The 288,358-nt window shown below is 39.0% G+C and overlaps 1 protein-coding gene across 7 annotated transcripts; it reads right to left on the reverse strand.

The window, feature by feature from the left end:
- Positions 1-23,033: 23,033 nt before the first annotated feature.
- On the reverse strand, positions 23,034-236,790 carry LOC124177857 (limbic system-associated membrane protein-like). Of its 7 annotated transcripts, XM_046560729.1 has the most exons (8): positions 236,268-236,790; positions 173,568-173,655; positions 120,690-121,241; positions 52,986-53,164; positions 43,484-43,694; positions 40,287-40,398; positions 38,477-38,655; positions 23,034-24,380 (listed from the first exon to the last, which is right to left on the reverse strand). In XM_046560729.1, exons 3-8 carry the CDS (start codon positions 120,757-120,759, stop codon positions 24,271-24,273), a joined length of 861 nt encoding a protein of 286 aa, XP_046416685.1. In that variant the 5' UTR covers positions 120,760-121,241; positions 173,568-173,655; positions 236,268-236,790; the 3' UTR covers positions 23,034-24,270. The 7 variants fall into 7 exon arrangements, with proteins under 7 accessions (XP_046416685.1, XP_046416689.1, XP_046416688.1 ...); XM_046560733.1 differs by lacking the exons at positions 173,568-173,655; positions 236,268-236,790 and adding an exon at positions 123,593-123,743; XM_046560732.1 differs by lacking the exons at positions 173,568-173,655; positions 236,268-236,790 and adding an exon at positions 123,580-123,743.
- Positions 236,791-288,358: the final 51,568 nt, after the last annotated feature.

Below are 288,358 nucleotides of genomic sequence, written 5' to 3' on the forward strand. Positions count from 1 at the left end.
CTCGTCCTCCTCGTCCTCTTTCTCGTCCACCTCCGACCACCTTCAACCACCTCAGGTTATACCTTGAATAGTAATAAATATTCTCAGCATGAGAAAAAATCAAAAATACTGTGTGAGGCTTAGGATAATTTTTTTATCGATATATTTTACCGAAAAGATTATGAGAAGATTGTAAAGTAATAGAAATTTTATTAGCGGACTGACAGCTACCGAATTTGGTATTGCGCGAAAAACGAATTGAAATAATTTATTGTAAATATGAACGAGGAGCCACGGAGCGCTTATCCTGGAAGTCGAGAAATTTTATCAGCGGACTGACAGCTACCGAATTTGGTATTGCGCGAAAAACGAATTGAAATAATTTATTGTAAATATGAACGAGGAGCCACGGAGCGCTTATCCTGGAAGTCGAGAAATTTTATCAGCGGACTGACAGCTACCGAATTTGGTATTGCGCGAAAAACGAATTGAAATAATTTATTGTAAATATGAACGAGGAGCCACGGAGCGCTTATCCTGGAAGTCGAGAAATTTTATCAGCGGACTGACAGCTACCGAATTTGGTATTGCGCGAAAAACGAATTGAAATAATTTATTGTAAATATGAACGAGGAGCCACGGAGCGCTTATCCTGGAAGTCGAGAAATTTTATCAGCGGACTGACAGCTACCGAATTTGGTATTGCGCGAAAAACGAATTGAAATAATTTATTGTAAATATGAACGAGGAGCCACGGAGCGCTTATCCTGGAAGTCGAGAAATTTTATCAGCGGACTGACAGCTACCGAATTTGGTATTGCGCGAAAAACGAATTGAAATAATTTATTGTAAATATGAACGAGGAGCCACGGAGCGCTTATCCTGGAAGTCGAGAAATTTTATCAGCGGACTGACAGCTACCGAATTTGGTATTGCGCGAAAAACGAATTGAAATAATTTATTGTAAATATGAACGAGGAGCCACGGAGCGCTTATCCTGGAAGTCGAGAAATTTTATTAGCGGACTGACAGCTACCGAATTTGGGATTGCGCGAAAAACGAATTGAAATAATTTATTGTAAATATGAACGAGGAGCCACGGAGCGCTTATCCTGGAAGTCGAGAAATTTTATTAGCGGACTGACAGCTACCGAATTTGGGATTGCGCGAAAAACGAATTGAAATAATTTATTGTAAATATGAACGAGGAGCCACGGAGCGCTTATCCTGGAAGTCGAGAAATTTTATCAGCGGACTGACAGCTACCGAATTTGGTATTGCGCGAAAAACGAATTGAAATAATTCATTGTAAATATGAACGAGGAGCCACGGAGCGCTTATCCTGGAAGTCGAGAAATTTTATTAGCGGACTGACAGCTACCGAATTTGAGATTGCGCGAAAAACGAATTGAAATAATTTATTGTAAATATGAACGAGGAGCCACGGAGCGCTTATCCTGGAAGTCGAGAAATTTTATCAGCGGACTGACAGCTACCGAATTTGGTATTGCGCGAAAAACGAATTGAAATAATTTATTGTAAATATGAACGAGGAGCCACGGAGCGCTTATCCTGGAAGTCGAGAAATTTTATTAGCGGACTGACAGCTACCGAATTTGGGATTGCGCGAAAAACGAATTGAAATAATTTATTGTAAATATGAACGAGGAGCCACGGAGCGCTTATCCTGGAAGTCGAGAAATTTTATCAGCGGACTGACAGCTACCGAATTTGGTATTGCGCGAAAAACGAATTGAAATAATTTATTGTAAATATGAACGAGGAGCCACGGAGCGCTTATCCTGGAAGTCGAGAAATTTTATCAGCGGACTGACAGCTACCGAATTTGGTATTGCGCGAAAAACGAATTGAAATAATTTATTGTAAATATGAACGAGGAGCCACGGAGCGCTTATCCTGGAAGTCGAGAAATTTTATTAGCGGACTGACAGCTACCGAATTTGAGATTGCGCGAAAAACGAATTGAAATAATTTATTGTAAATATGAACGAGGAGCCACGGAGCGCTTATCCTGGAAGTCGAGAAATTTTATTAGCGGACTGACAGCTACCGAATTTGGTATTGCGCGAAAAACGAATTGAAATAATTTATTGTAAATATGAACGAGGAGCCACGGAGCGCTTATCCTGGAAGTCGAGAAATTTTATTAGCGGACTGACAGCTACCGAATTTGGTATTGCGCGAAAAACGAATTGAAATAATTTATTGTAAATATGAACGAGGAGCCACGGAGCGCTTATCCTGGAAGTCGAGAAATTTTATTAGCGGACTGACAGCTACCGAATTTGAGATTGCGCGAAAAACGAATTGAAATAATTTATTGTAAATATGAACGAGGAGCCACGGAGCGCTTATCCTGGAAGTCGAGAAATTTTATTAGCGGACTGACAGCTACCGAATTTGGGATTGCGCGAAAAACGAATTGAAATAATTTATTGTAAACATGAACGAGGAGCCACGGAGCGCTTATCCTGGAAGTCGAGAAATTTTATAAGCGGACTGACAGCTACCGAATTTGGGATTGCGCGAAAAACGAATTGAAATAATTTATTGTAAATATGAACGAGGAGCCACGGAGCGCTTATCCTGGAAGTCGAGAAATTTTATTAGCGGACTGACAGCTACCGAATTTGGTATTGCGCGAAAAACGAATTGAAATAATTTATTGTAAATATGAACGAGGAGCCACGGAGCGCTTATCCTGGAAGTCGAGAAATTTTATTAGCGGACTGACAGCTACCGAATTTGAGATTGCGCGAAAAACGAATTGAAATAATTTATTGTAAATATGAACGAGGAGCCACGGAGCGCTTATCCTGGAAGTCGAGAAATTTTATTAGCGGACTGACAGCTACCGAATTTGGGATTGCGCGAAAAACGAATTGAAATAATTTATTGTAAACATGAACGAGGAGCCACGGAGCGCTTATCCTGGAAGTCGAGAAATTTTATAAGCGGACTGACAGCTACCGAATTTGGGATTGCGCGAAAAACGAATTGAAATAATTTATTGTAAATATGAACGAGGAGCCACGGAGCGCTTATCCTGGAAGTCGAGAAATTTTATCAGCGGACTGACAGCTACCGAATTTGGTATTGCGCGAAAAACGAATTGAAATAATTTATTGTAAATATGAACGAGGAGCCACGGAGCGCTTATCCTGGAAGTCGAGAAATTTTATTAGCGGACTGACAGCTACCGAATTTGGGATTGCGCGAAAAACGAATTGAAATAATTTATTGTAAACATGAACGAGGAGCCACGGAGCGCTTATCCTGGAAGTCGAGAAATTTTATCAGCGGACTGACAGCTACCGAATTCGGTATTGCGCGAAAAACGAATTGAAATAATTTATTGTAAATATGAACGAGGAGCCACGGAGCGTTTATCCTGGAAGTCGAGATAGTTTATCAGCGGACCGACAGCTACTGAATTTGGGCTTGCGCGAAAAACGAATTGAAATAATTTAATGTAAACATGAACGAGGAGCCACGGAGCGCTTATGCTGGAAGTCGAGTTTCACCGCGTAGCGGACCCGAAGCGCGGGATCCGGGAGGTTGAGAACCCGTTACTCGAAATACGTAGCGGACCCGAAGCGCGAGATCCGGGAGGTTGAGAACCCGGTACTCGAAATTTGCGGAGCGCGACTCTCATACGTCCGCTCTACTGCGCGGTTGTTTCCCGACTGAGGAATTCGGCTAGCTGATTTTGATTTGGTGACGTCACTTTCTGAACATCCGACATCCAAACTTTGGTTTGGACCTTTAATACTATGTATGATGATGTATGATGTATGATCTATGATGTACGATGATACATGATGTATAATGATCGCAGATCTCACATTACATACAAGAAATACGAACTTCATCTTTGCTGTCGATTCCAGACTCAAGCGGCCAGGCCCTTCGATAGTCAGATGTTGACTAAAGATATATTCTTCAGTTAACGGGTCAGCTAATCACGCTACCGTTCTCCGACAGTTGGATGATAAGAAATTGTTCTCGTACTTCTCAGATATGTGTTAAAACGTACTAGAAGTTTTAAGAAGCTTCGTTCTTTCTTTCTGTATCACCTCTCCAGGTCTTCAAACCACTTCGCTGTTTTCGCTGCGTTTTCTGAGTTCCTAACGGTCCAATTAGTCAGGTACGGGTCATTTGAATCGAATCCGAAACAAAAAATTTTCGGCTTCAAAATTAAAGAAAAAGTAAGGCTAACCCCTTTGCATTTTTGGCGAAAATTCTGGCGATTTCAAAAAGTACTGGAATAGAGTCTTTCATGCACTATTCGGACGTGATTTTGCGAGAAAAATCGATTGGGTGCAGTCACAATACGCTGCGATCAACGCATCAAAAGTTACAGCCTAAAAACGAAAACCCGAAATTTCGACGCTTTCCAGCAGGTGCTCTGTTGCTCGCCGTTTCTCTCCTTTTGTTCCCACGCTCTTTGTGCTGAATTTTCTGAATTCCTCAGGGTCGAATTAGTCAGGTCAGGGTCATTTGAATCGAATCCGAGACCAAAAATTTTCGGCTTCAGAAATGAAGAAAAAGTAAGGCCCTTTGCATTTTTGGCGAACATTTTGGCGATTTTGACAAGTGCTGAAGTAAATTCTTTAACGCTCCATTCCGACGTACTTTTGCGACAGAAGTCGATTGAGTTCAGTCTCAATACGCTGCGAGTAACGCATCAAAAGTTACAGCCAAAAAACCTGATGTGTTTTTTGAACCAGATCCTGTGTTTTCCACATTTTTCAGGAAGTGCTTTCTCGCTTCCTCGTTCCACTATACCAGGAACAACTCGAGGTGGTTATCGGTGGTCGTTGGAGGTGGTTGGAGAGGTGGTTGAGCTGGACGATGAGGAGGATGAGGAAAGACGAGGAGAACAAGGTGGACGAGGATTCGTGTTCCGTGAGTGAAACATTCCTATAATATTTGACGAAGTAGGATCAGGATCAGGAATAGGAGTGGGATCAGGAGTAAGTGTAGAAACAGGCAGAGAAGTGGGAGTAGTAGGAGTCGGAGTTGGAGTAAGACTAGAAGGAGTAGGAGTAGAAATAGGAATAGGAATAGAAGAAGTAGGAATAGGAATAGGAGTAGAAGTAGATGTAGAAGTAGAAGTAGATGTAGAAGTAGTACAAGTAGGCGCGGAGGGGAAGAGAGGAGAGGACAGGAGACGACAGGGTATGGTAGGGTAGGGTAGGGTGGATACAGTAGGGTAGGGTAGAGGGTGAGTACTTCTATTCCAACTCCTACTCCTCCTACTCCTACTCGTACTCCAACTCCTACTACAACACCCAACACTCCTATTCCTACTTTTACAACTACTCCTATTCTTATTCCTACTCCTACTGCTTCTACTCACCAACTTCTACTACCTTCGACCACCTCCGGCCTCCTTGTCCGCCTAGTCCTCCTCTTCGTCTTTGTCCTCGTCTCCTACGTCCTCCGCCTTCGCCTTCTCCACCTTCTTTAGCCACCTTCTATCACCGCTAACCACCTCCGACCACCTCCAACCACCTCCAACGACCACCGCCAATCACTTCGGGTTATACCTCGAATACTTATGAACATTGTCGGTATAAGAACACATCAAAAACATTGTGTAAGGATTAATATAATTTCTTTATTGACACATTTTACCAAGAAGATTGAGAAAATTATAAAAAACTAGGCCCTTCGATGGTCAGCCGGTGACCAAAGATATATTCTTCAGTTAATGAGTCAGTCAATAACGCTGCCGTTCTGCGACAGTTGGATGATAAAAATTTTTGCTCCTACCTTTCAAATGTGTACCTTTCAACAAATATTAAATTCATAGTATGCATCACATAGTAATCGGGAATGGATCATATAGGTATATTCATATCATACATGGACCGCATATACATATACATATACTTTTTGGTGTCTGCATCAGTGTTAAATCTGATTATTGTATTTCGCGCCTCTTCGTTCAGAGATCAGACTATGTAGTATCCCCACTTCATCCCAGTGTCGCCACAATTCTAAAGTAAAAAACAAAAACCACCTCTTTGACCCTTATGGGGCCTCCCGAGCGTGCCATAGGATGCGCGGTCGGTGATCCTCATTCTTTCGCTTTGTGTCAGTGTCGTTACATCGAAGCTGCAAAACGCAATAAAATGGGAAAACATACGAAACGAGATCGTTCATTATCGAGAGAGGATACGAACAGGAGGCTATACAAGAGGACGAAAAGATTGATGGCAGAGGTCGATCGCAGTTTCAAGGAGCGCTAGTAGCTTTTTGAAAGATGATTACAGACATCGCTCTTTAACACGCCTAATGGTTAGTTGTGCCAGCGATTTGATTGCTGGGCATCCTGTTTTTGATTTGACCAAGAAGCACGCCTTTGTTTGACAAATGGTTGAAGTTAATTTTGTTCCTTTTTTTCTCGGAGTTTGACTCCAAGAATAACAAATTTTCATTTGATGGAAACAGGACATTGTTGTTTGTATCGCGAATGTCTTGCTTTTCAGGGAAAAGATCAGTCTCTAGCGATCATCGAGATTTTTCTCGAGATCGTCATAGTCGACGAGGTCCTAGTGAGCAGAGACGAGGATAATCGCATGAAGCCGTTACTACTCAGACGTCGTCCCACTAGTCTAAAAATAAGCAGTCTTGGATCCATCTGAAATTCCCACAACATGTTTCCCGACAGCAATCTGACTAAGCGTTTGAATTCATTCGAAAATCCTGTAAATAAAATCTTTAAAGCAACGTGAAACCCGATTCAAAATCTAACTTAGAAAATTATATCCCTGAGAAATGATTCCATCTACGTTGAATGATTGCAGTGCTATACGGCAATCGAATTTATTGCCTGCAGGTAAGAATCGTCGCATCATGGAATGCAAAGGGATCAAAAGAGGAGTGTCGTGCTCAGAACAGTGTGCAATAACTGTTTATTGCGGATATGCATGTCTATGCGCATTAGCGTATAAGAACATCGATTAATCGTCGGTCAGGACGCGAAACGTGCAGGACAAAATAATTACACCCACACGACATGTCTCGGTGAAGTTCCCGCCCACGATGTACCAGCTCCGAAGAAGGCACGAGAACTGGCTGTCTGGAAAGTGAATGATCGTCCGCTCCTTGCATGCACATGACGACATTATAGAGCTTAACGGGGTTTGTATACCTACCTACTATGAGAAGATGGCTGAGAAGGTGGGCGAATTTTGGCAATTTGTATCTCGAGATTAAATAATGCAACTTTATCAGAGGTTGTTTTATTCAAAAGTATGGAGATTGAGCTTCGCTGGTGCATTTGTTAATTTTTGTATATTATTATAAATCAATAGGAAGTATCGTTATTGATGATAACGTCAACCGTTTCGATAGGTGACATATATTTTTGACCCCTCAACATTTCAAGAACGGATCGGATGGTTGACTTCAAATTCGGAGACTGCATCCTTACGTACTCGATACTCTTTTTCACGTTCCCGATTTTTCAGTCAATATGTTTATTTTTTTTTTTGTCGATCAAGTAAAAAAGAACAGTCGCAAAATTTGAAACGAAAATCGAATTTCAATTTAAAACCATCTCCATTTTGTAGAACATACAACCAAATTAAAAAAAAAAAAAATAACACAATACATCGGATCACCGATTGAAAAAATGCGTAAGCGAAGCTCGATCGATGTAATTTTGAATAAAACGAACCCCAATCGAATTGAATAATTTGTAGTCTAAATATAGATACCCGAAATTCGGCAACTTTTTCAGGCTTCTGCTCGTATAAATCCTCTTAAAACTAGCTCGCACGACATTCCGCAATTCGCAGGAGATTCTAAAAACCAGATACAATATTTACCGCGTTTTTTCTAAAGAGTCTGCTCGCAATGAGGCAATGGAAGCAAGTGATTAAAGGCCGAGAGACTTGCATGTGACCGTCGAATACTGGAATAGCATGTCTGCGCCTGGGTTCAACTCGTAGCACGGAAAAGTTCACGTCCGAGTCAATACAGCGAGTGGAAAAACTTTCTTGTGTGTTGGTTACATGTACGTATATTAAACCTAACGAAGAGAGAGTTTTTCTGAATTTCATGTCAACGGTGGATTGTAACTGAATTATTATTTTTCGAACCACTATTCATTTGCAGGGGTTTGATAAGTTCTTTCTTAATTCGTCTTGTTTTGTTTACGGAAATTATTCCAGACAGTTGATCTCTGTGACAAATCATGTTTCAATTCCGGTAAAACTTTAGCGTGGTTATTATTCATTTTTACAGAAAACTGAGTTGGGATGAGTTGATTTTGACTACTTTGAAACATAAGTTCATCACAATGTAATTGGTTTTTCAAGAAACATAACTTTCATGCCGGTTTGGAATAGAATCAGTGAGGTGGATTGAAGCTTATTATTAGACCTAATGATTAGATTGGTGATAAGATTTTAATTATTAACAATTCTTCAATATCAATTTGGTTGTCACGCGTTACCGAAATTCAGGCCCTCTAATTCTCTAACGAAGTGGCCTTTGGTGATTGAAGTTTTTTTTTCCAAGTACTTCAATTTTGTTCCGAATATTTGCAAATTTCGGAAACGAATCATAAATAACTTCGTCCAAAATAATTTCATTAAAATTTAATCTCTTTTGGTGAAAGGGTCTTTTTTACGAGAAATGAAAGTTCTAAAAATTAAGAGAGGTTTTATGAGAAAAAAATCCCTTCTTCTGATATATGCGTGAAGTAGAATATTTTAAAGTAATAGGGTCATAAGTTTTCATTTTCGTTACAAACGATAACTGCAGAGTTACTTGCAATTGAATTTCACTGTATTTCATCTAGGTATGCGTATATCGGTGTAGCGGAAGTCACACATTTTTCAAACCTGCCGATAATTTGTTTCAACTTCGTTTCGTACGTGAAGGGAAAACGAATGACCCAATTATTCTTCTCCAAACAACCTAGAATTTCAAATACAATAAAAAAAGTTTACAAAAATCCCATATTGAAGCGTGATTAACGATCAATTTTCGTTAATGTGGATCAGTGAAGTATAAATAAGTCACACAAAGCCGAAAGCTTAATTTACGTGTCGCCGAATTTCGCTCGCGGATGTAAAAAATTGATTTATTGTACTGTAAATAATGAGAACGTGACTACGCCTATATTTTCTGAATGACGTAAATTTACACCTCAACTGATAAAAATAATGTGAATATTTGAATTTTGTACACCACATATCCGTACACGCATCACAATGACAAGCTGATAAACAATCGAGTTAATTGTCCTGGAATAGCGGTTTTCAGTCAGTCGCTGAGTAGACAGGTCGGAGAGGGAGTTTTGAGGGTGACTCTTAGGGACGGGGGTGGAAAATTTATTCAAATTGTTAGCGAAATAGAGTCCCGGGAGGATCCAAAGCAAATATACATCTGACATAAATCCTCGCAGAAGGTATTCAGATGCGAGCCGAATCCTCGAGCAAACAATAAATCCTCTCGTCTTCACTCGCCACCGTTATAGAAGAGCGCTCGATGTACAGCTGCAGGTTCAAGTTCGAGTTTAAGTTTTGGAGTTTGACTTAAGCCCTCTGCTCCCTCGAGAAGAATGCTAATGGATCAAGTAACGTAATGCAATACACAACACAAGAGAGAGGAACGCTCCTCTCTCTGTCTCTTCAGCTGTATGAATTTGATTTTGCAATCTCCGGTATACACGTTTTGAGTAATTCCTAAGTTTGACGGTTCTGCCTAGTCGCAGGAGTGAGTTAATTGTGAGCAGTATCTGTTTTGCTTGGTTTATTTTGGTGGCAGTGGTGGGATGAAAGCCTTCGGCGAAGCGTCGGCAAAACCGGGCGAGAATCGAAAGGTTTCATTTTTGCAAAATTTATTGATACGGCATGGCACAGAGAAAGTTGAAGTTACCTGCTCGTCTTCAAACAAAAGACACCTATACCTTAGATGAGGCAACGCCGAGCTTAGCATTAGTGATTGAAGAGCCGCTTGTTTAGTACGCCATGTCATTAGCCGGCGCTATTTCTTTGTTCAATTTCAACGCAGAGCGGAATGAATATTCGACCCAAATGCAACAAGTTACAAAAGACAACTTTGATACCGACTCGGAAGTTCTAACATTTTATTAAGTCAAACATTTACATTTGTTTGAGAAAACAGAAGCCTTTCTCAAATTGTCGGGATATATTTCTGCATATAGACGGAGACTGCATAAATTAGTTGAAAACCAGCGAGGAACTTACTGCAGTTTGCTGTTTTAAACATTAATAGTCTTTGTCGTTGAGGTAGGTTGTTATAATTTCACCCAGAATTCCGTGAAGATATTTGTCTAGAAAGATGAAAGCAAAATGAAGACTTAAATTTGTTAACATTGTGAAAATATGGTAAAATTTTACACATTTTGTACACAACAACTGCAACATTGCGTTAAGAAATTAATATCGCAATTCTGTGACAGTTTTGCTGAGTTTGGTATCAGGAGACTGGTAAGCTACATAAATCACAAAGGAAAAAAAAAAAAAACGAACAAGAGAGAATACTAGAATAGAGAATGTAACTGAAGAGTGCGATAAATTAGACTAAAAAAAAAAAACAATTTGGTTCATAGCAATGATAAAAAAAACTATACAAGAATACCGTTACCGAAATAAATCGGTTTTGTTATTTTCGAGGTGTCACGAACATCGCAAAACGCGCCAACGACGGAAATTGTCTTTCTTGTCAATAACAATGCTTCCTGTTGAAAATGACTCCCCCCCCCTCACTCGCACGAAAAAAAAAAATATATAAATCAAACTTGACCTACATTTGAAATTTGGTTACATTCTCAGCCGACTGCAGTCGTAGATATATATTTACCCCCTAATCGGTGATTTCGATTCGGAACGAGACATGGATCTAAAAACTGGCTGCAATTCGACCTATTACAACTTAAACCCAGAGCATTAAGATAGAGGCGAAGGGTTTTCTACTTCCCAAAATCTTGAGCCCGATAACCGGAGCAAAAGAGCAAAACCCTGAGAGAAGATCTCTGCTGTGGGGGGACGACGACTTACCTTTTATGTGGCAGATAGTCGGGAGAGAGACCGCCCATCCATAAATCCAACCGCTTTTGCTCCCGGCTTGCGCAACAAAAATTTTATTCTCTGACGGAAAAATGTCGCACTTTCATCCTGCCCTTTTCCTCCCTCTCTCTTTCAGTATAATACCGCTGTATGCCTGCAGTTCTATTCTGTCCGTATCCACCGCCTACCTCGACGGTTTACGGTTATGCCTCGCGAGTTGCAGATCCAGCAAAACCCAAAATGAGAAACGGTCGTGCTTATTTTCACTCGACGAGACGTGCATGTAGCTAAATATATATTACATACGTATGGAAGTAATATATTTGTACACATATGTGTGTACATACGCAGGTCGTACATCACACCCCGGTAAAATTAGGCTTCAGCCTCACCAAGGCGCGAGTACATTTTCTGAAAATGTACAACATATACGAATTCACCGGTGCGATGTAATTGCTTTCAAAAATTGGCTTAGTTTTATGAATTCTGATGAGAAAAAGTTAGATATCTTAATGAGCCAAGTAGAAAGGTTTACACATTCGGTTTATTTTTCCATCGCCAAACAGTTGTGACGACGACGTAATATAGAGATGAAGATTATGCTGTTTTCCATAAAAATATTCCAACTACTTGTTATGAATCGTAAAGGGTCGTTAAATTTTGAGAAGAGAAATTTTTGTTGCATGAACGCTGAAATTTTTATTCGTAAAACACTTTTACAGAATATTTGTATAAGTTTTTATATAATTTGAGAATTATTTGTACTTTTATATGATCAAAACAGTGCTGAATCAAAGGTATTATTCAAACAAGGGTTCAAAAATTTGCAAATGGAGGTAATTTATTAGTACTGTTTGAGAATTGGGGCGTGTAATTGAGTTTAATTTGATCAAAGCAGTATTCTCCGCAATACGGTAAAACTTGGAAATTACAAATTTCAGCTAAACAATAGAGTTATTCATAATATTAGAGAGGTAACGTAAAATTTACCGATTTTTTTTAGGTTGTCATTTAACGAAACAACTCTTTCATACATACATAAGGATGTTTATTGTTAGTTAAAATGTGATTAAAATGAAAGAATTTGTTATATTGATTCGTAAAGCTAAGGATAAAATGAGCTGGTAAAATTAGTCAACTCTGTATAAAAAATTAGGTTTTCCTTATTCGGAGAAAATAATGACAGAAACGTAAGATTATTGTTGGCGTCGATTGTGATAGATTTTTAGTTGAAATACGTGCTTGAATATTACTTTATTCCTGACTCGACTATAACGTCGACTTTTCCGACCTGAAATGCGGGACGAAAGTGGCATATTTTTCCTATAAATCTCGTTTTTCCCACGAATGCCGGGGAGAAGTGGACTTTTCTCCCGCAGAAAAGAAGACACAGCTGCCAACCATTCCTTTTATAAATGTCAGACAATTATTTTCATTGTATTTACAATTTTTTTAAAACTTTATTTTACTTTCAAACACCCCCCAACCCCCCTGTAGTGGCTTCGCAGGGCTTGCAGCCTTGAAACCGCTTCCTCGCCCCAACCTTCACCGACCGACACCCACATACCAATTGTACACAATATTGAAAACGATTTTTTTCGTTATTAAACTACGTTCTTAATTTCACACCCGATATTGCGAGGGATACATCGAGTCCTTATTTTCAAGTCAATAATGTGGCCGGAGTTGAGTCGCAAATAAAGCCCTGCATATGTAACACAGGAATAAAAGTCGATTATTCCCTTGGGTGATTACTGCCCGAACGAAGAGCGGGAATAATCTCCGACTTTATTCCCTAGTTACATATGAAGTGTTTTATGCTGTTTAGCGAATATCGTTTCAACAAAATTCAATTTCATCGATTTCACGTACACCTCTTGAGCCTAATAGTTCGTGGTTTTTTTCGTTATGATGTAATCATTAAACAATCATAATTCAACTAATAATCAGCTGAGATTTTACTATTGTCAATTGATAGTTTTCTGAAAGATTTAAAATGAGTCTTACGAACTCAAACGAAGTTTATCTCTCATCATGTCCTGTTTAATCAACTCGTTTCCAGAAGTTGATTTGTAATACCGTTTTATTACCCTGGGATAATTCAAGGGATTCGAATGATAAAAACCGAATTAAATTGATCTTTTAGATGTTCTCGAAGAGACAAGAATCAACCGCGTCCCGGGATCTAATTACCCCCGGGAAACAAGGAGGCATTCTTTGCTAACAGGAGGAAATATTCTTCAAGGATCTTGGCTTGCAAGGGAAACTTGTGAATTGAAGGATAAATTGAGCAGGCGGGAAACGGGGGAAGCGGAACTCTGGACGATCGGAAGACGGGACGGAGGGAATCAATTAATCTGATAAACCTGCCGATAGTTACTTGACGAGGGGAAAGTTAATTAAGCTTTCCCTTGGGAATGAAACAATACGGAGCCATCCTACCACAGCAAACAAGCCTGCTGGCTGAAAACGATGACAGTTGGTTTATAAAACCAATCTTCCTTATACAAATTACGCTCTGGGCAAAACGTCGACATTTATCAACCAGCGGAAATCTATGCGAATTCGTGTCACCGAACAATTGATCATCTTGTGCACGTTTCACGGCGTACATAAAGGGTGTTTCCAAGAACAAATATCGGTAAAACAGACCTACCGAGTCATAATCACTTTATTAAACTCAAGTCGTGTTATCACTTCAACGTGATTCCGCGACGCGATCACTGAAACCTTTGTCATAGGGTAGAAACATCGAAACAACTGCTTGGCTAAATCCGCACAATTTGGCAGCACACTTGCGAGGACTTTACATGCGTTACCTACCGATTGGATCCGCCATTTTGAATTTCGAAATTTTGAGGTTAGATTCGTAATCAACGACCCAAGAATCTCCCCCGTATTAAATTTCATCGAAATCAGTTTGGGAGATTTACCGTTCTCCGTAAAAGGATTAAATGGGGAAATCAACCCTCTGGCGTCCACTGGTTGGAGTTGAGATAAGAATCTTAAAAAATGAGGCAATCATTTTTGAATCATTTGAAGCCGATTTGGGGGGTGAAATAGTCCAAATTCAACATAGACCTTTTTTAGGGACCACCCTAATACACGTATATATCTATGCATTTTGAATTTCTACTCTGTCATGCAGAATTAATTCTCGAGGGTTAGAAATTTTGATCACGGAAATGAAAATGCAAGTTCAACAGCGATTTAAAAATTTTTCGATCCAATGCATTGGAAATTTCTACTAATTACGTACCTATTGAATTAAATCCTTGCGACATTCCTGCACTTGACTGAAATTTGAAACACTTATTACAAAATCAGATAATCGCTTAGGAAGAAGAAGAAAGAAATTACGGTACCCTGAGGACAAAAATTTTTGTTCTCATATCGTGGAGTGTTTTTTACTTGGTATTTTTATTTTTTCATACGGGACAAAGTGCCGTGTCTCATCTGCGCTAAGCCAGTTGGGTATATACTTTTCTTTGACGCGTGCAACACTTTGTCCCTGTTTTTTCAATATCGTAAAAAGCGTCATATATTTCAAAGCGTATGAGTGCAGGAGAGGTCCTGCTGTTGCCATGGTGTATCGGATGGGATAAAAATGGCAATTTTTTTGCTCAAACTGCTGGTCTAGAAATTAGATGCGGCTAATTGGCTTTTATATCTATGAATTTTTGATTATACGATTGCAAAACGGTGTGTTTGTTTGAAGATTTGCTATTGTGAAAAACGGCGATTTGAATAAAAGTTATTGCGTTCCAATTTAGAGACTAATTAGAGAAAAACACATCTTCTGCAAGTTTTTTCTATCTAAATGGTGAAACGTGGAATTCCGAGGGTAAAATTTTTAAAATTTATTTAAGAGATATTCTTTCGCGAGGATTATTTTCGGCTATATACAAGAAGTCTGTCAAATGAAAATGCCGGAAAAAGATTTCGGTAAGAAATGAAACTCCCGAATTATAGGTATTATAGGTATGAATTTTTGTACCAATGCAACAATTTTTTTTTATCGAATTCTTTTGAAATTTTATTACACCTCTTCGCATGTTATTTTATTGGACGATTATTCCCAGCAGATGAAAAAGTAACAAAAATATTTTTTTTTCACACCGAGTCATGAAGTTCCTTTACTCGGAAACATACGAATATCAATTACTATTTCGTCGAATCAAAAATTCACAGTCTCGGATATATCATATTTCCACGAATGTTAATGCGATCACGTTTCGACCTCGGCTTTTGGATCCCGGTTTTCCTGCAGTCTTTTCCCCGAGCCGGTTTTTCCTGCTCCGTTCTCCATTTCCGATTCGTCTTCATCTCCCAGACTCTCCAGCTGTGCGTTATCGCTCTTCGTCGTAACAACGAACAGCTGTTGTCTCTCTGACTAAGGGTAAAAAGCAGCACGGGGATCAATCAATTTACAACGTATATATCGCTGATCGTGAGCAAGCCTTTATCCCGCTTCTTTTTCGGCTTGCAAGCCGGAATCACGATCGAAAACTCTCCAGGGAAATGGTAATTTGACTTCTTAGGGAATCGCGAAGTGGAGAAAGGCACTCTGGGTGCTGTTTTTGGGGTGGGGGTAGAAATCAGAAAAACCAAAAATCAGAATGGCCAAAATTCCGAGTTTAATAAACTCGAATAGCAAATATGAGAGAACAGATACTATTAGAAATTTTAAGTCCCGAATGGTGCCCGATAAAAAGCTGCAGTTTACATAAAATGTGTTTAGTAGAGTTCAGAAAACGTTAATTCGAGAATTCAGAGTTCGCGGTTTTGGGACAGCGTCGGTTTGGTAAAAAGTATGCAGCCACCTTTTCACTATCGGCGTTCAAGTTGAGTTCGAATAGCCGGTACTGATATGAGAATTGGCTCGGTGGGAAACAGCTGAAAGATACTAGTTGAATTTTTGGTTTAAGCTTTTAAATTTGAAAAATGGTCTGTAGTTTTTTATCAAGTATTTATTATCACACTATTGATGTGGAAATTGCTTCGTTCGAAAATAGACGAACGATACTAGTTGCGTCTTTATATTAAATTTAAGTTAGGAAAGTGTTGAGAATCGTTATTTTGAATAAAACGAGTGAAAATTTGAACGATCATGGACGATTATTCAGATTTGAAAACTTGAAATAAAAGTTGTACTAGTGAACGTTTATATACCATAAGTATTTTCGTTTCAGAAATTTACTTTCCGAAGATTCTTGTTATAGAATTTTTTTTAAGACTTCTTTTGGCTTAAAAACTGCATTCAATGCGTTTTCGGATTCTCACATTACTGTTGGTGAAACCTCTTCTACAGGTTTAAAACTCATATGAACACATATACTACTTTGTAAAGTATTCATTAAAACTTTCACCTCGACTAATTTTACAAAAAAAAAAAAAAAAACAGAATTATTAATCGTCCCTGTATTTCTAGAACAACTATATTATTTAACGAGCACTACAATTATATTTTGTCCATTTCTCATCGCTTTAAATTCTATGAAAAAATGATATTTTCAATTCAATTTCGTATTCGAACATGAGTCACTGAACACGCGATTTTGTTTTCGTCCCAATGCGTTTACAGAATTTTTTGGACACGATATCAACCCAGCAAGATTTTTTCTCTTCCATATTCCCAAATTCAGTCGAAAATTGAGTTAGAAAGAGATTCGCGTGCCCGGTCACGGGGGATGTTTCGGCGAAAAAGCTGGGCGAGGCTTGTGAGGCTCCGTCTAATGAGGTGGAGAACGAGTCATGTTCACCTGCCGATAAAATTCGACGGTGTTCACCGATGGCCAACAAGATATATATATATATATATATATATATATATATATAATATATATAATACGTGTTATACCTGCCATCCCATCATGCTATTTTTGGTCGGAATTTCTGACCCATTAATTCCAGGGTGGAATATTCAAGGGTTTTGAATTATCGACAAAAAGTGTTCGTCGAACGATTTTTTTACCCCTCGACACTCTGAACTCAGTAATACGCGAAAAAAGAAAATATATCATGAAATTGGCGAAAATTCATGATTTTATTTTGCTAGGAATGGTTTACAAGCAGTTTATGTATGGAATTTAGTAAATTTAATGATAAAGTATGTAGGACTCGGAAATTGCGACAATTTTTGTCAAAAAATTGATTCAAGTGCTGTGAATATTGTAGAGTCACTGTGAGGTGATCAAAAAATGTTGGAATAGTGTTTTAGGGTTACAATTTATTTTAACACATCGCACATTCTTCACGTCAGGGAAGTTGTGACTCTGAAAAAAAAAAAAAATTCCAATTCGCCGGATTTGCTAGACCTTTATAAAATTTCTATAATTATAATATACAATAAATAAATTTTGACGATTATTGAAGCTAGTAAGAAAAAAAAATAAAGAAAAAATTCAGGAATTTTGGCATCACGTTCATGGATCTAAAATTCCTCGATCAAGATGAATTTCTCGATCAGAAGTAATCGCGAATGTTCGAAGTCGTTTGCTGCAGTAAATCGCAGAAACGCGAACAACAGGAAATCGTAAAAACAGTATACGTTGTGGGAGAACGGAAGTCGCTTTAAAAAGATTCATGTGCCTGCTAATAAAACATACTCGTATATGTGATACGTATATTCGAAAAGCAAAAATATTAGCCGGATTTGTGTTTCATGCTTATACGTGACACAGATCTATACAATACATTGCATTATAGACTTTGGCTACAATTTCTCATTCGGCCACGGTTCATGATCTTTTACCATGTAAACCATAGCTCGGATTTTCGTTCCTCTTTTTTTCATTTCAACAAACGAAATTAATGTCTGCATTCATAAAACTGCGCCGCAGTCTATAACTGGAACAGACTATCAGTTTCCTGTTCACAGCGTAATGTCTCTATTTTCTCACGTTTCAATTAATCTTCTTCTCTATTTATCCACATCCATTTTGCAATTCGTTATATTTGATCACCACACGTCATATGTTCTGACTTCAAAATTCATTCGACATTCAATAAATTTCTGACGAACATGCGAATATACTTGATTCTCAACTTTGCGACCAAGTCTTGAGTTATTGATTCACGACTGCAGTTCCATCCCTCGGATATCATTAATTTATTTTTTTTTTTTAAACAAAAAGACACGCAGCAATGTCATTACTATACTTTATAGCGGAGTATTTATTATTCAACAATGAAAAATTATATCGAAATCACTTGCCTACGGAATTTAAGTACCTGGGAGGCAATTACTTACCATCGAGTCACGGTACATTATAGCTATACATATTAATACACGTATATAGCTGGTCTACACACGCCGAGGTTCAGAGTCGAGGGAGCTATGTCACAGCTATTGATTTACAATTAGAATTTATACGTACCCGTTCCTACATACTCGTATGAATTACACACACACACACACATAATATATTTAAATACAAGTATACAAATATCTACACACCGCGCCAGGAGTTCAAGGTGATAATCGGCGTTCCGTTTATTAATTAATTACCATGTATATCAATTATTTCCCGTTTTCTTCTGCTGGTATTTTCTGCTTGTTGTTTCATTTCTTACCTTATTTATGGTGCCACTTTTTTTTTCCTCAATTCATATTTGCTGAGCATGAATAATTTCCGACAGTACTAGTCGATAATTATCACCGACAATTGTTATAGTGTTATATTACATTAATAATATCCGTATGTATGTACATATATATTTTTTCATCTTCTTTTATAATCGTGACATCGTTAATTAACATCTCTGCACTATGTGTCCAGTTTTTCTTTTTTTTTTTTTTCCTCATGTACCCCTTCTTTGTTTCTTATTTTAAATTCATATATACTTATGATTAGATTCATTATTGATCGAGATATAATCACACCGCATTATCAGACAATCTGCAAGTCATCACTTCCAATACTTGTATTATAATCTGAAATAATCACGGCTTCTGACTGTTTTGTGTAATTCAATTGTCCGACGTGAAAATGTAATTGCTATTTCTTAAATAATACAATGCATTAAACATAAAATATATTCGTATCATTAGCATTGCCCGACAGTCACAGTATAAAAGTATACTCGTACATATACGTACGTGTAGGTACAGATGTGTTTGTGTGTTTTTTGTTTTTGTGTGCGTCTCATGAGTTACGATTATAATGATCTACGCATGTCGTCGAGAGGGAAATAACGGTGAAAAATAAGAACAAGGGTGAAAAGGAAGGTGGAGTACGAATGGAAAGAGGGACGAAAAAGAAAAAAAAAAAAAAAAAAATAGCGAGAGGTTACAACGAAATAATTGAAGAAACATTATTCGGAGTGGCGCAGCTGGTGCTGCTGTTCTACAAGTAGCTTTCATATTTCATTCGTCCTTCTTAATTAGAGCCTAATTTAGACCCTGCTGAAGGAAAAGAAGATGGCCTGCTACGCAGATACATTTAGAACTGCGTTGCTGCCCGGAATTTTGTGAATATATACCGTGAGTATACATTCAAGAGCGTGGAATTTATGTATTTATGGGTTCAGGTTGTATACGTTCCGAGAGGGACAACATCTGATTCGTGGTTTTCAACGATAAGGAGGGAAATCGCGGAGATTTTTGCAGAGTGCCGGATCACGACGAGGATTTTTCACCCCTCGAGGCACGCCCTTTAAACCACAGCTTCGTCACTGAATATTGTATCCACGTATTCTTTTACCCTAAATTTTTTATTTTTTTTTTTTTTGTTCGCTTTGGAGGATTCGGAAATATTCTTTTACACGGTTTTTTTTTCACACTGAAGTTTATTCGTTGAAATCAGATAAGTTTTCGCTCAATATAGGAACTAACAACGAAAAAAACAAAAAAGATTTTTTACACTCAAATCCGCGTGATTTTTCATTTCACTGGAAATTACGTATTGTGTAAAAAGTGGGAATATTTTACAAAAATTTGAATGGTATCGGACACGTTTACGAATTAATTAAAAAATCAAATAAACCTCTAGCCGTGAAATTGATGCTACGTGAAACAATATAAACTAGTCGAAAATGATTTCAAAAATGAGGTTTTTTTTCTCTCTTGACAGCGATAATCCACCAATCCAGACATACCTTGTTAAATTTCAAATTTTCACTTTCACGATTGAGAATAAATCTCGAAACAATACTGTAATAATAATGGAATTATTTATTCTACGCAAAGTGGAAAATAGAATATTAATTTTTCTGAGAAAAAAAATTCTTCTCGTACAAATTAAAAATGAAAATCATTGTGCTCTCATTTGCTGTTAAAAAAAAAAAAAAAAAAAGTGGAATCCGATTAACATAACTAGGAGATAATTAGCAGCTGAGATAACTTGAATATTTTCTGTAAAAAATTGTCTCAAGATCGTATTTTGCCTGCACGATCAACTGAGGAATTAGACTGTAGTTTCTTTCTTTCTTTTTTATTTAATATATATATAATTTTACGTATTCACAGAAATTATGTAAGGTCTGGCCAATCACACCGTAATCTAATTTAGCATCGTGAAATTGCCGGTGCAATTAGGAGTCGACATTTTCTATACACATACGTACATATATATAGTATATACCTATGTATTCTCACGCTTGTAGAAGACTTATTTTAGGTGTACAACGTCAGTTGTTATATTTATTTTAATTAATTGTAGGAAATATATATTTACAGTGTTACGATTAATGTTAAGAGTCAGCGCGTTAAACCGATTCCTCGGCTCAAAGCTCCGTCCTTAATAACCTGAATGATCAATTTTTGTTTCATTTCTTCGAGTACGTGGTAACTGAATAAATGTAGATTCACACCGGCTTTGACTGAATCACCGTGAAACCCGTTTCAGTATCAAATAGTCGCTGGCAGAAAACTGATCAAACGTGAGAAGTAAATTTTTTTAGAAAAAAAAATTATATTTAAAATTAAACATCGGAAGGATGTTACTTACTGAATTAACAATCATCCAGAATGATCTCGTACTTGGAGATAGTTTGTGAGTTATTGAAGCAAAAAACTGTACTTTAAAAAAATTATACTTTGGAAAAATGCCGTTCAACTTGTTTTTTCACATACCGAGAATATAGGATGCCTCGAAAGTTTCATCTGGAAATTGAATTGCTTCGAAGGGCGATTAATTAAGCAATATTTTTCCAGTAAAAAGAACGCAAAGCTTCGCATGATAAAAGTTCAGGCATTTTCACTCTAGGCAGCGTTTTTTAACAACGAATTCCCTGCGTGTGACGTACACACAAACACACCCTGCGTTAAAATTGATAAAAAAAACATGCTGAATTTATTCTCTCTGGCTCGTTTTCTCTCTTTCTCTCTCTTTTATGTACGCTTGTTAATTATCAGCCGCTCGAATTTTATTGAAATTTCCTGCGTAGATCGGACTCGAGGGGTTTGCTTTTGAAGATGAAGGGCGTAATTAATAGCGGCGCAACTTATATGTAACGTTTAAAGCAATGAAACCCGGATTTTGATTCGATTTATTTTACCATTCGTTGGATCGTATGGTTTGCTGCGAGTGTGAAACGGCAAAATCGTGTAAAGGCGAGAAATAGCGAGAAAAAACACACCGCATTTCACTTATTTTCAGTCCATTTAATTACATTTGATTTCGCGTATTTTGCCCCCGGCTGTTTTTCACTTATACTCGGTGGGTGTTTGTCGAAGGTGATCCGGCAGAAAACCAGCACCATTAACAATTTTTGTTACAACATTTTGAACCGGCGAAAGTTGACAGCCAAACGTTCGCTGATTGAATAAAATTAGGTACATGAGTTCGGATAAAATAATGTCATTTTTATTTGGCCAATTTTTCTTTTCCCCTTTTTTTAAGATCCGTCAGGAAAATTTCATGTCCTCGATATCGTTACATTCATTTCAATATAAATGGGGGTTGTAGATTGATGCTGTATATTTTGCAAGAAGTGACTCGCCTCAAGGGAAATTTGGGTAAAAATGACAAATTTCCATCGTGAGGTAGCTGGATCGTGAACGATATTTGAAAATAGCGAAGTAGGAATTAAGATTTACAATTGCAATATATTTTTCTTCCAGCAACCGAGTGCAATGAGTAAAAAGTATTTTTTTAAAGATCATTGAACAGTTGTATATTTCAGAGAAACTTTACACGAAACTTTCGTGACTCAAATTAATAAAGGCAAAGACGTGGCTGAATTTGATTGGAAAATAATTTCCCTTCAAAGTCGATTCAAGATGACTTTTTTCATCGTGCAATTCTATCATTGTGCAATTTTTTTTATAAAGGAAAAGTCACACGCTTTGTCTGGAATGAATTCTCGATACATATAACCAGAAACGAATTTTGAATAACATGGATACGTTCATCGATGAAGCATAAGTACAAATCATAACAATGATTTTATATACAAGGTACTTTGGGCTTATCCGCACGGGAGCGAAAAAAATTAATTTCAGGCTATTCGTAGACCAATTTCGTACCTAATCAAATAACGTACAACGCATTGAAATTATGGAAACAGTGGCTTTTTAGAAATGAAAAAAAGTTACGGTACTACATTTGTTCAAAAATTATTCAGTCATCGGTATATTTTTGGTTTCCTTTACCCTAATTGTTTTTTTTTTTTTTATCATTCCGACACTGATTCGTTTATAGTGCACGTGATAAAGGAACAAAGAAAGGATCGGTACTTGAGTTGATGCGGGCGGGTTGAATGATGATAGCGAATGATTGAAACGCGTAACGAAATTTTGATGCACTTGGCATGATTACGTAACTTTTCAACAGCATACAAAGATTTAATCACTGCGATAGAAAATTCTCCTTAGACAATCCAGCCCATGAAAAAATACTTACAATTGTATTTACAGAAAAAAGTGCCTCATTGACGAGGCAAAAAATTGGAAACCATGCTCGCCGCTCTTTCAAGATTTCAGTTTTTCCTTTCTTTTTGTATTTCTTTTCTTTTTTTTTTTTGTTTTGTTTTGTCTTTTTTTTTGGTTTTTTTTTAAATACAGATTTACTCTACTATTACACACGATGGGTAGTCGGTTAACAGCGAAGCCGATAAAATACGTCCTAAATGTTACAAACTATATTATACATGGATATGTCATGGTCTCGTGAGTAGTAAAACAGTCAATTTCATATAATTAATATTTATAATATATAATATACGTAAGTACGTAACTCTATGTGTGCTTATATATATAATGTAATATATAATACGTCATACCGTTGGTACACAACACCGCACAGAGGATTGGGATCTTATCGTTATTTAAAGTATTAAATTTACACCCACGTCCGTTGTTGTTGCTGTTTTTTTTTTTTTTGTTTTTTCTTTTTTATATCATATAATCAAAAATGGAAAACCCAACACAAGCCAAATTCACCAAATTCGGTATATTCAATTCGCATGCGGTATTTGCAGGAAAAAATTACTGACGATACGGAGAGCGGACAAATGCGGGTTTAAATTACAAAAAAAAGAAAAAAATAACGCTGCTTCGCATCGTAGAACGATCGATTACTCCGGCGTATCGCGTTCGGTCGCCGTACAAGCGTCTCTGCATCAATTCGACGAGATTAGTTATGTAAATGACACGTTAATTAAACTATCATTATACAGCCACTAATTCATACTTCGGTATTCCCTTCGCGTTAATACGTCCCATTCGTTTTATCATCGTACTAACAGTTATCATCGAGGTAGACATATTTACACAATTTTTTCGCTCTAACACTGTCCCTATATATAATTAATTCACTTTATCCCGCCGCACAGTCACAAATTTCTCTGCACCTCATGCGGCAGAGTAATAACATTAACAACTATACGTATCATCGTAAATTTTACTCATTTATCATTTCAACTACCGTCACTATTCGGTTATTATGTTATAGTTTACAATTATCATTATCGTGCTATCGTTATCATTATTTTTATCGTTATCGGTATAATTATTATTATTATTGTTATTATTATTGTTGTTATTAGTTTATTATTATTATTATTACTCACAATTTAACCGTTACGATCATCGGGCTTTTTTTTTTTCACAGTTATGACGACAAGGAGGACGCTGATTCGTCGGGCGGTAAATTCAAGGGAAACTGCAGTCGGGGTTCCGTTGACACGTGGTCATCGAAGGGATGCGAATCGGGGGTTCGATGGGCTCCTTGGTTCTGGGCTGATGTAGTCAGTGGTTCAAGCTTCCGGCCAGTCACCTTGCAAACGAACCAGCGTGCAAGAGCAGGAGAAGCAGGGCTAATGTCCTTGTCGCCGCTCCGCTATTACTCGAATTTCCGTGCTGCATAGCCGCCGGATGCTCGCCTGGAATCAAAACGGAGTCAGTGATCATCCGTATGTATAAATGACAGATTCCGAGTTGAGGGATTTTCGTTTTAATTCGGGTGCAGGAAAATAATTTGGATCAAAGAAATTTTTTTTTTTCTTATTTCATAGTTTGCGATAAGCTGTAGGTCATAGCAGCGAAATTAGTTTCTTAACTGTAACCGTTTGTATATCATTGTTGAAATTGAAACGAAATTTCGTACTCCCGATCGGTGTGATTATAGTTGTTGGTACTAAATTTCTTTTAAATGTCATCATGGGATTAAATACAAAAAATATCGAGTTTTAATTATTTTGAAATTCTTAATTAGAAAATCTTTTCTCAGATTTTGTTTTACCTTCGATTGTGGTTTTCAAGTTCGATAAGATTTGTTTCTATTGGTTATTAGCGAGTACGAATGACGCGAGATTCTCCGCCATCAGCGCGAATAATATTGTTTAAGATTTGTTAAATAATTTTTTTCTCTCTATTTACTCACGACTTAGACCGCGGGTCCCATTTATCATGCGATCAAGCGATTTTGAATATGTCAGAATTACCAAAAATCCGAAATCCGGGATCAGATATTCTAGAATTACGTCGTGACATTCAGATTCAGCACTTTTAAAGAGCTTTGAGTATATAAATAGTTTCATAAAAATGCGGATACACTATCGGCAATGTGTTCTAATATAAAAGTGTTCCGTGAATCAAATATTAAATGCATAGCTGTAATCAGTTGAAACACGTACGATAATTTTGTGAGAAAAAATACTTCACACGTGAAAAAAAAATAATAATGAAAATTATAGTGCCACTAGTATTTTGCACTAAAATTTGCAGCAACAGCGGTGAGATTTGTATTACTGCGTTGTATACGAAAAAACGTTCGATGTATGATCCAAGATTCTTTTTTTTACCGTGTTATCTCTACCACCGTTATTTATCATTTTCACGTGGTTCTGGTCAAAAAACTTTGAGCCCTTAACCCGCACATCCTTCAGGCTTGTGAAATCAAAAAGATCTTCAATAAATAAATCGAGGGATGGGGAAGAAAAATAGGGATTCGAGAATTGCAATCGCGCTCAAGAGGTACACAGGTGAGTATCCACTATCTCAAGTTGTCCGTCGGAGCACTTTACGGAAATCGGAAGTACCTACTGCAAGTTGGGGAAATAATAGCCTGTCCAGATAATAAATCGTGGTCAGTCTGCAAACTACTCGGCGGATGTTTACCGTTCAAGCTCGCAATGGTTTTCCAGTGATTCGGTCAAGCTGGTTGGTTGCGAAGCCACAAAACCTACCAGAGGGAAATAAGAGCTGAGAAGAGCTCCGCTCGTCTCGCCAGAGCAATACATTATTTTCAAGCTCCGAAAGTGAAACAGCGCTAATAAAGAGAAAGGTGAAACAGAGGGAATGGGAGAAAGAAAACGTAGAGGGTAGAAAAAACGGAGGCAAGCTCACTTCGGGATGAGAAGATGAATTACGCAGAGACAAGTCACGGACACACACCGAGAGGAAACGGCAAATCTTATCAGATTCAAGGTTTTGTCAGATCCTTAAGCAGGCTGGTTGCTTCGTGTTTTAGCCGTCAAACGCGTCTTGTCAAAGATTATGTTCAAGTGAAGCGAATTTTTTTAGCTTAAACGGGTCTCGAACAGCCAATGTAGCGATTTGGCAAGGTTTGGTAAACTTTTATTGTCAATTGAGCGATGACTGATTACCGCTACAAGTTATCGCAACATTATTTCGATTGGCCACTTGACGCTGGCGAATTTGACATCTCGCGCTCCGCTTCGGGTAAGTTGGCTCCCTGTCTTACCGATGAAAGTATTACCATCGGAGTTAGATCGTTCTGCGCATGCGTAGTCGATCACACAGCCGGCTAAGTGTCACAGTTTCAAATCTTTACTTTTAACCACAGTCCTGCCAGCTGGGTTTACGTGCGATTTATGAGTTCGTCCAATTGCCGCAAGGACTCGGGGCCGCGACGTCGGGCAAGTGATAATTTTTCACTGAAACGAGCGTCAGCATTCACCGTCGCCGTTATGCTTCGTTGCGGAAGGGAAAAAGAACCGGAAAAGAAAGAGTGGAAGAGAAGGCGAAACAGGAACGAAAACACGAGGTAGAGAAATTTGCTCGTTACGATGTTGTACGTCTCGCTACGTTGGATTCTCCGGCAGCTTATACATGCAAGTTTTTGCGACGTTGAACAGCACAAGTTGTTCATTCAATGCAAAAATCGAACGAATATCGAGTTAACTTCGCATCTCAGTACTTGGAAAATTCATACATGATATGAGTAAGGTATGTAATATTTACAACAGTAATTTTCGGATTGACAGATCAGATGTACAGTTCAGTTAGGAAAAAAAAAAAAACAAACAAACAATGTATTATATGAAACAAAAATGTGATGTTAGGTATTTTTGATCGCACTTTTTTTTTTACCCAGACTGTGAATTCAGCAAAAAACGATGCTTATTGCAAGAATAAATTTTTTTAAATCCATTTGTTCAATCTGAAGCAGAAATATGTTCAAACTGAGCAAAGTTTTGCGAGATCTCGCAAAATGCAACAAATCAGCTTTTTTTTTTGTGCCAAAGGAAAAACTATTTCTTTGAGAAATTGAGTTGATTAGGAGATAATTTTCCGAAATGAATTTCACTTTCGAGATAAATGCTTCGTCAAGATGTAGCATAACAGTTAATGGGTCGTATTGCTGAAACAAAAACCCGATTCCTTTGTGTGAAATAGACGTGAAGAAAGTTGGATAATAGATATTATTTTAAACTGTATAAGGAATGTCTTAGATTCTATGGCAGTAAAATAAACTTTATTCGTTTGAAACGCTTTGTTAAATTGAGATGAACTTTCCATTGAGCATACACTCTATATACATCTTTCAAAAACAGCTTACGTCAATCAAAAGCGTTTGGAAATTTGGCATTGAGATGCTTATTTCGCCTTGAATAAAGCCTCAAAGATCCTTTCCGATAAGGATCTGGTGTGAAAAAAAGGAAAAAGGAGAGAGAGAGAAATGTTCTTCAGCAACGATCCGTTTCGATAACGAGGTAAGCGGATAATAACACAGTACTGGTGTGAGAATGCGGATTGAATCAGTTCTCGAAATTCTTCTCCACAATAATGAGAAAAGGAAATGAAATTGGAGTGAGGTGAGGAGTTAAATTTATATTCGCAAAAATAAATTAGGCATTACAGGTAATCTGTGATTATAACAGTGTCTGAATATAAGAGACGCGGGGTAAACGGAGGCATCCGCACATCGGTGAGTTTGCTCAAAAGAGCTCGAGCAGGAATTAGGAAGGAAGAAAGAAAGGAGTGGGGAGGCGATAAGGGGGGAGGCGAGTAATACACTTTGAGTGAATAAATTTTGAAGGTAATTGGCTGCTCGACTGCAAAGGCGGCTGGATGTCGGTGCCCGAGAAGTAAGAGGCGCACCTTCTTCGGGGAAACTTTTAACATTATACCAAAAAACGAGACCGACGTTGGCCTTCCAACTCCCCGGTAACCGACAAGGGCTGTCAGATCCATTAAGGCGTAAATCGCCAATAAGCTCTGGCGTACAGCTGGACGATAATGAAAGAAAGCTTAATTATCAATTTTACAAACTTCATTTCGAACCGGGAATTTTGAAAAAAAAAAAAAAAATTTCATTCGGTGTAGGAAACCGATTGGAGCTGGAATATAAAATAATACTTCGTGAAACTTGACCGATGAATCTCACCCTTTGAAATATGTTGATGAATCACCGAAAACGCGACGGTAAAAAAAAATAAAAATAAATAAAATAAAAGAAATAAATTTGTTCGGCTTATGCAGGTGAATTAGGGATCTGAGCTGTGGCGCATTTTTTAATCTCAATTCCGGTAGGGGATTAATTTAAACCTTCCGTAAGGATTGCGGGGTGTAAAATACGTTGGAATAAAGGATGAAAAAATAAAAAAAAAACAAATAAAATAAATAAATAAAAATAAAAACAGGAAACAAATTGAAAAAGCTCTTTTGAACGACGGTACTGTTGCCGTATGATGTGCCGGAAAAACACTTGCTTCACTCTCTGCTCATTAGGCAACGGTAGCATTCCATAGTTGCCTCATTATTTTCTGTGAGATATGTGATAGGGAAGCTAGAAACGCGATGGATGGTGAAACCGGCGCGTTCCAGGCAGTCAATGCGATCGTATTTCGCGGTGACAATTTATCGTTTCAGGTATCGCTTGTGCAGAAAATTGGCGATGAGACGGTGAAACAATTGCCAATGTGTCTGGCAATAATTCAAGTATATTCTGAAGCAAGAATCAAATTTGATAAGACAATTACAGCCGATGCTGATGGAGGTGTTGTATATTTCTTTCGTAACTGTATCTGAGTCGTATATGTGACAATTGTACAAAAAGAAAGGTAAGTAACAGGTTTGACTAAGCTTAAGTTATACCTTGGTGAAAACTTTTTGTTTTTTCTTTTCCAAGGTTGTTTAAAACTCGGAAAAATTTGTAAGCCTGAAAGTTTCAGATATATGTACAATCAAAAACGATTAGATAATTCAAGTACATATGTGAAATGCGAAAGTAAAGGTTTTCAGATTTTTCGAGGGAAGTCAAGAATGGAAGAGCTTAAGTGAAGAAATTATGTTACAGTATTTGAATGTGAAATTGATATAATTTGACAAAATTCCGAAGTTTATCTCACCTACAATTTCTTTCCGAATTACATATCGACTCGATATTAGAGTCTCCCAGTGTAAATTTAAAAGAAAAACATTCATATGGCCAAAAAATGTATAAGCATGAGAATATTTCTCAATTTTCGCGCAAGCTCAGCGAAGGCAACCTGTAAGATAATACGGAACTCATCGTGAGACAACGATAAGAATAGTTCTCTTAGTTATCTGGTATCGGAGTCTTCTTTTATTATTCTCGATCTTCTTTTCTTTTCTGTTTTTTTTTCCGTTTCTTTAGGTGTCTTTTTTTTATATTTTGAAAGTGAAGAGGAGCAATCTGGGGCAGCAAACAAAAGAATCATGCCGCGCCGATAAAGCTCTGATCGTAAATTATTCATGGGAATACCTACCGGCGAGTAGCTAGACTATCGGCATTGTGTGTAAAAACCGTTACTCCACTCGAGTGTCTGCAGGTAGTTATATAGCAACATAATTTACGTATTATAAACGGTGCTCGAGAGTCTTTCGTCCGGAAGATAAATGCCGACCATTAACAGTTATGTAGAGCAAGAGGAAGAAAGAGAGAGAGAGAGAGAGAGAGAGAGAGAGAGAGAGAGAGAAAGTGAGGGAGAGAAAGGTAGAGGGAGGGTGAAAAAACCCATGAAAATTGATTAAGATTCCCGTATACATACACGAGTATAATTATCCCGCTATAAAGGGTTGAAAAAAATATCTGGTAATTTTACAACGTGCACTCTGTGTACAGGGTAAAAATGTTAAGCTTATACGAACATGTTCGTTCATCGTCCGAGGGAGTGAAAAAAAAAAAAAAAAAACTACCCAAACCGCTACTTTTTTCAAGGCACTTATAATTTGCTAACTTATACCTGCATTAAATCTATTGTAAAATGGAACACTGGTTATTCATATACGGGATCTAATATTAAAAAGTTACCGATTGTTGCATTATTCTTCACAGATTTATGAATTTGATTCCTACTTCGGTATTTCATTGTCGTTACTTTTCTGAATTGAGAAATTTTTCATTCAAATTGTCAGTTGGACGTTGGCAGTAAGACAAACGCTCAGTTTCGCATTTTCTAAAATTTATATCTCTCTTCAGACTCACGATAGCATAGCTACTTCACCGTGTGTACGTTCGTCAGACGCAAAGACGTGCAATTTCGGAAGGATCAAAAAGCGCTGCTAATGTGTAAGCGCGACGTTGCGGATGGGGAAATGAAAAACGTTCGTATTTACCGACCACCGCCGGCACAGAGCGCTGTGAGAGCGAGATAATTGGTTTAGTTATTATACGTGGAATATATCCTCGAAAGGAATTGTGCAAACCCAGGGAGAATTTCACCGCAGGCTCGGCTCTTTCCCATTCGCCTCAAACTCGGGCAATTCGTTGGGACATCAGTTTGAAAAAAATTCAAAAAACATGTTTTTTGGACCTCGGCTCGGGGTCGAGGGGTCTATTAATCATTTGATTCACCGGCGTTTTTGTGCGGTAGCGAACCGCGTTATCTTTGTCAGCATCGCGCCCGATTACATATTTTATGGCGGTTGTGCGGTTTTACGCATCGTGCAGAATGGCGGAAAGAGGCAAAGAGAAGTCACGTGATGATTACTTTAATCTCGCGGAATGAACGCGGAGAGGGAAAACAAACTCATTAGGGAATCATTTTCCGCGTCATACCGTCATCGCCTTTGTTCCGACGCTCCCGAGCTTATGCCGTGATGAATTTTTTAAATAAAGCTCCCAGAGCGCAGTTCTGCTCTTCGCCCCCCCCCCCCCCCTCCGCCACCTTGTCCCCCGATTTTCTACTCGGCTAACATGTACCTCGCAGGCTTTTGTTCGGGATCAAAGAACGTTATCCATTATAACAGACGTTTATTATTTTGCCAAAATCGACCTGCTGCGTTTTGCAAGCTCGCTGATTTGATGGCTGTGCATGTTTCGCTGCTGTTGCTACAACGTGGATCACTTTTCTCCGATAAATGGAGATAATATACAGACAGGAGACGGGGCAATTTGAGTGATTTACCGCGCATGCGCAGAATAATCGAACTCTATCGGTAATATTTTCGTCGGTAAGGTAGGGGGGAGCCAACTTACCCGAAACAGGGGACGAGACTTCAATTTCTCCCACGTCAAATGGCGAATCGAAATGATATTTTTATGATGTCTCGTAGCAGTAACAAGTGATTAGTGCAGTTGGCAATAAAAGTTTGCCAAGCCTTTGCGAATCACTGCATGAAATATTCAAAGTTTACTTTCCTTAAAAAAAATTTGCATCGAAAACCTACTTAGCCGCGCTTGAAGCTTGAGGCAGCCAACCAGTGTAAAAATCGAACAATGTTTAAGCATGCGCGTTCAGATGCTCAATTTGATAAGTTTCAACATATGAACTTCAATCAAGTTTATTAAGACTAGGAGGGGGAACTTTAATTTTGTATAAATACTGATATCTGTAGTACTGACAATCGGAAGTATTATTCAACTATACAACTACAATATTCATCCGTCATATTTTTCCTATATTTCAATACTAAACAATCGAAAGCCAAACCTGCGCTAGCTTTTACGTGGGATGTTTGAAAGATGTCACTAAATTCTAACTTTGTTGATGTTCGGTAACAGGGTGACTGCAGGGGTTAGGGTAAGGATAGAGTTTGGTAAAGATTTATCCAGGAAACTCTGTAAGAAAAGGAAGAAAATTTGGGAAAAGTCAGCCGGGTTTACCGCGGGTAGGGAGAAGAGGTTTCATGCAATATTAATATCTTTTTGCAAAAAAATCTGTATGTCACGCGGTGAATATTTATTCAGGATCGCAGCTCTAGTTGAGTGAAGTGAACGCGCAGCTTTTATTGCGAAATGTCAAAAACTTTGCCTTCCAGACGAGTTCTGACGCTCGCTGTCAACTCCAAAACTCGAGAAAGAAAATAAGGAAACGTCAATCTGACAAAGTTCCGTACCGCAGCATCTCATAATTGAGGACGGGCCCCGACGCCTGGATCGAAAGTTAGGAAAGGATAAAAAACTGTTTGAAAAATTTCTGATAGTGTTATTTATTGCCCTAATGAAAAAGACAGCGATGGAATGATATCCTTATGGTGTAACTAAAATCAATCTGAGAAAATTCGAACAGTACGAGCCAATTATGTACCAGCCATTTCAGGAGAAGTTACATAAATCGAACGAAACCTTAGTCTTTTTCGTACGATTCTCATGTTCTCAGGTTTATGTTCTGTTTTATCGTACAAGCTATTTTACAACAATCTTGGGTGTAAATTTTGGAATTTTTTTTTACAGAAGCTTTTCGACGATCTCTATGATAAACTAAATGAGATTAAAATCTTAGAAACGGATCAAAAACGGGAGAGTTTGATCACCTCGAACTTTTCATGATAAAACCTTTCGTCAAATTAATTTCTATTTCACATTAGGGGCCTTGTTTCTATTGTCTCTACTATCACTGACGCACATAATGTTGCTGAAAATTATTTGAACGATTTTTCTCTCTTTTCCTATAACTTGCATCCGGAAGGTCTGATCATCTGTAACTATTTTTAACCAAACTAACCGCGCTTATATTACGTCTCGATCAAAGCTAGTTGAAAGGACCAACAGAATGGAAGAAGGGAAAACAAATTCTAAATAAAATAAAAAAATACTAACATCCGTTGCCGCTGCGCGCAGCTCGCACTTGTATGGATTATTGGTTAACTTCGTTTCATAACACGATTCTACATATCCGGGTGTATTATAATGCATCATGCATTACGGCTTGGTGCGGTTTTAATGATACAGCCGTCTCTTGTTATGCAACGCCACCGGCGCCTAGCTTTTCAGGCATAAAAAAAGCTTCCACATGCTCCCGGATGATTAATTAACGGCTAGTGAAGGATTATATTCCAGATATTCTTATGCCGATGTAAGCCTACCAAGGATTACATCTCGTGCATTAATTATCTCATTATTTCATACGTTATTAATGAACCAATTATTTCTCGTGCAAAAATTGCTAGATGCTACCGTATGTTCATAATCTGCAGCAGATGCGGTCTAGCGGATAAATGTTACTCATAATTATCGAATTTACGGCGTAGATTTTATCCGAATTGCATTTAAAGAAATGCAAAATGTACGCATGGTGGAGAATAAATTCTACATCATTCTATACTCCGATGTTCGGCTCTCTGATCAGTTTCATCCTAACCTCGTTGAGTCGATTTTCTGAAAGCAATGCAGACTTTCGAATACACTTTGAAAAGTTTTCCGTGTAACTTTTTTCTTGGGAAAAGTGATCGACCTTTTCTCTCTCTCTTCACCTTCAAGTATTCTACGTATCGCAGCTTGCTAGATCATCAAAATGCAGGAGGGACTGCGATGCCACCGATAGAAGATAGTTTATTTTTCGTAACTTCAAGAAGCCAATAGTTGATAGGACTTCGCTATTTTAAAATGCGAGTATTGTAGTATACCTTCCGATTTCAATTACGCAGTCTAATGGAGATTAGTTTGTGAAATTTGTTGTGAAAATAGCCTCGTAAATTTTTTTCTTAGTTTCTGTATTCAGCTCATAAATTTCGGACATCTCTATTTTTACACATCTGCAGGATGATCTTTGGCATATTCCTCGGTTCAGGATTTAATCCAACTCACAAGAATTGTGAATACATGGACGTAACAATCGGTAATAAAGTTGATAGAGAATAAAGTCTGTGCTCGAAAAAGAATCGACAAAAAAAATTGAAGTGATGAAATTAGCTAGAAAGGAAAAGTTCAAACGATGCAATCGATCAAGCTAATTTGGTAGAGCCGCTAAATTTTTTACCATAGTAAACGAACGAAAAATATCCATTTACAACAATTCGATACACAGTAATTCGGATTTCTTTTAATTCTGATTTCTGTTTTTAACGGTACGGAAACAAAGGAATTGAATGTGGAATAAGATCTGCGTCATGTTAACCCTTTCATGCATGCAGTCTTCCTTACATGCGATTCACTTGAAATTTTGCATACATGTGCTTCTGGGGTCGTTAATTACGATCCTGAACTCGAAATTCGAAAACTGAAAAAGTTGGATCGAATATGGAGGACGTAAACTTAAAAAATCATTTCATTTTGATTAAATTCTATGTTACATGGTTTTTGGGGTCAATAATTACGAATCTGAACTCGAAATTAGAAAATTGAAAATAGTGGATCCAATGTGACGGACAAACAAAAACAAGGACAAGAAAAATTTGGAAAGGCATTCGGATTTTCATGGTAGATCGGTAGAAAATGCTTTTTTCTTGTGGAAAAGTACGAATTTTGCCTGTTTGTTTACATGTCCCATCTTTGCAATTAATAAATAAACAACTTTTGTATTTTTTTCAGACTTGCCAATATTTCAGGGACCGTATGGAACTAAAAAAATTCGGCAATTATACCAAAAAGGTAGTTTAATAAATAAAAAGCTGCAAAAAAAAAAAAATAATAAAAATCTACGAATCAAAGGTTTCGTTGGTTCGAGCTCATAGAACATGCTTAAATTTTCATTCAATGGATTGTGAGTTTGGCGAATAAAAAATTGCGTGGGCATCGCGTATCTCGAATCGATTATCGTGCAGCTCGACGTCATTTCCACCCGTCAAACTTCTGAACCCCGCAATACTTTTCCTCTCCAACGATATACCGACTCGAAGACTCCGGCTGCAAGTTTCCGTCCAACTTTCGAGTACGGTTCAGGATGAAGAGCGAGGGTATTGGCACCCGGTGCCTCCACCTCCACCACAGTCATCGCCGCCCGTCGCTTGACTCTAAAAGACGCGGGAAGGTACGTGCTTAACTTGAACGAAGCTTTTCACGCGAAAGTGTATGCAAAAATGCAGCGTAGCCTGGGGCTGGAAAGGGGTTGGACGAGGTGAGTGCACCCCGTGCGGAGGATTTTCGTATGCGATAAGTCGTAGAAAAAGGGGATGAGGAGCCGGAAGTGCCGGTGAAGAGCAGCTCGGTCTAGGGGGTGGCATCAGGCGGAACCCCCGAGTTATTCTCCTGCAAGACGCGTAAGGCACCGAGGAAATAAATCCTTCGGATACGTTCCCCGACTTCTTTTCACCTCCGGGGCTTAAGGGATAAATCAGCCGAGATATTGTCCCACGCAAATCCAACCCCCCTTTTCTCCGCTTTCTTTCCCTTACGCACCGGAATTTTCGAAAGTAGCATTCGCAGGATCGTGAGTCGGGTTGTGACTCTTGTATCATTTAACGGAGGTTGATTGGATCGAAATCGATGCTTTTCATAAATTTTTTTACGAGATAATCGTACACTGAGTGAATTCATCGAGTTTTCATATTTGTGAGCAGCGAAGATCGATTTGAAAATAGTGGAAGTATAAAGAGAGATCCGAAATTTTATTTTGCATTTCATTTTACGATAGCACGTTTTCTGTAGAAGACTATTCTTTACGAATTCACTGAAACACATGATCTTCGTCATATTGTCATCACTGGATATTTAGTTTTAGAAAATTGCACGGAGTCAATAATAATCGTCCCGAAAAAAACCTGTTTCAGTGACTTCGTGTAAAAATGTTATTTCAATGAAATAAGCCGTTTTAAAGTGAAATCGAACGAATATACTAAATTTCCAACCATTTTAAAGTGATTTAAAAAGAAGCAACGGTATATTTAAGATTTTCTTTATGAGACCAGTATTTTCTATTATTGTATTTTCAAAGAAATCTTCGCAGTTTCTCAATATAATGATTTGATAAGTACTAAATGAACGAATATCTTGTAATGAAATTGTTAAAATTCATCATTTTTGTCAACTAAAAAAGTTCAAACATACATACCTTTAGAGCAATTACGTTAATATATCGCTGGTTTATTTAATATCTAAAAAGCCCGTGTACCTTAAGATCGAATTTTAGCCAATTATGGTTCGGTTTATTTCTCAAGTTATGAACAGCCGAGCTTCTGATATTTCAATTTACGTTGTTTCGTTTTTTTTTTTCTATGCTGAGATTATCTACAAGAAAATTGACTCCGACAGCTCTACTCTCTCTTAATAAGCCATCATCCTGTCTTTATGTTTGCTTGTTTCATTGAGATCCTATTACTACATATTGAACGTTTTAAAAGTCATGTCGTGAAAGCCATACAACATATCAGCCAGGAAAAGTAACATCACAGTCCATAGAAATTTGATGGGTGGAAGTTAATTGAACCACATTTGCAGTAATTAGTGCCTAAAATAATTCGCCAAGTAGCTAGTATAAAAAAACGCTATTGGATGAATTTTTCTATGTTTACTTATTGCTGTGAATAATATTTGTCGCAGCTGTATCGAAATATAAAGACCAACTAATTAGATTCTAGTTTACGATTTTAACCATCACGTTTCCGTTGGAAATACGGCATCTTGATCAATAGCATATTTTTCAATGCGGAGCGCTCCGATTTTATAGAATTCGGTTTCACGGTTCGTTCAGAGCATATCTTCATCTTCTCCACTGCACACTCTCTAGAAAGCGAGAAATCGGCCTCAAAATAGCTTGAGAAGGTCTTTCCGCGTTAGCCGTGACCCGCAGCTTGCGATTCGTTACGCGACTTATCTCGTTTAAGCTAGGCGGAATTAAGAGGTAGTGCTTTTGCATGAAAGCTATCTGGGGACTTGGATCCGTTATACAATAGACGTTTCAAGTGAGCGCTACTCAAGTGTGTCAAGGCGAAGGGATATCGACTTTCCTTACAACATCTTATAGGACCGAGTGTATAAGCGAATAAAGTACGACAGGCTGTTCTTTTCTTGTTATAGTCTCAGTTTTATTTCTGAAAGCTTTTACTCCGATTCCATTATATTTCATAATTAGGTACAACGAAAGCAATATAACCTGAGACTCGTGAATTCGAATTTCAGAATCACATTTCAAGTTCGTATATTTCTTTCTTCCGAGGACATTATACCGCCGTTTTGTATTCTTTTCAGTAAAGAAATCAAAAGTAACATTCAAGTTCAGAGAATGCTGATGAGACGTTCAGAATTCTTATTTCTCTATTTCAAAATTCGCTTTGTGGTAGCGTTTTATCGATCAACTTCAATTCGTATTTTCCATGATTTCGAATGACGGTAAAACTAATAATCCCTCGCCAGAGGAAAATTGAAAATAAAAATGCATATCTCAATTAAACAAGCTGAATCACTTTACAGAGAAAAATTAATAATTTAACCTGCAGTTGGAACGTTCCGATTTGCATCAAGTAATAAAATACATACATTTGAAATAACCATTTATGAAGTAAATATTTGCCAGTGTCGAATCAAACGAGTATGAAATATTTAACATCGACTGTTATTTCACTCACGGTAAAACAATTTACAATAGCATATTTTCACGAGTTATTTTCACGTTACATAAACGTAAAACACTTGTAATGAGTTTTATGAATACTGGAGTTCTTTGACTGGCTGTTACGCTCAATAATAAAGAATAAAAGGAAACCAAATACCCAAGAAACAACAATTTTGGGTGTTTTATGAAAAATCGATTCACCAGCAAAGTATGAAGACACGGTTCATCGAAATGTTTCAGTAAAAAAGAAGTAGAATAATGTGAGTAGAATATCAAGAAGAGTTCTGGATTCAGATTCGTTTACCGAATACTTCACTTAAAATTAGCCTAGACACAAACGCTTTTCTAGAATTTTTGGGGGTGGGGGGATATTACTATTCTGACTGACTGACTTTATCGAACATCGAATCATTGTTACACGACGTTATCCATCATCCAATAATTTCATTGCTTTACCTCGCCGAAAATTTGCCTGCCTTACCACGCTTTTAACCCTTATCGGGTAAAATTCCGGAACTGCATTAGCAATACGCCTACCTTATCGAGCAAGATTGAGCGATTTTACCCGGTGAGGCATGAAACTGTGGTAAGGTAGGAAAACATTCAGTAGGGTAGAGCAACGGAATTATCGAACGATCGATTCCGTTGGATTCGATGATCGATAAAGTCATTCAATCAGAGTAATTACATCCTCTCAGCTTCAAGAATTTTAGAACAGGGTTTGTGTTTTGGCTAAGTAGAGTGTCGGTAACCGAATCTGTATCCAGAACTCTCCGTCATATTTCACACTTGTTCGATTGGAAAAAGTGTAGTAAACCAAACAAACATATTTGACGACTATAACCACATTAAATAGTTACTAAATATACCAAATTTCCCTTTGGATAGAACAGTATTCAAACAGTGGGTGTAACGGTATCCATACACTGAGAGAAATTTTTAGTTCCGTTTACCGCTCATTCCTGAACTATTTTCATTTTTCACCACAATCGAAAAATATAGTTCCAGGTACAAAATGACAAAAGAAATACAGGAGTCAGGATAGACGACTCACCCACCATTGAGTACGTGCACCATGACGCTGGCTGACTCGGCCGTCGAGGGTGCGCAGGTGTAGTTTCCCGAGTCGGCGGGTAGCGCCCGAGAAATTAACAGCTTCGAAGTCCGCGTCTGTTTCTCCGTTACGACGCTGATTCCACCCCGCTGGCTGTAGTTTATAACGTGTTCGCCCCTGTACCTTTGGGGGCAGATGAGAGAAAGGAATTTATTAAGATTGACCTCAGCCCTCAGGATCGCTCGACTGCGCCTTGCGTGCAAAGCCGTATTGCGCAAATGCGTGAAGTTGGTGAATCGCGTACGTGCAGAAATTTTGCAAACTTGTGTATTAAATGGGAATTCCATTCTCGTACTTTTCCAGAAATTGCCGAGGAGCTATACCTATACCTACATACGCTATACAGGGCGAGATTAAAATTTCCTTTTCGTCTTCCGGCAGCTTTCTCCGGGAAACAAATAGCTTGCCAAAAGTTTTCAAACAAAGTCTCGCTAACTGCTAAAGTTACTTCTCTCTCACCGTCAATGAAGCGGGCAAAAGAGCGCCCCTTACCTTTTAAAAACGATCCACGAGTAGAACCGTACCTTCGCTTTGGGCAGCGATTTCTTTGCTTATATATTCATTTCTCTATAGATCGTCACGCCGAGGTGAGACAATCGACGTTAAATTACATTCAAAATCGAGGTATCATAAAATACTGATTTAAGTGAGGCGGAAATTCGGTCAGAAATCAATTGAGGCTGTACTAAAAGTCCCTTTCATTCGCTTCAAGTTATATTCGTTGCGATTTGAAATCAGTAGAATTCAATTTGGGTAATTTACATTCGAAAATCCAATCAAATCAAAAAAGTCGTAAGTGAGACTCTATCCCGAAATGATCATCTCCTTATTAAAAATTTTGATCTCGCGTAACTCGAGTTGAAACTTCCAAATCTATGTACGGAATACGGTTTCAAGCAGGTTTTACACAAACAAGCAGAATTTCCACAAACTCTAACCAAACAAGCATAATACAATTATCGATGAAGAGAAAGAAGAACTATTTTTAGAAAGCAAAAACAGAGCGAATTGTTTGCGCAGCTCTTTCTTCAATCGTGACCGCGAAGAAAAAAAAAGACCAATCGACGCCACGCGAACAAATTAGTAAAATTAAAAGATTAGTGACAAAAAAATATGAGAACAAACTCGTTCATAAATTGTGTGAAACGGAAAAGAAGTCGATGATACGGTGGCAAGTCGAGAGTGTTGCAAGCTCCTCGGGGAACGCTTTATTTCCGTTGGCGGCTACATCCGGGAATGCTTGAACCCGGGTGCGCTGCACGTTTAGTTTGGAGCGTTGTATGTAGTGCAATCGGTGAATTTGAACACGTATACGATTATCAAATCGAAGTATCTTCCGGGGTGAAATACGCCGATTCTGATAGCACATATCAACCTTATAGCCTCGGATAGCAGCGCGCGTCTTAAGGATATTACGATAAATGGGGTAGGATTTTGAAGGTCCTCGAGAGTTGCAATTTTGTTTTTCTCAAATTCTCAGCACAGAGAAAAAGGCATTAATTTTGTTATTGCAGAGTTAACGTGGAGTGGTATAAATTCGATGCAAATTTCAAAGTTAATTATATGTTTGTTTTTTTGTTTTTTTTTTCTTATTGATATAAATTTTTGCCAATTAGTAAAGTAATTGAAAGAAATAACGATGGAAAAAGAAAAATCAGTGCCGAAGCTTATTTTAGTATCAGAGTTTCTTAAAGGTATGAGGATGAAACCGTTGAACGAATCCTGATACTTTGAAGGAGTTCAACAGGACTTACCAATAAATGAAGGACGGAGGCTCCGGAGTCTTGAGCACGGTGCACGTCAGGTTTATATCGCTTCCACTTTTGATGTAGAGTTCAGGGTTCCCCGTAATCATAGCCTTCGAAACTGAAAGAAGCCAGACGAAAGGTGTGAGAGCCTAATTGATCCTGGATGAGAAAAGGGCGCTGGTCCGGAGGAAAAAATTGATTACATAACGAAGAATAAAGGGAAAGAGAGATTAGATTTTTTAGAAAGATAAAGAGAGAGAGAGAGAGAGAGAGAGAGAGAAAGAATGGGAGGGGGGAGTAGAAAGAGGGAGAGGGAGGATGGAAAAAAGAGAAACAAGCGGATACAAAAAAAAATTCAATCACGCGGGAGAAAGCCAAGCCCAACGACCCGGCGAGCGCTAATATTATTTTTGCATCCCGTTGGGGATCGAGTTAGTATTTTACATTAAACCAAAATGAAGGGCAGCAAAAGCTCCGACCATATATATGTATACCGTTGCGACGTTAATGCAATTATAGGGGTAATACGGTTCGGGCTGATCTGTACGATTAAAACTACCTTATGCAAATCCGAATAAGTGTCTGTTCATGTCTTAAAATCCCGTACCCGCTACTCGAAACAACCTAATTTGAAGTTGAGCTGAAATTTAGCCTTTCTTCTTGCTTTATATTATCGTAATCTCAATTTCACGGTAAAACAGTCTTTATACATCGCAGATCGGAAGCCGGATCGATCGTTGGTCAAGAGCGTTGCGTAATTTAGACTCGTGGTTCCAGCTCGTTGATTTCAAGTGGCGAATCAGCTCTCAATCAGCTAAAAGGTAAAGCAGATCGTTTTACTCGATAATAGAGAGCTGAATTTTGGAACAGTGCACTTGATTTATGACCGATTTGTCTCAAGGGTATTTTTGACTGACGAGAAAACATCAAGCTAGTTTTTTCAATTTTTGGAATATTTTTAGGTAGATCAAAAAACATGGGTCACGCATTTTCACTTAACAGTGAAATCCATTGCCAAAGTTTATTCCCAAAAATCAGGGAAAACTTTTATCTTCGTGCTTTCAACGGCTCAATCAGCGTGTCAAAAAATACGTGTCTAACTTTTTTTGACGTGCGGCAACATGTCACAAAACGAAGAAAATCGGTAAGGGTTATTTCGTTCTTGGGACTGCGAGTTACTGCTTACGTAATTGTCAGTAATATTTATTCGGTGAATAAGCGTCGATACCAATGACGCGTTAGAAACCAGTTGAACCTATTCACCCGGGTTGACATTGCGTGTTTTTCTACGGGTTCTATGAGCGTTGTGTAAAAAGCCTGTCAGTCGATTGATGGAACGGCTTATCCATATATCATGGACTCGTGAACGGACGGTGCAAAGAATAGTAAATCGAGAATATAAAAATGGGGAAAACGACTAGAAGTGGAGTGTAAAAAAGGAAAAGTAGAATTAATATTGACTGATCGTTAGACGGTAATCAAAGCTTCGTACATTGGGACGAACGACTGCAAACAGATTAACCTCGGTTGTACTCGGAGGCTATTCATCACGGGGTAATTGGTTCTGTCAGGCAGCATGGCTTTCTTCCCTCAACGGCGGGTTATAACAGCTTGCGGAAGGGAATGAAATGGGAAGACCAAAATGGGGAAAAAATGAAAAAAGAATGCGGAGAAATAAGCAGATTCGAAAGTGACGAATTGCGGATTTGCCGTCGGAGAAGGAAAAGGAGGAGGCGGAAATCTACTCTGCTTGGTGCACTGCAAACCAAGGTGTACAAGGTGCGAGGCACCGAACTACGGCACGCCACTTGGCGCTGCTTCGCAAGTCGATGTGTGTATTCAACCACCCACCGCGAGTCTAACCGCCACCTTTGAATGGTGCCTAATACCTGAGGGACATGAGAAGTGAAAAGAAGAGAAGAGGTGAGGAAAGAAGAGAAGCGAGGGCGGCGGCCATCCTCGAACCTCAAGCTGCACCTTTGAAGGATATTTTTCTCCAACACATAGCCTCGCCTCAGCTCTTGGGCATCGGTTATTGCTTTGATAACCAGGCCGCGTGTTCGCCAGTTCACCCACACACGCCAGACACGTCCTGGAACCGTTTCAAAGCTTTTTCCTACAGCGCAAACGTTTCCCGTCGATTCCGTTTGATGTCGCGGACTCGGTACCTCGTCGTCTAGTCTGGGTGCCTGTTTATTCCAGAGTGAGGTAGTATGCAAATCGCCGACCGAGTTCTGCTCTGCGAACTCACGAGACCAGGTGCTCGGATCGCTTGCTTCTCTGTATTCACGAGGGAATTATGTTATCTGAAAACTCATCGATGACGCTAAGGATCAATTTAGAGCAGGCAGGGTCACAGAGGTCTATAAATAGGCAACGTTTATTTGGCGCCACCTCACTGTTGAACTTGATTCTGTTGGTACTATGGATGTATTCAGTTGTTGAGTTGATTACGAAAACGGTCTGTTAAAGGAATCATCACACAGAACTTCTGAGAAGATTATTGTTTGATCGAAGCTGACATTTCCACACCATCAGCATCTTTGCCCATATCACCATTTAGGCGTAATGGATCAGTCGATATGTTTCAAGTGTCCAAACATAGCACATCTACTCTGATGGAATCTTAAACTCGAGGATGATGATATGGTCGGACAATATCAGTCAAAATGTGTCGATGTAAAAGAAAGAATTATTGACGATAAAGTCACAGGTTCAGAAGCCGGGGAGCTGTATTTGAATTCAGTCAAGGTGAGTTTAATTAAGTTACCATCTTCCGTGGTATTGCAAAGGTAAAAATTGAACGATCGTTTCTCTTTGAAGTATTGCTCTACAATAGAAAAATTTTTCTGCTCAATTCAGAAATTCACTTTCGGATAGCTTGACATTGACATCAAATTATTTTTTCGTACAGTGTACATTCTTGGCTTAAAAGAAAAAAAACGTGCTACCGCAGTTTAAATGCTTCGAAACGATTAGTAGCCTACCTTTTCCTTCGGAACCCAAGTGCTTCAATTTAGTTTTCAAGTCGCTCAAATTGAAATGGCTGACTTCAGTCAATAACAGTATTAGAGCCTTTTCTGCAGTTTTCTTTTTCCAGTCTATTGCTTTTATGATTACACTGCGCATCCTGATGCGCACAGTAATTTGACGAGAATTTTGGGAAAGGGAAAGAAGCCCACGTGAATCTAAAGACAACTCACCGACTACACTGAGGTGGTAAGCCTGGCTGATCTTGGGCTCCGTCGAGACTTGACACTCGTAAACGCCGCTGTCTCGGATCTGGGGTGAACTGATCTTCAGAGTCCACTCGTCGCTACCGTCACTGTGGAGCGACTGAAACCGCTGGTCGTTCGTGTAGGTCAGAATGCCGACCGTCAGAATGTGCAGATCCCTTTTTCTGATCCACGAAACCTGGAAGAAAAATGACGATCGATGGATTCAACGTCAGCGTGATCAATCTATTACATGTATATTGGGGTGGTTTGAAAAAAGTTTTTGACTCTCTCTTACCCCGTCAAATGGTAGGGTTTTGAAGCAAAAAGAGCCTGCCAAAAGATGAGTTCTTTAGCTCCAGTCTCTTGGGTTGCGATCTTGATTTTTATCTCTCGTTCATTCGACACAGGGAAATTCCACTTTTTTTTAAAAGTTAAAATACTAGTGAATTGTTCAATGTGTTTTTAAATTTATGCTTGAAGCTGATTCTTCAAAATTTCCAAATCTGTATCAAAGCATAGTTCTCGTCGTTAGAACACACTTTACAGTCACCTGGAAACTGCCAATTTTCTCTTTTTCGATAAAAAATTTGAACTTCTAAGCAAAAGTGAAATTTTCCAATGTTAACTGAATGGATGATAAAAATTAAGCTAGCAACCTGTTGGACTTGAGCTAGAGAGCTCATCTTTTGGGGGGATCTTTTTTCTAACAAGCACTAACACTTGAGGCGGTCAAAGTGAAAAAAGACTGTTATTTTTAACCATCCAAGTGAATATGTTATTTTGTTTCTTTTCTTTCATCGATCTTTGGAAAACATTCTAAGTTAGAATATCTACCAATTCGCTGGTAATTTGCAAGTGCCGACATTCCACGCTTTTAAAACACTGCATAAACCAGCGGAGTGAGTAACACAACCTCAATAGTTGATGTATGCATAATGGCCTCTGGTAAGAAGCATATTCAGCACTGAATTTTTTTTTGCGTTTCAGCTACGGAGAAAATAACACCTTTCTGCAAGTCATATTTAAGTCACCGTATCTTCACAAAGAACAGAACAAATCGTTTCAGCGGGTTCAGTGGCCTCGTTTTTTCAAATAGAAAGCGAAAAGATCTGTTTTGGAAATTACATTACCCGCTCCACTAGTTAAAACAGTTGTTCAAAAATCAGAAAAGAGTCGATTTATATTTGCAAATTTGAAATTATTTTTCAGATTGGCGAAAAGCAAAACAAATTAATTTATACTAGTTTTAAAACACTCGCTTGCTAAACCCCGCTCGGGGTCAAATGCCTAGTGTAACTGGTTTTGGTGTTCGTACGCTCGCTTACGCGTTGTCAGTGTTTTATTAGATGACATAGTTGTAGGGGAGACTCGGGCACGATGACTGCCCAAAAAATTCTGGTATTTGCTTCACAGTATACAGAACGAACACTGTCTTTGTGCATGTGACGCAAACCGAATCTGCCCGTAAGATTTTTTCTATATAATGCTACAAATCACGTTTACACATGCATGTAAGTATAACGTATTGAGATTTTATGATAATAAATTTCGTCAAAAAATACCACAAAACAATGAGCTAAGTGCTGAGGGATTTGAAACACTACGCTCAGCAATTTAAGCTCTAATTGAACGAAGTTATTTTCATGTATTCCTATGTATACAATGCCAACCACTCACCAATTGCAATTTGTTGATCCTGGTCGTTCGGTTTTTTTTTTCTGATTCAAAATGTTATCTGAAGCATGCATATTGGTTTGATGGTATAAAACATGACGTTTTCAATAATAAAATTTGTAAACTTGAAAATTAGTCAGGAAGGTTAAAAGACATCAGGTCAAGGACCTGGACCGCCAGAACTACGGAGTGCTTTTCCTGGATGTCAAAATCCACCAGGTGGAGGACCTGGACAGCCAGAACTATGGAAAATTAGTCCTGAAGGTCAAAAGTCACCAATACAAGGACCTGGACAGCCAGAACTACGGAGCGCTTGTCCTGGAAGTCGAGTTTCGCCAGGTAGCGTACCTGGAGCGCAGGAACCATTGAGCGCTTGTCCTGGAAGTCAAGTTTCACCAGGTAACGTACCTGGAGCGCAGGAACCACGGAGCGCTTGTCCTGGAAGTCGAGTTCCTGCAGGTAGTGGACCTTGAGCGCAGAAACTACGGAGCGCTTGTCTTGGAAGTCGAGTTGCACCAGGAAGCGGACGTGGAGCGTAGGATTCAGGAGGTAGAGAACCCGATACTCGAAATCTGCGGAGCGCGACTCTCATCCGTCCGCTCTACTGCGCGGTTGTTTCCAGACTGAGGAATTCGGCTAGCTGATTTTCGTCGTCGACGATTACTATAGATCGATGACGCCGAGAGAGAAAAAAATTTTCGTGACGTCACTTTCTGAACATCCGAACATCCAAACTGTGGTTCCGAACTTTAATGCAATGTATGATGTATGATTTCGTGAATAAGTTCTCGAGTTGCACATATCCTCGTGAAATGAATGCCTAACTACAATCCTACGTGTTTGTCTCGGGCTAATGGTTAGAAAGCCAACGAACCCGATGGGCGTAAACCTCGATCGACTGGTAAATTGTTTACAGACAGGCGGCGGGAGGTGCTTGGACTGGAATGCCAAAGTTGACACCGCTAACGCCAACACCTTGATGAATAAGTTGTCTCGATAGTCCGGACTTCAAGGTGCAAGTTGCCATTTGGCAGAGCTGCTTTCACGGGCCATCGAGTAGATCGTTCTAAATTAACCAAAACCCTGAATTCCGAACTTACGAATCAATTCCCCTACATAAATTGCAGCTATATTCGACATTTTGCAAATTGATGTGCTTCGGCTTTGAACGTGATGTGGCAACGTCAAACTGAGAAGGTGTAATGAAATCGATGCAAGCGTTGGAATTTCCATTCACACCAAATAATTGAACTTGATCTCCTCGCTCAGCATCCAACGATAAATACCAGTTGTTGCATGAATCCAAAGTCACTAGCATATCAGTGGGGTTGACATCAATAAATCGGCAAAATACAGTACCACCGTTTCTTGCAACGAGATTTACTGAGATCGTTGAAAAACTAACAAGTACGAATGTTACTTAAAAACTTGAATAATTCCTAGAGCTTATGCATTCGTGCTCGATCATTTTTCAGCTATTCCGCGAGTTTTCAACAACTGAAACGGCGATCCATTTATTATATATCACGATCGCATTGCCAAAGTGAACCATAAATTTTTCCCCAGCACGGATTCAGTCGAGTCGTAATGTCACCGTGAAAAATGCGACTGTTCGAACTAAAATAAAAACCAATCGTACATTTTTCATCCGAAAGTGACGTGAGAATGTTTCGTCGAATGGTTTCGTATTCATGTCGGTACAGTGTGTTACGTGCTCAGTCCCTCTTCGCACTCGCAACTCATTCTCCGTCCATCTTATCTAGAAGCCTCTTCACTTCATTAGACTAAACAATCTCTCGCACATCCTGTGCATACCTGACTATCTCCTCTCAACCCCAGAACCCTGATCACTCACTTTGCTTTACGCACTCACCGACGCTTCTTTCCGCTCGTCCCAAGTCACTTCATCTTCACCTCTCGACCCGCGCACTTCTCATCTACCTTAGAAACTGATCGCTTCGTCTGTATATTTTCGAACCAATCAATAAATATGAAATTCATGTTCTAACAATACCACGCATCTGTTCGACTGTATTGCTCGACTTCCCGGTTGCTATTAAGGATAAAAGCAAAGTTCAACCCCATCGCACTGTATTCCTTACCGCTCGGGAATAAACGACCCTCAAATCGTTACAACTGTATACTACGATTTCAATGGTGAAGCTTTTTTCCGCACTTTTTTTTCTATTATTTAAAATGGCAGAAGAACGAAGTTTCTCAATATTTTGCAACCCTCCGCGTCCCCAAATGAATAAAAATGAACGAATAAAAAAAAGTTGGTGAAATTGATATCAATAGCCGTAAATTGCGAGGTCCCGGGATGACCGAGCCCTAAAATTCCGGACGGACATAATAAAACAAATGTCGTGCAAACGTTTGAACATTTGTTTCCAGCCAGAGATGCGAATACTGCCGTCCAGCACGCAGACACGTTTTATATACACAGCAATTTTGGCATCGAGGGAGTCAGGCGTGTCTGAATGCAGTGGCGTAGATACAGTCGATATGTTTTGATTTATCATCGATGAAAATCAGGGATCAAGAGAAGGGTTCTGGGCGTCATTTGGATGATGCATGAAGCGGCAGATAATAGGCTGAGTCACCTAAATTATACACAACCACAAAGTTGTTATATATTGTACCAGGGACGGTTTTAATCTCGTCTGGTCGGAGCAGAGGGTCGTGTTTCTAAAAAAAAAAAAAATGGAATAAAAAACGGCATAATGGAGTAAAAAATCCACTCGGCTAATGGGAAAGAAGAATTTGACGAAAGGGTAAATAACGGCCTGTTGATAATAGGAGAGTTAGTAGGTTTTGGTTTGTGGACATGAGCCAGCGGAGGGTTTGCACGGAGGCTCGGAGGCGTTACAAAGTTATTATTTCCACTCCTCGCAACTCGAATCTCCATTAACAAGAATCACGATCCTATAAAGTGCATGAAATCGACGAACGTCACGCAAAACGGACATCGCCATATCCTTTCACCGCGTAGAAATTCAACATTACAAAAAAAAAAAAAAAAAAAGGACGGGCTGAAGAAATATTTGTCGCGATTGCCTTTTTTTAGCTATATATGTATATATGGGTCATTCCATGTCAAATCGACCAATAATGGGAATCGACCCCCTTCGATTTGGCCGAATTTTGGTCAGGAGTTTTCTTTTATCCTATTCCGAAGTTCTGCCAAAGGAAAAAATTTTTTTAAATTTTTTTCAAAAGATATGAAGAACTCAGAATTTCACAATTTTTCTTATTTTTAAACTTATATTTTAATAATCTTGAAAACTGTTGCAAATTAAGAAATGATCAATGGTTAATTTCAAAGAGGATACTTGGGGCTGTGAAAAAAAAAATAACTCTCGATAAAAAATTTTGAAAATCTCAAATTTGTGAAATTTTGAATTTTTAAAAGTTCTCAAAATTGACGCTTGACAATAAATTTTTGACTCACATTTTTTTGTATACCATCTTGAACCAACCTTAAGAGATCCTGAAATTTTTGAAACTGTGTTTTTTGATTTTTCCATAAAATGAATTTTTGAATTTTATTAAAAAAAATTATTTTCTTAAAAAAAATTTTTTTTTCATTTTTATCTCAAATGTGTTCAGTATATCATGTTAGTTTGTAATTTTGAACAATTAAAATTTTATTCAGGGGCATAATGATGAGCAATAAGAACATTGATGATATTTTAGTAATCAAAATTGATTCCGATCGATTCCAACTATTGGTCGATTTGACATGGAATGTATGATTCAACTAGTTTTCATTTTATTCTTCATTTTTGTTTTTTGTGCTCGAATACGCTGTATACTCACGTAATTATACTTAAACTCTTTATAATTTAGCGCGCCCGATTGTTTCATCCAGATTTATACTCGTTGAAGTTGTTTGAAGCAGATTTTTATACTTTTCAAACTATTCGAGAATCAAGTCTCATTTAATTTGGATTGAAATTTATATTTTGAACTTTGAGTTAAATCCGGAAAGAGTTGTACATTCGGCGAACTTTAATTTCGGTGAAATTTCGTTAATTGTTTCAAATGTTTTCGAATATATTTTTTTTACTTGTACAGATCTTTGGTAGTGACTGACTCCAATATTCCACGTCCATCTTCGATGCTTGAATCTCAAAGAATATAACATTCAATACCGATCCCTTATACATCAGTTTCATCCTCAGACGCCAATATAATTAGGAGTTACGACGAAGTGGATTCGATGAGTTTGAAAATGATCCATATTCGGATTGTTAGATCGATGGGGCAAAGAAACCCTTCTTGGCACAATCGACCTTTATTTCTTACAGATTCGATTAAATGAATGATCAAAATGTAGAAATGATTACACATCTATCTGCATTGAGAACAGAAACTCTTCAACCGAAATGAACAATTACTTGATTATCAGCAAACAAATACGTGATTCGATCAAGAATCATTATATACGTGATGCTAATGTTGAACGGACTGTTAATCAACTAATTACAAATTACGATTTGTAGTTTTAATTGGTAATTATGAAAACAAAATTAATTTGAAATTACAAAAGTCCACCCCAACATAGCGCGGAAATTTGTAATTATATGCGCCCAACACTTCTCGACGCGAATATGAAACGTTATTTGATTTCACAGGCCAATACACAGCATATTGTTCGAATCAGTTCGAATTCAATTGATCTCAACATAATCATTTATTCGAAAAAAACAAAAATAATGTTTTCACTGCTGTTTCCTAAACTTGATTGGAGTAAGATGAGAAAAAAATTACAGGTATCAAACCTCACGCACCTTTTTTTTTTTTTTTTTTTTGAAAACCGGGCTTCGCTATCAAATCGTGGAGTTAGTCTATAATGTCTGAGTTGTCGGGGTACGACGAGAGTAATTTTCTAAAACCCGGTTCCGGCCCGAAAGAGGCGTGTTTCCAACCTGCAGCGAAAGTGGGTGGGATTCGTTTGCTGGAAGAGCGGAGTTGGTATATTTATCGAAATCGACTCTCCTACATCGGCCGTGAGAGAGAGAGAGAGAGAGAGAGTGGAAAATGTGTACACGCAGCAGAGGGATCTCGAATGGCTATCGCAGACGGGGGTTTATACGGGCTGGCCGGAGGAGAGATTTGAAAAGTTTAAAAGTCAATAAAACGATTCCGCTGCCAAAGTAACGGCGACCGAACGATACTCGCGTACGTAGACGCGTAACTGCATCCGCTGCTCCGGCTATATACACGGAGAGTTCATCCCTTGGGATCGAAGTTATGGCTGTGCGTTACGTGTGTCTACCCTTATACTTTTCTGATACCGCGTCGCGAGAATATTTGGATAAATATTTAAAGACTGAGCTCATCCTTAACTGGGTAAGTACCCGCGCGATGATCAGAAATAGGTACACGGTATTTTCAATCACGTTTTTAAACTTTGATAATCGATTATGTAAGAAGATGGTCTCTGTGCTTATAGCTTAGAGCATACGCCGCTGGAGGGAGCTGCCATCCGATCGACCTCGCGAAAAATGCAGCCGAAGTGATGCGAGAGAAAGATATTCATTAGGGTTACTCCGTTTGTCTCATTCCGCATTTGATTGGCTGAGATGAAAGGTATCGACCAATCAGGTGTGGAGCGAGAGAGACAGATTGTGACAAACATAACCTCACTCCTTTTCACTCCTCCGCTACACGTTCCGTTTACGCGAAACTATCTACGGTAGTTCATGCTCTAAGGTTTATAAGGACCGAGAGCGAGTACAAGTAGCGCCTCGAGTGGCCAAATTTATCACCGTCGGTGGGACTTGCACTAACCTTGACGAGTCGTCTGGCGGTTATTCGTCATCATTTTTTCGAAACAACAAACCATTGTACGAAAAAAATGTCTTCTCTCGGTGTGAGCTGAGTGAACGTTAGTTGTTGCGCTGTAAGTTGTTTCAATAGTTTCAGAAATACCGAGTAAACCGTTATTTACTGTGCGAAAGGGTGATTCAAAACGATTGGTTGATTTCGTGACGTGGCGTAGCCACGGAAGATTATGATTGGCCGAGTCATTGGCGTAGAGAGAGGAAAATGCCCGTCGTTTGGGAGAAATACGGTCGATTTGGCGTTGTCGTCAATTTGACGCACGGTCTCTTATTTGTCGTGACGGCTGCTTGTCATCAGACCCCGCAATTGCGTTTTTTACATATTAAAAAGATCATTTAGCTACTGCAAAGCTTGTACGCTATTTGGAATCTGAAAGTATCTGACTTTTTCCGGTATTCCAGCGTGAGAATAAAGTTTTTCCAGTAACCTTTAAAAAAATAGACTGCTGATTTATGGCAATTTTTTACACAATAATACTTATACCTTTAGTATTGCCTGGTAATTATCTTATTTTCTGATTACAGAGGCCTGCGATGGTTTATTCCCCACAAAACTGAGTAGTAATATCGGTAAGTATTAGGTACGAATCTCTGAAAAAAATGTATAAAATATTCTATCAGGTAAACGTTTTCATAAATTTTTCCTCTGTTTTCTTAGTACTACTAGAGTTAACTTCCAATTTCTATGTTAAATATATGTATTAGCGGTCGTATTGACATTTAAATAGTCACCTATCCTCAGTATTGTTTATGGTGATTTTAAGAATATTTAAAGTTATACAAGTACTAGAGAAAAAGATTGATTAGCAGTTCTGAAGGAAGTCGAAAAAGATATCACAAGTCTGTTTGATTGACCTAGTCTCTTAAGTCTTGTTTAAAACTAATGCTGTTTATTTTATACCTAAGCATTCAGTTTTGTGACCATTATATTTTTTTTCATGAAAATTGTTAAAAAATCTGTGAATACGCGTATCTTGCGTAAATATAAACCCCGATGTAATGCAAAAACACCAGCATAGCGTTATATTTTAATTCCACACACCTAAATACCTGAGAAAAGCATTATTTCTTAAGGGTGAAATGAAAGGTTATACTTGGCAGACCTGTGTTATCAATTTACCATCAACAGCCTGTGATTTTTTGTAAGGAAAAGAAAAAGGAAAGAAGCTTTGGTATTAAGTAATATACATAGAACATATGAAGTGGTACGACGATATAAAATTTTAAGTACAAGTTGTTTTTCCTCAAGATCGATAATACTCTGTGTAAGAAGAAGCTTGTTTCTTCGGCAGACGCAAAATTCCAGCCTTGTCATCGAAATTCTTGACTTTTCCTTCACTTTTTCATGCTGTAAGGAATTTCATAAGTTTTCCCGGTTTTCCAATTTTTCCCTGTGCGTACGAACTCTGCACTGAGTTTTCACATATTTTTCCCATAGATTGCCACGTTTACATAAAACTCAAAAAAAAAAAAATAAATAAATAATTTGTGAATTTGTTAACTACGGCGAAATAAATGCGGTTCTGATTGATAACCTAAATTATTGTCCTGACAACTTTTTTGTTGAATCAAATAACATTTACGTAACAAAATCTTCCGTTGTTGGGTATTTTTGAGTCTCCGACTCTAAGTAAGACTCCAACCATCTCTTATATTCTCGTATTTATTTTTTTGCTCAGTGTGACGCCTTCGATTTTTCTGTGAAAATCAAGGAGCCTACTTTTTCTAAATAATCAAATACGTTTTTCCAACTTTAGATATTTCTTTTAAAAAAAGTTTATAAATTTTCTTCCAAATCTTTTTCATTCGACTGCCAAGTCCTATCACTTTCAGATTTTACACTCGGCCGTGTTCGAATTCCCCGCAAAAGTTTGTCTGACGGATCGACGCAGTCTTCTCTTCTCGACAAAGAAAGGCTTCGCGGAGTCGGGTATCGGTTAAAAATGATAGTTGGTCAAACTCACCGCTCGATCACCGAGGTTCCTGACCCTGCAGTGAAGGTAGGCTGACTGTCCAACGGTGGTGGTGGTTTCCCTTCGGGTGGTGTTGTCGAAGTAGGGTTGGCTGAAGGGTGGCTGCTCCCAGTAGGAGGGCTGGTGGTGCTCGACGACGTTGCCCCCGTTTCCGTTTTTCGCGGCGCATTCTAAAACCGAGAAAATCCCACCAATCTGTTAGCAGAAACGACGCCGCATCTATTTCTTTGGTGATTTTCCGCGCTGGTCGGAGAGGCAAAGGAAGATAATAAAATTCGGAATGAGCGAGCTGGCTGACATTTTTCTTTATATCTTTTCCTTTTTTCTCTCTATCCTCTACCCCCCCTGCCACCGTTTACTTGTCTTTTTTCCTCTTGTTTTTTTTTTCTTTTTTTTCTTTTTTTCTCATTCACTTTTGCCCCTCTCGGCCCCCTCACCGTCCCGCAGAAATTAATAGCGCAGACGTTACCGAGCTCTTATACGCTTCTTAAGTAGCGAGGAGATGCCGAGGCTCGAGAAAGCGTCCGTCCCTCGGGAAGTGTTACTTAAAATTCCACCGTTCAGCAGTATGGGATGCCGAGTGGCGGAGAGGGCGGTGATGGTAGTGGTGGGGGGGAGGGGGGGGGGGGGGGAGGGTCTGAGCGATGCCTGTAAATGTCTTCATTTCCTGTAAAAGTCCCCCTAATTCGGTTGGGCTCTGACGCCCAACGCGAAGAAAATTCTGCCGCTCAGGTAATAGACAGACACCTGAGGTGAAGCTGAAGTTAGGGATGTATATGATAAACTGTTAGAAATCGCGGGAAAAAATTTAATTTTTTTGTTTTTTTTTTTATCCGCTAAAGAGCCTATATTTTAGCTAAAGTCTAAGAGTTGCCTCGCTTGTTCATATTTAAAAAATATCTAAATAAGCGCTTGTTCAAGTTTCGTCCAACGGTAGCTTACAAAAAACAAATAAAAAAAAATATTAGGAGCAGCTGGGTGTTGTTTGGATGTAACAGTTTGGATTATTAAATCGTGTTCAATACTGACGTAATCTTTTTTTCACGGTAGAATAGTGAGAAACCAGATACTGAACAGCGTTACGATTTTCGTACCTGTTGTTTGAAATAGACCTAGGCTGATATTCCAAGGTCTAAGAATACAATGTTATTATTTTTTAAGCCACAAACCGTACAAACTGGACTGAGTATACCTTTTTGACACTTCGTTTGTTGTTCTAGTCGGAAACGATGTAATGTTTAGTAAGATATAAACAGTATTAAAACAATGAAGTGAAGAAACGAATGTTTGAAAAATGTCACTGAATTTAGTCTAGCTAGATCTGCATGTAACCGACAGGTAAAAATATCCCTGTGACATGGAGAAAAATTGCAAGACAATGTGATTTCTTTAAAGTTATCAAAAACGAGGTTTTTACAGTTGAAATACGGTTTTCGCAAAATTTTCGGTCTGGATCACAGGGAACTCTTAATTAGACCTGACTTGATTAACTTCAACTGTACTTTCACGCCATGTATTGTCATATTTTTGCACTGACAAATATTGGGATTCAGGAAATCGAAAATTTCATTTACAATTGTAACATTATGTTTAACAACTTTGATGCAATCACGTTATTGAAATCACCTCTCAAACGAAAAGATCGTTCGATTCGATCAATTTTTACAAATTGGAGCTCATTCAATTCGTCAATTATTTGCATCAAGTCACCGTGACGTCAGGTTCGTTACAACATGAACCATTTTCTTGCAAAGCATATTATTCCATAATTTTCAACAAATAACAATAATTACACTGTAATTATGAGTCTTTTGATCGGTAAAGAAGATTAGTAGAAAATATAATTCCAACAGTTTGTAAAAAACTGAGAGTTGACTGTGATTAATTAAAATCGAACGATCGCTGCATTCGTGTAGCATCGAAAAAGAAATCAGCATCCAACAGTACGAATGTTTTAACGTGATGAATGAATCTTGGTTAAAATTCATGGGTTTCAAAGAACTTTCTACGTCAAGATATTTTCATAATCAAAATCCGCTTGATTGACTCGAGGCAAGAATGTGAAATTTTTGACTTGTCGTTTTTTCGTTTCTGGTGTTTTCAGCGAACCGTGAAAACCAATTTTAGGTTAATAAAATAAAAAAGGGCCGAAACGTCGAGCAATTTGACAGTATTCGTTGACCTAAGACGCCGAAAACCTACTCTCACGGAATTTGGATAAGGTCGGGTAAAAACACTTCAATAACAGGCTAATATTGCACTCACAGAGCTGCGCCAGAATTGGCTCCTTGTTTTTCAATACGACGAAGCAGATTCCACGGTCTTGCTCTTTGAGCGATTGAGGGCGAGTACTTCGCTCTGAATATTCTTCGAGCGTGCATTAACTCAGGAATAAAAGAAAACTCGGAATCCCTACGGGATGCTGCACATGTCAAACGCGAACAGCTTCGATGCAGAGAGAATTCCGGTCGTTTTTCCAATACTTACATTTAGATTCCATCTGTGTTAACGTGGCTTTGTTTTTCGTGTTTTTGTTCCCAATGTAGGGCGCAGGGTTCGCTGCATCAGTAAACGTCAATTCGTGACTGATCTGTATATACGGTCGTTCGTGGATTCGAGAATAGGGTGAAATCGGTGAATATTGATGTCTGAATGACATCTCTTGTCGGGAGGAATTTGGAGTTCCGGAAATATCATGCCTTAGATCCTCATTTTAACAGTGAGATGTTTTGATTTATTAAGTTGACCGTAACAGAAGGTCCCAGAGTATATAATTTATGTTCAAACCATCTCCGCGTGATGTTTGGAGTTTTTAATAATAATAACCTAGCAACCGTCATCGACGTCTTGAGAAACTCTCTCACCACATTCGACGATGGATTCGCATACCCGTATAGACTTTGATCGAAACCAACGAGGCACGGTACTCAATTAGCTTCCACCTACGCGCATAAATGGGGAAAAGTATAGTTCGAAGTCCGTGCGCAAGTGTAGAACGGGGTGGAGATCGGTAATTGAGATACAGGTTCAACTCAGCATAATATGCTGCTGTTTGATTTCGGTTGGATAAATTCAGGGAAAGGAGATATAAGGGAGATTTGTTCAGGTAACTGTCGGTGATTACTTGACTAAGTCAAATATAACGGTCAAACATGCCAGAACGACCATTTTCATGCATAAAACAACTCAGCTTTATTTGAAAAATATATAGAAGCCATTTGTTCTCAGATTTCTGTTTCGGGTCACGCGGTGTCGTTCAAAGTAGCAAAAATCTTACTAGAATATTCGTGTAATATAATGCAAATTGAAATGTGAGATTTTCTAACAGCCAAACGATCCGTGCGCCTGATACAGGCAACCGCGCAGTATCGCCACATTCTATTTTTCATCATTTTCCACATTTCCTAATATTCAGGTTATTTTTACAAATAACGTTTAAAATTTCGAATAGTCATGGTGGGATACGATGATCGACCCGAACACGAGCTGTATCTCTGATTGACTTGCTGAGGCGCAAAAATCGTTACGCTGTTAGAAAAAATTACGGTACATTTTTGGTTAGGTAAACGTTTCGATATGCTGTGACAATGTCAGAAAATTGAACACCCAAGTGTACATGCGACAAATTGATCGTCTGTTTAGATAGGCTGGCTAATTTTATTTAGATAGGCAACGACGCGAACTGTTAATATACGCAAGCTTTTCGAGGTTATGTTGACTGAGATAAAAATTCTTCACATTTCGGTTACCTCAAATTCCCAGCGTAACATAACCTCGGGGCGCCAACGAATTTTGATAGCTATAAACGTCTAACCGCGTGAACTGAGTTGGCAATCCTGACAAGCAAACAAAAAAATAAAACTCGGCGGGAATCGGTTGAACCAATCAATGAAATCACGTGATTTGACGCCTGCGCATTTGGGTGTTTGGTTTCCCGAAACTCTCACCGATACGTGCCACAGAATTTTTCTTCCTCAGTGTTTCGTATTTGCAAAAAAAAAAAAAAAAAAAGAAAAAAAAACACTCGATTCTTTTTTCTTTGCGAAACCCCATAACGACATAACTGTATTGAAACATGTATCATCGTTCTGATAATTTGGCGAAAATTTCGCAAAACTAATTGCTTGTAAGATGAAGTGTCCGGCAAGCGCAGCTGCACAAGTGGGAGAAACGATTAGCGTTTGAGGAAGGGGGATGTGTTTTCAGTTGAATGCACATCGCATCGCGTCGACGAGGCCGAAAGTGTCGGAAAAGCTTGCCTGGGTCAAAAAGCTCGCGGCGAGGAGCGGCGAGAGGAGGGGGGGGGGGGGGGGGAGGGTTGCGGCGTTTGCTAATGACGTCAGGGCAAGACTGCTAGGTATACCTATACGGTTTCCGTTTGATGGATGCGTGTGCGAGGGGGCGTTCCTCCCCCCTCCCCCGTTCCGTGCTTTTCCCCCCTCTCACTGTATCCACCTTTCGGTTTTCGGAGGGTTCTTCCGCCCCGCAGAAGAGTGTGGTTTGCCGGGGTATTTTTTTTTTTTTTCTCGCTTTATAAATTTTCCTTCTCTCTCTCATTTTTTTTCTCCTACTTTCTTTCCCTGTTTTTTTTTTTTTAGTTTTATTTTAGTTTTTTTTTTTTCATTGTATTTGTTTTCTCTACCGCCCCCCTCTTCTACTACGGTTAACTCCCTCGCAACATTTCATTACTCATTCGCAACCGCGCCGCTCGCTCTCATAGCTTAGGGCAAAGAGATGCCGTGCCCTGCGGTCGCGTACCTCATGTCAAAACTTGAGAGGCTACCCTTGCGTTTTAACCGACAGCTGCTGCTGCCGCTGCTGTTGATGTTGATGCTGATGTTGATGCTGATGCTGATGCTGCTTATAACGTCCAGAGTGGGGCGGAAAGAAGGGAGCGAGGGAGCGAACAAGCCCATGGACAATTATTTTTAGGCATGGCATAAAATGACGCAGCGAACTGGTAGGTACGTGATTTATTTTTCATAGATAGCACCGGCGTATGCAACGATCAATTTTTAATCCTATATTTTATAAGCTCTTGCGTGATATAAAACTTACGCCTTCGGATTTCTTTCGATACGCTCTTTTTTCATCAACAAATTAGAATCTTATCGAAGTTTATAACTCTTCTGAAATATTGTAAATTATATACTATGTACTTCAAGAAGCTATATTTAGCTATATATGGAATAAATACCATTAGAACATTTTTTTTTTTTTCACAATTGTATTTGGAATATAATTTAATGATAACTTTTCTACTCGAGTAGAATGGCAAGCGCTCCACGAACCGCAAGTATTTTATCATCGCCGGTACAATATGAAAGCGGCAGGTAACGTCAAAAATGTTGCTTCAAATTCAAATGTTTGTAGTCCGGAATTGAAGTAGGATATTCAAGTATGAAAAAATTGTTGAATAATGTCAAAATGTCACTCAAGCTCGTATCCAGTTACGTGTGCACGAATCCGCTCATGTAGACGTACATTATGTATTACATTATACATACCCAGAACGGGGATTGTGTCAGCTGAAAATTAAATCCAGGATCACCTCTGACGTCGTTTATTCAAACGCAAGAAGAAATAAAGAAAAATTTCACTGTACGTATGAAATTAAAGATAAAAGAAAAAACCACGTAGATCTCACAATTATATATTCGTCGATTGAAATTATTTTCACCTCCGTGAAATAGCTTGTAAAGTCTCGGCAATTAATATCGAAAATCAAGGTTTATGAATCTTAAGACCATAACTCGGCTTCCCAACGTAAAAATTCTTCAACAGTTATATTTTTCAACCCCAATAATTATGAGACCTGAAGAAGAATACTCGTGAATTTCGACAGCAAGAAATAAAAATCAATCACAATTTATTTAATCGTTCCCATTGTTTGCTTCAAAATAATCCACTTTGAACTACTAGAGTACTTTTCCTATTTTTATAGAGTGTTGTGCGTTTTTGCGGACACGAATCAATCGACTTGTTTTTTTTTTCTGCAAGTTGGCTGATTCAAAGAGCTTTGGATTTCGGACTTAGAACGAAGCCGCACGCAGAAAAGGCGTCGATGTAGATTGCGACCGCGGCACGGTAGCTGGGAAGGGGGGGGGGGAGGAGGAGGGTTTAGAAATAATCCTGACTGACGCATGACGTGAGCATGAATTTTCACAATATTTTTTCCCTCCCGCCGCTGTCACACTTTTTCCTGTCTCTTATATTTTACCGAATTTCTATTGCCTTAGTCTGGTTTTATCGTGTAATTTAATCGTATTCAAAATATATCATATCCGTTGCTCTCTACTTCTTTTATCAATCTACTGAATCGTCTTGTTGTCATACGGTGTATAATTGGAATCAAGGAGTGCATAATATAATCCTAATCAATCGATTGAAGTTTTCTAAGTGGAAATTCACCATTTAAGGTGATCAGTTAACCAAGGATCGATACCGTTTGATGATTTTTTTTACGAGATTGGGTATTTGTCAAATCATTATATTCATAAGCAACGAAGATCTATTTAAAAATTTGAAAATATAAAATACATGCTTCATAAACAAAAGTTTGGATGTCGGTGCTATATTTCAAATGTTTTTATATTAAAAAAAAAAAAAAAATAGTAGATGCGCCCGATTTCACTTTACGCCGGTTTATTTTATTCAGAAAATTAGTTTCTACAGAATCCACCGAATTAACTCTTTCTAAAATCATTTTGGAATCGTTAAACGTTGAATTCTACAACAATACACCGATACTGATAACGATTAACAAATTTCAGTATCGAAATAAATATTGTAAGAAAGAAAATGTGTTCGAATGACTTTAAGGGAAAAAGTATTCCTATATCTATTTCCAGAGAGATTCTCGCAGCTTGGTAATACAATATAATACTTTGAAAAATACTCAATGTATGATTTTCCACCAATCAACCAACCTTCTAATTAACACTCGGCCGCGTCTGACTTCAACGAGCATTTGTACCAACCTTCTTAGGGTTATCATCAACGTTCCTTTGTCTCTCGAAATGATTCATCTTCGAAGAGAATAGCCTTCGGTATCGCAATTGCGCGTACGAATTAAGGCATTCGCCGTCTCAGTCCTTGGAGTAATCGTACGAAGCACGTACGGATGGAGAGTCGAAACTGGTTCAAGTCGGCTAATGAATCAAATTTATACGCGGTTTGCGCAGCAGAATTTCCACTTCCGGGCAAAACGCATCTACCCTCAATGTCGCCGTAGCCTTTCACGGTACACTGCGAGTACAAAACGTGCCTTTCGATGCTGCTTTAGTATAGTTTGAACCTCTTCCCCCCTTTCCTGTCTACTTTACAGCAGGTGAAACTTTCAATGTAGTCAAAGGAAAATGGCAGAAATATGTAGACTGAGAGTAAAGTAAAAGATTTATGAGAACAAGAGCAGTAAAGTGGAGAAAAATGAACTAAAAACAAGAAATAGAAGAAGTCGGACAGAGATATCTGGTTCTCACTCTCCCTTTCTCGTCGTTCAATCTTTTACTCAAGAGTGAAGAGTGAAGAATTTCGTACTGGCCATATAGTGTGTTTCGAGGAGGTACGAAATGAGAGATGAAGATGAAAATGAAAAATGGAAGAAAATCAGAGATACCGCGCCTGAAAAGTGAGAGAAAGATAAACTATTGTTAGAACAATCTTCGGGCACTTCTCAAATGATTTTCTATACACCTTACCGTGATTTTCCTGTCTCATTTTATACAACTTGATCAAAAATCTTGTGCGCAAGAATAGAGAAGGTAGGAGAGCGATGGAAAAAACTACGTGTCACGTCGCACATGGCACAATGCCAATTCTGTGATATAGTAAAAATATCGTTATACAATTGAGGATTTATACGAAATTCTGTGATGCTTGAATAGATTTTATATATTTTGCGCATTTTTTCATGCGTGTTTTCCGTACGCAAAATACCCGTTTCTATCACGGTAAAGTGAGTCTGCGAATGCGCATGCGCGTAGTACGGAAAAAATCACTTTCAAGTCGTGGGAGTTAAAAGTGGACTTTTCTGGACTGCGCGCATGCGCTGTCGCGATAAACTCTGACATTACGCGACCCTAACCTCAATTTCGTGCTTCGTGAAAAAACGCGTAACATACTCTTTTTACATAAAGAATCGTATATAAAAAGGCGGCAATAGTCTTTTCGCCTCGCGTATTTGCAATATTCGTCTTCGGTTCGCCTGCGACTCATATTGCAAATTATAAATAATCCAAATTATTTCTCAAAATTGTCTTACAACTTATACATCGGTCCAAAGTCAAATAACTACCGAACGAAATTTCCCGACAAATTTACATTCACGCAAACTATTCAGAAATAGCTTAGCTAAATTCGCTCGCAATCCAATCAATTCCAACTCACGAAAAACTGCACCGATTTTCTATAACCGTCAAAACTTCGAGATCAAGTGGAAACTTGACTTTTTATTCCCGGTTTGACTGTCGTAACTTCCTTTCTTTTCTGAACACGTATACAGTGCCAGAAGTAACAAAAAAAAAAAAAAACTGCTCCGTATATCATAAAATATTTTGCCTTTTTTATCCCAGTTTTTTAACCTCTAAATCGTCCTATACGTGGCGCTAGTAGACTTTCGACACTTGTGACACACTTGCCGATGCCTTTGAGGTTATAATTTTGCTCATTCTGTTCATTCTGCTCATGCGAAAATTGCGAACGGTGAACGTCACGATAGTTCCAATCGTATATTTAGACATAACACGTATAACCCACATAACGAATTTTAAGGGCACCGAGCAAGTTTGCCAAAGAACAACTAGCGCCGCTAGTGGCGGAATTTGGCGAGGAACGTTGCGCGCGCCACTTTTAGCAGCGAGTGACAAAGGGTTGGTAAAAACCAAGCAGCCGGCGGATTTCGGGCATAATGCCTATCTGCCATCGCGATTGCGGAGTCAGGCGATTCGTTCGGGTCGGAAAGTAGGATTAGCGGTAAATGCAGCAATGCAGGACTCGAAGTACTTTGCTGCAGCAGTTAAACGACGCGAGGATTTATATATACCGACTAAGATTTTATCGGTTGGGTCAACGACTGGCCAGCCAGACGGCTCGTAAGAGTCGTAAGTTTGCGCAAAGAAATTGCCACAGGTATTATACGTGTTTTCAACAACACGTGAAATCCGTTTGCAAATCGCAATGGTAATTAATCACACGCGTTTACCGAGCAATTTTATCCCCATTTTTTATCACTTCGATCGTAATACGTTTATTTTTAGGCTGATCAAGTATACGTATAGTTGATGCATGAGTTTTTTCTATCCTAAAATCTGTGGAAAATATTTATTAATAATTTGATACACAAAATGAAGGAACGAAATTTGCATTGAAATTGATTTTATTAAAGACAATAGCTGTATCGTGTACGCAAGAATAAAAATTGACACATTTTTTAAATTATCTGTGAAAGAAATGATTTTTCAATTCGAATAAGTTTAACTTCACTTGATAATACAAATAATTGTTTCACAACAATTTTCACAAAAATTATCGATCACTAATTATTGTGACAATTAGTTGATGACTCGCGTAACTTTTCTTTCCTACGCTCCTCCAATAGCTGTGAAATCTTTTCAGATCCTCACTGCGAGAATCGTAGCGCAAGGAGCTTTTCGAAAAAGACCAATTTCTGACGTTATTCCAAATAATACCTGGACACATATGGAAGGTAGTGAAAACCACTTGTTTTCCGGAATTCCATCACGAGTTCAAATTTTAAACTAATCGAAAAAGTCTAGACTTTCACCGACGTTCTCTTTCAACTGTCAGCAAGTTTGTTCAAGCTGAATAAAATTATCATTTCATGCTAGTAATACATTATATAATTTACTCCGAAAATAAATACCCGCAAAGTATTTCCTTCCGGGCAGCGTGCAAATTTCGCGTTTCTTTTTTAAAAATGAGCAAAATATCGTTAAAGTAAATACCTAGCACCATAGCAATCGACCGGAGCAGCCATATATAATCAGGCGATTCGTCTCTGGAGCATCGCGGTGCAAAAATGAGGGCAGCCGGGCAGCGGGCTTGAAAATGGGGACGAACAGAGGCGAGGAGGAGCTTTCGTAGCTTCGGTAGGTTGGCGTAGGATATGGAACCTGGCCGGTAATATGCGTATGCAAATATCTCAATTCCTATGCCGAAATTTTGCCCATAGAAAAGGTTCGCGGACGCTCGTCGGTCCGGAGGTAGGTATTACTAATATTTTCCGAGTTACGAGCGTCAATATATTCCGAGTGGGAAATGATAATAATAATAATGACAATAGCGGCTCCGGTTACGGTAATAACGCCAATAAGATTCGGCTGATTTATCGGAATTTTTGGGTCCCCCTGCTGCTTATATGTAAAACGCCTCCGGGATCTTATAACAATTTTATTATATCCATGCGCCCATCCATTGAGCGGGGAACATGACTTGCAACGGATATATTCTGCAGGGTACATTATACCCACTCCGCCCAAACCAATCCCACAACTCCTGCATAATAGCTTGCCTCAAAAATATATTGCTTTTAATAACACCGCCGCGCTTCCTTTTTACTTGTATCAATTTCTGCCTAACGTTATGCTTACCACCGGGAAAGAAAACAGGGTTATTATCTTGCGGTACTTCCCCAAGGACGACCGTAACGATCGAGTCACACAATTTTTCGTGAATTAGATTTTTTTTTTTCATCGATCTTCGAACCATCGGTTTTATGGAATATGAAAACAGATTCGAACGATTTGTTCGACCTATGTCAATGGTGGTGGGTGAATCGTTCGTTTGATTCAATCTCGAAAAACGTAAAAACTGATGAAAAACGTAGAGAGAATCTGTTCTAAAAGTACGCGATAGTTGGTGATCACTCATTTTTTCGGAACAAATAAAACTAGGCAATCAACGATTTGTATTTGACATAAAGCTTGGGCTGGGTTGTTGGTACCGAAATGTTGTCACTTTATTCTTTCCCTATTTCCTATATCAATTAATTTAACATTTTTTCACGAATGTGAAAATTGAATCGGTAATCTAAGTATAGTTCAGATTGTGAAACTTGGTAATAACGTCATTATTCGTAGCTTATGGTTGCGGGTAAAAGAGAAGGGCGTCCACGAGACAGAAGAATTCTCAAACACGCGAATTTTGAAATGCATAAGACAGTAAAAATATAAAATTGTGAAGGTAAATAAGAATATAGCAAGTGAAAACTACGATTTGATAGTTTTGATTTCTATACTTCACCTTTCGACATTTTGAATTTTCTATTTTGTATTCCAACTTCCTACATTACGAAATTCTATAGAATAGGTAATGGCGTTTTGGAAAATCGGATACTGTGACTATTCTGTTCTCTAATCCTTCTACACGTTCATTTACACCCATTCCTAATTATCTAAATTTAATGGGTCGATTAACCACAAATTCTTATAAGAATACTGATCACAATTCTCAATTGAAAGGACCACCATTGCGATAGCGCACCTTTTTCAGAAAAGTTTTCCTCCTTTTCGCGAGCTTTCTCGTTCCATTGTGCGGAGAAACAACTCGGTGATAAAGAACCGGGATTTTTGAGGATCGAGGTTTGACCGGTAGCTTCTAATCAGGGCCAATCCTCATCTAATTATTGTTTCGAGTTGCATGCAGGGTTTTAGATCCAACTTGAAGCCTCTCGCGAGGGACGATGGGAAACCGCAAAAAAAGCCTACGGGTTTCTTCCCTTGTTCATTTCTCGGCTATGACCATATCTGCCGCTCGGAAACTGCTCGTATCATACATACTTCCAGATTTAGGTATATACCTATGTATACATACCTTATACCTACACGTGCGTGAATGGCACCGAGAGTTGAGCCGCGACGTTATTAACCGGCAATCGTCTTATGGGAGTAAAAGAGAATCGTGCTTTCTTGATTGAGATTCTTTGTTTTTTACCTCTCTCGATCTCTGAGATCGGTAGTTCAACTCCGTCTTTTTCAAAGCAGACTTATCACGTTTGCAGAGTTCTGTGAGAAACATAACAACCTGACCGTCAAAATTTTTTACTTTTACAAAACTTTGCTAAGCGATGATAGCATCTTTGAAACCCATTGATTTGTAGTTGTAATATTTTTTTCTTGATTGAGTTCTTGGAAATGTGTCAACGAAAGAAATTTCTAGGGAGAATATGCTCGGAAAATTTACTTCTTGAGTGAAATAGAAGAAACGAAATCGGTAGCGTGCTCGGAAAAAGCAGATTTTTGCACAAATTTTAGACAAGTTTGCTGACAGTTTGGCATAAAGAAGTACAAACAGCAGCTTACAAATTGAAATTTTCAGTTTCTCTTTACATTACATGAAATTTTACCAGGTGGATTATACAGCAAACTTTCAAAAATACAAGTAAATCAAGAAATGAAGAGTTACCGGGTAAAAAAGAAAAATTGAAAGACACATGTCACATTAATTTTGAGTGACGTTCGATTATGGAAAAAATTTTCTTAGGTCTCCTGTTTTTTCTAATCTCATTTTCAGTAGCTGAAAGTAGGTAATAATTTTCATACACATACAGAGTGGATTCCTAACGACTGCGCGGTCCGTCGTTTGCTAAAATCCAATGCGCACGCGCTGCATTTCGAGAGCGATTGTTTTGCCAGGGCAACCAACCAACAATAAGTTTAAACGAGAGTTCGCGGTGTACGTTACCTGAATTTTTATTTCACAGATGTCATTGTCGACCACGACTGCCAGTAACGAGCATCAAAATTTTTCAGGTTAGATACTGTTACAACGGGGGAAATTAAGAAAGGACTAAGAGAAACAAAGAGTTCTCTGTGCGATTTAAGCGAACGCCGAGCCAAAGAAGTCTCACGAACAAGGAATATTTTAGAAAGAAAATAGATGTATTTGGACACAAGCTCTCTTTTTAAAGTCTAGAGACTGACTGTTTTTACAATAATGTTGGTTGACGCAGCAACCTTATTCTTTTTAAAGACATAAGAGGTTTATAAACGTCTTTTATCTATGATGACTACTAGATCATTTAAAAGGGAACAAAACGGGTGATTTCACCCTTTGTAACAATACAGTTGGTCGCCCTGTCGAACAAGCGCTCTCGGATTGTGGCGCATGCGCGTTAAAATTTTATCAGACTTCGAACTACGCGGTCGTTAGGATTTCAATCTGTATGCATATACCTGCTCCACGTTGCCTCAGAGATCAATTCTGAATAGATAAACGCGCGGTGAGCTGCAGGGTGTATTTGAATGAGGTGTAGAATAATCTATGCGATGAAAGCGAGATCAGCACAGCTGGCGTGTTGCATGTCTCGTGTCATTACAGGCAGCGGCACGAGAGAGCGTCGTTACTACGCGAGAGCCAATATCGCGCCCGTTTGTCCATAATCTCGGCGATCGGATCGGATCGTGTCGAAAAAGTAAAAAAATAAATGTAAGAGAGGAGAAAAAAAAAAAAAAGGAGGAAAGAAAGAAGAATGGGAGAAAAAGAGTGAAGGAGGGAAAGAGGGGAGGAGGAGGAGGGGGGAGGGGGGAGATTAACGAACGACGCTGCTAATATTAGCCCTCGGCAAAAGAAGAGGGAAAAATGGGAGAAAAAAAAAAATGGCATCCATCTTGGTCTGGAGACGATGATCAAATCCTTGAAATAAGCGTAAGCCTTATTTTACGCGTCGATATTTTCAGCTTCGGTTCCGAAAAAATCCCGAAATCCCGCGAAAGCTCAAGCTTTTTTCAGTTCCAGTTTCAGGGGAAACTTTTCCTCTTACTTACGTCGCATGGAAATCGCCGGCCGTTTGTCATTTATATTCGGTTCTAGATATACGGGTCCGCGCTCTTGAACAAAACGAATTTTCACACACGGCCAACTTTTCCACGTTTCACGCGGCTGACATCAAACTGTAATAACGGAATCGTACAAGTGTGAATAACGTTATGGATACACGAATGCCTAGCCAACCAGACACTTTTTTTCCACCCACACTTTCAAGGATCTGTCAAACGTACAATTTAACGAAAAGACAGTCGATACGGAGATACGGCATCGACTGAATTCAATAGACCTGAAATTTCGGTGAAAAAATATCACGTTCGATCTCGGAAAATGGGAAATTTTCAAATTACAACTGCAATGGCAAAATTATTAATGTTACATCAGAGAAACGAAATTATCTTCGATATATATTTGTTCGACCAAATTTGGTCAACGGAACCAGTTCATTTTGTTCGTCAATGAATTCTCGATGAATAGGTACAAACCGGGTTTTCCCTAACGACAAAGTATTTTGTATTAAAAACTTAGGATATCATGTCAAGCCTTTTGTATTAATTATGTTTTTCTATCAGTCACAGGTGAAATTGTAACGAGTCGATCACAAGTTATACAAATTACAAATGTAATTTGCTGTCTCAATTAGAAGTACAATTATCGACACTTTATTTTGTTTCATTTGTACTTTTTTCAAATATACAAATTGCAACTAGCGTGTTTTATCACTTCAGCAAAACGCATAATTGCAATTTGTATATTATTTTGTCCCAATTTGAAAACAGGAATATAATTAATATTTAATTTCACTAACAAATGAGATTTCTGTTCTTTACGTCGATTACGTAAAGTAAAATAAATTTCAAAAAAAAAAAAAAAAAGAAAAAAAAAGAAAAGGTTCGAAAATGTGATCTATTCGATAGAAGTTTCAATAATAATTGTGCGATTGTGAACAACATTCGCGATTTCCAAACTTTTCCCAGGGACTGAGTGACATATTTTCTGAAATCGCTTGCATGTTTTTATCGCTGCGAAAACTACCAACGTGCAGACCAGAAATAGCGAGGAAGAAAATAGGAAAACGGGCTCTGCAGCCACCCCGACTGCAATTTGTCAGAGCCGTCAAGCATCGGGTGTGAAATTTCCTCAGCTGAATATTCCTATGCCTGTAACGTGAGAGAGTTGCAGTGTAGGAGTGCAAAATTACTCGATGTTCAGCAGGGGGTTCAATTACAGTGCGAGTGTGTTTTTTCGAGCGAAAAAGAACGCGGTTGAATCTCTCGTTGCCATCGCTATAAATTACATCGAGTCTCGTCGTCAAAGATTTAAGATTTTTATTTTATTGTGAAATTTATTTACCTTCAAACTTTTGTAAATCAACAATGAAATGCGCATTTGAATGAGCTGTATATTAACGTGTCAAATTTTTCCTGTATAAAAATATACATTCTCGTTGAATAATTAATTATCTGAGGAAAAAACTTGGGGGTTTCTTTCTCATCCGTATAAGATACGATTAAAAATCGATCGTTTACATGCGATTGTATAATTGAAAGAGGTAAGACTTTTCGGAATATTTGAAAATCCCGTAGATTGAATAAAAAAGAATATTGAATAAGACCAATTTGCCAGAAAAACATAGTGAAATTTGTTGTTGCAATTCGTTCGTCAATCTTTCCGCTAAATATTTTCTTCCTCCGCTTGAAATCATAAATTGAATCCCGAGCGATTTATATTTATTACCATACCTTCCCACCGATTACTTTAACTGTAACACCGTATTTTTTAAACTCTACTTTCGTGCAATTTCGTTCGAAAGAAAATTTTGTAAATTTTTGTCGCCCTGTAACGACGAAGCACCTCCTCTATAAATACCAGCGTCGTCTGGCGTCTTGAGCCGAATTCGTTTATGATAATCTTATTCAAGATACGCTGCACCTTATTACTTATAATGCATTGAGAAGCGGAGCGACGAGGGATGGAAAAGCACGGGGTGTGCCGAAGATGGGAAAACCAATCACGAGATTATCCATGCGATACCCACGCACACACACACACACACACACACATTACACATATATTACACACCCCCATTATAATCGCATGATGGGCTAGCAGTTGACATCAATTAGCCAGATAATTCGCATGGGCGAAAAGGGGGGGGGGGGGACTGGGAGGGTAAGGAGGAGGGAGGGGGGGAGGGGGTGAATTGATTGGGCGGAACACGAAGAACCAGGTGTTGTATAAGGGTTAAGAGCGTGAGGGAAAAGGGAAGCATTCTGCGGTTAACGAAGTAATGGCCTGTGCACGTGACCTGAACATTGACGTCTAATGGGTCCGGAAAAAGACGGACGATCGCCGAGAGAACGACCCTTGGAACTCTCTTTTATTTTCCCCAAAACTTTTCCGAACTCCTTGTTTTTGGAATTGTTTTTAGGCGAAGTGTTGACCGCTCTTCGCGATTGATATTTAAGCCAACTTTGAATAGGCGGGTGGTAAACGTAGATGAAGCAAGCGCGGAAAGATACTGTTATTTAATTTTGTTTTCGGTTCTGAAATTCGAGAACGGTCTATTAATTTTCGACATTTTATTCGTATCATTCCAGATGTAATTATTTAAACCGTGTTTGAATTGAAAGAACAAAAGCTTACAAGAGATTGGTTGGTTGAAAATCGATACTTTAAGACAATTTCATCATGAGATTGTCACACATTGAGTATTTGTAAAATTAATGCAGTTATAAGCTGGGGAAGATTTTTTTTTATGGTTGCTTTAAAAAAAGAACGGATGGTCAAAAGCCAATGGATACGTTTGATTTCATTTGGTGATAGATTTATTATGTTAAGAAAACAATTTTTCGCAAATTCACCGACACATTTTTCTTCTCTCAACAATTCATTCGATTCTGGTAGTTGTTTATAAAAATCAATGTCAGTGCAATCGTGAATAATTGAACACTTTGGCGTATTTTGTACTTTCTTACTTTACTTCAATTTAATGAAATTCTAGTTATATTAATTTGACAACTGTAAAGTATTTATGCTAAATGTGCAGCCATCTGGCAATGAAATTTAGAAAATAAAAAACGTACATGGATTCACAATTAAGTATCATCAAATTTCTGTACAAGTTATATTCGACGGGGTCATAAATGAATCCTTTCTCTCCAAGTGTGGAAGTGAACAATTCGCGTACGCAGATTTCACCCCAACAACGTACGAGGAATGCACAAATAATCAATGTACGTACGCGTGTAGGTACAATAACAAGGTTTTTCGGAACGCGTAAAAGCACCCCAATTGCAACATTCTTTTGCACAGTATCGTAATTAGTCCGCGGTTTCGGCATGCCTATATTCAGTTCCCGTTTCGAGGGGGATGAAAAGTGGTTGGGGATGACGGGAGGGGATGGGAACGAGGCCAATTTGCGATGGTATTTCGTAAGCCTTCGGATGTTGCATCGAGGAATTCGAAGGGAACGGAGGACATCCCATTAAAACTTTCTTAAACGTTATTCCGATGCAATGACTGAAGATTACCGTTGCGAGGTAGTTTTCTTCCGCGCCTCGCCGTTTCGCGAGGGGTTTGGCAGGGGGAAAAAAGGGAAACAAGAGGAACCGGAAAGAGCACGCGGGCTTAGCAATTGTCGTCGATTCGAATCACGGAGCAGGTAGCGAGAGGGAGAGAGGGAGGAATAAGAACTGTCAGAGGCAAACGTTCGGTCAATTATAACTTGCTTTGGCACGTGATTCGCCTTCTAAGAGTGCTTTTCCGACTCCGTGCAATGCGTGATATACATACACATGCGGGGAGGAAAAGCAGGGGGTGCGAAAACTCGGTGCAAGGCAGGTACGTAAGGCCCAGAGGATTTTGAACGTCTTCCGATCTGCGGAAGAAAACGAATTCAGCGTCCTCTTTTTCGGTCCGGTTCGTGATTGCGATCGACTTTCCTTCTCATTGTCAGTTGGAGTCGCGATTGAGGCGCGTTGTGGTGCGGCCGGAAGTTAGGTCGTTGCATTCGAATAGTATACATTGTGTAAGAAGTAGACAAACTCGGTATTTTATTTTTCGGCCAGGCGTAAGTTTGCAATGTGAGCTGGAGACGAATGTTGCAAATACGCGAGGGGAAAAGACCGTTGACTCCTTGTTGCGCACGATTCTTTTTACAACAAGAGTACGTTACGCGTTTTTTCGCGAAATTGAGGTTAGGATCGCGTAATGTCAGATTTGTTTTCGACAGCGCATGCGAGCGGTACAGAAAATGCCTCTTTTAATGCCTAGGACTTAAAAGTGGTATTTTCAGTACTCCGCGCATGCGCGTTCGTAGACTTGATTTACTTACATGGAAACGAGTACTTTGCGTATGGAAAGCATGCACGAAAAACGCGTAAAACATGCTCGCAGTTTTACACGCCGATAATAATGCAGGCACGAAAGATAATTAGATCATGTTTTTCTCATTTGTATCAGACAAGAGTTGAAGCAAATTTATGGCAGACGGGAAATAGGTGAAGTTAAATCTGTTCGTTACAAAATTTGTAAAATTCAATTGCTTGTTTAACATCTGTAATGTTATATCTCTGTCGAGAAAAAAAAAAAAAAAACAAGGGAAACCCGACCTGATTATTTCGTGTTTCTACGCTGCATACATTTGTAATTTTTTTTTTTTTTTATTCTGTCACGTAATGATACAATTTAATCTCACGTGTTGGTTCAAATTGAACACCATGTCATGAAAATTCCAAATATGCTGTCGCCGACGCTGTGATTTAAAGAATGAGTAGGTATAACGCGAAGGAACGTTTCGGTCCCAAAAACAACCGCAACCAAGCTTTCTTGAAATTGTAATAAAATCACAGGAAATTCTTTCAAATTACACGAATGAAATTAAATTTTTGTCGGGAAAAGTAGCTGGAATAAATTAATGAAATCAGTGGCTAGATTATTTGAAATTGGTGGAATCGTTGATATTTTGAATTCGCGAGAACAATAGATAGCAATAAGATTTGGAATATTTGAAATATTAATATCTTAAAAATGTTGAAATAATTCAAGTGTTGCGATACCTACACAAATCTCTGGAGATCTAGAAAGCTGAAAGAAAAAAAAAAAAAAAACTTCTTCGACATTATTTATTGAAACTGAAGAAGCGCATCAAATACGATGAAATATCTGCCAATAAGGATATCAAAATAAATACGTCTCTGCATTTTTTTTCGACGCGATACAACGAATACTTGCTGTTCGAAGAAATGGTTATACTTGGCGATGTACGTCGCAAATAACACAAGTCGCTGAAAATCCGTCCTGCAGCCGAAAACACCAGAGTTCCACTTTTTCATTGTAGGTTTCTCGAGTCGATTGTAGCCTGCGGTTTGGTTATTTATACCCCCAAGGCGTAACGAAAAACCTCCCCATATTAGTCGACTCTGCTTTATCCGACCCGTTGAGGAGGGTTGATCTGAATAATACCCAACGTCGTAGGGGTGGCGGTCCTAATTTGACATGCGAAACTCGGCCGAATGCGCAGGCGTCCGAGTCTTTATGTACACGCGTACGGGAAAAAAGGGTGGGGGTAAGAATCCTGCAGAAATATTCCTTTCTCTTCCGTTGGAATTCAAGAACACCATCGTCTCTCCGCTCGCTTCAGACAATTTAGAAAGTTAATGTCGCACGCCGATGCATCCAGCATTTCTCAAACGAGGAGCTTAATTTGACTTTCTCAATTAAACGGATGAAAGAGGTTCAAGCGGGATTTTATTTTTAATCTCCCTTAATTAGCCAACAAAACTCACTCTTCTTTCCTTTATCACTTTTAATTGAAAACCGGGGACACTTTTCGTCAATGAATCGATACGTTTTCGTTTCCATATCGTGTAATCGGACATTTATCAATTTCGTGAAACGGATATTTTTCTATTCCAGCTTGATATTTTTTTATCTTTGTGTCTCGTTTCGATAGAAGCTACCTCATTTCTTACATATTTATCGTTTTAACCAGTTGAAAAATATAACAATCAGCAAATCGATTATAATTATATAATTTCACACGTGAATATGGCAAGAGCATTATAAATATATTAATGAATGGAGAATGAAGATAAAGAGCTGCGATTCACGGTCGAGGCTGGGGATAAAAATTTAAGGGATAAATGAAAATCCAACGTAGAATTGTGGTTTTCGAGAAAATTTAGGGGTAAAACAGGCATGAAATTGTGCCTATACGAGGTTCTTGAATATAAGGCTTATACAATGTCCATTACACAGGCGAGCAATGTTATTCAAAGGTTTTGTCGTATAAATTAGGCGGGTGTAATTCAATTACTCGCTTCGTAAATTAGCTGGAGACAAAAAACCGGAGGGAGGTGGAGAGGACGGAGTGGAAAAAAAAAAGAGAAAAAGAAAAAAATTAAAAAGGAAAAAGGGAAAAAATTTTCAACGTGCAAGGGAGGAAGGGAGGGCAAAGGACGGCAGGATGTGTAATTAGACAGGCGGGGAGATGTCCTTAGAAAAATTAGAAAAAATTGCCAACATTACACCTGCAGCCCGTTTCGTCGTAATTTGGAAAAAGCGCAAAATTAATGAAAGCGAAAATTCACAAAGACGTGATATTATTTTTGCGAACGAACCGCCATCCTCGACTCATCCCTCTTGCTTTTATTTTCTCCCGCCCAAGATCACCGACAGAAAATAACTTTCCTCTCTATCTCGAGAAGGAGAGTCATCTTTTTTTTTTCTCCGACCTCCGGTTTCTCGACTTTACCATCCCCAACCATTATTGCAATTTATTAGACTGATACGTAAATGCCAACGAGATCCCCAACGGGACTCCAAGATTTTTATTATCAGACTACAGGTTTTTGTTTTACTGTCACTGTTTGTCGGCTGTGGCGGTTCTATCGTCCTGAAATCGTTGAAGAGAATATCAAACGTGCGGAGCAGAAAAAAAGTAATCAAGTTAAATTATCGTAATAGAATTGGAAATTGAAAAAAGTAACTGTGTTGCGTATTCGGGTGAATCTTATTAAAGCAATTTCTCTCTGATGCGTAAAGAGAAATTGAAAAATCGAGCATTCAGTTGGTCATAGATTTAAGAAAATTGTATTTATTTTCAGTCTTATTTTTGCAGAGGACAAATTATCTAATATTGACGGACGTTCATTTTCATTGGGTGATTCAAATTATCGGGTGCGAATTTCAACATCGTTCATAATTTTTTTTCTACGAAGCTTCAATTTATCAATTCAGTCACCTGTTATTTTTTTTTGCACGTAAAGATTTTTCGATTAACTGAAGAACCGAGAAACAACTTTATTCTCGATGATTCCCAGATAATGAATGTGTAACGAATACTCTTTTGGAAAAATTTCCTTCACACGGGTTTAGAAATTGTTGCTTTTCAATGCAGACATTTCCAGCATTCATTGTCAGTTGAATCAAGAATTTTCTTGGTACAAATGAGAAATTTTATTCCAAAAAATGTCGATTTTTTTGATACTACATCGATGATTGATGAAGCTGTCTCGAAAATTCAACACGCGTTACGAAAAAATAAAAGAAACTTTGTTGGAAATTTAAAAAAAATCAACGATTTTAAAGATTGACGAAAGAAAATATATTTATAAATTACACTTATGAGTGTTTACAAGATATTTGCGTTCAAGTTTTATCGTTCCTATTTATATAAAATATTTCCCGCATAATCAAGAACAGCTTCTTGTCTCACTCAACGTGGCACTGAAAATCTTAAACGCGGTAAATGATAAAAAAAATTCAACGAATCTTGAGTGTTCTCAAAATGAATCAAATCTTATTCCGCACAGCAAGGAGACAATGCCAGCACACGATGAAATTTTCCGAGGCTTTTTTCGGCTGTGATTCAAAACCGTTTCAGACTAACAGTATCACTTTGATACCATGAAAAGCGAGACAAAAAGCCCGCCAGCCGTTGTGTTTAGTTTGTGCTTAGCTGGCATGTATCTACTTGAGGATTAGGCTGCTAAAACACGCAGCGCTGTAGATACTCGCGTCTGCATGTTTATTAGATGCAAAACAAAAACAAGAAATCTCGAGTGTTAAAAAACAACGTGGGTGTAATTGACGTGGAAGGTCTCGTTATGTATACCGGCACAATCTCCTGGAACTTGAAAATGAACTGCGCATGCGCGAGTTTTATCGGCTGTTCGCGCAGGCTGGCCACCCCGAGTTTTCAGCCGTAAAACTGTTTCTGGCGGCGATGCAGTTGATACGAATTTTCGAGGTTAGAATCTCAAATAATTGAGGCAGTGACACGGAAAGGTTTGGGAGGCGTTTGTTACTGGGTCGGAAAGTCGATTCTTCAAAGAACGGTCGGTATTTGATGCTTATGCTCATTGAAAATTCAAACCTAAACATTTTTTGTACGCAGGCCCGTCTGCATCGCAGAAAAAAATATCGCTGCGTGAAGATTTCGTCGACAAATGAGATTGAATAATTTGGCGCATGCGCAATTGATTTTCAAGTCTCAAGAGATTGTCCCGGTATAAGGATAAATTACCGAAGGCGAGTATCTTTGCCCTGAGGTTATTTTTGCGAAAACCTATTGCGTTAGGTGTTGGAAAGTACACGAGAAAAGGAGGTTCGACGGAGGCGGAGAGCTTTTCCAAATTGGATAAAAAAAAAAAAAGTGCCGACAATGAGAAGAAGAAAGAGAGGGGGGGGGGGGGGGGGTGGTTGCTACAATAAAAAAATTTGCTGAAATTTCCCATTAATATTCTTGCATTAAGCGAGTTTCGCTCTTCAATCTTTTCATTTCGTTCGCCGTTTCCTCTGCGTCCCTGCAGCCAAGCCAACCCCAAATCACCCCACGTTTGACTTTAGAAGCCATTATTTCTCCGACTCAGAACCACGTGGCATATCTTGTTCATTTTTTTTTCCCTATTTCACCTTATTCCTGCTAAGTTTCGCGAATTTTTCTCATTTTCTGGCCGTTCGTTCGTTCGTTCCTAAAAATACACATGAAAATAGTAGAATTGTAAATCAAGGGTGGAAAGGAGGCGATGATGAGAAGTGTGAAGTTAGCCGCTCGAGTGAAGCGAATGACAAATCTATACTTTTTCTAAATGAATATTTATTAAAAAAACGAATTTGAAATTTTTTTTTATTTCAGTTTTTCTTTCAAAACTTTATCACTTGGCTGTTTTATCAAGTCTTATTGATTACAGATTTTTCACTCCGCTGTTTTCGAGATCATCGCGGAAGTTTGTCGGACAGACCGACAGATTCTTTTCTTTTCACGATGACGAAAAGTATCGCGAAAAAACTGATTTTCCGGCATGTTTCTTTAACTATCGTCACTCTTGCTACATTTTCCTACAACTATTGCGATAAATTGACGTTGGTGCTATAATCAACTGATTTTAAGAGCTTATTTAATTGAAAACAACAATATTCAAACCGATATTGTGACGATGCATTTTGCTATAATTTTTCAGAAACTACATCCAGCGTAGATATTCATTTATGCCTTTGAATCAACTAAATGAATTGATACGTTTCAACGGTTCTCTCTATTCAATATGGGCTATTTTTCCTGTCGATAATTTTCGCTTTCGGTAAAATAAACATACGTTATATGTTAGCCTTGTCAGCATAAAGATGCGTGCTTTCTTCAGACTGCCGGGATTTTAAGAGCTTTATTCCCTTTAGAAAGTCTCAAAATCTTGAAAAGTCCGTATCTTATAAATAACATGTAAACCGTGCCGATCACAGGCAGAGACTAAATTCAGACTTTCCGGCAATCTAGAGGTTAAATAGAACGCAAAAATTTTGTAAATATGCTTGAATATGTCGTTGCGAAAAAAAAAAGTTGAAAAAAAAAGAATCATTCATCTTCGTCGTTATATCACAGCTATACGAAATGTAACAAAATTGAAGAAGCGTTTCAATCGAGTGGAAGTATTGATTCTGAATAAACGGGAATAAAGAAACTCAACATTTCCCGTCACGCATTTACGACCGTCGGAATATGCGTATCGTCACCGAGTGTTCACGAACCGGGAATATTCGAACCATCGTTTTACATCCTGCGGGATTATTTGCATTTACACCCACCGCTGAAATACTCGTAAACTTTTTTTTATTCACTTCCCGTTTTTCTCACCACCCTTACTCTTTTCTATTTTTATATCAAATTTCGCATTCCAAAGGACTCAAACTCCATTCCAGTTCACAGGCATCAATTTGAATGCTCCATGGAATACGTACGTTTCCGTTTCGCATATCGGAAAGAAAAGAGTTACTTACCGTGGCAAATGTCTCCTTCAAATTACTTCGTTCAATCTCGAGTATGTAAAAAATATCTTCAGCCTTTTTCGTCAAGGAATTTTACTGATCCGATAAAACATTTCTCAGATTCAGTTCTCCCAAATAAATACTTTACACTGGTCAATGAATCGCATTGCCAAAACAAAAAATGTATTCATTTGTGTTAAGTAAACAATATAGGGTAAACAAGATATTAGTTCGAATTGAATTAAAATTTGTTCCACCGTACACAGCAGTACAAAAATTTGGCGGATCTTAGAAATATGAATGAATTTGAGTGAACTTTTATCTGACTGTGAGTGAATCATGCACAAGAATGTCCGCAATTTGTGCGAATTCTGCGCCTCTATCGCTCAAGCTGATCAAGTGAGGAACTTTACACCTGCAAGCTCGTTAAGTAATTGAGTTGATGAACGAGCTTGCAGCGTAAATTATCCGCTATTAGAGCAGCGGACTTCAACCTGTGGTTTCGTTTGTTACAGAAACTTGTGAATAATTTTTACCGTCATTCGTCAACGTTGATGACGCGAACGTGCACTCGTGCTGAAAATTTGTTCTTCAAGTATTTTATAAAAAATTTCTCACGCTCCCGCTGGCATCGTTAGTATTGTATATACCGGTATTCGCCAATTATTGGCAAATTATATCGGCCTTCTTCCCCCCCCCCCCCCCCTCAACAGGGCATTGATTAAAAGGTACGTCTCATTTAAATTCACCGATCCATTTAGTCTCCGTTAATGGTTCCCGGAAATTCTGAATTACACCGCAGTGAAGAGGAGAACATCTCCTCAGAATATCACGGTTTTGACGTTTCGTTAAATCGAACTTCGAATTCGATTGTGGAGTAAGAGAAAAAAAAAAAAAAAAAAAAAAAAAAACGAAAAAGGAAAGAAAAATCTACGTTATTGATTAAATACAAAAAGTATGAGAATTCTGAACGGTGAATTACACTTTTCCGAAGAACCTCTCAAGAAAGTTCATTATATTTTGAATATGATCTCGCTGAAACATTGAATCACGACTCGATATAAATTTTTCCACCTTGCGATTGACGAGTCATTTTTTTTACGAACAACTTTGCCGGAGAGAGTATTATCGACTATTTTCAATTTACTCCAACAAATTGTCAGCATAAAAGTTGGAAAAATGTCTCTACCGCTGATACAGTTGATAAGTCATTACAAAACTGCAACAAGTTTCGAACAGTCTTAATCTTAACATTTCAAAATTGTGTCAAGTTCGAAAGAAGGCATCCGACATAATCCGGGTTTGCTCTCGCCCATTATTCGAAATCTGAAGCAGGGTGATAACCGATAAGCAAGTTGTACTCTTCGCGTTCCGATCCCGATAAGCCACTCCGTCGAACGTCGCCCATTTTCTCGACCCTCGAGAAGCACAAGCTTTTAGGTTTTCTTTGACCGATTCTCCCGGCCAATTTCCTGCCCGCCTACATTTTATTTTCCTTCATAATGATATCATTAGACCGTAAATGCGCTCGCACCCTCGACTACAAAGGAATTCGAATTCGGATACGCCGAGGGCTTCAATCTGCCCTACCAGCCTCTAACCCCGCCTCGTGTCGCCTCGCCCAGATAAGAAACAATATCTTACACCGCGTCTTTCACGAGAGATGAATTGCACCGAAAGCCATGGAACTGGGCCCGATATTCACTCACCGATTTCCTCAATGCGAACAATTTTGAATCGGAGGTCAATTTTTCCGAAACCAAGTCGATTATGCTGCATCCATTTGCTGCTTGGGACGCTAATCGAAGTATGTTTCGGTGGTACGAGACCAAGAACTTATCACTGTACTCAAGTTTAAACATCAATAGAGTTACTATATTGTCAAGTAAAACACTTCCTTTATTCGTCGGGAATGAATTGTAAAACGATGTGGTTTTTATGATTTTGTTTAACTGTTTCTGAGATCAAATGACAAAAAAAAAAAACGTTGCGGCAATTTATTACACCCGTCATTTAAATCTGGTAAATTTCAGATCCTTTCAAAATTTCAGCTCTTACAGACAAACAAACGGACAAATATGTTTCTAGAAAGTTGTTTGTGAATTCTGTAAACGTCCAAAATCCTTAATATTTGTTGTAATTAGAAACTAACTAAGCGATTGTTAATACAAAATGTAATTCGATTTAATGAATCCAGCATAGAAATATATTTGGATCAACAATTTGTGTTTTTATTTTTATAATGGGAGCTGAAGATCGTCAGCACTCGGCAGCTGTCTGACCGAAACGTTGAAATAATAAACTCTCTTTCTGACCACACACTGACGAAATTCAACAGTCAATGATTTTCCATCATGAATTTCAATACATGTAATTAAAAAGTAATTCTCTACCGAAACCCACAATTTTTTCGTACGTATCACTGTAACAGGCAATAAAAATCAAAATGTTGATTATAGAAAAACAAAATTAACAACGTCACGATGAAAAAATCCGCAAATCATACACGCGATAATTGAACAAATCCTGTTAGAAAATGTTTATTGCATTTAACTCTTTACGATTATTGAGAAGTTTTGACAAATATACGCGTACAACAACATTGGCGAGGAAAATGCAAGTTTTCAAAAACGTGTGGCTGGAAACTGTGTGTGGTATTAAGGTAGGAAAAAACGATGCTTCTGGCTCGCAGTTTGCCCAAGAAAATGGCGTTTCCCCCGAGGAAGAAACTACCGCAGTTGGCAGTAAGAAAATACCGTTATTGGAGTTTGAATACAGTTTCTTCAATGGATCGTCGATAGTACTTTTGCGTTGTCGACAGATCTTTCCGAGTGTTATGCTGCTGTATTTTACTGCCAAAGTGTAATAAACATACGTTTGAAGTGTTATTACAACCACCGATCAGAATTTAGGGCAATCGCCAACGTGTTTTTCTCCCTTATCCTTATAGTCTCAACTTATCCGTGGTGCCACAGGCTCAAGTTCTACGTCAAAGGCTAGTAACTGATCAGTTTTCACAGTTTTTTATTTCCCCGTGTACAATTGCGAGCTCTAGTTTCGGAATTGCTGAATGCCAGGTCTAGTTTAACGGTCAGTGACGATGACTCGCCAACAAACTCTCGTCACTCGAGTTTCATAGAAACGATGTTTTGTTACGATTTTGGTATCAATCAACAATAATGCTGCTAGTCAAAATTGTCAATGTAAAACAATCGAAGAGGAATCAGATAGAGATCGAAATTAATTTTTTAACGAATGCCGTAGAGGTTGAAAAATAGTTTCTGATTGGGATCAAAACATTTTCAAACGCTCCCGATTTACAAATTTTCCCTCAAATTGCGTTCTTAGAATTGTTACTCTTTCGCCAAACAATTTTCAACTAAGGATTGAGATTTGAGACTTGCATGTTCAAGAAAAATAACTTTGGGAATTCGTTTTCTACAAAACTCTAATGGCATTATCAATTATTTTCCACAATCAGAACAAGATTGCAAGGTTTTGATTACACTTCGGTTAAAAAAAAATTTTAAACAATTGTGAAACATTATTGGAATGTTCATCGGAATGTAACATTCGTCATTTTGAAATACTGTCCAACTACCGCGTGAAAATATGATGAGAATATAATCTAAAAGTATAGAGAATCGAGTGGAAAAATTTTACAAGTATACGAACAATTCGTAACTACGTATAACAAGTTTTAAAGTTCAATCCAAGACGTCGATTCAAGAAGACCTGCCGTGGGCATAATTTCCGTAAAATCTCAAAAAGCTGAGAAAGCAGATTGCAAGAATCCCGCCTCTCGACTTCCGCCTCTCGGTAGTTCGACGTAAACTAGGCGATGAATTCGGCAAGAATAAAGAAAGTACTGTCAAGTTGAGATATATATATATACAGACGCCCACGCAAAGAACAAAGAAAAAGTAAATGAAAAAGAAGGCAAAAAAAGAAAGAGGACGAGAAAAAAGTTCCGCAACTATTCCGGTCGACAATGAGGGAATGAAATTTGACGCTTCAATTCGCAGCAGTACGTCTCGCTTCCTTTCTCTTTCGCTCTCTCTCTCTCTCTCTCTCTCTCTTTCTCTCTCTCCCCTTTTCATATCCAACACGGTTAGTGTGCCAAGGGTCGAATGACTTTACCGCTCGGAGGTCGGGGGTGCGAAAAAGTTTGATAAACTGAGATATAGCGAGTGGCCATATTGTTTCCAGTTCTCACCAATCCCTCCCCCTTCCCCCCCCTTCACGATCTCATGGCCATTAAATGTGTCCCCGTCTGTGCCATCAGGCTTTCTCTCTGAATTCTTTTTTCCCCACACCATCTTCATATTATTATGTTCGTACCCCTTGTACAGGTCGAACAAAAGTAGGCGTACCAAGAACGAACGATGAAATTTATCCGTGGCGGATTGAGCGTCGAACTGCGCATGCGCGAGCTTTTTCATGCAGGCTGGCCACCGTCTCAAGTTTTATTCATCGCACGCGACTCTCGGAGGTTACGTAGGTGATGCGAATTTATCTCAAGTAGTAAATGCAGCGATTTAGAAAGTCTCGGGAAGCTTTTATACATTCTCAACTGACTGCAGACGAGTAATGACTACCACAATTCATCGTATAAACGTAATTTCAATCCGTCACTCGATGCGGGAGAGTTTCAAGTCAGTTGGTTGGCCTGCCTTGCGGATGAAAATATTCTTGCGGTAAGATATTGCCGACGAATGGTTTAATTACTCTGCGCATGCGCAGTCGGCCATTCGATGCGCTAATCGCAAGTTTCACCTCTTCCATATATCACCTATAATACAGTTTTCGCTCACTTATATTATAAGTTTATTAATTCTTCTACGTCAAAAATGATAGATTCTTCCATCAAGTTAATCGCTCAGAACTGGGTCAAAGGCTTATCTCATCTCTACAGCCTCGTGAATAGTTTCATGAAAAGAGACCGCTGTAATTGCGGGAATGTTCGATTACACTTACTTCTTTTTGGGCAATATGTGCAAAATCTGCGTAATCAATGTGACAGATCCCTGAATCAATGATTTATCACACAATTTTGGTCACCCTGTACTTCTTCATTTTCCATTCCAACTCGTTGTTTCTGCCAATAATTGGCTTTCTTTGTTATCTCAGTACGCCTTGGACTTTTATTCTGGTAAGTACGTATATATATATATACATATTCTTATACTTTTGTCCTTCCTCCTTGCTACCCTTAATTTCCCCGTCAGCTGGGCCGACTCGTTCGACCTGACAAAGGAGCTGCGTTTACAACAATACCGGGCTTTCGTGATTATCGTTACTGTTGTCAAGGTATCATTAGTTCGCGTCTCCTTCGTTTTTCTTTTGTTTGTTTTTTTTTTTTTTGTTTTCTTATTCACTTTTTTATTTTGTTTCAGCTTGGTTTTTTTCTTCTACTTTGATCGCCAGACTAAAAACACCGTCAAATAAAAAAAACTGATAAGGGGAAGGAGAAAAGAAGGACCGACAATACGAAGGAAAAGATGAAATTGCCGGTGTGTTTTCACCCTAACGAGCCTCCCTCTTAATTTCCAATTACACGGGAAATCAATCCGATGATCTTGTACGTCGTTACCCGAATCCTCGGACCCCTTAACGCGTTGCTTGGATAAATCGGGTTACTACCGTTATCCACCCGATTATCCCGTAGAGTTTGAGGGTGCGCACGCCTGATTGAACCGAGATTAAAAATATATGTATATTGCACATCCATCCTTTCCTCCTCTTTTCCCCTCGTCAGCACGATACTTTTATCAAGAAGCGTAAATTTCGTCGTAAAATATCCGATCAACTGATACATACATATATATAAATATATATGTATATATATATGTATTGTATATCATATATATTACACCTTCACACCATTCCATAAAGCCCATTGCACGATGTAACACGATTCGAGGAGTTTTGGCGGTATCGATTTTATACAGAGTGTTTTCGAGCGAACGCCGCGGCATGTTGGGTTGCCTATCGCTGAGGAGCACAAATATCGGTAAAACAGACCTACGGAGTCGTAGTCAGTTTAGTGGAGTCAAGTCAAGACATACATATAATCAATTTAACGTGACTCCGGAACACGATCGCTGAACGCTTTTGGTATGGATTATAAACAATGGAACATTTGCTTGGCCAAATTCACACAATTTTGCAATACCGGTAGTTCCAGCTAATTCGCGAGGATTTTAAATGCGTTACCTGGTGATGGTTTTTACCGATATTTGTTCCCCTCGGTTGTAGGCAACTCAACACACTGCGGAGTTTATTCGGAAATAAATAATGTAGTGTTTATGTACAAAGAAATTTATTCGATAAACAGTAAGCGAGATGAATTACAAGGGGGTGAAAATCGCTTTGTCAATAAATATGACACGCTTCGCTGAATGCACAATCGATGAGATATTTACTTCTTACAATCGCGTTTGTATTATCCGCATGAGTATATTTTAAGCTATTTTACAGCGACGATGAAAAACGGCATAACTAGACAATAATTACTTTCTCAATTTTTTTTTTAGCGCTATCATACGAGTCGCAGGTTATTTATTATAACTTACGTTGGCAGTACATTTACTGTATCGTTTAACATGCCTCTTATTTTGTAATAAATGTAGACAGATAGTTATGTTGCGTTCAGTGACTGAAAAATAATGCGGACAATATAAAAATTTGCATTACTAGGCATAGTCATTGATGACACTCACTTCATTTCATTCAATTGGAACGACAGTAATTCTTATAATGTCCATTTCGTGTTATATAGTTATTATTTTACTGTCGAGTGGATGATTAATGCTCGTCGTTCAGAACTATCAGTTGTTCTAATTTGTGACTTACTTACATTTTGACCCCCGCACATATTCAAATCAAAATGGTATTCAGCGTTTCCGGTTTCGCTCTGTTCAACTTCAAGCAATACAAAGCAGCGACTTGTATTATATCGGAACATCTGGGCCGTCTACTGTGGTTACTTAAGGCGAACCCGAGCAAGTTCAGAGCTTACGTTCTGAGAAACTTTACACTCTCATTGCCGAATCAGCGACTGCGAATTAGTCTTTTGCAGGTTCACCGACCCGTTACAGACTGACTTTGGAGTTCTTCGCTTTGAACCTTCGTTTGCTAAGACAGAACTTTACTGTTCCACTGAGGGAATTTATACGATATCAATTTTCCGAAAAAAAAGTAACCGCAAACAGCCTCGATTCATCGTTATTCGAGGGTAAAAAAATCAGCCTGAATCTTACTGTGCAGCTTTATCAACCTCTGGACTAAATCACAAAAGAACAACGACAACGTTGCATAGAAAAAAGTTTAGACTTATTCGAAAATTCGAAACAAATTTTTATACAGATCACAGCGTTGCGTATATTTATTTCATATCGAGGAAAGAAGAATTTGCGTTAAATATGATGTGGTCAAATTTTAAATAAACACGATCAATCAATAATCGAATTGTCCCGTCATCAAAATAACGAAGCGATGCCCCATTATGGTGTTATTCAAACTTTGATGTTTGCCTTGAATATAAGTAGCTTACTGAATCAATTTTGTGGATAACGCGTTATCGATTTTTTAAGTACTCACGTCAATTTTCCAAACTAACGTACATCTTTCCGTAACTGTAACGACTTTGGTTTCTACTACAAAATCCACGCAATAAAATCAGAAAAAGAGTCAAACACATAAAATCAGACACCAAGAGAAATTGAATCTTTTACATAATTTTTGGAACTTCTATTTTTTTCATTTACCTCTCCACCCTTTCTTAAATTTTTTATTTCATTGTTACGGTATAAAAGGGACACTATTTGTCGTAGGTCTAACAAACTGTTTAAAAATTAATAAAAAAGATTGTGAGTGAAGTCTTCGTATTCTCTGCATTATATTCCGTTAAAATTTCTACCTGGCCAGGATTTACGCTTCAACTCAGTGTTACGACACGTCTTATATTATCGAATTACGTAGATCTACCAAACTCTGTCGACCCAAGCTCGTCTCTCTCTCCCACCCTCTCTGTCTCGTCTCCTATTTCCACTACGAATCGTCACATAACGAACATCGGAATCATGATATAACTTTTTGCAAAAGAGCAAAGTTATTTTTTCTCATTGTAAGGCAACGTCGTAGTCTGTGTAAATTTTTTAATTTCGTCGATAAAGCGTTTTGGCAAATAAAAACGAGAAAATAAAAAAAAAATCCTTCGTCAAGAATTATTATTTTTCTGAGCGATGTAACGACTGTTGCTGATAGTGCTGAACCGAAAAATTTCTCTGTCCTCCTGCGGATCGATCGATGAAAACTAAACAAACTGTGACAAGTCTCAGATGAAGAATAAGAATTACAGAAGGTTTCGAATCAAGTTGTGATCGGGGCGTGATTCTTGGAGTCGCGTGGCGTTGGCGAAGGGGGTAAGATAAGGGAGAAGGAGACTTGGGGGGAGGGGGAGGGGAAGGGGGGGCTGAATCAAAGTTTATCAGTGAGAGCAATAAATTGTGCAATTAATTAGACGGGTAATTAAATGCAATCAGATGGTGTACGGATTTAGTATACGAGGGCGTAAATCTTGCGGGTGGCAAGTCGGGGGAATTTCAGGTGGAAAAGGGGGGCGATGCGTGAGCGCAGGCAGTAAAAGTGAGGGGAAACAAGGGGTTGCGAAAAATCGCGTGGATCGCGCGAGTTCCCGGGATGCAAAGGTGCGGGTGCGTGAATCGCGGCCGTTTCGGCGAGTCAGCGACGGGAGGACGTCGCTTCGACGATGTTAAAAAATGCCCACCCGCTGCGAGATGCAGGACGAATTTATGCCGGGCATCGATGCCGACAATGGCGACAGATACGAGGGCCGGAAGAAATGACTAATGGCCGGATCACACGACGGCAGAAACTGAGCGGCTTCCGGTGTGGTGGTCATATTCGTTTTCAAATCAAGCGAGTGATTTCAATTCATTAAACCTCCGCAGTCGCACTGGGTAGAATCGATTAGTCGATCAGCTTTCGGCCTAAATACTACGCTACTATTTTTTTCTCACAAAAATATTACATCCAAGGAGTAGCGTATCGAGGTTTTTGTTTGAAGTTTAAAAAATTGTCAATGATGCGATTTTTCACGCATTGTCTGTTTGTGAGTTTTTTACTACGATTTTTTTTCTCAAAAAGATCACGTCCAAGGACTATCACCTCCAAATTTTTGTTGAAAATATAAAAAATTACCATAGTTATGATTTTTTGGGTGAAAGAAAGTCCTCTTTGCGCATTGATATCTTTATGATTTCGTTGTTCTTTGCTATTTTTTTTTTTTTTTTCTTTCAAGTATCACATCCAAGGAGCATCACCTCCATGTCTTAGTTGAAAATACAAGAAAATTGATAGTCATGATATTTCTAGTGAGAAAGTGTCCTTTTTTTCACATTGATTTATTTACGAGTTTTTTTTTTAACATGTTCTCACTTGATTTTTTATAAATCGATTTTTCGTACTTATAGATTTCTTACGATCGTTCTTTTAAAAAATGACTAAAATCAAACAGTGCGACTGCGGAGGATTCACATTGATTTTCCGTGACTTATGTTGATTTCTATCTTACCATGCGATTTTCGTTGACTTCCAGAGTATACAAAGTGATGTTTTCTAATTTTCCAGCGTTACAGAATATTTTTAATGATTTCTGGATTAGATGTAATCACAGGAAATCAGTTTTAACGCTGGAGAATCATTGGGAATCAATGAAAGTAACTTGGTGAAATGGAAACCAAGAAAAGCACAGGACAAGTTACAATTAAATGGAATATCAATGAATTGAAACCGCTTAGCCTTCACCAAAAGTCTCAACAACGATTTCCACGATTTCATATATTTTCAACACGATACCTTCAACGGCATCAACCGATTCGCAATGATTGCAATGGTTTCAGTTACCTCGATTAATTCCTCGTTACTTCAAAGAATGTATCGTCGGCAATAATTATAGTTTATCTGATTTAAAATTTGATTTCTAGCTGTTGAATCGATGATTTCCTTCGGTGAATGGTCTCTCGGTTTCCGGCGAAGCGGCCGTCTAGCTGGCACTCAATGTTGCCCGACTTTCCGGACATGAACAAGTTTTGGAATGGATTCTCCTCGCCGCAAGTTCAGGATGGGTTTCAACGGCGGATCCAACCTGCACCTGAGCTTGTACGCAACGCAATTATGGGGGGAGTGGACGACTCGCTGCTACTGCTTCTAGGGGATGGAATTATTTATCTCTCTAAGTAGCAGAGCTAATGGATATCTTCCGCTCACTATCCTGCGTCTGTTACAAGCATATTGACGGTACCAGACTTCCTCGGAGAGAAATTAAATACCTGCCGTGAATTAACACGTTGAGAATGCTCAACGTGATCTTTGATGGAAGTGAAGCGAAGATTCGAGAAATAAATAAACAGATAAATGCGTCAATAATTTTCAAACTCCAGAGCTTATTCGTTAGATTGCTAAGTCTCGTAACTTTGACGTACGCTTTCTACATAGTTTTGTGAAATTTTTAACGCAATTTTGTAACGCTTAGAGAAGTAAATCAATATGTGTACGATATTATTCAATTACACAATGTAGTTAAAACTCTTAGTTTAATTGATTTCGTTTACTAAAACAATGTTCACTTTTTGGTTGGTGATAGTTTTCGGTGTCAATAGATTTTAGGAGTTTTTCTTCGAACAAACTCGATTATACAAGAATGTAATAGGTGGAGGTTAAAAAGTAGAATGACTGCAGAATAGACCGAAACACAATATAATTCTCATTCATAGGATTTCGGAACACAGAAAATGAAAACATAGAGCCATTAGAATCTTGATATTTTTGATTTGACGATTCTTCGTTTTGACTTTCTATGTCGCAACGTTTGTTCATTGCTACTTTTCGATAATTCGACTGAATGCGGTGACTGACATTTATTTTACAGTACCAAGTACGAACTGAGAGAAATTTCATCTGTTACAGTAGCCAGAAAATTCTTGTTAAATGAGTGTCGTGACAATAACGATCTGAACGTTGTTGAAATTACAAGAAAATGTACTACGATTAACCATTTAGTGTGATTATATCTGTCAATGCTATATTTTCTGGTTCTCGCAAGCTTAAATCTGTTTGTTTCGTGACTCACAATTTTTTAGTTGGATACGACCTTGACATCAAATTGCCGCAACAGTAACAAGAAAATCTATAGTACACTGAGAGAAATTTTTAGTTCCGGTAACCGCTCAGTCCTTAACTATTATCATTTTTTACCACAATCGAAAAATATAGTTCTGGGTAGAAAAGGAAAATTAATTTTCTAGCTGTCACCAGAAAGTCTAGTATCCGTTACTATTCTTTCTCATTACGATCACTGTTACTATATTTTCTTGCAGCTGTTGCGAAAATTTAATGCTTGCGCAACGATAAATTGACGTTAAAGCCTTGTTTAACTGAAAAAGTATAGTAAACCGAATAAACTGACTTTGTTTTGCAATTACGTTGCAATATTCAAACAGTTTTTTTAACGATACCTGTTTTACTCAATTTTTCTAGTTACTATAACCAATGAAATTTTTCTCAGTGTACGAGTGGCCGAAAAAAAAAATAAAAAAAAAAAAACACTATCACCTATCAAATATTCTGGTTACAGCCACAAGACTCATTTTCATTTCGTACCAAAAAATGTATTCTTCGATTACGATGTGAAGTGAAAAAAGTTGAAAAAAAAACTGTACAGAGACCACAACCAGAAATCTTTCTCGACGCGACGAATCAGACTCCACGATGTATCGACGAACAGTAGAAAAAAATTCCCTCATTGGAACTTCATCCGAGTTGTTCCAGTGCTGCAGGATTCCTGCGGTAAATCATATCCAACATTGGAAAGACCGGGGCACCTGGACCCCGTCCTCTAAACTAGGCCCTCCACCACCGACGGGCACCTGAACTAACGTCGTTAATTAAACCTCGGACCCGCGGTTGAATCCAAGGAACCAAAAGCGTGCTGCGCTCGCCGGGAAACTAAACGCAGCGCAAAACGGGGGCCGAGGGAGAAAGGAGGCGATAAATGCCGAGCTTAGGAGAGACTCGCAGTATATTAGCGGGGCCCGCGGTAAGCTGCGCTTAAAGGAGGCTTCGTCTTCCCCCGTCCTGTGGAGGCGCTGAAAAGCGCGGCGCTTCCTGAGCGCGTAAAACAAAGAGTTAGCGCAACTGGTATGGATCGTAAAATCTTATTACGACTTGCAACAAAGTGCTCGGCCGGAGTACCGTCACGTCGGGCGGTACAGATTTTATTGGTCACAACCCAGCGTTCCATTTTATTCCCCCTTCTGCCACCCCCGCTTATGGCCACCCTTTCGTTTAATTGCAGGTACGCAGTCACGGGAGGGATACTCGTTCCCCGTGTTTCTGGACTTCGTCCGCCGAGGGTAGGTACTTTTTGTTTTATTTATATGCCGGAGGATCTTCATGCCGTTCACTGCAATTGCAACTCCTTCCAGCTTCCGAACTTTAATTACCTTTCTGCGAGTCGCTTTCTCATCGATTTACACGCCTTCCGAAGAAGAAACTTAATTCTCGAGGAGGAAATGCACGCTCAAGTTTGTGTCTCTGCAGATATTTTTATTACCTTCTTCGCTTCTGCGGATTAGTGAGAAGTTGCAACGTAGAATGCTCTGATTCGAAACTCCAAGGAAAAATGCATGGGTAGCATCCAATGTTTAATTAGGTTCGTTAGAACCTCCCTGCCCGAGGGTCTTGAAATTTCTCGTGTGAAAGCGAAAGGGTTTCCGGTCAAGTTACTCGGTGTTAATTCACTGCAATGATGGCTTTGTTGTTGGAAGGTCAGATAGTTCTATAATTTCTCTGGATGAGTTGAATTCTCCGAGAAAGAATCAAGGCTTCGAACTACCGTAGTTTCTCAGAGGAAACCCGCTGATGCTGAAAACGGAGCGTTGAAGCATTCGAACATCTTCGAAAACTTACTCCTTATGCGTGTTTACAGCTGGATCTCGGACAGCAAAGCCTTATTAAAAAAAATTTCAACAAATATCTCGGAAATTGACTGTGAAAGTAAATACTTGTTGAATCGAGTGAGTCTCAGCCCAATAAAACGAACAGATCAGTTAACGCGAACGATTAACAGCTCTCTCATACTCGCCATAACATTGTCCAGTGAATGTTCAGTGATCACATCGAATGGTATTTCTCCAGTCGCACATTTCAGACATCAACCCCATCACCTTCCGTTATAAAATGAAAGTAACCACAAAATTCTGCGGTCCAACAGCTATTTGGTCAGCGTGGTTCACTCGCGGTCCTCGAAAGAAGGACTTTGGAAAGAAGGCAACTTTGGTACCGGTTCATTTCCAAGCCTTTTACAATGTTTCGAAGGTACTCAAGCATCGGGTTAACTAGCGACGGGGGTCCGAATATCGAAGGCCGATTCACGGTCCAGTCGAAGCCACAAATGGGAATTGAACGCTCGTTTCACGATGGTAGCCGGAGTTGTGCTCGAGGATGTAACATTCTCGTCAAGAGGCAGCGATCCGTGAATTGGTCACCCAGTTGTCGAGCATCGAGCCGAGGCTTTCGAAGCTGAGGGTGGAGGAGGACGGCAACCGAAAGCGATTCATTTCTTTGATGTTTGTTCACCGGCTTTGACTAACGAACCAGCCCAACGAACCCATGCCCGCAGTATAGGCTTCAGCGATACCCAAAACCGTCGCATCGCTTCGTGCGGATTGTCCTAGCGAAGAGTACCAAAGCTTTGTGCACCGTTCGGCCACTGCATACGTCGGCCTGGTTGTCCAGGGAAAGGGATTAAATCCGCTTGTCGGATATTCTTGCACGTTCAAGTTTCGTGGCAGGTTTTGTGTTCGTCGAGGCTTAAAATCCACGCAATTCAAACCGCGCGGCGTTGCGTTTTTGGCATTCTTTTTATGCTCTCCGTGTCCTCCTACTCCCTATCTTTCTTTCACTTTTCATTTCTTCTTACGGTTTGAAATCGGAATTGCTCGTCGATGAACCGTGAAAGGTTTAAAGTCGGGCCGACCAAAGAGCTCGAACTTTTCTCCGGCTTTGTGTCGGTTACAAAAGTTAAGTGTACGGTTAGAGCTCGCAACCCTCCGTCCAGATTGGCACTCGCGACACAGTCGCTGTTAAAGGAAGTGCGCTCAAGATTTCTTCCCTCCATTTTTATTTATTTATTTTTGGCCCTTTCTTGCTCACATCTCTACACTGCTCATTTCTTGCTTCTATTTTGCCACGAACGATATTGTGGTACTATCAGAGACATAATTCTACCGTTATGGTTTAATTTCTTCCCCTTTTTTACCCTAAAGCTGCAAGGAACAGATGATCTTTTTCGATGGAATGAAACTTTTTCTATTGGGTGGTATAACATCATGATTTTAATTTTCACCGATTTTCATCTCAAAATTTGTACCAGTCGAAGGAACATTAGAAACTCAAATCTCTTCTGATTGGCACTTACTCGGAAAAGCCATGAATTAAGCGGATTTCTGTGACTTCGCTTCGGTTTCAGATTTCTTCGTTTATTTTTTGCGTCGTTAACCCGTTCACTTTAAATTGAAAATATCGACTAAAAATTCCTTTATTTCAGTGAAGAAACACTTTTCGGAAGATCTTGAGATGTTTTGGACATGTTTTAAAAATTGGATTTTATTTTCAAAGTTTACCTTTATCTCGCAATGTGAGAATAATTCAACGAAATAAATAGCGGCAATCGATTTTCGAGAAAGTTTCACCCCTATTTCATATACTTGACAGTTAGCTACATGCGGTATACCTCGAGAAAATCATAAACAACGGAAATCAAGATTGTACACCATAGCGTACAAAAAAGCGAATGGGTTAAGCGATATCACGGTCATTAATACACGCACTTGCGTCTTGCCGCTTTAGAGCTTGTTCAACTACATTCGTAATTTTTCATTCGTTGATCATTTTCTCGATTGATCTCCTTCACGATTGTGAAACGAGTTTGTTGTAATATTTTTTTTTTTTCGCCAAGCGAAGAATCACACGAATAAATAGATTTACAATCTCTGCGAGTCATTCGCAACTTTTGAGTTTGATAACACGTAACCAAAACACACACTGAGAAAAATTTCATATGTTATAGTAACTAGAAGAATTTAGTAAAACAGGTATCGTTAAAAAAACTTTTTAAACTTTGTTGGAATTGCGAAAAAAGAGGTTCATCTAACCATTTTGCGCTATTGTCGATCCTTTTTTGATAATTGCAGCGCAAAATCAGTTTGTTCGGTTTACTCTACTTTTTTAGTTAAATAAGGCTTCAACATCAATTTATTGTTGCACAAGTATTGAATTTTCGCAACAGTTACAAGAAAATATAGCGACAGTGATCGTAATGAGAAAGAATAGTAACGGATACTAGACTTTCCGGTAACAGCTACAAAACTAATTTTCATTTCGTATCTAGAACTACATTTTTCGACTGCGGTAAAAAATGAAAATAGTTAAGGACCGAGCGGTAACGGGAACTAAAAATTTCTTTCAGTGCAGTAAATTCGAAAGAATGAACAGTGATTCTTACTATAAGTAACACGAATGGATGCTCGATGGAAAACTTGATTAAGGAGTGTAAAAGCGAGCCGACTGTGCAAGAGAACCGTTCATGTAATTCAACAGTGAGAATAAGCACGTTAGCAATTAAGGGAGGTCAAAGGCCAGACGATCAATGGTGACCGAGGTGCTTTCCGTTCCGTGGGAGGCCAGTATAAGTAAGTACTGGTCAATGCGGTTTTCATTGTCGGGCAAAAGTGAGGGTGAGAAATGCCTCGGGTTTCTTGATATCTACAGGGTACAGAAGCATCGCGATACGCGTTCAACGGACGCGGTTCCGGCAGGTCAGAATGGTAGGAAACACCTCGGAACTTCCGGAAGGCACGCGACTCGGCTGCGAGGTTGGTCTGTGTTCAAGAATCACGTGCGCATTCGGGTGCGCGGCAAAGTTGTTTCTGATCGGGATTCCTTGATTCCGCATAAATTAACCCCTCGGTAAATCCCACGAGGAATTTACTCACGCACGATGAAGTTATCAAACGACGAATGCAATAGCCCGAGAATTACCGTTCGCGCCATTAATTGACCCTCGATTATACCGACGCGGAAAGTTGAAGGTGTGTTGCGTAATTGCAGGTTTAACGAAACCGCGATTCGATCGCATTCGGGAAAGTTGTCGCCTTGCTTTCTCCTGTCACGAACATGAAAATATCAGGAAAATATAAGGATGAAAGACCAGAGAAAGGTCTCGCGGTTTAAATTTCTTCAATCTCACACACGTGTTACGGTTTATTCACCCCTTGGATGGAACTAGGAGTGAAAGGGAATGAAAGAACGATTTTTTTTTTTTCGTAAAAATTTAGGAGAGAATAATGATAATGCTTGTAGCAATAACAAGATGTCGGCGGGGTCGAGGTCCTACGCGATATGGCTAACCGACCGAAACCCTCCTCCGCAACGGTTCGGTGGCTACGTGGCACCCTAAACTATTTCGGTTCACAGTTTACACCCAAGGCATTTCTACGGTCCTCCAACCATTTCGTTGTAGTACTGGAGTACGAACCGCATCCATGTTTATGGCCACCGCTCTGACTGTAATTTCGACTTAAACTTGACGGCTTGTGTATTCAGCCTGCTACAACGACGAATGTTTGGGTTGTAGGACAGAATAATTAATTAAACATGAATCGGTATCGCTGCTTGAATGAAAAGTTGATGGAATAGAATAACTCGTTCTAAAAATCTCCAGCAACGTTATTTTTTTCATCAACGATGAACGTTAACGAAGCAACGTTACATATACTATAAACTTGTGTATCACAATCAACTAGGGTATCAACATTTCGAGAAAAGGTCTCAAAATCAAAATGTCTGGAATGAATAAACTCTGATTTTTGTGACATCATTTCAGTGTTTTCGGGTTCATTTTAGACACTGACTAGACTCCTACAAATCGTTAGAAAGACGTTCAAGTGCTTGTGTTCGGTTAATTTGTAGGGATAATATTACCGAAGATCCGCATACGGATTGCTCTTTTTTTTTTTACTTTCCATTTGAAACGATCGAATCATCCTTAAATCCTAACAGGTAAGCAAAGTTCGAGAAGACAGCAACTATGCTCAACTTCTCGACTGATTACTGGACTGACAAGAATAGTATCAGACTCCTAGATCATAGATTCTGTTGAAACTTCAAGAGTCGTTTCCTTGTTCTAGAATATGAAGCCTGTATGCGATATGTAGTTTCATTTCATATACCTGTCTTTGTTTCGCCTAAGATTTAGTAAATCAGTAATTTGATACGTAAAATGTCATAACAAATAAAACCTGTCGCACAATTTTGCCTTGAATATCAATTTTCGTTATTCTCCGTTAAAGTCCCGATGACAGGGTCTCATAGATTCAAGTTTAGGCGGATAAATTATTACTTCAGAGTCACAGTGAAGTATGAACTGCGAATTTTTGTCAGTCTGATATTTTCTAAATTTAGCCGAAGAAAGCCTAATAGATGAAACAACGCTTCAGAAGCTCCATATTTTGGGCCGAAGAAACTGATATACAGAAGTTTCATCAGGAATTATGATCTGAATGTCTGATATCACGTTGTAAGAGAAAAATATGGTGTATGAATTGTTGTTTAGAGTATCAATTTTGATTTCTGTTTTAACTCATCCAAAACATGGTAGGGGAGACGGGTCCTAGTTGTCACAAGGTCTATATCTTCGCCGTTAGATATCGGAACGAGCGGCGCTACAAATTGAACTTGTAGTTCAATGTTTCAAACAAATGAATGGTATTAATTAGAATATTGCATCATATGCGGCCTCGCAGTGATTGAAAAACTGAAATTGGACCCGATAAGTACACTGAGAGAAATTTCAAGTTCCGGTTACCTCAGTCCTTAACTATTTTCATTTTTTACCACAATCGAAAATATAGTTCTAGGTAGAAAATGAAAATTAGTTTTATAGCTGTTACCAGAAAGTCTAGTATCCGTTACTATTCTTTCTCATTACGATCACTGTTACTATATTTTCTTGCAACTGTTGCGAAAATTTAATGCTTGTGCAACGATAAATTGACGTTAAAGCCTTGTTTAACTAAAAAAGTAGAGTAAACCGAACAAACTGATTTTGCGTTCCAATTACCAAAAAGGGATCGACAATAGCGCAAAATGGTTGCGCGTACCTCGTTTTTCGTAACACCAACAATATTCAAACAGTTTTTTTAACAATACCTGTTTTACTGAATTTTTATAGTTACTATAGCAAATGAAATTTTTCTCAGTGTAATTATTTCCCACTTTCTAAATATGTTCATCTTATTTTCTTAGCTGCATTTGGACATTTTACTAAAAGATAATCGGAATCGTGATTCTTGTCACTTTCATTTGATATGTATGTTTTTGACATTTGAATAGCGGATCAGCAAGATATGCACATTTTTAAACAAAATCGTGGATCGAGGTAAGTTGTCACATGTGACAATTATTTCCCAACAACTTGCCCCATTTCGATTTTTTCGTGGTTTTCTGAGAGTCCGGGTTAAGTTTTTCGAGATTTTACGAGTCTGAGGCGAATTTTTCATAGTTTCTGGGCTTTTCGGAGTCGAGGTCAACTGTTTCGTGGTTTCCAGGCAAATTGCAACGAAGGAAAGAATTATTGCTTGAAAACGTACATTGAAAACTCGAGTTTCTTACATCGAAAGGAAAACAAGAAAAACGAAGGTGCAAAAAACAAAAAAAAATAAGAAAATTATACATAATTTACTCCCCGTTTTCGTAATTTAAAATACTTGGGATAATTTACCCCGCCTCCAACGTAAATTAGCACACTCCGCAATTTTTGTCGAAAATTGGAAAATCCCTATTCAGACTTGTTTTGGAACAACCGCGAATTTTCTCAATGTGCTAAAAGGATGATTCTATGTTGCTCCACATCCGAATGAACTAAAATGTTATCCGAAAAATTTTAAAAAATCGGAGACTAAAAATTGTGGAAACCATGATCCGTTTTCCCTACTTTTGACCAATTTTACGATCGTTATTGAATTCTCAACAGCTCATTTTGACTTTAATCGAAGCTTGAGAAAAATTTTCACAATTTTTCATCCGTTCCGTATCGAGTTATGAAATCAGCTGTGGAAACCTTGACAGCAGATTTTCCGCGAAAATTCGTCACCAACTTGATTGAAATTGGTGAATATTTTTGTCTCGTTACATCGTCCCTCCATAACACATCGCGATGCGGGATTATTCGAGGGTGTTTCGCGGCTGTTCGTGGGAATTTTTCACTCTCTCGAAAAATCGCGCCCCGAGCTGAACATATCGGACACCGCTAAAGCGCAGCTTGCCACAGACGGTGTCGTCGTCCACACACATCGAGGCGTAATACACCCTCTGCGTGATCCGTGTTTATAACCTGTCTCGATACTCGACCGTTCGGAGGATGAGAGAATGCCGCTCTAAAATCCAGGATTAATTACTATCCGCGGCGAGACTTGAGGCGGGGGATTAGCGGGGTATAAGTGGCGGTAAACTGGAGGGCTGGAGGGTGAAAGGGACGAGCAGCCCTTCTCCGGCTCTCGGTGTCCCAAAAGACCACCTGTCACGGTCTAACCGGCAACTGACGCGAACGGAGCTTAACGTTCGCATTTTGGCTGCAGGGCGAGGAACGAAAGGAAATACATTTCCGTTACTTAAACTAGCCCGCTTACTTACGCCAGCGATACATGGGTCATACTCACACACCTGCATCCACCACCCATGCAGGCGAAATCTCGACCGCGGAATTCCTTCGGGAACCAGGGAACAAGGGGGAGGAGTACAAAGCTATTCGGGAAATAAATCACTGCGTATGCTCCAGACGCGATATTAGAAATTATGACCCGGTTATGCAAGGTACATGAATTTGAGTGATGTACGATTGCTCGTATCGTGATTTGTGTTTTTATTAAATTATATAGGGTATGAGAGGTGAGAATGGATCGTTGTTAGATGAGAATGACGTCGGTTTACAACGAAAAAGGAAATAAAAAAAAATACACAAGTTGTAGATTCTAGAAAAACTGCGGTTTGACACGCGGACGAAATTTGGTCGTAATATTGAGAGAAAGATACGAATTGCTGTGGAAATTCATAACTTCATTCCAAACAAATAAAGAAGCCATTTTCGGCTGACAGAATTGGATTCTTTTTAATTTCTTTTGACAATTTCTCAGTAATTTTCTTACCATTGAATAAATTTAAAATTCAAGCACAGAAAGATCGCAAATTTCATCAGGTCTTCTAATTTTTCCCATATTGCGTGGATTGAAAAACGGCTTTATTATTTAATAATTTTTGTTTTTCCCCCCAGATTTTCAAAACTGCAGTTAGAAAAATCGAGGTCTTGTGATATCCAGTAAAAACATTCTGTGCAAAGTCATTTTTTTTTTCAATTATGCGGTATGCTATTCGTTAAAATTATAACAAAATTGGGAAATGTAACAATCCGATGCTTATATAAGTTGATAACCAAATGAAATCCTCCGACATACAAAAAACGTGTTGATACATTTTTTTTCGGATAACGTAGTTTTCGCGGTGGAACTTTTAGAAAATTCACAAAATTAATAAACTGAAAGTGAGATAAGAAAAAAAAAAAAAAGCGCTTCTCTCTTTTTGGGATTAAACAGTCACCGCGATTATCTTTTGAAACTTTGAACGCGGTGTTTTATTGAAAGATAACGGATGAGGAAGCTGTATGACAGCGGAAGTAAAACGTGGGGGAAACAAGAGTAACAAGCAAAACAGAAAACAGAACTTGAAAAACGGAAGGGGAGAGAGAGAGAGAGAGAGAGCGCGAGAGAAAGAGAGCCAGGCGGGATAAAACGGCTCGTCGTGCTGCATGGATGCCCGCTTTGTCTTTGCTCGTTGCGGCAAGCACTGTAGTATAAGCTGCAACCCCCTGCAGCCAGCCACCCAACTTCCGGATTATTTGCATAAATGCATACACGAGCAATTGATATGCAAAGGGTGCGCACGCGGCGGTGAAACCTTGTTGAATAACCAAAATAGATATAAAGATGAACAAAGAAGAAAAAAAAAAGAAAATAAAAAATGAACAGATAAAGAAAAAAAAAAAAAAAAAAGACCAAGCAAAAGGAAATGTCAACGGTGTAGTAGAGCGATAATATGCGAGCAAAGAAGAGTTGCTCGAAAGAGAGAGAGAGAGAGAGAGAGAGGGTGAGAGAGAGAGGGTGAGAGAGGAGGGGCAGAGGGAGGCAGGAAGGGTGCTCCATTCATTCGGGGATGTTTTATGGAAATTGCTTCCGCTACCGTCGCGTTTCTGCTTTGTATTGCCATTGCCGGGGGTTCGCCGCTATATATACCGATTGTCTGAATGCACATGTGGGTATATCATGCAGCGCCCGCCAAAGGGGGATGTAAGAAAATTGACGGAGAGTTATTGCACGGGGATCGTGGACGATATTCATCTTTATTCGAAAATTGGCCACACGCTCTTTCCAACAGACTCGACTTTTGGATTTTTTCAGGACCTCGGTACGTTTTCGAGGGTCGGAGGGAATGAAAAAAACACCGTATTTTCGTCCTCAGAATGGGAGATGAGAACGCGTGAATAGTTATTTCTTTCAAGATTTTTTACCACAATCGAAAAATATAGTTCTAGTTTAACGATACCTGTTTTACTCAATTTTTCTAGTTACTATAACAAATGAAATTTTTCTCAGTGCAGAGGCGAGTTTTTTTCGGTAAATCCCCCCCCCCCTCATATGCCTATGTTTTTGTCATAAGCTTTAAAGTTTCAGCAACTTTTGACCCGTGGCTGAAGAACTGTTTGACATTTTTTCTTAACTATTCTGATCTTCGGAGCTCTGTCATACTTTTAATCGAAATGACGATAGTTCAGTTCAATTTTCAATGTTAAAAATTGATCAAGCTGCTTCGTAAGCTCAGAGTTTGGGGTGTGAACTCTTTTGTTGAATTCATTGCTCAACGAATTATGAAGAGACAATTTCAGCGGTTTGCTGGTTTTGTTGGGAGTTTATCATTCTTCAAAATCCACTAGTTTCCAAACTGCGTTTCTTTATCAGCCACAGACCAGAATTGAAAAGAAACATGCCACGAAAATAAGACTCGCTAAATATTGTGTGATACTTTTATAACTGTAAACACTGTATCCGTTAGAATAATAAATTGGTTATACATTCGGAAAGTGGTTTCAATTGTTTACTATCTATAACTGTCACGAGCCGGCGATTTTCACAGAAAACTCCTACTACAATACAAGAGCACCAAAAGAGAGACCCTGAACGAAAAAAAATCTCCTTAAAAAAAAACAAAATGTTGTTAATTTTGAGTATCGTGAAAGATGGCCGCCAGAGGTCTCGGTGAAGGCTTTCATCACCGATCTAACGAACAAAGTTCGGCCATTTCGCAGGTTAAGAGTCGTCGAGACGTCCAACATCGTTTCTGCCTGCATTGTACCGGGCGAGTGGAGATGCTAGTCAAGAAGGAACTCCTGAATAGCCCATTTCACTAGCTCTTCCGGCTCTAACCCTTTGCCTCATCGTCGTACAGAAGGCGATTTCAGCCGAGGGAGAAATAGGCGCTCGTAAATGATTAGATATATGGATACGAGCGCGCTGTGCCAGCGAGAAGCAAGTCGGCGCAGAGTGGATTTGCTTGATAAAATTATTGCTCCGACACGCAACGGCTATTCCTCCGGCTACTCGAGATGCCTACATCGGTCTGCAGACCATTTGTACCGGTGGTGGGCGATAATTCCGCTGTGTCTGTTCCATATTTGCGAGCCGTTTTATGACTAGAGATAAAGTGGCGTTCACCTATTTTTCCTTTCCATTTTTATTCTATCTCTTATCTGTAAGGTTTGCGTAGCATATACACGAAAGAAAAATATCTTCGTGCACAACGCGAGCACGTTTTAGGCGCTTCCGTACGCAAAGTACCCGTTTCCGTTACTGCGCATGCGCTGTCGCGCGAAAATCTGACATTACGCAAGTCCTTTCACCTCGCGGAATAACCGAGTTTTTCCGCTTGTTACACAATGTACTATTATAAATGGAATCGTGTGCACGTTCTGACAATTTCAATGAAAAGATATTTCATTCGTTATTATAGTTGAGATAAAAAAAAAAATTCTAGTTCAATTGATATCGTTGGATTAACGGTTTAAATATTATTACAAACCAAATATCGTACAAGTGACTATAATTTAGTGTAATCTCATAGTTGTTAGTACTAAATTTATGATTATTTCAACAGTATATCAAATTTTTTTTTTTTTTTTTCTTATCGTAAATTTCATAACACAATACAGTACGAGTGATCATAAATAAAGATTAGTAACGCGTACTACATTTTTTGGTTTCAGTTGCGAAATTCATTTCCATTGTAAACCCAGAACTATATTTTTCAGTCAGCAAGTTATGGCCTGATTTATTTTTGTTGTCAGACGAGGAATCGATTCGCTTTATCTGCACTAATGCGCATTTCCATTTCAAGGAAATATGACGCTGGGTTTCTTTGAAAGTATGGAAAAGGATAGAAATTTGAAAACAATTGGGACTTTTCGACAAAAGTGATGAAAAAGAAAATCATAACAATTCAACTTACCATCAAAGAAGATACGTTGAAAGATTCTTTTCAGTAATAACAGCCAAGTGTGAGAAGTAATTTTCATATTTACAGAGATTGCTCAATAATGTAATGGAATTAATGCTGTTACAAGTATGAAAAACCTGAAAACACCTGCAGAGAATTGCTTTATAATTGCCGAAATCTCTCTGAAAATTCCTTAGGGCATTGGTGAGGAAAAAAAAAATCTCATCACGATAAGTATACAGCCTGTAAAGAATTCGCTTTGTTTTAATAATGCATAACGAGAAAAATTATTCGTTGATGTTAAATAGAAAAGAAAAAAAAAAATACGTATGTTGCGACGAAAAAATTACAAGAATTCTTTTTTCAACTTTGATGTTATGTAATTTCTTATGCGATGGATTTCCCCGTGAATCGAGATAAGAAGCGAAAAGAAAGAAACAATTCTGCAGCTGAGAGGCTTTGTTAGATTAACTCTTTTTCTGCGAGTCCGATTCCCAGCGTATAATATATACATACAATATACATACATGTTTATTTTTATACCGAAGGTATATTTTTTCTTTAATAAAATAAACCCGCGTATATATATGTAAGAATCGCCTTCCGCTCTCTCAATATTTGCGACTTGAATTCGCTTGGGGAATTCAAACAGACCAGGACTTTGAAATTTCGTAAGGTTAGGCAAACGCTGTGGAAAAACAATTTCTCACCGTCGATAGCAGAGTTTTTCTCCTTCGCGTTGTCGTTTCCGTTTCCGTTTCTCTCCTTTTCTTTTTCTTTCTCTCATACTTCTTTGACTTATTCATAACACCAGGCGCGTATCGCTGACTTACGAAATGCACCGGCAGCTATAAGTTTCCCCCTCGTCAAATCGCCTGAAACCCTCTCCTGAATCTTTATCTGGTACATGCATGAACTTATTCCGGGATGTGAGGAATCGGACCTGGTTCGATTCGCGATTCCGCTTGCGGATAAAATTTATCGAAGGGAAGGATACTTCCAAGGGAAATCACGAGGTTCAAGGTATCCTGATGTTGAAGTACCGGATCATTGTTAAAAATATCTCTTGTGTTCTTGAATATTCAAAATTGCTTTCCAAGTAGTTGACTTTGAAAAATATTGTAATTATATTCTGCCGTCTTATATGTTCACTGAATTTCAAACCATTCTAAAGTTGCGAAGTAGCAATTTAAAAATAAAAAATGTATCGTTGCATATTTATGTACAATTCTTTTCGGGAGATCGAAATTTTTAAGCAAAGCCAGTAATTGCATGGCAACAATAAATAGCATAAGATGAAGGGAAAAATGTATCACTGAAAAGTTGAATCTTTATTCTTCGTACAGGACAGATCTAATAATGAGATTTATGGTTAATCATTCTTGATAACAAAAGCAATTGTCGATTGGTCAATTATCTCGAACAAATAACGTCGAGCAAAAATACTTCAGGTAATTTTGAACGTACTAGATTATTGGTTTCTTTGACGTACAGCAATTTTCGTCATGTCCTTTAGTGGATTGTAAAAAATATTATGCTTATATGCAGAGCAAATTTCTGGTCCAGAAAAGATAGATTCTTATGAGGTTTGAATACTAGATCATTATTTTGATCGATAAACAACGAATACAAAACTTATGAAATATATAAAATCACAAGAATTCTGAAATTTCTGCAAAAGTCGTTCCAACTGTTCGGCTAGTCAAATTTTCCCTACTTTATTGTTCGTAATGAACAAACGTTCTGTATCGGAAAAAGTTTGAGAGTTTAGTTCCGCGTAAAAGAAATGCGCCTGTTTCATTCTTGTAAAGTGAAATTGAAAAATGTTTCCACCGTGAGTCAAAGGAATATAGCAACGTAATTTTATTTCGAATCTTAACCGGGTCAGTGGTTTTTTTCCATTCGTGAAAATTCGGTTAAGGGAATGCAAAAGGGCGGGGAAAAGGTTGACGAAGCCTTCGAAGTTTAGGGATGAAAAGCCCGGGCATAATTTGAGCGGCCGCATCTAATCTGGGAAAAGGCGCGTAAAGAGATATCTGCGTGCCTGGAGACGTTAGTCGAACGTGATACTGGTTCGGCAAAGAAATAGAGAAAGTAAGATAGAAAGAGAGGGAGAGAGAGAGAGAAAGAGAGCGGCGGGATGTCGAATTTGCGGGGCGCGTGTTCCGCAGGATCCGGCAGGATCACCCAGGGAAAGAGAAAGGAAGAGGCGATGGCGCGACGCGCGCTGATCGTTCAGCCGCTTCCTACGTGATCCGAATTGTCATCCGATTGGTGGCGAACGGCTCACGCGCTTTGTTCGAATTCAAAGTCAAGGGGTGGGAAATTCACACTCGCCATGCGATCGAGATGCTCCACGATTATTCGACCTTGATAGAGATTAGGCCACCGCGGGTCGATACCCGAGAAACGTACGCTGAGAAAAATTTCATTTTTTACTGTAACTAGAAAAATTGAGTAGAATAGGTATCGTGAAAAAAAACTGTTCGAATATTGTTGGAATTATGAAAAACGAGGTACGCGTAAACATTTTGCGCTATCGTCGATCCTTTTTTGGTAATTGCAACGGAAAATCGGTTTCTGAGGTTTACTCTACTTTTTTAGTTAAACAAAGCTTCAACGTCAATTATATTACGAGTCTCGTTTTCGAGATTACATCGTAGTACCGTCTACTTCACGTTAGCGTCACACGAATATTCAGAGCTTATAAAAAAAGAGAGCGCCTGGCCCCCTGGCGCTGCGGTTGTTCCTTCTCCAAGTCATAACGTTTTTCGTGCGTAAAAGTGTAGCACGTTTAGAGCATTGTTCCAGTTTATTAATCAAGAAAAAAATCTTCGAAATACAGGTGATGAGAGAAATTAGTGACATGTAGTCAGGGCGGCTAGGTGGTCTAGTGGAGTAAGTCTCCGGTAAAGCATCTCTGGATACCAGGTTCGATTCCTGGCTCAACTCAAACCAGCTTGGGCGTTTCTCATTTCAACGATGTAATTGGGTAGAGTTGAAAAGTTTTAGTTATCTATCTATACCGAACCATCCCAAGTATAATTCTCAATTCATAATCAACAAAGAAAAGACGAAAAGCTCGTTCTCACACCAGCGAAGATCACAGCTGATAAGCACTTGTGAAACTGGCACCGATCGCCCCGTAATACGAGTTCTCATGCATATAGATAGAATTGGGTGAGTGGAGAAGAAAGGGGTCGAGGTGGGAGAGGAAGAGATAGGAAGGCGTGGTAAACGGAAGGGATGCCTATTATTTCCGGTTATCGCTGTTAATGGAAAACACATATTAGCTTAATCAGAAAGTTATTCTCGGTCGACAGAGCGGCGTCGGTTGATTGGGGTAGACGGCGAAAGCCGAACAGATGAGAGTCTGAACACAGACCAAGGGTTGGACCCAGAAATTTAATAAAAACATGCTTCAAAGGAGTGTTTGTCGTGGAGAATGTCAAAAGTTGAATAGCAGCGAGACGGCGGAGGTTTGGCACGGGAATCAAATGAAAACCGAGGCGAGTGCGGAGGAGGAGAAAAAAGAAAAAAAAAAATAAAAAAAGATCGAGGCTAAAAACCGAGAGGAGACAAACAGCGGTGAGCACTTTTCGCCAAGGCGAGCTTTTGCGACGTTGGACGCGCGGGGGAAAAGTTTTGGAAGCCGAAGCGAGCGAACGCGGTGATAAAGTCCAAAAGTCACGGGGCTTGAGGAAACGTGCCGAGGCGTCGGACCGGTCGGACCGACGTCTGAATAAACGTCAACGTCGTTACTCTGAAAAATTGAACGACGCGCGATAGTAAAAACGGGGCGGAAACGCATTTGAACGCTTCCGCGATCCGCTCCGTTTGCAAACTCCATAACCGATATACTTTTCGCCAGCTCTCGCCGATGGCTAACGACCCCGTCTCCAAACCCACGAATGGGATTCGTTTCAATTGATTCCAGTCGAACTCACCTACCGAAACCACTTTCGAGATTGTCCAAACTTTTCTTTTATGCGACCCCTTTGTTCGGGGCATCGGGGGTGGTGCTTGCTCGAGCGCTAAAACTGCGCGGACTACAACCCTTGTTCAGCAATTACCTTTCGCAAATTACTCTTATCGCCGCGATACCGCGTTGCCTTGGATTAACACTTTTTGTCGAGAAGAAAAGCTGATGTCTGCACTTTGTGCGGCTAAATCCGCAACGAATGCAGCTTGCGACGAACAGATAACGGTTGCAACAGAAATCGCAGGTATTGTTCGTCCTCGTTATGATTTCGCAGTTTTCAACGAATCGTGAGAAATTGTAATCGTTTGTACGAAAGTGGTCAAAGTCGGGTGGGGTCGGAATGCAGGTCGGCCGAATATCCAAAATCCAACCCTCCAAAACCCAAAGTTCTGGGAACTCGAATGTCCTGAAAGCGTAAGAACTCAAATTTTGCCGAGTTTAGAAGAATAAAATCCCGGAAATTGATTACATCTCTACACTGAGAGAAATTTTTAGTTTCCTGTTACCGCTCGGTCTTTAACTGTTTTCATTTTTTACCAGAATCGAAGAATATAATTCTAGGTACAAAATGCAAATTAGTTTTCTAGCTGTTACCGGAAAGTCTAGTATCCGTTACTGTTCTTTCTCATTACGATCGCTGTTGCTATATTTTATTGCAACTGTTGCGAAAATTTAATGATTGTGCAACGATAAATTAATGCCAAAGCTTTGTGTAGCTAAAAAAGTACAGTAAATCGAACAAAATGATTTTGCGTTGCAATTACAAAAGAAAAGGTTCGACAATAGCGCAAAATGGTTAGGCGTACCTCGTTTTTCGTAATACCAACAATAGTCGAACAGTTTTTTTTAACGATACCTGTTTTACTGAATTTTCTCGTTACTGTAACAAATGAAATTTTTCTCACTGAATGGCCAAAGTTAACCCAAAAGACCAACAGTCTGAACGATCAAACTTGGAAGGTCCAAAATCCCAAATCTCTGGACTGTGGAATCATCGTGGCTGTGAACAACAGAGTCCCGATGTAGCATAGTTCACGAAGTTTGGTTGATAAGGAAAAGAATGCACCCAGGTGCAGGATAACGAGCAATTTCAGCTGGAATTAATTTATCTCACAATTTCTCGAAGAGTTTTTAATCTGCAGCAAACCTGAGGATCCGTAAAGATATCCGTGAAAACTGTGCCGATGAATTTCCGAACGTTAATTTAATGAGGCTGAAGTTTCAACGTTAATGGGAGGATACATTTTGACAAAAAGTCGTAATTTCGCAATTCTAGGATTGCGTGAAAATCGGTAAACCGTAATCAGGTAGAACATCAGGATATATATTCTAGAAACTTGTAGCATCCTTAAAGTCATTGTAAATTCACAAATTAGTGGTTTTGCTTTCTCAATGTTTCATTGGGATAATGTTACACTTGCTGCAACCTTATTTCGTATAGTCAAAATTTAAAGTAGCCAATACTGTTGCAATTTTTTCACAACACCATTGCGTACAAATGAAATTATTAATTCATTATTCTATGCTACTTTTTCAGAAAACTGTCGAAGTACAATGTGAAAAATTATGGAAAGAATTTTCCGTGGAAATTCTATCGGTCGAATAATTATTCTCGGCCATATTGGATTGGCTATTTTGATCAAATTTTTAGTCTTTATTCAAATTAAACAGCTCTCCGATTTTTCTATCTTTTACCTTAAACTTGACAATTTAAACCGTAATCGGCGACGCGAAAAATGCACGACAATCAATTTGCGAAGATTCAAGTTCGCAATTTACAGTTTCGTGGATTAGTGCACTTGTCACAATATTTATCTTAAAACAATCATGAACACCGTCTCAAAATGGGTTTAGAAATCGATCAGTGCGACGATCAATTATTCCTTGCACATTCTAATTATACAACAAAAATACACCGAATTTGAAGACCCAACCGTAATTTCGGATTTTAAAATTTGAACCCGAAGCTTGGAAAGAAGAGTCGACAACTTCATCGTGGCAAAGCAGCAAGTTTTCCTGACCACGGAGATGACGCTGCGCGATCTGAAATCCACGATCAATCATTGCGACGGAGTAATTAAACGCAGGGATTGTCACTTCGGGTTGGATCAGTACCGGGCAAAACAAGCGACGGCAACTAATAGACACGGAGACGGGTTGAAACCTACGTCATGAAAGCACCCGGAGTTTCCCTAACTCGGACTAGGACTAATCCAGGTCTGATGCTGAGAGCAGCGAACCGAATATATTCCACCTCAACGTGGAGGCTCGGGTCATCGTCCACTACCTCCAACTTTGTAGAAATTGAATAATACCGCGGTTATCCGCAAAGATATCCTGCGATAATCACGCGGCGAGATGAACGATGTTACTCAATCACCGCTAAACGCGACTGTTGGAAAGACGTTTTCCTTCGCTGAGAAACACTCGGTAGAAATACAACAGTGACAAGAAAATATAGTAGTGGTGATCGTAGTGAGAAAGAATAGTAACGGATACTAGACTTTCCGGTACAAAAATTTCCGCAGTAATCCGATCCAGCATTGGTTCGACCAGGATCGTTGGTCTTTCCACGTCGGCTGGTTTTAATCGGCATCTTTTCACTACCATTTCCCTGAATAAAAGCTGAGGAAGAACCTGATCATAAACATGGACGCGATGGTCTCCTTGCCGCACCCGAAAAGCTACGGAAAATCCGCGGATCGATACGTATGGCCTCCGGTTCAACGGTTGATATCGTCGAGCACTTCTCGGATAGAAGGTAGAGGAGAAGGTGGAGAAGGCGTGGGTTACGGGCGGTAAGAATTACGTGCATGAGCCCGTTGTTCATCCTCTGGGAAAACACGTGCGGAAACGCTTGTTATAGTCATGGAAGAGCGTGGTGCAACGGCGAGTTATCCTCCTCTCAATATCCAGCTCATGCTTCATGGACCATCGCTAGGTACGTACAAGGTAGTCGCAACCCTGCTGCTCGAACTTTCGCAGGGAAAATTGTCTGAACTCAGTAGCGTATGGTTTTCACACTAGCGAATAAACAGAAGTTCGAAACACAGTGCATTATAAAGTTACAACTCTGGCTGAGTGGTTATTGTCTATGCGGGTTTAATTTCTTCAATTATAATTATCACGTCCTTGGTTTAGTCCGCTGGAATTAGGACAATTAACCACCGTTATGGCGTACAAACATAAACGCTACAAGCTATTTGAGTTCCAGCTTTACCATCACTGAGTTATGGAAAAGAAACTTCAAGCCATGCGGTCGTGTTGATATAGACTAAAATTTAATGGTGTGGACGGCTAGAGAATAATCGACGTGGTCAGATATAGTTGGACTGACACCAAATTATACAGTCTATAAAAGTTCAACACTAGAATTCTTCCTAAAGCACACGAACCTTAGGATGGTCCTTCAAAGGATGATTTTTCGATTTTCACCCATTCGGCCCCCAGATCGGTTGTAAATAAGCAAAAACAGAAGAAAAAATTTGCGTAAAATTTGAGACTCCTATAGCTCAATTCGGAGGAGTGTATGTAAGCATGAACCTTTTACAATTTGAATAACATGAGAATCTGTCATACATTCAGCCCTTATTTTTCCGCAAGTGCAATATATACCTATGTAATCTATAATTCTCTGAATGTAATGTAAAAGATTTCTGCTATTTGTCATAAAATTCACAAACTACCAACAACACTGTTCACGGTACTATGGACCGATCAACTTGAAGTAAATTTTTTTTTTTGGGGGTGAATATATTTCATTTTAGTAGCCGATTTGGATTGCTACTTACTTCCGATTGTGGGCTGATTGAATTTTTCTCAATTTTGAATGCAGTTTTGAAAAAGTAAAAAAAAGATTGAGGCACAAGTTCATCGATCCGTAGTAGTATGATCAAGGTGGTTGGAGGTATGTGGATTTTATGACAAATAGCAGAAACAATATACACTGGATCCAAAAAATTATAGATTTTTTAGACGTATGTTACACTTTCTGAAAAATAATGACTGAAAGTATGAGAAAATCTCATGTTATTCAAATGGGAAAAGGTTCACGCTTACAGGCACTCCTTCCAGTTGAGCCAGGAGGCTCAAATATTGCACAAACTTTTTTCAGTTTTATTTGAAACCAATCTGAGGCACGAATGGATAAAATTGAAAAAACCACGCTTTGAAGGACCAGCCTGGTGATCACGCGAACTTAAGTGGACTACAATTTGGTTTCAATTGACCCCAATTCACCCGATACAAAAATCACTCGGTAGTATCTGAAACTGGCCGATACGAGCACCAAATGAAAAGTGCTGGAAGCTTGCAATGCGCGTTATCAGGGTTCGAAGTGCACGTGTCGCGTAATATTTGTGACACGTCAAAAAGAGCGGGGTAAAAGCACCAGGTGGGTGCAAGGTCCGTACAACGATTAGGTATAACCGGCACGGCCCAGTTTGGCACTACAAGTCTCGGCACTCGCTTGGAGAAGTGGCAAGGTGACACGGATAGGTCAACAACATGCCATTAAAGCGCAAAGTTGGCCCGATCCCGCGATTCCACGGTACAGGTTATGTTCGTTCACACCTCTCGGTGTCCGGGGGTGACTTTAAGTTCGCAGGATTGGCTGGTGCCGGTTCGAGTATAGCTTCCGAGTGCCCTACAGTCTCCTTTCAGCTTTCTCTCTCTCTCTCTCTCTCTCTCTCTCTCTCTCTCTCTCTCTGTTTCCGGTCTCTTTGTCCCGCTAAAATCGCTTTGTTCGTGGTGTTCCCGACGTTTCGCGAGCAGGGATTCCAGGGTGTGTTACGTAGCCGAGTTGATTTTCGCTGAAGTCATGAAAACGATTGTCTTCCGCACAAACGGGGCTCGGAGAATGTAAGGAGGGATGGAGGGAGGAAGGGAGAGAAGGACGTTGTGACGCTGCTTGTGCCAAGAAGGGTTCCGCCTGTCCATGCAGCGTGCATTGCACGACACACGTTACGGAGCGGAGGGAATATATAATTCCAGATCGAGGCCAGCCTCGAGGTGGAAAATGCTGTACAGCAGCCGGTTGACGATGATCAAACGCAGCACACCGTCGGCGTTGGGGAGAGCTGGCGAAGCAATCTTCTTAAGATTCGTAAAGCAACTGGGTGAGAAGAAATGAAGCGGAAGGATGATAAAATGAACAAAAAAAAAAAAAAAAAGAAGAAAAGAAGGCGAAGTAGAAGATAAAAAAACAACAGACAAACAGAGGGAGACGTAGGACCGACTCGCTTTCTCTCTATCCTCCTCCGAGATGAGGACGTCTCTTAATCAATACATACTTTTTTCCCTGTCCCCGGGAGATTCGTTTTCTCCTTCATTTGCATCGCGCCTCTCGACTTAAGCTCACAGATCATCTACATCGGCTGTCAATGGACCGGTTCGCTAAAGTTCCATCGAGCCACGGACAGACAGACAGACAGATCGGGGAATGGACTTTCATCTCTCTACACTGAGAGAAATTTTTAGTTCCGGTTACCGCTCAGTCCTTAAATATTTTCATTTTTTTACCACGATCGAAAAATATAGTTCTAGGTAGAAAGTGATAATTAGTTTTCTAGCTGTTACCGGAAAGTCTAGTTTCCGTTACTATTCTTTCTCGTTACGATCACCGTTACTTTCTTGTAACTGTTGCGAAAGTTTAATGCTTGTGCAACGATAAATTGACGTTGAAGCCTTGTTTAACTAAAAAAGGATCGACAATAGCGCAAAATGGTTACGCGTACCTCGTTTTCCGCAATGCAATCAATATTCCAACACATATTTCAACGATACCTGTTTTACTGAATTTTTCTAATTACTGTAACGGATGAAATTTTTCTCAGTATAACTCCACCAAACATATTTCTGGATATTTATTCGGGTGTATAAGTTCTATGAGTACGCGAGTTGAGGCAGATATGCATAGTTCATTAATTAATTGTTTATTCACGTTAGTTTGGTTACAGCTTGTGTTTTGTCAGTGTGCTTAGTACGTACTTATTTCAATCGTGTAAATAATCCCATGTTACATATCGTGCATTTTTCAATGATCCTCTTTGATTTATCGTTCGTGCTCTGTTTTGTCTTTCGACGAACTTGGCCTAGTCTTGGAAATTATGTTTAGAGTAGTAACGACTTGGGATAGGGGGCGAGATGTATCGAGTTACATGTGGTTCGATATTCTTGCAGTGTAACGCCTGTATACCTATTTTTTGTTTGTCAAGTCTGCACATGAGTTGCCGAAGACGATCGTCGAATGCCGAATGCGAAACGAGAGGTGCTTTCTGCACGTTAAAATCGGTGTCGTGAACACTCCGATACCTGATGTCGTTCAGTCCATTTGTCAATTCGTACGTGCATGTCTTTCGAGGTGACATATTTCCGTGCGAGGTGAAGCGATATTAACTTTGCTTGGAAAAAGAATCGCGAGCAACAAGCGACCATTCTAGATCGGAAAAGCTCAGCTTTTTGCGAGACGCGCTGTTCGCAATTATTCTTTATTTGTGTGGGAAGCAGTTGCGGACCGAATCACATAATCGAACGTAAAAAAGAAATTCTTAAAAAGCTATTCAAATGACAGATAGTTGCATATTGTATTTCGAAATTCGATTACTAATATTTTAAAGAATGTAGAAGTTACGGATTTTCTAAAAGCTTGATCGTTCTCCGTTTTAAAATCGGACGAGAAGCAGGTCCGACAAAGTTGCCAGAATATTTAATTTTCAAGTTTCACTTGTACCGGTAAATTATGTCGAGACTGACACGATCTTAATACACCATTCTTCAGACATTTTGATCATGAATTGGAAAACACGACTTTTTATGAACTCGTAAAAGCAAAAAAAAAAAATCAATTTTTTTACCAGTGAAATGATCGGGTCTGATATTGTTGATCTTTTTTCTTACCCACAAATCAGAACCGCCTACATTTCTATCGCATGAATGACGGATTGAATTTCAAGAGATTCTCTTGTCCTCGCAGCAAGTTGTAAATAATGGAATTAAGGGAACGATTTCATTCGACATTTCTTTAACTCCACGATTGAAATACGAAAGTACTTACTGCCTCTCCGGTAAATTTTTCTATACTCACTTCAACCTCTCTGTTCGTAATACCTCCTGGGAAAAATTCCATCTCAGACAAAAACCGAGATATCAATAAAATCTCGATTTAATTGCGGCCACAAGCCTTGCTTTTAAAACTCGTCGCATCGCGATGGTTCTTTTTCTTTTTCTTTCTTTTTTTTTTTTTTGATTCTTTCTCTGCAGGTCTAGAATATTAAATTTTATTACGGCATGAGAATAGCTTGTAACGAGGTTTTATTGATCGCTTTATTTATTTTCATTGTGAACCGGGTTACCGAAATAACCCAAAACTTGCGAGTACAATGAAAAAGATCGTAATTGAGTGGAAAAAAACGAGATAACACAGTAATGTAAACGTGAGAGAATAAATTCAGTACAAACATTTCATAATAACTGTATTACGAACTCGTCCGTTGAATTTATCTTCCATTTAATACCGAAGCAATGTACCTGCCATCGCAGCTAGTTGTACAGCGCGCGGTATTATACGAAGTAAAAATATGCGGCTGTCGTTTAGGATGTAAACTTTAGACAGCTGCCACGGCAGCATCTGGCCAGTGGCAAATAAAAAATGATGAAAAAAGAACGAAATGCACGAGTTGCTCATACGGTGGTATGGAAAATTGGTTTGATACGTTGCGATATGCCGCTCTATCCCTGATTGAAAAGAAAAACTAGCCATTTTTTACTCTATTCACGGACACGTCCGTTTGATTTCAAAGGAATTAGATGCAGCGAATGGAATTGGAAACAAAAGAATTATTTAAATTATTCATTCAGCAGACTAGTTATTCCATTTCCTCTTAATCATTGGGATCATTAATTTCGAAATACTCCCACCCAGAAAAATTTTTAGTTCCGGTTACCGTTCAGCCCTTGACTATTTTCATTTTTTACCACAATCGAAAAATATAGTTCTAGGTAGAAAATGAAAATTAGTTTTCTAGCTGTTACCGGAAAGTCTAGTATCCGTTACTATTCTTTCTCATTACGATCACCGTTACTATATTTTCTTGTATAACTGTTGCGAAAATTTGTTGCTTGTACAAGAATAAATTTATTTTTTAACTCACCATCTGTATAATTTGACACTATTTATATATATAAAAAAAATTACCTTTCATTTTGTACGAAATATACAGAAGAGAGATAAAATTTGCTACTGAATTTCAATTCAAATACGTTACAATCACACTTTTTTATGATATATTTGACCCCATTTATTACGTACTGAAAAAACAGTGTATTCAAGAACTGAGAAAGTTTAAAAATTGTAACTCACGAGTATAACAATGTACATTGTTTGTTGGGTATCGCTGAATCACGTTTGATTTTATACATTTTATTATATTACGTATATTGTACGCGCATATTTCGTTGGAAAATGAATTTGACGAGTTTTTTGTGTAGGCATCGGGAGCATTATACACTGTACCATGAGGTGTAATTTATATTCGCAGGCTACAACCATCCAGGATGGCGTAAAAAGAATTATTCGCACCGTCACGTTTCGAATGAAGTTTCAAAAGTCATGCCATCACGATTCCGGTGGAATAAACATACGAGGCTTTCCACGCCAACTTTGTAAAAGGTTTGATCACGAAATTTTTTAATTTCATCAAGCATTTTTTCCCATGTTAGTGAGACCTTTGAAAATCGTCCAAAAATATATTAAAATTTGCTCAATCACTGATGCTTGCCCTACAAATTTTTAAACCCATATTTTTTCAATAAACTATAAAAAACGGAATATAAAAAATGATTTAGAGAATAGAGATTATCATCATTCTACTCTGAATCTTGCGTGAAGTTATTTTTTATCTTTAGTAGGATAATCGTTTTGGTTGTTTTTCAAATGGGGTTAAAACATTTATAGTCTTGAAAGACGTGATTGAAGAAGAAAAAAAATTTTTTCATAGATTTTCAGCGATTTTTACTAACATGGGAGAAGTCCTTGTTTAAATTGAAAAATGTCATGGTCGATCGTTTATAAAGTTAATGTGGAAAGCTCGACATACCTGCCATGTACCCTGGTCAAATTGTCTTTGCAGTCTCCGTGAATTTGAATAATTTTTATATATGACCAATTCACATGCATCAACATTTTGATGACTGAATTTTAAAAAATATTGCAAGTGGGGGAAAATAATTCCGTGAAATTTCATTATTTGAGATTATATTCACCAACAGAAAGATGCGAAAATTTTGCTATCTCGGATAACCATGATTCCAAGTCGATATTTCTTATGATGGAAAATTACTTTTTCTCTGTTTATCCGATTATACTAATATTTAATCAATCGAATCGAATCCTATATTGTTAAACTTCACGGTTGATGAAAATAAGGAAAAAATAATAGTGAATAATATTGTCAAAACGAATCAGTCGAAAAATGGAATTTTAGATCGAGCGTGAAATATTTTTGAGAAGATTATTTTTTTCAATGAAAAATAGACTTCTTTTCTCAGACACTAGATAAGAATGACCATCGTTCGATCTGAACAGAGTATTTTTGTGATTGTCTCAACATCTTTTTTAAATTACAAAATTCTAAATAACAGCGCAAAATTCCGTTTCAATAGATATTTTTTATTTTTAGTTAAATCCGTGAACAACAAGTGGCTATGAAATCAATAGAACGTCAAACTAAACAGAAGCGATGCACTAGAGACTCTTCGTCATAAATTATAGTCCGGTCATCCAGGCCTGTCAATCACCAGCGAGTTCATTGACAGAGTTTGAATAATGGTGTAAGAATCTGAAAACAATCGCTGAAGAGCTTATCGCGCTTTGGGACGAGTTGACCGAGCTTCGATGCATTTCATTAACTTTATTACGAGTCAGCCGTGCAACGAGTATCAACCAAAATAATGTATCTGTCGGATACGAGGATCTGTTTAAAAATACAAGTGCAAAAGAAGCTAGAATTTTCTACAAATTTAACGCAAAACTTTTCTGAGCGGTAACCGAAACTAAAAATCTCTCTCAGTGTACATTTTGAATAATTATCAAAGCGATTTGGAATAAAGGATCAATATTTAAGCCTTTTGCAGTACGGTTTTTTTAACATTGGCAATTAGTGGTTATTTATTTCTTTGATTTTTTTCAATTACTCGCAGCTTTCACTGAATGCGTGGCTCGACTTTTAATCTTGTCAGGCTGGCTGCGAGCCTCGCAGTTTGATCCCAGACCTCGATAACCGGCACCTCTATACGAGCCTCCGTAAAAAGTGCACCACTAATTATGCTCGCCGGCTAACGAACACGTTATCGCTTCTCGCGCCAGCTTGTTTCGCGAGAAAAATAAACAGGGGCACGAAATTAGTCGTGCAAACATTTCGCTCTGTATGCCCCGCCTATTAGAGACACATTTTTCGACACCTGCTGCTTCCGGATTCCAACAAATCCATTTTGTAAGTGGACCTTGGCACGCTCGTTGACAATTTGAAGCCTCGGATTCTGGGTTGGGTGAAAATAATGCGAAATACCAGAAAGACGCGCGACGGGAGAAAATCCCGAAAGTCAAATTACCGACGAACAAAAACGTAGAATGACCCTCAATGCGTGAAATTGTATTGTAGAAAAATAAAAGTCGAGGTAAGCTGAAATTCGCAAATAAATTAGAACCGAAATTTTATTTGGAAATGGGTAAGTTTACGAAGGGCAAAATGTTGGATTGCAAAAATAACGAAACAGTCAAACAGCCAACTTTTCAAATCTCAAACTCGTGCATTTTCGAAAATTCATGAATCCGAACTTATCAATAACGACTACTGAATGTCTCGAAAGGTTAAAATCCCGAAACCCACTGAGACAGAATGGAAAAAAAAATTTGTTTTTTTTTTAAATAAATTTATTTAGAAACGGATTCACTTTATCCAACGTCATCAGTGTCAGCTTATAGATGGCGTTTCGCTTGTGAAATGACTCGACTTTTTTTCTTTAATGACACAGACGATTGTCCAATTGAGCTAATCTTGATAAAACTAGCATCGAATTGACGAATTTCACAAATTCCAAATATTTTTCAGGAACTTCCTTATTTCGTCCTTTTGGGATTCTGATTCCCCTGCATTTTATGGATCGAAATTTTACTCCTTCTGAACTTTGATTTTCGACAAATAATTTTTTTAGTTTTTTGACTGTTCGAAGTATTGAACGCTATCAATTTTTAATTTCGGAACTTTCATTTTTCTACATCCTCACATTCTGTGCTTTGTTCATTCGGAATGCAGCTGTTCTGAAAATACTTTTTCGTATAAAAGATCGTTCCGGATAAATGAAATCTCGAATTTTCGATCAGTCGAATCTTGGACTTTCAGTATTTTTACCCACAAACGAATCAAACGAAAAAATGTAGTGCTGATAACGATTCAATATTTTCTTGTACATAAACCTACTTTTATCATGTCGGTAGTAGTTTCTTCACGCGTTTCAAATCCTTATGCACCGTGAAAAGAGACAGGAATTCGCAGAAATAAACCATTCAATCATATTTGTACCTCACTAATTGCGAAACGATTTAATGACAGTCCTAAAAAATTTTTACACATTGACATCGAATGACGGTAGAAATAAAAAAAAACGGAGACACCAAAAAGGTCTGATTGGCGTGGATTTGGAACAGGATCCATTGCCCCCGGAATCTCTGCCTGTATCGGATATCGAAATTGAATTATTCGCGATTATAAATTCTCGGAGATGGAAAAGTTCGCTTAAAATTGTTTTTTATAAATTTCAACACCAGTTGAATCACCGATATTCGTGAAAAAATAATTCTGTTCTCCGTTACATTAACCTTATACGTAGGTTAACTCGCATGACAAAAACCCTTCGCTTTATACGATTACCGAGATTAGATGCTGTTAATTTGTGGGGTTTACAGCTGAAGTTAATTCGAGCCATGCAGAGGGTAGATAACGGCTCTTGGAGACTATTCAAAGTGAGAGCTGCACGACGGTGGAAAAATGTGATACTGAAATATGAATAACACCCGCGTAGCGAGTGATTAAAAGTACACGCAAAACCGGTTCACGAGTATTTCACACGAGCCTTCAACCCTCCCTTTAGCTCTCCCCTGTAAAAAGAATCACTCACATTAATGTCCGTACTCAGCGACGAAGATTATTATCGCTGCCGGTTAAAGTTTAAATTAAAATACAAGCACCGACCGTGTCGCATTTTGAATTGATAAGGTTTCGTGTTTGAGACAATTTTCGAATTTCAAATCAGAAAAACGTTTATTTCGAATATCCAAAGCTAATTTTGAGATCAATATTCTCGTACAAGCCAGCAAAACGTTGTATCTATAATAATAAGAGTTTAAAAATGTTTTAAGACTCGGTATCTTGTGCAACAAATTGATTTAATAATAAACTGTACGAAAAACTTCAGCTGGATCTACTATTTTGATAATGCTATGAAATAAGTGGTAATTCATCAAATGTATCACATCGAAATCGCCGGTTTGTATTTGAAAGTATATTTCGTTCGATCGAAAATTTGTTTTTTTCTCCCCATTTCACAATTTCGAAGAAATTATCCGATCGAATCAGGTAATTGTAAAATTAATCGAGTCGTTAACTACAACGAGAAATTGTCCTGCCCAGAAATAATTTTCAACAAACTGTGACGAGTAATTTATTTCGTTAAAAATAAAAGTCTTCTATCAGCGTGCAAAAACTCCCAGCGCTGTTCAACCATCGCAGCATTGGGTTCGCGAATCGATGTACATTTTTTTCTCGAACACGGTAGCCACGCATTCAGAGCGAACATTGGAGCGCAAATTTCAATATTCTGTTTTCATTTCTATACGGTTTTCGGTTCCATTCGTTCAATTTTAACGTGGTGGTGAAAATCCCCCCACCCTTGACGACCACAGTCCGAACTTTTGCAGCGGCGCTAACGAAGCGTGATTTTAAAACAAACGCGTATTAATTGCCAATCGGCTGGCTAAACTGCAGGCCGAATTCGGTAGGGCAATTCATAATCAATTTCCGTGTATCGAAGCGCGCGGAACGCGTGTTCCGGAAAGGTGACAATGAAGCGGGGTTGAAATTCGGAATTTAAAAACTTACGAAAGCGCCAAGTTGAGAATTTTTTGGTGGCGGAAGTTCGAGTAAAGAAATCAAACTTTGAATAAATATCAAAATTTCGAATATTTCGAAACCCGAAACTCAAAGTTTCGAAAGGGCGTAACTCCGACAAATCAAAGTTTCAATCATTCTGTGAATTTCTGATTCGGTGAAATTTCACCGCTTCTTTCCTTCTTTGTTTTTGATTTTCGATATTTTATGTTCAGAATTCCGGTTATTCCGACTTTCTGATTTCTTCCACCCACTCGTTAAGTAAACTACGCTCTGTGAGTATATTTTAATACTCGGAATTTCACTGTATCGAAATATTATTTTGGAAACTTTGTGTTTCAGAACTTTGAGCCATTGGATTTCCGAACAGTCGAAACTTTGTTGTTTTGTCAAAGTTTGATTTCTTTACTTCAAGTTTCGCCACCAAACAATTCAGAATCGTGCGCTTTCGGAACTTTTCAAATTCAGAACTTCAACCTTGCGCCCCAAAAATGTAGAAAGAGAAAAAAGAAAAAAGAGAGATAAAATATTGCGAAGCAGAGATGGTGATATTTTCATCGTTTTTTTTTTTTTTTTTCTCCATGTCTCGCCTCTCCGATAACAAATGTTCACAATAACAGCACAGTTGAAGGGACAATTAAAGCACTCGCGAGTTACTCTCGATTCAATCTCTTTGTTGGTTGTACACATCGGCTCACGCGCTTATTTCATATTCGTAATAATACGTTCAGAACATATTGCGAAGCTTAGGATATATACGCACAATATTAAGGGTGTGGAAAGTTTCGTGTGCGAGAGAAAATTGCGCAGCGTTGCGTACCTTGACGATTGGAAAAAGCTTCTCTTAACGAGAGAATCTTTCAGGCGAACTTGGAATGAAAGAAAATGAAATAAAAAATAATGTACCTTGGGTATCTACCGTCGGATAAGATTTTATCTTAACAGAAAAAGAAGGATACAGAATTTTAGAGAGAATATTGAAAGAGAATTCTTATGCGGTAAAAGCGATATTCTCGTAATGGACACCGTGTTTCAAATTTATGGTTTTATTTTACCTTTGTCGCGAAATAAAGTGAATTTTACGGTGATTCTACGTTTGATCTTCCAATTATCCGTGTTCACATTCACAATGGATAAAAGAATACGTTACGAAAATTCACGGAAGACGGAATAAATGCTACGGCAATTGTTAATTTTCTCACGTTGTAAATAGTAAAACATATCCGAAGAATCGATATTTTTTTTTCACCCTCGGTTGTAATCCTCAATCGAATTGATGAAGACGAGACTGCAATAAGTAATCGGAAGTCTGACACCAGCGGACAAGCTGACTAAGTCACGTAGACGCGAGAAAATCCATGAAATAGAAAAGAAGAAGATGCTGACGAAAATAAATACCGAATTTAATCGGACAATAATACTTTCTTCATGTGGAAGGAGAATTGCGAACTAAAAGGCCGATATATTTTTATGAATATAGAGAAATCACGCTTCATGGTATGACTATTTCTAATAGCAAAAATTCCCCTTGACTACAATTTTATAAAAAATTGTCTTTTATTCTGGCTCCGTCGACACGTTCATTTATTTATGCATCACAGTTCAAATGACAATAAGATTCAGTTACTAAAGAAATCAAGGACAAACTTCATTTTTTTTTAAAGATATTGACAGCTGAACTGAATTCCGTAACCAAATTTGCTTTTTTTTTAATTGTACTTCACGTGAAAGAAGCGCTCGAGATTTTGTTTCATAAAAGCTCACTGAAACTATGTCAGAAATGGTAGTGCAATTTGTATGTTAATCATACTGACCATCCTGATTAAGAAATTTTTTTTCCTACGCGACGTCCATTATTATAAACAAAAAAAAAAACAAATCAACGTTTCGGTTATTCTTGAACAAATTTCAGCGAACTCTTCTTGTAATGAATCACAAATCGAACAACATCTCCGACGTGCTTAAAAGCTTATTTTTGTTATTTCCAATTCTCTTGAACACTAGTCAACGTTAGAAGAACATCAAAAATAAGTTTCTGATGCTGGAAATATGCTCAACGGTGTCACTTGGCCAAAAGTCGTTAAACTTTATTCATTTCATTACGAGATGGTTGTACATTGAGTATCCGTTTGACAAATCATTATATAACGCTCATAAAAATTTCGGTAGAGAATCTCAAATAGAATATATCATTGTTAGTCAAATACGAGCTCTTTGGAGGTGCCTATTTTGTTTTTTTCCATTTTCCATAAATAAAAAGTAAAACCTTCTGAATATTTTTTTCTCGCATACGGCTTGATTATAAACTATCTAGATACAGACTGCTGCAGGAAATTTCACGCTCTATAAAAAAATACTTACACCAACCGATTAGGAGATATACAAAACGACTCAATGTGTATAGGCGAATATATCTCAATCGATTATGGTTAGTAAAATTCTGTCAGTACTTTTTTACAGTACGTAAAATTTCCTGTAACAATCTGTACTCAGATAGTTTATAAGTTAAGCGTTTACGAGGTAAAGAAAAATTCTAATATTTTGCAATTTTTGTTTACATTTTATTTAAATGGAAAATGGAGAAAATGAAATAAGCACTTATAAATATCAATATTAAAAGCTCATATTTGGCCGACAATGAAGTATTCTATTTGAAATAATCTACCATAAATATCGATGCGCGTTTGAAGAATATTTTTTTTTTTTTTTTGGTTTTTGGTTTGAACACCCTGATCTACACGCGTAGGAATCACGGCTTCCGTGAACTTACAATTGATGAACAAAAAAAGAAAAAATGGAAAATTCAAAGTTACGAACCAGACTGACGAGAAAGCAGCGCCAGCAAAGGCCAGAAAGCGTGGAGCCAAAGGTGCGGAACGGCCTTCATCCTGCAGCGACTTCCGGTATTCCTTCCCGACTAACCGGACTTCCTTTCACCTGCAGCACTCGAGGGCAAAAGCTCTGGCACCCACATCACTGTCACTAGGTATCACTGTCACAATTGCTGTTTCCCGACAGCAGCAGCGGCAGCAGTTGCAGCTTGCGGTTAAACCGGACGAAGCTTTCCTTCGATTTGAAACTGCGCTCCGACCAGACGCGAAGGATGCATTTGATCGAGGCTGATCAGTCACAGTCACAGTCACTGTTGTCGTTCACAATCCTGTGTCACTTTTCCACACCGGAACTTATCACAGCTTTAACCAGAAACGGGAAGAGTTTCAACGCTCGGTTTTCTCGCATTTAACGGCGCACTTCACAGGGTGATCCGATCCACGATTAACAGAGATGCGATAATCACCGGGCATTTTTTCACTCGTATCACTGATATCTGCATCACTGTTGCCTCGTCCGTTCGTTCGATATGCGATTCTGGAACAGAAGGGTGAAACAGTTTGCTTAGATTCTCGATGCCAATTAAATTCCAGAGGATCTATTTCACGGTCAACATTTCCCTCCGGGTGAATTTTCCCAACCCCCGTGAATAATAATGAAGGGTGAAATTGAACTTGAATTCATATATTTGAACGGGTGAATTATTCATCAGGTTCTCCTTTCGGCACTGGGATGAACATTTTTCATCCACGTATATAATCGATTCAATCAACGGGTTCAACGTAAGCCTTGAAATTTAATGTTTCATCCCTTTAGGAGAACGCGGGGCGTCAAATTCATGCCGTTAGGTAAAAACTTTATCGGCACATTTCAAGGGCCTCTCTCGCTCTTGGCGGTATTTCAATATTTGATCCGGGACATTCGACGTGCGCGACTGTCGATGAAAAGCTCATCGGGAATAAAATACTCTTGTTTCGTGCCGCGCGTCGTCCCGAAATTTATTTCGGTTAAGCAATTCCCCGAACTTCGAGCTTCTCGAGCATTTTGACGATACATCGAAGTTCAAGGCACACACATGCTCGCCAGTAAATCTTTAATCACCCCGTGGCGATGGCAAATAGATTCAGAAGTGTGTTATACAAGCGCGATGGCGAATGAATTGATGAATAATTTATCCCTTAACTATATCGATCAAGAACCTAGTACGATTTGCACGCAGGGTATAACCGCCATCAATAGACTTCCCGTCGATAGTTATCGAGAAATTTCGTCATCCAAATAACGATCAAGATTACTCGGCCGCGAATTCGGTGAAATAACCTATTAATACGTAAGTCCGAGATCGATACGGAGAAAATTTAAAGCTCTGGTGATTTTCCACATTTTCAAGAGTAATGAAACGCGTCGTTCAATTAACCTGAGCTAAAAGGAAGCAGAAAAAAAAAATAAAATAAAATAAAATAAAAACGAGGTTGTTGCCTAATTACCGAGCCCCATTTTCCCGTAATGAATTATATTTACATAATCGACGCGGCTGCCACGCCAGCAGATTTTCAATTGTCGTGTTTCCAGGGAAACTCGAGCCGCGATGAGCTTACGCAAGTGAAATTTTTCAAATTGGTAAGAAAATGGTTACGGCGGATATTGGTCGAGGTTGTTTACATCCGGCTCAGTATGGATCACCCGATAATTTCCCGGCGGCCCGTTGTGCCCACCTTCATCATCCCCTAGAATCCCGTAGCCGAGTTTCTGCTAATGACTGCTAATTATCCGAGGGTGTAACAAGACGTGAAAAAATACTGTCAGCGGGAGGACTTTGTTTTCAAAATCTTGTCGCGACGTTTATCCGATTCTTTTTTCTCACGCTTTAATGCATCATCGGGGCTTGATATACGCTTGGAAATTATTGAAAAGAAATGGGAAAGACAATAATATTACGAAAGAAGTCTTTCGCCAGCGTGTGGTGTAAAAATTTCATCCAACCCAACGGTATCAATTGGTTTACAACAAGAAACGTATCCGAAGTGTAGTTCACAGATTTTCTTTACTCCGTGACATTTTACGTAACATCAAATACCAGTAAACATATACGTGTGTTTCGATTTAATTTGGCTCGTTTCAGAGACAGAAACCACCCTGAAAGTTTACCATTTAAAATATGAGGAAAAAAACCCTGAACATAAAGACACTGCGATAATTATCGTGTGTTGAAAGTGAATAACGTTCAATTAGATTTATCAAAAAATTTTACTTCGTCGTAGAAAAATATTTGAAAACCGAGTAAACTTTGGGGATTTTAAGTGCTAAAAAATTAATAAAATCTGTGAGGTACACTTCGGGTTCTTTCCTTACAATTAGTGGTAAGCGAATTCTCGATTACACGTCGATTAAAACTCAAACCCGAACTTCAAATAGACCCAGAATACTCCGGAGGGTGAAGTCGTAAGTACACTGCGATAAAAAATTCGGTCAATTAACTAAATGTGCGGTCACGGTCGGCGGAATGAATATTAATTTGTCTCGACTCAAGATCCGTTGATCTAGCAAAATGTCTAGTTGAATTATTTGAATGAACTCAAATTTTTATCAGGTACCAACAAATCTCGAAGCGCCACAAATAAATATTCATTTCGCCGTCCGTGATCGTACATTTAGATGATTCAACTTCAGACTTCTTTCTCACACAATCAGTTTGGCAGCAGCGCTTTTGCGAATCGTCGTTTCGTCGTTTGATATACATCGAACCTTCTTGCACACATACCAAAGCATTCTTACGAACATCAAACGGCAGTCGTATCCACAATTGAAAAACCACACAGAAGAATGAAAAAAATAGATAAATCACGGTCACACGGTGTGGTTGTCGAATATTCACGTCGAGCTGTTACCCCGCGATACTCGAACGATGCAGCGAAAGCTCCTCGGTGGCTTTGACGCTTCGTTGTTAAACTCATCGGGGATGAAATTTGGCGCCCCGCGATCCTCGCGAATTAATCGACGCGTCCCGTTCGGGGGAGAGACACGAGACGACGATATCGCGTGGCGGTTTCTCCGCAACTGAGGGTTTCTGCTCGGTGTTCCTCGTTTGGTTCGAAAATCTACCGCCAGAGCGCCCTCGGATCGGCTTCATCGTCGTTCCACCTCCACCCCCCGTGTGACTCGAACGACAAGCCCTTAACGAATCGGGGGGAAAAACAACCCATCTTCATCCCCGATGCGCCCGGCGTATCGGGACACACTTTTCAAACCGACCTGAACTGCGAGACCGGCGGCTGACTGCGCGCCGACTTTTACTACTAGCTGCGTTTTGGCCGTTATGCGCGATGCGAGATGATGATTGAATTTTATTGGTTATAGTGGCGCTTCGGTTTGACTTTAGTGACAACTTTTTGGAAATTGCTTGTCCGGGGAAATTCCATTTCAATCCAACCAACGCCTGATTCTCGCAATTTTTGATTTTCTTCAAGATTGTTTCAGCAACTGTCCCGACTCTGAAACAGTACCATGAATATTTTCAGATTTTTTCGGTCAACTGGGCAATATTCATAAATACTAAGAGCGATAAGATTGAAAAGGACCTTCTTCAAAATTCTCAAAAACTGTATTTCCTTTTCCAAACATTCCAAGACCAGGCTCATGATGGATCGATTTATAAAATTTTTTTTTAGCACATGTAATCTTTTTGATCGACTGAAACAATGTTTGGACGGTTTGAAAATTTTCAAAAAATTCTCAAAACTTCTGGCTGTCACTTAAAAAATTTCTAGACCGGTTTCATTGTGTTGTTGATACAAAAAAAAGTCGAATGTGCCGAAAAAAAAAATAAAAAATATATAGATGTAAGTCACTCCATTTACGAACCGATCTAAAAATATTTCAAGTGAGAAATAGAAGTTTCAGGATTTTTATGGGAATTTTTCAGGCCGATCAAACAGTATTTTAGCTGACTAAAAAAATTGAAAGTGCTACATGTTTCGGCAAGGTATCGAATAGTTAAATGTGTGTCTCGCGACACTCAAAATCGTCCTCGCACATGTACGCACACTCGCTTGCAATGTTTACTTGCCGTCTCTGCGTCGAATCTGCTGTGTCTCATGTATTGTCTACTATCTCGAAATCATGTATGTGTATAATCTATGTGTTCTCTCGCTCTGTAAAATCATCACTCTCTGTAACGTTCTCTTGCGATACGGTTTGTATCGCCTCATCGAAATCAATAAAAATCTCAATTATCGGTATTCATCATCTCTCTCCATCTCAACATCACTTTCGTTTCATTCACACTCGTTCTCATCACTAATTCGCGGATCCCACGTCGATGATTCATATCTTTTTGCCATCTTTCTAAACACTACATAAAATCGAAAAAATTGACCCATCACGGGCACGGTCTCGAAATGTTTGGAGTAAAAAATACACTTTTTGACAACTTTTTGAGAATACTAAAAAGGTCTTTTTCAAAATTAATTGGAATATTATTGAATAATTGAGCAGTTGAATAAAAAATCTGAAAAAATTCAGGGCACTGTTTCAGAGTTAGGACAATTACAGAAAATTTTATTAAACAAAATCAGAAATGTTGACGGTCGGACGTTGGTCTGGGTATCACGGAATTGCCCATTAGTATCATATTTCACTAGCTACAGTCACGCTTGACGCAAAAAAATAATTCTCTTCTTTTGTCAACAAATTTTTGCGATGAATCAAAATTTTGTTAATTTTTCAAAATCATTTCATATAATTTTGTTTTATGTAATGTCACCTCTTTGGCACTATTGTAGGAATTATTGATCGCACGAAGTCAATAAATTTCAACTTATTTCAATCTGATCAAATTATGGAAAACTTCATTGTAACTGATGACAGTAATTTTTTTCGGTCAAATAAGGTATTTTCTAGTCAAAGCGAACCAAATTATTTCATATAATGGAACAGTATTATTGTTTAGGAACGGTTTGAGGTATATTTTTATTACGATTATAATTTCTGAATAGTTTAAAATCTTGCGGCACGAATTTCGTGCTACTTATCGGAATTTAGACTTTTTCAACCAGTCGAATTGCCACCTTTTTCAAACTTATGTACGTTACATCATCGTTACGATATTTTATCGTGACTTGGATTCAACTTTTCAATGCTAATAATTGAACTGACGACTTCTTTCTACTTGGTTGGCATGATTCAGAAGTCTTTTCTTTCATTTCACAAAATTTTGCTACTCTATTATATAGTGGCGGCGAAAGCTTTTTAAATTTTGCACTATAGGTAATCGTCAAAAATCATTTCCCAATTTAAAAAAAACTACATCACATTCGCTCTATACATCTCAAAGTAGAATCGTTTCAAAACATGTTAAAGAAAGAAAAAAAGCCTCCGAAAACAGGCTGTTCAAATTCTAAATCTCGCTATTCACGTAACCGGTTTTAAAATTCTCCGACTAACGTCAATGACTCGCACGTCTTATTTTTCAATTCCGATGATTCAATGAGATAGGGAAAAAAAAAAAACATTCGCCGCACTTGTCGAATTTTCCAAACGAGCAGAACTCGATAAATTCAGACACAAAAAAAAAAAAAAAAAAAGTTTAACTCTTGAATTTCGATCCCGCGTATTTCAGCTGACACAAAGTTGACATGCCGATTTTCGATCGTCGATAAATCAAGACGCACCGCCGTCCTGCATGATTTACCCGGTGTCTGTTAGTACCTGGCTAGACGATTATATTGGCAGCTGTTGGCTCGTGGGGGCGATAATTAATTGGATGACGTGACGAATTGATGAGGAATGTGCTTCGGGGACGGGACGATCAGGGCAAGTTCGTGCGGATGTAACCGGCGTCACGGCTTAGCCAAGCTTTTAACAAACCCCCAAACACACACCGAGAACGATGTACAATTACGGTATACCGACTTCCCTAACGAATGTTTTCTTGTCACGAACTCGGGGGGAGGAGGGAGGGAGGAAGACTGCCCGACGTTATCTTCTTCTCTGCATTGCCAGACAGACGATCCGAACCACCCGGCCTATACGGGACGTGAAAGAAGGGCTCGAGGCCCGGCTGATTCCTACCGAATTACGCCCGTTAATTTTACCCAACCTCATTCCTATCGGCCAAAGCAACGCGCCGAAATCAGCTCCTATTTTTCAGAGATTACCTCCCTCTTTCTCTCTCTCTTTTGCTTCATTCGTACACGCATTCTGTAGTATTCACGCAAGAATGTAGATATGTATATGTCGGAGAGAATTGGGAATGATTTATGGGAACATGGTATCGGGCATGTAGGGGTGTGTACGGCAATTTATCCGATTCAAATGTTTTATCTTCCTTTTTAAGTTGTTTTTACTCTTGTAAGGCTCCGTCAAATTAACAACGTTTTAATAAAAATTATATATATATATATATATATATATAAAAAACAACAAACAAGATTCAAATTCTCCTTCCCTCGATGGGTGTGGTTTTCCCATCGAGCTTAAAGTTTGCGATGAAAGATCCTGTGATTTTTCTTTTTCAATATCGAAAAAGAAAAAGTTGACCACAATTCATGCTCTGTAATTTTTTTTTTTTTTTTCACAAATATACGAAAATAAAACCACACGCCGAGTGAGCTCGAGTAGCGTGACAAACGTTGGCGACGATTCGAACAGCTTTTTAATTCCTCATCAGTCGTCTGTCCGAACGGTAGCTGTATAATTTAGAATCCCTTTGGACACAATATGTTTTCGAAAGTCACGAGGGTCATAAGCACTCAAGGTCCGCACAAATTCTACGCTCTAACGAGTTCCTATCGGGGTTGCGTGAATGGAACAACTGTTTTCAGCTTTGAGATATCGGCTGTGATTAAAATAATAAACAGAAACTCTAGCTGCGTCAAAACCCATCGTCTGATTACCTTTCCTTCGCCCGATGTAACGATCGAACAAATTATAATTCGTTATTGCGACACACATTGTGCTGTGCTGTAATAATTCACTTTATACATCGAATTACTTCGAGCCCTGAATTACATCATTAGCTATTTATCAGATTTCCAAAATCAACCGCTGTCCTTGACCCTGCATTTATTTCCTATTTCGTAACTAGACTCAACCGAGATTACGACTGAAAGATGATCTATGTAGGCTTTTGAAGGCGAACGTTGAGAGTCGATTGATTTTTTGAGAATGAAGAAGAGAGAAATTTTTAATTCCGGTTACCGCTCAGTACTTAACTGTTTTCATTTTTTACCATAATCGATAAATACAGTTCTAGGTAGAAAATGAAAATTAGTTTTCTAGCTGTTACCGGAAAGTCTAGTATCCGTTATTATTCTTTCTCATTACGATCACCGTTACTATATTTTCTTGCAACTGTTGCGGAAATTTATTGCTTGTGCAAGAATAAATTGACGTTAAAGCCTTGTTTAACTGAAAAAGTAGGGTAAACCGAACAAACTGATTTTGCGTTGCAATGACTAAAAAAGGATCGACAATAGCGCAAAATGGTTACGCGTACCACGTGTTTCGCAATTCCAAAAATATTCAAACAGTTTTTTTCAACGATACCTGTTTCACTGAATTTTTCTAGTTACTATGACAAATGAAATTTTTCTCAGTGTAGTCAAAGTATGGTTTCTTGTGCTTCGTTGAATCATCAATATCGAACACCAATTGGTTTATTTATACACATAAAAGTCAATATTGATAGTTTACTACGAATAGAATAATTTCTTTTTCAATTGATTTCATAAATAATTCTTTTCATACATCATTCTAAAACCACCATTTCGAAAAATGAAAGTATCGGTGGATCCGAAATAATTCCAGCAATAATCCAAACGACGCAAGTGGAAATAAAGTATTCTACGTAAGATATGAAAATCGTTCTCGGTGGATGATATTTAAATTAGGGCAATTGAAAAACACGTCTAATAACCCATCAACGGAATGTAAGCGCGCGTCGAGGAAAACGGTTCGAAGCTGAAAGCTTTACATGTTATAAGCGCGTCTTAAGTTAACGCTCACAATTAAGGTAACTGCGTCCAATAACCCCGGTGTTACCGTACATTTCGACGCGATATTAGACCGAAGATTAGTCAAATTGCCCGAACCATCTGACCCAGTTACATCCCCATTGACCGAGGCGCCGCCTGCGCGGTTCGACTCGAGTGACTCGAAGCCCCCGGGGGGCATCGAATAAAACTAATAAGGGGGAACTCAGCCTCCGACTTGGAGTGCTTGCACACACGCGTGTCACTCGCCCCGAGCATACGTCGAGCTCGTCCCCCTTTCGGCCTCGATAAATGATTTTATGTCCCCGCAAGCATATTTTCCGATACGCGGTTGCGACCAGGCAGTTGCAGAATTCATGGAAGAAAAGGGCCGTCTGACGGGAATTTTAACGGTATGTTACGGGCCTGTATGTGATATGCAAATTTCACGGTTTGTAGGCCTGGGCTCGGGTTGAAGTTCCGATTTTTGAACGTTCCGAAAGCGTCTGATTCCGTATCGTTTGGTGGGGAAATTCGAAGTGAAGAAATCAAAATTTTACGAAATAGCAAAGTTTCAAATGGTCGCAAATCCGATTTATCAAAGTTCCGAAATGCAGGATTTCGAAGAATAAAGTTTCGATGGAGCAGGATTCCGAAAATTGAAACATACTCACACAGCGCAGTTTTTTCAACGAGTGGATGTAAAAAATCGGAAAAATTCACACAACTGATAAACTTTGATCATTCAGAATTTCGATGCATCAGATTTTTAAATCTTCTCATTTTTGCACTCTTGGAATTTTGAGAGTCGGGTTTCGGGTCATTGGAAACTTTGATGTCTCGTCAAAGTTTGATTTCTTTACTTCAAGTTTCGCTGGCAAAAACTTCGGCATTTGGCGCTTTCGGAACTTTTCAAATTCGGAATTTCAACCCAACCCTGTGGACCTTACCGTAAGCTAACAAAAAAACAACTTGATCAACTTCATTCTCGTTTTTGACATTGACATTTTCGGTTTGACTTCGAAATTTTAACAATCATGTCTGTCGGCGTTTGGATTTTCATTTGATGAAATTCATGTTTGGGTATATCCTAAAGAACTACTGTAAAAACATGTTTTTTTACGTCTCGAGATCAGAAGAACTAAAAAGTGAATCGTTCTCACTTGATCGTGTGCCAAAGTAAGCATTTTCGAAAATATCCCGATAGTTTTGGACTGGATTGAAAATTAGATCATAATTAACGATGAATCGGTACAACTGTTCCAGGTATCTTCTATGTTCTTAGAATATTTGTACCACTTACATATTGCCGGAGTGAAAATAGACTGGAACTACGAAGGTGAAAATATCAAAATAATATTATTATTAATTGGCAGTTTATGAGAATCTTAAAAAAGGATTTCATATTCAGACAGATGAGATTTTCTCTCACACAATCCAAATAATCGTAAGAGACACATGTGATTAAATTTATTCCGATCACGGGAAGTGCTGAAAATTTGAAGACGAAGGTTCAATTGGAAATCGCTATGAAATTTGTGACTTTAAATATATTCCAAGATATCTTTAATGACGGGTGGTCAAAAATCTGCCATTTAACTTCGGGCCGCCGTAATAAAGAAGGCGATATCGACAGTAGTCCGGAAGTAACCCGAAAGGGGAGAAGACTCGGGGTTGGTATTGAAGTTTAAACTTTCACAGACGAATTAACAAAGTTTTGACACTCGCGCCGGACGAGGATAATAACTTGTTCATCCGCAGATGTTTGAACAGATTTGAGGAGGCGGGTTACGGGATGACTGCATTAGAACTTGCGGTTTGGGATCCGAGATTTAACAGCGCGGGTTTCCGCGGAGAAAGCGCCGTAGCATTGGACGATAAATAAAAAGTGACAAGGAAAAAGTAAAACTGAAAAACGTAATAATATAAAAGAAAAATAAACAAGGAGGACACGAAGAAGAAAAAATTGTAAACAAAGTTTCGACAATTCTGGTATATGGTGTATAACTTTATCGCTCTCTTGTTGGTAATCGCTGGATAGAACGAGGCTTATTACAGCTTACAAGTCCGGCTTGAACTCCGCGTAAACTTTCCACCCTCACCGCCACGTTTATGCCCTCCGGCTTTTTTCCCCACGTGCAGAGGTAAGCGTGTGTTATACTTTGCCCCCCTTGGCTTGGGGGAAAAAAAACTCAAATAAAACTAAATAAGAGCAATGAAAAAAAGGGAAAGGAATTTACGGGCGAACCTCGAAAGTGCAAGCCGAAACCGAAGTTATCACCTCTACGCGTGAATAAATTCTCATCTCTTTGATGCATTCATACGTACTGAGAGTTCTTCTTGAAAGGACTTGCTCGATAATTGCAACTCGTCTAGTTTACAGGCGTGGCTAAGTTTTAAAATATTTTGCTCACACGGTAGGGGTTGATTACCGGGGTGTCCCGTACTTGGGGCTTTGAAAAATTTTTTCAAGCATACCCCCCAAATCAATTTCAAACAATTCAACAACAATTGCCTAATTTTTTCAGATTTTTATCTCAACTCTAACCCTCACCGACAACAGGGTAGATTTCTCAGTTTGAAATATACGCTTTTGGACACGTTCGCAGTACTTATTTTAATATAAAGGTGACGATGTTCAAAAAAATCTCCAACTGCGAGGATTTGGTAGTAATTAGTGCTGTGATTACTTTCAAGACGAACTCTCGGTTTGTACAAGGAGTAAACATGATCGCTGGGGATATGTGTATAATCAATGTGAAATATCTCGCTACCAGCGAGTGGATTTGTCTCGATGAATATAAAAGATGCGATGTGACGTGAGGCGAAACGTCTCGTATTATAAAAAATAAAGTCGTCGAGGTTATACACCATAATTTGTCACAAGCTGTCAAGTGATACTTTTATCTTTAGCTTACTGAATAATGATTGGAATTCAAGCTGAAATTTCCATCTCAGAGTGAAAATTTTCCAAATGTTACTTTTTAGATATTTAGCTCGCGAGTATTTATCGAACGGAGACTTACGGAGCGGGTATTTATCGAGCTGAGACTTATGGAACGGGTACTTAATGAGCGGGCACTTAAGGAGCGGGTATTTATAGAGCGGGCACTTATCCAATGACTGGTTTGCTTTCTTTTTGTTTCTATATCCGTTGACTCATATTTCATTGGTTATAAACGGGATTCAATTGCTTAATTGCTTTCGTGCTTCTGCAGAAACTGAGAAGACGAAGAAGAAGAAGAAGAAGAAGAAGAAGAAGAAAAATAGCTGTATAAACGGGGACGAATATGAGTAAAATTTTAAACCAGCGGAAATTTATCGCAGCACGGTGTGAAGTGCAAGTTGGCGCAAGAAACGAAGACAAATGCAAGAAAGACAGAAGGCGGGGGGACTGGAAAGCGTTATGAAGAGGAAACACGATAGCTGGTAGACATCTCTGCGCGGCTCTTAGAGCCGGAGGCGAGAAGCTCCTTCCTTTTCACATCTTCTTATTATATGTATTATGTACAATACTCGAGTATCAAATTTCCTGCTTCCACCGCTTTTGGCGAGGGGAGTAAAAAATTTATGAGTGCTTTTCGAAATTGCGATACCGCAGTTGGGGTACCTTAACTGCGACCTGCGACAAACCAATCGGCTGTCTCGAAGCTCTGAAGCCTGCGAAAAAATTGAGTTGATGTGTCATTTTTCGGTTTGGCGAGAAGAGAGAAAGACAAGCTGTCACACCAATTTTGTGAGGAATCGGTAATCCGCCAATTAAATGTCAAAGCAGGAAAATTGTCACTCTGAAGATCTATTCGCGAGCCTGCAAGCTTTCCCATCACCAACTTAATAGCTGGTTACAAATTTTTTTCATCTATCATTCGTTCATTCGGTAAGTCAATGAATAGTGAAAAAGATGAATTTAAAGGGTCTCGGGTACTTGAAAATATCCTTCGAACCAGAAACGAATTGAAATTTGTATGCTGTGAATAAATAAATATTTGAACCTCTCTGTGTATCCAAAGTTAAAATTTTCGGAAAGAAAACAGAATTGTTTCGGTCCTTCATGAAAAATTATCCAAACAGTTAGAATTGAAGGAGAAAACGACGTTAATCGTCTTCCCACTCGTTAACTTAACGTCGATGTAAAAAATATTCATACATTCATTTTCTAATGTATTCATTAATTTTTGACAGCAGTTATCGCCCGTCGAATCTTGATAGAAATCGACACTCGCAAACTGTTTATTAATAATAAAAAAAGAAACAACACAAGCAATTCTCGTTTTCTGATGTGTTTTTAACAACGAAGGACGGACTCCCAAGTGGCTCGTATATAACGCCCCGACTTGACTTACCCATCTAAGTGGGTCACGTGGGGAAGTGAATTTTTTTTCTATTTCTCATTCCTTCGTCAAATTAAGGTTGTGGACATTACTTCAAGTGCCTTAAATTGCCTCGACGAGTGAATTTCTAATTCATAGTACAGCTTTACGTGGATTTGATTCTCCGAAGATAATCGATGAATTTTATTGGATGTATTTGCTGGCCTGCTCCACGTACCTTACATCATAGCGCTTCCTCTAAACCCGCTCTTCGGCATTGTTGAACAACGACTAACATCACTCATGCAGGAAAAAACAACGTAATGATCGCGGTATTCTTTCCGCAGCTGAGAAACGACGTAAATTTTAACTTGGCGAATTTCTCGTACCCCTGCAGTGAAGCTGATTCTTGGGATATTTCAAGTGACGTCGTAATCGTCTCTGGGAATCATAATAATTCAAACCCAAGAAACGTCTATAGGACCAGGCAGGCAGCCGAGCGTGCTTCTGCGCGCGTCTGGCGGATGTAGCCGCCCACGCAGTTATACAAGAGCTAACAAAAAAGTTTATACTGCACTGAGATCTACTGCGTCTCTGTGGAACAACAGCGATACGAGGATACGAAAAAAGCTTCCATCAAAAACGGAGATAATAAGAAACGTCCGCGTGACCTCTCAAAAACTTACGCCTCGGTGACTGCAGATATTTCCTCATTTCGAAACTCGGGATATTATTCGCCGGAAATTGTTTGTTAGCGTTTTTTTTTTTTTTTTCTCTTTATCAAACGTTATTACTTTCAAAAAACTTTCGTCCCTTCCTAACTTCATTTTCAATCCTCAAAGTGCTCGTTCTTTATCGCGGTAACAAATTTACCGAACAAATTTTCAGAAAAGATTCGTTGGCCAATGAATTTTCCACCAAGAGAAGGTTTACCGTTTTATGTAGAAAAAAAAAATAAATAAATAAAAAGTAAAAAAGACGAACAACCTCGTAACGATTCACATAATTTAAATACAACTGTTTTTCATCCTTTTCACGAGTAGTTTTTACTGTCACCAACACATGTGTACATCCTTTTAGGACCAATCGCTCTGCACTTCACAGTGTTCAATTCTCGTGGTCCGAGACCGAAAAATACTGTAAACCATCATTTCTTCTTTTCCACAACAAATGCCAAACGTTGAAGCGTTTAGAGGGAAGAGAATTCCGAATCAAATCATCCTGGATGTTCGCCATTTTGATCCAACGGTACGCTTGTCAGGGCGCGTTGTCTCCGCTTCGTAGAGCCTCCACGAATATTTGGGGAAATTGGTCGAGACGGAACACCGGGATTACGCCATCCTAGCCGGGTAATCCAGTTGCACTCGCCATTGCACAGCCGTTTAGCCCCTGGACGGCACATCGCGACTAATTAACACCTAGCACCGGATCCCCGATTCAATTGAACCGATGTTCTCTGATCAGAATGGACTCACTGGATCCCAACAAAAGACGACAATGTCTCTGTTTTTCGGTGTTTGTTTTCGATTAGACTCAGTAATCAAATCCAAGACTTTCATGGCGTTGCAAAATTTGATCGATTCGTGTTTTTTTCCAAAAAGTATGTTCACCATCCGACTCGTATTCTTTCCTCTCATGCCGGGCTCGCATCAGCGACTCGATCGCTCGTTGATGGATAGAGCTTTCCGATCTAAGCCGCATCTCGATCAGGGAAGAATTGGGACGTCATCGATTGAAACTTTACGGAACAGGTACGTTGATCGTTGAAAAATCCTCGGTTCGTATGTAGCCGCTAATCCTTGCCAAGAAAGCGCTCGTTAGCGAGCGCACGAAGAGTAAGACCGTTGATTGCATCGCTAGGTGGTTTTGGCGGTGTGTGTGCGCGGCTCCGAGGACCTCTAAAGAAATAATAGCTCGTAAAGGAGGACCGCAGCGAGTCGGTTCCAAGGATCCGAGGATCCGAGACTCGGCTGAAGCCCCGAGGGGTAAAGGAACGAGAGAATCGCTGTGAGAATTAGCAAGGAGCCAACTCGGTCCTACGGTAATTGGGAGCTTTCTTATCAGTAGTTAACCGCACAAAGATGAAGAAAGCACAGAGTTTATCCCGGATTGCATCCTGCACACCCTCCGAGCCGCAAAGCTCGCCTCGTTCAGCTCGAGTACCCCTGTATTACGGCTCGTAGCTTGCATATCTGCTCCAATTTTCTCCCAGTTAGGTATTGGCCGATGTAGTTACCGCCTAAGCTTTCTCAAAGTTCGACGCTCGTATTTCCTCCACCTCTAAAACTCCAAGTATACTCGCTTTTTCCAAAACAAAGTCTCGTTGCATATATTCAAATGAGTGAATTTATTTGCGTTTTGATCAGTAACGAATTGGGTTCAAATGTGACGCAGGTACACAGGAATGTAATAAATTTCATAATTGTAAATTCAATGCAATGGTTGTTTGGTTTGATTTTTCTTCCTTGAATTACTTGTGCGTAGGAAAATTTTATTCTTTCACAGTATAAGGTGTGTCGAGGGTTTGGATAAAATTATTTTACAACAGATACGATGCATGGAAGAAACATAAACGCGCCATTTCAGCGGAGGATATACATATATTACGTACTTGAGAAAGTCTGCCAAGTCGGTGAGGTCAGATTTTGGTTTCCTGTTTATCTAAACTCGATGTAAAGTAAAACCTGGAAGAATGTCACGAGTATTTTCCCACAAATCTTCTGTTACATCTTTCATACGTTTGCGGACGTGTCGTGAAATAGTAAAACGGGTTGAACACACCGAGAGAAATTTATAATTGTAATCGCTATGCAGTCCTCAACCATTTTAATTTTTTACCATAACCGAAAAACATAATTCAAGGCTAAAAAGTGAGAATGAATTTTGCTGCTTTTACCTAAAAATTCGAATATATATATTATTACACCTTTTAGTTCAGGCAATCCGTTCGATATTTTTCTGTAACTGTTCCTATAATTTGATGTTGGAGTAGAATAAATTGATGTTAATGTCTTATTTGATTGAAAAAAAAAATGTAACGACATCGGAATAACAATATTCCAAAAATTCAGTATAAACAACTATAATTACACTAAACAAAGTAACGATATTTTCTAGCGATACCAATAATATTCAAACTACCATTGTAACGATGCCCATTTTATTATAAGTTTTCAGAAGGTACACTAGATAAAACAAATGAAAATTTTCTCAGTGCTGTAAACTCGATCTGGATAAGTCCCTGCCATCGGGTAATGGGTGTGGAGAGTTCTCGGAAACCGTGAAGTTACGGAGAGTCCACTGTATTCGGTGTAAGCTGGAGCGTACGACACGGGTTCTCTCCGTTTGGCGTTAGAGAGTAAACTTAGTTCCATCGGATTTTTACCCAAGAGGGTATTTGTCTCAAGTAGCCTAATTAGTTTCCCTGGCACTCGTAAAACTCGAATTCACGTCCTCGCGAAACAAATTCCTCGAGCAATGCCTTTTTTTCGGAAGAGAAGCTGCGTCGAAGAGCCGCAGGATGGCCATAATTCATACCTGGTGAGGTCCGTTATCTCGGGTAAATTTTATCTGTCCCTTGTTATACACAAGGTCATCATTTCCGGCGACCGCCAACGATGACGGACTCGCGTTCATCGCGGGTCCGGGAACAAACAAGCCGCGCATTTCGCTGACTTCCGACCTTTAATCGGCCGCCGCTGACGTTTATACGTCGTCAATTTCGGATTTCAGAGCTTGCGGCTTCGTCGGGACACCGCGCAATCAATAACGAATCGTATAAAACTGGCGACTTATACTTTTGGGAAAAGATCACTTTCTACCGTCGAGATAAAGTGGGGGAAAAGTGACCCCTCGGGAATCGGAGTGATGGGTATTAAAAGTTCGCCACCGTATCGCTCTTCCATCCCTCGATTCGACCTACCCAGGTAAACCTCGATTCCTGGCCGTCATCGTTACTCCAGCTTTTGATGCGACAAATTTACAAAAATTATTTAACATACTAAAACTCTCGCGTGAGTTCTCTCGCCCAATTCTACTCGCACTGAACATACTTTGATTAATACAGAGTGAATTCCTAAAAAGTAAACACTGTCTGTCGTCTGCTAGAGTTTAAAGCACTTGCGCTGTAATCGGACATCGTTTGTTAGTCAGGCTGACCGACCATTAAAAATTTGACAATCGAGCCCAACTGTAAAAATGTTTGAGGTTAGATACATCGCGACGAACATTCATGATAAAACTTCAAGTTTCTGATGGTTGGTAATCCTGAAAAATACGCACTGTCGACTCGCTGTTAGAAATTCACTCTGTACAACCTTATGTACTCATAAAATTACTTTGCAAAACTGCTTCTAACAAAGTAATTTCTGACTGTCCCAATGAAGAGGTTGAATATCGGCCGAAACCGAAAGCTTGGAGATAAATCGAAGGTTAAGACACAGAAAAAAACGTGAACAAAGCCTCCAACAATGTTATTGGGGTCAATGATGGTGAACGTGAATGAAACAACATCCGTGGCAATGGTTTCATAACGACAATCTTTTGATCGTAAGTCTCTTTCTCCAATTGTCGATATCTTACAAGTTTGTGTTATTAGACAGTAGGGTAGTTGTTTCATTCATAATCATCACCATTGACGCAAATGACACTGCTGATTTTCTAAACTGTTTTTATCTTTTCCCCACTTTCGATTCAGAAAGTAGGACCCATTAATCGTTGGGTAGACTTTTCCGTTCCCATATTCTATCGATTCCAAGGATGCAAGAGTAGACGGACGAGTTTCAGGCATGCATCGTTGGGCACCAAGCAACAAGTGCATCGTCAGTATGTCCAAGAAATCTTCCCCCTTTACTTTCCGTTCTCGTCAGTCTCACGTGGAATTTCTCGGAGAGTATTTCGTTGATGGAAAATATCAAAGTCGGGGTATCGTGCCTTTGAGTTGTTTAACCAACCAGTTCGGGGTGGAGATGATGGAAACTGACGGGGAGAGCAGAAGTTGGTTTCAATGAGCCGAGGGATGTGTATGGTCGAATTACCGAGCGTATTCGGCGAACTGGCTATTTCGCCTGGGGTCCGTTGACGGGTCCACGAAGCGATGGCAAGAAAGCTTTGAATCTCCCCAGAATGACCCTAGAGAGCCTCTTCCCTGAAGGGCATGGCTTCCTTGCGGTCAGCCCCGAGCTAGACGAATAGCAGTCTAACGACACCCAATAACATTCCTCGTTAATCAACTGGCTACTGCTATTTTAACTGCTGGTCAATATAATGTGCACGATCCTGTTTCCCATCAACTCTAAATTGTTGGGACTGTACCGCAGACCCGTTAACCCTTAACGTTTGAAATGCTCTACTATCTTATTCTTCGGCCCAGCTTCTAATTCCAAGGTCTAACTTCAGAAACAAGAATACTTTTCTGGAGTAATTGTTTCCATGTGCCTCAAGTTTCGATAGATAAAGCTTGGTCGAAAAGAGTCATCGTGATAAATCGATAGATCTATTTACCGTTTTATTCACTCGTCAGCAAATTTGTCATCAAATTTCAGTTACCGGTAGCGGCTTGAGTTTTCAATCAAAATTCACCGCTCCGCAATTCAGCTAATTTTATACTCCTCACGACTATGAGTATGTTTTTTCAATGATACGGTAACATTTCAAGCATTGGTGATCGGTATTACGGTCAAACACTCAGGTTCTCGATATTTAGAGACTTTTTCAAATGTTAAAGTCTTTCAAAGTGGTTCTGAACAATCATATAATACCGAAGCTGCTTTACAATGTCCAAAAGTAAATATACGGTACTAAACAGTTCAGCTCGTGACAGAATAATATTTTCAACCGATTGTAAATAACATTCTCCGCTTCTGAACTTTCAATTCATGCTGATAGATAACTTGGTTCGTGATGCAATTCAACTTGAGATTCTCCTGAAAATGTGTTAATTACACTATTCAGGTATCCTTTCGGCAATAATGTTAAAAGGCTTTTTAGTATCTTCCGTACTGATTTAATGATCAATACCTGAGATTCTGTAGTGAGATTTTGGTATATCCAACTTAACGTTTTCAAAGGAAGTAACCATGGAACTAAAAACCATAATTTTCCGAAGATATCCAGCCTTACCATCTGCCGATACATAAATCGTTCAGACGAACGAATCCCATTTGTAAATGAAAGTCAATCGTTCTTCATCCCCATCGCATAACAAGATCTACATTTCTCTATAAATGTCAAGAGCAATATAATGGGTGGTTGAGAAGCGAGCAATATTTCGATTAAGGCAGTGAATTTCTCGCATAGCCCGAGTTATGGGTACCTAATGCAACGCGATGATGCAGAGCAATGGGGTCGCAACAGGAAAGGAAAGATAGATAGCTAGAGAGAGAGAGAGAGAGAGAAAGGGGGTGAGTGATGATGGGCAAGAAGGCTTGAGAGGAAGAGCAGAGTCGAACCGGGTTTGCCCGTCCAAGGAAGCAATGGTAGGAAGCAATTAATAACTTTGTCCTGGCAGGTGGGCAGGTAGCGAGCAACGAAATAGGGAGAAAAAGAAAGAGAGAGAAAGCCACGTTGCAATAATTACCGCGTCACGCCTCCCGCCCAACCTAATTAACTTATGCTGTATGCTGGTCGCCTTGTACGCATTACACCATCCAAGGGGGATGATTTTTTTTTTTTTCATCCAATTTGGCTGTATTTTTTTTTTTTTTTTCTTTAAACCAAAGCTCGCAGTTTTCCATGATGTATATTTTTTTCATGTTTTTTTTTTCTTTTTTTTTCAATTTTTCTTTTTTCTTTCTCCTTTCGGCATACGAACGTTTCCGAAAGTTTTGTAATTGGAAAACGTGCAGCAGTTGCATTTTTCCCTGCATGGGAGACCAAGCTGCGTATTATTTACCCGTTATCAGAGGATGATTTAATGTCTATGCAGAATAAGGCGAACGAGTAATTCTTTTGTTTAAATATAACCGCTCTAAGCTCCCGCCATTCTCTGTTATAGCAGCCTGAGGCAGTCAGCCATGTTGTAAAATAAATCTTCACTTCAGCTTGCGGCTCTGAAATATACACACGTGTCATTCATTTTTCACTCGTACCAGTTCGTCTGTAAAACATCAATCGCAAGTGTCTGCAAGATGAGGTATGGCAAAAATTATCTAGCGGCAACAAAATCTTTCAATCACTACTGCACGGAACTCGTGTAGAACATCTGCATTTTTATTTGAAAAAACCAAGTTGTTGGGATAAAACTGATTTTAAACGATGACTCAAATAGCTCACGACGATTCGTAAAAGAAACAAAAAATATACATATTGTTTACACAGAATGAAAGTAACGACAAACGTTACGCCAGAGAGATGAGATTTGTTGACGAAGAATTGTATTTTCACCATTTGAAGAAACGGAAAACCGTGAATTCCGTTTCGATGTTCATCCATTTTCGATAAAGTCAAGAAAAATTTGACAAAACTTAGCGAGAGAAAAGGGTAATAGAATGACGTAGATTCGCCGAGCACGAACCATTTTCCCGTATGACGAGCCATGGTCACAGGTGGGGATGACCTGCAGGGAAAGGTAAAAGTTCCGGGTGCGGAAGTTGTAAACAACAGCGCGCCTCCGAGATAAATACGTGAAAATAACCCGTTGTTACCGGGCAGGAGACAACCCGGACTGGCTGTTGTAGGCGGTTTCAATAAATTTCTATTCAACGAAAGAAAACACGGAGGGACAGGTTATGGCTCTCGAGCACGCCACCCCGAGCCCTAAGCCGAATGTAAATCACTTCGAAACTACCGCCGGCTATCTAAACGGTGATCCGCGAGTCTCGTCGAATCGCGAATCGCCTCGATTGCACTCGCTAATTATGCGCCTCCTCGTGGTCCGAGGGACACTGGTTGATCTGGTTGGTTGGACGACGGGCTGGTCCTTAATGTGGTTGTTTTTCAATTTTTATCATTATTTACGTTATTAATTAACGAATTTGATCGAACTTTGAATGATAATTAATATGTGAACGCTTTCGTTCGCGAATTTTGAGCATCGGAGCTTTTTTTGTAGAGCGTTCAACTCTCTACACAAATATGTAGTTTCCAGAATTTTAGGTATATTCGTAAACGATTTATAAAATTTCAGAGAGCAGAAATAGTTTTTCACCTGTCATTTACATGTGATATTTAGATCACGAAAAGGACTGTCTTAGAGTTGATGTAAAGAGCTTAAATATTCAAGGAACTTTTTTTTTTTGACATTAATTTGAAAGCGTTCAAGCCCCTGGGAGCATGAAAATTCAAAAACAGCCCTATTAATAATCCTGACAATACTCAATACCGTTTATTGGTTTTATTTCCAAACGGATATGAATGGAATAATTATTGGATTATTTTATGCGAAAACAGCGAAGATATCTTTAAAAATAATTCAATAACCTGTAAGGAAAAGTTTAGAAATTGACGCTTCGTGGGGAATCGCTTCAAAATTGTTAAAAAATCTGATAGATTCGGTCGATTTTATTCTACGATGGATTATTTCATTCGGAAGACTATCCAATCGTTGACATCATTTAAACCTTATCACTGCACGCTTGAGTCACTTTGCAGAAAAATTGCCACTGTCCTTTACGTTTCTTTCCCCCAAATGGAAATTTTTTTATTACTCATAATTACTCACACTTTTTCATCCCATATCTCAGTCTTCATATTCTATAATATTTGACGAAAATGCAATCGACGAGATTAAATTCTTTCGCGAGTTTCTAAGATAATTCTCAAATTTGTTCAGATAGAAATTAAACCTCTGGTATATAAACGTCCGAACTCCAAAAGAATTCCATTGAAGTTCACTAGATTATTTTGTGTATGATTTTTCACTTTAAACATTCAAGCGTATTCTTGAAACATGAAACGAGTTCTCATTCTTCAATGTTTTGTCATCTACAGCGAGTTTTTTTGGAAAACACAGCGTATATGGGATATTTATACGCGGACGATGGGAGGAAGCGATATTCGGATCGCTTGAGAATATACACGTCGACACGTCGAGTCCTATTTACGGAAATGAAGCAATCGTCGAAGGCACTGGGCTTATTGCTTCCTAGTTCCGTCCGATCCCGAATCGTAATACCAGCAGGCAACCGGTTTCCCTTTTCCATCCCCTCCAGCAGCCGATCCTCCGCCGTGCCGGACCTTCGGGAATTCGATAACTGCCCCGACCTCTTCGTTAGTCCTCCTACATTTTCCTTTTTTGTTTCCTCTCCCTTCAGACGCGACCGTATCGCCGTACCGTGGCGGAAAGCTCAGTTTTTTGATTTGAACGAAACCGCCCCTCGAGGTCAGTTTCGTCGCTCGAACTTGTGAATATCCCTTGGGAATTGGAGAAAATGAATAAGGGTGCGTTGATCGGGGTGAAAATGTTCAAAGGTTAGAGAATATGAGGGTTACAATATCGGATTTTTAAAGACACGAAAATCTGTTTCATCAAATTTTGAAATAAACGATACTCAAAATGTATAAAGGCAGAGTATGGTAAATAAAAATATAGAAATGTCAGAATTCTGATGATTTTCTAATCAAAAGAATACTTCTATTTACTAAACTATATATTACTCGTAATCGTAATTCTCACTTCCACTCCTTATGGTTCTCAATTTACACAAGATACTCAAAAGTTTCAGTAACGAAATTTACCTTGTGGGGTGACTTTGTTCGAATCAAAAACCTAAGCCTTTCGTTATAACTGAGAATCTTCGGATCTTTGATAGACCTGTAGAAGTATCGGAAAACAGAAGTGACGATAAAAAATTTTTAAATTGAAAATTTATTGAATAGATTTCGAAAATTTGAAAAATCGAAATACAGAAAAGTCATCGAATACGGAGAGGTCAAAGTGTGAAAGCCAAAATATATACGTATATGATCGATTCTTTTGTCCGACAATATCTCGAGGACAAGTTGCCGAATTTAAATGATTTTGGTCTCAATTATCACCGCTTATCCAAACTTAGAACTGATGAGAGTTTGGCTTCAAACGGTCGAGTACTTTTCGAATTCTTGAAATAACATGTTCCTAAACAATAAAAATAATGATATATTGAGATCGGATCAAAAGATTTTAATAAATCTTGGTACCTTGACGTTTTTTCAATCGCTGATCACGAATCCGAGGTTAGATTGTAGATATTACAAAATGGCGGATCCAAGATGGTGGAAAAAAAGCCTAATTAAATCGCTTTGGACAAAACTCGGTGCTTAGAGGTTTTCGAGATCGCTGATCACGAATATGATATTAGATTTTGGAAATTCAAGATGGTTGATTCAATATGACAGACGAGAAACGAAAAATATGCTCTTTGGCCTGAAAATTTCGTAACTCAGGATTTTTTTCGGACGCTAATTACAAATCAGATATCCAACTGTTCGTTTTGTTAACTTGAAACCTGCAGTTTGAAAACGGGCTCACGGTCAGCCCGAAGCCGCTTGTTTTTTCATTCTTTTCTTGACCTCTCCTTTTCTCAAGTACCTTATACAAGGTGAATCGAACACCGTCCTGTTCCATGGATCTTTTCTCAACGAAATTTATAAGCCGAGAGATCCAAGGAAGGCCCACCAGGAGCAGTTTCTGTTGGAGAAAGGTAAACTAATCGTAAGTAACGCCGTTTGCTCGATCGTAGTCGTATTATAACGTCGGCTCGAAGAGATAAATTTAAGACAGGGCTATCCTCTCGGTGATTTGGGGTGAAATACAGTCGGTCCCGGGTTTTCTTCTCTTTCGTCCCACCGAGTAAAGAAATTTTCTCCCCACCCATCGTTCCTCCATTTTACAAATTTCCGTTCCTTTTTCTCGATGGCTTCTCAAACAGACTCGAAACCAAAGATATGTAAGAAAGATACTGTTAATTTCTCAGCGTTCACCTGCCTGCAGCGGAATTGAGATAACGATCAACTTTCGAGTGTGATAAATTTTGTTCAACCATTTCCGACGATCGGCACCTTTGAGTACCGAATGACGAACAGATTCCTTTTCCTACCCCTTTTTCGCGTCAATTTTTTTTCGCACTGTCTGGACAAGAAACGAGGCAAAGACGAGCGAGCGCGAATGAAGCTGCCGACGGAGAACAGAAACCGTAGAGAAAGATATGGTACATGGCTTGGAAGGGGATGAAAAAGTGGCAGGAAAAATACGACGGGGATGAAAGAGCGTCCGCTTCCAAACGACGAATTGGACCGGAAACAGGATCTCAGGATGAGACGGGCGAATATGGACACCGGCTGTTTTTCGAAATTCTCTGTTAAAATTCAGCCAGATTCCTTTCGCGGAAGTCTGTAATGATGCGTTTGACACCCTTTTGTACAAGACGCGAATTCCGGCAAGTCGCAGGCCTTCGCCGAATCGTATTGGCTACAAGTGGCACGTTGAATCGGCCTTTTTCCTCTTCCTTAAAACTAGCAGCTCGAATACATTCACCCTCTATTTTAAAGATTCGAATTTTTTTCCAGCAGTGGCCTTCTTCTTATTTTTCTTCTTCTTATATTTCACTTTCTCCCTATAACAATCAAGCGGTATCAACGGAGTTGGTAATAAAGAGCCTCGATTAGCGGGGGATTCGCGTGAATAGAATTACCGCCATTCGCGGAGGCGAGCTGTGGATGAATAATATTACCCACCTCGAATCGGGCACCGAGCGTCAATTTCAAAATGAGCAGGAAAAACGTTCGCCTTTTATTTCTTTCGTCCCGTCATTCCCATTCTTTCTTTCACGGTTATCTTTCTTTTTTTTTTCTAATCGAGGATATTTTGTCAAAAAATCCGGACACGTGAAATATATGTTTTTACGCCAGTGAGATATTGTCACGTCGAAATGAAAATTAAATGGATCACACGAGCTTTTACCCGAAATGTTTTAACTCAATTTCTGTGAAAAATTCACGCTTGAAGTTAGGAAAAAAATTGAAGCTCTGAATGAAAAAAATTTCGGATAGTAACGAGGTTGAAATAATTCAATTGACGTAACGACATATTTTGTAAAATAGTAATATTTTTCAACTTTTGATTTACTCGAACCGAGTCAAGCTTGCAGAATGTGAATATGTTTTGATACAAATCCCAAACTCAAAAATGCCTCAATTTTCCAAATCATTAAAATAATTATTAGACTGAGCCAAAAAAACGAGGAATTTTTTTTTAATGGTACTGTAAAAACATTGTTCATGACGACAAATGAAAATTATCCTGAAAGTTTGAGCCCGTAATATTAATATTAATATTGAATTAACATTAAAAAAAAATAATTCTTCGTTTTTTTCGGCCCAGTCTAATAATTATAGATACTGGAAAAGATATAAACGTTTTTTTAGAAAAAAGCAGTAAGGAGGAAAAAGTATAGGTTTGTCGATAAAACATTGAAAATTGATTTATTTACGGTAGAACCAAAAGTTCAATACTCAACCCGGAAGCAATAATACTTTTCTAACATCACCAAAGATGATGAAAAGTAAAAAATCGTCGCACCAACTTAGCCGGAAATCAAACGTTCCGTGTGATACGGCGGTGAATGTTTTCTTCGAATATAACCAGACCTCGACCACGGCGGTATGCCGAACAATTCTCAAATCCGTCCCACCGATTTTCGCGGTTGAAGAAGGTCTGCGAGAAATGGGCAGACGGCAGCTGTTCCGAATAGGAGAGTTGAATCACGCAAACCTCGAAGATTTCCCGAATGGTAGCCGAGCAAAAAAGTTATGCTCCGATGTAGGTTTCAGCGCGAAATTAGCCAACATCCCAGACGAGCTGAGTTTCTTTTCACGCTACTGAAAAAATTGGCAACGAACTGCTCGTTCGGTTTCTCAGTTTTACGAATAAAATAAAAAACGCGTTACTTGTCCGCGTCATTTTTCCTTATTTTTTTCTTCGCTGTTTGGCTACTTTTTTACTTACATTCAAATCTTGAATAGTCCTACCGTTGCCTGCAAGAAACTGAATTCACAAAACGCAATAAATAATGTATCTCGTATTAATTATTTTTCATACCATCACATGCATGAAGTAAACCTTGTCAAGATTTTTGTTTTTGATCAAATAACGGAAAAAATGATGAACAAATAAGTACCTAGGTTGAAAATGATAATAAATTAGTCAATTCCCGAAATACCTGACACGGTATTCGATCACTTGTTCCATCCCTGTCTTATTTATTGTCTTCATCTCTCTGTCTTTTCATTAACTTCATTTTTCATACTTTTTTTTTTTGCACGAAAAAAAGACGCATCCCCCGAAGCAAGTACGAGCGGACTCTGCTATAAACTGGGGGAAGAGAAATGCAAACGGACGTATCATGTGCCGGCCAACTTCTGATCCGAATAAGAAGACTGGAAACAAACTCGACCCATTCCTAATGGCGCCCCGGGGGCCTTTCAAACGGTAAATGTATATCTTCTCGCTCTGCCTTGCAGCTCCTTTTTCACCCCCGCCCAAACTCCGTTTATCCATCCATCCATCCGACCATCCATCCATCTGTCTATCCCTTCGTCCGCGTTCGCGTAGTGCAGTTTATTCCGACACACAACTTCGGCAAAAGTGATGGAATACTCATGAGTGGGAAGTGAAGGTTCATTATGCCTCCCACCCAGAATCGTGATCATTTTTTGCAGACGACAGACGGAAGTCAACTTTAAAAAATCCACTAAATAGCAAATTCGTTGCGTTGTGTTGTGATTATTATTTCAAAATGTACTGAGCCTTGGCACTTGCGAAATATAAACAAAATTTAAACTGTAAAATTGGACGAGATGCGGGTCGTAAGGAAATGAACAAGTGATAGTACACGCTACTGAATTTTGTTGGCATATCATAAGTTTATGAAAAACAATTTCAACTAGAACAATATTCTGATAGCACGACTTGGAGAAAAATAAGGAATTGAATAGAAGAACTAAAAAATTAAATTTCAGTACGTAGTGTAAACAACTTTAGAAAAATCATACTGCCAAAAGAATTGATTGTCCACATTTTTGTTAGTGAATTTTACAGAAATAAGTTGACAAAAATTCTTCGTGACGTGTTATTTTAGGTTTATTTTGATTATAAATTTCTTGACACTTTAATGTGTCCGGCCTCGAAGAGAAATGAACTAGGTTATTTGATAATCAAAATAATCGAGTATTACTTTTTTCAATGTTTCACTTTTTTATAGAAAAAGGAAAATAATAACTAAGTCGTTACACAATCACCCAGAAAATAGAAAGCTGAGTTTTTACAAATTCTTACGGTTGAAGGTTCAACGATATCTCGAGAGTGAATCAACCGATTTGGATGATATCGGTTTCAATCGACGAGACTTCTTCTAACCTCGAACTAATTAGATTCTAGGTTCGATTGATTCAGTACTATTCGAGTTAATCAAAAGGTAAAATCGATAAAGAAATAATGAATAATATATTATGATATAATATAATGAAAAGGCAAAATCAAAAAAGTAACGACAAAAATAACGATATCTCGAAAATGATACCTATCAGGGTCAGCCAAATTAACCACTTGTTGATTTTCGTTTCATTTTCTACTCGACTCATTTTATTCAAATCTGCATAAACTGTATCTGAAATATATTTTCGTTCCTGAGAATAGTTCGGTGTTTGACTATTCGTTGATAAACTTCGGTAACTAATATTGACTTGAGTCGCTTCACCGCGTGTATTGCAACCATTGAATCGTTAAAGATTTTTGGACCCTTGCAATTTCTCGACATTCATCCACTCCGCGATGAATTTAGCCGGTAAAAAGGAATCGATCTCTAATAAACGCATATATTAATTTCATCGATCTTGTATAATTTGTTACTATTCCGGTAACAAAAAATTGATGTTAAGACAGAGATGTGAAAGGTTGCCGAAAAATCTGAATCGTCTATCGTCTTCTTCACTCTCATATATCACATTAGCCGAATCGAACAATACAAGTCGTGACTGCTGGGAGTAAATGTTCAGTAATCGTGACTGGGTATCGAAATGAAAAGAAAATACGAGCTCAAGTCGAGTAAACGCGGTGGTGCCGGGAATAAAAGAACGCGGTGAGGGAACTCAACCCCGGACTTGAATCCGGGAGAATAACGAAGCCCGTCGTCGTTCCTGTTCCCGTCGCACGACGCCGACGACGCCGGAGGCGACGAAGACCCGAGGCTTCTTTTTTCCTCCCGGCCGAGTCCCGGAGGCGAACCAACTAGTCGCTGTTCTATACGGAGTGAATTGCTAACGACGGAATGTTCTGTCGTCTGCTGTTGCTTTATGCGCATGCGCCAGAACCCAGGAACAGTTGCGTGCCAGGGCAACCAACTGTCATGAATGTAACCTCAAAATTTTTTACATTTGTCGCTGGCAGTTGCGCTCAACACCGACAACTGTCAGAATCTTTGAGGTTATATTACATACATCGCGGTCATTGGATTCTATAAAAACTGTATTGCTGACTTCTATGCTTCCAGGCACACGGCAGCTCGTGTCGATTTGATGCTCAAAAAAGTGATACTAGCGCAGCGATATCCAAAGTTAAACTAACGGGTCACGTGGGCGACAGCCTATCAGAAATAGGTTAGATCACATGGTTGTGTAACTTTAACCAATGATATACATAGTGAATCACGTGATTCGTTAATTCTATTGAGGCTCTTGAAGCGTTGGTGGCGATTTCGTCTACTTTTAATAGACGATAAAATTGTTAAAAATCTAGTAAATCAGTTTGATTTCTCTCTACAACGGTTCATTTTATTATAGATACTATTTTCTGTAAAAATATTTTTTTAAATAGTACAAGTATTGGATTCTATTACATTAATCGTAGTGTTTTTATTTCAATTGTGATTAAAAAGTAAGCGTTATAATTTGACAGATAATCTTCAGATTGAAAATTAGATAGAAATCTTTGTATTTCAGCTGCTATTCTCGTATTTCCTTTCCTTTGTCTACACCAACAGCACAGATTACCTACATGTGAAAGGAATTACAAAATGAAAATACATTTTCCTTAAATCTGTTCTACGAAACATCGGATTTTCACAACTGTACGATTGTGATGAAATACGCTAAATTAGATTTCCGAAAAAATCTGCAAAAACCTCAGTGGTAAGAAGGAGGCAAGACCGACTCTCCTCCTCCCCCCCCCCCCAAAAAATAAAAAAAAGGGAAGGAAGAAAAAAACTGATTCACCTTCTTCGTTATACTCGGCCAGATTGAATATCTGAATATTACCTCGAGGGCGGAAAGAGGGTTTGTAATACCTATGTATATATATATATATATAATATGTGTACGCGTATATATATATATCCACGCTCACACGCACACACACATATACCGCAAAGACAAAGCTCTCCTCCGAGTTTGCCTGATGATTTAGCGCTCGACTAAAGAAGGATCAAAACCGAACTCGTTCCACGTTTTCAAATATTAATTCCCTTTTAATTAGCCTCGGCTATCCAAGACGGAATATGGAATATAACTCGGTTCCCCGACGAGGTCACAATCGTCAGCAAAGGATGAGTAGAATTATTAAAAAATCGTACGTATATACACATCTCTAATTGGTAAACATCTCGCGGTGGTTTCGCTTTCGTTCGCAGTTCTTAATCTCGTTTGGAAAAATATCTCCGCAGCATCGCAATCTGGGTATCGTATTATCGCAACGATGAAAGCGAGCTTGAATCAACAATCGAAAGGTAAAAGCTGCAGGAATGAGGAGAGTAAAAAATAAGGAAAAAATGCCGGTGAATATATTTGTGCGCAAACAGCAGAGTCTGGTCCAGGGGCGGTTCGATCGGCCGATCGCAGCGCTTTCAAGCTCCGGAGCCGGAGGTCGTGGTTCGCGAAATTACTTCAATCCGAGTTTATTGTGACTGTCGAGACGCCCGCGCCGCCTCCGGTCATTCGGCGACCCCCGGCGCAACCTCTGCAAATAAATTGGGAGAGAGGAAGTTCCTCGAGATTGTGCCCAGATAGACAGCAGCTAGTTTCGGAGCCTCGAGAAGAAGACGCGCGTGGCTGGGCACGGGGCGGGTATAAGAAAAAGACAAGTGATATGGAAAAGGAGGAAAAGGAGGGAGGACGAGCCACCCTCATTTCCCATGACTTTTCCAATTTCGATAAAACCGGATCCCAGAGTGTACCTCCGCCGATCGAGTCTCACTGAAACAATCCGTTACGGTTTATTCGCTCCGTACGCGTGCAGTGGACGGGAATCAGGAAAGGGCCGAGATTACCCCTGAGCGGATCCTGCTGATCGGTTATTTGCTTTATTCCCCCAACTATATACGTTGTGTCGATAAATTGGTAATTAACTTTGACATTTTCTTCGGACGGAATCTTCGGAGGTTGCCGGAATCACGTATCGGTATAATCCGAACTGGGCATCCGAACGTACACTCGGGGACAATGAATCTGAGACGGCTGACTTTTTTACACTAGACAGTTATGTTGGCAATACAGACAAACCTGCAGCGCCACAGTCGGCCGAGCGCGAAACAAACTCAATCTCAATAAACGTAACATAACCCATGACCGTCGAATCTAACCTTAGAATACGTTAATAAAAATCGTCGAACTATTACCTGCTATGGTGTATATAATGAAATTGTCGTTATTTGTATAAAATGTATAGAATATGCGTAACAGGAACATAAATAAGTGTATATGGTAAAGTTATCAATAGCAATCCAAGTCTGATTTTATCCTCGTGTTTGTCCAGTTTCGTCCGTTAATTTATTCGACTACGCTGTGTTGTCTTTCCGTATGTTCCTTCAATATACATATTTTCCCTTTTTTTCTTTACGTGTAATATAAGTGACTATGCAACTTTAAATTCAGTGAATTTTCAAATACACAATTAGTTTGTTTTTTACGAGCTCACTCCATTTTGATAAGTATATCTATTTTTATGTGTTGACCCATGTTACTACTTTGGTTGCCGTCGAGGGAGTGAGATCGAGAAACGGTGAAGAGGAAAGTTATAGGCTACGACGGTCAAGCCTAACATCCGCTTTAAAATCTTATTATGATTTAGGCGGGCTTATTCGACTGTTACAACACAATGTAAAGACGTCTGATTCAGACAGAACGAGAGGCTGCTACAACAATTTAATTAAAATACAACCAACGTGAAATCTTTTTTATGCACCAATTATCTAAATTTAAGTTCTGTAATTTATAAGTCGATAACGGCTGACCAAATAGTAGCCCAATCTTTGATTTAATTGTCCTATCTATTTTGATCCTATTGGCTTTTCATTGTTTCACTTTTACTCTACAGGGCCCACATCCGAACGCTAAATAAACTAACAATAAGATGTAAAACCAGCTTTACAGACACGCTTAAATTTGACACATTATTTACTGCTGACAATGCGGTGACCCAGTTAACGGCTGTTGAAAATTTCCGTTCGATAGAGTTCGCTTTGTAAAATTAACCGCTCTGCAGTGGATCTGTCTGAATATACGATGACACAACATAATCATGAGTAAATAGATAAAAGGAGACAACGAACCCTAAATAATCAGAAGAAGATATTTCCAATAATTCTCTCCAAGTATTCTACGCTCTACTTATTTACAAGAATAATTGAACATTATTTTAGAAATGGTACCGTAAACTTCTTTCGAGTCCAATATAAACAGAAGTTATCGGAGTGGATTAATGGCGAAGTTTTGATCAAGATTTGATAAACCTGCCACGTCCCAGAAACTAATACTCTCAACTTGAATGATAACCGGATTCTGGATCGGCACTTGAAATTCGCCGAGTTGTACATATTCCTGATTGTTAGAAGGACGTGCTTAATTTAGTCCGGAACTGCGGCATTGGTGGTTTAGTTATCCACTCACTATTCAAAACATGATCAGGTGTTAGAAATGTTCAAGAAATCCACTTCTTTTGTTTGATCGCACTTTGTTTCGAGCTGGTTCTCCTTCTTTCTCTAGTCCGATCCTCGTCCAACGGTCATTTTAGTTAGTTATGCACAAACCTTGCACAAACGCACTTCGTAATATGACAAACGTGTTCGAAGCATATCTATAGCCGAACTCCAAGCTGCTCAAATCGTATCTATTTTATCTATTCAACTGTTCATTGGCAATGTTTGGTCCACCGAGTAGCACTCGTGGGTAATCCCTTTAATTTTCCATGGACTGAATGCGGTCTGGGAACGAATTACCAATTGGCCTGTTCAGCGAGCGACACTCGCGTCGTGACGGTAAAATGTGTAAATCTAATTATTTCACTCGTTATCCTAGCCAAACAGGGACCTATTCCTAACCAACGATTACTCAGCGAATCGAAATAGACTGTCTATTTCTGGCCAAGTGGTCTGCCAGCCTAACGAACCAAGAGACTGCGAGGATATTTAGCTGGGGAGAATTGCACTGTGTAAAGAAAAACAGGGGACGCAAAGCGACACCTTGCCGATCCTGGCTACGCATCCATCCGTTGCCAGCACTTGAAAAATAACGAGCGTCGTAGCGAGAGGGAGGAAATGATAGCACTATCAACCCAGAGCTCTTCGCGTTTAGTAACTACCAGTCTCCGCGGGTCGGTTGCACTAGGTTAGAAGCCGCATTTAATATCACCGTGTCCACATAAATTCGCGTAATATTTCCGGGCCACTGCTCGTATTTGCTCATATTACACGTAGTAAATGGTATTTATCTGGGCTCAGCCCTCGTAATGGCCGTTTCGCAGTCTCCGCATCTGTTACAAACCCCGGCGATGGAACACGCGGATTACAATTTTATGATTCCGCATCTACTAGGGACACACAGGTGTCAGAACAACTGGATATAGACAACCCAGCCTTGGTTCCAGCGGGTTAGTCTATGGCAATTTTCGAGCATAACTGACTGTGAGACTGTGATTGGCTGTGGAATTTCCTGAAGAACTGCTGCAATAAAGGAGAAAGTTGTTGGTGACCCTGCTTCAGAATTCGGAAACTTCGAGCGGGACGAATGAGGACAATCATCGAGGGGTCACGATGTCCTTGGTCCTTCTTTTCCCACGAAGAATAAGTAAAGATTTGAACAAGAACTCGGTACGTTTTCCGCGCCGAATCCTTGGAGACTGAAGAAACGAGTAAAATTTTTTTTCGGCATGTTTTCTTTACATTATATACCGAGATATTACGTGGATGCGCGCCGTAAGAATCAGTCTGAGCAGCTCCGAGGTCCGCCGTAGCGACATCCATTTAGGTATAAGAACAGAGTAGGGGAACTATAGGGCTCTCGTGTAAGTGGAAGTGTATCCCTACCAGAAAGTGAAAGAAGACGAAAGGCGGCTACCTTTCTCTCTCTACTGGCGCATGCGCACCGTGATCGCAAGCATCTGAATCGGTGAGCGCCAGTAGCAGGTTAGTTTGTACAGCTTGTTGACATACAACAGTTCGGAAGGTTATGTTTGGAAGATAGTTTCGAATAATGAAATATGCATGTTTCTACAAAAGTCTGGTGGTTTCATTCGGTTCTCTTGCCCGATCTTTGAATGTGCACTACTGCGCTTGCGCCAGTAGATAGAGAAATGTTGATGGCTCTCATTCTCTCTCTCTCTCTCTTTCTAGACGGGGGACATCATAGACATACGTGTACGAAGCTGAAGCCCTAATTAGAAAGACAGCGCAACAGCGGGAGCCGACCTCTCACTCTAATCGGTGACTTGGCGGGGGAAACACCTAGCTTATACAAGTATGTCTCCCCCCTTGCCTTACTGCTTTCCCCACTCTTTCGACCGTGCAACAGAGAGGTCGGACTCCCACTGTTACTTTCTCTTTTTAGTTAGGGCTTCAGCTCGGTGCACGGACGGCGCGGTCTATCTCTATAAGTCTATGTAGGTGACACTTATTCTTATACCTCTATAGTCTATGGCGACATCAACCGCTTGCTAGCGGCTTTGATCCAAACAATCCAAGCATCGGAAACTGGGAGCTCTGCTCAGAGTGTACACTGTAGGTGTACCTTGAATTTCACATAATTAGAGATCCTTATAGTGCACATCCGTGTAGTGTCCCGGTATGTACACATAATATCGAATGTTCAATATATTTTTATGAAAGTCCGCCGATCCATACCCGGAAGAGGAACGTGGTGGATGTTTATTTTGAAATATCAGAGCTTCTGGTTATTGGAAAAATAAATTATGATTCGTTTTATTTTTCCAACCTCATTTCGATTCTTTTTTTGAACGAAAATTCTTTCCAGATATTTTGTTTCTGGTAATATCATAAAAAAAAATACGAAACATACGTACAGGTGTTAAAATTTGTTGCATAAATAAAAAAGTAATAATTTTAAAACGTGAGATATGTAAGTGAAAAAAAAGAGATAGAAGCGGAAAATCTCTGTGAGATTTTTTTCAAAGGTTTGCAAAAGAAATCTGCAAATACTGGTGAAGAAAAAATGTTCACCCGGGAAATTCTGTATACCATTCGTTACCCGGTTATACGATAGGTATTTTCGAAGGCTTGGCTCGTACGCGAGGCGGAAAGGCCGACTGAGGCTTCGAAGCCCCGTGATTGTATATTGAAATCGTATTCAAATCGACTGCGGAATGGAATCGGTTTGAATTATACGCGGATAACACTTATTTACGGGCTCAGAATCTACTCTGGAATTCCTGTACCAGCGCCACGTACCCGTTCCTGAAAGAAAAAAATGGAACCTGACAAAAAGAAAAAGAAAAATGAAAATAAAAAGGAAATAACAAAAGTAAAAATTGCGAACCGCGATTTCGAACGTAGGCGAATTGGAATTGAACGTTATAAGCACCGCCTATCGGTGGCGTCACCCAACTAGCGAGACCTTTAAACGGAGGGCGAGCAACGATTGGTTGGTGAGTTCGAAGACTGCGAGATATAGTTCGTACATCTCGCGGAGGTAAGGCGAGCATTTCCAAGATGAAAGGATGAGCGTGTGAGACGTTCATCGGCAGAAATTGGACACGGGTGAGAGAGGAACGCGTAAAGAAGGAGAGGATAAAAAATATGTACATCAAAAGGATGAAAATAAAACGACCTGAGAGTGTAGAGTGAAAGCATTTTCAATATCGTTGAATATTTGAACGGCTTTTCGGCTGCTGGCCGTGATCGGCGCTCTTACGAACACCGAGGCATTTTTCACGCTCGTTGAGTGAACCTCGATCGAAGGCAATACGTAAACAGGCGCCATGACGCTGCGACGTTTTTCCAGCGGTAGCTAATTCCGCTCACTCGTTACCTCGTTTCCGGTTTCGCGATAAAATAGCGCTTTTAATTTTGCCCCGGTGATATTTATTCCCGGTAGTAAAAATGTCCCGCGTCGTACAGTGGTGGGTTTATCGGTCAAGTGGTAAATGATATTCCGGGCATGCGCACGAGTGCCTTTTCAGCTACGCGATTTTAATTGCACAATTCTCGTTCGGATTAATATCACGAGGAATATAACCAGGTAGGAGAAACTGGGGCTGGAAGGGTGGTGGAAGCGGGACTTCATGACGTCGTATAAGCCGGTAGGAACCCGCAGAAAACTCAATGAGAAGGAACAGTGAGAAAACGTGAGAAAAGAAGAGATGAACGAAAGGAGAGGTGAACGATCGGGGTGAAGTTTGAAGGCGTACTTCGGTAAACGATAGGACGATAAAACGCCCGAAATGAAAAATATAAGTCTACATTATTGTATGGGTGGTTCTTCTGAAGCTCGACACACTTTTTGACTTTACGACTGCCGATTCTGTTTTCAACTGTCGAACACGTCTCTATGAAATATCGAACGATATATGTACGTTTGACGTGTTGTTGAATCGGTTTTCATTTAGTCCAGCAGATTTTATAGGAAAAACAATAACTCAGAAAAAATTAGAAAGAAAATTTACTTTGCCCGGATAACTTTTAGCTATCCAGTAGAGATGTTGAAAAAATTATAAGTAAATTCGTGTTTCAAATTTTTGCGAAATTGTCGTGAATTATTCGTGGAAATGAAGAGAGAAAATCGACTGAGGGAAACGTTTGAGAGATCAGGACTTAGGGCTGCGCCCCCGATACCGAAAAAGCTCTTTGAGGAAGGCTCACGTTGTCCGAATCGTCCCCTCGTTGCGAAGTAGAACCACGCTAGGCTCTGATCGTGACACTGCGGAGACGATTCCAAAAAGACGAGAGGAAGGGGCGAGCAATCTCTTTGAGATGAAGGTAAAGAGTATTCAAACGCAATCCTAATCATGAGTACGACTGGTACCTGGGTCAACGATTTTGTCTTCAATTTTCTTATTTGTCTCATGTTTTCGCACAAGTGAACTCGACGTATCTGTTTTAATTTCATTTTGTGATTGATAATAAATCTGTTTCTTCAGTAGATTCAATCAGGCCTGCGTGTTGATCGGTGCATCAGAATTGAACAACCCGGTGTGAACGCAAGAAAGAAATTTATTATCGTTAATCAATATCACTACGTAGCAAGTAGAAAAATAATTAGTTTGAATACGAACTAGATAGGTCAAATCTCAGCACAAGTAAATTTAAATTATGATGTAAAATAAAATATTTCAAACCTGTGAACTTTCGTATTAAAAAAGAACAAAGCGATCTTACTTCTACTACCAAATGCATCTTTAATTTCGATTATTCTGAAAGTTTTGTAGAGATCATGAAGGGAAATTTGTGAATTGTGAAATAGTGAAATTTCCCGGCTAGTTAATATTGGAATAACTCTTCTTCTTGTCACGTGTACAACGAATGCTGAACTTGCTTTTCTGTGTAGAAGGAAAGTGAATAAAAAAAAAAAAAAAAAACGAACACACAAGAACGGATGAATACGATAAATTGATTTCAAGTTATTAGTCCAGAATTACATATACGATGAGAAATAATTTCAAGAATCGTGAAATCACCCAGGGGAGTAAATTTTTTATTCAAGACGCTACCACCGCGATCAATATTGACGAGTTATTTCCCTCGAGGAAAACAGTAAAATTCTCGTGAGTTTAGCATCTTGTTCGCATCCGTTATTTTTCCACTCGTTTCGCCTTACGAATTATCTATACACAGCTCCGAGTAATTTGATTTTTCGAGAAAGTTCCCTCCGCCTACTCGGCTCAGGTTCGCACAGTATAACGCCTAATTAGAATTTGAAAAGGACCTAGCGGTTTTTTTCTCTTAAAAAAAATTTTGTTGGGTGTTGCGAAAAAATATAATTAAGTGATTAAACGTCGATCACGAACGGATTCCTAATTGAACGTGCTCAAAACAATTATAATCTGTAGTGAGTTGGATCTAAGGGACTAAAATCTCTTCAAAATGGAAGGATCGGCGGCCTAAAATGAAGAGGGCACAGGCTGGGGACGAGAAAAAATGAAGGGAAGCTTCTGATGATCCTGTCGTCTTAGGAGAGCGAGTAAAGCAGGACCGAAGGCTTTCATTTCTTCCGCCAAAGAGACTTTTTACCTCCCACGGTAGCTGGGCTTAATCTGCAGACCGCAATCTGCTGAGTGCCGTTGGATATATATTACACCGCTTATGCTGAGAAGGAGCAAATAATCATATCGTGTTTCGCATTTTCTACGACTACTGCAGCTTGGAAGACGACTTTGCTACGCGACATTGCGAAAGCGCAATATATTTATTCTCGCCAAAGAGTTGGGCAGATGTGATATTGCACCTGCTTCCAGAGAAACTGAATAACACGAAAGGGTGACAGGATGTATACTGGAAACAGAAAACAAATGAAAATTTTTCGAGAAATTTCATAATCCCGAAAGATCTTTCTTGTCCAGATTTTGTCGGAGGAAAAAATACAATCGAATTTAGGTAACGGTAGAGATTCAACCGTGAAACGGGATCAAGCCACGCCTCGTTGGCCGCTTTTTAAGAATCCAAGGGGCTTAATTTTAATTGACAATTATTCGATTTAATCTTATCGAGTTATCGGAGATCAACCCTGAAACCCCGATCCTGGACTGTCGACAACAGGTTTACCACCCACCTGAGTTTCGATATCACGGTCCGCTAAAACCTCCCTCGCGTTTCATGTAAATCGTTCTTTTACCACCGCTACCGTTTCGTCGAGACGCCTGGAATACGTCGAGCAGCTCTTACTCAAATTCGAAACTCTGCGAGGGGCACGATAAAAAACTTCCTTGCATTACCATTCTTTTCATTTCGTTTTCTCTCTCTCACAAATATATCATGTACACTTAGGGACAATGAATCTGAGACGGCAAATCTTTCACACTAGACAGTTATGTTGGCAACACAGAGAAACCTACAGCGCCACAGTCGGCCGAGCGCGAAGCAATCTCAATCTCAATAAACATAACATAACCCATGACTGTCGAATCTAACCTAAGAATACCGCGAGGATAATGGCTTGTTGGATTGACACGTCAATTCTAAGGTTAGATTCAACGGTCATGGGTTATGTCATGTTTATTGAGATTGAGTTCGTTTCGCGCTCGGCCAACTATGACGCTGTAGGTTTCTCTGTGTTGCCAACGTGACTGTCTAGTGTAAAAAAGTGAAAATGAACGATGGAACCACTCATATCCGAGCGTCTGACTGCGCATGCGCGAGCTTTGCCAGATTTTCACGCAGGCTTTCAAACGTAGTTTATGAGGTTACGGAGATAACGAGCAAAACTTTTACTATCTGCTAACTGGTGTCTGATAACAGCAACGAATCGTCGTAACAACATCATTTCAATTCGCAATTTTACTTGAGAGAGTATGGCGTCTAATGTTCCATTTTGAGTAAGTTGGTTGCTCTGCTTTGCAGACGAAAATAGTGACGTAGTTCGATCTCGTCGATTAATGGAGTTCAATTATTTCGCGCATGCGCAGTCGGTCATTCGGCATGCTGAGTTTCATGGTATCCTCTCGGTATATCCGTGAACAGAAGAGTGAATGGCGCACTAAAGAGTTTTCATCCGAACTCTCATGTTCGTCGATAATTTAGATAGGGAGGCAAAGTCGTAAAATCAAGATCCAAGCAAGGAGAAAATCACAAAATTTGAACTGCTACATACGTAACGCATTTGACACGGCTATCCAGACTTGACGTGAAAACTGTGTCACCAGTGGAATGGTCTCTGGCCGCTTATGTAAATCCTGAAACGGGGTTCGGTTTGCTTACAGTGAAATTTTGTCGAGTCAGGCTCATCGAACGAATGGAAATTTCATCGGCAAGTTTCTACATTGGTTTTTCTGCCAACCTATTTTTCCAGAATTGTTTTTTGGCCCGGTCTGCACAAAGCGAGTAAAATCCAATATATGGAACCAACACGAGCGTGTGCGATAACATCGCTTGTCGAACGTATCTCTTAAAATTGAAGTGACTATCAAAATTGCGAATGGAAAAGGAAATCCACATTGAACTAATTTCACTCCTTCTAATCCGAAAAATGATTATTAGATTGTTGAAGACATGTCACAGCTGTTATCGGTTTGCAGAAGACTGTACAAACGAATGCTCAGAGTAAAGAGAAGCAATAAGTAAACGTAGCGTGAGGGATTCAGGGAATAGAAAGTGCTGCACATCATTATCAGTAAACAGGTTTCACTGATCCAATTTTCTTCGCGAGAGCACCGCACGAGCAACAAAAAGACTACGTTGTCTCTGGCGAGAAGAATCTGAAGTGGTGTTGCTCGTACCCCGAGCTCTGACATGTAAGTTACAACCCGATGCTCTCCCGCATCGTTGGCTTCGTACGTACGTATACAACATACGCCCCTGCAGGTTATCCACTCGGAGTTTGCAGAAAGCTAAGCTGGGCAGCTATCAGGCCGGTAGCCTTCTGTAAAATAGACAAGTGCACATTTCTATGCGATATCTCTGCCCGCGCTTTTGAAAAGACCTCCCTTATAAACGTTCGCCATCATCACCGCCGCTCTACGCCCCCTGAGGTACAGTTTGCGGATAAAAAGCTCCGAGGGGGACCTAAATGAAGGCATTTCAATGCTTTCAACTCCCTGCGACACGGGAATTTGCGCCTGTACACCAACGTTTCTGCATTTATTAACATATTTGTCCTCTGTCACGCGCCGTCTGCCTTCCGAGGAAACCCAATTCCGTTCTGTTTTCAGAATCGTTTTCGATTCGTTTCTACCCATCGCCACCGGGTCGCGCTCTCCTGTCACTTTGCAACTACGAAGGTACTCGGGGAAATTTTAAATCTGGGTTTCATTATACGCTCATTTATTCCTCTTTAGCTTCCTACAGCTGGCTGGGTCACTCAATTTTGATTACGAAAATCTGGAGCAGTATATTCTCCATAACTTTCTACCTTCAGGCCTTTCCGGTAAACTATTTCCCATATTTTTTTCTACAAGTGGATTGTCAAGATCATCATGGTGAGCATAATGAGTTTAAAACATTATGACTGGTTCCAAGATACCAAAATTTCCAATCAAATCACGTTCAAATATTCAATGTCTGAGCTCAGCGTATTAGAATTCCACCTGACAGATTTCTTACTTGTATTACAAGTTGAAACGTTGTTTTATTCACCATTAGCGATACTTGTCCTGTGAAAATACCCCTGCGGATGTTTGTAGCGACCTCTTCTCTTGTCCTAATTTTCAAGGTGATCGTTGCGACGGGCGAATCCTCAGCAGCGTTCATTGTACCTACTCTACGGACCGAAAAGACGGACGGTCGGACCAGACGGTCGACTCGTACTACTTGCGACGGTCTCATTCAAGACGGCAGAATGCAGCGGGCCGGAAATTCGCAGTGAAAACGGCCCTCCAAGTAAAAGAAAGACAAGAAAGAGTGAAAAAAGGTAGCGTGGAGGAGCGAACTCTGATCACTAAATTCCATTTAACGTGGCACGAGCTGCGTGCTCCCTGCAAGACGCGTTAACGCGAGGCGACACGCTAAGTATTGGCTTGTCGCAAGGGCGATCGAATCAATCAACCCTTAGGCGAGTGCCGCGAGATATACGTTGGTCGTAAAAGAAAGACGCCCCGGCGGCGTCGGCGTCGAACAATGTGAAACGGAAAGCCCGCGAAGCTCGACACGCGGCGCGGAGCGAAGGAGTGTAATCCACCCTTCGCCTCATCTTTATACGCTGAATTTCAGCTCCTCTCCAGGTGCGAGGTACTCGTAAATCGCGAACTGAGGCGTCCTTCCCGTTCTCTCTCTTTTTCTCTCTCTCTCACTCTCTCAACGCTCTCTTTTACTGTCAAACGGAAACGAGGTTTGTTGTTACTTGATTAATGACCGGCATTTCCTCCTGCGGTTCTTCATTCATTAACTTCCGGCAATGAAGAACAACTCGAGAGAGTAGGAGAAGAAGTAAGAGGAGGAGAAGGAGAAGGGAGAACCTCCTCAGAGACCACTTAAGACAAACAGGTTGCCACCCTTGCGCTTCTCGGCAGGCAACCTTGCGACGCTTTGCTTCTCTCGATTGAAAGAAAAATTAGCAAAGATCTAACCCTCGGTTGGCGGTCTCTTTTAATGTAATATTATTATACCATGTACCTTGGCTGCTTGCTCCAATCGTGGTATGGCGGGAAAATTGTTTTCCACCATTTCAGCCCTCAATGAACTCGGCTGCACCCTTTACACATGGCAACTTCGGCCGAGTGTCGCTCCATTGAAATAACCTAATTTCTATTCACTTAAGAAGAAACGAAATCCAAGCCCTTTCGATTTACATGGAAATGTTTCATGAAATTAGTATTTTCCTGACTGTTTGTATACGTTGTATGTATTCAGTCTCTTCCTGGATATCAACTTCGAACGACGTCTAAAATTGATGTTCCGCAAAAAGCTCTTGCAATGGTTTCACAGTTATCTTAGTAACGGGAAGAACAGAATATACCATCCCACTTTCCGTCAAATCAGGTTTTGCAGAGGAACCATTTCACGACATTTGGGACACAATAAACGGTCGCGATTACGAAACTGCAGAGAAAATACGTGCGATTAATAGATACGTACGTGTATACATAATATGTGAAAGGTATAATAGTTCTTGGACTCTCCCCTGCAAGATGAAAGCAATTTGCAGTTCGTGCTAAGCTATATCTCACAGACGACATTCCTCTTTTTTATCACGACATCCAACCTGCACTTATATTGGTTCACATTCGTTACGTTTATTTCATAATGAACGACGCACACAGCGCGGTCGTCCAGTTTCCCTTTTGTGAGTCCGCACCCCACGGAAAAAGGAATTGGAGAATTTATTCTCCTCCGTTCCTGCTTCTGATACGACGAACGGCGCGACGGAAGTTTACGTGTCCTCGATAATTGAATTCCTAAGTTTTGGTGAAATTGCTGGAGTGATTTCACAATTAAGGAGGAAAAAAATACTTTCGGTTGCAGCAACTGACCGCGACATTCGAATTTCTACCCTGGCCTGTATTCGAGATGGAATCATTTGCTATGTTGAAGGTGAACTTCTTCGACAGCAAAATTTTATTGTTAACAGAAACGATTTAGATGATTGAAGCTCAATTATAGAAGAGATCGAGTACTAAGGTTGCCAAAATTTTTTGACAAAAGCTGTTTTTTGTTCGATCAATGTCAATTTTCTAAATACTGTATTACAATTATTCACCGAGCCGATGAAAATCTAAATAGGTCACGATGTGACTTCCAATAAGAATTTTTCGTGTCCTGAAAAACAAGTAAAAATTTGTCAGTTTTTCCTTCTCAAGTCAGCAGATTTCAGAGATCAATCAATAAATCATTCAATGGATACGTCTAATGAGAAGGAACTAATCTTATGAGATCTTTCCAAACGTAAAAAGAACAATTGCATGAACACAGCTCGGAAGCCATCGGTGAAATACATTCCTGAGTTTTTTCAGAGGTCTGAGTGAGATTAGTTTATTCCTGAAAAGTTCAGATTAATTTGAAGAATCAAAACCGGAACAATTGGAAGTTGTCGAAGGTACGAAAAGCTATATTTTGAAACCGACTCGAATTTTTTCAGTGAGATTACGAACAGCGCAAGTCGCTTCGAGAAAAATGCCAGTACACAAACTTGAATATTCAGAAGTGAAAATGTTAGACCAGAATAGAAAGGTTGAAGAAATATCTAGGTTAAGGTAACGATGCGTTCTTGCTCATACTTTGCATACTCCACATCTTCAAAGTTGTTATCAAGTTGAAAAGTAATGAATTTGTCTTCAATGTTCCGCTACGTTAACGTTCCTTACGTCAACCATGTGAAAAGTTTCCATAAATTTCTTTGAAAAAACGGAAATGTTCCACTGCACCCGGCTTCAAAACAAAAATACTAAATCCTGTCAACATGCGCGTTGAAAAAAAAGCTGTATCTTTTTTCGTCCCTATCCTACGAATCGTATATCGAGTAGTTTGTCGTTCACGAAGTGAATACCCCCCCCCCCCCCCCTCCACACGGTGAGAGTTACGACGTGATCGCCTAGGGATGCAGTAGGTAGCCAGGAAATAGATCGCCGATGATATTTCTGGATCGTTGAAGAGGATCCTTACCCAACTTCGCGAATGTAAAATATACATAATGCGGTATAAGTGGGCGTGTTGCGGATAGTGGCAGGATGGCGGGGGTTGAGAGGAGCCGCTCCTTATCGGTGGTAATTAATAGTCCAATTCGTTAGAGGAATTCCGTGTAACGAGAGACACTCGGCTCGGCTCTTTATTCCTCGATGGGAATTGCGCTGCGGGACGGGGGGACACGATGTGACAGGTTGACGCGTTAATGAAATGAAACTCCGTATCCTGCACCGACGGTACTTTAAAATTGAGCCGTAAACCCGGCGGCCCTTTCTTATGGCCTTCCGGACGAAGAATACAAATCCATGATGTTCCTGTCCGAGGGACAGTCCTCTCATCTATCCGCCTACAGCCTCCTCCGTAATCGAATCACGTATCGTTAAGGGTTGCTCCAACGGGCCTCGAGCATCCGATCGGAATAATGACACCCTAGAAACACGCGATCGTACGCAATTCAAAAAAGATGCGGCTGTGCCGGTAGTAAAGGAATATAATGACGGCTGACTGGAATAACAATATGGTACGTAGTAATTTGTTCGAGGAACATCGTATACCAGAATTTTATTCAAAAACATCGTGTGTCCGACTAAATCTTGGCTTTAGATACGATGTTATTGAATGAAATATTGAGGTGAGTTGTAGTTTTTGAATATAATTTTGAGGTACGACGTTGTTCTAGTTAGCCGACGAATTAGGTCGATGATGCGCCTCTGACAATGCGGATCGCATGATGGCAGTTTTTAAGTCACAATCAGTCTTGATTTCAACACAACTATTTCATTGAGCAGATGATTTACTTTCCGAAACTCGTAAAAGATTCAAAATGATCGTTTTGCTGTTCTACATCCTATGAACGATAAATTGTAAAAACATAGTGAATATATATATCAAAATATCGCATTATGATAATCTTATTCTGAAAGTTGAAATCACCATCATTTCGTACCCGGAAGTTACGGTCGTTTGAAAAAGTCCAAAACACACTTGTTAACTCACAGAAGGGATAAAACGACTTCCCGGCATATGCACCGTACATTCCATATAAAAAACATCTAAAATAATCTGATTTGATCCAAGATAAAAAATGAAAGATCGTAAAAATCGTCAATTCATCCTTTTTCCAAAAATTCAACTTAACCCACTCAAATGAATACCTTTTTGAGATTTGAAGTACTTTTTGAAATAAATAACCCAAGGGTGCTGATGTTTTCTTCAATGTTTTACGTTTTCAAAAGGAGTCGGACAAAAAGTATTGTGTGCACGACGAGCGGATTTTGACTCGTGTGAAGGTCGCTAACTTCACACTCCTCGAAATTGCCTCCACTCAGCCCTTGACACGTGCAGCGTAAAGGTTAAATACGTGTTTGCCTTTTTTATTTCACAGTGAAATTTTCTCAAGTCATTGGTCAAAATTGGCTGAGATGGAAAATTGATATGATGCCGACAATCGAGTTTTTTATCGTTATAAAAAGTAGGAAACGTAACTACAGAAAGAAAAAAAACAAAGAATTGAAAAACCCGACGAAAATTCCTTGGAGCATGAGAAATTGGTGTGCCGAGTGATTATTATCGGTAAACAAGAAAGTAGGTTACAAGTGAATTACTCCATGGTACCCGGGCAGAGATTTGAGATATTATTCGAGGGGGTGAATTCCCGCGTCAATAATGAACGCGAATCAAAGATAAATATCCGAGTCATACGCAGGAGGGAAAAACGGATCGTTGATTCCGATAGAATCGTGATTCAATTATAAATAATTCTCGTTACAGCGGGATGATTGGGAATATACGCGAGAAATTTGACGGCAGAGGAGAAACGAGGGGCTTCCTAAGCATCGCCTAACTTGGGACCGAGTATTTCTCTTCAGTTGGCACAAACTTCGCTGAACCTCTTGCATATCTAACTTGAAAACATTCCAACACGATGGAAATCGATGCCTTCAAACGAAACGCGAAGCATTATATATTCCAAAAAACACTTGACCCGATGATCATTTACCGAGCACGTAGGTATGAATATTCAAATGGAAAGCTGCAAGCCTTCTGAATTTTTTCTTCACCAAGATTCTTTCACTTTTTTCACAAGCATCGGTGCATATTAACGATTTTAGAATATTGACAGGATTTAAAAAAAAACAAGGAGATGGCGAAAGATTGTTACACGTTCCCGTATTTCGATTATTATTAGTACTAGACGTAGTTATAATTGATAATTGACGCAAAAATTATTCCTAACTTGTTCTTATTTTAATTTCATGCAGAAAATAACCGATTATTTGTTCTTCCACTTATAACTGGCGTCGAACGTTCTTCTTACGTTTAACGTTCAACGAAATTTCTCTATTTATTTTTGATTGCATTTGCCGCCTTATAACCCTACCAAAGATTTTTAACACCCTGACTGTTTATTTTAGCGACTCTTCTTCATTCGTCCCCTGTTCCTTTCTCCTTTGTATCAGCAATATCAGACGCTGATATGGCGGCGCACAGAGACGCCAGGTCGGTTTTATTACTCGTGATAAAATTTTCTTCTCTTGGATGTAACGGGATTCTTCGTCCTGGCCGCAGGCACCGTCACCCTTCCAAACACCCCTAATCCACAGTTCCCTGCAATGGCTTTTCAGCCCGTGGGAGAAGGGTTATACTTTATGACCTTTCTTCCAATGATGCGCGACACTCTCTCCCCTTCACGCCTTATGGAAATTTCGTTAAGTTATATGAGAAACCCTAATCATAAAACGGCGGCCTTGGAGAGCCGGACCTGCGGCAGGATTAGGGTTGTTTGAATTTTTTTTTCTTTTTTTTTTATCCCGCTAATATAATTTGGGCACTGATGATACGCGATTACTTTCACCGAGCTATTTAATTTCGCAGTGTTACTGCATCCGTTGAACAAACTCACGAGTCGTTTCGTTTCCCGTACTTTGAAGTGCGAAAATCTTCGGCATCATGACTTCCAATCCCAACTTCAGATTCCAGCTCACTTACGGCAGAGACAGCGAAAGCTCCTTTGTAACAAGGACTAAAGTGAGTACGCGCGAATTATACGAGCTTGACTCTTACAAGTCAGGTATTATCGCTGTATTTTTTGAGAAAGTTACCAGTTCCTAGTTATTTTTGTGACAATACTAAAATGTTAGCAGCAAAAAATTTCCACCAATGATAGGATCTTTTTACCAAGTTCTATGATGAAGATGAAAGATGCTTACATTACAGTACAGAATTCTCGGCATGCTCTGTGTAACATTTGGGAATCAATCGGTCAGGTTCGAACCCTTTGCTCTCAATCAGCCACTTCATTCATGTAACTATGCTCACTACCTGAGAACAATTTAAGTTTAGATAGAGTTTATGAGCAAATAACTCAATATGATTACAGAATTTGATGTTAAAACACTAAAAAGCAAAGTAACCTGACAATTGCGTATGTAATATAAAAAGAAATGAACCTAGATTCTCATTGGAACTTTTACGAGGATATTCACAGCAAACGCGAAGAGCCCAAAAACTGAAACAAGTGTTTCACAAATTTCGAAAATTTGAGATACCCGTTTCGTCAATGAATCTTTTTCATTTCTGGTCAGATCGTGAAATTTTATTTGAAATATCGATGGAACCTTTTCAATGAACACGAATAAAATTACCGAACTTACAAAATGATGAACAACTACGTAAGTTAGCCACCGAAAATGAACTTCAACAAAAGGGAGTCAGAGTAACTCCACACTGAATCGAATCATTCACCGAGCGGTTGTTGGGTGGCCGCGAAACGTGCCGCGACATTCTGAAAATTTTGTGTACGAGGTTGATGGAAGGGTAGCTAATTGAACCCCTATTAATCTCGGATACATATTCTGGGAAATTGAAAGTTTCCTGGCGCCTCTAAGCAGACCTGTCGGTAAGTGTGGCCGTGGTTATTCACAAATCACTGCTAATTAACAACAAAATCAGTTGCAATCTAACCACCGGACTTGTTATATTGACTTACGCAGACATCGTATCCGATTAATAAATAACAATCCAGGAATGTTTCTAATCGTTGTCGATTTGAGAAGAACTCATTTGGTGAGTTTTTTTTTTTTTGGAATTTTCTGGAATGCGTTAAGAAATAACCAGAAGTACATGGTATCTTGGACCAACAATTTTACCGTACTTTACAGATTTTTTTACATATTTTGGAAAGAGACATCAGTTGACAAACCAGTTGAAACCATAACAGAAAATTTAGGTTCGTAATTGAGAACGTGTGATTGAATAAAAAAAAAATTGCAATGCTGTTGCGGGCTGCATTGCAAATACAATTTTTATCCTTTTTAATCACTTGACTACCTGCAGTGCGTAATAATGGTGGAGATCCGTGCGCTTCAGGTCAACATGAGATAGAAATGAATTGCCTTCGGTGGCACTGAATGATCATTACAACAAATAGGAATGGTACGTTTTCATCGGCAATCCCCTGAACGATATTTTTTATTTTTTCATGAAAGCCTCTGACAAAATTGTTTCCTGTTTTGTTTGCTCGTTTCGGAATAATAATGGTGTTTCACATGCCGATATTGCAGGTATCGTGTAATTGGAGAACGGGGAGATTTAATATAACGGAAACAGTGTTACGAAATGAATATTATCTGTCGAGTATGCGGCACCGGCAAAGGCAAGAAATTGTCAATAACGAAAGTAATTTAAAACAGATTACACTCTGTCTAACCTCAAAGACCTTCTCTGTACACCCACGCTCGTACATTTTTCACGGAAAAGTCATCCGGATTTTTCATGCTCTTCGTATATCCGATGGTATTGCATCAGTTTAATGAAAAATCAGATCACTGATCGAATAGCACGAGAATGGAAGTTTCTAAGGTAGAAATCGACAACGTTAAATTGAATCATCGGTAGGGTCAATGCTGGTTTGAGCATTGAACGGCATTGATCGTTAAGCGAATACTGTCCAATTGTTATTTCTCAAGTTGTCACGTTCAAAAGCTTGCAAAGCACTCGGAAAATTGAGGAACATGAGTGGTGAAGGCGGTTCGACTTATCCTTGTTGCTATTTAGCCGAGGCGGATCTCGTTCCGATCGCAGGCCAAATTTTCAGTCTCGCGAGCCGGCGCGTGGGACGAAGATAACGTGATATAGGAGGGCATAAAGAGCCTTAAGAATATTAAAGTGCCGGGTTGGTACCAGGATAACGGGCAGCTCTTTTCGACCATTCTCCGAAAGCCTCTGAAAAGTGGTGGGTGGGCGGGTTGTTCCGGAGACGGCCCTGAGTACGGGATGGAATTTAACTGTCCTCTCGACGCTGGACTTGAGCACAGGACTGTCCTTATCCGGTCGTAGCCATTTGGCTCGAGCAATCAACAATAACCGATTCGAGCCAAAGGCGAGCAGGCGTGGAAGGAAATCATCGGAGGATCGGGATGAAAAATTTTGAAAATATACGACACGGATCCTAATACTTGTGAACGACTCACAGGGATAATGACATTATACTGGTACCTGCACGCAGAACACGATTGGCATGATAGTGATACCCAATGTCTATGAACTAGACACACCCAATCTAGGATCAATCTTTGGAGCTTTAGCCTCTCCGAATGGAATTGTTTGGGTACAATGGTTTATCACCGTAAGTTGCTAGCCTTTTGAAGTTTGACCGTGCGAAACTCTACCTGCTGCGAAGTGATGCTTTTCCAAGTTACGGAGACGCAATGAAAGTTGAAGCTACATTTTGTCGAGGGGTTCGCACAAACCGTCGTTTCAATTTCAGATCATCCGTTCAATGTTACAACGAGTTATTTCGGAAAGAATTTTGAATGAGGAAATTACATTCACAGTTAAAAATCTTTCACGCTCATACGATGAAGCGGTCTTTCATCCTGCGCAATACCAGAGATCATGTATAAGATCGAATATTAGTGCATTGAAAACTATACACACTATTTGCAGAATATTGAAGTAACAAGGTCAGCAAAGTTTGCAAGGTTCAAGATTCCTTAGATAACAGATTACAGGTCTAGCGAAGAGGGTTCAAAGCTGCGCGGCATACTTGAGAAGGGATATTGTTCAAAAGAGACCGAAATTCATCCATCGCGTCGCTCAAGTGTGAGAAGAAAATCGTTCAAAAGCGCCAACGATATTAGATAAAAGGTGAACGAGGGACCGGCACGAGTCTGGAATTGTCCTATCAGGTGATGACTTCGAGTCTATGGAGGGTGATCTCGAGAAGAGAAGTAGGAAGAGAGGGAACGGGTGAGGGAAATATCCAGGGATGGTGGTTCGCGGCCCGAGTCGTCCCATCTGCGTTTGCTAATTACTCGGCACCGGAACATTTGCATCCCCGTTTGCGCGAGCCCAGCGTCTGGCGGCGTTAACCTTCTCATTAAACGTAATTGTTTGCAATAATTTGATGCCACCTGTCTGCCTGCCACCCTGCCGACAGTCGCCTGCACGAGCTGACACTTCGCGGGCTGTGAACTCCAACGAAATACAGACACTCAGGTGGAATCCCCGAAGGCCGGAAGACTTGTTTGCGTCTACGTCACACTAGTTTTTTTCCCTCTCACTTTTTGTTCGTCGTTGAGGAGAGTTACTTCGGAAGGGTTGAGAGAGGCGTGAAGACGCGGACCGATCGAAGTTACCTCTGCAACTTCTACCGTGAAACTCTTCCCGTATAGCATTACCACCGTGACCTCGATAGCGGCGCTTGGAGGATCCATCCGAAAGTTTTCGCCCCTACGCGACCGCGGCTCAATTCCCTTAGTGCGAAAACAATCGAGAAACCTTTTTTCTCGACATCTGGCACAGCCACGATTGTCCGATCCCTCGGGATGAGGTGTCGCCTTCACCCTCCCCTGTCACCGCGTTATCCATTATTGAAAAATACTGTTTTCCTTATTTCTCTTCACCGCACGCTTATAAGCCAACGCCATTTTACCTCAGCCGATGCCACTTTGGCGTCCTATTTCATCGCATGGATGGGAAGATGATTGACAGTCTCCTGCGCGTTGCTATCGACCACTGTGTTGCAGACTATTTTATAATATTCAGCAATGCCAGACAGGCTGATAGAATCAGACTCGACTTCGGGATTCCAAAACACTTTGAAACACTTCTCTGTGAACTTGAGTCACTTCGAAATGTACTTTAGGTTGTACGGAATACCAAAACTGACTTGAAAAGTGTTCAAACTAATTACTACTGAGCTCTATTTTCACACGAGTTTCGGTGAATTCGAATGACCTGATAAATGATGCGCTGAATGAATTTAAATGACTTTACGACCAGAGAAGCGAATCTCAGTTAACGTCGCTTGGAGTGTCTTCGAAGGACTTTAGACGATTGGGTATGACCTGAATTAATGAGTTCACGTAACGCCAAAGAGTTTTAAGTAGGTGTCGCGTGAAGTCGTTATACTTTCTCCAAAGTGTATACCAGACTTCAAGTCTGTTACCAAACTATTACTAAATCTTTAAAAATTCCTCCACTCAAGTTCAACGATCATGTCACTTCGTTAATGACAAACGTAACCATTGCGCTCTCTTTCTCTTCGTGATCCTCATCCAGCGTTTCAATCAGAAACGTACCCTACATGGTCTTTACTCCCACTTTGACCATGGGTTGAGAAGGAAACGTGGCAATGACCTCCGTCGGGTTCCGAGTGGGCCAAAGTACCGCTTAAAAACTGGGTTGTGGAATATCGTAGGTGAAGGGTGTGGGTCTGGGAAGCGAGGTACATTCGTACAAGACCATCCTAAGCGGCTTATCTGGGCGTTGATGATGCACTGTATTTTCTCCTAATACCCACCCCTACGAGAGTCTCATCCCGACCGAGACACCGGAGTGTTCCGGGGTGATAGCGCACCGTCGTTCTCGACGTAGGCGTCACCCTCTACCCTTCCCCGTTCCCCACCTCGAGCTTCCGGTGCCTTTTTCTCGTCTTCGTAGACTGTTGGACAATTTCTGCGATGCGCTCATTATATGAATACCTGCCCGCTGGGTACCCGGCAACAGAAATCCGAGAAATGTTTATTAAAATGTTGAAGAGGGAGTTGCTGGCCGGCATTTCCAAGCGTCGCGACGCGACAGCTCACTGCCAATTAGAGACTCCCGTATTACCCGTGTGCACAAAATGCGCGGCCGGAGGCCCGCTTAGTTTTTGCCAGTCGTACCGAAAACTTTATGGAAAGAAGCCCCGGAACGACCTCGTATTTTCCGAAAACGCGGCGGATGTCACTCAACCAAATTACTTATCCACTGCAGAGCTTTCACCGGCACCCTTCATCCATACGGGGAATCAGCGCCAATGCTAATTCCGTTCTTTATGCAGGCACCGGAGAGAGAGAGCTATTCATTTTCGCGATTGTGTACCGAGCGTGCATCGCATGAGGGCTGCCTAATAGATCTTTGATTAACAAATAACTGCTAATTATAACAGGGCGCTGAATCAGCTGGTTTCGATTATCGGAATGCACGGGCTCTGCAACGAGGGGTCGTCGATGCAATAACAGAACTGTGCACCGGAATCTAATTTTAACCAGTGAATAGCCATTTATCTGCCCATGCCACTGATTACCCATTCCAGTCACGCGCTATTGGCTGTTGCCGGAATTGCTATACGCGTCGGGTTTGCAACAATGTCAATACCTAATCAATGCAAATGCGGGATTGGCGCTTTTGACGCTGAGCCTACGGCTTCCCTTTGTTACGCGCCTAGGGGACCACGTTGACCGCCTGATATATCCCTACGGGAGCAGGAATCACCCGGACCAAGTTCTCTACTCCTGTTTTGTCTCATCGGACATGATTACTTTCCACCCGGAGGTGTGCCTGTCGATTGGCAAGTCCGCTTCGATCATTCCTCGTACACTCACCAAGGAGAAATTCTACTTCCAACGTGAATTCGTTTATGGTGCACACTGCAGTAAAGTTTTTCAAAATCGTACAGTCTTCGGCCAATCACGTCCTTACAGAAAACCCACTTGAACGGTCACTCAGAAATCCACGTACAATTATAAGCACTTTGGAATGGTTGATTTCTTTTGGAAATTTTGGAGAGAGTTTGATCCTGATTAGAAATGCAACTGACACATCCACTGACCCCAGTTATTTCCGTCGCTGTGCAAGTGTTGCGTTAAAAAATTAGAGCTGTATAATTTGATCAAAATCGCTGCATCGCTGCATCAATCAATGCCTCGGCGCAATGGGTAAATTTATACAACGGCAGCAAACCGCGTGCATGATTCTGATTCAGCAGTTGTCGCGATGAAATTTTTCAACTTGTTTACCGTCGCCTTTCCATTTGATTGCTTCATTATTTTCGTTCGCATGTGGACGGATAAAATTTTTAGTCAGATATAAACGGGACGACGGCCATGCAAGCTCATCGAGACCAAGTCCTCGTGAACATAGGGAACGCGGCTGGTGTGTACCTCGGTATTTAATGCACGCGGTCTGCGAAACGATAATAGATCACACCTGGAATTTTAGCTCGCGTGCAGTCTGCTCACGGTTATAGTTTACATGCGGATTTGAGGGCGCAAAATTTTGTCTAACAAACTTGTGATCTATGGATCAGCCGGCTTAGCCGAACAAACGCCATGAAGATACCTCGGAGTACACGAATGCTTGCTTCTCGTGCGATGATTAATATTCAAGCTATTTTCATAGTTTTAGAAACTCCAAGAAGGTCTCAAAAAAACTTCAATCCATGTTTGCGGCACAAATGACGACATTTTTGAATTAAACGTACGTTTCGACTTGACTTTAGGGAAATTTTTAACGGCGAGCTTTTTGTTCGATTGATGTTTGGACTCGAAACTCATTTCGCAATTGAGCATAAAACTTACTACACAGATTTCGAGAAAATTCATTACTATTTGATTAATATTTGTTTATATTTTCTTAGACTACTTACATTTATTGGTGAAAACTTTGTTCAACCATTACCGTAATTTCAAGAATCACAAGTGAGTCAAATTATTTAAAAAAATAATAGTCGTTCGAATTTCCACGCAAGAAGAAAATAGAAATAAATAATAGAAATAGACTTGATTACCGTAATATTCACAAATTTCTTTGAAGCGTGGCAAATGTTGAATGAAATTGAATTAGGAAAGTACTCACTAGTTTATCCACGATGTAATAATCGATACAGCTACTGATGCACGTCGTTCGATCCAAAGGCTGACGGCAGCCTTGAGTATCCGTAATTCTGAAAGATTGAAGAATGAATAAAAAATTAGAACACATATTCCAGCAATTATGACCGTGTGTAGCTGTATCCTATAATTAGATACATATCGGCGAATGTAATTATATTTTACACGAAAGCATGGCTGCCTCGTTGTGTTCCTGATGAGCCTGCGTGCACGTGCGTTCCTTTTTACTGTTTGAAAAAGGACTAAAACATGAAATAAAAAAATAAACCACTCCACGATCGATTCCGCGATGTCCCGCAAGCGATCCGCGGCTACCTGCATATTTTATAATCTAGTTTATGCACGGCGCCACAGCTAACGGTTGTAAATTACAGCCCATGCATCCATACGGATATGAAGGTATTAAGTACAATTTGAGCCAGCCTTTATCCAGTCATGATAATGTCTATTTTTGTAATTTCAGTCTCTCTCCCCTCGCTCATAAACTCCCTATGAATAATAAATAAGCGCAGTTCCGCTTCACACGTGTAATTTTTCTTCATCAATCCCGTGTATGAATGAAATTATTTCAAAGCGCAAAAAGAAAATTGTACTTTCCAAATTGCGCGTATAATAGTTTCAGCTATAAATCGAGCGTTTGACCTGTTCATATAAGCGAGCCCAAAAAAAGCAAGGTGATCCATTTCGTGTTATCCAAGCATTCGCTCTGTTGCTGTGAGTTCCATTGCACAATTTCAAGTGTTTGAACTCATTCGAACTTGGAGTAGCCACAAAAACCGTTGGAAATATATTTGGTGTCCGTCTTTGGTCGATTCATTTTGCGATCCCGGTTCATCCGCATTGTGGGTGAAAAAAAAGACAGAGCAAGGCGAAGAGAAAATTGAAAAACCAAATAGATGCAATTGAATACGTGTACGCATACTGTATGTATGGGGCATTCCACGTTAAATTAACAACCTATGTACCTCACCACCTTCGATTTGCATCACTTTTTAGTGTGATGTTCTTACCAACCCAAAAAAGCATCAGGAAAGAAATAAGAAATCGCAAAATCAATTCCGAAATCACCATTTTCCAAATTTTGAAATAATTGAAACTGATTTTATAGTTTAAAATGTGGCTTTTGAGCCAGGGTTGTACAATTCTTAATAGAAAATGATACGTTAACCATTAAGTTTAAATTTTCAATGGAAATGCCAATGCATTGAAAAAATTTAATGCATAATTCAAATCTCTGTTTTGAACACCACGTGATAATGGGATCTCAATACTTCCTATTTCTTTCGCATATTTTTGTTTTTCCGTATCGTACTTGTATTTTTTTATACATGCCTCGATCCAAATAGATTTTCAGAATCACGTTATTTTTATGATTCCGTTATCTACTTAGATCGCGGAATATAATAAAAACAAAAAAGACTCCAATTCCGGCACAAAAAAACTGATTGAAATCGAAACGGGTGAGGTACATGGACTTATTGACATGAAATACACCATTTGTATATATATGGGGTATTCCAAGACAGCTCGATCTCAATTCTACGTTGATTCTCAGATTAGCTTTATAATTTTTCGTATGAAATTGCATGACAAAAAACACAATCGCAATTTTTGTCAAAATTTTTCGACCCAGAGTATTTGGATTACGATTTAAATACTTGAAACAAAGACACCCGCTTTCTAAGATCTGAAAAAATTCAGAAAAATCTTATGAAACATAAGAAAACTTTTTACACTTATTAGAAGATGGAGATTTTATAACTTCTGAAGATAAATAAGAAAAATGAAAAATTATTATTAATCGATTGCATTTTTGACATAAAAAAAAACATGTACACAAAACGTGCATTCTTAATAATAATAATAATACTTTTTTATTTTTCTCGTGTATCCTTTGAAGTTATAAAATCTGCATCTTCTAATGGGTGGGAAATTTTTTTTTTTTTATATTTCACAAGTTTTCCCTGAATTTTTTCAGATTTCGCAAAGTGTAGGTTTTTGTTTCAAGTTTTTAAATCATACTTCAGATAAGTTGGGTCGAAAAATACTCAAAAAATTGCAACTACGTTGTTCGTCATGTACTTTCGTACAAAAAATTATAAATCCAATCTGATACACCGAGATAGAATCTCGATCGAGATGTCATGGAATACCCCATATATAGGTACACATTTAACATCAGGGTTAAAGAGTACACGAAGCGGCATACATATATGCGTACCCATGGCTGTACAACATGCATAGACACAGACGCGACGAGGGGAATATTTTCGGGGTGGTTTGATGAGGGTTGAGATATTCTGGAAGAATGAAACGGCGAGATTACACGACGATGCAGAAGAAATGTTTTTTTAGGAAAATTCGGCTACACCATCGTGCAGCAAACGGAGGATTACGTCGTCGAGACGCGGATCGTCAGGCCCACGTAGGCTCTGCTCCTGGAATATCGAGGCCGCGTATATACTTCCAAGAGTTTCATTCGGCCTCAAAGGAGCACCGAAGGGGGTGAAGGAAAAGAGCGAAGGAAAGGGAGGGGCGGGGAGGGGGAGGGGGAGGTTTTAGATAACAGAGAGGGAAAAGAGATGAAGGAAATCGGAAGGAGGGGGAAAGAAAAACTGAGGAGGGCAAGGCCGAGGCGCGGAGTGAAGCTTGTCGAATTTGTGCGGGGAAAATCAGTCTGGAGAAATGCCAAAACAATTTGGCGCCGCTCCGTCAATGCTGCCGATGGATTGCTCGCCGACGAACCGAAAATACGGGGGAATATACCAACGATTTGTTTATGGCATCGCACACTCACTCCTGCCGATCATTGCCTCGGGCTTGATTGACCTTGCTTTCACGTTTCAAAGAATTCACAATCTCAACCAATTGTGGGTACACTGTTTTTGGGTAACTTCTTTTGCATTTGGAGGAAAATGTTAATGGTGACACCATTTTTTTTTTTTTGCATGGAATTATACAAATTTCAATTTCTCTGTTCGACGCTGAATTCAATGAAAAACCAGACGATGCCGGTTCGGATTTTTTGACTCGGGCTATTGAAATAACAGTTCTTTCGAACTAACCGTGAGTCGAGGCATGAAATCAAATTTTATTCTCGGGTAAAATCGTTTGGAGGATTGTCCCTCAGGAAACCTTGGCTTAGGCCTGCAATCGTCAGGATTTTTCTTTTGCATGAAGAAATCCATGAAAAAGTTAGGAAATTTCTACGAACGAACTAAAGGTCCACTCCTACGTCGTTGCAAATATTTTAGACCCGGTGTAATACTTCGCATATAAGTACGTGCGGTGCAATATGCGTGATTCAGTTTTGATTGACGATTTATTATTAGATATGAGAAAATTAGTAGAAACAAATTTCAACGAAAAAATTATTCCTAATGAACAAAGACAAGGGGCACCTAGAAAATTACAATTTTGGATCTGGGAAGTTTGGAGGAGTCTTGAAGTCTTACAATCCAAACTTAATGGCAAGTCTGCGTTGTTTAAGGGATAGAAGTCGTGTTAAACACGAATTTCCAGTAACATAAAAAATCAACTCCGTAGGCATCAATCGAAACAGAGCGTCTTCGAATACAGCAAATTCAGTTTTCAAAAAAAGCTTTTTCAAAACCAGGAAAATGTCTCGAAGAAAACGAACTATTAAGTGAACCGATGTATCGTGGGAACTGCATGATTACCATAGATTGCTGATATCAATTTTTTGATAGAACACACTAAGTTCTTGAAAGCTTTATGAAAATTCAAAGTTGATGTTTATTGTTTTAACATCATAAACTACACTTGACGCGATTCGTTCATTTATACCCAGCCTAATCCAACCTAACCTAAGCTGACCAGTGTTATGAGATTAGGAGTAGTCCTCTTGAATTTAAGATTAATTGGAAGCTTCCGGAAAAAAAATAGGCGGAAAAAAGATCTGGCAGTTTTTCCGGGACCAATTTGAGGAATTGTCACATTTACGCTTGGCTCTGCAATTTTTCAGTTTTTACTGGCCTTGTTTGTTATTTTTCTATGCGATAAGTACGGTGAGCTAAAGGCGACCACTTGAGTTCGTATGAGATTCTATCGATAAATTAAATGCCAGAATTGCCGGTAGGTTGAAGCATTCCAGATATAGAAACAGCCTGTTCTAAAAAGTAGACTGTATTGCTACATGTCAACCATATACGTGATATTGTACAAACTTGATTCAATTTTGCTTCGTCGTTTAAAAATTTTCCAACTAAATTCAGGAGGATTTTCTTTCTGGCTTAGGAGAATCTCAAAATTATCCTAGATTTGTCCGTCAGCCTTCTGGCAACACTGAAGCCAACTATATTCTATAATAATTAGTTCCTACGACATATTGATTTCCTTAAGCATCGATTTGGCTATTTTCACGACTTTCCGGACTTCTGGTATAAAATTACGGCGTCCTTACCAGCCGCCAGTGTGAAAATCGTGGCGTTTAGCAAAGTCGGCGATACGACGACGGTCGAAGTTGAGCTGCAAACAGCACAAATCGGTTGTTATAAGGGTCACCTGACGCGAGTATAACCAGAGAAGGGTACCGACCCGGTATAAATTCATTCAAATAGGTGATCGCACTTCCGATGGGCACGTATTGTGAAGTTGACTTTGGCGGAACAGGTTCGCCCCGTGTTTGCTTGATGAAATATTCATCCCCGATCCAACCGGGCTTCGAAGCCGCTCGCTTGGGGCGCGAAACGGGAAAGAGAGAGGCGAGAAGAGGAGTTTGTATAATCACGGTTGGCCCGGCGCAGCTTCGTATATTTCCTAATCTCGGGCGACGCGGCTTTGAACGATTCGCTGGCCTGCAGACTCAGGGCTTGGGATAGTACCTACGTAACGCATGTGTGCCCAGCCACATTTTACACGGCCTTCAAGCATGGGAAACGCGGGGCGCAAACATTTGCCGAAGCCTTTCTCGGACCCCTGCAAAGCTTCGCCGTCTTACCCGTCAAGACAGCGATCGAAGCCTCGGTGTGTAAGGGGAATTTCAATCAGCCGAATCCCTCGTGGCCATTCGTCACGGCTTATACATTTCGCATGGGATTCCAGTTTCCCGAGCTACTTCAAGCTGCGGCACGAAAAGTCTTCCGGAGCTTTTTTTCATGTCATTTATTCCACATCGATACACTTTTTTTCGTTTATAATTTCTTAATCTGCGTGTGTGTGTGTGTGTATGTGCGTGTGTGTGTGAACACAATGTTTCCTTTCGTGACACTGTCGTCACACCTCAAAATCTGTTTTCCAGCCTGATGGATCGTCTCAACTGAGGAGATATTTTTTGTGCATTAATAACCGCCTATCCGTGCGACATCGATCACTCGAATGGTCCGATCAGAGTGATGTCGATGCGAGCATGATACGAGCTTCTGGCTATTACGTAAAGGCAAGTTCGAGCTTCGTCGTTTAGCTGGATTTCACTGTTTCAAGAAATAATGGTCGAGGGAATATTTCAACTAAATATTTGATAGCTGATAAATTCTCGTAGCGAGTCAAAATGTTTGACTATCGGCCATGATTACAATTGTTGATTAGCCATTGCCAGTCAGAAGCTTCGGATTTTTTTTTTGGTTGAAACGAGGTCCGAATATTGGTTTTAGCGGTACAAAAAAATCTTTCAGAGATATATGATTTTGAGCTCAAGACTTTGCGAGTCTTTCTCATATGACTAATTTGTAAAAAAAAATATACAGATGCAGCGACTAAAGCAGCAGATTTTACTTCAAACTGGACGAAAATAGGGATATTGCAGGTTTTTCGGTAAAATATACTTCGTAAAATGCAGGATTTACTCTAAAACAGTGAAAACCATTGTGTGCAGACTAAAGTCTGCTACATTAAAATGGTAAAAAACATATTCCACTGGGATATTTTTTACCAAGAACCTTCATGTGTCCCTCTTTTTTTGCGGGTTTGAGTAAAATCCTCTTTTCTATTATCCTCGTGTACGCATTCCAGTTTCTTCGCGGAATTTTTTAAAATAATCATGCAGTTTTAATATCGTTACAAAGGGTGAAATCCCCCGTCTTACCCCCCTTTCTAATGATCTAGAAGTCACCATAAATAAAAGATATACAAGAGTTCTCATATATTATGAAATGAATAAGGTTGCTGCGTCAACCAACATTATTGTAAAAACAGTCTTGTTACCGACTTCAAACCGTAGACACGCATTTTTTCCATTAAAAGCATTTTCCTTCAAACATTTAATTTCGCTACCTGATAAGTCTCTCAATAAACTCACGAACCCGATTATTATATTCTGTAACGCCCACTCCGTTACGATACAAATGATAGCGTATTCATTGTAATCAACCTCGAAAAATCGGCTTCAGTTCGTCATTTGAAACAACAGTTACAAAGAATCCAAATTCTGCTATTATATGATTGCTCTGACGTAACAAAAGTTGGTATCGTTACATCAGACAAACGGTTATTACGGAAAATTCTGCAAAGAAACTGAAATAAGTATATTTTTTCAACGAATCATTAGAACACTAAAAAGTCACAGCCTGTTAGTCATCTCTTAAGCCGGTCCCAGACACGTCGTTAGTATTGTCTAGTTTCGACATTCGGCCTTTTTCTGATAGCTGTTGGTAAATTGTCGCGAATCAAATGAAAATTTAACTCGTTGTCGTACTCGTGGATTAACTGCCAGACTACTCGGTAATCCTCGCCATCCTTTGCGTATGCTTGGGAGCAGGACAGTCGAGAACGAGCGAATAATTACGAGGCTACCCAAGTCCAAGTACACGCAAGTATCCACGAGTGGTGTGGGAAGTTAGACATGACATCAACTATACGCGTGAATAATTGCACTTGCGGATACTCGGAATGTGTCTGGGACCGGCTTTAGACTTGATCTAGAATCCTACATTTCCCGAAAGATTTTTCGTACATCAGAAACCAATGTTCACATCTTGTCACGGCCGATAAAAAATGTATACCGGGACAATCTCTCGAAACTTGAAATCAACTGCGCATGTGCCAAATAATTCGATCTCATTGGTCGGCGAAATCTTCCCGCAGCGATAGTTTCGTCTGTGATGCAGGCGGGCCAACGTACGCAAAATGTGTACGTTTGTATTTTCAAAGAGCATAAGCGTTAAATTACGACCGTTCTTTGAAGAATCGACTTTCCGACCCAATAACAAATGCTTTCCAAACCTTTCCGAGTCACTGCCTCAATTATTTAAGATTCTAACCTCGAAGATTCGTATCAACTATATCGCCGCCAGAAACAGTTTGACGGCTGACAACTCGGGATGGCCAGCCTGGGCGAATAGCCGATAAAACTCGCGCAAGCGCAGTTGATTCTCGAGTTTCAAAAGACTGTCCCGGTACACACAACATGTGTTGCCCTATTTTGAAACAGTCCACTACGTCGTACGTTATACTGTTCAAATTTCGCCAGTTTTGCAAAATAGTTTTTCGCATCCGCAGGTAATTCCTTACTCAATATATAATAGTTCAATATCGATTACATTCAAGCGAGTAACAGTCACGTCGTAGAAACTGTCGAACCACTTGTTTCCTAATAACTTGAAGTAGAAAATTGCAGCTCGATGCCAAACTTTCAGAGCTTCAAAACTGCGCCCCACAGAAGCAACGAAAGTTTCGTAACGAGGGTTGGGGTGAGTAGGCGCAAACGAGAGGAGACTGGTTATTCCACACGCCACGTCGATCCGCCGTCGTGTAGCACATTTCTCCTCCTCTTTATAAGGTTGAATCAATTTTTAACGCCCGTGGTAAAATATAACGTTGGCAACGAAAAATCTACTCGCATCAGACGTTGTCCTGAATCAATTGAATCGCGATTAACCTTTCGCCTGTGTTTTATTAGTTCAGGGCAAATAAACGCCACCCTTGATAGTTATGATAACCAATTATTCATCCCTTGAAGCATGAAAAATAATCATTTATCATTTTGCTCTTTTCGATTTTTCCAAATTCGTAACACAAGTTCCTTCACTTCAACAACAAGATCCTTTACGAATAAATTACCAAGCCTTGGATTGGTGACGATCATTTTCGAAGCACGTTTCCGACTGTACCAATTTCCGAAAATTCCTCTCTTCGAAGGGATGACAATTAAGTGTGGAAAAGTATTCGATATATCTAAAATAAAAATACGGAGGTGCCAGTCGATGCTGATAAGATTGCTGGGTACTAGTTTTAGGGTTAGTTTCTATCTCTCTGCTTTTGATTCAGACGGTACAGCTCGTTTATACCTAATCCCGCAACTTAAAAATTTCCGAACGTCACCAAGCTGCTGTCCATTCCGAAAGGTAAGCACGTAAATCGCGTCATCAATGTCCCCGTATCTTTGTAAAGAGAATGAAAAGCACGGCAAATTCCGCTTCAACGCCAAACTACGTATCACCCTGACGTTATACATACACGGCGACGATACGAACCGTTTCCACGGTCAAGAGAGTCTAGAGAGAGGTCACAGAGCTCTGTAACTGTAGGGTAAAAAGCGTGTCACACTGGAAAGGGGCGGAAAACGACAAGGCGACAGCAACGGAGTCCTGGATGAAACTTAATCAACGTCACGTACGTTTTAGCCAACTTTTGCGCAAGCTCACCAACGCCGTCGAGGAAAGCTTTTGACACGAGGCGCGTCCTATGGCGAGGCATTCCTCCAGTCTGTAACAACCGAAACGAGGGAGTCAGCGAGCGAGTGAGGGGAAAAACGGTGGAGGAGAAGAGGAGAACTAGAGAGAAACAGAAGGAAAGTTCGTATCGCGTTTTACGAAGTTGACACCTCGTAACTCGAGTCAAACCTCCCGGGTTTCGTTACCGTAAAAAGTCTAGCCCGAGCTTTTGCCTTCATTTCGAACAGGGAATTTCGGAATTTTACGGCGACGTGGATCCAAGGGAGGTTAAACCGCGAATCAGGGTGTTACAAAGGTCGAACTAATCGTAATAGAAATCCAAAAATCTTGACGCATATTTTTTTCAGCCTCTGAAAATACTTTCAGATTTTGTATCGATAAGTTGAGATTAGCTTCGTTTCCAGATTTACTTAATACACCTCGCGATAATCGTAAATTCTATCGAAAAGGGTCGAGTACGAAAATGGGTCGACTAAAAAAAATTAATACCGTAACAGTAGTTTGTAAATAACTTAAGGAATATTGAACCCGGTTCTTTTTAAGTGTAAAAATGCAATGAAAACAAGATTATTACGAATATTCTATTGTCGATCGTGTATGTTTTATCACAAAATTTTGCAATCATTTGCGCTGTTTCATTCTTGCAACTAGTATAGAAATGTAATTCTATAAACAGTTACACGGGTCGAACGAATCTCGCGGTAATTCAAAATCAGTACAATTACAAAATATCCCTGAGTCGTTAAATTGTAAGAGAAGTCGAAATTGTGTCGGACAATTTGATTGGATAATATATTTCAGATACGACGAGCAAAGTAAAAACAAGAACTGTACGAAGATTCAGAGAAACTGTAAATTTTCCTGTCGTAATCAAACCCGTCTTTACAAACCATTAAAAAAAAAAACCGCACTCTTCACAGCAGAGTCGAAGATTTGGTCAAAACCAATGCAACGCCAAAAGAGCAAGGTTTAGAAATCTGACATGGAGGAAAAAAGCACTTAATGATTTCCGAGCTGACGATGATGTAAGCTGAAAAATGGTAAGCCTGCAAACATTCCGTGTATCATGTATCGAAACGCGTCTGCGGCTTGCAGGGAGAGACGAAAAGAAGGAGAATGCGGGTGTCTTGGCGATAGGTGGACACGTGAAACGGATATCGCGTGGCTCGGGGAGTATACGACATAGGTGTGGGTGAGGCTAGCAGCGTGAACAAGGAGCACTTGGGACTGATTTGGCGAACTGCCCAACGTCCAAGCAACCCGACGCTAGGCGACGCGACGCCCCGTCGTTCGTTGTGTAAAAACCCGTTGCGATCCGGTCCGCATTCCACGTCGCATGCCCGCAATCCTCTTCGTGTTCAACGAGACTTACCGTGGCAATGTTCTTTTTCACCCTCGTCCCTCTGCGCCTTAGTTTTTCTTTTTTCATGTTATTCCGTTCCCTGCTTGCGACCCCCGGCCCTCGAGGAGTTTACGACTGCAGGGTGTCCGTTAATTTAGTTACTTTTTTCATGATGCGCCAGTTGAATTTCCTAACTGTTTCCCGTCTTCGCGTCGCCAGATGTAAAATCGGCAAGGAATGTGATGGAATTTTTATATCATTTTTTTTTTTTGCTTCATATTCAAACAAGTAATAAGCAATTCAAATGTATTTTATTTCATCGAATTTTATCATGCTTTAATTGACTTGGTCGAAATATTTCTTCCAATGATAGTGAAATGAGAAATTGTCTTTTTCAATGCAGAAAATTTTAACTGACAGAAAGAAACGAGTCCATTCCGGATTGTTGATGAAATATATTTAATGAAGCAATTTCGTAAGTTTAATGGAACTTAAAGCAACTTCATTTTAATATGAAGCTTAATATAAAGCGATGTGAATATTCTACGAGTTTGAATATATTATAAGGTAAAATCGACTAAATATTTTGTTGGTAGTCTGGAACGGATTCGTGTTATTAAATCAAATCGTATGACGTTGATTCAACTAAACCATTTTTAGTTTCATAGTTACAAGTGAATTGTATTTCTTCGGTCAAACAGAGTGTATTTGAAAGTAGGCCACTTTGTTAAATCAAGTAAATTCAGGTCAAATGAGTATTTTTCAATTTTTTACTCAATGTGGGAGCCAGGTTCGTGAATCTGAAAGTGAATCTGACGAATTTCAGATCCACATCATGGATAAATCGAAATCTCACCGATACGTGCCACAAATATCAACCATTTTCGTAAAAATTATCGTCATGCGGTATTTTTTCTTTGATTTCAAATTTGACTCTCAGCATATTTTTCTGATTTCTTATTATGTTGAATAAATTCAAATTCTACCTACGAATAATTGGGAAATTTTTATTTTATTCCGCGCACGGCTGAAAAAGATTAGAAAATTTTTTAATCTCAGAATCGAAAACCGGTTTGAAATAGGTATGTAATTTCGTACACCAAAATGGCATAAATCTTGATTGAATTATCCTGTAGGTACGTATTAATTAAGACGAGCTTTAAAACGAATGAGGGAAATAAATTTCTGCCCTTGGCTCACTTAACCAACGATATTATGTACACATGTATGATGTATATAAAACCTACACCTGCTTCATTGTAACAGTAAGGAACGTCAACGTTCATCAGTCATTTTATCTCCTCCCCGCAGTTTAACTCAATTAATTGCCGTTCACTTGACGGTTAATTTAACAACATGCTTAGCTTTGTGAACAATTCCTCGCAGATACTCAGCTTACCGAATTTCGGTGAATAAATTTTCACGTTCTCTCCCCCTTCAGTTTCCTCCCTTATTCTCTGTCTGTGTCTGTCTTTTCACCCCTCTTTCTCAGCAGACAGTCGGTAGAATACAAAGACATTGTCGAATTCCGATTGTATAATCCGAGTGTAATATAAGGTAGATGCGACCGCGAGAATCGAGTGATGTAAAGAAATAACAATAGCGGCAATATATTGCTGGAGGAAAAACATCAAGGTGTAAAAATAGGGGAATAAAGTGTTCGTTCTTCTTATCTTTCCTCTCCTTTTTACTCCGCATCAAGGCGAATATGAGAGCCTGGAGAGCGATTCGCGCGATAACGGAATCATTTAATGTCAAGTGTAGCGTGCGGTGTGAGGCGAATACACACTGATAAAAGCTAAACCCGTACGAACACCCTGCAGCCAGTCAGCTTGCACACGCAAACAGACAAGCTTCACTTGGGGAGTGGAATAAATATAACGGTAAAAAAGTTTTGGAATAAATTGCTCGTGAGGAAACGACTGCAGCCTCGATAAATCACTTGGGCTGGCTATGCTATGTTATAGTTATACACGTATATACATGCATTACGTGTACATTGTACGCGTTGTGTAAACGATGTGTGAAATCGCGTCAGATGCTGTGAAAACCAACCAATTCAGTTTCAACCGAGCCAGTCGGTGAAATTCTTCATTTTTCCTTCTTTTCATCTTTTATACACACCAGAAATTTCATGCAACGAATGCATGCAGAGAGACAGCCAAAGACCGTTATACTCTAGCCCAAAGCCACTTCGGTTTTACCTCGCGGATTTACCACTCACGGTGAAGTTAGCTGCGGTCCGCCCTCTCCCTCCTCGATTTTCCGCTGAATGGCTGCCCCATCTGCAGCCTGTCAGCTTTCGCGCAGAGATTGATTTGAAATTGTAATTTCATAGCCGAAGCTTCCCGCAGGACCGCCGAGCGAGAAGGAAGGGGTGGCGCTGATACACACCGACAACTTCCACACAACCATGCACAACTCGAAGGCGGCCACGGTTTACCCGTATTCAAATCGAACCGAATTGCGATAAGGAACAGCCCTTCGAATCAGACACGGCCTATAGCCAGTAAAATTATACCCTCACAGATAGGCGACAAGTCCCTGAATTTCGATAACGGTTAAGCTCCAGCTGCGGTAACGAGTTCATACTCGTGGGGTGGTATAAAATACTGCGCAGTAATGAAATTAGTAACTGGGATATGAAGTGGCGAGTTGAAACAACAGCAACTATTGCAATAAAATTGTGGTATTCGCAAGTTGAAACAAGCAACGGAAGCGGAGGTAACGATGGTAAAAGTATAACCATATTAGACATCGTAATACCAAGAAACAAGGCAGTGAGCTCTGCGGCACGAATAGTTTGATGAATTTGTAGAGGAGTATAAAGTTGTAATAGTTTGAAAAAGTAACAGTATCATTTCGTAATGAAGCTTTGCAAAGAAAATTTTCTCATCAGAGAAAGCCTGAACTTAATTTAGCCGGAGCTGGTTGCAGCAGCGGCAGCACGGTGGAATACAGTGAATTGCAGTATAGAGATAAACTTGACAAATGAAACTGTTCCCATTTGCAGACTTCACCAAAGAGAGAGGTGGACGAATAGATAGCTTTCGAAGCTTGGAAGATACAGGGGGAGAGAGAAAGAGGGGGAAAACTGGCGAGAGAATTAAATGGATTCCTATCTTTCGCCCGAGTGAAAAGATTCCTCGCTTTCACCCAGGCGGAGTCGCTTATATCTACATGTATACCCAGCGTGCGACTAAGGAACGCGATACTCGCTGGAAAAGGAATCAACAAGCTGTTCCGTCCCGTATCTCGCAGTACGTAAGCCGAATCCTCAAATACACACTTCCGCTAAGAGTTCGCTAGTGTGAAATGGACTGTTTCCATGCTGACTTCAAACCAGCTTCGAATGAGCTTGACAGTACCCACACGGAACATTTACTTCCGATGGATATACCACGGACATCCATCATGGATATGCAATACTTCTGATAAGTATTCATGGTAACCGAAATGAAGTACAGTCCAGTTCCATCAGAGATCCAAACATCCGCCTTGTTGTATATTTAGCAGAATTCTACTACACATATCCAAATAGATGAACATCGGAGATATGATGGATTTTGTGGGGAAGAAATTTATATTTATATCATCTAATCCTGTTTACGTTTCATGAAAAATATGAGAAACTATCACTTGCACATTTTGTTCTGCCCTAGATAAAATGTCCAAGGCCTAGGCTAGATAGACTACGAAATACGTAGATACCGGACGAAATTCAGAGTAAACGAAAGATCTGAATTGCTAGGGGTTTGTGTAATTTGGTGCTCTCTTTTATGGCGAGAGAGGAGAGCCATCATTCGCCGCCTAGTGGTTATCTATAGTACCTCCACTTATGTGCATGAATATTCATAGACGTCCAATAGATATCCATCAGCGACTTTAATATGACTATAAATATAGTGAATTTCTGTAGTTGTCTGTTAGAGATCCACCATGGATATGGACCTTTCATGGAGCTGTGGATTCTGTATAGACCTCTGATAGATGAAGTATTCCGTGTGTTTATCTTCCCCCCAATTTCGCACCTGGTTCGAAGTATAACGCGTTTATAGTGCGACGCCTTCTGTTGTATAGATTGAAAATTGTTCTGCGTTGGATGTACATAATTGTTGCGTTCCAATCGGGCTCAAGATGAGAGAATATAGAGCTGCACCTATAAGGAAATTAAGGTAAGCAATATACTGGAGCATTAATTCAAGACGAGGGCTAGATATTGCCATCGCCCCACTAAGCTCTCATTTCCCATTCAATTATACCAACGGCTGTTGAGCAGGTAAATGTTTCAAGTACTCTCCAAGCACGGTTATGCGGAAACTGTTTATCGGTTCGTCGATCTTGGTACACGGTAATTGACTGACGGGGAACTAAGCTCATGTGGTTAACCTTGCCAAAGTTCTCTCGCTATTCAATCACCCAATAACCCCCTCTAAAGTATTCTGAAAATCATCAAGTTACCGGTATGAAGACTTTACACGAATCCTTGTTTCGTGGCGCAGTTTATGACTTCGTAAAAATTGGGAACCACACTTGGGCTCCAGACGGTAAGTACATCAGCCAATATTCTTTCCATCCCCGCTACGTGCGACACATCCAAATTCCAATTCACCCGTGTACGATGCAGAAGATGAGAGATGACAAGTGGTGGTGAAAAGACCGAAGAGCGTAGGGTGAGAGATGCCGTGGTAAGAGATGCTTCCGTGAGTTCATTTCTCAGTTTCATCCCAAAACGAAGAAGTGAGTAAGTAAGACGATGCTGGTGGCGTGATCCCGGGTGCGATCGGGCCGCGTTGTTGCGACAACGTTGGCCATGAACTCGTGCTGGCAAACACGTGTCACTCTCTGTAACTGGTGAAAAAGCACCGGACCAATTTTTTCCACGAACACATGGTCTGCATACCTGCCAGCGTATAACGTCTCGGGTCAGCCACGCTGCGTCTGAAGAATGAGTGTGAAAATCCTGCGTTGGAAATGCTTTATGGCCACTTAACGACCCGCGTCCTAGGGGAACGTTTAGATGTCACATCAGCGCCACGCTCCGTTGGAAAATCTTCATCCCTCAGCTGAAAGAAGGTCGTTCCTTATCCACGCCTCGAATGAATCTTGCATGCTGATTGTATGCGCGTGACCGGATCGACCGAAATCCGATCAGTGACTAGGTTGGATTGATTTGAACAAGAAAATTTGACAATCTTTTGGGCCAAAATAAAAAAAACCAGTGCTCCGGTGTTTCACTGAAATGGTGATTTGTTTCCGATATCTTTTGACAAATCATTCGGCGATTCTTTTGAGAATCTTCTCGAAATCATGCATCCAGATCATTTTTACAACTACTTCATTTTCACGAAATATTTTACACCCATCTTAACCTAGATGTTTGAGTAAGTGGACTACTATAGGAGCTACAATACTTGGGGCCTGTAAGTTACGACCCATTTTCATTTCACAGTGACATTGCTCAAAGTAAAAAAAAAGTTATTTCTCAGCCAACATTTATTGTGAAGTTGACCTGTCCTATTGCGCGACGTTTCCTAGCGAGTTTGCGTAGTTGCGTATTTGCACTCGAGCATGACCGCAACGACGGGAAGAAGTAAACATTTGATCTGATTAAAAGCTGAATTCTATCACGCTCCGAATAATTCGGTCTGGTTCACCGGATGTCGATGGAGAACGACGCGACGCCCACGCCGGTTAAACCACTTGCGATGAAATTGAACCGCGATTCAAGTATTGACCAGCCCCCAACCGTTCAACCGTAGCTGCACGGATCTGTGTTACTGCGCTTTATGTGCTGCCAGGTAAATACACCTGCATTCGAACTTGACTCGAACCGCGAGCAACGCATTTCGCAAGGACATATATTTAACCCCGACAAATATGAGCGAACCTCGCGCCGCGGGCAATGGGATTCGAATTTTGTGATGATAATACAATCGATGAAAGGAACTGGATGGAAATAATCGTGACAAAATCTGGAAGAAGCCTGCAAGTTCAATTACAATACAATCGAATTTTTTACTGGTCATAGTTTAAAGCGCAGATGCTAATTTTCGGAAGCTTGTGTTGTATGTGGAATCGGGAACTTTTGTTTTGTGAAAACTTTAATTAACTAATTTTATCTTTTCACGACCAGTTCGAAATTGTGGTAATCGACATTAGACCAGCAACGAACTTGGAGGAACAGGAAAGCTCGTTGATCGTTGCCGCATTCTAATATACGACCAATATTCTTACTCCAATAAATTGTAGCCGGTTCGAGAAGACTTGAACATTTCTCTCATGAGACTAATCTTCCGCTGTCTGTGTGAGAAATTGAGTTCTCCTGTCGAAAAAATGATTGCAACGTGACTGAATCTGTTACACATTTTCCCAATTCTTCAAAATTGAAGCTCAGAACGGTTCCTTTGAATTTCGATTGAAGATCGACCGAATGAACCGATTTTGTCAGCAATTTATACGCCTGAGAGATGTGCGTGTATAAGGGTATGGAAAAACGATGACTCCGCCTTTCGCTGGGACTAACGTAAAGATATTCTTCAAGGCGGTTACCAATGGCGTACAAATCACGTATTACTCATACCGTTTTTGCCATCGCTATCTCGCCTGCAACCCTCGAAACAAATATTACTTCGCAATGTTTTCCTATTTCTTTTTGATATCCTTACCCAAAATTGGATCAGTATATCTGCCTACATTGGTTCGTGCAAATGGTCAAGCTGCAACCATGAAAAATGAGCGTCGTCTTGACTGTAGGTTTATTATTAGTTCAGTGTGGTTTGGTTGATTGAACCGAACTGATAACTGTTCCATGACTTGAATTGGTCCCGATGTTTCCTGAAGGGTTTCGAACGAAATATGGAAATAGGATGCGTAGTAAAGGTTTAATTATGCATCCAAAAAGTTTGTTCAACGGTAGAATCTACTTTTGATGCAGAGTTTGTTCGAAACACGTACATATTACTATGAGTTTCACTGAAGTTTTCGTAGTCTCTTACCTTACCGGATGACAAAAACTGCACGGTATGATTAAGTAGATAGACTGCAACTCGAGGCATTCGGAGCACTTTCTCGAATCAAAATGCAATCAATACCCGTGGAGGTGCATCCAATTCGTCCGTGAATTGCAAAGCACGATGTCGATATACAGAGAGTGAGTAGCTAACGCTCGAATGATCTAACGCGCATGCGCTAAAATTCTAGAGCAAACATAGTTGTTTTGTCAGGTTGACCAAGCGTCATAATTTCAGATGACAGATCGCCGTGATGTACGGATAACTTCAAAAATATTGGCGGCATTTGTAATTGATAAAACATTTTGGCCGTTGGAGCTGTTTTTGAAGGTCAAATGGGCAGATTGTGAATGTTTAGTCGTGAAGATTATTAATCTTCGGGAATGACCGAAGTTGAGCACAACTGCCATCGACAGCCGTGAAAATTTTTGAGGTTAGATACATCGCGGCGATCTGCCATCTCGGGGCCTCTTCTCGAACTCGATCGATAATTACCGCATGTGAGAATTATCGTTAGATATATATATATATCTATTTCATTATTCTGTTGGTAATCCGTGTTCATTTCCGGGTCCATGATAAAGTTTTTCCGGAGAAATACGTAATTATCGTATGTTAAGTTTGTTGGTCTTCGTGAAATAGTACATTTTACAATAAAAGATGATTCAAACTATCGAAATTTATCGCATACGATTCGCAGTGTCGCAAGGTCTTACTCAGTCGATAACGAGAGAAGAATAATTATCGTATACGATTAAATAACCGAAGCTCGAGAATAGGGTTTCGTATACCGCATTTGATATTTCAGACCTCAACTCGACAACAGAACCCCTGAACTTTTGACCGTTGGTCAACCTGACAAAGCAACTGCTTTTGCTTTACAATTTTAGCGCATGCGCATTAAGCAGTTCGACTGTAGAGCTACTCACTCTGTGAATTTATGAGTTCGGACGAAAGCGCCGCCTCCTATATTTGTTGGGAAATGGGTTAGGAGAGCGAATCGCGATGTGCATATCTCGTGATTTCCCAAGGGATTCTCTATAGTTACTTCACACTACTGCAGCCACACTGTTAAATAATACCTCAAATACCGATTTCATCCTCCAGCTACTACAAACATCCCATTCCTGCCGAAGTGACGGCGTACAAACATGCGGGTAATTTTTTAACCCATTTTCTATATCCTCCATTTTTTCTCTACCAACACTATTTTTGCGTACCCATCGAACAGGAACGAAAAGCCATTCGCACCGTACTCAACTGTTTCGAATGATTTGAATCCCGAATCAATTTCGACAGGTGGCGTTAAAGCAAGGAGCAATTAATCAATCATCGCATCGCACCAAAGAGGTGCAATTTATCCAATCGCAACGAAAGAAGTATGTCGTCAACGCTTCGAGTGGACGGCTAAAAAGTATATTGGATTCCGGGTACTCATATACCTCGATGATTAATCATTCGATTCGGTTGGGTTTTGTTTTGTTTAAAAGAATCTGGGTAAAGATATGTTTACGTATTTTTTTAAATCTTAATCAATTGCTTTTTTTTTTTTTTTTTGATGTTTTAAAATTGATAACATTCATGTACATTGTTCAAAACTTCAAATATTGCTCTTAATGTCTTATGCAATATCTCATTGAATAATGATAAAAATTATTTAATAGTAAGAAGTTGCAAATTAGGGTAATCAGAAGTAGTGAAAATAACACCGCCTGGATTCTGGATTGTAAGTGTCAAATTTTTAATTGTTTCACGTAACTAATAAGTGAGAAAATAGTTTTATTTGATAAAGTTTGCTGTTGTAGAAACTACATCGGTGTTTAGGACGTTAAGAAAAATTACCTATCTTCTCAAACATTCATTGTAAATAACAATTAAGCAAGCTTCAGTTACGCATTTGAATCACTTTTATTCAAGAGTAATAATTAATAATAAGCTACAAATGTAAAAGAAAGTGATAAACAAAGTTCAATAATCAATAATTTTCGTACTTCTTCGATGTTTGTATGGACTTTCTCGTATTAAACCCCAAACGTAATTTCCCATAATGCTCTCATTATACTGCCCCTGATAATATTGTTCAAAGTCCATCACATCTTGGTGAAAACGTTTTCCTTGTTCTTCTGAATAGGCATCCATATTTGCGAACAACCAAAAACTTCAAGTCTTATTTATCAACGTAAAAAAACGAAGAAGCAAACTTTATCATATCAGTAATAAAAGAAGTTGGCTATTACTCGATGTATAGAATTAAAATTTATTTATTTGAATACAAACTCAAAATAAACTTTTTTTTTTACAGACCTGTGAAATAGATCAGTATTTTTCACGATATTTTTTACTCTCAAATTTTTAATTTCTCTCCGGCTCTCGATGGAATATTTTCCATAAATGATTTTCATTTGATCGTGAAATAACTCACGAAAACCGAATAATGTGAAAAAATTAATTCGCGTGTTTTTCAGGTTCTGCTACACCAAAAAAAAAAAAAACAATTTTGGAAAAAAAAATACAAGGGTCGGACTGGGTCGAAGTGAAGTGAAAGCCCCCCCCACACATGTAAATGCAGCCAAATCTACATACTTTTGAATAAAACAAACTTCAAGCGAATCGAATAATCGGTTGCCGGGATACAACTTCTCAAAGTTTACCCACTTTTTTCAACCGTCTAGTCGTACGTATACCTTCTTCGTTCCTTTAAACGGTAGGAAAAGAACTGGCGAACTAAGGTTAGGTAATTCGGTACGATGCGTGGCAATGGTGAGCAAGGGTCGAAGGCACGAACCCTGGAAGCTCCACGAATACATTGAGAAGGAAGAACGTGTTGCGGGACCGAATTATAAAGCAGGCAGAGAGCTGCGGGTATCGCTCCCAGAGGAACATTGGTAGGGGAAAGGTCCTGGAAGCGAATGCGAGGCTCGAAGAATACGAGGTGGGGGAAGAACTCCGAGTTGGGGGGAGAGCCTTGGGAATTATCCGAGGGTTAATGGATTATTAAAACAATGCTGAACCGAGGCTCCTTCTCGGCTTGCAAAGCGTGCGCCCGTTCGGTAACGGGGCATAACGTACCTGCCGTCTCTCCTTTGGAATCCGATTCCGGCATTGAGATATTTCACCCCATGTAGCCGAATACCTCGTTTGGCAAACAATATGTCATACCCGCAGTTTACATCGATCTGCCCGACCTTCGTGCCGCAGAATTATAACTGGAACCAGTCCGACACGGTCTGTCAATGTTCACCGGATTTCTCGCATTATCGTAGAAGGGCATGGGAAATCCACCCTCCTACTTTCTTCCGCGGTAAATATTTATCCAAGCGATTTTTTCTTCCTTTTTTTTTTTTTTTTGTCGTACCCGTTGCCGGTTCTGCACGCGATTCGACTTCAATTGCACTAACTGGGGCTTGATTGAAAAAAAATGTGTTGACAGTCTTGTACAGATAAAATTGCTTCGGTTTTCGTTTAATCGTCAAACAAATATCCGCGACGGTTTAGCTTTGTCAAATTGTATCGAATATTTGTCGATCGAAATTTAATCGCATGTCACATTTCACGGACTGCTAGCGGATTATAGAAAAAGCTCTGTTTGTAAACGGTGAGGACAGTGAGAAATGTAAGGTCCGGCCCATTGGAAATTATTTTCACAGCACTCCGTTAACCGCATTGACAAATAATGCACCGAAGACAAATTTCCGTTTATGGTCACCCTACAACCGTAAAGTATTTTCATTTTTCAACATAAGTGAAAGGTATGGATCTGAGTAGAAAATTAAAATGAGCTTCGTAGCTGTAGCCGGACGATGTGGTATTTTTTACGATGCTTTTTGGATACATTTACTCACACTGTATTTCTCACAGTAAAAAAACTACTCGTATAAAATTTTCCTACAAGTATCGCAATACTCAAATGTTTAATAAATCCTTCGTTTGCGAGAATTCATTTTCCTTTGATATTCAGGCAACTGTATCAAAATGATTTTCACAAAAGCGCCGCGCTCTCAACGAACAATGAGAATTGTGGAACTCGTAATTACGAAAAGGATTATTTTACGAAACAGTTGCGATTCTCGACCGCGAATCGTCGGCCATGGTTGGCATCCCGAAGCTTCGGGATCGTGATCATCGTCGTATCTGCAGGCTCAGGACATCCGTTTTCCCTTTGGCAGGAGGGGCATGAGGTGGTCCGATAATTTCGTGAATTATTCAAGGTGGATCAGTCTCTCGGTCTCACTTTCTCTTGGCCGTAGCTATCGCGAAACGCCACTGGTGGTAAATCCTGCTCGTTTATCCGTCAGAGGCATGTCTGCAGGGTTGATAAATGTGGGCATCGAGTATAAAACCAGGCGAGAACGTTCGATCGATTAGAACGAAATCCGACGGATTTTTTTCGCCTCGCTACCTACTCCAGAAACTTTCCAAGTTACATGCCCGGAGTGAACGCTCGCTTTGTTCTTTTAACCATTTCGTGCGATCCGTCCGGCATTGCAGCCTCGAAAAGTAGCCGGCGTCGCACAAATCCCCGTAAAACTAACCCCTAGATTTTTGACGGATTGTCTGTCAGGTGAAAAACGGTTCTCAAAAGTCTTACTGACTGTTTGATCGGTTCGATTTTGAATTTGAATTTATCGGAGATGGGCTGTGCAGAATTTTTTCCATGTCTCAGCTGTTTTATACACTCGATTGAAAAGGTACGGGGGCCTTAAGAAAATCCTCGGCTTACTTGGGGGCAAAAGCTTTTGCGAAAAGTTGTTCTTGCGAGAAAATTCAATTTTTTTTTTTTTGTTTTTTTTTTCTTTTTACCTTCAGCTTTTATATACTTCAAACGTGAAATATCCTTCCTTCTCACGTTTGTAAAAAAATTAGTTTTCAACACCGTTGAAACTCATTTTTGCATTAAAATTTCACAAACATTCTCTGGCCCTGCAAGCACTTTGATTCACTTTCGTTTTTCTCTTCTTCTTCTTCGTCGTTCCCTAATCTCAGAAAAGCTTAGATGATTACACGACGCCAAAGCTACAGCCGCTTTCGACGCACAAATTTTTTTATTTCATTTTTTTTTATTCCGTTTCAGCAATGACTCAAGATAAGTAAGAACGTAAGAAAAATGGCGATAAAACGATCGTGCAAGGATCGAAATACAACAGACAATGTGTTTGGCGGATAGTAATTGCATTTCCGTGTTTCTATCAAAAAGATGCGATAAATCGAGAAACGGAATTTCGGTAAGTGTTCGAAAGAAAAACCAATTCCGTTACTTTACGAAAGTTTTCCTGATCCTCTACCTATTATCTCGCCCACATTTTAACTTTTCACCCTATTCAGTTCGGCGTTATTCACTATATTTTATCCTCTCCGACAACTCGACCTAGTTCTTATCGAAATATTCAGGTAAATATACTCCGGATGATACGGTTATACAAATGTCGCCGACAATCAGACGGAGGAACGTCGTTTCGCCTTCTCGCACGTATGCGCGTTTATCACAAACTTCACGGCAATTTTTCGCTTCACACGCTCTCCTTTATCCATTTCCATTTCCATTTCCTACTCGAGAAAATTAGAATCTAAATTACCGACCGTAGATTCGCAGTAAGAAGACCTTCGTAACTTCTCTCAAACCATAAGAATTAATTCGATAGTCATTACATCATACCCCAATTGCCATTGGCGTGTAATGGGATCCTCATAATCAAGAAAAACCCTCGAGGATCCTGAACTTCGCGGCACTTAGGCACCCAATTTCCGACAGTAAACACGCACGAGGTTCCAGGTACCGGTTTAGCTTTCGGTGTATTAATATATATGTATAGCTATAAACGATAAAGCTAAACGCTTCTGCTTATAGTTGCAAATTTGCTCCCGCAGTATAATCAACGATCGGAAATTATCGAGGCAAGTTTGTTCTCAATAAGCCTGAACTAGCGGTCAGAATTCCGGATGACAGGAAATGTCTTTTGATCTTACGATTAGGATATTTGATGACACTGATTAGGCAGATCGGCTCTCACGAATCTTTTCATTTACTTTTTGAACACATCAATGAAAATATCACGCTCCGCCGTACAATTGATTCCAACTACGCTGATTTTACAACGGCGTTTGACACTGTTAACGTGGACTCGTTATTGCAGAGGAAGTTTCTCAAACAGGTTTCATCTTTCTTAAAGGGGAGTCTCCGGTGAAATTTTTATCAAATCGAGTTTTTCGTTTTTGAAATGCCTGAACACAAGACGTCATCAAGAATTTCTTCCGGCAAAATTTATTTCCGCTTGCCATATTCTGATCAGCCTTATTGATAGCCCTGAATTTCTCTATAAGTTTAAATTTCTGGTACTCGACCGTGTACTTAGAAATCATGATTATCACTTCTGTGTTAACGTCAAAACTGATTTTCGTTCTCCTGTTCACCGTACTTCGTTACTTTGTAACAACGGCATTGATTGGTTTTAGTTTCATGATTCCTGTCAACATACAATTAAGAATAAGTCTAAAATTGTATTAGAATACAAACGAAATACTCAGCGACTGTACACGACAGCGTCATAAATACTGAATATATGTTAAACGTGACTCGTATCATGAGTAATCTTGCACGTTTGCGTCAATAAATGAATAAATAAAAATAAATTACATACATATATGTATTGATGTACGATCATAATTTTACAGAAATTTAAAATGAGTGTTATCTTTTTTAAGATATGAAAAAAAGTATGAAGAAGAAAAGTTCAATTTTAGCAGCGCTTCGTTAGATTCGCATTAACGTGTATAATCAAATATTTTTAACAAGGGTTTAGAAACAATGTTTGCAATAATACGATATCAAGACGCATGATCCGATCTCGTTCAAAGTTCTGCACGTGACAGCTGGCGCAGTGATTGTAAAATTCATCTTACAGCACGACAAAATATAATCCATTTTTTCAGATGAACGTTATAAAAAAACATCGAGCAGAGAAATGAATTCCAGCAGTGGGGTAATTATGGGGTCACAAAGGGGAGTGCGATTGTGGGTGATTTCCCACGGTAGTAGGGCTGTCCGTGCAATAAATCTTGAAAGGTCTTATCGTATACCGAGAAAAATCATGATTTACGAATACACACATATGTGCACACGATGCACACATTCATACTAACGTGTATGCTTGTATATTTGATCCCGATGTATAATATAAATCTTTGGTGTGGGACACGTGTGACAAACGTTCAGCGGCTACAGCTTCCATCTTTTTCGGATAATATTATATCCCCCTGCAGGCACTTCGCGTCTCATTCCACCCGAGCTTTTCAAACCCGTCGGACGCCATTTTTAACCCTCCGTATACCTCGCGTGCCTTCAGAGGCAGAGCGTAAATTTAAATCTAAAATTTCTCCGAAATAAATGAAGCGAATTTTATTTTGTATTTAAAACACATCCTTTGAACACTTGACATTAAAATAACGTCTGGATGATGTACCAGACACTCCGAGGAGTAACCCTGATTTTTTTCCAACTTTTTGAAAGCCGAAAACAATGAAAACCGGCATCTACGGTCAAAGGCCCAGGGGGCATGCCGAGGGTCTGACAAACAACTAGGGACACGGAGGGTTAATATTTAAAAGACAATCGGCCTTCGTGTCGTTTGCAGATAATGGTGCCGCAAAATTGGTCACCCATTTTTCGACCTTCTAGTACGTCTATCGTATTTTACCAGGCCGAAGCCGTTCGCCATCAACAATATTCTTTTTGAAAATTCCCCCAGACAAAATTTTCCCTTTTAAAATCCCCCCTCCAAAATATTCTAACACATGCTTAGAAGAAACACAAAGACGCCCATGAAAAGAGGACAGAATCTTGACTAAAATCAATCATTTTCTTTTTGACAGAGGTGGTGTTACATTCCAGCCGCTAATCGTGACTGCGCCATTTTTGCGCCATTGATTACCGACGTGCAATTACCGTAACAGCGTTTTACACACTCTTACCATAAGTTCTTAGATCCATATCGATCGACACAGTTACCACCATAGTGTACAACATCGCTGCATTCATAATTCTTAACAATCTGTTATCAAGCAAACCAACTTGAAGCTACGCAATGCTAAGTAGCGAAAATATATTTTTTTCACATTTGAACCGCAAATCATTTTCAACACTAGAGTGAACACAAGACGAATAATCTCAGACTCGGATTAATAAACTCTTGCAACAGATTTTGGATAGACAAAGAGGTAAATCTAAATACCGAAACGCCGAGAGCTTGAGACATGAAATTCGTAAGCATTTCATCATCCTTTACTCTTACAATGCGAATAGACGAAACGTCCAATCATTTTGCACTAAATTACCTAAGAGCTAAGCTCACCAATGAAGAGCTCTTTCTCAAGATCCTCCTACTTACACTTCTCCAGAAATCTCTAAAGACATGATATAGAACGTAATTGAACGTCAAAGAGTAGAGAACATAATTAGACATCGTACAGTCAAGAATCATTCCAGACAACAGAACATGAATTAACATCGAAGAGTATGGAAAAAAATTGAACTTAGAATCAATGCTAAATTGAAGTGCAGAGCAAATAAACTAAATCAAACAAACTTTTAGATTCAGAAACACCGAGCTCTCAAGTATTGCTGTAGCGACCGTAAGTAACAACTTTACGAGTGAATAAGACATTGTTAAAACCTAAGGCCAAGCGTTGCTCGAGAAGAACTTGTTATTTGTTGATAAATATGTAATTTAAATTAAAGTCTTCCTGTGAAGAGAATTATTTCAATCAGGCATAGCGATATTTGGCACGAGTAAAAATAACCGAACTTACAGATAGGCAAGAGGTGAACGAAAAACCTAAACCAACCGAAGATCGGAGTTCGCAAACATGAACTTAAATTTGATCCGAATCAAGGAGCGAATCGAAGATCGCTCGCAGAGGTTCTAAGATCACTGATCGATGCGTTACCATTCCAAAATCAGGCTGATTGATTAAATATACAAAAAGCTGTACACTTTGTTACTTAAGTAGCGCTTGAAGTTGGCTGAAAACGAGGAGTGAAAATATTGAGCACTTCTTGCACTTTGCTCGAAAATTGCAGGTGATTAAACGAACGCGCGCATGGAGAGCATTCGCGCTTTAACATTTACCGCGATTGCACCGAGAGTGTATCTCGCAGCCTGCAGAATACTTGGGACTCGTTGGCGGATGCCTGCAGGATCAGGGATTCAGAGGAAAGACCGCGAAGCGCGACCGGCTAGCTGGGTACTCTTGGCAGACAGTAAACACCAAGTCAGTTTCACAAGCCGCAATAATCCTTGTACCTTAGACCATCTACCTGCAGGGGCAAACAATCATCCTAAACGCCGCCGGTCGATTGGGTGGATGCCGGGCCCCGAGGGTTGAAAGTGGAAAGCGGGAGAAAGCTCTTTGAATCCAGAGAACCCTCCCCGACGACCAGAATTCACATAATAGCGAACTTGCCGTCCGCGACGCGACTCTAATGGGGACGCAAAACTGGAGTGACGAGAGCTTTTGATGTTTCAGAAAATCTGTGTGTCCTGGATGGTTTGACACCCAAGTTGGGTCCGAATAATTTCAGCGTAAGAAATTATCAAACAATTGTTTAGAGGCATGCAAATGAGGTTGATGTATTATTTTTTCGAAATAAAATATAGTGCAGATGCACCATTTATGATCACGTTTATAAAATTCCCAATTTTTTTCATTTCAATTTCACCCTCCTTATTCACACTGGGTAGAATCGACTCATCGATCGACTATCGGCCTAAATACCATACCACTATTTTTCCCCTATAGTATCACATCTAAGGTGTTACTCCGGTGTGAACTCTTTTTCACTCACATTTTTAAAATTACGTGCATACATACTAAGCACGACAACTGTAAAATATGGCCCTCGATGCATCAGTCTTTTCGGATGTGTAAGTTGGTATCCCACCGCTGTCACCAGTATTACGTCCGTTATGGATAATTGATTTTGACAAGGGTTCTTTTCTGCTTAACGTGTGCCTACGCCTGTAGGGTTGATCTTGATTCGATGGGGATGTTGGTAGGGTTACTCATTGATTATTGATATTCGACGAAACGTAGTTTATTGAAGAATTCTAAATTGATCGTTGTTTATAGTTGGAATTGAATGAAGGATCAGCAGTGTGTCTTAAGAGAGGTTTCCTTTTTTTTAAAGGCTTTTGGTTGAAGTGTGAGTGAATTGTGAAGAGGAGAGAGGTTCAGATGATGCCTGAAAAAAATGGAGGTCGAAGACAGCTGATAGCTGAGTAACTACATTCCAGCTATGTGTAAGTTCGAGAAAACGTGAAAGATAGAAAGACAAAAGGAAAAGTATGAGGTTCCATGGTTAAGAAATGATACTAGCAGTCCGGAACGTTGCCAGACGTAACAACTTTTTGCGAATTGACACGGATTTTTCAATATGTTTTCATTTGATTTTTTATAAATGGATATTTTCTGCTCATGTTCTATAATTTTTTTTACTTACATCGGACAAATAGTTAGACTTAGAATTCTACGTTGAAATGAAACTATGGCTACAACTGATACATCTACCACACATTGAACAAATTTTTCTCAATCCGCATCACGACTAATACTTGCGGATTAGGAAAAACTTTGAATGAATTAGCATGTTTCGGGATCTAATCAAACGTCAATTTTTTATTCATATCGTTACTAAGTTCACTTCCTTAGTACCAGAATAAATTTTCTAAAAATTGTCTCACAACAATTTTTGCATCACGTTCTCAGTAAATGTGAAAAAAGCGATGTATTACAGCGACGCAGATCGTGAACAAAGCGAACTAACATTATGTTGGAAAAATTATTCTTACGAAAAATCCGTTCAGTATGTGAAAGTTCAAACACCTATATCTTGATCATTGAGAAAGTTTAAATCACTTTGACTTCATGAAAAAACATTGTGACAACGGTCGTCGTAAATAACGAGAGAATGTTTCGAGTATCAGGTTAAAGTTTCACTGTCAAATAAAAAAAAAAAAAAAAATCCAGCAATCGTTATCATTAGAATTCACCAAAAATCACATCTTGATTTGAAATTTAATTTTAGAAGTTTGAAACGTATTCTTAAGTCTCGCAGCTCGGGATCAGTTATCGCGCATATATATGCGAAAAGCTCGTCTGAAGTAAGCTACACGCGTTGTGAAATTCACGATTCTCAACCTCGTGGGAATTTCTTGGTAGCAACAAAAAACTGGCGCCTCTTCCTCCCCGGAGAACAGAGCATCTTTGCGAAGTACGTAAGGTGGTTAGACGGATTCAGGGAGAAACCGACGTCGTGACGAGGTGCAGGAAACATTTCCACCGATTTTCCGTAAATTATTGATGCATGCGTGTTTGCGAGAGCACGTTTCTACGTCAATGGGAGTGTATTTCACATGCTCGAGATCCCCGTAACAAGAACACAATTCCCGCTCGCGTTGGCAGCGATCATAGAAATGGTGGGAGAGTCGTGAACTGTGATCCTCACTTCCGACGACGCCCGATTTTGCCCCTCATTCGTTCCCCTTCTGCACCCACGCAAACGGCAATTTACTTTCACGTATGTGTGTGTGTATGCCAGGTATTTCTGAACCTGAATACACGCTCGGGAGGAATTACCGAGTCGGTAAACAAGGCGATGCGGCAGAGTCTGGATGCGGAGGTGGGTATATATGTACTTATATATGCGCAAAATACCAGCCTATGTGCTATTCGCGAATCTTGGCGGCTCGTTGTTCGCTATTCAATATCGAGAAATCCTCGAGCAGAGGAACTTGCATTAGGCGGAAAACTGGGAGTGAGGATCGGATGAAATGCTGTGTGTATAATAATAATACACTCAGGGAATAAAGAAAACAAATTGAAACGATGCATAATTGGCAAAATTCTAGTCTTATTTTTAGCACAAAATTTCATTCGTTGGATCCATTTTTACATCGAATTTACTTGAATTTACAGTTTATTTATTACTGCCGAACGTGGATTCGCTGTTACTTTTTTTGAATAATTTTCAATCTAATTTCGACTATAAATTCCAACGAATACACCGTCTGAAACGAAAACCTGATTCGAAATATCGCACGTCGTTCGTGATGGTGTATTTTTTTTTTAAATCAGAGATCGATGGATGATCTGTAATTTGATAAATTTCTGTACCTTAATACGGAAAAAGTATGTAGCCAACAATTTAGCGAACTATTCATGCATCGTGACTAAAATTACAACCCTCTTAACTAACCAAATTTCTGTTCTGCTGTGTCTATTGAAGGAGCTGGTCACCCTTTCACGCTTAATTTTCAAACAATTTTAGATTAGATAATACCGATGGGTGAAGGTTGGCGAATATTCACGTGGTTATAAAGGTTGAAGGTACTAGATTTATCTCTGTTTCGAGCTTCGATATTGCCATCGTTTAAAATAAAGAAGCCGGGTATTTTCAGTTTCAACTCACTCGTAATTACCTTAGGAACTAAAATGTCTAATATCGTCGAGCTACTTTAATTCTTCATTACGCCGCTCGTAATTTTATCGACTTTCAGCTCGTCTTCAAAGTGTAAACTCGTAAAGTCTAGACGGACATAAATTATTCTAGTTCCCGCGAAAACGTATCGGAATAGAAAAGTTACCAAATCCCATCAGTATCGTACTAAAACTTTGAAGTTATATCACGTAAAAAGTTTCAAAAACGCGTCGACCCGAGTAAAATGAATGATAAGTTAAAAAACTAAGCGTACGCATTATAATTCAGCTTTGAGGCTCGAGATAAAAATAAAACCACTACCCTTTACCCAAGTCAATAACATCCATTCGAAGTTGCCGAAAAAAATTGAGCGCAAAAGGTTGACTTTAAAGCCTAGCCCAGTCCGTCTTTTGTGCCTCATATCCAGCCCCACTTTTATAAAACTTCGTGCCAACGAACACCAGGCATAGTTTTCGTCACCGCTTGATTGAACTTGGAAACGAATTACCGCCTCCACATTTTCATTATACTCAGGTGTAAGGTGAAACCAGATGCCGCCGCCTTAAAGACGCGTATTTCTTTCATACTCTCGACGCGTTTCAGGCAAGACCTAAATTTCCAAGCTCCTCGGCTCGGCCTCCCACGCATATCGACGTAACGGTTGAATCAGTTCCAGCCTTCGGCCATCAGCACCCCGTAGTCGACGAAAGCAGCCCCTCATCTCTCTTTCACCCCCCCGATGACAAATACGCTTTCCACCGTCCATTCACGCGGCTATTAATCAAGATTTCTCGCTCGTTTCGTACCTACAGTTCTCCATCTTCCTGGCTCTTATCAAAATCGCTCGACTTGCTTAACTGCCTTCTTCAGGATTTACACGCAGCATTAATCTCGTAGCAAGTGTCGGAAAAATAACTTACACAGAGAGTGAAAACAAATTCCCAGCTGGAAAATGCATTGGTATATATTATAACAGTCCTTGACTGTCACCTACTCTAATTTTTTCACTGCCAAGAAGAAATTCACGATATTCAGAGTACGAGATCAAAGTAGATGTTTCTGTGTATTCATTAATTATCTCTGTTTTTCTTTTAGTACACAAAAATCGATCAAACTGCATTTTTCTTATCCTTGCAATGTAATTCCATGTTATTTATGAAAGATTACAGTGATGTTACGTTTATACTTTAGTAGACCGATTTCGAACGAAATATTATCAACCTTAAGGTAACGGTGATCATACTAAACTATGACTATACGTAATGCTGTGTCAATTCCTGAATAACTGCACTGAGAAAAATTTCATTCGTTACAGTAACTAGAAAAATGCAGTAAAACAGGTATCGTTAAAAATACTGATTGAACATTGTTGCAATTACGAAAAACGAGGAACGCCTAACCATTTTGCGCTATCCGCGATCCTTTTTTGGTAATTGCAACGCAAAATCAGTTCGTTCGGTTTACTCTAGTTTTTTAGTTAAACAAGGCTTTAAGATCAATTTATCGTTGCACAAGCATTAAATTTTCTCAATGGTTACAAGAAAATATAGTAACAGTGATCGTAATGAGAAAGAATAATAACGGATACTAGAATTTCCGGTAACAGCTAGAAAACTAATTTTCATTTTCTACCTAGAGCTATATTTTTCGATTGTTGTAAAAAATGAAAATATTTAAGGACCGAGCGGTAACCGGAACTAAAAATTTCTCCCAGTGTGTAATTCGAATTTGAAATACTCATCTACAGTATGAGAACCTCGGCTGGACGTTGACAACGCGCAATGCGTTGCATCGAGAGCTGGACAAACATTCCAATGTTCACGGTCCCTGAATCGGACCTCTGAAGTGGGATATCGAAAATTTTTATTTTTCATTAGAGCGAAGAATCGTACCTCGCTCAAGTTGTCGCATCGAAGAACCGAGGGTTTGTCTCCGTCGAACTGCAGTGGGTACGTAAAACGTACATAACTGTGCAACGAAACGATATTGCGAATCGAACCGGAAACAGCTGCATGGACGGTATAAGGATAGTTACTGTTCGCCGGTTGCATATGCAGTCGCCAACGTCGGGCAGTAGTTTTCTCTCGCAGCGAATAACACGGGATTCTAGAGGACGTTCGATTTGAAGTAAAATTAACGATCCCGATTCGTTACTATCAGTTTCGAGTGATTTTCATTGATTTTCGACGATTTCCCAGCGTTCTATACGGTTTTCAACGACTGTCGGATTGAATAGAATGACAGCAAGTCATATTAAGTCACCTAGAACGCTGAGAAGTTATTGGAAATCAACGGAAATCACTCGGTAAACTGGAAATCACCGCAAGCACGTTATTAGATGGAAGACAATGAATTGATCAGTAAATGAATGCTGATGAAACGAAACGATTTAGCATTCGCCGTAAGCCCTTCTTCAGCACTGTAACGTGATTTAAACTGATTCGCAATGATTTCCAATGAGCTAGTTATCTCGACTGATTACTCGTTATTTTACGAAACATTGCAGCCGAGCAAGTCCTTAAAAGGACCCCGCAGAATCCTTGTGGAAATTGGCTGTATTTTCGGTATGTTATAACGTACGTAGCACATATCCTCCCGATCCAAAATTGTCATAGACACAGGTACCAAAAATGTGTACTTTCTGAGATATAGGTTTCGGAAGGGGGGTGTATGGATCTTTTTATACCAATGGATTGCGCCTTTTTCACGAATTACGAAGCTTTGAGGGGGACTCGGATCAGATATATCACTCAAAAACTGCACATGCGATTCGCAGAGACTCCGCGCACGCGTCAAAAACAGGACAGGTCGATTATTGCAAGAGTCGGAGGGTCTCGTTCTTCACGCGAGATCCGACGTTCCGCTTCCTTCAAGCGAAGCAGCGAGTTCATGGATGGAATTTATAATTCTTCTAATTTTACTTTATTTCACGAAAATCACGAAATCCGTAGGTATAAAAAAATCTGGACACCTTGCTTCCGAAGCCTGTAACTCGGAAACTACTGATTTTTGAAACTTGTGTTCATGAGAATTTTTGATCACGAGCATGTGCACTGTGACATACTGAAAATCCAACTAATTTGACCGGGAGCCAATTTCCATAAGGATTCTGCGAAGTCTTCAATTTGATTTCCCACTGTTAAATTCACGACTTATTCAATCGAGTGCAGAACCATGCAGGAAAACAGATGAACTAGGAAGAATGAAGGAGAAAATCGAGACGAGAACGTACATAAGAGAAAATATCGATGATTTACCGAGAATTCCTTTCGACGACCGACTGTGCGACGGTCAACGGTTTTCATTTCTGTGCTTTTTGTAATAATGGTGTTGTTTACTTTTCCGTTTTCCCCAACGGACGGAAATGATATCACTGGGTTCGAAAAAACACTGCAGGAATACGGATTGTTGTGGAATTGTGAAAAATAAGTCACGGGGATTGGGCTGCTGATTTTATCGCGGGTGAATTGAGTTGCAAATAAATACCGAACAGAGCTGCAGAGCGACGTGTCGGCTGGAGGACACGGATACGGCTGATAAATCCTGTCAGCCAGCCTCAACGGGGGCGAGGAAAATCAATTTTCTGCGATACTTTTCCCCAGTCGAAGTAGACGTGAGAGAGAAACGTCACGTATTGTGCTCTCCGCTCGCTAGTCGCAGAAACCGCGATTGGATGAACGAATTTTCAAAGCGAGTTGGGTCACTCTTGTAATATGGAGATACTTTACAGCGATCGCAATAAGCTGCGAAGACACTGCACCAGTTTTCTGGCATTGAAAAATTATTGTAGCGAAATTTCGTACACACGATAAATCAAGTGGAAAATGTTTTTTTTTTTTACCATTTTTGTTTTTTTAATATTTTTACGAGTAATCACTGTATTGGCATGTTTTAATTTGAAGAAAGTATGCTGTAGAAAATTAAATGATTCGTTAATCTGCAGTTTTAAACAAAGATTTTTATGTAACGTTTGTGAATTGATGACAATTTGTTGGTGACCGCAGGAATTCGAGATAAACGTATTTGAATTGAATAATATTTATTGGGACAGAAATCTGTTTGGAATACTCTTCTTTGCGTGCAGTGTGTAAAGAATCCTGAATACATGCCAAATTGATTCTTCCAATTGATTCAAAGCCTTCGTTCAAATATTTCACTCGAAAATATGCAATCATTTTTCAATTCATTGAGTGCGAATTGAAAGCTATTTTAGTTACGAAATCTATACCGAAAAAAAATATTCATATTTTCGTATATTAAAGTTAGAGAGCAGTGAATTTCAGGTATTCAAAGTTTGAAGCCCAATCGGAGAGAGAGAAAAAAACTTTGTAAGTCAAAATTTTAACACAAAGTCTAATCATCGGGGAATTGCTAAAGAGAGCCTGATTTGTTTGCGAACTAATTATATGCAGGACAGATGTTTTTAAAAAACAAGCTTCAGCTTGTGACGATTCAAAATATCATTAACAATTATTGGGTGGTCAACCTTACTTAAAAATCATATGCGAAATTGAAAACGATTTTTGTATTACAAAGAGGATACGATTTCAAGATTTTTAAATTCCGCAAAACCGTAGTAGTTTATTACCAGAAGATATAAATAATTTTCAACCGAGTGAACAATTCGTTTCACCAAAATTCGTTTTTTACAACTTTATCGTTGTTAACGAACAGACAGAGATACGTATTTTGTACGACGTTTTTTAAGTGCCTAAGAAATATGTTTTGATGAGCTATCTCCATCGTGACGTCGAAATTATAATCCTATACTAAAAATCTGTCCTCAGATTCAAAATCACACGAGAAACATGCTTAGTGATGTATCGATCAAATATGCAGTCCAATTTATAAACAGAAATACAATATAACGAAGGTTTGAAAGTGGAACTAAAGTTGACCGAGTTGAATTCAATTGAAACAACATTCTCCGAATACTGAAAGCATTGAGAACCATAAATTTCAACCATATTTGTACCGTTGCACAATTATCGATGAGTCTTTGAAGAGATGACATAACTGAATCATTTCTACTAGGAAAAAATCGTATCGTTTGACCGATTTGAGTGAAGAATAACAAATTTTGTCCGTGAATGAATTCTTTACAAACCTACAAAGTGATATTTTCTATTTTGATTTTTAGTTAATGAAAAGAAAAAAATAACACGATCAGTGAAATCATCAGAAGTGATAAATCGTAAATTTATCCATAATCTGATCTTGTACCTGTGTAGAAACCGTTTCCGAAAAAAATTGGAGACAGTTTATTGAAACCGATAAAGCGATGCGATTTTTTCACAGCAGAAATGAGTCAATAATAATAAAATCATCCACTACAATTGTTCAATTGTATCTGAAATTACATGGTTTTTAAATTTCCTCCGTGTCAAGGTAATATTACTTAACGTCAGTTTTACTTTCAAACCTACACGTACGTTCGGTTCATTCTTAAAAACGACTCAAGTACTGACAAGTTTCTAGAAAAATTCAACGACGAAACGTGAAAATATATGAGAATTTCCCGAATACAGTCATCGTGCTTAATCTGCGTCCATTTATTGATGATGGGGCTTATCATTGGGCTTATCAGAGTAGTCCTTAGGAGGGACAACGGGGGTCGTTACAGAGGAGAACTAGGCCTTTGTATATATATATGACGGACGAAACACGTTGGTACACGTTGTACACAAGTCCGCGAAATTGCTAGAGTAGAGGAGGATACCTATGGCACACACGAGAGAGAGAGAGAGAGGACAAGGACGAGGCTAGATACCAGCTACATCCTGGTAAACTTGTACAACGAACAGCTCGTAATACACTACGAGATGTAGACCGCGGTTTGGGAAACGTAATAACATCTCTCCTGTCCCACTGACTTCCTTCCGGCACTCTAGACTTGTGTAGACAGATATGCGCACCGGCTCGCGTTTGTGTAAACTGAATTATTTGTCGCTATGTTTTATCGCAAAAAACCACCCGATTCTGCGTTATTGCTGGAGATTGTAATGTGTGTTAGGTTTACAGTCTCAAACACGGGAATGTCGCGACGATAAAAAAAAAAAAAAAATTTCGAACCAACGTCTTGGGGGTGAAGAAAAGAAACCAGGCTTGCAAATTTTGATCAAATTTTAACCCTTTGAGTCACGCGTTATCGCAATGAGTCAACTGTTGTAACAAGATAGTATCTCATGGTGTGTGGGCTCGCTGATTACGAATCTGGAATCGGATTTTGAAGATTCGAGATGGTGGATCCGATACGGTAGACGAAAATTTCAAATTTAGTAGAATACGGTCAAGAAATTCTATTCAGAGAATTTTGGAATCGCTGGTTGGGCTTTGCCGTATTGAATTTTCAAAATCTGATTTCAGATTCATAATCAGGGGCCCCAAAAGCATATAATTTATGTAAAACATGTTTATATGTACAAGGGTAACTTTCTCGGAAATGAATTGTTCATTGAATTTTCACGATTTTTTTCAATTAATTTGTTTCTAATAATAATAATAACAACAACAATAATAATAATAATAATAATAATAATAATATGCATGATATCGCAATAATTATTCACTGGTATTGAAAACCTATTAGTACACTATCAGAACTAGCAAAAAACCCCAAAGAAATATGTTGAAAAGTTCTCTAAGTATACAAAAAAAAATGAATATAAAGTAGGTGGTAAGAATTGCTTATCGCTATGAATCAAAGGGTTAAAATGGATAATGCGTACAAATTTGTAGAAATATTGAATCAATTTTCAATTTATCAGAAAATGATTCCAATTCTTCTTCGTTGTGCAAAACAAAGAAAAAAAAAAAAAAAGAAAAAACGTATCATGATCGTATAAAAGTTGCTCGCTGGAAATAAATTATCCGTTTATTAATTAACGCGTAACACATTCTTTCTTCTAATATTCCTTACTCGCAATCAAACTGTTAGAACAATTAGTACCCCGCATTCTATTAAACTTTCAGTTTTACTTAACAAGAATTTTTTCAAGCTCCGGTCGAGTGTTCTGGAATTTTTCCAATTTATCCAAGCTCTAATAATGAGAAATACATAAATAATATATAAAGATAACAATTTCCGTAAATACGAATCATTCTCGTTATGAAATTGAGGAAGAAAAATATACAAGAAATTTGTAGAACGTACTAATTTTGAAAGTTGTAGATTTTACCTTTAGTTCGTATACTTCTCTTGCGATTGTGGATAATTTAAACAAAGACTTTTGGAAATTTCGAAGAACGAAAATTAAGAATTCAAAGCTGGATTAGGCGTATGAAAATCGATCGGGATCGACAACTGCTTGCGGGTTAATGAAGAATCATGGTTCGAAGCACCGACATCCTTTGACACGGTGTTGCGGTGCCATTCGATTAACGAGAACACGAATTCGGTTTCAGAGCACGCCAACCCCTGCCGGGATCATCCATTCAATCATAAAGAAAAAAAAGAACGAACGATCTTTTCCTCTCGACTTTTTCTTTCGTCCTTTTTTCCCTCTCACCCTATATTTTTATTTTTATTGGTATTTTTTCGGTTTTTTTCCCCCTCAATTCTAGACCCGTCGAACGTAACACCCAGATCACGATACCTGGCAATCCCCATCATTGTGCGGCAGAGAAGAATAAAGAACAGGTCGAGAGAAAGAAGTATTTTTGGGCCAAGGTAAATATCCGAGAAAAACTTACGTGGAAACTTTTCCCTCGTTAATTAAACCGTTGAAAGAATGTAAAGAAACTTGTCGCTATCTAACATAAATAAGAAACAAACTGAAATCAAATATTTCGTCATCCAGGATCAGCAGGATCTTGATTCTTTCCCCGCTTTCCTTGACGGATCTTTGATCTTGCGGCGTTGTATTCAGAATTTTTACAAAACTGCTGGCAAGACTTGATTCGAGAAGAATTTACCATTCGTAAAATAATTAAATTAATATTCGTTATTCCAAATGGCGATGAAAACTTTGCATATGTGAAAGAATTGATAAATACTGCTACATTGAGAAGTAAATTCTACAACATCTAATACGAAAAATCAAATTTGAAAAAAAAACAAGAAGTCATGTTCTCCGAAACACGTACCTTTCGATACATAATGTCTAAAAAAAAAAATGCACCAAAATCGAATAAATAAATCAATAATATTTCACTCACGTCGATTTGGTTCGTTCTGTATTTTCAGTCCGTCTCCGTAACAACTTTTCAGAAAAGCGAAATCGCTGAATACAAAATATATACACGTAATGAAAAAGTCACATAGCACGAAGTTTACCGAATATAATAATCTGATGAAAGAAAAAAAAAAAAACTACAAATTAAACAAAGCTACGTTACATATTCAACAAGAAGATCTCATTTTTGAGTCTAACTTAAATTAAAAAACGATGTAATTTCACTGGAGAGATAGAGAGAAGAATAAATTTCAAAGCGTGAACGGTATTTCGATGAAATGTGCGAACTGGGAAGGATTACAGAAACAAACAGGCTTCTGATGAGAGGCTGTTGAATAATAGGTGCCTCCTCGGTTACTTACGTGAAACCCTCAGGCGTTAAGACTGTATCACTCAGCACTATCGCCGCATGCACGGCGGGCATAGATAGCTGGGTTAAACTTCCGCTACCCACTTACTTAGCGCGATAGCTGCTTACTCATTTAGTAACTCACTCACTTACGCGCCTGCCTGCTTGCTTACTTAATACACGCGTAGCTGGGCTGGGCTTTATGCGGGGTTTTATTCTAATTGGCGAGAGAGAACGAGAGGAGAGAGAGAGAGAGAGAGAGAGTAAGGCGCGTGGGGCGAAAAGCGCCGGAAGACTCGTCTAAATAACAGGATAATTACAAAATCCGCGACGATAAGTAAGCGCGTGATTAAGGAATTTTCACCATACTTTGGTTGCTCTCCACGCTGCAATTTCGAACACTCGTTGGCTCGCTGAATTCTTTCCTTTCATTAAAATGCACCGAAATTACTCGTTTAGCTCGATATCAGTTTCCATTCCGTTTTGAATTATACCCCATTAAAAAATTATCTACCTCGTACAATGCGAGTCCCGGGCAGAGATTGCGCGGAGCCTGGTTCAAAAATTAGATAACAATTGTACGCGCTCTGTTGTTTTTCATTTTTCACACACTGCTGTGCTCCTATACACACAGCGCTCGACGCTGAAATCCGCTTGCGCTTTAACGAAATTCATTCAAATTGCTGCAATAAACGAGCTGGTTATACGCTTTGAATGTAATTAGACGGTTATTACCCCTCGACGCGAATCTAATACCTGAAGCAGTGTGTATTATACATATAATACAATGTTTCTCTCGTCTTCTGTCTCATGTACTCTCTAGTTACCGTCTTGTTCGAGAGAAATGCTCTACAATTATTTATCCATGGCTTCCAATTTTCGTACAAGAGTATACATAATTTACCGTCAACTGCTCGAGGCTGTTTTGTATAAGATCAATAATTTATCAGTAGCTGCGTGTTCGGCAAGAAAACGATTGAAGTAAACAGAAATGTTAATCGTTTGAAAAGTTTTATAGGAGTGGACTGAGTTGAATTTCACCGAAAGAATTATTTTTCATAGACAAGGAAACAAACATTGTGAGTAACTTGCTAATGTTTGTTTGTTGATATAACTTTAAAAAGATTGCATCTTTACCTCGTTTTCTTAATGTAAAAATTTACTTTAACACTTTGTCTGATTTTTATATATCATGGAGGCTTGATTACTTAGTTAGTTAGTTAGTTAGTTAGTTAGTTAGGGCCAATATGTTTTTCTCTTCGCAAAGCACAAGTACAACAATTAAAAATAATAATTTTGCATGCAACGCTATTCTTTTCAATTTAGGATCTACGATTCGTAATTCGTAGAATCTAGAACAATGGATCAAATGAACAATCTACAATGTGTTAAAAGCGGACATTACAAAAGTGTGATTTTACTAAATTCCATAATAATGGACTGATTTGAATTTAACCTCGTATTTTTCACATTTGTTTTATATGAAAAGCAGATACATTCTCTAACAATAAGTCGAGTTTTCTCGATTGATTTTAGTCACAGCTTCATGTAAACCTCACATATCTTAAGATTCTTTTTTCTTTATTTATATTTTCATAACGATACTATTTCGTTCTGACACTTTGCCGAATATGCCTCCAAAACTAAAAGCAAACGTACTATTTTCTTGCATTATCGCTCGTACTAATGGAATTTGGAAATTTTACAAAGTAACTATTTCATGAAAATTGTTGTAATCTTATACGTAAAAACTTGGGATAATTAGATGTTGAAAAATCTGCGTTTTTCAATTTTTTCTGATCTGTATATTGTCCTATGTTTCAACACGAGACTTTTGCAATTAAACCCGATGAAAGTTTACAAAAAAAAAAACGAGTCAAGCTGCTTTGCAAATTAAACACACACGAAAATTTTTAGTCTTCTGCTACACGATATAAAATTTCTAAGAATACAAATAATCTTTGTCAGACTTCAATCCCTGTTGAAATTCACGAATATAAAGAGTTGAGGTTTTTCCATAGTAAAGTTATACATCGCAGACTTGAGTCGAGGTCCGTTCTTTCAATTTCACCAGCGAATGTTTTATTCCGCGAAGGAATTTTAAACGAGCGATTAACGCTGCAGGCAGATTAACAGAGTGGAAATCGGGAGTCGGTGTTTAATTTTCCGTATAAATTGGTACGAAACGTGGGTTGCAGAGGCTTACTCCGTCTCTCATGTAATTTTCGATTTAAATTTTTCGCCAAGAAACGTCTTTTCCAACTAAATACGTGGCGCACCGAAGGTTGTCCAAATCATATTCGCATTAGGTTGCACAGGTACAAACCTGCGCCAGCCGTTACGCGAGCAGAACGCAATTCCCCGAGTGTCTTTACGCTGTGCACGTAAAACATGTAATACAGACGTACGCGAACATGTGGAAACACGCACACAGACGGGGAGGAAAGCAAATTACGGGGTAGTTACATTCTCGTAAACATTTTTAATCTCGGGTCAGCGGCAGTCAACCACCCCTCTGCCCGAAATTAAGTACGCTCCCTAGATGGCGGCGTTACGCTAGCTAACGGAGAAAGGATTGTTCTGCGCCGCCAGTTTTACATGAATTTGTTCTACAGATTCCAAAGCCATGCAAAGAATATCCCAGAGGATCTTTTTCGAAGGAATTTCATTCTACATAGGACGGTTCTATCGAATTAGATTTCGATGCCGATCGATTCTACGGAATACGGTTTCTTGATGAATATTCTATTCGGTATTTTTTTTTTTTTTATAGATTAATCGAATCATTCTACATCACATCTTTCGACAGAAATAGATTTAACGTGAGCTGAGACCTCGGGTTCTACAGATATATGTTCTACGGAGTTTTAAGTCATAGAGAAAATATCCCAGAGAATGTTTTTACCCAAGGTATTTTACTCTACATACGATGGTTCTACCAAATTGAAATTTAATACCGATAGATTCTGCAGAGTTTAGTTCTGTAACATAAAATTTCGTTGAAAAATATTTTATTGTTTCTTTTTCACCGAATAATTGAATCATTCTACGTCATAGAGTTCTACAGAAATATATATAACGTGAGCTGAGACCTCAGGTTATACACGAATCTGTTCTACAGAGTCTCAAGTAATACGGAAAATATCCCAGAGAATCTTTTTCGAAGATATTTTATTCTACATACGATGGTTCTACCAAATTGAAATTTGACACCGATAGATTCTGGAGGGTTTAGTTCTGTAAAATAACATTTCGTTGAAAAATATTTTATTGTTTCTTTTTCACCGAACAATTGAATCATTCTACACCATAGAGTTCTACAGAAAATATCCCAGAGAATCTTTATCGAAGATATTTTATTCTACATACGATGGTTCTACCAAATTTAAATTCGATGCCTGAATATTTGTCATACACCTCGAAGACCTAATATAAATGAAGTGAAATTGTACACCGAACGGAAAAATATATAATGTAGATCTTACATCTGTCGTGGTGAATATATGGACGTCACTTTCTTATAGTCAAATCTATATTAATCGTGGTAGATCTACCTTGGCATAATGTAACTATTACTATTTATTGTGAAACTCTTACTATCGGTTTTGTAAGTCTTGCCACAACTACTGTAGATTTAACTCCAAAAAAGTGTTATCCATACATTCACCACGGGAGATGTTAAATCTACATTACATATTTTTCCGTTTGGTGTTCAACTTCGCTTTACTTATATCAGATTTTCAAGGTATACAACAGATATATTCAGACATCGTATTTAAATTTGGTAGAACAATCGTATGTAGAACAAAAAAAAAATTACAATATTTTTGTTCCGTGCACGAAACGGGCATTAAAATTCACGCATGACCTGTGTAGACGAAATCATTCCTTAGCGAAAACTTTGCAAGGCATATATGAGGGATTCTCCGTCAACTCGGCCACTTTTTTTTCGACCATCTCATTCATTTGAAAAAAAAAACGGCAATTTCTCAAATAATGAATTAAAAAATCTGAAAAAATTCACATAGAGTACCTCTTAGTAGTACTTTGATATAACCAATTATGGGGCAGATCTGAGATGGTGGAAAAAAAGTGGCCGAGTTGACGGAGAATCCCTCATATCGGCGCTTAGACGCCTCCAAGAGTGGCCCTCGAGTGAAAAAGCAGTAGGTATAAGGTAATATTTACAGCGTGTCTGCGGGGAATTATCTACCCTGCACCTCCTCCACCTACGGCAAATCCAGGTATAACATACGAGTTCACGGAGTTGATTACAGTCGTAAATAACGCGATCGGCCGTTCACTGCACCCCGCGATTCCACTAGGATGATGCATTTCCTGCAGGAACATATGTATCCGGTGCATCCGAGACTGCAGAGACTGCAGTGGATGCGCTTCGCGGGCTTCTGCCCATGTTTCGAGAATATCGCTCCGCTCCGCGAGTAGACCGTATATCCTGCAGGACCAAGTTAACTTTATTCAATTTACAACTGCGACTGCAGACTGCGTTTCTCGCTAACCATCTTGGATTCCCTCCCCTGATGCCTTCTGATTGAGTTTGAAAATCGGAGTGTATTCGATCACGTGCGATCTAATCGTCGTTAAGATGGCAAAGGAGTCGTATCTCTTTTGTGAAGAAAAAGAGAAGAAAGGACACTGACTTATGTTGGCGGAGGCTGGTAATCAATGTCGATTTTCAAAAATTATTTCTTCTCAATTCGTATTTTAGAAAAATATTTCTGCACGGTTCAACCTTTCCAAGAATCCGTTTTTGATCGGTTTGATAATTATAATTTTCAGAACTCGGCGAGTTCAAACTTAAAACTAAATCGATAGATGTTAAAACTGACATTCGTAAATTTTAGTACTTTCGTATGTTAAAGCGGAAAAGAATTTCCAGCAAGTTACGTCCTAACGGTAAGAATTTTAACATTATTCCTATTTGTTTTTTCCTGTTTTTTTAAATCATTTTTTTCGTTTTTTTTTTCTTCTCATTCTTATCTTATCTACTATTTAAGACAGTATTGCATGAATTTATGAATTTAGACGTCGATTGAACTATCGATGCCCTCTTTAATTCTTTATTATACGATGTCAACTTTGCAGTGAAAATTATTTTAACACTAAGCGAACAAATCAATATTCAATTGTATCAGTGAGTAACCAAAGTTGGATATTATAACAGTGGTGAAACAAATTTTAAACGGAAATAATACTGCACATCCAAAATAAAAAGATTTCTACCTCTTATAATAGAACGAATACAATTATTAACGTAAGATTGAACCGCAATTTCGTTTCAGTGACTTCGATTTTTTTTTTTTTTTTCTTTACCCTTAAACGTAAATTAGATAAATTTTCATTGCAATAAAAATTGTTGATAATTGTTGAATCGTCAGAATTTTTGTAACCGTCTGCTCGTGAACACGACTACTATACATTACGGTAAAGAGGTGTAAGAAAAATAAATATAAAACTGAAATAGTTGCAAATCACGGTTGAATTAGCGCCGCAGGCGTTGCCATTGTGAAACGGGCTCGGTTAATTGTTTAATGCCCAATTTTCGTCGCAGCGATAATCTAGCTGTGTAGGTGTTGCAGCCAGCGTATGAATTCCGGCATTATAATTCTATCATTAACGTAGCTTATCTCAGCTGTCCGGTTAAAATTAGGTCACGATAATATTGTGCTTCTAGCGGTCTGCCAACTTCCAGTACGTCCATGATTTTGCTTCCTAATTACACCTGTGTATCCACGTATGTACACGTGCTTCTAGCTGACCACCCACCCTTACACTCCACCCTTGTCGCAGCAGCTACACGATGATACATAGTACACGGTGCTGTGTGGATATGCGCGGCAGCTGACGCGTAAGTTAGGAACACACACATCGACCGATGCTCAGGTACGTACGTAGGTGTCAGTCCTTGTGTTCCGCACACCCGAAACATTGGAATACGAACTCCACGTTCTGGACAAGTCTGAAACCGGATTTGTCCGTATGGAAGAGTCCGGTATTGATCTTGACCAGGAACTATAAGAAAGAATTTAACGCGTTCAAGCACTAAGATTTATCTCAGATCTAAAAGTCCAAACGGTATCGATGCTGAGCAGGATTGGTCAGAACTGATTAAATTCTCGAAACACAAGCTACGATGTTTTTTATATTGTTATAATTTGAAAAGGTCACCGTGGCTTATCGAAAATGTAGAAATTTTTAAATCTATGCAGTAGCTACCTTGTTCAGAAATTGCACGAAAGAATCTTTCGAGCACTCAGCTATGAGAGAGATTCAAAAGTCTGCAGCTTCTATTCCGGATTGGCCAAAACTTTTCAAATACATTTTTCTCACACTGACGATCTAGATTCTTATTTGGAAGCGTCACCGAGGTTTCTCGACAATCAATAAAGTCCGCTATCGAGCTTGTTCGGGAAATAAAAGACTCTCAAACGCCAAAACTGAAGTTGTCAATTTTTACAGTGACAAGAAGAACTCTGACTCGAGCAATTATCACTGCATGGTGTACGCAAAATAAAACAAATCCGCTGTCGAACTTGTCCAAAAGCATCGGTGCATGGTCCAAACTTGATGTTCGGTAATATTCATTAAATGCCTCAACGTTACGGCTAACTTGTTTTCGATGCCGAAAAAAAATATGAGTTAGATTCTGTACGAATTACGTGACAATGAGTTCCGATGCAGCCAGCGTGAGAGATTGGAAGCCATTGTCGCGTAACTCGAATAGAATCGTACTCGCATTTTGTTTCGGACCGAAAACAAGTTAGCCGAAAGGTTAAGTCGTTAATAAATATTACTGTACCGAGATGCAGATGCTAATTATTCTAAGCTAATTATCGCTCTGAAATTATTCTTCTCGTAAAGAACAAGAGCAGCGACTGGCGGGATTCTCAATAATAGGCTGACGTCTTGTGTATTATTCGAGCCCAATTAAAAGTTGGACCAGGGTACAATGATCCGATTTCAAAAGACCGTATCTAGGTCTGCAAGTTTACACACGAACGCGACGATTATTATTACACGTAGCATAAACTCATTTCCGTTTCATGTTCCGTTACTCTTTGCGCGTTATTTGACGCACCCTGAGTCGACTGTGATGTTTTGAAGCGACGATGACTATCTTAATTGCGACTAACACGTGACATTTTGCCAGCAAATAAAATAACCCTCAAATATAACAGCGATTAGCAGCGCAGGGCTGAATTTCAAGACTCGAGGGAATCGGATTTTCGCTTGTTCACCACGCCCAATCATTATACTAAGGCTATGATAATGTACAGTTCCATAGCTGGTGGGGTATGAGATAAGAAAGACATCGCGTAATCAACTGCCAGTGAGGAATAATAACTGAGAATAAGAATACTAACGCGAATATATTTTTATACATACGGTATGTATATATACGGTAATTGAGGCTTTTATGCCGCTTTCAACTTTGGTAAATGTAAGTTTGTCATCCTTTTCTTTCTATCTTGGTTCTGTCGTTGTGTACTTTTGAGTTTACTAATACATATGTTGATTGGTTATGTGATAATTAATCGGCCCTTCACATTACAATTTTGTATTCACATACATTTGGACAGTTCTTTTTCAATAAATTTCTAATCTGACGAGCCCCCTCCCCCAAAAAAAACGTAAATATGTGTTTTTTAATCCATAACGACATCGCACCTGCGCAACGAGGTCCTCTGAATTCCGTGAAAATTCTAGAGTTCGTTTAAAATCCCTCGACCTTTTTTTGAAGAGTTTAACCCCACGACGATTCCTTGAGGAGTAAGAGTTTGGGACCTGCATAACGTCCTTAAGCTGCAGATTGCAGTAGATATGCGGTAGTTTTGCTGCTTTGTGCCGGTAGAACGTTCATAGCTCGAAGGCCAACCGTACAAAGGACAAAAAGCTTTTCGCTATTTCGCGTCGAAAAAAAAAAAACATACAGAGCGAAGGACGGAGATTTTTAAAGAGTTGGCGCGGTCACCGCGTATCTTTCAGAGAATTCCCAGACCTCAAGATAAGAACTTCGCATCATATTTTACAGTGACTTATGATAATCCAGAGAGAAGAAGGTCTTAAATCAACGCTTTGTTTTTGCCGTGGGCATAAACAGACCAAGAAATCGATCAAAATCGTCCGATCACATTTCTTCCGGCTCCCGCATAACTGTGAAATTATTAAATAAACACGACGTAAATCGTTACCTCTGACGAGGGTTCGACGGCGCTTAACTCGCAGTGGCGATAATTGAAACAGGGATAGCAAATGTGAGAACGGTAACAATTTTTCCCCAGCAACCGTTCATCGTGGCTAGGACCACGTATTCGATACCTGGTGGACACCCCCGGTCGTGTACGTAAATCGATCTGTTTGCAGAGCTGGACAAGAGACAAGGACCGAGAACCAATATGGACTTCCGTGCAAACAGGAGGCACCGGCTGGATCCGACCTGGACACACCTCTGTTGCCCACCTCTTTCCACCCTTCTGCAGAGCTCTGGTAACCTTTATTCGTAGGCACGACACTGTCTGGGAGCTGGATGGTGTAGGAGAATGCGGAGGAGTGTGTTCAACCAGACCCCATGATCCAAGCACCGGATTCCCACCTCGACTGTCCCGACTACCTTCCAAATGACAAATTACAGCCGCAAGGTACTGCAGCCCTGCTCCACGGTACCACTTCTCCTCTCTCTTCTACCCGCTTTCAATTTTAGAAACGACTATTGCACTGCAGACATTGTACAATGCTTCTTGTTACCGTTCCTGTTCCTGCTACAGGATCTTTGTTTGAATTATTCAGGAAAGATTGTTACACGATAAACCTGCGGAGACTGTCATGCGGTGTATAATATGAGTTCGGAGGGGTAACGATATGGGGCTTCTATTCGTTTTACCAAACTGATGACGTCCGGACGTTGATTACGCCGATTCAACTTCGCTGGATATTGTTATTTAGGATCTATTCAAGGATCTGATACTTGGATAATACATAAAACAACTCTTGATCCGTTGTCTTTGGTAAAATAAAATTTTGAATAACAAAAAAAAAAATATATATATATATATGTATATACCATACATCAATGTAACGGAAAATGAATCATTCTACTCAAAAAATCTTGACTCACTAAATCTTTGATATTGTGAGCTGAGAATTGACTATAAAATTCTCAAGACACAGATATTTATTTGAGTGAGTGAAGTTGAATTTTTGGAAAAAAGAATGAATCAACGATTTTTACGATATTTTATTATTTGTATTGTAATTATTGGAATATATCCGCTAAGAGAGCAAAACGAGAGCGAATGAGAGTTGACCCATGGAGTGGGACACGTGGTGTGTGTCGTCACCAATTTCGAATATATTCAGAAGAAGAGCTCTTGGTCAAGGACTCTCTTGAAGAGAGGAGGTGCGGAGGTTCCGGTCTCACGTGATCGAACATGAGATACCGAAGATCGACGAACGTCTTATCAAAGCAAAGTTACCACAAAGATAGACACTTAAAACGCAAACAGTAAAAACTCCAAAAGCCGTATCAAACTTAGAGAGAGACGATTTAAAAGGAAGAAACAAAATAAACCAAGTGAAATCCAAGAGTAAAGTGCATCGATGAAAGAGAATCATTTACAATTTCAACAATATACACCATTTTAAAGAACTTGCACGTGAAATGAATAAATGACCGAACGGATGAACGAATGAATTTTAAACTTAAGGACGGCTCGTGTTTTATATATCGATAAAGAAAAGAATTTGTTCTATGTTCGTCGTACCTTGTGAAATATGCGTAAAGTTTATTAGTTAATTGAGTAAATAAAATTTTAAATTTCCACATATTCTTACAGTCTTGGATCAAACCGTATCATTTCGGTTGTTTTTCACATGTAATTCACGGTCAAGACTCCGTAGGGTCGTTTTTACCGTGTGCGCAGCGCAAGGATTAAAGTTTCATATATTTCGTGGATTGTCGAATGCACTCTCGGTGAAAAATATTATAATTTACTTGGCATCAGTGGCACACGTGTGTCGCAGCAGCGGGTCCATTCGTTCGAGTCGATTTCGAAGCGACACGCCAGTGCAAATATGTCCAATTTAATTCGAAATTCATTTCAATCCGCCGTAGCAGCTATGAATACAGGTATGTAGATTTATAATCCACAATTACACGAGAACAGCAGTGCGACGTGACGACGTGACGGTTATGACAACATTGCTGCCTGTACACCGGCTGCTTTCACCCCGCGCATAATGTTGTTATGTTTACTTTAAATTATTATTGCTAAAACCGCGGTGTGTTGTTTCAGCCGGTCTCACCTACGCGTGAGGAAAATTGTTATTTACGATTTCCGTTACAATCTGCTACGGGGTGCCAGCCTCGCAGATTTCCGCAACAGCGACGTTTTTCACCGCTTGCATACCTGCTCTGCGTTATATTCCCGAAGTTCGGTGACTCTAATGGGTATAAAATAGTTATATGCACTCTGTCGCGAATAGGTTGTGCATGGTATTATAACCGACCAAAATCCAGATTCGTTATCCTCGGAGCTGCGGGTGAATCAATTCGCACGGATCTGGTACCAAGCGTATTGACTCTCGTGCAGAAATTCGAGAACACTGGATGAAGAGTTACGTTGCTTTGTTGTAGTTGTTCTCATTCTACCAGTTTCAATTCATCACATCCCGAATCGATAGTGTAAGTGATTTTCCATTATTTACACCGCAATGTTAAAATTGATTATTAGCGACTTTTGGCGAGACGAATCATAATTCAAAAGCAATTTTTGTCTGATGTAGTATTTCAAAATCCTCGTGCATTTTAAACTTAACGCTTTATTGAAATTCGATTTGACGAATGATGGATGGTGGAACTGTTCGGGGTAGAAAAATGTGTAAATTACTAATTTTCATATCGCCTCTTCTCGCTCAAAGTTATCATATTCAAAATAGAAATTAATCCGAGCGACACAAAGCCGCTGTTGACACACCATATTAAAGCACGAGTATAATTATCCGATTAACCAAACGATTTGTATTTTCAAACCACTTGCAATCTTGGAATTAATTCGACAGCGATCCTTTCCATTAAAAATAAATATTACCCGGCAATGATAAATTGATATTCCAAACTTATACCGACGTGTAAACATTCTTGTCGTACAAAAATTTGTTCATTCTCTTTTTACTTTTCGTTTCACGCTCGGCTATTCTCGCCCCGTTCAAATTCATTTTTTTCCTCAAAAATCATAATGTCAACGATTGTAAAATGCATCATTTACAATAATTATAAACCAGTCAATGCGTGAGTTAAACTTTCAATTCCCAAACGCTGAGGGTAAACCGAAGTTCGGTGTAGTAGCGACCCTTCGTTAATACAAGTATAAATGCGGGGTACGTGTAACGTATGCAAAACTAATACCGCCATCCTAACAAAATTACGCTGCGACGTATATATAATAGTTTCAATGCGCACTAACTTACCCCGTTCTCTTAGATATCCGTGTGTGCGTCATAAACACCGTGGTGTACATGAATATATGACAACATGTACGCAAATCGTACCTGTGCAAAGACCCGTGTGTGTGATTTCTGGAACCCAGCGCAGCGCGCCAAATCCCTGAGGACTTTGCGGGATGAGGAAGTCAGCGGAACCCGGAAATTCGCCGGGTAATAAGTTTAGCGATACGCCACTTTGGTAAACTGTGATAATACTTGTTCGGAAATTTGCCGCAACGGAAGATCTGCTTCGAAATTTTACTACTTTGGATGCGGCAGACGCGTTCATTTGTTCGGATTTCAGATTAATGTCAGTCAAGTCGGATCACCGCAAAAAAAGTAAGAAAAAAAAGATTCAAGGAAAAATTATAAGACTACTCGAAATTCATGAATAATAAAAGTCTGACTGATACTCCCATTTTGAAAACAAAAGTAAGTTGGATCCTGCGGAAAGAGTGTGTGTACCAAGATTTCGTGTAACAAAAATTGAAGTATCGTTGCCAGAGATTATTTCAAAATTGTAACTGTATTTACGGAATAAAATTATTGCTGTCGGATATCCCCGCTTGCGTATTGTAATTTTCAGAAGGCTGGAACAATCTTTAAGTTGGTGAAAACAACTAAAAGTGCTAAAAAAATAAAAATAAAAAAAAATAAAAAATAGGAAAAAGTGTTCGGAGCAGCATGGGCCCGGTGTTGAATTGTTTGGAAAAGAGAATGCGAGTGTTTGACAATTTTAAAAAAGATCCTTTTCAAAATACGAATAATCACATGATAATCAGAATCATTCTTCATATTTACGAATAATTAGCCAGTTGAATAAAAGATGTAAAAAAATTCAGGATACTGTTCCAGATGTGGGAAAATTGGAGAAATATTTTTGAACAAAATCAAAAATGGCGAGGGTTAGACGAATTCGGTGGGTTTGAATTCCCCCTGTACAGGTAGCCGTAAATGCCATCACACGCATGATCCTCGTTACTCTCATCCATCACGGAACTGGGTCAAAGTCCAACTGCGGTTGTTTTTCGATCATTTTTACAACGAGATGAGGGTATCGCGGATTTAAAAGTGATTTCGGGCACACTTTGCCCTTTGGGAGGTGAAAGAAAGTACGCCGAATCGTCGGACGAATTGATCCTGATCGGTTTCGAAGGGTCAAAGGAGTGAATGTCGAAAAGTAGAATGGTCAGACGGTAGAAGGGCCTTTGCCTCGTCCTTCGGAGAAGAGAAAATCAGAGTTGTGAATGGAAGTGTATTCGATCGACAGATGCTAACGATCAGACGGAACAGCCTGTTCGGAAAATTAATTACCCGCAGGTACCTACATTTTGAATCATGGAAAACTGTTTTAGGTCTCTTGAATCAGGCATGAAGTACTGAAAGATTTATACCTCGGGAAAAATAGATGTTGATCCTTTAAGCCCGACTCCCACTTGACTTCAGTTGACGAACAGAATTTTTTTATTGAGTTGCTAAACATGTTTCTGAGTCAAAGTATGTGGAAAATATGGTTTCTCCATTTTTTTTGTGCCTCAAGAAATGTACTCTTTAACGAATTTCGTGTTGTTATTTAAAGTTTTCTTCGCAAGGCCTGAAAACTTGTCGAAATTTTGAGTAGTATTTCTTTGTTTATTAAAGTTGACCGACATATTCAGAAAAATAACCATATGTATATGGAATTTAGCCAATTATAAGTAAGTGAACGGGTGAACAAATTTCGATTCGACTGCATCCAAATGTCTTCCATAGGCGGTTGAGTCTAAAGTTTTGATATTTGTACGAAAGTATATCTGATAATATATAAGAAATTCTGAGATTGAAGTTTGTAACGTTGAGGAAACGAACCGTTTGGGGGGCAGGATCAGTATTTTGCAAGTTTTAAGTGATTTCCAACTAGTCGAGTTTTCAAAATATGGACATTTTTTGTATTTTTATAATTTAAAGCATTTCGGAAATTTTTCCAACTGCAAAATAACGATATTTTTCGAAACGTGAATAGCTGGCTTCACCTAGCCGCTAAATTGAAATTTTTACACCTATCATCATTGCCTGTAAAATTGGCGTAATCATCCGTACCGCTTTACAACTAAAAAAAAAAAAAATAGTCGCTACTTTCCGCATCGAATTTTCAGTCATTCCTGTGGTTAAATGTTTCTTCATTCAACCCCCGTCCTCCACCCCCCAAAACGTCAACGTGCCGAGGGTTATCGTATCACAGGGCGTCCAACATCGATTCGAAGCAGCTGAACGTGGCCCTTGGTTCCATCCGACCCTTCGCCTCTCCCATCTCCTCTGCTTATCTGTATCCAGGGGAATAATGGAAATTCTCCGAGTCACGAAATTGCGACCTGGAAGAGGGAAGAATGGAAGGCAAGGAGAGGAGGCGCGTGTCGGAGGTCTGGGATATCTCGCCGGGGTGTCGATCCACCCCTCAACACGCGTGCTACCAGCGTTCGTCTATTCCGGCTGGAACACCACATGACGCGTAGTTACGTATCTTATACGTATGTGTCTAAGCGTAGGCATTCGTACTCGTGTACCAACCGTGACTGATGATATCGCGATTTTCGATGGCTTCTAGCGGCGAATAAGAAGAGCGGGAGTCCGGGAAGCCGATCTTGATGAAATTTTTTTCGGGGAATATTGGATCGAAATAAATACACACGTGTCTCGGCGTTTCGTTGAATGAGACCTTTTTTTGCTGACAAATAAAATATATCATAATATAGATACGGTAGGTACGATTTATACGAATTCGTATGTAGGTATACGTATATCAATGGAGCGAGAACGAGTTTCGTCGAAATAAATAAAACAACCGTCAAGATTGAGGAAAAATGGATTGTAAACAAAAAAAATTCAATTATCGGTTACGGATAATTTTCTTCCGTTTTTTTTTTTTTTTTTTTTTTTAAATTTTCTTGCTCATCTAGCAATCTTCACCATCAGTGTGGTATATTTCAAAGGTTACTCTCGCCTGTCTCGGCCAAATTTAATCCCACAGGAATTCATACTGCAACGAATAATATTCATTAATGAATAATTAGCTTTTACATTTCTTTACGTTATACGCTTCTCGTTACGAACTGACGCCGGTTGTGCATCGGCCGTAGAAGGTTGATTATTTAGAGAGAACGTCTCGTATTTATACCGGGACAATCTCTTGAAACTTGAAAATCAACTGCGCATGCGCCAGTTTTATCGGCGCAGGCTGGCCATCCCGAGTTTTCAGCCGTAAAACTGTTTCTGGCGGCGATGTAGTTCATACGAATTTTCGAGGTTAGAATCTCAAATAATTGAGGCAGTGATTCGGAAGGGTTTGGAAAGCATTTGTTATTGGGTCGGAAAGTCGATTCTTCAAAGAACGGTCGTAATTTAACGCTTATGCTCTTTGAAAATTCAAACGTACACATTTTGCGTACGTTGGCCCGCCTGCATCACAGACGAAACTATCGCTGCGGGAAGATTTCGCCGACCAATGAGATTGAATTATTTGGCGTATGCGCAGTTGATCTTCAAGTTTCATCCCGATATGTGTCTAACTTGTCCATCGAACCTCATCCTAACTATTTTGCATTCAGGTTACAACATCGGTGTCTACGAACATAAGTTTTACATGGCAAGAAACGTCTGATACAAAATTATTTTATAATTATTTAAATTGGTACAGATTTTTTATTCATAGACTTTCTTATTCTACAAAAGAACATTGTAAATGAGACATTAAAACCATTTTTAGTGTAATTTGTTTTTCCTTTGAATTTGCAAATTCTTTTGAAACGAAAAGAAGAAATGTTAAGATCTACCGTGAGTGATGATGATATTTTTTGAAAGTATATTAGACGAGAGTAAATAATTATGCAATTAGCCTCATGCCGGCATTCAAGGAATTCTAAAAATGGAATAAATCCACTTAAACTGCGTTTCGGGAGAGATTTCAGCAAGAAACGACGGTCAAACATAAATGAAAGGAATCAAAAATAAATTATTGCTTAATAAACACAACCGGCAAACGAGAAAAGTAAGCGGCTGCTTACGTCTGGAGGAGAAGAAACGACGCAGTAGATCGACACTCGCATACATATTACATACGTGCAAGTCCCCACGCATTCCACGCGCTGCAAAGAATATCGGGGGTGTAAAAAGTTTCGGAGGGGTTGATAATATAAGGAAAGCAAAAAGAAGGAGAGACGAAGTAGGAGAAGAAAAAGAAGAAGAAGAAGAAGAAGAAGAAGAAGAAGATGATGAGGAGGAAAAAGAGTAAAAACTGTTCATATACCTACAGTGGAGTGACTTTTATGTGGGTGACTATCGTGAATAACGACTTTACTGATTCCCGGGTTTCCGGCCTAATAAAGACATCAAACGAACGATGTATGGGTTCCTGAATTTTTTATTCATCTTTTAAAATTATAGCATTACGGCTTACGAACTTTATTCTTTATTCTACTTCGGGCATGGTTCCGACTTTCGTCCTTGTCGTACACGGAATACATACAAAATGACACAGCTATTTACAGTGGAGAAAAATTTTTCCGATACGTCGTCGGATCGTAGGCAAATAAATCGATGATATTATTCTGCAGCAATTGTATTCAGATGAAGAACAACAAAGGAGCGAAGATAAGTATAGAGATGTGGAGAACAATTTCGTGTTGGGGGGGGGGGGGGGGGGGACAAGAAAATTAAGTGTAGATTTTACAAATGTGCAGTAAGTATTGTGGCAAAAAAAAGTTTTCGTACGATGTATGGCGATTGGATTTAACCAAAATGTAAAACTCAGTAATAAGGGTGTAGATTTCACCACAATTGCTGTAAACTCTACTGCGAATTCACTGAGAGAAATTTTTAGTTCCGGTTACCGCTCAGTCCTTGAATATTTTCATTTTTTACCACAATCGAAAAATATAGTTCCAGGTAGAAAATGAAAATTAGTTTTCTAGCTGTTGCCGGAAAGTCTGGTATCCGTTACTATTCTTTCTCATTACGATCACTGTTGCTATATTTTCTTGTCACTGTTGCGAAAATTTAACGCTTGTGCAACGATAAATTGACGTGAAAGCCTTGTTTAGCTAAAAAAAGTAGAGTAAACCAAGCAAACTGATTTTGCATTGCAATTACCAAAAAAGTATCACTGAATTTTTTTAGTTACTATACATATGAAATTTTTTCTCAGTGTATACTGCTGGCATAATTTTACGATTTTTACGTTATTATCGTATAAAAAAAAAATAATAATAATAACTTTCAATCAAGGCATGGAAAGATTGAGAATAAGTGAAATTGGAGAAACTGAATCTCGTTTTTATGCCAGCCGCAAAAACTTGTTTCTTTCGATTCAAACAAGCCTTTTTCAGTTTGGTTGAATTAAAAAAGCTTCTTTATTCCTCTTTTTCCCCCAGGAAATTATAAAATTTCTCACGAAACATCGAGAGAGAGAGATTCCAATTTTACTTTCTCGCTAACAAATGCCTATTCAATGAAACTCCGAATCATGGGACTTCTTAATATGGCTCGCAAGTGTATCAAATTACTTGTTGAAATTGGTTTTCTCCATTTTAGAACTTCTCTTTGTCATCAACATCACATACGTGAATGAAATTAGAAAACTCTTCGTGCTTCTCGTACAGGTAATGGCATAAAATGAATATTCGATTGTTTTGGAAACGCGTTCGAAAATTGACAGGGGCGACTTTTATCGGGCAAGTTTTTCCGTACATCCCGACGTATATGCATATAAAATCCGTTGCAAATACCTCTGAACCGGGAAAAAGTTCTTGCAGTTATTAGTATAGTCCTTAAATATTTGTTTTTTAAACGTAACGGTAAAACACAGTACCGGGTATGAAATTAAATCGAATTTTGTATAGCTGCGATCAAAAAATGTCTAGTACCTATACATGTTACAATTTCTTGCTTCGGTTCGATTTTGGTGTAACAATAAAATGATTTTGAAGCCCCATTTAGCCAGAAAAAAAATGTAGCGAACTAATTAGACAGATTCGACGTTACGATGACCAGAAAATGTGTCGACAATAACTGAAATCAAACTGAATAGTAGCTTGTAAAATATTTAAACCGTTATTGTAACGCGTTGCGTTATATATAAATAAATTAAATGAACGATTTTGGAGAATATAGAAATTAAACCAGAGACTTGTCATTCATTGATAATCTTGTACTGCATATCATTTTGTCATCAACTCGTAATCATATTGGATCAGACGGGTGGGGTACAAAAATGCGAAAGACCAAAACGCGTCGACGCGATGAAACCCCGAAAGTCAAATCATTGACAGTTAAAAACGTAGAAACACCACAAATACGAAAGGACGACTCGTAGAAGAATACAAATTGAGAACGCAAAAATGTATAAATAATTTTGCACTGCCATTATTTTTTTTTTTTTTTTAGAATGGCCAAGATTCGAGGGGTAAAATATTGAATTACGAAAATACCGAACAGTCAAAGAGTCGAGTTTTCAAATGTCAGACTCGTCCTTTGTCGAAAATCTACGAATCGGATTTTATCAGTAACGACTGACCAAGACTCGAAAGGTCAAAATCTCGAAGCTCGCTAACGACAGAATGGCCAGAATGCCGAAAGGTTAAATGACGTCAGAAACACATTTATTCTCTGCAACGCCACACGTAGATATCCAACGGCCAGTGCCTTTTGTCATCTGGCACAAGTCTCCATAACTATGACAACCGTACCGCAGCCTTTCGAATTTCTGGCCCTTTTACATTTTGGGGATCGTAATTTTGCACCTTCTGAATCTTTGATCGTCGACAGCTAACATTTTCGGTTTTGCGGCTGTTCGAAGTATTAGCCGATCTCGATTTTCAATTTCGGAGCTTTCATTTTTCCGTATCTCCACGTTCCGTGCTTTGGTCATTCGGAATGCCGACTGTTCTGACAATACTTTTTCGGACAAGAGAGCGTTCGGTTAAATGAACTTTAACGTAAACATTTATTCTATCGCGTGATCGTTCGTTGTTTTAAAATTCGTATCTCGAATATTCCGGGTTTTCGGCCAGTCGTCGACTTTCCCGTCCTTCGGGATTTTCATCCTAACCCGATCAAGTAATTTTTTATGAATTTTGCTTCTATCAGAATCGCACATCGATAAATCGATACGCGGTCGACGCGCGATCCGTCGATCACGACATAAGATCGCGTGTTGACCCGCGTAATTTAAAACGGCACTTGGGCTGGCTGCATATAATTTTCCACGATAATAAATGAAATTTCGCTCAGTGTTATCGGCGAGCGTTCCTCTCTGCGACGATAATAACATTCCTCCCACAGACATCTCGATAAATTCGCAAACGATATTGCTTAACTCAACGGGGGTTTCCTGCTTACACCCGTATAAGGTACGACAGGCGATCAACCGCGGCTTTGCGTTCTGCCAGCGAATGCATATATCGAGTGAATTATATCACGTTGACACGAATGAGTTGTCGCGGTGGAATGCTCGGAGTCAGGCGAATACCGGGGGTTTCAACCCCCCCAGAAGACAGGGTGTCGGCAACGAAGTTCGCGTGCAAACGCGCATAGCTATAAGCCACGTGAAACGACGCGGTCTGTGCGCCTCCGGCGGTAATCAAAGCCTCGTTTGTACGCCGGTTTTTACCCAGCGAACAGAATTTTTGTACGACACGATTCTACCTTCGCACCAACGACACACGGATTGCAGTGACTGGGCATAAAATAGAACAAGTTTGCACGCGCTCACGTCGGGCCTCGCAGAACTAGCGAGAATTTGTCCGAGACGTTTTCATGTTGAAATAATTCAAGTCTCTCAAAAAAATTATTTAAAACTAGCGTAAAATTCGACTGTCGAGGAAAAAAATTTTATATTTTATCATCGAAATGTACGGACGACATGTAATTGTTTATTTTTTCATCGGATATTTTAAAATACAAAAGTTACGCGCGCTCGAGTTGCGTTGTTAGATCAGGATTTGACACGGCGACTTCGTTATTCGATAGTTTGAAACTGGGAACAACTCTTGTGATTTTCGAAATTTGAAAAATTGAAAGACAATTTACAATTTAAACTTAGATACAATCTTCCAAAATGTGCAAAAGAAACGTTAAAAACGTGACTATTTCCTACTCTCCATTGCCATTCTTTATTTGGAGTTAAAATCATCTCAGTCATAAAAAATCTTTAAAAAAAAATACATTTTTCATTGAAACCTCAACCTTTTCACTTGTTCCGAGTCCTAGTTATGAACGAATATACAAGTTTACTATTTAGATCTTTCAGTTATTAGTATTCTCCATCGAGCTTGATCGATTGAAATTTCAGGTATTCCAGAAATGACATTGAAAAAACTTGCATTCTAATCAAATTGCGACGTGAACTTCGACGGACTACAATTTACCGCCAATTCAACACTGTCCAACACCGTTATCGTACATCGTTCAACACCACAATTTTCGACGTCTTTTTTCAGGTGATTAGATTCAATTTTTCTTTCAAACCGAAGCTGGCTGCACCGATGAAGCCTTAACGTTCCGCCGTCGTAACAGCCCGACGCGATATCCGCGTCCGTGAAACCATCGGATAATTAAGCCGCGGTTCGTTAGCCGCAGATCTAAGTGTCAAGGAGTAAACACACGACGCTGCATGCAGTGAATTGTTTGCGCGCAACGACGTAAGACGGAGGAAGATACGGATACGGGTGATAGCTGCTGGTGTCTCCTTATATATACATATATATACATATGTTATACATATATATATATGTGTATAAGTATATACACCCTCGGCCTTGCCTGAGAGAGAGAGAGAGAGAGAGAGAGAGAGAGAGAGAGAGAGAGAGAGAGAGAGAGAGCCTGTTTTTATATCAGTCGGTGAAGGATCTGGTGGACGCCTTCTCTTCCCGCGGGATGGAAGGAGAAGAGTGACGCATTGTCCTCCCGCTTTCTCTATATCTGCGGCTCCCTCATCCCTTGTCAACGGGAGTCTCCTCTCCTCCTCCTCCTCCTCCTCCTCCTCTCTCTCTCTCGCTCTCTATTCCTCATTCACTCCGCGCAGCTTGCTCTATTTTTCTCTCCATTCCGCTTTCTCGGATCCTCAGGCAGCGCAGCTCCCGGGATCATCTGGCCCATTGTTGCCAGGTAAACAATTTGCTAACACTCAACCCCAACCCGACACAACTGCCGCCGTTGGAGATCAGAACCAGTCGAGTGACGCCGCTACTTCACCCTTGCTTCCTTCTCCTACCTTCTCCTTCTCCTTCTCCTCGACCCCTCTGTTAGGGAAACCCTTTCGTTCGCCCTATCTTTTTACGTCACCAGCACATTCAGGGGAACCACTAACTACCGTCATCCTTACCCAAGACGAATCTATCTTACACCCCGCGAAGGAACGATCGCCGTGAGTAAAGAGGTGATGTCGAAATCACAAAAAGGAGAAAAGGAGAAAAGGAGACGGGAACGAGAGAAGAACAAAGCGTGCTCGATAAGAAACGAATACTCCGATTATCCTAATACGTCTTGGATATTGTTGGCCCAATCTTGAGGAATTAATTAAGACTCCTCCATTCGTCTTAAAATTGTTAAGTATCATTCTCGAGTCTACGTGACAGACGTTATATATTGTTACGGTTTCCCCCTTCGAAGATGCATGTACTTATTTGATTAATCAAAATGACAACGAACGACTTTTGGAATCAACGAGCAGCTTGCAGGATTCCTGAAACGGATTTTAAAACGTCACGCGTCTCCTTGTACTTCTGTCCTAAGATAAACCGCCTCAGTCTTTTTGAATTCTCCTGATTATTTATTTCGCCCTTTTACGTAACAATATTTATACCGACAAGCATAGATTTCAGTCTGAAGTGAGCTAATGAAAATTGACTCAATCGACTCAGAATTCATCAGATCCATATATTTTTTTTAAAATTTTTTTTTTCGCTTCCTCGTACTACGACAGCTTGTTGAAAACGTGGTTTGAGAATTCGGACGGGTACGGGTCAGGAAATAATTCTCTGACCGTGTTCGGAGAGGATCGGAAAATCGCAACGTACACTAACAAATAATCTCCAGCATGAATCGCATATATATTACACACACCGGCCGATAAAAACGTTACATCGCACAATACACGAGGAGTGGAACTCTTGAAAGAACTGATTTCCACTCGTTCCAACTCGGAGAACGCGGAGCTTCCAGTATTTATTTACCGAACTTCTCAGCCGCCTTCACCTCGGCATTCACCGGCGAATCTCTTGAGGAATAAAAAAGGGGGGAGGAAATTTTCTCGTACAAGCGGTTCGGAGGATCGAGTGAGACACTCCAATTACTGATTTGTACGTTCATCTGCTGCCGATGGCCGATGAAAATAAAATCGGAATTTTGAAAATGCGATTCTGAAAATATGATACCTGCATATCGTAGGTGTAAAAAAGTGTTACGCACGGCTGTGTTTGGTCGAATAATGAAGGAAATCTGCGAGGTGCGATGCCACCTGAATCTGAGCTGCTCGGAGAAAAAGAAAAAAATCGAAAAGAACAGGGTGAGTTAGGGCCGTAAAGGGGGAGAAGAAGGCCCAGCCCGCCATCCCGATACCCACCCCTGTTATTTCATCTCATTTTTCCCCCTCGCCGGTATAATTTCGCATCAGTTTGCCGGCGGTATCCGCTCTTCACACGGTTAACGAGCCGAAAGTCTGTACGATAAGAGGAGCAGACGATTTAATAGTCATTAAGGAGCCCCGACGCTCCCCTCAGCTCGCCGGGACATCGAATATCCGGCATAAACCGCCCCCTTTGCTCCACATTTCGACAAGCTCTGGGTCGCGGATGGAGAAAGGATTTACCGCCGTAGCCGATCCGGTCCTTTAGACATTTCAATCGACCACCGGCCTGGCTTAAGATCAGGGTTAAATTGAAATTTCCCAGCTGTTGCGAACCACGTGGAGCTTTGGACGGTAATCGTCGAGCGAAATGTCAATTTCCCACCAATACATGAGTCCAGATTGTTTGTTTGTCACGCGCGTTGCAATTCTCGTGGGATAAAATTTATTTAACGATTACATATGGGGTTGATGTCTGACGAAATCACAATATACCGAATATAACTTTTGACAGTTTCGCGGTTGAATATTATTTCGGTTTCGTTCTCCGATCTTGCTTGACGTTCAAGATTTTTGTTTTTCATCTTTTGTAGTTCAGAATGCCCGGCGCGACCTAACAAGTCACTTGAAGAGAAAAAAATCCTCTCATAAATCTCCCCGGTTTCCAGTAGCAATAAGTTATATTTTCTTCTTCATTTTTTCGGACGTGAAATGTCATAATTCATGTACACTGTAATTAAGAATCTCAACGCTATACCGTCCTTGGTGAAAAAAAGTTTACGGAATTATAATTAAAGCTGCAAAAATTTGAGAAAAAAATTATTCAACATGAATTTAAATTTTCAATTCCAAATCGGGTTATCATCACTGGGAATTTTTTTACCCCAGGAATAGACAAATTTTTTCAAATTTTACAAACTTTTTCTTTTCAAGAAAATGAATTCGCCGTATATCAATCATTGAAGAGATTACGTGTTCTTTTTACTAATCGTGAGCCGAAAGTAATTAAACACTTATTTGATGATTTTTGAGCGCCTAAATAGCCCGATGAAAAAAATCTTCTGCAGGTGATTCAAGAGGAATCTATTCGAGAAAAAATCAACTTTTTATGATATACGAAAAATTCGATTCATAGTACGATGTTTTTGTTTTTTTTTCATCCCGAAAAAGGAAGTGCAAAAAATACTAATCACCGCACGCTATCAAACGACTAATAATTGTTTAATTTAGATTTTCTCTTTTCTTCTCTTCCTGTTGCACCTGAGAAGGAATAAGCTACTTGAAAAAAGTCTATTTTCAACATATTCAACATATATTTTACCGAGTCCTGCATATTGTTAGCATAAAAGTTTAGACTTTTCTATCGCGTAGTTTATGCATAATTGAACAACATGGTATATCTAGTCGTAGCATTATGCAGTTCTTTTGAAAACTTGATATGTATCTATTCTTGCGGGAGCTGTTTTCACGTCCGCAAGAAGAAGAGAGGCAAAAAAAAAGAATAAAAGAAAAAAAGAAAAAATGAACCAACAACCATTCTAGCCTACTGCAGTACGGAGGGTGAATAATGGAGGAATTTGATTTGGCACACGTCGTGCCAAATTTGCATAGATAGACGAGCGAAGAGACGGGATGTATGTGAATACAATGAACAGTGAAACGCTTTGTTGGTTGTGATATTTGTCTGGAACTTTTGGTGAAAGATGAAATTTTGATTACTCTGTCCAGTTTGTAAGTGAAATTTGCACAGTCTTTGTTTATTTATTGATCGTTGTAGAAATGTGACTCGAGTATGTGTCAAAAAAAAAAATGATTTACAAAAGAGTAAAGAATGTTGTCAAGTTTTGAAAAGTAACCTTTATATAACCCACCCCATAACGATCATGATCTTGTTTTTTCTTTCGTGTTACACTTCCATGGAGCAAAATTCACGTGGTACTTGAAATATGATTACTACCGCACAGAAATGCGAATACGAAAGAGGAAAAAGTAATCAATGAGACTGATTATCGTGTGAAACGAATTCATGGATAACCGGAAAAATTCGCCCGAAATGACATTCTTTTGCTGATATCGGTAAGACAACTGTAAGCGAAAATGCTTTGGAATGAAATAAGCCTTGACCTCTTTCTTTCGATCCTTAGGCACCCTCCCGCGAAACGAGTGTTGAACCAAATTACTTTCAATATCCGGAACAAGTGAATATTCGTAATGATTATACAGCCGGCTGATTGATCGTTGCGTCCATTAAAATCGACTCTCTAATTCTCCTCTGAGCAATTAAACGGGCAAATATTTACTCGCCGGTGGAGAATATTATAAAATAACGAAGAAGAAAAAAGGTAACATAATATTTCATTGCTGTAAAATGATGTATCTGCATAAAATACAGTCATTCAAGATAGACAAAACAATTCAGAATATTATCCGTTCAACCAGCTCCCAGCCAATTTATCGGAAAATTGTTTTGTCGGCTGTAAAGCGTGAGCCAAAAAAACCTCAAGACACCTTGTCCGCAGTTTTTTACTGCAGATGTGTAACTGTCGTGCAAATGTGAGCAAAAGAGTAGATTAAACGTGTTCTACTCACCCTTAATACAGCGTAACGACGAAGTATATAAACCACAGTCCGTAGTCGTCTGTTGCACAGGTAATGAAACAGCAGGATCGAGTTTGAAGACGAACGAAGAGTCACAAACAACACTTGTTATCAACATGTATCACGACATTCACACGGTCAACAGATTCGGTTTGTATACGAAGAAGCAACACGACGCCGACCAGAAACGACACGATAGAAAATAAACATACCGAACGCAATTTGGCCAACCCAGTTAATTACTGTAAATAGTAAATCATCGGCGATCCAATTAAACCGTTTAACCGTAATTTCCTGTCACTTCCGGTGTTACAATTATCCCGTCATCGTTCCAGCTTATCGTTATCGCATCAGAGGGAGCAACAATCGTTGCTGTAATTTTCGCCCAGGGAATAGCCGATCTGCAATAAATAAAGAAAATTTAGTGAGGATTAACGGCGCACAAGAATTTTCAATTTTCCTCAATATCGGCGAAATACGCGAGCAACTATCGGATCGCGATACGTCGAGCGGCGAATGTCGGCTTCGACTGAATCCTAGAGCGTGGTTTGCTTGCACCCGCGCAGGTCTCGACACCTTAACTTTGCCCGGTGGCCCGAGGCACCCTCCAGCGGTGTGTTTGGATGGGGGAAAATTCCGCTTGCTTGCATGCAAGGGTGCGAGTGTGTGCGAGACGGATGGAAGGATATCCGGATGCGCGACGGTGAAACTGTCAATGAAAACTTCATACGTCAATCCTCCGTTTCGTTCGTCGCCCACGAATCTCGACTCTGCGCGTCTCTCCAACGATCACGGCTAACCATTTCACTCGGCGTGCATATTTATGTCGGCGATAACTGTGATCGTCGAGAAATAAAAATGTTATATCGACCGAATTACAGATGGGATCATTTTTCTCGACGATCCACACGTTTCAAATTTCCCGCCATTGCGCGTGCGCGCCTGTCAAGTGTTTTTGTGCATTATGATTGCGTATATTTTCAATTTTCTTTAACCGTAAAATCCTGTCTGAAAGCTAGTGGATCGGCCCGTATACAAAAACTGATGTCTAATTTATAGATGTCTTTGTATAAATTTCTTTCAATGACGGAATTATCATTATCCGACGGAAAACTTGTTTGAACGCAATTGCGATAAGCTTGTCGAAGGGTTTTGCGCAATTTTTCTCTTCCGGAATGTTAAAATTTGATCGAAAAACATGAAACGAAATACGCTGGAGATTGGGACGATATAAATTATTCAGCCAACGGAGAATCTGGTAAAAATAGGAAGAACCAAAAAAAAAAAATAAAAAATTGTAGAACGAAGAGTTTGAAGGACGCATTGGTCTAATATTTTTCTGATACGAATGAAGGGCAATTTTTAATTTGTTTTTTTTTTTTTTTTTGTTTGAACCCACCAATCTTGACTGAATAATCCACGTGCTGCTAGATTTTAAAAGATCGTACGATTATTGGTTGATTTTAAAAATCTCGAAACGTATACTTTTTAACCGATTCGAATTGATTAAATGTTGCCAAATTTCGTGCTACATAAAAAAAAAATTTAACAAAATATTGAAGACTTTCGACGAAACGGTTTAAAGTTGGAAGTGTGAAATGCTTTTCAAACTCCCGTATAATCGTTCAACTTCATCTAATGCGAAGTGAAAGAGAGGGTTTATGTTTTAATCCAAAAACCACCCGCAAAAAGCAAAGTTCAAACTAATTTTCAAGTCCGTAATTTTGTTTCGTATTAAAAAGAAGTTCTTTACTTTTCCCTTTGTTCTCTTCGGGCTTTCATCAAATTTCATCCGCTTCCGAGTCTTGCGCTTGGAGCTTTATGTTATTCACATTGTTGGCAAGCATCAATTTTATATGTATACATGTGTACCGAACGCAAACGAATCGATAATGTAAATATAATCATTTCACTCGGATATCCAGAGAATGATTCAGCTTTGGTTATCCACTTTAGGATTGGCACGATGTTTTCTTTCACGGACAGGATATTTGCTCACAATTCCCTTACCCTCGGAGCACATGGCTCCCGAAGAACGCGAAACCACTGTGTGATCACAGTGAAGCAATTACTTTTAATTTTGCGTATGAAAATATACAGGGCGTTCCATGGAATATAGTATGTACAGCTCAAGTTGTATGCTAATTTGTTGATCCAGCTTTAAGTAACTCTAACGAATGAAAATATATATTTGCAACTCTGCCCATCATCGGTTTTGTTTCGTAGAATATAAATTTGTCAAAATTCTAAACCTTAGAAAAACTTCTTCGTTTCCACTCACCTCACAATCAAAGAAAAGTGTCTTAAATCGCTTCTCTAATTTATATCTTTCGTGCCAGCAAAAATTATGTTCATTAATGAGACGTTTGTAGTTTTTGAGAGCAACTTTTCAATGCCGTAATATAAGAAAAATGAATCTTGATTCGCAGTGAAAACTTTTGCGCAAGCCCTGGATGAAAAGGTGTTCTTATTTTTCAATTAAAATAATTCATAAACTTAAGATCCAACCAAATCAGTGACGGTTGGGATCTGAGACTGACTGCATTGACAAGGAATCTGCCCTACGAGCGGGTGTGTGCCTACATAAATAAACAAATAAGGAGCAGCGTTCGGTGCCTGCAGCAGGGTTTTCACATACTTACCGGAAATCTTGTTTGAACCCCTGATCTCAAAGCTTTAGAGATAAACTTCAACTTTATATGTATAAGGCATATATTTACAGTATAAAAAGCGAAATTGTATACAGAGGTATGAAATCGTGCAGTGTATAAACGTGCACAGAACGGCGGTAAAATCAGGTATAACATACACCTCAACTCTGAGGGGAATTCTCATTCGGAATATCACAACGAGAAATCCACGTTTTTTTAAGCGTGTATACTAAACATCACGTCATACATAATTTACCTCAGGGGTCAATAAAAATTCGCACCGTTGTAGAAATATTCCATCACATTCGTAATGAAATGATTTTTTTTACGGTGCTCCAATATCTTCTAGGAAAAAGAAAAGAACAGTCCAAAAACGTTCCGTAAAAACTGTACAAATTTTCACAAATATATTGAGAATATATAAGTATCCTATCACGCCAGGAAATTTTTCTACAAGTGTTCTCAACGTACGATACGAACGTAATTGTTTTCATTTCAATCAACGGACAAATGAATATCAAAATTACATCGTACATTCGATTCGTGTTGCCGTTTATCTTGCGGGTACATTTCCAGGATATACCATTACTGCAAAGTACCTGCCGTACGAAAATGAGTTACGTGAAAACTGCTTATAAAACAGTCGGTCGAGTCGGCATCCATAAGTACACTCGGGCTCAGAGACTCTGAGACGAAAAATTTCTTGGACAAGTCCGTTACGTTGGCAATGGAGAATCAGACCGCAGCGCCACCGACGACAGGCCACGAAACAGGCTCAATCTTTGTAAACATTACATAACCGATGACCGTCGAATCTGACCTAAAAATACGAAATTCTATAGTCAACGGTTGATTATGTTTACAAAGATTGAGTCTGTTTCGCGGCCTGCCGTCGGTGGCGCTGCGGTCTGATTCTCCATCGCCAACGTAACGGACTTGTCCAAGAAATTATCCGTCTCGGTGTCATTGACCCCAAGTGTACACGTTCACATTCAACTGTGGCATGAAATATTTCCGTCGAATACTACACTGCGAATATTATTCGATAACCGAGCAGAACAGTAGTGGCAGAAATTCAGCCAGATTCGAGACTCGGCACTCGAATCGTTTCGCATGTAAATCCAATGATGTCCAGAGAAGCGCTCTCCAAACCAGTGGTAAGGAATACTGACAATTGTATAATGTGCATTATAGCTGTGGCGCAACTCGTACATTAACTCGGCACAAAATATCTGCGGTGCCCGAGGTTCGCTCAAATTAATACCCGTGTCGATTGCCCGATGTATTCAAATATCTGGAATAATTTCCCGACCGAATGAGGTCTCGGACATGTATCTTCGTGTTGAAATAGTACGGATGCGTAATATTTTGCGAAGCTTGCAGCGAGCTGCTCAACTCTCGGGACCGCATATCGGATCCTGAATCTGCGAACAAAGCTATAACATTGTTGTTATAAGCATACACTCCCATCGACATACGCTCGAGGTACAGTAACAACCTTTTGTTATTGTTTTCATGTTTATACCGAGTAAGCAGAACTCCTGTCAATGAATGCAACACACCTTGAAATTCTCACCGGTTTTCAGCCAACGCTTTTCTACGAGGTCAAATTATTTTGTACCTTTCGTATCGATTGCAGTATTATACGAATCCACTTGGAGATCAAATGTATCGTTCCAATTCATTGTTGTTGACTTCGAGTGATTTTTAGTGCATTCGACTTGAACATGATGTGATTTTAATTTATTTCCCCTGTTGTCCCTGATTTCCAATGATTTTCGAGTGTTACAGGTGATTTTTAGTCGTCTGTAGATTAGATGGAATTGCGGAAAATCACAAGCAATAGGCGGAAATTGCCTAAAATGCTACGAAATCATTGAAAATCAATAAAAATCTCTGGGTGAACTGAAAATCAACGATGGCGCATGATACGATATAAACCAATAGAATGTTAGTGAATTGATACCACTTATCATTCGTTCAATATTTAAAGTCAGTCGCAATCATTTCCGATGCTTTCAGTTATCCCGATTGATTTCTCATTATTTTGAAAAACATCTTAGTCATTCGAGTTCTTCTGATTTATAATTCGATTTCCAGCGGTCGAAATAACTTCCTTAAGAAAGCAGCCTCTGGATCCAAATCGTTTATAACCTCCGAGTTCCAATTGTTTCGCTAAATTTCTCTGTGAGATTCGCGTGTAGGAAAAAATCAGAACTTTGAAAAATGTCTGAACCGTAAATTAATAATCAGATACTCATAGTGTACGTAAATTGATATTTACTATAAGAGGAATTAATCATGCCGATTCGATCTTGGAAGTGACGTGTGTTCCGTATCGAAACTCGACTCGTGCAAACTAAATTTTGTCCCGTCCCACAGCGTATGATTGACGCTCATGTTAGACACAGTAAACAGACAAAGATTGATCTAAATCGAAACCGGATACAAAGTCAGAAATACCTATCATCAAGTTTGACAATATCGCAGAAAAAGCATGTATATAATTTTCTGTACGCCAATAGGACAAGAAAAAACAATTAATAACAATAATTAGTAAAGCAGTAGAAAAAATTGTCGTACGGAAATCCATCTTCGGTGCATGATTGTTGTGAAAAATTATGTATCACATAATTTGGTGCATAAACGTGAAATTGAACGTGAATTAGCTTTTGAAATAAAATTTGAGAAAATAAATCAATGGATTTCTTATTCGAAGAATCTCAGTTCAGCCACGAGTGCGTTGGTAAATTACATCACCAATTTTTATTTCGATTGCCTCATGTCGCCATGAATGCCCGCAGCATACAACAAGCAAGAAAAATCTGCGATATCGTATGGCAGCGAAATGAGGGGGTGAATGAAGACGATGCCGAGGAGCGGGGGCGGGGATACTTTATTTAATGGGCGGCGGTATTAGGCTCAACGTGTTTTTTTTTTCTTTTTTTTCAGGGTTGCAGCGGCAGCGTTGGAAAAAATGTACCGGCTTTAGGGTTCATAATGACAAACAATTTCCCAGTTTTATTCATTTTCACCCGGCGAAGGTACCGCCATAAACCGCCTCTGCTGGCCGTGATGCTTGGGTATTACAATCATCGGAAGAGGCATAAGGACGTTAAACTCAACTTAGGGTTAACTTCACTCGAGAACCGCGCCGTGCCGATGTTTCAAATCTTTTCACGGGGGGGAAAATAACGACAGTCTTCGCAATTTTCCACCCTTTGTATATTTCGCATCGAAAAACATTGCGGATAACGTATAATGGGGGTAAGCGATACACATAATCGTGGAAATTAGAAAAAACACACTGCAAAGCACTTTTTCTGCATATACGTTATATTAAATTCGACGGAAAAAATTTCACTCAATGATATTTGAATCAATAATGATTGATAACATTTCGAGATCTAAATTCACGAAGCGATTTATCGTACAAAAGCATTATCATAGCTAAGAAATTGAGTTAACGTGCAAAGAAGGTTTTAAATTCCTGAACTTTTAAGTTTTCCGAATTAAGTTGAGATTATCATTCACAGTCTCAGTGTTTGACTTGGGATCTAGATACTTTTAAGAAAAATACAAAGACAAGCGCTAGTGCGGAAATAGTAAAATAAATTCACAGAAATGATTTCTGATTGTCTGTTAAATGTTCAAAGATTTTCTTTATTATTAACTCGAATAACGTAACCTTATACACTTATTTGAATGAAATTATTTAAATGAATTTGGATTATTCGATAGATACAGTATTCAATTTATAATCAATTGATCAGGTGGATTCGAATCTGTGTAGTCTAGAAAATCGAACCACCATTTATAAAGTTTTGAGTGACTCCGACTTCAAATTTTACCATTGCGGTGGACAAATAATTACAGTTTTTTCGACGCAGATTCCTGTGCCGATGCAGTTACCTGCACTTAGCCAAGACGCAAACCTTTTTTTAGAACACTTCTTCTTACTGTTAAAATCTAAACTCTTTTCAGTATGGTGAAATAAAATTGATTCACACGAGAGAAAAATGTCCTAATTCTCAATCAACTACCTAAATAATGGGATGAAAAACTAACTTTCTTAGATCAAACAAAAAGTGCGTTAGATTTTATAGCAATGTGAGATTGTTTTTTTATCGAAACTAGGTTTTTTTCCTGAGCGCAACGTTTCCATCTACCATGAATATACCAATTGAAGATTTTCCGCGGTGTAAACAAAATCACACACAGTTCAAGTTGCAAAAAATAAAACAAATGACGCGTATTACGGAAGTGTTTCCGTGAAATATTTCTAGACAAGGCGCTGAGTCTGACACTGAAATACGTGGGAAATAAATCCTTGTTGTTTGGCTAGATAGCATCGATGGTAATCTGAATATTGCTATAACATCACGTGTACGTAAGTTTGTGAAGGTTCTGTTGAATTCCGACCGGGAAAAGTTTTTCCTGCGATACTCTGGTGAGAAGAATTCAACAAAACATGTCACAATTATCTGAATTCCCTAAAAATCTTGACAAACTAATCCAAATTTTTTAACTCCTTCAACAAATGCCTGTCAAATTATTTTGCATTTGGTTCTTCTCTGTATTTGGAATAAAAGTTTCATTTTTTTTTTTCATTTTTTTTGCATAATCTAAAATGATGATTTCGAAGAATTTAGCGAGTGGATGACGAATCTCTCAAATTAAGTGACTGAACAGATTTTTGTAGAGAATCGCTATCGCCTGTTTGAACCGTATTACTTGATGTGTATGTTAATTATAATAACATCGCGCATTTGAACTGTGAATTCTTTGAACTAACGATTCGTTGGTATAAACAGCCATCCACGCGTACTTTCTTCAAGGAGCTAGGGTTCAATCAAGCAAAATCTTTTCAATCCAATTACGAAGATCAAAAAACCATCGAGATCCTCCTTGTAGAATTGCTGCGCCAAAAGATTTCCATGTAGGAAGGCTTTCCAATTGAAATTGGAAAAGATTTTAGAGTGAACTTTCTGATTACCTTAACTTTTTTTTTTTTTGATTTCATTTTGCCTATCCGAGAAAGTATTCGTAATTTTTTCGATATTTTTATTTCAATTTGTTCTATAGTTAAAAATTGTTAATAACGTTACTGTTTCAACTTTTCAAGGGGATGAACCTCGACATCGAAAAGTGATTCTGAAAAATTGCAAAACACACTTGTTTCATCTCGAATCATGGATTCGTGAACAAATGTGGAGAAATTGTTTCTCTTTAACTTCACCAGCTTATTCGAATTTTGAACAAAGAAATTATTTTTCGACGTGATCATGCTTCATTTTCTTGTGAAAAATATCGAGAAAAGAGTTGATTTTTTTCATAAATTTCGAGCCAAGTATCATTACAGGTCAATAATTCGTTAAGCTTTAATTACTTATTTAAATTTGAATTTAATTCAATTAAAATACAAATTGAATTGAATTAAATTTAAATCATCAGAATTTAAATTTGAATAAATCATACACGTGCGATTGGTTCATAATGATACTTGGCTTAAAATTTGTAAAAACAGCACTTTTCAGGATACTCTTTGCAAGAAAATAACACGTAACCATTTTGTCAGTATATTTCTTTCCGTTTCTGTGTAATATCTAGTTGAAAAGTGAAAATAGGAAGTTTCTGAAAACTTGTATCTGAATTATGAATGGAGAAAAAAATGTCGAAAAAATCAGGAATGGTCCTTTTAAATAGCCGGGTTGAACTTTAAGAAACTGAAGCAAATCAAAAATTCAACTCAGAAATCTTGTCCAATTTCACGTGGAAAGTCCATAATACATGTTAACAAACACATAATGTATTTAATTGGAATTATTTAACTACGGAATCAAATTGACATGAATGTCAGGAAGCATTCAAATTGTGTCACAAAAATTTTTGATTTTCTGTAGGTGTAACGCAATTAAAACTGCCAATTTATTTTTTAATAACTAACTAGAACTACAAATTTTTCTATTCTACATAAAGTCTGCTTTTACTCATTGTAAATTTTGCATTATATTTATAAGCTTCGAAGTCATACAAGGCTTTAACATCAATTTATCGTTGCAGAAGCATTAAATTTTCGCAACAGTTACAAGAAAATATAGCAACAGTGATCGTAATGAGAAAGAATAGTAACGGATACTAGACTTTCCGGTAACAGCTAGAAAACTAATTTTCATTTTGTACCTAGAACTATATTTTTCGATTGTGGTAAAAAATAAAAATAGTCAAGGACTGAGCAGTAACCGGAGCTAAAAATTTCTCTCAGTGAACCACGCGACGAAGAAAAAGTTCACCTTCGCTTACGAAATCTTAATGACGATCATGTTCAAGAGCGAGAAGAAATTCTTCTTCACTTACGGGATCAACGACGAAAGCAAGATGAAATGATGGTTCATATTAATTGCCTGACGACTCAGATTCAAGAAATCTAGAGCTTCGCGGTTCACCCTTCTCGTGGTAAATCTCCTGTTTTCCCGAGGCCAACTGTAACTCCTCGAAACGTTCCACTATTTCAAGACCAGGTAACAAATGTTACCCAAAGATCAGTGCCATTTATGGGGATTAATCCGCCTTGGTTTGCTTTTAATAGAGCTTTAGTAGAAAATAAAGATCAAACAGAACGACGATCTAAATCCAATTGCGAATTAAAACATGGAACTTTTGATGGTTCATCTTCTTGGACCGATTATGTACGTTGGTTTCAAATCATTGCTCGATTAAATAATTAGAAATCTGCTATTAAAGCTTTTCCATTTTTTTTCTATTCAACCTATCTTCAGCAACTTGGCGTAACACTATGGGGCAAACTTTTGGCTAATATTGATATTTAAAAATATTTCAAAAATTGTCATGAATTCCTTGTTGCTGATATGAAAGACGAGGGAATTTAAGGAATAGATTTCCTTTCAACACACAAGTGTACCTTAAAGATAGGTCTTACACTTACTTGTAATGGAATAATAGTTCCACTTCTTTCAGTTAAACTAATAGATTCACATCAATCGAATCAAGGTTCCACTTCTTTAATTAGAAGAATTAACAATATACCTGACTGCCATAATATTAATAACTTTGGAAATAATCACCTAGTGAAACAGACTGCTCGTAGAATTCTTGTCAATAATAGAGAAAAAAAAACTGCCAATCCTTCAGATTTTGCAAAAACCGTACATAACGTACATGAGGATTAGCTTATCGATAAAAAAAAATATATTCTCGCGTATCAGGACCGGTTGTGATTTTAAATGCAGCCTATTCCCCGAACATTATACAGAGTTGATGTGTTATCAACGTTTCCAATTTTTTCAATCTCGTTGAATTTTTTTTCTTTTGATTAACGTCGATTTTCTTTATATAAGGCGTTATATTACGAGAAATAATCATGATAATTAAATTCGATTAACACTGACAAATTTTAATTGACTGATAAATAAGTGGGATTTTATTCGACCGTTGTCTAGGTTGAATTAAATCAATTGTATATATGTAGGCGACAGACAAGGAACTTTGATGGAGTGGATTTGAGGTTATTAATCAACACTTGTATGATGTAGTAAACAACTGAAATATCAAATATTTACAAGAGTTAACAAAACGATAAGTTATTTACATTAATCGCACACACTTACAAACTAACCTGAATCAATACAATTGCCGATAGCAAACCTTTGTTATGACTTTTGTATTGTCATTAGTGCTCGTAGCTCGGAGTCATCTTTCATACTGACTCTTTGCGCATGAGCCAACGCGCGGCGCTACGTAGCTTGGTAACGTACCCAAGCTTACATATATTTTTGGGGTATAGCGATTGCTCGTTTCTTTTTTTGACAGTCGTATTTTAATTTTCACATTCATGTTTTGTCTTTTGATTTAAACATCACGACATAAAATTTCTTTGATGTTATAAACACGTTGTATAAGTGATGTTTCAAATTCCTTTTCAATTTTGCCAAGAAGATCCAGTATTTTATGAGAAACAACCTAGGCTCAAATTTAGAATTTACGGAATTTGGCTTGAGGGAAGACCACTTCGTCTGAAGATTCTCAAAGATGAGATCGTTTCAATTTTAATATTATCATCGTCGTACGATATTATTATTCTTTTTTTTTATGTGTATGTGAAATTAATTTTACTTGAGATGAATTATAAGATTATTTTGTCTTTATCATTTTCAAACTCATCTTTGTCCTCGGATTATTCCGGCTTCTGCAATCCCTACTTTTTGGTCGCCTTGGTCTCTTGGTCAAAATTATTTGGCACTCTACCGTACCATTTTTGAAAATTTCTCCGTTGGAATCCCGTTTATCTTTCCGAAGGTTCAAAATTGGCCAGTCAAATCTATTTCTGAGAAACAGATCGCATCATTCTTCTGATTTTCTTCGACGAATGGGTCACTGACTTTAGCGAAGCACAATGTATATTCACCGAGAAGAAAAATTGACAAATTTTCATCGAGCTACTCGTACTCCCTTCTCAAAGCTTTTTCTGTGGTTTCTTCCTTGAGAGGGAAAGCAAATGCCGGACAGAATAGGGGAGATTTTATCATTTTCGGGATGACTCTTCTTCGGAGATTGAGGTAAGTAGTGTAACGAAGTTACCTTCTCACTCTGTACATTTGAATAAGGTAACATTACGAATAGATGAATTGCTCGGTTTCCGCGCCAGCTACAATTACTGTAAAAACAGTAAAAACGGAGAGCACGTATTTTATTGAATACAAAATTTTGCCTATCTTATTTTTTGTGTTTCAATGCATTAACTTATTAATCGGAGAACCCAAAGTTAAAATATACAATATCAATAATAATAAAAAAAAAAAAAAAAAAAGACAAGACGGTTATTAAGGGGTGAAAATCGGTGGCTGTAGAGCCCGGCTTTTTTCAAAAACGGCGTGAAAATCGGCACACAAAGCTTACAACTGAATGTGAAACGATCCGTGGTTACGAATTTAGTTTATCTCCGTATAACATGTTATTATTACGTAATCTGGTAAACACGCATACGTCAGGCGTAACGGCCAAGCTTAAGAGGATCAGGCTGGTGAAACGGAAGGTGGAAAGGGGCAAGGCTGAGCCAATCACCTCGGCATTACTCTGCGCTCGTTACACGTAAACCGATTTCGTACCCTGAAAATTCGTTCAAGTTACGTGAATAAAGTTCTTTTTTGTTCCTTAATTTTCTCCGTTTTCCTGATGATTTTTTGCCACAACATCATTCGAAATTTCCCATTGCAAAAAAATGAAACGTTTTACTGAATAAAAAGAAATAAAACTTTACGAAGAATTTGTTCTAACAGTCTGAAGTGAATGGGAATTTTGATCGAATTGGAATTCACACTTGATTATCTGAAACCTTAACGATGAATTAGCCGAATCATCTGCATCAAAAATTAGGATATTATGAAAAAAAAAAACAAACGTTCGAAAAATCTCCAGCGATGTGATTTGCGTCAATAATGGTAAACAAAAATGGAACAACATGCCTGATATACCTGACATTGATAAGCCTGAGGGAATCTAAAGAGAAATAAAAAAATGTAGAAGCCGGGTCGTGAACGATCTAAGAAAAGCTTTTACAATTAGTTATTACAGTACGTTCGAACTGATAAAAATTTCGGGTTTTTATACGATTCGAATGTTTTGAACTCCATTTGGTAACTATCGAAATCTTCATGGATTAATTCAAAAAATGTTACAAATAGTTGCCTCTGTTGCAGAGTGAGTAAGAATATAACTGTTTTAATACACTTGAACAAATGTCAGTCCAGAATAACATTTGCGCGTTGCAACTATACTATAACGTGAGAATTTTTGAATTTTTTAGCGACAATTTTTGGGAATCTGATCAGCGAGAAAAATTAGCTTAAAAAACATTAGATCGTATGAAAAACACCAGAGTATCATCACTTTGAATGTTCTATTTGAAAAACCTTTCTTAACTTGTTAATATTTTATCTCGTGTTACCAAAATTTTCTCAGATCCGTTTCTATTTCATTAGTTTACAAGGAATGTCGCAGTTCTGCAATTATCATTTTTTCAATAATTTCTGTTATATTCCTATAATTTTTCGTTCAGGCCGTTTCGACCTTAGTTTTCTTCACGTATCCAAGAGCGTAATATTACCCACGCAACGAGATTGCGTAGATGTGGATTACGTAACATTTCGTAACGAGCAAATTCGCTTGATCAAACAGTCGGCTTCGGTCGGTTCCCATTAGCCAATGGTATCGCAGTTAATCCCGGGGTGATTGCACGACCGCGACGTATGATAATCTGATCGCGCAGGTATCTACGCATGAAATGGGAAATTCGCGTACCTTTCTCCGCATGCATACACGCATAAATATTGCGTAAAACTTGGTGGAGTGCACAGAAAATATTGAGTGAAAATCATACGGGGTGAATTCATTTTCTGTTTTTGTACTTGTGAAAATTTATATTTGAAATAGAATAAGAGACAAAGAAACAGAGAGAGAGAGACGAGCTTTGGTCAAAAAGAGCGAAGGCTCGGTAGATGTCCGTATTTCATTAATTATAATAAGACGTGTCTAAGTTACGTGAGTTGAAGCGTAGATCCTGACGAGGTGAAAATTTGAAACAGAATACAGTGAGGAAAGAAAAATAATTCATTCACAACCCTTTATCCATTTTTATACATATTCACCGTCTTATATTTTATACATATATTGTGAGGTGGTATTTCATAGCCAGTCACATGGTTTAAATATCGCACTTCCCTGTTTACAGAATATCGCTAAAAAAAAACGAAAGCACGTCTGAAGCCAATACTCCAAAAAGAACGACTAGTTACAACGAGATAGTCACAACGGAGAGTACCAGTAATAGTCGAGGAAATGAAGCAATGGACTGTCGATTTTTTGAGCAGTAAGACGGATTTTAATGCGGTTTTTTGCATTCGCTTCGTAAGAGCACCTACAAACTTTGTGAACTAAATTGATTAATTAATTTTTTGAAAATGCATTATGGCATTAATAATATGCATTTTGCAAGTGCACTTCCAAGAGACTCGGTAAATATTAATGGAAATGAGTCCAGTTTTGCTACTCGGGGGTTTTTGAGGTCGCTGAACACGAATATCGCCACGGCAACCGTCTCCGAGGTACCTGGTGCCCAGGGTGGACAGTATCAACGTCTTCTCCTAGAGTTTTGGCGAAAATTGTGATCGAATTTGTGATTGAATTAAGAACAATATACTTTAATTGAGGTAAAAATGATAATACTCAAGATAATTCCAGAAAAAGACGTTCACCCTGGGCACCACGTACCTCGGAGACGGTTGCCGTATCGATATTCGTATTCAGTCACCCCAAAAACCCCCAAGCAACGAGTTTCGACAAATTCGATCACAATTTTCGCCAAAACTCTAGGAGAAGACGTTGATACTGTCCACCCTGGGCACCAGGTACCTCGGAGACGGTTGCCGTGGCGATATTCGTGTTCAGCGACCCCAAAAACCCCCGAGTAGCAAATTTTTTATTTAGTGTCTCTTGGAAGTGCACTTGCAAAATGCATATTATTAATGCCATAATGCATTTTCAAAAAATTAATTAATCAATTTAGTTCACAAAGTTTGTAGGCGCTCTTACGAATCGAATGCAAAAAACCGCACAAAAATCCGTCTTACTGCTCAAAAAATCGACAGTTGGGCCGTTTTTAGTGCTTTATTTCCTCGACTATAAAGCAAGGAGCGAAGCATGATCGGTCGCAACTCCGAAACATCGGTAACGCAATCTACTCGCACACTTCGAATAGCGCAACACATGAGGGGTACGACTTCCTCTCTCGACAGCTGATGGAAACCCCTCCGACCACCACCCGACGTGTGTCTATACCTCGATACCTGTCAGCAAAGGAGAAGAATACAAGCGACGAGGGATTATCGCCGCCCTACCTGTAGACCACACCTACGCGACCTGCTAGCCCAATTAGAATAACGCAAATTTGAGGAAGAATCACGTGACAGCAGCACTACGAAAATCGCCGGGATCACCGCTCGTCTCGACACTATACGTTCAGTTTTCGCAACAGACAGACGTGTTCTCGTTAGTGAAGTTTTCCGTTATCATTGTCGCATCTTCTAGTATCCTGTACCAGTTTCTATCTTCTTTTCACGTAAGTGAGGTTCCTTTTCTGTTTTTTGAAGCCACGAAATTACTTGCAATACATGCTTTATTTAATTATCCCTCTCTTATAGAATTCCCTAAATATCTGATATCGCTGTATAGCAGGACTGTAACATCGATTCACTTACACCGAATTGAAAGAAAAGACAATTGACCCGCTTGATACCGCTTAGCTTATTTTGAGATGTAATTATTTTTCAGCCTTTGGGACCACCGGTATCTGCTAATTTATCAATTCTCACATCAGCTACCGAGCATTACTATTTCTTTACACTTTTGCCGGTTAACTAATAACTGTTTCTTTACCGATTCTCTCCCGAGTAATTAATCTCAGTAAGTGTACCGCGTGAGCGATCTTACATCGCTCGTCGTTCTTTTGACTTTGGAATATTGCGCCGTATTGAATAACACCTTTATCATTGTCTTCTTCGCTAATACCGCTGATCGTAGTTGTCCGCAGTCTCTCTGATTTGTGGTACGCTGCGCCTTAATCCTCTTGAGTATTTTACTTTTCTTAATCACGAAATTATCTTTTGCTATTCTGAATATTATCACTCTTCGTCTCGCACTTACCGCAAACCAGAGACTATGTGTTACACTGGCCAACAGTGGTTTTGTTGCTCTTGATATTTGAGTCGTCTTAGAAAGATTCGATGTCAACGACCTTAGGAGTAAGCGTAGTTTTTCGAAATTGGCTCTAGCTATTTATTTTATCGACATTTTCATATATGACTCAAAAAAGCAATGTTTAGGTGAAAAATTCGATTTCTTTTTTTTAATATCTAAAGTTTATCATAAAAATACTATCAATAACCTTAGTTATGCTTACTTTATTCGGGCAGAAGTATAAAAAATATGAGAAATATAATACTTTGTTGTTCTCGCCATGAAAAAGAGGGCACAACAAGTTTCTTCGAAAGGGGGGGTATTGGGGTGTTCCAAAAAAAAAAAAAATTAAAAAATTCCTCTCAAACACGCATCAAACTTTCGGTAGAGCATCTTATATAGAATATCTCAGCCAAATACGAGCTTTTAATATTGATTTTTTTCCATTTTCCATTTAAATAACAGGTAAAAAAATTTAGGAAAAAATATATCTCATAAACGTCTGACATATAAACCATCTAAACGTACATCTAATAAACTATCTGTATTAACAGATTCTTATAGGAAATTTCACGCTCTATAAAAAACTACTGATATAGAACTTTAACCGTTAAAGAGAAATTCGCCTTTAAACATTGAGTCATCTCGAATACAATACTACAATAACATAAAAACCAGATCCAATCTAATATAATCATAATTATATTCGTAAGTTTTACGTTCTCAAACACCAGGATTCACAGAAAAAATCAGAGCAACAAAAAAAAGTATTTATTTTGTAGAGCTGTGTTATCTGTTAGTTTCTATATGTTTTATTTGCTGTCTTTTCGTATTCATTTGATTTTATCTCGCAGATTTTAGAACAACCCCTAAAATCGTTACAAACTCGAACTTCTCTGATTCTAAAAAACAAAATTAAAATAGATATGCTGAGTATTGTTCAGTAAAATTCTATCCATTTTTCGTGTAAGGTCATTGTCATATATGTTCCGAAAGATTGGCAAATTCTCAGAATTTCTTAAAGCAGGTTTGCAGATTGCAACTGTTTATAACCAATTAAAGAATCTTTGAGCTATTCTTGTAAATTATTATCCGACCACGGTTCATTGTTGGTTTTTCAACAATAACATTAATGTTGTAACACGGATCGTCAAGATTTTCCACAGCTATGAGCTGAATCGAAAATCCAGCCAAACGGGTGCCGTTTGTCTCACTGAATCGATTCGTGTTATTTACTGAAAATAATCATTCATTCGATGCCAGGAAGGTGATTTTATTATTGCCACCTTATCTTGGCCATCTGATCGACCTAGCTCACTGTTTGTATTGACACAGGGTCGTGTTGTTCGGTGTCGAGGTCTTCCGGCAATCGAGGGGAGCAAAATTCGCGAGTGGGAGTCGGGAAAGGTTTAATAAATGGTAATGATAATTATAATCATACGACGACTATGCCTTTGTTTCTTTCAATTTATCCTTGACCGCTCTCCTGCACTGGTATCACACTCACACACTACGTAAATGCTTTCCGATTCACTTTAAAGCGATCCGTAAGTCGAGATAGTAAACAGAGAAGGCTTCACAGAACCTACTCACCGCGAATTGTGACTTACGACTGACCGCATCCAGCGTGTCAATATTCTTGTGTACAGTATAACACACGTGTTTCTATCTGAAACGATACCCGGGGTGAAATTTAAGTTTTGATCAGACTCGGCTATACACTGAGAAAAATTTCATTTGTTATAGTAACTAGAAAAATTCAGTAAAACAGGTATCGTTGAAAAAACTGTTTGAATATTGTTGGAATTGCGAAAAACAAGGTCCGCGTAACCATTTTGCGCTATCGTCGATCCTTTTTTGGTTATTGCAACGCAAAATCAGTTTGTTCGGTTTACTGTACTTTTTTAGTTAAACAAGGTTTTAACGTCAATTTATCCTTGCACACCCATTAAATTTTCGCAACAATTACAAGAAAATATAGTAACAGTGATCGTAATGAGAAAGAATAGCAACGGCAACCAGACTTTCCGGTAACAGCTAAAAAACTAATTTTCATTTTGTACCTAGAACTATATTTTTCGATTGTGGTAAAAAATAAAAATGTTTGTAACTAAATATTTCTCTCAGTGGAGAAGTTTAAGCTCTTGATAGAGGTGAATAAATTCTACCTCCTCATAATATAACTACAACTTTATGACAATGTTACGTTCTTCTGTTCTGAAATTATGCAGCTTGCACATTCAATCGGTTCTCTCGTAGTTAAAATTCATAAAATATACACTAATTATGATTAATCGACTAACCAATGAAAAAAGTTGTAAAATATGTCCAATTCAAAATTTTTATGACCATGACCGGGTCATTGAAACATTCAATAATCAACACAATCTGCAAATCTCTTTTCAGTTTACGTATGGAATATTGCTCTTAGAAAATTTTTTACCTCAAATAATTATGCGAAATGGCATCGACTCACTTATTTATCACCCGATATCGGACATAAATCGTTGCGTTGCTGTAGGCAAGTATTCAGCGCTTGGAGGTTATTTTAAAATACGAAAACATATCTTGTCGCGAGAAAAAACGCGCAATACAATTTTTTACAACATTGCAAACTGAATGTTGGAATTCGTGCAGCCCGGCAAAACCGTTGAAAGCCTGATTTCCACTCTGGCGAGCACTAATGGCAGATACACATCGGTTCCATCCTCGAAGCCCTTTCCCGAGGGAAAAACCGAGGGAACTCGGAAAACAGTGTTCACGCACATGAAAGATACGCCTATGAAATGATTCGCGAACGGAAGAAGGTGAAAATTTTTTCACCCACAGACATTTCCCTCACTCTTTCTCTCTCTCTCTCTCTCTCTCTCTCTCCTATCCACATGCGTGAGTTTCGTACGTCTTCTCCTCCATCAACCCTCTTCCCTCTGTGTTTCGTCACTGTCATGGGATATTTACCACGGGACTTCATTCACGCCTCGATGCAGAAGAATTATCAGACGTTCAACGTCGACTGCGAGAACGAGATTCTGGAGTATACAAACGTTGGGTTAGAGGAAAGTGCCTGAATGATTTGGGCAGACCAGGTTCCGTGGAATAAACTTTTGGGATTTAGGGGAACGAGTGTGAGGTGGTCCTATATTCGTGAATTCAGTGACGAGAGGTAGAAATCTTCCTTCGATTCCTTGATCGTAAGCCTGTCGACTTTTTATGAAACAAGGTCATAGCTCGTTTTGAGACTAATTCGACAAACAAAAATCGTGTTCGAAGTTTCGTGTTCGAAGAGGTTTCGTGTTCCAAGAGGTTTCAAACCCACTTTACCGGCAAGGGGTGAAGAAGTGGGCAGGAGGGCGAGACTGATCAATTAGAAGTATAAAGATTTGATATTCGAGTTAAAAAAAGAAGAAGGACGGGTTGCACTCCGGGAGTGCCGGCAGAAGTGAAAACTTAAACGTCAACGTTGTGCATTTTTGAATATGTTGGAATGGTTAGGGAATAATTTCGCACGAATTGTTTTATTTATCAGTATAAAAGTACTATCATTTATGTGGTAAAATACAATATTCATTTGTTGCGCTATCATAGACAAACATAACAATTTATATTACATAAAAAATATGCCCTTTGATTTTCACGATGTATTTTTCTTTTTTCTTCTTCTTTTTCTTCCTTCTAATCTTTATTTTCAAATTTTTTCTACGCTGACGCCGTGCACATTGTTATTTCCGATTTTTGTTCCTTTTTTTCTTTTGTTTTTCTGAAAAACGAAGATGATTTATTATTATCTTATTTCATTTATTTTCATTTGAAATTATTTGTTTGGTATCGTATTTTTTATGATTTTATACATAACACACGTGTTTACACTCGATTAGCAAAGCACTGGATAAGCCAATGTGGTCAGTATCACAATTGATACTCCTAATATCAAGAACCAATGAGTCACGCGCGCATTGCTTCAATGTATTATTAAAAAAGAAACGATTTCCCTCAAATATGTCGCTAACATTTGTCGCGCGTATATATAGGTCAACGCTATAAATTATCAACATATCACAAATATTACATCTATAATGTGTGGGTACATATGTATATTTTTATAAAGTACTCACTTATTTTCTTTCGACATTTCTTCGTCCCTTTTTTCGTTAATAAATGCACTTTCTTCCATTTCCATCTTATAAGCACTTTATGTACACGAATTTCACAAGCATACAAACGATTGACCCATCAGCAGTCATCATCTGTGGATGCGCGTAGCAGGCTGTAGTACAAACGCACACGCGCAGGCGCCCAGCGCCACTTAAGTACGGTAGAAAGAGAGGGGGATATTACCCCCTCTCCATCCCTCTTACGCTTTTTCGATCAGACTACGGATCTGACGCGAGTCTAACATTTTGTATCCATCTACAAAGGTGCCAAGCGTCGCTAAAGAAGTTTTCACTTCAAAAAGAAAGAAAATTGATATTGAATGAACTAGAATAATATCGACCGAAAATAACAAGTCCAGCGGATTTTCATTCCAGTAAATCTTCGGAACGGTGAGTTGAACCGACCACGGCGTAAAAAGTGAGAGGGCACCTGAACCTTGCGGAAGTTTGACTATAGCTAGGTGAAACTTTCGGCGATACGTGACACAGGGTGTAGGTTTGGCAAAAGGGGGGGTCGAAGAAGGGCGGAGCGTGAAGCTGGGAAGCTTCACGGCTCTCGAGTCTTAATTTTATGCAGGAAGTTTGAAGTTTCGAAGCTCCAGGTCGTTCGGCGTCATGGCAGACTTGGACCGGCTTGCCGAGTGTATCCCGCCGGCCTTAAAATACGGTTGTCGGAGCGTGACGGGTGGGAAGTGACGTCACGGGATTTGTGGGTTCCACCACCACCTGCTCCTGGACTTGATCCATCTCCTCCTCGATCGCTTTCGAGTCCATTTCGAACCAAGGCCGTGTTGCATTCATAGGTGAATCAAATTGTAAAAACGTCGAGCAGTTTTCCGAGTTCAGGGAAGAATGGGCTGGACTGACTGAATCGAAAGTTGAGAAAGTAGATAAAAGCATTTCGAAAATTATGCTAAAAATTATTAAGCTCTGGCACGTATTTTGGCTTATGCTTTTTTTTTTTTTTATTTTGGTTGGAAAGATTTTCGGGGATTGTCTGAAATAGTTTCAATAGATAGTTGTTGGCGTACTGAATGACGATACATTTTTTAAAGCACACTACAACAGACGTTCCTTGACAGCTTACGCTGCACTGTAATGTGACATTTTTTGAATGATTTTTCAGAAAAAAACGATTCATTTCGATTCATTCAGTGCCAGTGTCGACCATTAAACTAAACCAATTGAACATTCAACATAAGTGATTACAAAAATAATTTCAAACATTTTTCTTCTTTCATTATTCTAATTTTTCAAGTTGTCTACTGCATTAAAAATTCCTCGTCAGATATTAATGCAATGGTTCAATTTTCTTCATTCCACGTACAGCACCATTCATGCTGTCTTGAAAAGCAATCTCAGTTTGCTTACGCAAGTGAACGATAAAGAGGAAAAAAATTCAGTACGGTAATTTTAATTGAATTCAAGGTTTCTCGCAATAAATATCGAGTTCGATATGCAAGATACCTTGCAAAGATCGTCTACGAGATTGCAGCAGAATCCCCGCAGAATCTCAACGGAATGATCATTGGCGCTCACTTCCTGTACGAGCATCAGTGTGTGTTGCACTTACGAGTTATCCTCGAAGCGAGGAAGGCCCTTAACGCTCTTAAGGATGCAAATTGAATTCACGTATATTATACCTGTCTGGTGAATCTACCGCGAACTGGCGTGAATTGAAACTAGAGCGTTGCGCTACAAAGGGTAAGTTGCGAGGTACGTCTGGGCGCTTCCGAGTTCTTTTTAATACTATTTGTTCCTAATTAAGAGTTCCCCGTTTCTCGTTCCACGCGACGACAAAGAGACCTTGGAAGTTGAGCGGAGCAAAAAGAAGATAAAAAAAAAAAGAAATAAAAAAACGGTATGAAATTACGAACGAAATTATTTCAAAACGAGAATTCCAGCAACAAAATATATAAGTCTGGAAGTATGTATTCGAGTGCTTTAACCGACATTACAGACTTCTTGGAATGGACTGCGAACTCGCGTGAGGTTTCAAGAATTTGAAAATTCACAATCACGATAATGCTTTGTGCGGGATCTCGAAAATTATAAACGATTTCACAATATTTCAGGATCTCGGATAACTTTAAAGATTTACAAGAAACCAATTGCGATGGTAACGCCGACTGTTTTGCACAAGATTTTCACGTGTTGATTATATCGATGTGCGATACGATCCCATCAAACGACACCTCCAAGCACCTAATTTCAAGACTCCCACTTTATGGGCTCAGCACAAAGGCTGTGCGATGCATGAATTGAAGTAATATTTCTCGCGTTTCAAGTACGCGACGGTCTGGCAAGTAAATTCGTATATCCATCCGATCCTGGGGGAAGGTTGCATTGAGAGACTAATGGCGAATGCCCGGGCCGCCTGTCTTAACACCCCACAATACATTAGCCCCACGTTACGTTGGAGACATTGCATAACGTATCCCTTATACACGCCTATCCATACTTACTTAAAGCCTGCTGCACCGGGGGTCTCAAGGGTCGTCTAAATTACCGGGATCACCGGGGCGTCCGATGGACCGTTAACCAAAGAGCCGCTGGGGATCGAGCCTGCGACGAAGTAAGGCTTCGCAAATTATCACATCCTTGTTCACCGAGAAATATGTTTCGCGTTTTTGGTTTTTTTTTTTTTATTTTATTTTTTTTCACGTGCCAAGGGAGAGAATTAAGGCGGTGTTGAGAGTTACGCGATCCGACTTACAGCAACTTATTCAGTACTTTATACTTATAATGTATACCTTGCGGTATACCCGGAAGGTTATATTATATTTCACGAAATATGTATTAATATTTAATAATATGTTGCAAACGTCGTTACATTATTTGGATCGTTTCATATCAGAAATACAGAATTTGAATTATACTTATTTTACCACTTATATCGTGAATTTTCATCATCGCTAAAACATGATATAACCACTCACTAAACAAATGCAGGCCCGCAAACATATGGGGGATTCTACGTCAAATTGAACGAAAAAGATTTTTTCCCCGACCAGTTTTGACGTTTACGCCCTATTACACACTTGAAGTTCGTATTGAAAGCATCAAATCTGAATTTCGTCAGATTTTCCTGACAAAGCTAGTCAAAAAATCACCTTCTGACAATTTCTCAGTTTTTTCGAGTTAACGTAGCTTGAAATTCAGATAATATATGGAAAAAGTTTCGCATCTTTGTATGAAATTTCTAAAAATAATTTCATGCGATGTCTCGTGTCCCGTTAAAGTATAGTTTTGATGAAAAATGTTCGGAAATATTCTGTATCAAAATAGTTCACTAATCGAATTAGCCGAAATTTTGATACAGCATGTCTTTTTCAATACTACCAAAGACTGTCTATAAGTTTCGTAATGGGCGGAAAAGTAGTACAAAAGTTACAAGTAATAGTCTACATGAAACTGCGAAATTTCTCATCCATACGTACCATAATGCGGCGGTACGAACTGTAAAAGTTATGCAGTCGGTATTACGATAAGCGATACACGGAAAAAAAAATTCTGTTCGGCGAGCTGTATTCTACAGCTCCAGTAACTATACGCACTCTACGGTCTATCTTGTAGTTACAGCAACTATATATTAGTCAGCTCTGATAGCTGCAAGTTGTTCAGCTCTCACAGCTGAATGGTTTTGCTCTAAGAGCTGTAAGTTGCGCTGTGCTCTGGTGCGTTGACATATTTCATAACCTTCAAATGTCATGAGTATGATTTAAATACAGTTGATAGATAATTGTTTAAATAGTCCATTCAAATATGTAAATGACACTGAATAAATAATGATAATAATGATGAAAAATAATACTAATAGCAATATAATTGTACTATTTAATAATAAGCGCTGTGAGCGGAGCCGAAAAATTCTGGTCTAGCTCTTCGAACGAAGCTGTTCAGCTGAGAGAGCTGAACAACGTACAGCTATGACAGCTGACTAACAGTCAGTTATACGAACCATGCAGTGCTCTTCCAATAACAGAACGTTTAGTTCGACGAACTGTTTACAAGTAACTATCTAATATTTAGTTCCACGAGCTGAATTTTTTTTTCCGTGTACATCTGTGAATTCTTACCTTGGATGAATACGCTTCAGAAATATTGTCCGGCAGTAAGGAACTAACGTATCGTGTCAGGAATCTTAATAAATAACAGACTGAAGTACGCTCCTCAAGAAAAAGTCGTCAACTGTTATAAACAACACGCGCAACAATTGACGATCGCGCTCGACTGCGCGGCAGCGCCACGCGCAGGGCAAGCAAATTGCTTGACGCGCGGCGAAGTTTGAACCGAATTCTCGCCACTGTGTTAATATTTCTTGATATATCTTCTGAACCACTGCACCGCCTAGGATGAAATTTTCAGACAACCTTTCGCATTGAAAAAGGCACGCTGTGTATAAATTGTAGTCAATTCGATCAGGGAACTTTTCAGTTACGAATAATTAGCGCGCATTTTGTATCAAAACTACACTGAAGCGGGGTGTGAAAAATCCGTAAAAATTACTCTGGAAAAGTTCACAAGAGAACCTAAAATTTTTGTGAATGAACATTTTTCATGCGTCGTCCAGGTTTTAAGCTATGTAGGCGTGAAAAATCGTAACATTATTGAAATCAATTTATTGAATGAGAGTCGTGAAGAAACCATGTGTTTCATTCTACCCCGACATTGATTTGATGCCAATAACTTTTAAGATCTTTTACATGAATATTATTTATGCTTTCACACCGGCAAGATCGGAATTCTTGTTTCCCTTGTGGCACAAAATAGCAAACTATGACAAACGATTCCAACTATCAATCTCATGTTTATATCGATGTTCATTGCTTCAGTTATTTCCATTTGTGTACATGAATATAGTTAAATTTTCCGATAAAACAGTATTAAAAAAAAAAAAAAAAATCGGAGTAACAAAACTGCACTCATGGAATTTCGTCTGTGAACGTGTACAGAAAATAACACACTATCGTGTGTCTAAAATCAGTCACTGAATTGAAACAAATTTTTATCGAAAACTGACGAAGGATTTCCTTCGTACTTCGCAACGAACGGTATTAGATGGAAGGGATTAGCAGCTTATGTAGAAGGGATAAACCGATTGCGAGGAAATCTCCAGGGTAGAATGGTCGTTAGGATCCCATTTGTTTTATCCTTATCTGAAACGGACGCGTCCGTCTTCAACACAGCGCGCTTCACCTGCGGAAAATAATTAAAATCACCTTATCAGCAATTATTCTTGGGCGGAAAGCCTTCTCTACTCTTCAGGGCATGCGGCCGTATATCGGCCACCGAGACACATCGCCTTCTGACCCACTCACCTCGGAATTGAAATAACTAAGCCTCTTTTCACTCCCCCGTGTCTCGTTCCTTAAACTGATGCTCAGAGTGAATTAAAAACTTTTATACTCTCCTCAATATTCCCGACTATGAACCTCACGCTGTTCAAACTTGTAAAGAGATACTCGAGTTGATTGATTCATCGACATGTTTTTTCTTGGAGAGGTAAACAATATCGCGTTAAGGATGCACGGAATGTACAGTCGTCTGAAAAATATATCGAAATAGAAATACGACTAAACAAAAGTTGAAAAACTTTAACTAACAATACAGCTCGTTTTATTCACAAATGAATACGCTGTAAATCGCGTGGAACAAATTCTTTTCTTGAGTTCATTGGCCGGTACAATTAATTCGATATGTTATACAATCGGTTTAATTTACAGATGATAAACTTGTTTTTTCGCAATAAACATGCTATTGTTAACGTATATTTAATTTCAACGATCCGTTGGTAATTCGTTCACGAATAAAATGCGCCATTGTTAATCAGAATCGAACAAGCAGCGTGGATTTAACGATGAAAACTGACAGAATAATGTTAGTTCTCTAAATTTTTTTCATACGACAAGTTCTTTAACTTTCAAATGAAGCGTGATAAAAATTTCTCCGGTACGTTACGGTAATTTTTTTCAATCATATACAATTCAGTCAGGATAAAAAAAATGTATTCGTTTTGTTTCAACCACTTTTTTTGTTTCGTCCGTACATCCACGCATCCTTAATACCAACTCAATCACCTGGCTACCGAGTACAGGGCAGAAAAAATGGCCGTACGACGAGCGGCCATATATCGAGCGGCACTATATCGAGAGACGACTCCGCCAAATTTTACGGGTACAGGTTGCAGCGGCGCAGGTCATAAAGTAAAATTGAAACGTCTCACGGCATCGAGGTAATACTGTAATTACGAAAGTTTACGAGGCACAAAGGGCGGAAGTTGGCGGCTAGGTGATTCTCTACAAAGTTCCGGTGTGAGAGTCCGGGGGGGGGGGGGGGGCGGGAGGGGAGGGGGGGGCTAGATGCAGAAGCGTAATTTAGTGGTCCTGGTATATTCATTCGTTCCGCGGCTCTTTATTACTTCCATAGCGGGTGTATGCCGTTGGAGGTATTTTAATAAGTCCATAAATATTCCCATTAAAGGGCGACACCATGATTTTACTCCGAGGCTACGGCTCGCCGCCACCGAGGAGTTCTGGAGTTCTCTTGATGAACGTTCCAACTTCCGTATCCTAGACTCCACCGGCCAACTCTGCGACGTAATTGATAACATATTGGACTAGCTTTTGTCTTTACGGTTAAATGAAATTCTTGTAAAATTTCATCCCCCTCTACCCGTCGCTGCTATCAATTCTCTGCCCAATCGATCTATTCCAGTTATTACACGTATATATATATTCGTTCGCAGTGCAAAGTATTGGAGTCTGGAAAGTTTCGCCCCCTTCCGAAAATCGAAGTCTCAACGGTGCAGTTATGGGGACCAATTTGAAATTCCAAAACTGCAGTTGAAAAATAGTTCCTAACGATCGCGGCAAGAATTGTTAATTGTGAGAATCTGTGAGGATCGATTTAGTTCGATGAAGCGAACGGAATTTTGAGGAAGAAATTATTACCGGTGTGGGTGTGACGATGATCGGTTTTGAAAAATTTTGGGAATTGGTAAGCTTGAGCTTGCGTCTAAAATTTAGATATTATCAAAGTTGGAACGGCTCGACGCAAGTTTCAGCTACATAATTATAACGCACCAGCTGAAGAGGTGAGCCAAAGGGTTGTGGACGGGTAGTAGCGTTGATTAATGAGTCGTATTACTCGTCGAATGGGAACCTCAGTCAAATCTCGGCAATTCGTCATCCGCGCATTCCCTTCCCAACCCCAACGTTAAGCGAGTTCCAAAGCTAGATATTCGCTCTCGTAGCTCTTCATCGGTGAACAGTATGCCAACAGGGAACATTCAACAGGCTTTGTGGTTTAGAAAATGTTCTGATGAGCAAAAACGTCGAGTTAATGAGGTTTGCAAATACCGTGATTTTCGAAACTAGAAGGAAACGAGACATTCTCTGAGTTTGTTTTCGAATACTTTTCGTCAGTCGATGCAATTTTTGTCAATTTTGAGCTTTCAGTCACTTCGGACTATTTTACCACGTTTATTATATTGTTTCAGAGTAAGCTTTCGGTGCACTTACGTCAGAGGGAAATTGCTAATCTCGCGCAATATTTTCAGAAATATAGTTATGACCGTAAAAATCCGACTAATCATTGTTGTAATTCTTTTCCACATTTAGTCGCACACATTGGAAGACAAGTGAAATTGTTTACGATTATTGTTATTTGCGTAAAACGCGTTAAAACAACAAGCCTGTTCTTCCTTTCTCATTTGGTAGATTGTTTCGCAAAATACCGATACGTTTTATCAATTTTATCATGAAAAAGTCAAGCATTGAGTGTTTGTCAAATTGTTATGTCCGTAAGCAGCGAAGATCTCTTTTGAAACAAAAGCTTTAACAACCTACTTCGTTTCCGATCGTTAAAAAATGGTTAAAAATATATGATACTCGTTCGATTTCACTCTGAGATGGCTGATTGTGTTAAAAAGACTATTTGAAGTAGATTTTTTGTTTCTTCGGTAATCAATTCAATTTTGCCAATCATTGATCATGATCCATATCGATGCAATGTTGTAAGATTAAAAATTGCATGCTGTCAATTCATTAAAAAAATCAGCAATCAAGCTATTGTTCATAAGGCTAGTATTTGGTATTTTTATACATGTCTCCGTATTTTACGAATACAACAATTCGATGAATACTGACCGTACGATTATTCTGTAATAAAATGAATGATCATTAAATTTATTAAACACCGATAGCTTATGGTTTCATCATTTTCACGATATTTGCCTCCATTCTCCACCTAAACAAAATCTATATGCCCAAACAAATCGTGTTCAACTATAAATCAACGTGTTAATTTTTTCAACCCAAGCCCATATTTTAACTCATATTCAGTCAATTCAACAGTTATCAACTTTCCACGATATTCCAATTGCAGAATTTGAGGTTTTTCAAAAATAAATCCGACCTCAACGTATCTGTACTTCAGCGATTCGATGAATTCGCTTTATTCCGCTCCCCTGAACCGTTTTCCATGTTCCATACCACGGAGTTCAATCTTGCAGATTCGTGCCCTTCAAGGAGGGCGATTTACCAATCGGCCCGCAACGAGAAAGGGAAATTTATGGAGACGAAATCATCGACTCTGATCTCTGACTGCAGTTCACGAAACTGGAAAATTTAATCGTTGGGATTAAAATTTTGTGAATATCAAAAAACTGGTAAAAACAGCTTTCCGGGTTTTCTACCCACCCTCGAATCAGCTAATTCTGTCATTTGTTGAAGTATTTTACAAAATATTAACATCCCCACGGTATACAATTATTTTAAAAAAAAGTTACAAAATAAAATTGTTCTTCTTTCTTTGTCGGCCTTTCTTTGCAATTTCAGTTTTGACTATTATTTTGATACAATCGTCTGGGAATCAGGATAAAAGAAAACAAAGGAAAAAACGTACCGGCAGCCGTATAACAACGTCAGAAAAAATTGTTTGCTCTCTTCTGTTCCCTTATCTCTTATTTAATCTATAAGCTTTTACGCGAAAGAAAATTTTTTTGTGCACAAAATATCCATCAAATTCTTCTCCCAAACTCTAGATCGAAGGCTGGCATTTATTTTCCGACAAATTATTTCAGGAAAATGAAAGGAATCGTATATTTTCGAGAAACATTAATATGTAGAGATTACAGTTCACGCATTTAATTCTGTGAGACCGAGGTATTCATTGGATTGTTTTCACTTCTAGTAAAATATCATTGCAAATTTATTATTGTAATAAAGTGTTACAGCTGTAAATTGTAGTGAGAATCGTGCGATGTGATTACCAGACTCCCTTTTATCGTCGCCCCGTCAAAAGGTTGACGCGCAATATCTGAATGAGCCCTAATAACTTTCAGCGCCCTTAATAAAGTTCATTTAAAGTCCATTAGCAGCGGACGTTTATGGCCGTTTCATAAATCCGAGACTTTCGCGTGTATCAAGAACTTCTCTTACCTCACAAATACAATGCCTCGTGTTATAAATTTTCTCACATCACGAAAAATGTTTGATGGACGATTTCTGCATATTTTTTCACGTTGCAAATTTTTGATCATTTATTACGGGATTTTGATGAAATATTTTTAAAGAATTCATTTTCCTCCGTTCATTTCTCATACAGTTTCGAGCCAGGTATTTTCCCCGGAATTTACTATCCCGAAAATTAAAACGTCCGCATTACAATATAAATAGAACCGAGGGGTCGCTTTAACTCTGTGTAATATTCATACACTATACGCGGATAAAATATGTTATTAGAAACATTTCGTAACAACGAGTAATTGTAATTTCAAAGTAATATACGTATACGCAAGGCGTTAGGCGAATAATGTGATTGGATTTTTAAAATCGATGGAATAAATCTGAATTTTTTTTCTCCATTCAAAGTCTGTCGGGAAGCTTTTCTACAATTATGCACATAATGTCACGCGCGATTCAAATTCCGTGAAATTGCAATTACGAAAAATAAATCACTGCATGAATAACCTGATACCCGATTATTCTAATATTATTTTCTCGATACGCAGGAGGGATATAAATTGACGAGTACTTGAAACACTTCGCTAAAAATTTCCGCGTGGAGAAATCACAGAAGTTGAATCTGTAATACGGTAACACGTTATACGTACCTCGTTAGTTACACGGACATGCTAAAATCCGATAATTCAGCAAGGCGAGTTACGAATTTACGATTTCATCAATTCAGTCACGAAATTGAGGGAAACTGGAAGCTTCTCACAGCTTACAACGTGTCCTGTGGGTGCCCTTGATTCACCCCGACCCACCCGACGCTGACCAGTTCTCTAACTGATGTTAAACGACCCAACTTCGTTATCCCAGTTATCGCCCGGCTTCTGGTGCACACGGATATATATATATATATATATATATATGTATATATATATTGTATTAGGGTATTTCGGAAAAAAATAATTTAAGATAAAAAATTTGTTCAAGTTCAAAAAAAAATAAAAAAGATTGCCACAAGACGAGTACTTTAGGTTACATGGAAAATCGCGCTCAGATGATTTTTCATTTTTTTCCTTTTTTTCTTTGTTAATTCATGAAGTATAGTGAACAGAATTTTGTTTTTTATTGCTTACATCAATCGTAACATCAATTTACGTCGCAAATAAGATCAACGCTTGTGATATTATATTTCTAGTTGATGTTTGAGAAGTGTATCCGACGACTTTTTCATTACTAATTCAACCTCGTGATATAGTTACAATTTAATATGAACTTTTAACTGAGGTGAACAAGATTTAAGGTTGATGTATCGTTGTGTTATGGATCGTGAGCTTTGTGTTGAATATAAATTTCAAGAAAGAAATGCTAATTGAAGTGCTACAACGTGTTTCTCCATAAATTGTGAAAAAATTTGAAAAGAAAGTGAAAAATAAAATGAGCACGATCTTACGCGTGACGTAGAACGCTCATCCTTTATCAGGATCTTTTTCTTGATCTAAACGAACTTACTATAGGAAAACACAACGGAAAATCCAAAATAATTTTTTCTCGAAACAACCTAATATTATATGCATGGACACAGCTGGGAAATAGGTTTCGCGCCATGTTTTCTCGTTTAAAACACGGAAAGAATAGCATATTGTGTAACAATCTCGGTCTTTTCGAGTGCAGCCTAAGTTGCTAATATTGAAAATATTGCAAATACGCGAGGCGAAAAGACAAAGAACATGTTACGCGTTTTGTCACGAAGCACGAAGTTGAGGTTAGAGTCGCGTAATATTACATTTGTTTGCTACTTCACTCCTACGAATCAAAATTGGTATCTTCTGTGCTGCGCGCATGCGCAGTTGCAAACAAATCGGACATTACGTGACTCTAACCTCAATTTCGTGCTTCGTCTCGCACATAACCTCAATTTCCATACTCCGCGCATGCGTATTCGCATACTCACTCCACTATGATAGAAACGAGTACTTGGTGTACGGAAAAAAGCGTAAGACTTGCTTGCATTATATAAATACTATTGTGTCGAAACTGGCAGACGATTTATTCTTCAATATGGTACCTATTTCGACTTGACTCAAATGTTTTTGATCAGTTTCTGTATTTCTTATGTTCTACGTAGCAAAAAATTTCAACCAAGGGGCACAGATTGCAGTAAATCATTCGGATATCAATAATTAGCTTGAAAGCTTATATACCTAGCTAATTGGCTAACTTCTTAATTCAGGCAGTAAACTTGGATTATTCTGACCATAAATTAACTGAAACAACATTCCGTAGCAATAATAATAGCACGTTTTCAACTGTTGGTACTTCAATTACACCCGCAGCAGGACGAGGTCGTTAAAAAAAGGTAGAATTGCGAGAAAAACGCTCGCGAATTTTGTCATCTGCCAAGCTTTTTTTTCGCGAAGTCTACTCTGTGACACCGCACCGATCGGTCACGTCCAACCTCGATGTCTCGGTTTTATCAATCTGTTCCCTGCAAAGACACCATTCACGTTTTACTCGATTCTGAAATAAAAAATCCATGCTCCGATTGGTTAAAATATGATTGTTGTGTGAATTTGGAAGACTGCTGCATCTGATAAAACAGGTGGATAAAATGAATCTATGTTAGATTCGCTGAACTGAATATCAGTCGCACAATCCACCGTTCAATTGAAACAGTTCATTATGTTCGTTTGAATGGAATGAAAATTTTGTAGGTCATGGGATAAACTAGAGATTAGTTTGAGTGTAATTTTTTTTTTTCTGTGCCAGCTAATTAGTTGGAATACTCGGTAATATGCGGTCATCGATTGACCCGTTTGTGGCCATATTCATTCAAAATTGAACATCACTAATTACGTTCTAATTGCTAATTACAATAATGATTTGTTTTGATTAAATTTCTTGTAAATAAAAAATATAGTTGTATAAAATTAGCGTCGACACTTCATTCGATTATAAATCACAATTGTAGTAAGTGAAATCAAAATTCCTATTGAATCACAAATTATAATTGTACATGGTATTTATTTTTCATCTAAATACTATTCTCAAATGTAATTGACATTTTTTTAAGCTAATTACAATCTCTGAACAGTATATTTTGGTGAATTAAAGTAAAAAATGGTGGAACTGACTTCATCCACCCTTTTGCATGGGTATGATATACTTGAATATACTGTACGTACATGCTGTTTGGAAATTGCAATTAGGTGAAAAGGAATTACTAATTGCCACGGAAAACAAATCAAACGATAATTTCAATTGCAATTTATAATTAGCAAGAGTTCGATATTAATTACAATTCGTATTTACAATCAGACAAAAATTGATGGTAATTACAATTTCGAATCATAAGTGGTCACAAATGATGCGAAATCGTTTTAACAGCCTTGATAGTTGAAAATTTTGAATTTAAAAACATTGGGTTTCAAAAAGTTTCGATAAATATTTCTGTTAAAGTATAATTTTGTATTCTATACATTAATTAAGTTGTTTTAAAATGTCAGAAGCAATTGGTTAAGCATGTAAGAAAAATTGGGTAAAAATAACGCAGTGATCACGGTTATTCGCTCCAACTTATAAAGAACAAGACGTTAGTGGAATCCATTACCAAATAGTCATTTGAACAAAAACTTACCAATCTAAATTAACTGTGTGGAAATTTGCAGCTAGCTGTACGTAACACCAAATTTAAGGTTTTAATGAGTAGATATTCCCATTTTTGCCCCTCCAAATATATAACGATGAATATTTCTCGCAGCGATAACTATGAAATCCAACTACGCAGATTTAGGACTTTTTTTCAAACGTACGAAAAGCCCGCAAGCCCGAGTCTGGGTCGACGTAATACCGGATTACGAGTTGCGCACCGGTGTTCCAGCTTAGCGACCCATTTTATGCAGTGTACGTTGGTCGGAGAAGAATTCAAACCGCTAGAGCAACAAGAACAACAACAGCTCTGAGGAAAATGAAAGGAAACAAAATGCTTGGAAGGAAAAATTGAGACGATGAAAAGGTCGCGGCGAAAAAGTCTCGGTTCTTAATTCCCGTGCCTCCTTTAGTCACGCCCGAGTCACCTTACAAAAGACTCTCTAATCCGTCTAAAGCGCAAAGGCGAGAGTATGTTCACGAACATTGCACATACTCCCAGGTCTCATGATGCTTGTATTGTACTCGGCTTGATTCACCTCTTCTGCGGTCAGGATTTTGTTCTTTCGTATTATTTTAACGGGAACGGTGCGAGTTCGCTCTTAGAGAACGAACGTGAAAGGGCTTTAGCCCAGATTCAATCACGGTCTTCTATGTTTTCTAAAAAAACTTGGCTCTTTTCACTCCGCAGGGTAAAGATAACACCAGACGATCACTTATGAGTTATGAAATTCTGCTCTCGCGATTTTTCACTCATTTTTCTTGAGATATTCAATTTCTTACCGTAAAATTCGTAATATTATAACGGGACAAGAACTGACTATGCAAAATTTTACGTCTAAAACTTTTGTTTGGTTTGACCGACTCGTGATCAGCTCCGCTTAATTGCAAATAGATACAACGCGAGTGTTTATATGAATACAGTAATCATGCGAAACGGTAACAAATCATCGGTCAAAGCCACAAAATCAGAACAATTTATGTTTACCGTAATTTTAAGTATAAATTGTTTCCCTCGGTACAGAAGTTTTTCGAGTGAGTAAAACCAACGTAAAGTGAGATAGGTCAGAAATATGATGAAAGATCTTCATTTCACATTTTCTTGGGGTGCCCCATTTTTCCCTCGAAATATTACCGTGAGCTCAAAAGGTGAAATGCCTCCTCTGTTTATTGCTACCTAAACAGTAACATAAAAATGTCATTCGAATAATCATAATTACACGCTTTTACTCTGCAGCGTGATTTCCTACGGAAAATTATTCTACTTCGAGTTTCGACTTTATTGATAAAAAGTAAACATCAAAAAGAGGTCATTAATTGGGAAATTTACAGTCACTGTTTCAGATCCTCGTGCAACGATATTGTGATTTCATTACCTTGAAATCGACCAAGTGGATATAATATTAATTCAGGCCAGGCTGATTTATATCGGGACAATGTCTTGAAACTCAAAAATCAACTGCGCATGCGCGAGTTTTATCGGCCGTTCGCGCAAGCTGGCCATCCCGAGTTTCAGCTGTAACACTGTTTCCGGGGGCGATGTAATGCATACGAATTTTCGAGGTTAGGATCTCAAATAATTGAGGCGGTGACTCGGAAAGGTTTGGGAAGCATTTTTTATTAGGTCGGAAAGTTGATTCTTCAAAGAACGATCGAAATTTAATGCTTGTGCTGTTTGAAAATTCAAACGTACACATTTTGTGCAAGTTGGCTCGCCTGCATCACAGACAAAGATATCGTTGCGGGAATATTTCGCCGGCCAATGAAATTGAATTACTTGGCGCACGCGCGGTTGATTTTCAAGTTTCAAGAGATTTTACCTGTATAACGCGAAGGGTCGACCAAAGGCAATGCCTTTTTGAAATTACGTACATTCCGGGAAAAATGGAGAGTCTCCTTGAATCGAAACGCCGTCCGTGGTACGTCTACAGGTACATATATGTATAGGTTGGTACATACACACGTATAGAGAGTAGCACCTGTAAAGTCTATCAAGTCCGCGAGCGGCTCGACGGGTAGCAAGTAAGCAAGAGGAAACCTGAACGAGAAACGAGTGAAGAGGGAAAAAGGAAAAGGGAAAAGGGAGAAGGGAAAAGGGACGAGGGAGGAGGTCGCGTAACGGCTTCATGGCCTCACCCCGAACATTTTTTCTTTATTTTACGGGACCATCCATCTCTTTCGCCGTCCCCTCAAATGTCGTCGGATAACATGATGCCTTCATTATATATCACATCGCTCTTGCGTCTGTCGCGCCGTAAAAACAAGCTACAAATATGAAACTCCACCACTCTTCTCCTCTTCTCTTCCTCCCCTCCCGTGAATTGTCATACGGTCAAACGAATTTCCTGCGAGATTTTCGTCACGCGACCTTTTACCGCCGAGTGCATACATCGGCAGATATATATCTCCGTTTACGCGTATATTTCACGTCTCGTACTACATGTCACATTTATTAAACTGTCGGCTCTCCTGTTTTCCCTTCAAACTCTTAGACGATATTCGCAGTGAAAATGTAACCGTGACAATCTCAGAAAACTCAACACTCGAATGCGCATGCGCCAAATCATGTTTATCCCACAGGTAGATTCGACCAATTCACGCTGAGGTCTTGGTCTGCTTTTCAGGTTGACCAACTCAGTTGTGACCGGACGCTAGTTACGAAAATTTCCGCGTTCCTCTAGCCTACGCTGCGTTGAGAATTTCAGATGGTCGAAGTGTGACCCATTTGCATTCGAGTCAACGTAACCTCAAAACGCTTGCGCGTATTGGCAACTAGCGTCAAGGCGCAACCAGATAAAGTTGGCCAGCCTGTCTACGCGGACGATAAAGTTAGCGCATGCGCGTTCCGATCTTCATTGTCACGAGACTGTCTCGATATATACATAGACGATTTGCATTGAGAAATTTATTTTGTTGAAATTAATCTACCGTTTGAACCTAATCCAAAATCTAATTTATCCGGAAAAACAATGCCTTGAATGAACTCGCCTGCCGTATTGCATTGTTCACGAATGCTGTTACCACTGCAGCGAACATCTAGTCAGATCCTCGCTTCTAAAAATTCTTGCACTCGATTTTATTACGCAATTCACAGATATTACAGCGGCTGATCAAATGAAAAAAAATGGAACCGACAATTTGTCTTCTGTTTTCAACTTGAATCATCAAGTGAGGGCAAGGCGGGTGAAATGGGCCCACTATAAAGGAAAAAATAACGTTGGACCAATTTCGACGACGCGATTTTATGTCTTTAGCCTAAAAAAAAGTTTCAAGCGTTATCGATATGTTTCGAAATCCCATTCGATCGTACAAGGGAACCACTTTGCCCACTAGGGCCCATTTTGCCAGCCTCTCCATCAAGTGCAAGAAGGAAAGTGAACTGATTAAAATTCGATTAGAACGCTTTGCAGTCTAGGACAATTTATCCTGGATCTTGCAATTGCATATAACGTGGGCAATTAAAAATTTTGAAATCACGATAGCATTTTCTTGGGTCAATCCAACTTTGACAAAATAAGTTTTTCGATACAGATTGCCTACCGCATACATTGAATTTGAATTTCGGGGTATCGATATAAAGTTCCCATAAATCAGGGGGGCCATTTTTACTTCCAGCAATAGATCCTGTGCTACCAGTCGTTGGTATGCATAAATGTTACATGCGCGTACATATATCGAGACGTAATTTATTTATCATTCGTTTATATGTACGTGTATTAATATTTATCGTACACCCGTTTATACAAAATTCTTCCGACCGTTTTTAGAATATTCACCGGCACGTCGCGGGTTCCCCGAGGGAACAGCAATCGGGACTTGTGCGCAATTTTTGAACTCAATTGAGATCTTTCTTATTCAGGATTTCCCTGTCTGATTGTAAGGTGAAGATGTCATATAAATCTAAGAAACATCAAAATTATCTCGAGGTCTGACTTCTTCCTCTTTTCGACGTTGCCAAAAATTCATGCTTCTCAAATCTAACGTCCAACCTAGGACTAGCTTTATTCTCGGCAAGTCCTCGCCTATCTCGACTCATCTTAAGTGAAAAAGAAAAATACGTTACGGTACATAAATCCGGATTATAAAAATGTTGGCGAAGCGGAAGTGAATAGGGGATGCTAAGGATAGTGCGGAGGATGATAAGTTTATTTATAAACCGGAAGTGTAAGACGGCTGGAGGTGAGTCAAGGCGGTGAGCCCTTCGCTCGGGCGGGGTTAAACTTTCCAGACACACTGCATCGCGGTCATCGATTGTGGCATTGAGCCAAGGCCTTCTTATCCCGGTGGTTTCTGCATGTAGAATATACAATACACGTTATACATTATACATGTTACGTTCTACTAGCGACTTCATGCGGACCTTGTTCGCAGTTCCGAAGACGAAATGCCACTGCCCATTTCTTCGTTGCCTGAACGATTGTAGAACTCAGTCTTATACCTTACCAATTGTTGTATCCAATTTGCGTCACTCTACAAATTACTGAGCAAAATTCCGGAATGAAATGAGTATAATCGTTACGATAATGGTTCAAATGCTGTTGGAATTACAAGAAAACATGGCGCAAGTAACTACACTAATATTCGTCTGATATTCAATGTTGTCAATGCTAGATGATCAGGTTACCGCAACGTTAAGTCTGTTTGTTTAGTTTACTACCTTTTTTCACTTTTAAACAAAACCTCAACGTCAATTTATCATACCTACACCGACGTCAAACTACCGGAATAGTTACAAGAAAATACGGTACGAGTGAGAATAATAAAAAAAATATGAGTTACGTATGCTAGATTTTTTACTCATAACTGCAAAAGTTCATGTTCACTTCTCAACTAGAACTATATTATTCTGTTATGGTAAAATAAGAAAACATTTAAGGACTTGGTATACAGAATTGCAATTTTTTTTCCAAATGACCACATCGCAATTTCACCCAGCGATCGTTACTAACGATAAAACGATCTCTCCGCGGTGTATGTAATATATGAGGTAACATGTAGCATGTGTATACGTATAGGTATACGAGAAAGAAAGAAATCTCGGCGAGCGAAGTATATTACTGGCACAGATTTCATCGTGTAGTCTGATATCCCCTCCCCCCCCCCCCCCCCGCACAACTTTCCGAGGGAGAAGGGTCTTTCATAACTGTACAAGGTTGATCAAAATAGCTTCTCCGCTTTTCTGCTTTACTTTTTCCCTTTTTTCTTCCCCTCTCGCTTCCGCTCGCGACGTTACCATTTTCCCATCTCTCCCGATCCCCCCGATCCACCGCATATCCCAATTGTATTCCGTCGTCAGAGTGATTTTCGCATTCTGTATACAAATACATAGTTATATACTTGTACGCTGGAGCTGCAAAGGGGCCACAGGACGCAAAGATACTTAAACCGAGATGCGTTCGTGAGAGGGGTTCAGAAAAATTCGCGGATTCCGCCGGGTAATTTGATCGGTAAGAGCAGCGGAGATTGTAGCCGCGCCAATGGGGTGTGAAATTGGCTTAAGAACTGGATTTTCTAAGCTTAAGGTGGTGTGCCTGTCCGTGTATTGCGTCTTGAAACCCGGGAAAACCGGTGTAATTCCTAGTGGTTTAAAATTGCTTGCACTGCATTTTCGGCACCGTCGACAATGGATACAGGTTCGATCGCTGGCTTCTGAAAATCCATTCGCTTCTGCCGGTGAAATATCATAAACCTGGTTTCTCGGTAAATCCCGATGGAACGGTAGATTACGCAACTAGTGCGGGAATCACCTACGCGTACGTGTTGCGCAAACATTTTTTCCTTACTGACTGCACAGAATTCGATTTCGCGTACCCAAATTCGTATGCAAAACTGTAAATTTCCGCACTAGTGCGGAAATTGAATCGAAATATCTTTTTTATCACAGATACGTCGAACAGTCGATTTTCGATATCAGGCACGTGTTACGGACATCAAAACCCGACAAGTATTCGTTATAAACAAGCCAGACAAATTTTCTTGTCACGTTTCCACAAAAGTTTCCAAACAATTTCGGTAATTATAATCAAGTCTACGAATATCGAAAACATAATTCTTTTCAATATATATCAATCAAGTTCTCACCGAGTTTTTAAACTGTGTGAGAAAAATTTCTAAAAATTGTGAGTTGCAGATAATTGATTCAATGACGATGATTTATCGAAAATCTTCATGCACTTAATATTGAGAATCTTTTACATGATGGCGGTTGTGAGAATATTTTCAAATTCTTACGACAAAAATTATCGTCAAACTCGGAGAATCGATTCTATGAAAATTCTGCATGAAAATCTGCGCGAGTCTTCCGATTTCTATTTGTTTTATGGAAGTCCAAGGGGAAATTAAAAAATTTCCCAATACTTTCCTTCAAGTCCTTTTAATATGAAATTCTTCAACTTCACTGTGACGCATATTAAAGTAGAAGTATTTTGTTTTTTTTCTATCCGTATACGTAATTGTATTTCATATTTATTTACAATTCCTTTATCATAACAGAAACGTATCATTTTTGGAGATCTGTATAAAGTAAGTCTCGTTAGGTATGAATCTACATGCCTAGGTGTAGGACAATACGTGCATAAGAAAAAATGACAGTAAATCATCTGGCCTCGGTAAAATGTGAAGGAGTGAAAAAAAAAAAAACTGAAAACTTTGGAGATTAAAAATTTAGCAATGACAATTATGCGACCGCTGAATTTTCGTCGTTGCAAAACTTCCAAAATATCCCTAAACAATAATCCTAACCGTATCTACGTCTACGGTGTGAGAAAAAAAGCTCCCTAAAATATCGGTCGGTTTTTATCCACTTGATTCGGGGATCACGAGGCGATTATCGGTGCAATCGCGTCACGAGTTGTGCGAATTGCGAGGCAATAAGGTGCAGGACAGGCTGATATTACGCCGGACGAATCCGGTCACGGGACATTTATCGTCGGGCGATAAATACCTGATTAGTACGGGGGTGGCTATAATTCCCCGTACATATAATATCATACGCGTGTGAATTATAGGTGTTGGAGGAGAGATTGGTCGTACGCTCTGAAATATATCGCTGCGGTACGTCTAGGAGCGATGATTATGGTTATATTGAATCGATTTACAACACAACAGCCGTAACATAAGCGAAAATTTGCTGCGACGACGACACCTCGCGTTCTAAACGTGCATGTGACGAATGATTCACTCAATATTGCGACGAGGTGCTCCCCCCCCCCCCCCCCCCCCCGAAATATCGGCGTTACTCAAACGGATCAGGACTCAGAAACGTATTTCTGATCACTTCTTTTCCCCCTGAATCTAATTTCGATATTTGTTGTTAGGGATTTTTTTTTGAAATTATGTCAAACTGATAGGAAAATTTTAACCAATTTTTTAATCGAAGATCGTGTTCGGATTTCGAAAACGTTTCATCGTGTTTCAATCTATTGGTGAATTTTTATCGACTATGATTCGTGATCTTTTAATTGAAGTTCGGGTTGCTGAAACAACAGAATTTATGCCTCTGTGATTGTTGACGCGACAGCGTAATTTTTTTTTTTTTTTTGTTTTTTAATATATTTTAAACACCGGCGACTAAAACCCGTTGAAATTTTTTTGATCGACACGACAAGTCATCTTAGATGGGTACTTTGATAGAATTTTAGTTAACAAGTGGAAAATTCTCCAAGCTGCTAAGTTTCAAGTAATCAGGAATTGTGAGATTTTTTAATTTACAAATTATAGCATCAATGATGTAAAAAAATTCGTTACCGTTACTTTGAGGTATGGATAATTTGAATTGTACTATTACCGTGATGTACTGTGAACATGGAAAATTAAAAAAATTCATAATTATTGTAAGATTCTTTATAACCTACATGCGGGTAAATGTCGCGATTTAAAAATTCATTAGAAATAAACATAATTGAACATATATCACAATATTTAAAAATTCTGAAACGAAATCATTCATTCAGTCAACGAAATTGAAAATATGTCAATCCCGAGATTATTTACAGGTTAAATTGTTATTAGTAATATACGGAGAATGAATGCAAAATTAAATTTTTTTCAACAAAAGATTTCCAAAATCTTAGTATTTCGAATTCGCAATACCAAGAAATTGAATGTAAATGCAATTAGAAGTTCCTAATTATCTATTTTGAGATCGTAGTTTAATAGAAAAACATGCAGAGGTGGATGAAACCAACAAGAAATGTAAATTCAAAGACCATGGATTCCTAACATCGATTCCGTTCTACGGAAAGTATAAAATAAAATATTGTCCACAATTATGTATGCAAATTAATTTTTCGACGTCATCCTTTAACACTTTGAGTCACAAATTTTTCAACTCAATATTTTAGGCACAATTTTGTCACTCGGAAGTTTCCGGGATCGCTAAACACGAATCTTAGGTAAGAATTTGATAATTTCCACATCCAAGATGAAAGATCCAATCTTTCGAACGTAAAATTGAAAAAACTATAAAAATTCGATGATTCTAGCCGGACCTAGTTACTCGGGAATTTTTTGGGATATACGAAGTAACAAACATCATTTGAAATTGTAAATGAACTGTGATAGGGCTAGGAAATGGAAATATTCGAGGTGACACTCAAAGGGTTGAAACAGCAAAAATTCCTTTCCCATATTCCCGAGAGATTTCCAACTTTTGCATACCCTTGAAAAATGAAAAACCAAGTCAAAAAAAGAGCCCCACTCGGTTATTAATTAGCGCATGAATATCGACTCTCGAGCCTGAAACACCGGAGTTCTCGGTTTTTAATTGCCGGTTAATGCTGACTAGCTATCACCGCTTCCCGCGGTATAATTATCGTATCGGCTATCGCGCAGTTTCAATTAGCCGTCTTTTTATCTCTATCGCTATCACGCTCATTCGCTTGCGCCGCGGCGTACTTCGCCATTTTTTTGCCTATAATGCGGGATGAAGTTTACCCTCGTCTTTTTTTCCACCCCTTAGAAAGGCTGTCTAGTCTGCTCGGGTTGATCACCCGCTCTCCGCCCTATTTTTCTTTTTTTTTTTTTCTCTTTTCAAGAAATTTACATTCGATAAATCCCGTTATCGATTATACGGGCAGTTTCGGTATAAGTATAGCATGAATACGAGTATATCTGAATACTCCAACTTTCAAATAACAAACGAAAATCAGCTCAATGAACAGGAAAAAAGCAAAGAAGGACGATCGCTTCAAAGTATATTCAAACTTCTCGATTTGTTTTCGTTTCATTTTTTCATTCGGTTATGAGTGCGGTTAGTTAAAATTTTGTTAACGTCATCTTCTCATTTATTCTTATAGACACGATTTCCATTTATAGAAATTGGTGTTTAAATTTGCTGAAACGTCCCAAATTATCGTCCTAAAAACCGAGAACTGAGCAATAAAATAAAACTCTAATCGGTACTTTGCAATCCTACGTAAAAACAAAACGAAATACTTTCAAAATATGAATACGTGAATAGTTATTGGTTTTCGGTTACAATTGTAATACCACTGGAAATATGAGTATTCACCGGTATCAATGAAATTTTACCGATTGTATTTCGTTAGAAAAATTCTCTGATAATGCGCTACTGCTGACCATGCATGTAATTTTTGCGAAACCATTAGTACTACTTGACTTACAAAATGTGACTGTGATTTCCCACAGCTTTCTGCAATTCCTTGAGCCCTTTAAGGGAAGATCTATTGACGAAGTAAGCCGATTTCACAGCTTCTAGGAATCGGTGGTAGTTCGGTGATTGGGAAATTCCAAGCCTGCAATCATTAACCAGGCAATGATGACGTGCTGTATTTAATTACCCACGGGAGGTTGTTTAACCGTCTTATAACCGAAACGATTCCGCCTATCGCCAACGATTCCACACACCCACAGACATCGAGATCACTTTTATACTTTCGCCGACTAAGTAACGCAACATTACAAGACGTATCAAATAGCTCGAAATTCAACGATATTTTTTGAAAATTTACAATATATTTTCTTAGACAAGTCAAACTTTAAGAAGGTCTGAATATTCTTATCTCGAAAGTCATTCCATTGCAAAAATCTGTGAAAAAATTGGATGTTTTTGAATTTCCTTGACTTAAAAAAGTTTTACCTAAGCTCTATTGGACTTTTTGGAGTCGTGTTCACCGTGCAAAAGAAGCTGTGCGTTATACCATGAAAAAACAAAAGGAATCTCCTCTTCAAGTTTCTAATGAAAGTCGATGATAAGCTGTATTTTCATTGACGATACTTGAAATACTTGAGATGAAAAATGATCGTGAGATACTTCTCAAGTCAATTCGTAACCGCAATTTAATAACAATTCAATTTTCCTCTATTTTCTGAAAATGACGTAGAATCCTGCATAAAATTTATTGGATAATAGGTATCTAGAAAAAAGTTTCGTCTCAATCGGTATCCACTATTCATGCATAATTTTTTTCTCACATTGCAATTAAAACCACATCGCTTCGTTACCGTGATTAAATCAATACAAACGAATTTTCGAAAATTCATTTTTGTTGTCAATAAATAGACCAATTGTTCTTCAAGTAGCAAACAAAATTTGTTTTCGGAGTGATGAAAATTGAGTTGGTTATCTTAGCGAAATAGCAGTGCATGAGAAAAAACGTCACAAGCCAAGATTGCACTAATTCTAGAAGTTGAGCATTTAATATCATATAAATTTTTTCTCAAATTCTTCACACTTTCGAACGAAAATCCAGTGCAATTCGTAAAAAAATTGTAATAAAGAAGCTTAAATAAAAAACAACAAACTTGAAAAAAATAAGAATGTAAGTGCAAAGTGCAACAGGGACGATGCATCTTAGTCAACTGCTGGGCCTAACGAACCGAAAAGAGAACCTGGGACAGGAAGTAGACCGGAGGCGAGAGAGGTTGAAGAAAAATAGCAAGAACTAATTGTGCAGAGAGCGAGAGAGAGAGAGAAAGCTGGGAAATCGATGAAATACCTTACAGTAGCATCGTCGTCAAATTGACCGTTAACGTCGGTATTATTGCTCGGCTTCAGTCTCCGTTTATTGCCAATTAAATATCCAATCGTTCGCCGTTGCTGCTCGTCTTCGATTTTACACCCGTGTTCAGCTCGGGTCTAACTGTGTAAAAAAACGATCGGTAGAAAGAACACGGCGGTAGAGAAAAAGTAATGCGTCACTTTGTTTTCAGAGTGCGGACTAAGCCGTTGCAAAAAAAAAAAAAAAAATGAAAAGAAGGAAAACGTTTTGGAGAACGGGCGTATTGTTGGAAGACCATGTGACAAAAAGTAAACGGGAACTTGAAGGACCTCGCATGCAATCATTGGAAGGTCTTGAAAGGACTGTCTGAAAACTTTTCACGACGATTAGAAACTGCAATTACTAAGTCAACTTGCGGGTACAAAAGCTTGCAAAACTACTCGAATGCAGCATTCGACTTTTAACGTTTTTAAAACTAGATTCATGCGTTATAATTGATCCGCTGTTTCGTATATTTGTACTTTCACAGCGCCCGAGAAATACAGATGAAGGAGAGTCGCAGGGTGGGATGCAAAAAAGCAGATCCATATTAGGCTTGCAAAGCTCATTTTCGGTTATTACTGTAAAGAAAAATTTTGATTCGGACGATAGTTTTAGGAATCTCGGTCTTATCCGTGGATTTTCTGATATTGGATAACACTTCGGTATCTCTTTTACATTTGCTCGACTCGCCGAAATTTAGCCGTTGTTACGTCGTACAGTTCAAGAAAAGTACTGAATAAATAACCTTTACGTAATCATGAGCGTGGCACAGCTGAGATAATAAAGTTTTGTCTGGTTGTTTTTGTGCCTGAGATTGCCCCGTGAAGGTAAATATTTGTCTCAAGCTAAGAAGTAAGGCAATAGTGTTTTTCATCTTTTTACTCGTCGTGTTTTCATACTTCTTACAACGAGTTACGTTATAGGGTGGAGAAAATGCAAACTTCGCGCATTATACCGAGACGAGATATTAATTTATGCGAAATGTAAAATCGATTTCTTTAAGACTCGACGGTATTCAGAATTACGCGACGATTTCAATGCCGAGATTTATGAAAGAGTTGAATCCGGATCTCATCAGTTCAATATAACCGATTGAATTTTTGGATTCAAAAAAATTTCTGAACTTTAGCGGATATTGGTATGCAAAGGCTTTTGAGGACACGAAATTTGCAAATTTAAGCTTTAATATTCTGGTGTGATGTTTGAATTCGACTAGCCTAAGAAGTTCTGGGATAACGATTTTTTCACGATTCACTATTATCTTCAGTATTATTCTTCCGTTACCAACTATTCTTCACCAACTATACTTCAAATTTTCAATTATTCGTATCGATAAAGCTAAGAAACATCGCAGCTTTTGCAACGATAGAAAAGTTAGGCCAGTGTAATTGTAAGGTACGATCATATTTGTAAAAACTTACGATACACAAATATTCAGAATTAGAATCAATCAAAATTAAAATCAAGAGCGTATACATCAGTTTTTCATTCCGATCGTTCCGAGATGGTTTAAAAAATTCGTATGGATTCGTTCAAATTAACTCCACGATGACTTATTTTTCGGAGAATTCACTGCAAAATTATTGGTATTTTGATGATTAGAATCAATGTGAGTGCAATGCTGTGAAATTTGATATTACGATTTGATATGCCGATACCACGCAGGTAATAAAAAAAACAACTTCTCAATGGGATTATAACAAATAGTTTTCCCATCGTGTCTAATAGACTTTCAACTATTTGAAAGCAATTTGAAATGGAAAGATTTCATTTAGACTCTATACACATAATATGAAAATGTAATATTTTTTGGGAATGAGAGTCTACTAAGGAAAATGGTTAATAAAAGTCATAATTTATTTAATTTATATTGTCGTTAATTACGAAAGTGAGCTTTACTCATCTGGTTACCGAAAAATCTTTGAAAAATCATTGAGCTAAATAATGTTTGGTTAAAAAATAAAAAACACTAAGAAATTTCATTCGCTCCTATTACCCCACATTTCGGGAAATGGGAACCATTGAATGTCTCATATCTCGTGTATGGGAGTCATTGATTTAAGTAAGCCTTACAAAAGTCTAATCTTAGGTTTCAATCTTTCTCAAAAGACTCCAATCTTATTTGCCTAGGTAATCATTAACCTAATAATAGTAAATTAGAAGTATTTAGTAACAAAGTCATATAGCTTCCATTACCTGCAACACGTAGACTGAAAAGAAAATAAATAAAAAATAATACTTTTAAGCCGATTTTTATCGCAATTTCAAGAGTGACACCTTAAATTAGACAGATATGGTGACGTATCTGGTGTAAATGTAACATAGCAAGTAAGCATTTTAATTCCTTCCTGAAACGTTGAAATTTCATACTTTTCATAAGAACAGTGACGTATGTCACCTCAAAATTTTTGACAGCTGTCGGTGGCAGTTGTCCTCAACGCTGACAATTGTGAAAATTTCTGATGTTACATAAATCGCGGCGAACTATCGTCCACGACGGTTGGTCACCCTGTCAAACAGCCGTTCTCGGATTGTAGAGCGTGCGCATTAAATTTTAATAGACGACGGAACGTGCAGTCGTTAGGAATTCACTCTGCACGTGCGGCTATAATTTCGAAATAAAACATGTGAAAAAGTATCGATTCCTCACTCGTTAACCACCCCCTTAAAACCGTGTCGATTCGAAAAAAAAAAGAAAAAAAATGACAAACGCGATGTTACAAATGCCATACATGCACGACGTCCATAAAAAGCGCGTTCTGACCGCCTTTCGGAATGATTCCGGAGAGGGATGGGAGTCGGAGCCAATTTATTACAGACTTGTCGCAATAAACCGGCGACACAAAGCGGAGAACAAAGATGTCGAATTAGTAGCGGGCCATGCACACGCCGAAAGGCTCGGGGGCATTGTTTTACACACACGGTAAAGCTACACGGCCTGTGTTAGCCCAGGTGGACCTCTTTTGTCCTCGTCGTCACGCCGCGTTTGCCCCTTGACGATTACTTCCGAATGGCGTAGTCCTTTGGGGAAACCGTGACGAGCGAATCTCCGAGCTTATTCGGGACACCGCGATAATTCGTGATGATGAGAATAGAGAAAAAAAAAAAAATAAAAACCAAAAACATCGAGAAAAATCCCCATCGAATCGTGATGACGAAATGGAATTAATTCCTCTTTACCCTCCGGGCTTCTCGCCTCTTCCCATTGCAGGGCGAGTCGTCGATTTTGGCTACAATCCGGCCGGTTAAAGGGCAGGAGCAACGGGTCTGAATATCAAGGCACTTCCCCTGGTAAGTGACCGTTTCAATGAAATTTTCAACCCAAAGTTCGCCGGTTGGCCACCCGTCGGTCTTCAGGATTGATGGCCGTGTCCTTCGTCGGCCATTCAATCCGTCGGGACTAAGGCGCAACAATTCCGATCACTCTTCAGCTGTACATTTTCCAGCGTTGACGGAAAGCTTGAGCCATGATACTCGGTTTTTTTTACGTGTTCTTACAGGCTGCAACCGCTGCCGTTTGCTTGCAATGGAACATGTACTCTTCACATGTGTCTGTAAGATCGGTTATCAAAGATATTTGTTACAACACCGTGTAAGTTGGATTTGGTAGGCCTTTGAAGAAACTGGTTAGGCTGATTGTAAGATGTGAATGAAATTTTTTTTATCTCGTATAGTATGAATTTAGCAGGAATTTTTGAAAAAATTTTACCTCATGGTTATGGTTTGAACATCAAAAGATACATTTTACACAGTTGATTCGATATGATTGTTAACGTTTAAATAGTAAACATCAACCGTGAATTTTTCGGCATCATCGAAGGTACTGTAACGTGGTTCGCATCTGGACTGAAACGTCGGTATGTATCGGTAACAGGAATCTTCATCCAGAAATCCCCTTGTACATTCACCGTCACCCCACAAAATTTTCGTATCAACGCTCGTACGAGATCTCGCAGCAACTTGTAATGTTTCAAATACAAAAGTACAGTTTTTGACCCATACAAAGATAGCAGATTTTGAGAGCAATAAAACGCACAAAAGAAAATACCTCTAGCCACAAATACACGAAAGCACATCGAATAAATACGAAACTATCGTCTTCCAGTCGTCTAATCGTTAATTATTTTTACGGTCCGTCGCGCATCAATAGCATCTATTTAACGCGAATTTGAAAATCATTTATCCGACGACCCGTTTTCAAAAACTAAACACAAAACGGAAGACTACGGTGCGCAAACTGGCCGATGAAATTACGGAAATATTCGAGGACGCGAGTAGGGCTATCACCGGATTCACGGTGTCCAAACACGAGTGGCCATCCGGAGATTCGAGACGTAGCTGCTGGACCGGATATTTTGGCGGTCCATTATCCTGCACGCAGGAGTAAAACCGCAACGCGCGCAGTTCGAAAAATCAAAGTAATACGAGCAGCTGGGGTGGTTTGAAAAAGAATGTCGGGCGGAGGGATCGGCGGAAGGAGACGGGCGCTAAGGCCGGAAGGAGACGCGTATTCCGAAGGCATGTACTAGCCGAAAAAGTAGAATCAATTTTTATCAAATTCCTGGAACCCTGGGCGTGCCATGACCATCGAGTATATACGGCTTCAGGTTTATTGTCCCCAGGCATCGACAATGGGTACAATGAAACATTTTCTCTCATGCGTCGCATTGGTCGCGCCCTTTGAGGCGTGCATGGTCACTTGATATTAACCCTGTAACATTTCGTTCCCTCAAAAAGGTTCGACAGCAACGAATGTTTTTTCGCTGTCTACGTTTTTCTTTTCCATTGTCATTTTTTTTCTCTCCTTTTCTTCTTATCCTTTTTTCTTTTCTTCAATTCTCTTCCCTCCTGTAGAGGGAGGGTTTCAATTTCTCACTGACAAAAGAAACCGGTGAGATTTAGAGTTATTGAAGGTGCAAGGTCGAGGTGATTTATGGAACATAATAAACCACGAAACCATGATTTGAGAAGTCATAGCAGTCTTGGGAAAGTTTACCAAACAATTTCTTCCATCTTATTTTAGTACCAAATCCGAATGATCTATCTAATTTTCATGCATCACTGTGCTTATTTAGTTTTTTCAATGGATTGTACGCACAAATCGCTGGATATGACTTTGCAATATTAGAAATACTTATGTCTTCCAGCACAGGATAACCTCGCTTGTATCAAGTTATCATTACTAACCGATTAACCAGACAAAGTATCATTTTCAACGAGTTTTAAAGATCTCTTTTTCAAATAAAGTCAGTCACGATTTGAACTGACTAAAATCACGGGTATCCTTCGGTTGCCATTCGTGTGTTCAAAGTTATTTCCTCACGTCAAAGATAGATTTATTGTTTCAGTTAGATACAACCTATCGCATTCCAAGCACAGCTCTTTAACCTTCGATATGTAATTTTCTGTTTTTGGATACAAGTTTTTTTAGTTTCATAACCACCACGGTAATTATTGCATGAATTGCCAACGAGTATTAAGGCGTGATTCTGTGAGGTCTAATTATCAGTTTCGCAATACAGGGCCCAATTTCATCCGGCTCGTCTTGAGCGTCAAAGTATAATATTGTTTTAATGGACAAAACGGGACCGCAGCTGGTGCGATAAAATAAGCAATAACGGTACTTGGCGATGCTTTTGCGGGATTTATTATGTGACCCACACTCGGTCATTGCCAGCACTCGAGGGTTAAATATAATACCGTGCGGCGTTCTGTACAATCAGAGGAAATAATTACCTCTGTAATAATTAATATCGGCTTGACTGTTCATACCGTGATGTTGCTGCTGATGCTAGTGCTTCGGGGAAAGCGTATTATCAGCCGAAATTGGGATCCTTTCGAACTCGTCGACAGACGGATAATCAGAGTTCAGCTGGTATCTACGGCCAAGAGATCCAACGTGGACCATTTGTACGTATTACTCGACTTTTGTGCAATTTGTATCAAGCGATGGTCAGGGAAGCTGATTAGCCGAAAATCCGTACTTTTTGTCAATTTCATAAATACAAGATCGACGTATATTGAGCATTTGTCAAATTGTTACGTTCGTGAGCCACGAAGGTTTCTTTGAAAATACAAGAGTTATGAACAAAAGTTCAGATATACGTGTGTCATTTTAAATCACTACGAAACATTAAAAATTTTATTCGTAAAATAATGTTGCGTAGAAATGCAATGAAACGCTTTGTTACACATACTCGTATCGTGAAATATTTCATTCTACAACGTAGAATATTAAACGAGTGAAAAAAAATCTGTCCGAATGAATCAGATATCACATATTTAAATTGGAAACTGATAGTGTGGTCTAATAGTTGTAAAACTAGTTTTCAAGGACATCGCTGTTGCGTAAAAGCTGAAATTGAATTTTAAGGGATTCCAAAAGAAGCCTCATCACTTCATGGGAATTAAAAAGGTTTCATGGCTTCTGAAAAGACTTCCAAGCGGTTTGATATAATTTAAAGCTATTTTACACAATTTTAATTACTTCACTAAATTGAAACGTGAATTAAAAATTTCAGAAACTCAAATGACGTTTCAAAAAATAATAATAAAAAAAAAAACAAGATTTCGCTGTTCCGAAACGTTCAAAATTTCTGAGTGTATAATATAATACAAATAAAGTCTCAAAGGAAACTCTGCCGGTAGATTTTCAACAGAGAATCAAGCTGTGGATAAAAATATCGCGTTCACCCGAAATATAGAGTACACAGTAGGGAATTTCGGTAATTCGTCAGGTTGTAAAAAATGTAAAGGGAATCTCAAACATTCGGTGAAAAAACAAAATCTGGTCCATGTACGATTTCGCAGGCTACACATGCGATAATACGTAACGGGACGCTGGTCGATCAAACTGTACGCAAAAAGGGCGGAGATTCGTCTCTGCCTCGCGTTTCTGAAAGTGTGAGTGCATATTGTACACGCATGTTATACGCGTTAGACGTGAGGAGGTGTGATGTGTAGACGTGAATACACACCGCAAGCGAGCAATTGATTGAAAAGGGGATGGAAATGTCGGGATTCGGCGCGATGTTGAAGCGTGCCGTATGCTTGATCATCGGCCTGTGATTTCACCGATGCGAAATCGAGGCCGTATCACCGACCCCTGGTGGAAAAACGAAAAGCAAACAAGAAAATAAAAAAAAAAAAAAAAAAAACAAGTACAAAATGAAATGAAATTTCCTGCCACAGAAATAACGTGCAGGGATTTATTTTCGTTTGCTTTACTTCGTTCTGTTTTTGCTTGCAATCTTGTTACAGGCCACGCAAATATTTTATCCTAATCTCGATGCGCACTGACAATGAGTTTTAAATATTGAAATTTAAGATCGAGGAAAGTTTTCAAGACTGCGAAAATTTTAGACCGTTCAGTAAGCTTACAGTTACATGTTTTCTTCTATTATGATTGAACTAATAAATTTCTGTACGTACGAATTTACGCTATCGAATTCACTTCCGCCTACAATGAGCGAACGATCACCCAAGAGTATAATTCGGCAAGGGAGCAGATAATCTGTCAGTCGCTATTCCCAGAATTTTGACGTCACCGAACGACTGCCGAACGCTCCATGATACGAGCAACCACTTCTTATAAAAGCGCCACCGCGGAGCGACGCTCACTTCTAGTCCGACCACCGCCGAGTCGACATCAGATTTGAGTGTCACAAGACCACATGTGTTGGTTAAATCACAGGTTGACGATGAGTACCCTCTTTTACTTTACCGCACCGAGTTCGTGCATTGTCCCTTCAGGCATCTAGTTCGTGCAACCTCTTTGAGAGCATTTAATTCATGCACTGTACTTGATTGCACCAAGTTCGTGCAATCTTGTCAGCAGCGCCTAGTTCGCGCTATTTTCTATAACCGACTCGTTCGTTTGCAATCATGAAACGCATTATGTGTACTACTTCCTTGAAGTCTGGATATGTTGTCTACTCACCTTTGAAAATAACCAACTTGTGCCTACATTTCTGGACAAACCTGCTCAATCGACAACGAACTAATACTGTTTCTTTACCTTTCAGATTCTTCCAATACAGAGCTATTCACGCTACGTTATAATACCACGGTTACTTTTCCAATTTCCATTAATTTTCTTATGTTACTCTAGTTATTATAATTATTTTTCCAATATATCTTTTCTTCCCGCAGGCTCAGTTTGGTCCTTTAACCGATTCATCCGAGCCAAACCCTCATATCAAACATAGACCAGATACTGAATCTTTTGGGAAACAACGAAATATCGCCAATTGTGCGAAAATTTATATGCTGCAATTTTTGGAATGCTTTTTCATCGAGAGTTTGAAAAAATTTTAGACCCGAGGTTTATAGAAACATCAGAGACGACGGATACTCTGGCTTTTTATCGTGTAGTACCAGATACCTCGATAGATACACTATTAAATTGTTCTACAAATTCTACCT

Source organism: Neodiprion fabricii, chromosome 3 (genome assembly GCF_021155785.1).
Source record: "Neodiprion fabricii isolate iyNeoFabr1 chromosome 3, iyNeoFabr1.1, whole genome shotgun sequence".
Taxonomy (NCBI): Eukaryota; Metazoa; Arthropoda; class Insecta; order Hymenoptera; family Diprionidae; genus Neodiprion; species Neodiprion fabricii.

Bases quoted from the DNA above. Each gene is read 5' to 3' on its own strand.
- LOC124177857 (XM_046560729.1), bottom strand. From the start codon at position 120,759: ATGAAGGCCGTTCCGCACCTTTGGCTCCACGCTTTCTGGCCTTTGCTG. The intron at 43,695-52,985 runs GTGAGTTTGACC...TTTTTCTTCCAG, and splicing joins GGAACCTCGGTGATCGAGCG to GTTTCGTGGATCAGAAAAAG. The intron at 38,656-40,286 runs GTAAGTCCTGTT...CTGCCCCCAAAG, and splicing joins CCTCCGTCCTTCATTTATTG to GTACAGGGGCGAACACGTTA.